Source organism: Sarcophilus harrisii, chromosome 4 (genome assembly GCF_902635505.1).
Source record: "Sarcophilus harrisii chromosome 4, mSarHar1.11, whole genome shotgun sequence".
NCBI classification, from domain to species: Eukaryota; Metazoa; Chordata; class Mammalia; order Dasyuromorphia; family Dasyuridae; genus Sarcophilus; species Sarcophilus harrisii.
The window spans coordinates 340,123,526-340,330,387 of NC_045429.1; the positions used below are offsets into that span (position 1 = coordinate 340,123,526).

Below are 206,862 nucleotides of genomic sequence, written 5' to 3' on the forward strand. Positions count from 1 at the left end.
TCTCTCCTCTCTCTTTCTCTCTGTTTCTGTCTCTCTGTCACTCTCTATCTGTCTCTCTCTCCCCCCCTCTTTCTCCATCATTCTGTCTCTGTCTCTTTCGCCCTTCCCCTCCCCCCTCTCATTTTCTCTCTCTGTCTGTCTGTCTCTCTCTCTCTGTCTCTGTCTCTGTCTCTCTCTCTCTCTCTCTCTGTCTCTGTCTCTGTCTCTCTCTCTCTCTCTCTCTCTCCTTCCTTCCCTCTTTCCCTCCCTCCCTCTCTCTTTCCCCCTCTCTCTTTCTCCAGGTTTCCCTCTGTGTGGACTTTGCAATATGTGGTTGCCACAGCAGTGGGGCAGCCTGTGAGCCAGTATTGCCTGAAGGGTGAGGCTGGCAAATCCCCTTGGCCCCAGCTTTAGCAACGGCGATGATACATCAACAGCAGAAAGCCTACCGGAGGAGCCTGTATGCCCAGGTGCCCGGGCAGAGAGTCAAGAACCACTGGAGGAGACAGAGCCAGGGTGCCGTGTCTTGCAGGACAAGAGTCACCTCAATGCCTGTTCCCTTGGTGCTCCCCTTCCTCCTCCTTCCCTATGACACCCCACCCAGCCCCCAGAGCCGGTCTCTGAAGCCTGAGGCTGCCCAAGAAAGAAAGCAGCTTTGCCAAGTCTGAATTTTAGATCACACATTTGGGCTAGACAGAAGCCTGGAGGTCACCCAACCCAAACCTTCCCTCTCATAGGACTTTTAAGAAAGCCGTGTAAGGGAGGGGTGGGAGGGAGAATTCGAGTCCAGCTCCCTCCCTCCAGGTCCAGCACTCTTTCCCCTCTAACACAGCATCTCTTTCTAATACTTGAAGATAAAGAACTGGCCAGGAAACCCCAGAATTTTAGTTTTGGGTCAGACTCTTCTTCTAATGCATTGACCGTATAACCTTGTATAAATCACCATTCCTCGATTTCTTAACTCTCTCAAAGGAAGGGATTGAACAAGGCAGTTTCTTGGACCTCAGAGACCACTAGCTCTCTCCCTACCCTATCCGCCCATCCCTCAACCCTCCAACCCCCACCCTTTGTCATTTTTACTGAAACTGAGACTGAGAGAAAAAGATTTACTCAGATTCACAAATAGTAAAGAGCTCAAGAGGGTTCAAATTCACATCCTCTGACGCCAAAGTTCAAATCTGCTCTTTGACACTTAATAGCTGTGTGACTGGGCAAATCAATAAACTGCCTGCCTCAGTTTCCTTGCCTGTAAAAAGGGGATGCTAATAGCACTACTTTCCAGGGTTCTTAGAAGGATCATATGAAATGATATTTGTAAAGTACCTGGTATATAATAGGTGCTTAATAAATGCTTATTCCCTTCCCTTCTATAGATATTCTCCTAATCTTTCTTTATCTGTAAAAAAACAAAGCAAAAAACAACTATAGGTAGGAAAATAAGCATCCATTTCATCGGTAATATTAAATTTAATATCAAATATTAAATTAAACATATAAAATGTGTTAAAAATAAATATATAAAAATTAATATAAGTATTAGATTAAATATTAAAGTTTAATATTAAATAAATTCCTTTTTAAATTGAGATCTTTTGTTTTCATATCACCTTCATTTTCTAACATACACTTCCCTGCCTTACTCAGAGGTTTTCCTTACCATGAAGAATTTTTTTAAAAAAGAAAAAAAAAAGCAATTCAGTAAAAATAACTAACGAATCAGTCAAGTCTGCCCAACAGTAATTCACCTCCCTAGCACCCATGTCCTTAAAGTTATGATGAGTGAGGAGCATTCATTCTCACATCTCTGACTTAGGAGCAAACTTAAGTCATCAAAGTTAACACACTTCGGATTTTATTTTGCCTCTGTCAATTATATAAAAGTTGATTCCAGGCTACTCTTTTTTGGTAACCCATCAACACCCCTCTTTCCTCTATTAATAAAAATCCACCATTATCTGTTGTATTTTTAAAAAGGCCTGAGACATATAAACAGGTTATGACTCTAACCTCTCTGGCTTCTAGCTCACTATCATCTCTAATTGGAGTCACAAAGGCCTTCTGAGATGGGTGAGTCCTTTCCTGTTGCCTTGGGGCACCCCTCCTACTCAGTCAGAAGAGACAGAGTTCTTTCTGTCCTATTCTTAGAGCTCTCCAAGAAGGGTCATTCCTCTTTACTACCTATCCAGGGCCTGCTGAATTGTATTGCTGCAAAGTTCTTCCTGCTAACTTTCTTCCCTTTTGCGTCATTTTTAAGCCCACTTTCCTTTGGCTCTGTTACTTTCTAATAATTTCTCACAGTAGCAACAGAGAAAAAGCACCTCAGTTTCTCTTCCTGGGTTTAATTTCTGATTTTAGGGCTGGGTGGATTGGGAAACACAGTACTAAGCCTAATAAAGAATGGGAAAGAGAAAGCTTTTTTCTCAGGTCATTGAGGAAGTCAATAAGGAATTAAGATTTGTTTAATCCATCCCATTTCTACAAATGGGAAGCCTTTTTATCATTAACCTCCTCAGAGGTTATATAAACTGACTAGTAGAATCTCTGGATCAAAGGCCATGTATGTTTTACTCAATTTCTTCACATAATTCCAATTTCTGCCGATTTTCACAGCTCTATAACTAGACATTTACTGTGCTCTTCTTTTCATAATTCCTACAACTCTGATGAAATCCCTATCTTTTTCTACTTTGTTAATTGGCTAGGTGTAAGGTAAAACCTCGGTCAATGTAAAATTTTCTTTTATTATTTGTGATTTTTGTGACAATGTCAATTGGTTATTAATAGTTTGTCTTTCTTTTGATAACTATTTATTCATATATTTTGCTTACCTACTAGGAAATAACTTTCATATATTTCTTATCTTATAAATATCTTAGATACTAGTAAATATCAGAGATATTTAATATAAATCTTTTTTTTTTCCCAGATGACTTAACTTCTTATCCTAGTTGTACTAATTTTGGGAATTACAAAGAAAGCCAATTATGTTGAAATATTTTTTTTCCATCCAAACTCACAGACCTTCACTCCCTACCCCCAAATCTACTGATAGACCTTTTGGATCTCAAGTTACAAACTCATAGTCTAGGGCAGTGGTTCTCAAACTTTTGTTTTCAGTATCTTTATCCTATTAAAAATTATCGAGGATCTCTCCAAAGTGTTTTTGTTTATCTGGGTTATATTTATAGACATTTACCATATTGGAAATAAAAACTATTTTTGAATTTGTAGACCCTCTAAAAGGGTTTCAGAGATCCCCGGGATTCTCTAGACTATACTTTGAGAACTACTGGCCGAGGCCTAATTCAATCAAATTATTTACAGGCTTCTTGGCAGCTCTCTCCAAATAGATAATTTATATTTTCAAGTTTATTGAATACTGAGTCACTGAGCTCAATTTGTTCTGATCCTTCCTTAAATAGCTTATTCTATGTTTCTATTTTCTAATCAGTATCAAAAAGCTTTGTTGATTACTGTTTAATAATAAAGTCTGAGGTCAGGAAGTGCTGTTGTCCCTTGAGTCCTACTTTTTTTATTATTATTTCTATTATTTTAGATGATTATATAATCTAGATCTTTTGTTCCTCCAAATGAAGTTTGTTATTATTTTGTCTAGTTCTGTAAAGTGTTTCCTTGGTATTTTGATTGGGAGAGTTTGAAATCTGTAAATTAATTTTGGAGCTATTGTTATTTTCATTATATTGATATAGCCTAGCCAATGAACATTCCAATTATTTGACTTGTTTTTTATTTCTCTAAGGAATATTTTGTAATTGTTTCTGTACAGATATCGGGTGTGCTTCCGCAGATCGACTCCCAAACATTTAATGCATTTTGTAAGTTATTTTTAATGGGACTTCCCTTTCTAATATCCCTGCTTTCTGCTTACATTTCCTTGGGCCTTCCCAAGCCCATGATGGAACTCGAAGTTGGGAGGAGGTTCAGCAATCATCTTGGTTCAACTTTTCATTTTATAGATGAAGTACCACAAGTCCAGAAAATCAAAGTGCTTTGCCCAAAATCAGGCACAAAAAGTGTCAGAGACATCCCGGGTCTGGAACTCAATACCTTTGCCTTTCTTTCATTTTGTCCACTCTTTCCTCTTTGATTAAATAAAGACAAATAGGTAGGGGCAATCTGGTGTAGTGGTGAGCATTCAGGACCTCAAGTCAGGCAAGAAGCTTGGGATCAAATCCCAGCCCAGAGACTTTCTAAATCATGTGACCACCTCAATTAATTTCCCTGAATTTTCATTTCTTTATCTAGAAAATGGGTACAAGGACAAAGTAGTCAGAAAAGCACTTTGCTAACCTTAAAACATTTTCCAAAAATGAATTTTATTATTATGGATGCACATAATATAAATGATCCACATAATATAAATGATTCTCAGGATGTCAAGTGAATAATTGGAGATTATCATTCATCTTAATATAAGTTCTCCAATCATTATCATTCATTCATTCATTCAAATTATGTATTAACTGTAATCAAATTATTAATTAAATTATTTTATTAATGTGTTCAATAATGTGGTAGATGTTGAAACAAACAAAAAAAGGAGGAGTCTCCTGCCCTCTTGGAAATAATCAGTAATCATTATTTAATTTGTTATCATTGTTGTTTTAACTGTCATACTTTAAAAACAATCTTTAAAATGCCAGTCAAAGTCTCCTAGATAGGGGACTTTCTTGAGGTCATCAAGTCTATCTCTGTCTCTAGAGAGAAGCACACCCTGACAAGTCCATGAGGTTCCAAGGTAACTGGTCAATATTGCTTCTGATTGCCTTGTGGAGGGTGTGTATGTGTGGCTGCCTATGATGGAAAAATTGAGCTATGATGGGATGACTCAAAGTGGAGGGTTCTGAAGGACTCTGACCCTTTCCAAAGAGCATTGGGTAACTAGATATCAGTTGGGCAAGAGCTTCTAAGGGTACCTACTACCGACAATACTGCTCACACACCCCACAAATGCTCAGAAGTGCCCTTCATTTGTACTTATGCTCTACTAAAAATGGTCTTCCTCAGCACAAATCAAACCCAACAGGATAATTGCAAAGTTTCAACTTGCTTTTTTAATGTAATGTTTAAGATGATGATTTGGGGGCATTTCACTCAACCTCTCACTGGCCAGGATAGAGTCACAGGGCATTCACTTACCTAGAATATGAGATTCTGAGCTGGAAAGAAACTTTTGAAGATTTTGGGCTTCAGTCCAAAGAGATTATGATTTGGCTAAATAGTAAATAATAAATGGCAGAATCAACATTTGAACCTAAATTCTCTGGATTCACTATATCTTTATAAATTATATATATATATATATATATATATATATATATATATATATATATACACACACACACACACACACACACACACACACATTATAAATCCACTAAATCTAAATTTCCACTATAATTTAGTGTATATGGGGGTGGGAGTGCTAAGAATGGAGGGGATAGGGCAAAGGGAGGGAGGTCTGATTCATCATCAGATAAAGACAACTTAGAGGGATGCTAAAAAGGGAACAGAGTAGAAAGGAGATAGCTTTGGCCTGCTATAAGAAACAGATGCCCTGATAATCACAGGTATCTAATCCACAGTTGATTGACGATAGAAAAATCTCCTGGAGAAAAGATGACAAGGGATGGAATCTCAGCATCCTACTTTAGAGTGATGGTAAGATTTGGAAGGCACAGGCCCTGGATTCAAATTCTGAATATCACTTTCTATCTGTGTGACCTAGGACAAGTATTTGAGACTGTTTCTTCAATAAAGAAAAATGAAAGGGTTGGACCAGAGGATGTCTCAGTTCTTTTTTTGCTGTAAACCTAAGTTCCACTGTAAGTAATATTAGCTTCTGGGTTCTTCAAGGCCAACAATTTTTTTCCCTACAATTCAAAGGCTTTATCATTGACAAGAAGACCAAAAACACTGTCTTTACACAAATATCATCTGGGAAAGAGCCCTGGATTTGAAATCAGAGCACCTGAATTTGAATCTTGTCTCTACTCTACACTACTTGTGTGACATTGGATAAAACCCTTGGCCTCAGTTTCCTCATCTGTAAAATGAAGGGGTTAAACTAAATTATCTTTAAGGACCCTCCCAGTTTTAAATGCATAAGTTCATAGAGGTGAACACTTCAGACTTATAAAAATAATCAATGGACTGGTAACTACTCTGACATAAGGGAAAGGAGAACCTGCAATGGGAGTAATCTGCCAGAAACTATACAATGAAAGGCATTTACTTTAGTTAATGTAGTTTCTTCATTGGGAGCCCCCTATAAAATAAAATAAAAGATCTATGCTAAAAATACATGTGTTCATGTGCATGAATTTGGATATATGTGTGTATATGTCTATGTAAAATGTTATGGTTCTGGCCTACTCTGTGGAAACTTTTGGGGGAACCTCTCTCCAACTCTGTGGTTTCTTGGTAAGAAGCTTATCTCCTTTATTTTTCTAAGGAGTTGTTTGTAATTGTATCCATACAAATATTGGGTGTGCTTTGATAGATTGACTTCTAAACATTTAATGCATTTTATAATTATATTTAATGTGACTTCCTTTTCTAATATCCCTGCCTCCTCAGAAACCATCTTAGTCCAACCTTTCATTTTGTAGATGAGATATAGAAACTCCAGAAAAGCAAAATGCCTTGTCCAAAATTAGACACAGAAAGTATTTGAGACTTCATTGGAACTCAGGACCTCTGACTCAAGATCCAATGCCTTTTTCATTGCAATCACTGCCTTTTTTTCATGTCATCCTCTCAGCATTTTGAAGAGCCCCAAATATAAGAAAGGTGATAAAAGGCAAGAAAGAGGCAGCCCTCGCCTTTCATCTCTCTCTTCCAACCCAGTTTTGAATTGTGCAGTATTGTTTCAAATTCAAATTCAAACTGAGAATCCAGTGAGATAGGAGCAAATAACCCATATTTAGGCACTGAGTCCATATCGACAGCTAGTGTAGAGAGACTCAACCAGGAGAGCATGGGACAAAGTCCATGATTGCCTTTTTCTCTTTTCTGTTTTCTTTCCTTAATAGATGGCAATTACAAATCTTTAAAAAAAATTTTTTTACAATGAACAGTCTTAAAATTGATATATACAGCCTTAGAGATCTGTGAATATGGTAGCAATAGAATCCACCAAGACCTTTTGGTATCCACTGCAAGGACAATGGCTGGCAACAGGAAAAGCTAATACATGGGAAAGGATGACCGTCAACAAAAAATCAGCCTGACTGGATGTTTTAATGAGCGACCTGTCCCAGGAATTGTTTGGACAGTGTCCTGCTGAGGTAAAATGCAAATTGCCTCATTAGCTATCCTGCAAATGGTTATCTGTTCTGATGAAGCTTTAAGAATAGCCTCCCAGCAGACTGCTAACAATAGTTATAAATTAAGCCCCTAGGTCTTGTTCTGTAAATGCTTGCCTATGTCTGTGTTTAGTATCCCTTTTGTATATACGGATAAACTTTTGCTGTTGTTCAGTAGTTTTTATTCATGTCCAACTCTTTGTGACTCCACTTGGGGTTTTCTTGGCAAAGATACTGGAGTAATTTGCCATTTTCTTCTCTAGATCATTGACAAATCAGGAAACTGAGGCAAATAGGTCAGATGACTTGCCCAGGGTCACACAGGTAATAAATGTCTCTGAACTCAGGTCTTCCTGACTCCAAGACCAGTGCTACTTAGCAAGCACTTGTAGGAATATATTGGAATAAATTACATGTCCCATTTCTGATTCACAGTCTACATTCAGTGCCTCTTTAAATTTTCTCTTTTGGGAAAGGCCCTAGGTAAGAGCTAGTAAATAATCACCAACAGAACCAGGATAACAGGCCTAATGAGCCAATGAACATGAAAAAAGAGAGCCCCTTCTTATTAAGTCCAAGCTCCCCAGAGCTGAATCCAGTCCAAATTAAATGCCTAGGTACAAAACCAGAAGTGGGTGTAGTATCTCCAGCCTGTGGTTTATTCTTCAATGATTCCTCAATGCCAGAAACAATAACAAATACGTCACATGAAGATTAAATGAAAGTTCATTGTATTTTTAAACTAAATTTTGTTGATGTACTTTGTTTTTATAACACAGACATTTGTGATAATACTTCTCCTTATTTCCCCCTCCAATCAAATCTTTCCTTATAACAATTTAAACCATTTCATCTTACACTATATATTTTGTCCCAGGAGTCTCCCCTTCTCTGCTGAGGGGGATGGACATTTCCTTATCTGTTCCAGGTCGTTCTATTACTCCAAGCTTTTAGTTTCTTTTTAGGGATCTTTTCATTGGTGTAAGATTTGTGCTATTAATGTAAGTCCCACCTGTAAAATGTGTGCATGTCTATATAAGTTGTCAAAACTTGGCTCCCAGGGAGCTCTGGCCTCCTGCCCACTCCTCTCCAAGGGAGACTTTTTCCTGTCTGGAGAGGAGTGGGAGAAGGAGCTGTGAAGAAAGCCACTCTCTTTTCCTCTGAAAGAAAGAGGTACTAGACTAAAATTATATTTGTCTGCCTCTCCCCCCCAATATTTCTGGTCTAGGAGGAATTTTTTTGGCTAATTTGTTTAAGCCAGCCCTTGGTTACCACTATCCCTTAAAGGGGGAAGGAATACCTCAAGTTCACATCCCGTCATAAATGGTGAATCATGAATACACTCGGGCAAATAGTGAATAAAAATCAAAAAAGTTTTTACAAGTTAGAATAAATGAGAAAATACACATAGAGAGAGGAGAGAAGGATGAAAGGAGGATGAGAAAGAAGAGGAGAGGATGGGGAGGGGAGGAGAAAAGGGAGAAAAAATAATGAGAAAATTCTTCAAGGAAGAGTTTCCATAGCATCCCCCATCTCACCCAAAAGTCTCCCAACATCTTTTCTCTCTCCATGTGTCTCTTCCTGAGAAAGTCTGTAACCAAGTCTCTCTGTCTCCATCTGTCTCTTTCTCTGTGTCTCTGCTTCTCTCTCTTCCATCTCCTGACTCCAGGTATTTATAATGGCTATTTGCTATTCCTGGAATTCTTCCTCCTCATCTCTATCTTTTGGCTTTCCTGACTTCCTTCACCATTCAGCTAATGTCCCACCTTCTGCAAGAAATCTTTCTTGATCCTCTTTAATATTAGTGCCTTCCCTCTGAGATTATCTTTAATTTGTTCTCTATCTCTCTGTTTCTCTGTCTGTGTGTTTCTGAATCTGTCTCTGTCTCTGTCTATCTCTCTCTCACTATATATATATATATATATATATATATATATATATATATATATTTTGTTGTTGTTTTTAGGTAATTGTTTACATGTTGTATTCTCCATTAAACTGTAAGTTCTTTTAAAGAATTTACTGTCTTTTTGCCTTTCTTTTTACCAGAGCATTCAAGCTATTCACTGGAAGATCAAATATTGAAGCTGAAGTTTAAATACTCCCGCCACATAATAAGAAGACTGATGTTTGGAAAGAAGGCAAAAGGGGATGGCAGAGGATAAGATAGATTGATAGCATATCATGGAAACAACAAATATAAATCTGGACAGACTTGGAGAGACAGTGGAGAATAAAAGGGCTTGGTGAGTCATGGGATCACTGAGAGTCAGATCTGACTGAACTACAGCACACAGTGCTTGGCACATAGTAGGAACTTAATAAATACTTGTGGACTTAAGGTTTCTCCTCTTCAAAGCTTTTATTCCAGCTCCACCCCTCCCACTGGCACACAGCCAGTAATCATTCTTTCATGAATGTGGAATCACACCTAAACATTAGCACAAGATTGGCTGTTATGCAGCTCTGAATCACTGTATTCTTTTTAGACTGTCCTCCTGGTTCTGTTTATTTCACTATATCCCTTCATACAAACTTCCCATATATCTCTGAATTCCTAATTTCTTATTTCACAATGTTTTCATCCTTCATTTTTTTAATGGCACAACAGGTTTTTATATGACGAAAGACCTAAGGATTAAAGAACTGTCTATTTAATAGAATATTCCTTTAAAATGAAGTCATCTTTGTCATGGTCAGCACAGAGAGAATTGTAGGTTATTGTAAAGGGCTCAAGACCTTTCTCAATGCAAATCTCTCCCCCAAATCATATATTGTCCCACTGGATTCACTTCCTTTAGTTAAAGCATAATGCCCTCAGTAAATCTCTGTGAAAATGCAAAAGCATTACCTGGGAGAGGGTCACACTGAGCAAGTATTATTCATCACCATAATCATAATAAAATGAAGTTATCATTTTAATTTGAATGGGACACTAAATAAGTATATTATGAAAGGGATATGAGTAAAAAATGAGGAACGGGAACTAAGGGCTGGGAAAGATCAGGATAATAAATCCCACTGTCGTGGGACCCTAATTACTTATTCTATAGTTGGATAGGACACATCCATAAGTGGAAAATAAAGTACCCATAGTGAAGAGGGGAGGCTGCTGACAGCAAACCACCCAGTCACTGCTAGTAGAATCACCGCCCTCCCATTGCCCTCCACTGACAACTTTGGAGTAATTTTTACCTCCTCTTCTGGTCCTGGCCCAGATTCCCACAGCTTCCTATATGACCTCTCTGCCACAACCCTTCCTACACCCAGATGTTAGATCAACTTTCCTTAAACCTGCTTTTATCAAGGCATTCCCTTGTTCTAGAACCTATGTTGGTTCCCTATTACCTATTTTAACAAATCTAACCTTTCCAGACCAGCAATCAAATCCCTCCTCCCACTAGCCCCACCCATTCCCTCATTCACATTTGTGCCCCAGTATTACTCAACATGACTGCATTACTCCAACTAGGCTAATCTGTTTGCCATCTCTTGTAAAGGGTTAAAGTTTCTTTGATAAAGGTCTCATTTCCAACACATGAGAAACTGATGCAAATTTATAAGAATAAGAGCTGTTCCTCAAATAATTAATGATTAAAGGGTATAAAAGGCAGTTCTCAAGATCAAGAATCCAAACTTTCTATAACCACATTGGGGAAGAAAAAAAAAAAAAAACCCTGCTGTAAATCACAATTTAGAGAAATGTTCTTATGGACTTCTGGTGCTACAGTTCTGAGGTTCTATAGCACAGTCACCAGAATAGGGCAGATGTGAGAAAACAGGTAGACTGCTGTTCTATTGGTAAAGCTTTGAATTGGTACAATATTTCTGGAAATTTGACACTAGCCACCAAAATTTCCAAGCTTTATCCTTTGGCTCAATGATACTATTACCATTTGGCTATGTACCAAAGAGATCAAAGAGGGGAAAGTTCTATATGTACAAAAAATATTTATGGCAGTTCCTTTTGTGGGTGCAAAGAACGAAAAACTAGGGGGATGTTCATCATCTGGGTAATGACTAAAGAAATTATGGTACATGAAGATAGTATTTATTCCATAAGAAATGATGAAGGGAATGGTTTCAGATGAACCAAAAAAGATCTGTATTAATCAACCATTGATTCTAGAGGAACCATGAAGAATGATTTCTGTATCCTATTGAAAAGGACTTTTCATTAGAATGTCACACCCAGTTTTGAACATGGCTAATATGGAAATTTGTTTTCTTTGATTATGTCTATTTGCTGCAGGTGTAGCTAGGTGATGCAATAGGACAGAGTACCAGGCCTGTAGAGAGAAAAACCTGAGTTCCAATCCAGCTTCAGACATTTTAATAGTTGTATGACCCTGAGTAAGTCACTTACCCCATTTATCTCCATTTCCTCATTTGTAAAGTGAAGGAAATAGCAAAGTTTCAATATTTTTGCCAAAAAAAATTCCAAATGGGGTCACAAAGAGTTGGACACAATTGAAAGACAACTGAACAAGCACAGAAATTTGTCTCAAGGATTTCGTTTTTGACTTTTTTCAGGGTCAGGGTGAGGAAGCAGGAAGAAGGAAGAAAAAAAATGTTTATTAATTGGAAAAAATAATTTAAATTTAAATTTATTTAATTAATTAATAAAAATTAATTAAATTTTTAAAATAGCAAGGAACTAGCTTATTTCTAACTTATTACTATGTGAGCATAGTAAACCAGATGTGGCCCATACAAACTCTGGGAGTGCTTATCCTGACTCCTTAGAGACCCATTGGGAAGCTAGCTAGAGGTTCCTATATGACCTCTCTGCCACAACTCTTCCTATACCCAGATGTTAGATCAACCTTCCTTAAACCCTCTTTCCTTACCCCAATTCCCATTCTTACTGACAAATTGTATTCCCAGAACAAGACAATATTTCCCTTCAGGGTTCTAGGACTACCTTTGAGGGTCTGGGATATGTTTCTTGTTTAATCTTTTTTTTATTACAGCTTTTTATTTTCAAAATATATTCATGGATAATTTTTAACATTCATTCTTACAAAACCTTGTGTTCTAATTTTTTCCCTCTCTTCTCCCCACCTCCTCCCCTAGATCACCAAGTGATCCAATACCTGTTAAACATGTGCAATTCTTCTATACATATTTTTGGGATATCTTTCTAATGCTATTAGCTCATGCCCCTTTTCAAGGTGTTTCCCCAATATCAGTTGGTTGTTGTCCTTTATTCTTGAAGAGAACCAAAATATCATCACTATGTTAGAATCAAGTATGGTTTGTCGGACTGTGGCTCAGTCCATTGTGATCAGACCATTTTGAGCTTGGAATGCTCGTCCACAGGTCAAGCATAGATATCCACGTGAACATTTGGGGTGGATAGCTTTGCACATCTTTCTTTTGAACTAATTCCATTCTGCTTTGCTCATAGAGCACAGCACCCTCTCTGATGAGGGCACGCCATGCTGGGCGGTCCTGCGCCAGTATCTCCCATGTCATAAATCAATTCTAAAGTTCTTAAGAGAGACCTTTAGAATATCCTTCTATCTCTTTTTCTAAAGCCCCAGTCCCAAAGGAAAAAGACTTCTGCAAGAATTAATGTTACCAGATTAGCTTCTCTGATTGGGACCAGTTTGTTGCTCACAGTTTATCTCCCAGTATCAATTGCCAGTGATTAGCACCCCAGGATCATTTAACCAATTTACATCAATTAGCTCTTACAAAGATATTTATAGAGAAAATCTAGTAAGAAGAAAAGTACAAAGAATTCCCCTCCTAACATCCCAGTACCTAAAGGGGTATTCCCTTCTTTGCCACCTTGGAAAATGGGCTCAAACTTAATATAGTTGTTAAAAATGCATTCACCTCCACCAAATTTACTTCTAAATGCAGCACAGCCAATCAACTAGGTCACTCCCTTGTTTGCAGAAACCAACATGTCCATGTCGGGGTTGATTCTCTGTTGGGTTGGGTCAAGCAGATGGCTTGGGGTTTTACTACTCATGGAGTCCAGTTCCTGGATTCCTGGTGCTTCTGTCAGATCCAGTAGAGAGAGCAGATTGTAGGTGCTAGCTCCCTCTCCCTCCTGGACACTGACTTGTAGCAGCCCTTGACTTAACATAGGCAAGAAAAAGAGCAAGGTCTGTGGGGGCTTTTGAATGCATGCTTAGTTCTGTCTCTGAAGGCAGAAAAGCTTTTCCTCACTCAGAAATAGTTATAGAAACTGTGAAAATTCTCAGGTGGAGAGCTGGGCCCTCCATTATGTCTGCCCTCAAGGAACTTACATTTTACTGGAGAATACAATTTATAAACAGATAAATACAAAATATTTTGAAGAAAGAAAAAAAAAAGGCTAACAATTAGGGGGACTAACTAACTCAAATCTCAGTATCCTCATCTGTAACATGGGGAAGTTGAATTAGATGGCCCTCAAGGTACCTTTTACTTCCAGATCCCATTAATCAGTTGATTTCCAAGCCTATGTCTAGTTCTAAAATCTATGACCCAATGGTTTGGTTTTTTGTACTTTTTTTTTTTTTTTGTCAAGGCAGATATCCACTTTCATCGTTAACCCATATCCTGATCTCATAACAAAGAAACACTTCTCTGCTGATTCCACTTGAAAACCTGAGCAGGAGTACTGAAAAAGCTGGACAAGATAGATTTGGGGGGAGGGGTAAACATTATTACTATTCCCATCTGACAAATGAGGAACTTGAGGGGAAATTTATTTACTCAATGTTCCATAAAACCAGATCCCAGATCAGACTCCAAATTTGGGGCTTTTGATGCAAAATAAAAGGGAAAAAATAAACTGTTTATATTTCTGTTGTAATGAAAAACAATTTCTTAGCTTAAATAATATCCAACCCATCATTAATAGAGAAAACTTCCTCCAAACCAGGTCCCTGTGAAAATAGAGTTGTAGATTTAAAAGCAAATATACTAACATATATCAGATTGCTTGCTGTCTTGAGAAGGGGATAGGTGAGGGAGTGAGGGAGAAAAAATTTGGAACTCAAAAAGTCTTACAAAAAGAATGTTGAAAACTTATCTTTACATGTAATTGGAAAAATGAAATAATGTTGAAAAAAATATATATTCTCACAAATTCCAAAATATTCTCCTTTATTTATGTGTGATTTTGTTGTTATTCAATTGTGATCAACTCTCCATGACTCCACTTGGAGTTTTCTTGGCAAAGATACCCGACTGATTCATCCTTTGCTCTTCCAGCTCATTTTATAAATCAGGAAACTGAGGCAAACAAGCTAGCAAGTGTCTGAGACCAGATTTGAACTCTTGATGTTTTCTCATGCTAAGCCCAATGGTCTATACACTGCGCCACCTAGCTGCACATAATAATGACTTTAATAAGACAGAACATTTTAACTAGAATGAGCAAATGATTAGTCCTACAGTGGAAATATATGAGGACTCTAATTAATATAATTGTTCTCTCCATAAAGAAAGAAGTTTTTTTTTTTTTTTCCCCTTTTGGTCCAAGCCTGTGATTTCATTGGTATGGGGAACTCCTGATGCAGAAGAGCTCTCTACTGATTCAGATCTGCAATTGATAATCTCTGAGTTTCCTGAATCACTAAGAGTTGCCAGGGGATCCCCCAGCTATTTTATATATAGTCTCTCTGATTCCAAAATCTGTTACACTCCTTTCCTGCATCCTGAAAAATAAAACATTCTTAATCAAGAGTATCCATTTGATATTAATGTAGAATGGCCATATACCATGCTGCCGTGGAAAGAAGGGGCAGCAGAAATTCTGCTTCTGAATTTGGGCTTCAAATAAGGAAGATTCATTTTCCTAATTCAGATCTGTCTTCAGACTAGCTGTGTGACCCTGAGCAAATCACCTAACCCTGTCTGCCCCAGCGTCCTCATCTGTAAAAAGAGCTGGGGAGGTTAATGTCAAACCATTCCAGTATTTCTCTGCAAAGAAAACCCCAAATGTGGTGATTGAACAACAAAAACAAAATAGAGGAAAGAATGCTGAACTTGGAATTCTGAAACCTACCTTCTGATTCTTCCCTGATACTTACTCTGACAGAAAGCAAGTTACTCTTAGCTGCCTCAGTTTCCTCATTTATAAAAAGGGGATAATAATCATTCGGAAAGGGAATATCTATTTAGTAAGCACCTACTATATGACAGGTATTGTGCTGAGTACTTTTACAAATATTATTGCCTCATTTGATCTTCACAACAACCTTGTGAAGGAAGTGCTATTATTAGATCCAGTTTACAGGTGAAGGAAACTAAGAAGTCATGTGACTCAGCCAGGATCACACAGCTGTTAGGTATCTGAGGTCATATTTGAACTCAATTCTTTCTTACTCCAGATCCAGAATTCTGCCCATGGCATCACCTAGCTGCCTAGTTATACTACTTATCTCATATGGCTATTTTAATTTTAAAAGTTTTTTCTAATACTTTTAAAATGCTGTAGATAATGTGAATGGCTAGGTGGTTGAGTGGATAAAGTACCAGGTTTGGAGTCAGGATGATGCCATCTTCTTGAATTCAAATCCAACTTCAGACATGCACTAACTGTGTAACCCTGAGCAGGTCCCTTAACCTTGATTACCTCAGTTTCCCCATCTGTCAAAATGAGCTGGAGAAGGAAATAACAAAGCACTTCAATATCTTTGCCAAAAAAAAAAAAAATCTCTAAATGGAGTCATGGACATGACTGAATAACAAAAACAAGAATTATGAATCATCAAGTGTCTCAATATATAGAGCTAGTTCCAATCAAGAAGGACCTAAATTCAAATCTTAATCTAGATCCTCACTATCCTCTTAGTCTTAGTTTTCTCATCTGTAAAATGGGAATAACAACAGCATTACCCTCACAGCGATATTATAAGGGATAGGTGAGAATATATAGAAAAAAACAGAAAGGAAGGAAGGAAGGAAGGAAGGAAGGAAGGAAGGAAGGAAGGAAGGAAGGAAGGAAGGAAGGAAGGAAGGAAGGAAGGAAGGAAGAAAAAGAAAGAAAGAAAGAAAGAAAGAAAGAAAGAAAGAAAGAAAGAAAGAAAGAAAGAAAGAAAGAAAGAAAGAAAGAAAGAAAGAAAGAAAAAGAAAGAAAAGAAAAAGAAAGAAAGAAAGAAAGAAAGAAAGAAAAAGAAAGGAAGGAAGGAAGGAAGAAAGAAAGAAAGAAAGAAAGAAAGAAAGAAAAAAAATCATAGAATCACAGAATATCGGTGCTAGAAGGAACTTCAAAGATCATCAGGTCTTCTCCTATAGATGAGGAAACAGAAAGGAAGGGAGAAAAAAAAAGAAAGGAAGGAAAGAAGGAAGGAAGGAAGGAAGGAAGGAAGGAAGGAAGAAAGAAAGAAAGAAAGAAAGAAAGAAAGAAAGAAAGAAAGAGAAAGAAAGAAAGAAAGAAAAGAAAGAAAGAAAAAAATCATAGAATCACAGAATATCGGTGCTAGAAGGAACTTCAAAGATCATCAGGTCTTCTCCTATAGATGAGGAAACAGAAAGGAAGGGAGAAAGAAAAAGAAAGGAAGGAAGGAAGGAAGGAAGGAAGGAAGGGAGGGAGGGAGGGAGGAAGAAAAAGAAAGAAAGAAAGAAGAAAGAAAGAAAGAAAGAAAGAAAGAAAGAAAGAAAGAAAGAAAGAAAGAAAGAAAGAAAGAAAGAAAGAAAAGAAAGAAAAGAAAGAAAGAAAATCATAGAATCACAGAATATCAAAGGAAGGAACTTCAAAGATCATCAGGTCTTCTCCTATAGATGAGGAAACAGAAAGGAAGGGAGAAAGAAAAAGAAAGGAAGGAAGGAAGGAAGGAAGGAAGGAAGGAAGGAAGGAAGAAGAAAGAAAGAAAGAAAGAAAGAAAGAAAGAAAGAAAGAAAGAAAGAAAGAAAGAAAGAAAGAAAGTAAAGAAAGAAAAGAAAATCAAAGAATCACAAAATATCGGTGCTAGAAGGAACTTCAAAGATCATCAGGTCTTCTCCTATAGATGAGGAAACAGAAAGGAAGGAAGGAAGAAAAAGAAAGGAAGGAAGGAAGGAAGGAAGGAAGGAAGGAAGGAAGGAGGAAAGAAAGAAAGAAAGGAAGGAAGGAAGGAAGGAAGGAAGGAAGGAAGGAAGGAAGGGGGGAGGGAGGGAGGAAGAAAAAGAAAGAAAGAAAGAAAGAAAGAAAGAAAGAAAGAAAGAAAGAAAGAAAGAAAGAAAGAAAGAAAGAAAGAAAGAAAGAAAGAAGGAAAGAGAAAGAAAATCATAGAATCACAGAGTATCAGTGCTAGAAGGAACTTCAAAGATCATCAGGTCTTCTACAGATGAGCAAACTGAGGTTCAGGGGAGGATGTGACTTGCTTAAAACATCATGTGGCTAATTAACAGTCAGCAGGAGTTTATCAGGCGTTTACTACTGACTAGACATCTTTTAGCTGACAGTTCCGTGTTTCATCAGCACGAGGTCCCTGAGGCTCTAAGGTGGTGGGCCCTCTGAATCATCAAAGGCAGGGAGATCAGACCTGCTCAGTCTCAGTCTCACCTTAGTGCTGAGCATACTGCGGTTTTCTACAATTCCTTGAAAATGACGCGTCCCCTATCTTTGGGAGATATGACAAATCTTCACTCACCTGAACACTGGATGAACCAAAACATTTCATGCTCAGAGAATAGAAGGTAACTGGACTCTCTGCCTATGGATATAAATAGCTCTCTCTATTTACCTATTGAGGATGTACTCAGGGGGAAGCCCCATCACAGAGGCAGCTATGCCCAAATGTCAGCTTTGCCATTCTCCCCCAGTTAAGTTTCTGAAGGACCTCACTCAGAACCCCTTCCCTGGCCACTGTCTCCTGAAGGGTCCTAGAGACAAGTGCAGTTTTAATGTTTTGATGGCATCTGAAGTGGCTGCTTGTCAGAGCTAGTCTCTGGCTCTGCTTATGTAACTGGGCTGCTAATGCTTTTTTATATGTTGATAAAGCCCAAATTAAAAGAGGAAATTATTTTCCTGATGCTCAACTCTCCTAATCCCCATCTGTCTGTGTTCTTGCTTTTCAGCGCTTACAGCGCTTTCTCATCAAAAGCTCTTGAACGCATTCCAGATTTCTAATTTGGTTTGCTTATGTAACCAAAAATATTATGGCAGCGTTTCCCAGGGTGATTAAGCATGTATTCTGAGCTCCAGAAGCACTAAAAATGGCACAGAGCTTTTTGCTCCTACCCGGGTGTTAACGTATCTCACCACGCTGGGTTTGTGTTTTTTCTTTTTTTTTTTTTTTTTTTTTTTTTTTGGTCTCCCTGAAAGGCAGGTGGGTCTGGAGCCAATAGGAGCTGGAACAGTGTGATCCCAGAAATGTTCACTGGCAGAAGCCAATTGGTGGAGGCCTCCAGGCCCCTAAATATTTCTCGTTGACTCGGCATGCCAAGGATACACATGGGCAGCTGTGGGAAATGCCATCCACCCGGGCACAGAGAGAATATCGAGTGAAGGGCAAGATTCAGTGTCAAAAGGGAAATTCCTAAAAGCCCGGTTCTGACTCCAGGGGCTCCCTAACACCTCCAGGATCAGATAAAGATGGACACTCAAGGCCCTTCCCAACCTGCCTCCCACCTTCCTTGCCTTGGTATACTTTACTCTCTACAATCCCATTGTCCTTTGCTTACAACAGAAGCTACTGGCTCAAGGCCTTTGCACTGCTTCTGTCCTCGCCCTTCAGAACTAAAGTCATCACAATTTTGGGGTGAGATAGGGGATGACGGCTGATGCCGTGGCTTGTGTGTGAGTTGGGACTCGGATGCACTCATTCTTCATCACTACCTATTAGAACCACTGCTTTCATTCAAAACTTGCTTCAAGTGACCCTTCTATGTGAAGTCTTTCTTGATTCCCCCACTGCCTCCCTGAGAATTACCTGGTATTTATTTTACGTGTGTTTATGTAATTCCCACCCACTTACTGGGTGGTACCCAGTAGGACAGCCCTGTACCCACGCTGAGCCGGCTGCATGAGGGCATCAAGGCAATTGGACAGCATTTGCCAAGCTCCTGCCTGTGTCAGACTCCATGGATAGAGCTCCAAGCCTGAAGTTCAAATTTGCCTCCAGACACTGATTGGGCAAGTCACTTAGCCTCTATTTGCCTTAATGTATTGGGGAAGGAAGTGACAAACTCTTCTTTACCAAGGAAACCCCATGGACAGTAGGGATGGGATGTGGTCCACAAGATCAGGAACTGAAGAATAGCAACACTTTGTATCAGGCATCATGTTAAGTGATGGAAATGCAAAGAAAGGTGAAAAATAATTCCTGATTTCAAAGAGCTCACAGTGTAATGGGATTGCAGACAACCGTGTGAAAATAAGATGTAAAAAGGGCATGTATAACCTGTATCAGATTGCTTACTATTTGGGAGTGGGGGAGGTAAGAAAGGGAAGGAAGGAAAAAAAAATTTGGAACTCAGAATAAAAAAACAAAATGAATGCTGAAAATTATCTTTATATGTGATTGGAAAAAATAAAGTACTATGAAGCCAAAAAAAACCAACAACAAAAAGAAAAATAGAAAAAATGTAAACAGAATAAACTGTAAATAGTCAGCAGAGAGAAGGCATTTAGATTAAGGAGATTTAGGAAAGGCTGGGGTTTAGCTGAAACATAAAGGAAGTCAGGGAGATGAGGGGGGAGAGAAGGCCAGGTGCAAGGCACAGGGAGTGAACAAGCACAGAGGCAGGAGCTGGGATATCTTGTTCAAGGAACAGCTAGAAGGCCAGTTGTCATTGGATCCCAGAGTACATGGAGGGGAATGAGAAGTAGAATGACTGGAAAAGTAAGAGGGGGTCGGGTTACAAAAGGCTTCTTAAAAGCCAAGCTGAAGGTTTGATATTTGATCCCGGAGTCGATGGGAGCCATGGGAGTTTATTGAACCAAGGAGGAACATGGTCAGATTTGTCCTTTTAATGCAGCTCTTAATGGAAGGTCAGTTGAACAGCCAAGTGAGAGATGCACTGGAGGAAGGAGAAACAGGAAGATGGAAGAGCCACCAGCAAGGGAGACCATTGGTCCAGGAGGGAGGCCTGGCACCAAGGCAGAGCTTGTATCAGAAGAGAGAAGTGGGCATAGATGAGGGACATTAATGAAGGTGGAATCGACTGGGCTTGCCAAAGATTGGGTGTGGAGAGGGAGAACCCAAAGTCAAGGATGACACCAAAGTTGTGAGCCTGGGTGACTGGGAGGATGCTGGTCCCCTGGAGAGTATCAGACAGGTAGGGGAGGGGTCGGGGTCTGTAGAGGACAATGAGTTCAGCTTTGAACATGTGGAATTTAAGATATCTGTAAGACGTCCAGTTCTAGATGTAATACAGGCAGTGAGAGAGGTCAACAGAGAGGCTGGGACTAGATAAATAAATATGAGAATCATCCACATGGAGATGATCATTGAATTCATTAAGCTGATGAGATCACAAGGGAAGGGAGGGAAGGGAAGGGAAAAGAGAAGGGGAAGGGAAGGGAAAAGGGAAGGGAAAAGGGAAGAGAAAAGGGAAGGGGAAGGGAAGAGAAAAGGGAAGGGAAAAGGAAGGGAAAAAGGAAGGGAAAAGGGAAAGGAAAGGAAGGAGAAGGGAAGAGAAAAGGGAAGGGGAAGAAAAGGGAAAAGGGAAGGGGAAGGGAAGGAAAAGGGAAAGGGGAAGGAAGGGAAAGGGGAAGGGAAAGGGGGAAGCTGATAAGATCACAAAGGGAAATAGAAAGGGAAGGGGAAGAAAAGGGAAAAGGGAAGGGGAAGGGAAGGAAAAGGGAAAGGGGAAGGAAGGGAAAGGGGAAGGGAAAGGGGGAAGCTGATGAGATCACAAAGAGAAATAGAAAAGGAAGGGAAGGAAGGGAAGGGAAGGGAAGGGAACTAGCAATAGTGAGCCAAATTTTAACCTCTTCTTGAGAGCAATCAAGAAAAAGGTCTTGTATTTCTACCCCATTATTTTACCCTGAAAGATAACAATAAACATTTGAGTTGTAATGCATAGGTAGGTATAATTTTAGCACAAAATTCTTCCTGGAGATTTATGTTGCATCACCTAGCCCAGTACCTGTTACATAGATACTTAGTAAATGCTTGTTAATTGATTAACTCTTTTGTGGCAGTCACAACTAGAACTTAGTTGGGAACAAATCACAAACCAGCAATATTTTGCTAAAACTATGAAGGGGAGGAGCCTAGGTTAAGAGATGAAGGCTTTAGGATGATGGAAGAGAACAGTCGTTACTGAGAATGTCAGGGAAACCTGAGAACCAGTCTGTATTTCCTGGAGGCTTGTAAAGACATTCCTCAGCTAGGAAGGGGGCAACTGCTCAAATGGGCTCCAAACCATTTTCCCACAAGAATTCCTTTTAGAAGGATAAATTTTTTAGAAGATAAATTTGTTTTGATGCCTTTTGTTTTTACATTACCTAGAATTTCCCTATGTTATCCCTTTGCTTCCCCTTCTCAGAAAGCTGGCTCTTATAATAAACTTTAAAAAAAGAAAAGAAAAGAAAAAGAAGAAAAATTCAACAAAACTAATTAATATAGAAGAAAACAATTGATATTACATATATAGTGTTCTATACCATGGACTCTCCCCATTTCTGTAAAAGAACAAGATGAGGTCTCTTCTTATATGTCTTTTGAGGGAACCAAGATTATTTTTATAATTTTAAATTATAATTTTATAATTTATATAATTTATAATTGTATAATTTTTTATAAATTTATAATTTTTATCATCAAAGATAACATTTATACAATGTTTATTGTTTTGTGGTTATTTCCATTTAACTGTTGTAGTCATTATATATTTTGTTTTCTTGGCTCTGCTTATTTTACTTTGCATAAGTTTAATGTAATAATCTAGCAGGGAAAACAACAAACAAATATAATATATGAGCTAGATACAGGATAAATATGAAATAATTTACTGAGTGTAGGTACTGGAATTGAGGGATTAAAAAAGGCTTCCTGTAGAAGATAAGATTTCAATTGAGAACTAAAGGAAGCCAGGGAAGGCAAAAGGTGGGGTTGAGGAGGGAGAAAATTCCAAGTATGGGGAACAACTAGACAAAGAGCCCAGGGCTAAAGATGGAGTATCTTGCTCATTGAACAATAAGGAAGCCAGTGTCACGGAATTAATGAGTGAATGAATGAATGAAGCACTTATTAAGCACTTCCTATGTACAAAGCCACTATGTTAAGCACTGCAAATATATAAGATAGATGACACACTGGCTCTGAGTCAGGAGGACCTGAGTTCAAATATGACCTCAGATACTAGCTGTGGGACTCTGACTAAGTCATTTCAGCCCGATTAACTAAATTAAAAAAAAAAAAAAAAAAAAAAAAGAAAAGAAAAAGAAAGAGAATAGCTCACATTTTAATGGGGAAGACAACAAATATGAAAAGTTTCAGCTCCAAATTAGATGAACAGGTCTCAACATCCTTTGAATACAATGACAAAAAAATGCTTTTTAAATGTCATTTCCATTTTTATAAATGGAAATCCACTTCTGACACTGAACCATTTGACAGTGCCGAGGACTTTGGGGGGGGGTCCTCAGCCTCTGGAGGAGCAGCTAGGTGTCTAAGGATGGAAGCTGAGCTGGAAGCATTGCTATTTCCAAGGCTTGTGGGTTGAGGATCCTGGGCTGTCTTGGAGGTCAAGGTGGTGGTGCTGGTTTGACTTGTCTGGAGCAGGATGCCTGCCATCCACCTCTCCTTTGGAGCACCTTGTTGCCCTCAGCTAGACTGTTATGATCAGAGGCCATCAAGTAAAAACAGACTTATCACTTGTTGGAGATGTAAGAGAAGGGCAAGATTAGGTCATCCCTGGGGCCTCCTCCACTCCAAGATTCAATGATCCTGAAGCATGCCAGAAATAAGCACAAAAACATTGTTGTTCAGTCTTTTTAGTTGTGTCTAACTCTTCATGGCCTTTTTGGGGTTTTCTTGGCAAAAATACTGGAGCAGGAGTATGGAAATACTATTTCCTTCTCAAGCTTATTTTATAAATGATGAAACTGAGGCAAATAGGGTCTTGCCCATAGTCACATAATTATAAGTATCTGGGACAGGACTTGAACCTAGGAAGATGAGTATTTCTGATTCTTTTGATGGTGCTTTACCCAATGCACCACTAGCTGCCTGCAAGCACAAAAATACAATGATATTAAGAAGTTTATATACAACTAAGAAAAGGGATTCTCTATATTGAATTCAAGAAAAGGATAAATGGGGCTTTATGGATGACATATTGACCTTGAAGGATTCAAGACTTGATTGGGGAAGAAATGTCATTCAGAGAAGTGTCCTGATACCATTGCCCACTTTGGTCTGATCTGCACCCAGCACCAGCACTGTTTTGCACATTTTACCCAGTTAAAAAAAAGAAACTCTTTTTCTGATGGTAAGGTCAGTTCATCTCCAAAAAACTGCAAGTCATAGTGGAAAGAGACAGACTTGGGCAGATCATTATGTCTTCTTCTGCCTCAGTTTCTTTATATGTAAAAAAATAAAGTACATAGAATTGAAATTGAGAGAACAAAACTGAACACTATAATCATAATGACTAAGCTTGGCCCAGAAGAAGTTATGAATAAAATGCATCTCCCTTCCTTCTGTGCTAAGTTGAATCACAAGGAACACTACATATTCTTTTGGAGTTTGTACCTGTTGGTTTTGCTGAACTAATTTTTTTCTTTCTTTTCTATTTTTTTAGAAAATGTTTGAAAGTAAAGGTGATGTAAAAAATTATATCTGCTAAGATGACATATATACAGAGAGACAGAGAGAAAGGTGTGGAGGCAGAAAATATGAGTGAGAGAGAGAGAGAAGGAGGGGGAAGGGAGAGAGAGGGGGGGGTAGAGAAGGGAGGGGGAGGAAAAGAAGGAAGTGGGAGGGAAAGAAGGAAGGAGAAGGAGAAAGAGATTGAGAGAAGATAAGGAAGAAAAGAACAAGAGGAAGAGGAGGAGGAGGAGGAAGAAGAAAAAGAGGAGGAGGAGAAGCAGGAGGAGGAGGAGGAGAAGGAGGAGGAGGAGGAGAAAAAAGAAAAGAAAAAGAAGAGAAAAAGAAAAGAAGAAGAGAATAAGAAGAAAAAGAAGAGAAGAAGGAAAAGGAGGAGGAGGAAGAAAAGAAAAAGAAGAGAAGAAGAAGAGGAGGAGGGGGAGGGTAGCAGCATCAACAAATGAATAAATCAAAGAGATATTTAAAGACTGCTCACAGTCCAATTTTATAAAACTGTTCACAAACAGAAATATAGACAAAGAGACAGAAAGAGAAAGATAGGAGAGACAGGCAGAGACAGAGAGAAGCACTGCACATCATTTGTAATAGATAGTATTTCCTTTCACATTGTTAAGTTTTGGGAAATGGGCACAGAAGGTAAAGAGTCATTTGTTTGTTTGTTTGTTTGTTTGTTTTGTGAATGGAAACATTAATGAAATTTTCACATGTCAAGAGAAATGAAAACCAGCTGGGTGAAAAGCACCTGGTCCACCTGGGAAAGATCCCGTGGTGAGCAGGCTCGTGCCAGAAATCACATATTTGAAAGATCTGGAACCCTCCTGGCACAGGAAGAAAATTCTAGCTGTGTCTGTTGGGGAGTCACTGAGTATTAAAGCAAGTAAACCAGGTTGCCCCTTTTTCATGCAAATGTGTCTGGGAAGGCAGAGCAAGGAATGAGCAGATTAAAGCAGTGCTTAAAGGCTGCTCATAAACCAGCTCTATAAAGCTGTTCACAAAAAGAACCAGCAGGTCGAGAAGGAGCTGCATATTCCTTCAAATATTTACATCTTCAGCACAAAGATGTCTAGCAGGGTGTGGGTGGGACCATCTTGGGGAAGTATTTTTCTCTTTTTCTTTTTTCTGGAGAGGGACTTGGGTGACTAGATTTTGAATAACAAGAATTATAACTCCCTTTCCTATAATATAGGAATAATATAATAACAATATACAGAGTTCTGGCCCTGGAGTCAGGAAGATCTGAATCCCAACACTACCTCAGACACTTATTAGACCTGGGGCAAAACATTTAACCTTGTTTGCCTCAGTTTCCTTCTTTGTAAAATGAGCTGGAGAAGGAAATTCTCTCTCCATTTTCTCTCCCAAGAAAATCCCAAATGAGGTTATGAAGAGTCAGAATACTTGAAATAATTGAACAACAAATAATACTATTTGCCCAGGCAACCAACCCTGCAAGGAGGTGGGGGTAACAATAAGAATATCAATAACAATATAATAATTATAACTGACCCTTAATGTTTGCAAAGCACTTCATGTATGAACCTTATCACCCATCTTATGAAGTAAGCAGTAGAGCTATTATTATTATTCCTGTTGTACAGCTGAGACAACTGAGACTCAGAGAGCTTAAGGGATTTATTTGCCTGTGGTTAGTCACAAAGCATAGAGTAACAGATGCAAGAGATCAACCCCAGATCTTCTTTACTCCAAGACCAGTCTACCCACTGTTAGGCTGTAATTCATGGAATGGGGGAGTCAGTGAGCACACAAGTAAATCCACTAGGGCAAACCCCAGTGGAAGGCTTGGGAAGCCCTCCAGAAAGACAGGATGATTTATAATGAGAGCATCTAGAATTCTCGTTCAGAGCATGTCTAGACATTCTACCACTTGTTCTGGTCTGCTAAGCACATGATGAAAAGATGGATTGTTGATTGGCTGAGTAGCCAGAGTAAGGGTGAATTTAAAGGACTCTGACTAGTCAGAGAAAGTGAGTTTGGGTCTCTTTCCTGCATGGGGCTGTTCTAGTGAAGAGGCAAAAACTGCTGAAAGCTTTTAGTAGGGAGAGAGGTCTTTATCAGTCCATCATAGCTGCTGCATATGGTGCATGAGTACATGGCCCTGTTGTTGCTTCTGCCATTGTTGCATCTACCTTTTCCTATTTATATAAAAGAGCATTGGAGATAATTCTGACTTTGAGCTTTGAAAAATCACCATTGTAAGTCAATAGAGATTCTAGAGCTGGATTTTCCAGAAGCCAGACAATGAGGATCGAAGCATTGAGTGGACCTGTTTGACCCAACGCAATGGAAACTGAGACATAGATTCATCTAGAGGCTATGTCATATTTGGAAGATAATTTGGTTGGGGGAAAACACAATGTAGAAATTTTCATCTCTCTCCAGGTGCTCAAGAATGTGCCCTCAGGCGCTGGGAGGGAAATATTTGTAATTTCTGTTCTTAGGATTTCTTCACAGCAAATGTACCTCTGCAAACGCTAATCTATGTTAATTGGTTATGTGGAATCAGGGTGCTAAGCACTAGCAACCCACTGTGGGGGAAAGGGAACGCCTGGAATGTGGACTCCCAGCTGATGATATTGGAGAAAAAAAGAACCCGGCCTTGCAGGGGTATGTGAGAACGTTGGGGTGGAAACATGGCCAGCCTTGATAAAGAAAAGTGAGACCGGTCTCAGTACACAAACATGAGAAGCTTCCAAGTTTAAGTGACTTGTCTATATTCATTCACCCAGCTAGGAAAAGTGGGGACCGGTTCTCAAACTCAGATCTTCTGATTTCCACTTCCAAGGCTCACAGGGGTCCTCAAACTATGGCCCACGGGCCAGATGCTCGGCAGCTGAGGACGATTATCCCCCTCACCCCCTCACCCAGGGCTATGAAGTTTCTTTATTTAAAGGCCCACAAAACAAAGTTTTTGTTTTTATTATAGTCTGGCCCTCCAACAGTCTGAGGGACAGTGAACTGGCCCCCTATTTTAAAAGTTTGAGGACCTCTGGTCCGACACCATCTCCCCGAGAAATGAGTTTCTGGGTAAGAGAGAGACTGGAACAATTCCTTCTCCTCCCTGCCAGAGCAGACTTGGTATCCATATTAAACTTCCTTACTCCAATTCACCACCATGTCAAGAGATCAGAAACCTGTCACTCCCTCTATCAGGGAACAGAGCAAATAGGGCAGGTTTCTATCAGTATGGGAGAGTGTTCCTCAATCCAGGTGAGTTTTGTTCTTTCTCATCCTAGTGGTTTTCTTCTCCGAGAAGTGCTATCATGGCAGAGTGGTTAAAGCACCGGCTTTGGAGTCAGGAGTTCAAATATGGCATCAGACACTAATTGTGCGACCCTGGGAGAATTTCTGAACCCCAATTGCCTCACACGCACAAAAAAGTACTGTTATAACGAGTATTTCTCATACTGCAGCTGCCACTAAATGAGGGACCACTCAATTAATCCAGAGCCAAAGTGAAGGTAAAATGTCTCTTCAACAGCCCCACCAAATGTTTTCTGTTTTAATGTTTTGAATATTAATCTCCCAGGAAGTTTTATAAATAACTAAAATATTTTCCAATGTCTGCCTATGAGTTGGTGTTTTAACTGTTTCTTTTGCAAAGAAATAAATAGCTATTCTATAATTGAGCTACATTGTATGTAGATTGAATATCCTTATGCTCCCCTTTCTGGGGAGATTCTTGGTAAGCTGTGATTGTCTCTAGGGATCTAGGAAGTAGATTTAAAGAGGCAGAGAAAGAAAGAAGCCTGACTCTATTCTTTAGTTATTAGACCCCTGCCAGGGCTAAACTCAATCTACAGGAGAGTCCAAAGTCAAGAGTCCATTTAGAGCAGTAAGAAGGCGGATTCTCCAGTTTCATAAATACAGCAGGGGTTGTGCGTTACTCACTAGGAAAGACTCATTTTGCAAGATTTTTGTTTACTTAGGTAGGTAGACCAGCCCTGATCATGCAAGATGAACCTAACCTTGTTCCTGGTAGAGACAGAGGGAATAGCCAAAGATGTGTCCTTTTTCAAATGAGAAATAAAGAGAATATACTGGGTTCCTAGTGATACCATGTTCAGCTCTGCTTTAGGAAAGGGGCTTCCAAAATGAGGTGTGTGTGTGTCTGTGTGTGTGTGTATATATATATATATATATATATATATATATATATATGCATGCATATACACATACACATACCTATAGGTTATAAGAAAGGGGGAAATAAAAAAGCATTAGACATCTGCTCTGTGCCATGAACTGTGCTAAACACTTTACATATATTGTCTCATTTGATCCCTTATTAGAAGCTTATCTTATTATGAAAAGTTTGCCAAGGAACTCTGAAAATAGTTTGATTTGGTTTCTTTAAAAATTAATTTACAATCAATAAAATTAGAATTTTTGGTTATTCTATTAGAAAAGCATAGCTATTTCTTTTCTTTATGAAAAAAATCTTTGTTATTTCTTATGTGCAAAACTCTAGAATTTATTTCCTTTCAGACTGAATAGTAAGCATGATAGAATTTACTAAAAGTCAAGGGGTTTAGAGACTAAAAAAAGGTTGGAAATCCCTGCTCTAGGACGTGGTGAGAGCTTTGTTTCCCAGGTCCCCATCTCTGCTGTTCATAGAATATGACTTACACAGGACAATGGGGACAGCTCGTACTGGGCCAGCTGGTAGCCTGGCAAGAGGCCCAGCACTAGGATTCATTGCAATAGCTATTGTCCCAAATTGGCCACATCCTTGGAGAAGGATCCAGTCACGGTCCCGGTAGCCAGCCCAGGACATCAGGGAAAAGGGTGGGAGAAATGTAGAAAGGGTAGATCAGTCTACTTCTAGATTTTATACAAATTAAATTTTGCCATTAATTTTCCTATAACTCAATTCAGTTCAATATTTTTTAACCCTTTTCCTACCATGTTCTAGGTGTTCAGAGAGCTACAGAGATGATAGGAAATTTACTGTCGTGAGGGAGCTTAGAGTCCAACAGATTGGCACATACAAGCATAATTATGGAACACTTCCCTGCTCCAGATAACACCATACAATGCTCGGGTAACATTTGAACCAAGAGCGAATCCTGGGGAATGCTAGGACAGGGGATTTAAAAGAGAGGTTATAATAAATTCTAAGGGAAAAGCATAAATACTGTTAGAGGGGAGTTCACATTATTGCATAGGATTTAGAAAGGATTATTGAGCTCAATCTCCTTATTTTTCATATGAAAAGACAAGCAGCAGGAGAAACTGATTTCCCCAAGTTCCATACCCAAATTATAAAATCATCTAGTTAGAACTGAACAGACTTTGGAGATTCCCTCATTTTATATGTAACCTTATATAGACCCTGGAGGTTCTTATTTTAACTACCAATCACACTGATGATTCAGAGCAAGACTCTCTCTCTAGCAGGGGTCTCAGGGTACTTATTAGTGGTGTTTTCTAATATTATTGGCTCAAGCTACCATTTCTGTGTGTCCTTCAATACAGTTCCAATTAGTATTTTCTTCATATCATTGATTGACCCAGTAACTGATATTCCAATATTATTTAACTAATTAATCTCAATTAATTTTTTTATGTTACTGTTATTCATTTGTGTCCAACCTTCATGGCCCCATTTGGTGTTTACTTGGCAAAGATATTGGACTGGTTTGTCAAGTCTTTATCCTGCCTTCTGATGAAAAAACTGAGGCAAACGGAGTTAAATGTTTGCCCAGGGTCACACAGCTAGTGTCTGAGGCCAGATTTGAACTCAGGTTGATGTGGTACAGCTCCTAGGGAGGATGTAGCAATAACCCTAAATTCCACCTGGCTTTGGGAGTGATCTAGTTAACAATTATATACTTCTGTCTAACCAGAATGGGTCTTCCTGCCTCCCAGCCCAGTGCTGTAGTCACCCATCTGTGAATTAACTTTTACAAAGAGATATTTACTAAGAAGATAAAGCAAAAACAGAAATTACAAACATTTCCCCTTCACACCTGGGAAAACACTCTTCCTTCTACTACTTCAGTTCATGGGGAAAGTAAACTCAAACTTAAATCAATTGTTTCAAAGCATTCATTCCAATGACTTAATTAACCAAATGCGGCAGTATATTCAGCGATAGGAGTTAATCACTTGCTAAAGCAGGCTACAGGATCATGGAGTCGCTCTACTGCTGGCCTGGGCCAATCGGGTCATTCCTCAAGGCCTTGCTAGCCCCCCAGGAGGGTCAGCTACCCGAAAACTCTGCTTTCATGGCTCTGTTTGGAGGCTCTAAGTTTCCCTGCTTCCAAAGTGCTGTGATGCTGAGAGGGGATCTATTTACTGCCCTCCTGGTCCAGAGTTCCTGACTCAAGATTGGGTCTGGGTTATAAGTAGTTAAATTTCATAGACTGAAAATAAAATAAAGTAAAATTTCATAGACTGATGCTGGTCTCTGTCACTCATTCTGGTAGGTTCTACAAATTCAGAGACTGAGCTGCTAGCTTCCTCTTGATTTTGGACTCCCACCCTGATTTATTCAACTTCATGCTTACATGCAGGGCTAAGATTAACACAGAGTCCTCCCTGCCCTTGGGCTCAGAACTATACCTGCCATCTTGACTCTTTCCCCCTGCCAGCAAAATTTGGCACTTTTGCTGATTTTCAAATTTTGGAACAGTTTCTGGATTCCTGATGGTTTTCTTGACCATTTGAAGCTCCAAAATTGAAATCTAATCTTTTCCATTAAAATAAATACAATAAAGTAAAGAAAGAGATGTTCATGGACACACATCAACCTGAGTAAGAAAATAGGCACCTGGCTATTTCTTGGACAAGGCATCCCATCTCTCTCACGCAGGCAGTTTCTCTAGCTGCCCCCCATTCCTGGAATGCTCTCCCTCCTTATCTCTACTACTGGCTTCCAAGACTTCTTTCAAGTCCCAATTAAAATTCCAATCCTTTCCCAATCTCTCTTAATTCCAGTGTCCTCCCTCTGGTAATTATTTTCTTTTTATCCTGTAGCAATAGATGGGGGATTTAGGAAGGTCTAGCACGTCTGGGATGAGACCTTGTTGAACTCTTTTCACGTTGTTCATCCACCTTCATTGTCCATCTATCACCCAGCTCTTACCTGTGTTTCCAAGAAGGTATAGCATAAAATCTCGTAGAAAAAATGGATTAAACCAGGTGAAGGGTAACCAAAAGACCTCAGACCTGTGGGTGAGATAGGGCAATATCTACCCCAAACATGTGAAGACTCCCCCTGGTGGAATGGGCAGATAGGACAATTTGTTCCTGTGGCCATGAAAGTGACTGAAACAGGCACTGAAGAAGAGTACTTAGAGCTTGGTCAGACATCCAGGATGCCGAGGTCATCCACTGCATCCCAGCCCATCACCAATTTCTTGACTTTTTTCCTGCCATTGGACTTTGATGACTCAAGAAGAGAGAGCAAGGCTGATGACTTTGCAGGGGACTGCCTCACTTAAATCCAATTCACACACAAATCTAGACATCTCCCAGTGTTGTTATTGGTCCTTTTTTAAAATGAAGGGCAAACAACAATTTATCCATCTATATTTTATGTGCCATATTTGTTTGTTAACCCTACAATTAGATGGTGAGCTCCTTAAGGAGAATGACTGTCTTTTGTCTTTTTTGTTCCCAGTGCTTGGCACAATGCCTGGCACAAAGTAGGAACTTAATAAATATTTATTGACTTACTGATGGACAGTATACTTGGAAAACAAGTATAGGCTGAAAAATACACCTTTCATAGAATAGAAGACATTTAAATATTTCTGTATGCAGGGCAAAGGGTAAACAGAACCAAACAATGAACAACTAATTGTTGTAAAATTGGGAAAGGAGTATAATTAGGCTGTATTGTTGCCTTATTTATTTAACTTATATGAAAATAAATCATGAAAAATGCCAGTCTGGATAAATGAAAAGCCAGAATTAAGATTGCTGAGAAAAATATCAACAATCTTAGATACTCAGATGAAACTCTGATGGCACAAAGTGAAGAGGAATTAAGGAGCTTCTTGAGAATGGTGTGAAAGCTGGCTTGAAGTTTAACATCAAAAAAACTAAGATCTTGGCAACTGATTGCATTGCTTCCTGGCAAATAGAAGGAGAAGAAATGGAAACAGTGTCAGATTTTATAATCTTGGGCTCAAAGATCACTGCAGATGGCAATTGCAGCCATGGAATTAAAAAGACACTTATTCCTTGGAAGGAAAGCTAAGACATATCTGGACAATGTAATGAAAAGTAGAGACATCACTTTGCCAAGAAAGGTCCACATAATCCATGCTATGGTTTTTCTGGTAGTATTGTATGGCTGTGAGATTTGGACGACAAGGAAAGTTCAGTGGCTCAGCATCAACACTTTAGAATTATGGTGCTGGAGAAGACATTTGAGAATCAAAGAGATTAAGTTAGTCAATACTTAAAGAAATTAATTCAGGCTATTCACTGGAAGGTCAAATATTGAAACTGGAACTTACAATACTTTGGCCATATGAGAAGATGGGACTCATCGGAAAAGACCCTGATGTTGGCAAAGTTTGGAGACAAAGGGAAAAAAAGACAGCAGAGGATGAGATGGATAGTGTCATGGAAACAGTGAACAAGAATTTGGCCAGACTCTGAGAGACAGTGAAGGATAGAAATTCTTAGTGCCAGGGGTCTCAGATTTGGACAAAACTGAACAGTAAAATGTTTCTAAGGTCACAGAGAGAGTAAGAAAAATAAGTACAGGGTTTAAGGGTGACTGGGTTCTATGATGATTTAGAGGGTAAAAGGGATATGAAAAACAAGATGGAGAAAAAAAAACTTAGGATCTCTCCTAATAGTGGTACTCAAGAAGGAGAATATATAAATATGTAAAAGAAGGTAGGAGGGAAGGATATTTCATGACCTGATTAATTTGAAGTGGTCAAAGTAGAGTTGAACTCATAAAGTAGTTTGATGTACAGATTCATTACATTCAGGGAATGTAGAATCAGGGAAAAGGGAATGAAGATTAAGAGGAAGGGTTGAATCTGGTAAGGGAAAGCAAAACAAACTAGTTTTATTAGTTGAATCATAAAGAAGGGATAAAAGGGAGATAAATAAAGTATAAGAACCAGGGAATCAAGATCCTCCTTGGGTGAAAAGAGGGAGGGGTAATGGAATAGGATTAGACCAATTCAATTATAGGTTACTGGAGTTGCTCACATTTCTTTTCACCACCTTCTTCTTCATTGTAAATAAGTGGGTAAGAATAAAGAGGAAGTATAAAAGGATAAAGTAAAAGGAAAAATAATTCTCACTCCTAACTGAAGGTGAAGGAGATCAATTCATCTACAAAATGGAGAAAAGTGCAGAACGGATTAGAAAGCAGACTCCAACCATATGTTGATTATAAAAACAATAACAACAAAAGCCTTGAAATATAAAGATTTGCACATTCAAAATGAAGATTGAGAACAGAATTTATTATGTCTTAAATGAATTTTTTAAACCAGGACTGGCAATCATAATAACAACGAAAGAAATAGTAAAAAATAGATATAGGCAAAAGAAGGAGGGGGAAAAAAGGGAAATTACATTCTGTTTAAATGTACTGTAAATGATGGGAAAACATCAATATATACATACATGTACACATACACCTTTGTGTGCATATGCAACAGATGGTATGACCTCTAAGTACCCTAAGGAAAATGAATCAAATACTGAGAGAAATAGATGATAAAATTATAATAATTGGGGATTTCAATGTATCCCCTTTTCAGACCTAGACAAATTAAACTAAAAGATTTTTTTTTAAAAAGTTAAGAACCAGAATAGGATTTTAGATAGCTGTCAAAAGCTGTCAGAAAGCTATTTCTGACAACTATTGGATGATTAAAAAGAAGCTCCATACATACTTATCCTGAGTATGAAGCCTTTACAAAAATAATCACATGCTAGAGCATTAAAAACTCAATAAACAAATGCAAAAAAGCAGAAATATTAAGTATATTCTTTTCTGACCACAATAAAAATTATCAATAAAGAACCTTTAAACAAAGTATTCAAACTTAAATGGAGACAAAATAATTTCATTTTATAAAGAATCAATGGATCAAAATAAAAAACATGGAAACAATATATAATTTCATTAAAGAAAATAACAACAATGATAGCAGATAAGAAAGCTTTGGAGATGCAGACAAATCAATGCTTACTGATACTTTCTATCTTAATCTCCTTCATAGGGAGGGAGGGAAGGAAGGAGGGAGGGAGGGGGGGGGAGAGAGAAAGAGAGAAGCAAGCAGCACAAATCAACAAATAGAGCATGCATTAAAAAAAGAGACCTAGAAAACCAACAAATCAAAACATTGAAACTAAACATAAAAAGATAAAAGTGAAAAATTTAAAAAAATAAGTGAACAAAATGGAAAACAAGATATGTTAGTAAATAGAAAAATTTATTTGAATATATTTGAAAATTGAATAATCATTTTAAAATACTTAATTTTTAAATGAAAGTCAGCTGGTTTGGGGAGGAAAAAACTAACAAAATAAATATACCATTACTTAATTGATATAAACTGAGAAGAAAAATAAATTGCCAAAAAGGAAAAAGGGAAATTCATAATAAAGAAATAAAACATACTAAAAGAAACTATTTTGCCTAATCATATGCTAATATTGGCAATCAATAACAAAATTGATAAATGAAATGGATCAGTATTTACAAAAATATAAAATGACTAGATTTACAAAATAAGAAAAGAAAATTGAATTACCTATAAATGAATACCTAAAGACAAAAGTCTCAAACCATATGGATTTATTAGTGAATTCTATCAACTATTTAAAGAATAACTAACTCCAAATTTAAATAAATTGTTTGCAAAATTAGAGAAAGAAAGTATCCTACCTAATTCCTGCTATGAGACTATGTGACCTAGAATGAATAATAACAAAATTTATCCAGACAAGTAAAAGATACAATATCTTAAGGGAAAAAAAGAGAAGGAAACCATAAAGGATATCTAGTAGTACCAGGTCTCAAACTATGCTACAAAGCAATAACAATAAAAAGAATTTCATATTGCTTGCAAAACAAAAAGGTTAATTTGTGGAAAAGATTAAGTACCCAAGATCCAGAAGCAATTGATCATAGTAGCATAGTGTTTAATAAACCTTAGGCTACTAATTCCTGGAATAGGAATTTACTGTTTGAAAAAAAAAAAAACTGCTGGGAAAATGGGGAAATAGTCTGGTAGAAATCTCATTTAGTTCAAATCTCAAAAAGTATAACACAGTAAGCTTCAAATGGCCTAGACATAAAAGCATTCATATGATAAACAAATTAGAGGAGTAGAAAAAGGGATTTCTTTCACAACTATGAAGAGGAAAAAGTTTCTTGACCAAACAGAGGATAGAGAGGACCACAAGAGATAAAGAAGATAATTTAGTCATCAGTAAGAATTTTACAAAAGAAAAATTAACATATGTAGGATTGAAAGGGAAACAGTTAAATGAGGAAACTTGGTAGCAATTTTCTTTAATAAAGGTCTAATTTACAAGACATATAGGAAGCTGTTAGAACTATATAAGACCAAGATGCATTCCCTAATAGATAAATAATTTTTTTAAAAAAGAGCAGGTAGTTTTAAAAAGAAGAAAACCAAATTATTAATGATTATATTAAAAAATTGCTCCAAGTCAATAACATTAAGAGAAATGCAAATTAACTAAAGGTTCTACCTCATACCTCTCAGATTGGCATTAACAAAGATAATGAAAAAGGAAAATGATAATTGTTGGAGATATGAAAAATTGTTTTTCAATTGTGTTCTACTCTTTATGATCTCTTTTGGGGTTTCTTGGCAAAACAGGGGAATGTTTTGCTACTTCCTTCTCCAGTAAGGACAGGCTCAATAATACTGCTGGTTGAGCAGGAAAAAAAAATTATCTGAATTGGAATCATAACTTCCAAGTCACTAAATTTGTATGCTCTTTGAATCATCAATAGCTCTACCGTTTTTGCCCCCCAAAAGATAAAGAAACAAAGAAAGGACCCGCCTCTGCAAAAATACTTATAGCAGCACTTTATTATAGCAAATAAAAAACAGGGTGACTCTCAATTGGGGAATAGTTAAACAATGGCACGCTAATATAAAGGAATGTTATTGTATCATAAGAGATGTCAAAAGTGACAGATTCAGAGAAACCTAGGGACTCTTATGCAAACAAATGCAGAATTAAGAAGTGGGTAGAACCAGGAGAACAACTTATTACACTGATTACAACATTGTGAAGGACAAAAATTTTGAAACACTTGAATATTCTGATTGAATTCAATAACTAGTCATGACTCCCAAAGACTGATAATGAAGTTCTTTATGTCTTGGAAGAGAGGTGATGGATTAGAAGTACAGAATGAGACATTCATTTTTGCTTTTCTTTTTTTATTGGAGGCAATCAGGGTTAAGTGCTTTGACCAAGGTCAGACAGCTAGTGTCCAAGGTCACATTGGACCTTGAAGGATTCTCTTGACTCCAGTTCAAGTGCTCTATCTCCTGTGCTGCCGGAGACAAACATTTTTAGACAAGATCAATAAAACCCAACGGTATTTCTTTTGACTTCTCATAACAGGAGGGCTTTGGGGTTGGGAAGGGGATTAAGGAAGTAATAATAGTGATACTGAGAGAAAGAAGAAAAAAATGAAAAGATCAATAGAATATTTTCAAAATACACAGAACAGAATGAAGTTCAGAAAGGGACACAGACAATAAGGACGATGTTGGTATTAGCATGTTAAATTTGATGTATATTTCTTTAAAAAAAAACACACACACAATAACAAAATCACCAGCTATGTACAAATGCAAGTTTATTTTATTTTAGATGCAAGTTTTGTAAGTTTCTTTTTCTGTACTGTGTGTATATGGAAATGCTTATATTTATTAATGACTGCTTACATTTAAAAGTATTTATTTTAAAAGATAATGAAATATTGAAGATGATTCAACAATCTTTGCTTTTTTGGTCTTTGAATCACTGCATATTATGAAGGGAAAGTGGTATGATGCAATAGAATGAATATCAGCAAATACCTAAGGTCCTGATCTGCAGCTCTACCTGCAGTTCTATCTACCATTAATTTACTGTGTGACTTTGAGTGTCAATATTTTCTCTCTGGTTCCTCTTTTATAAAATGAAAGATCTGGAATAGATAATCTTTAAAGTCACTCCCTCCTAGAGTTATCTTTTTAAAAAACAAAACAAAATAACATATTCCTTCCTAATGGTTGGCTCTGGTTCAATTCCACAAACATTTATTAAGTTCCTGTTATATACCTGGCATTATGCAAGACCCGGAGAATACAAAAATTAAAAATTAAAAGAAAAAAACAGCTAAAAAATAAATGAGTGTGGATTTCCTATCAATGAGGGGAGCTATGTGGGGCTATGTGTTGGATGGCCAGGAAGGAAAAATTGGTCATAGATAACTCCCACAGTGGAGAGCCATTCACAGAAAAACTGAGCATGTGCTGCATAATTTCTCCCATGCCATGTAACCTATCACATCATCTCTTACATAACCTTTCCATAACCTAGTTTCGCTAAATTAGTGTCACAGCATTAAAAACAGAATGTCTGGTTCTCTTTTTTAAGGAAGAAGAGGATCGATCGGCTTGCTGTTTCTCGAACTGGGCCCAGCCCAGGTACCCGACCTCTCCCTCCCTCCCATCCCCTAAGTAAAAATATTCTCTCCCTCCTGAGATTTTACTAGCATACTTTGTCTGGATCATTCCTTTGCTTCTATTACTTTCCATCCTTATCATAATTATTGATGTACATGTCATATTCTGCCATTGGATAATAAGATATGAGAGAGGGAAAACAACTCTGTTATCAGTATGTGCACTATGATTGAATTATCCCCCATTCTGCTTTAGACTGAACAATAAAACCTGACTCAATTATCTCCAACCTGCTTAGAGTGACCACATAAAATCCTTTTTAGCTGTTCTTTACCACACAACTATTACTCCCAACATACAACTAGAGACTTTCCAGCTCAACTTTTCAAACTGTTTTTGCCACTGGGCCATTCCAATGCCACAGAATACTTCTGGTCCATTGTATATTCTGTGTAAGCCTGAAAAAGAAAAAAAAAAAAAAAAACTATATAAAATCAATCTGTAGCGTAGCTATTACCAGCAAGCAATCTTCCTTAGCTTGCTTATAAACTTTTTTCCTTTGAGTTTGTGACTCATTTTATTGGATGCCCAGTCTCAGACCCGCTGGTGGGTGGGATTCTCCCTGAGTTCTCAAGAAATCTAGGCTGAGAAATTCCCCAATAGCTCCTTGAAGACAGACACTATGTCATCTTTTATCTTTTATATCCTCGGTACTTGATGCTTAATTAGCATCATGCTCTGTATATAGTAGGTATTTAATGTCTGTTGAATGAAAAGATAATGAATGAATGAACAATATGCTCTCTAGCATTGGAAAGTTTTTCAGTTCCCAAATAACCTTCTAGACTAAGAGTTTTTAATCTTTTTTTGTGTCCTAGGGGCAACTAGGGGACATAGTGAGTAGGACACAAACCCGGGACTCCTCTATCAATCAGGAAGATCTAAATTCAAATCCAGTGTGGCTTTTTAGCAGTGTGGCCCTTACTCTCTGTTTGCCTCAGTTTTCTCAACTGCAAAATGGGGATTATAAACAGTCCCTAATCTCAGTATTGTTGTGAGAATCAAATGAGTTGCTTTTACTACAGTACCTGGCTCATAGTAAGTGCTATATAGTTGTTTAGCCCTCCTTTTGGCAGTCCAGTAAAGCACAGGAACCCCTTATCAGAATAATGTTTTTAAGTAAGTTAGGAAAAATTCCAAATTTCAGTTGATGTTAGTGAAAACAAAGATGTCATTTTTCCCATCCAATTTCATGGGTACCCTGACTTCTACTCATGATCTGGGGGTCTGTGGGCCCCTAAGATAAGAACTCCTACATAAGGTTTTGCAAGGGTGAATGTTAAAAACTATGTATTGCATGTATTTTGAAAAATAAAAAGCTATTGTTAAAAAAAAAAAAAAAAAAAAAGGAAAGAAAGATAAGAGCTCCTGATCTAGAAGAACAAAGGCCAAGTTATTTTTGAGCTATTTATAACTAATTTTAGGCCCTGGGAAAGAAAAAGATGCAATGAATGGGAGCTGGGACCCTCCAGGAACCACAACTCATCAGATCATAGGATTTACTATTGGAAAGAACTTTAATAATTTTCTGATCCTAATGCCCAGATTTTAAAGATGAGAAACCTGTAGCCCAGCTTTGGATACGTCACTTCAGTAATACTCCAGAATCAATATTTTAACCCAAAGTTTAGAATTCTAAATGTTCTTTTCATTACTACCACAATCTAGAAAGACCTCCTTTGTCTTTTGTCCTTTTTCCGGTCCAATTTATTCACAAATATTTGGATGTTCACTTACTGTTCTAGAGTGACCGATTATCTCCCTGGGAGGAATCTCCATACATATTGTCTACTTAGAAAAGAAAGACCGAGAGGGAGATTTGCAGAAAATTGCTGTTGAAGACAAACTTAACCTTAATGATCCTTCTGGGCTAGATCAAGATCCCTTGATCTCATTAAGTCTATAGGAAGATTTAGTTGGAGTATCTCTGTACAATTGACTCCCCCAAACCTATTTGATGAAATTATAGCATATAAGGGTCTGGTAACAGAGATAATGAAGTATTTAGATTGTTTTTTTCATCCTTTGACTGATTGCATTCACAGCTTATAAAACAGAAAATTTTGAGTGACTCATACACTTTTGAGTGGCCCATTTGAACCTTGCTTGCAAAGAACTCACCCTTTTCAGATTTGAAAGGACCAATGTAAAGAAAGTGTTAAGCCTTTCCACTGTTTGTCCCTTTAGGTGCAGAGAAATTTTTCGATCTACTTGGTGGTTTATAAGAGACTGGCCACCTTCCTGCTGGAGGATCATCCATGCCCTCTGGTGACCTTTAAAAAAAAATCGAGTTCTGAGAAAAGTCATTCCTGGCAGTCGAGAAGAGAGCCAGATATGGAAGGAGAACACAGATCCTGAGTGATGATTACTCTTTTCATTTTCTCTTTATATCTATTCCAGAAAATCACAGGGGAAAAGGGAAGAGATTTCTGTTCCTTTTCTCTTTCCTATTACTGTAGAAACTTGGGGAGACATTGAACCAGCAGGAAATTTAGCTGAAGAGTAGAATTGAGCTTTGGAGAGGATCCAGTTCCAAGAGCCCAATCTGAGTCACCTACCCTGAAGACATGTTTCACCTAGTGGGAAGGGCATAAATATATCAGGAGAAAAGAGAAATACCCCATATGATTCTTCGATATAAGCTTCTCTACCAGTAGTCTCTTGATTTATGTCCATTTTTCACTGATATTGTGTGTTGCCCAAATTTAAGGGGAAAATGTTTTGTAGCTTCTGATCTTATTGTGCTATTTCAGTAAATTTCTTTATTTGAACTAATTGTATCCTGGGGCTATGAAGGGTGAAAACACTGGTTGAGGCCTCTTGAGTTACAGTTTAAGAATGTGGAGGACATCACAGTATGTACCTTGAACCTTGAGTAGTCATCCCAGGAGGTCTCAGTTTGTAAGTGTGAATGGGGAAGTGGGGAGGAGATGGGAGGGTGGAGAATTAGTCTCTGTTGCGTAATTCCAAACCATGCCTCAGAAAGCTCAGTTCCATCTCAGAGAAATTGTACAACCTCACCTATTTTGGAGGAACCCCAATCTGGATTGAGAAAATTGTGAAAAAGCAAAGTCTTTGGATCAAGTTTGCATTCCTTCCAGGCCCGGGAACATCCATTTAGAAATCCCAGGGAATTTGGATCTTATGAATCCTAGGAATGGAAATCCTAAGAAGGTGAACACAGACCTTAAGGTGTGTACCTGACTGGAATTAAGGTCTGACTCCAATCACTAGAGATCTTGGGGCTGGACAGGTCCAAAGAAATAGAAACTCTGCCTTTAGGGGAATCTATTGAATTCCAGTCTAGTTTTTACTTGAGTTTTCATGGTTATCTCTGTGACAGGTTCTGATGAAGGAATCAGTAGGAGAAGGACTATAGTTTGACAAGTGAGGTTGAAATAGGCTGATTTCTAATCAGGTACTTGTCCTCTCCTGCAACCCATCCCCACATACACACACTTCGCCCAGGAAAGAGAATAAGACTGATACCAAGGAGATACCTCCAGAGATTTCGGGCAAGGGTCTCCCCTGGATTTCCAGGCCCTCTGCCCATGGCACCATGATAGAGGTACAAAAGGTGTTTTTGTTGCCCCTTTGTTCCCCACTGCTCTTGATCCTGATTCAGTCTGTTACAGTGGGAAAAGGAGGAGGTAACTAGATTGCACAATAGCTAGAGCACGAGCACTGGAGTCAGAAGGAGCTGAATTCAAATTTGGTCCTGGACACTTATTAGCTGTGTGACCCTGAACAAGTAAGTCACTTTATCCCGACTGCCTCAAAAAAAAAAAAAAAAAAAATGGAAATATGAGTCAGCAGACTCGAGTTCAGTTTATTGCCTGCGTGATCTTCAGCAAGTCACTTCCAAGGCTTCCATGTCTAGAGGAATTAGATTAGAATGGCCTCTGGTAATATTTCATATTTTTTTTATTTTTCATAGTTAATCCTTCAGTAACCCTTTAAGGCTGGCAAAGCCCTTTCTGCACATTCGCACTTGATCTTCACAACAACTTTGTAAGAGGGACACTATAATTAGTGCAGGGGAGGAAACTGAAATGCCAAAGTTAAACGACCGGCCCACAGTCACACGGCTGGTAAATGTTCAGATCTTCCTGATTTCAAGGCCAGCTGGCCTTTTCTCCTGGAGCAGGGAAGGGGAGGAGATCTCCGTGTCCTGAGCCTGGGGAGCCTTCTGCCTCGTGGCCGGGCCCCAGGGCAGGCGTGTGACTGACCGCCGGCCTGGGGCGGCTGTCTGACCTGGCTCTCCCTCCCGGCCCCCTCAGCAGCCTCCCCTTCCTCTCCCCCACAAACGTCCCCAGCTCATAAACCCAGCGGGGTTTATTTTTCTGAAGTCAGAGGGGGAAGAATGGAAGGCAGGCTGCTGGTAATCAATACATCCCCATCTTCCTGGTCAGAGAGGGGTGCTTATCAAATGTTGCTGTTCTCAGCAGCCAGGCTCGGTTATTTATATCTCCAGTTTGAGTTACCTCCTGACCTTCAGCTCTAGCCCCGGCAATCGGGAGCGATTATCATGGTCTCACCCACTCCAGAACAAACACACCTCTGTCTCCCCAGCTGGCCCCGGGCACAGCTTGACAATGAGCAGCCTCTAAAGCGAAGCAGGATGTTGACATTCAGTCGGTACTCCAAGCAGCTCCCTTAGGAGCTGATCCTGCCACGTGGGAGGGAGGGAGGGAGGTGGGAAAGGGGGAGCGGGAGGAGCGAGGGGGGAAGGGAGGAGGAAAGGGGGAAAGGAGGACGGAAGGAGGGAGAGAAGAAGGTGAGAGTTGGAGTCACTTTACTTTCTCTATTTATCTCCTCAAACTGAAAGACAGCCCTCCCAGGGGCTTCCAATATCAGTGGGTCCTCCATAAGCAATAACCTCCCTGTTTGCTCTGGAGGGGGAGGATGGGTAGAAAAAAGCAAGGTGAAAGGGAACCTTTATGAGCATATCTACAGAGAGGATGAGAACTGGAAGGAAAATGGAAATCAGAGGACGAGAACATTTATTTAGCCCTGAAAGGGATCTCAAGGCCACCCTCTAGTTTGGTCCCATCCCCTTCATGAGGAAACTGAGACCCAGAGGTATTTATTGATTTGACCAATATCACACCAAATGGCAGATGGCTGATCCCGGATGGAGGCCTAGGAGATGGAACAGGGCTTCTCAGGCAGAGGAGAAAATGGAGAGAGGGACAGTTAACTCTTTAGGACTCTGCCCTAACTCTGCAAAACTATTTATTCTTCCCCTTCCTCAATCCCAAACCAGACAAGCCATCACTCTGACCACTCAGTGAACCCGGGCTCTGATGGAGTCAGCAGGTTTTCCTGCTTGTTTGCCAAAGGGGATGTCAGCAAAGAGATCCTATAACCCTCGGGAAAGGGGAGAGGGGGGAGGGAAGGAGCAGGTGGGAGCCGGCCATGGGGGTGGAGGGAAGGGACAAGCTGGGAAAGGGGGCAGTGACTTCATGGGAAGAGCCCCTGTCAGTGATAAGGGGACTAAGCAGCTGAGGGATGGAGGGGGAAATGTGGAGGGGGGAGGGGGAGGTTGGTAGAAACCAGAAACCTTCAGGGCTTCCTCCTCCTTACCTAGCCCCAGGGTATGAGAGCTGGTGGCCTTTGACTTGGCTCTGGGTGCTGTAGTTGAAGTTTCAGGGATTTTTTTTTTGGGGGGGGGGGGGGGGGAGAGGGAAGAGACATTGTTTATCTCCTGGGACAGGAACAACAACAACAATAATTCCTCCAAGAGCAAAGGAATGGGGAAAGGGAAAGGGAAAGGAACGGGATAGGAGAATTCACTTAGGGTTTTAGGATTTAGAACTAGTCATACTCATTTTACAAATAAGGAAACTGAGCCACGAGAAGTAATAAAGTGGTCTGCTCAATGACACAGAGATAGTAACTAACAGAACTGGGATTGAATGTAGGTTCCAAATCTAGTGCCATTTGCACTACAAAGTTTTTGTTTATTCATTCATTCATTCATTTATTCTTTCATGTATTCCTTTACCAAACCTTTATTGAACATCTGCTAAAATAGCAATTCACATAGCACTTTATGGTTACAAAGCATTCTACATGTGGCTATTCATAACAACAAAGGCAGGTTAGTACGCTAATTTTTCAGAGAAAAATAATGAGGCTCACAGTTTGACACCAGATAATCCATAAGCAATATTTCTTCCTTTTCCAGAACTTTTTCATATAAATCTCCTTTACTCACTTGGTTCTAGTTTGTCTTGCCAGCAATTCAACATTACCTCTAAAACATTACATCTCCTTCTTTCCTATCTATATGCAAGTTTTTCCAAATTTGAAATGGCTTCTGCTTTTGTAGTCCCAGCTTCCTGGTTCAGGGGTCCCCTCCTACACAAATCCTTTCCTGATTTCCCCCAATTATTAGTTCTCGGTTTCTGTCTGTGTGTGTGTGTCCCTCTCCCTCTCTCTAGCTTTCTCTCTCTCCTCTTTCCCTCTCTTTCCTTTTCCCTCTCCTTCCCCCCCTTTTCTCTATTTCTCTCCCCTTCCCCCCTTTTCTCAATCTCTGTCTCTTTCTCTCCCTCTCTCCTCCTCCTCCTCTCTGTCTCTCTGTCTCAGTCTCTGTCTCTTTCTCTCTCTCTGTCTCTCTGTCTGTCTCTCTGTCTCAGTCTCTGTCTCTTTCTCTTCCTCTCTCTGTCTCTGTCTCTCTCTTTCTCTCTCTCTCCCCTTGTTCAGTCATGTCCAACTCTTCATGACTCCATTTGGAGTTTTCTTGGCAGACTGCCATTCCCTTTTCCAGATCATTTGATAGATGAGGAAACCGAGGCAAGCGGTTGAGTGACTTGCCAGGCTCACACAGCTCCTATTTGTCTAAAGCTGGTTTGGACCAGAGGATCAGACTCCTGACTCCAGGATCTCTATCGCTTGTGTCACCTAACTGCCCTGGAAATTACTATTTACTGAGACACATGGAAGATAGAAGCTTATGGAGGACAGGGAGCATTTAGGTTTTTGGTCTTTGTATCATGGTCTAAGGAACTTGTCCAAGGTCATTAAGAAAATAAGTGACAGAGTTTGGACTCTATCTTGATTCTTAGGGTCCCTTCCAGCTCTCAGATACATGCTTGGAGTGGGGGCAGGGGGAGGCACTGTAGCCCCTGTTTCAGTGGCCAAAACGCCCCTTTGTATATCAGGGGTCAGGACCAGATTTAGCAGGCTATGAGTTCTACCATCAATGTTCATCCGGAGACTCTGTGGCCCCCTCACTCCTCACTCAGCAGCCCATGCTTGGGAGGGAGGGCCTGGGGGGCAGTGACACAGAATGGGTTTTTCCTTGTCTTTTTCCCCTTCAGATGAAGTCTGCTGGACCTTACAGAAGAACCTCAACCTATACTCAACATGCAGCCTCTCACTAGGTCCCTCCCTCATGGATCCCATGGGGACCTGAATTCCCTAAAGAAGGAAATGGAGCCTCTATTTACCGGCCCTCTCCCCAGCCCAGCCTTGGCTTTGTAGGGTGGGGGTGGGAGAAGCCAAAATAGTCAGACCAGAACAGACGTCATGCCTTTGGGGTTGGCAGGGACAGGAGCTGGCATGACAATAACGTATTAGCCAAATATAGAGCAGAAACACAGACACAGGGGCAGGCGGGGGAGCCCCATCCTCCACTCAGGGAACAGTCGCCCCTCCCCCAGACTCCTGAGAAAGGACTTGTGGCCAGCTTCATCCCTCTGTCTCTCGTCTTTTTCTCTCCCTCTGTCTCCTCCCTTGTCTCTTTCTTGCCTGTCTTCTTTCTTTTCTCTTTTTTACTCTCTTTATTCTTTTTTTTATTTTATTTCTTGTTTTCTTGTTCTCTCTGTTTCCTCTTCTCTTTCTCATTTATTTTCTACTTTCTCTCTCTCTTTTTCTCTCTTTTCTCTTTTTTTATTTCTCTTTTACCTCTCTCCTGCTCTGTCTCTCTTGTGTCTTAATCTTCTCTGTTCTTTTCTCTCTGTCTTTCTCTCTCTCTGTCTGTTCTCCTTTCCCTGTTTCTTGTCTCTGCTTTCTTCTTCTCTCTGTTTTCTTCTTTCTCTGTCTCTTCTCTTCTCTCTCTTCTGTCTCTTCTCCTCTTCTCTCTTGTTTCTTATCTCTCCCTCTTCTCTCTCTCCTGTTCTCTCTGTTCTCCTCTTCTCTGTCTTTTCTATTCCTGTTCTGTCTCTTCTCTTTCCTCTCGTTGTCTCTTTTCTCCTCTCTGTCTTTTCTTTGCTCTCTGTTCTTCTCTTCTCGTTTGTCCTTCTCTCGCTTCTCTTTCTCTTTCTCTCCCTCTTTAAACTCCTCTTCTGTTTCTCCTCGTCTCTTTATCTTTTGTCTCTGATTTCCCCCTCTCTCCTTCCTTCTTTCTTCTCTCTGTTTCTTATCTGATTCATGTTTACTTCTTTTCCTCTATTGCTGTCTAAATTGGTTTCTTCTTAATTCTCCTTGTCTGTTCCGTATCTCTATTCTTGTTTCCTTATGTCCTATTCGTTTTTCTTCTCTTCTGTTAAATGCCTTTCTTTCATGCTTCCATCTCGTCTCTTCGTCTTTTGCTTGTCTGCTCTCTGTCCTGTTTCTTCTCTTATCAATATGTATATCTCTCATTTTCTATTATATTTCTTCTCCTTCTCCTCTCTATAATATCTCTTTAATTATCGGTCTTAGGGTTGTTGTTCCTTTGCCAATCTTAATTTTCTTTATTCTTGTTCTGTTTTGCCTCTTTGTCTCTGTTTAATTTTCTTTCATCTGTTCCTCTTTCTCTCCAAACCCTAGAAAAGGACGGATGACTAGCTTCTTCATTCCCTCCTCAATTTGGGCTCTTAACTCCCCGCTGAAGCTTGGGGTATGGATTCAGCTGGGTTTGAATCCCACCCAGGTTTTCTCTCAAGATTCCTGCTGTCCCATCCCCCTCGCGAAAGTCCCCCAAACCTATAGTCAGTCAATCAATAAGCCCCATTAATCACAAACTGTGTAACTGAATAAACAAAGAACAAGGCACCTGCCCTCAAGGAATTCACCTTCTAATAGATTGGAGCTGAGCAGTAAAAATGGAGGGTGGAGGGAAGGGTCGGGGAAGGGCCTCTGCAGAAGGGATTGAATCTTGAAAGAAGCCAGGAAACTAAGGTGTGGAGGAAGGGAATTCTAGACGTGAAAGCCAGTGAAAGGCAGTCAGGAGAGGGGCTAGAGCAACTGCATTGTAGAGAAGAAAGGGGCATCTGGGTGACTCACTGGATAGATGCCTGGAATTAGAAAAATCTGAGTACAAACATGGCTTCAGACCCTTACTAGCTGTGTGATCCTGGGCAAATCTCTTATCCCTGTCTGTCTCAGTTTCCTCATCTGTCAAATGAGCTAGAGAAGCAAATGGCAAACCACTCCCGTATCTCTGCCAAGCAAACCCCAAATAGGGTCATGAAGAGTTGGATATGGCAAAAATGACCCAACAACAAAAGGAGTGGTGGGTGAATGGAAGTAAGGTGGGAGAAGATTTGGAAAGGGAGGAAAGGTTGAGAAGGGCTTTAAATGACAAACAGAGAATTTTATATTTTATACTGGATCCTGGAAATTATAAGGAATCACTGAAATTTATTGACTGGGGGGAGCAATGTGATCATCCCTGATGATTTTGACAGCTGAGGAAGGCCTGAAGTAGAGAAAGACTTGAAGCAGCCCTCAGAGTCTGTCTAACCCTAAAAAAAAGATGGCACTGGAGTTCTAGGGTTAGAGAGCAGGTATGGGAAAAACACCAGTTTTGTAATTGAATGATAACTAGATTACCTGAGATCACCTGGGTTTAAGTCCCAGCCCAGCTGGATGATCTTGAGTGAGTAATTTCACTTTTTCTGAGCCTCAGATAAATGCATATGTAAAATGAATAGGTTGGATTAGGTTTCTGAGGTCCCTTTCAATTCCAATAGTCAGGAGTTCTATAATACCAGGACCATCCAATTAATCTAAGGTGTGGAGAATGAGACTACCTCTATTCCAGGGACTTTCATCTCCAGATTCCCAAGCACATTTACAAGCGTTAGTTCCCAGGAGCTCCTCCCTGGGTTGAAGTATGGCCCTTCCACCTGGTAGGTAAGGTGGGGGGGTGAGGGGGGGGGGGGGGGGGGGTGGAAATTTGGAAGCGGGTTCACCACCTAGAAGGAGCTTAAATGTCCTATCTTCTACACAGAGCTAATCACTAGGATGACCTTCCTTTCTTTATTTTTTGCAACTTTCCCCAAATATAATCCTATCAATCCTATAATTCTATGAAAGCTTGGGAAAGAAGAGTGAGAAAGGGGAGGGAAGGGGTAGCAGAGGTAATCAGGAGTAAAGAGAAACATAACTGTTGGTGATTGGGGCTGCATTTGTCCTTGTGGGCTGCCTCCCCCCCCCCCCAAATTTCCCCTCAAAAAAAAGGCATATTGTTGGTTCCCAAGAGCTCCTAGCTCCTGGTATTGAAAGTCAAGGGTCAATTTGCTGACGCAAATGGTCAGGGAAAGGGGCACGACTTGGAACAGCTGGGTACACTGGCAAGGCCCAGAGAAAAGTCACCCCCTAATCCTCTTCTTTACCACCCCCAGAGACTTTCTGGCTCCGGCAGTCAGTGTAGCCACAGCTCAGCCAGAGAATTCTGATTCCGAGTTGGGAAACAGCCCGTCCCTTCCCCGGATCTGGGGAAAGGGGCAGCTCTTAACATCCTGTTAGCCATGACAGCCCCAGTCTCTTTCTCCCTCGCCATTCCCAGCCCCTCCTCCTTGGCTATTCCCCACCCCTAAGTTCAATAAACTATCTGGAGTTAATAAGTCACTGGGCAGAAAGTCCGACATCACACCCCTGATCCTGGGGACAAGGGAATGGGGGTGGGGTGGGAGGGGGAGGGTTGTTCTAGGTAGGACAGGTGTGTGTGTGTGTGTTGGGGGGAAGGGGACAGATATTTTAAGATTAAAAGATCGTGGCTTCAGAGCTTGAATTCACTCTAGAGGCCATCTAGTCCAGACCACTCACTTTCCAAATGAGGAAGCTGGAATCTCAGAGAGCTAAAATGAACTGCTCCACGTCACAAAGATGGTGACAGAACTGGGATTTGCCCCTTTTACAAGCAGAAATGAATGAATCCAACCCAAGACCCCCCAGGCCAGCTTCTTGGAGATTCTTCCTCCCAGACCCAGACCCATGGAAGGCGTTTCTAGATAAAGGAACCCCTGTGTTGGTTGTCTCATGGGGTGATTGGCAAATAGCCTTTGTGCAGAAGTAGTGACACCCAGTGGTAAGTGTGGAATGCAAGCTGGGACCAGACGTGGGCAGCTGACCCTTCACCCATACATGGAAACGTGGACTGTTCGGAGACAGAAGAGACTCTTCCCATCCCCTTCGCACCTCCCACCATTATTTTATAAAAGAGGTCCAGAGAGATCACGTAGAAGCTAGTAAATGAGCCACCATTAGAACCAAGGCCTTCAGACACTTCCCTCTCCCTCCCACCCCCAGAACTTTTATTTCAGTCACCACAGAAAATGAAAGGCAAAAGAGCTTAACTGCAGAATAATAAATAGCCCATTAGACTGATTAACCTTCCCCCACCCAAGGTCTTTAAAGCCCTGTGGGACTGCTGAACAAACATTTCCCATTCACCAGGCCTCCCCACCTACAACTCACAACACTATCTGGGAAGATTGGCAAAGTCCACGTATCCTGGCCCTCTTGCCTTGGCTTTTCCCCCGTGAGCTGCAGGCCAGACCTCCTCCTTCCAGTATCACCATTAAGGAAACCTCCCTTAAGTACTCCCGTGGCACAACTCTCAAACCCACAGGGAATCTCAAATGTAGGATTACTCATGAAGTCACTTTTCCAAATCTGGAAACATCCTCGCTCAGGACACTAGTCTGGGTGATAAGATAGGACACTGGGCTTGGAATCCCAGAACAGGAAAACCGGAAGTCAGAAGTCCTGAGACCTCCCTCTCAGATTTGCCTGGTTAAGCCATTCCTTTCTCCAGCTCATTTGACAGATGGGGAAACCGAGGCACACAGGGTTAAGTGATTCATCTCGACCAGGGTCACACAGCTAGGAAATATCTGATGCTAGATTTGGTGAACTTATGAAAATGAATCTTCTTGATTCCAAGCCTAGTCCTTTATCCAATATACCACTTAGATGCCCTTAGGATCATAGATTTTAGGGTCAGAAAGAAGCCTTAGAGGTTATCATCTATTCCAGTTCCTTTTCTGACCAGGAAAATGAAGGTGAATGGCACAGTCCAAATACAGATCTTTAAATTTCAAGTTCAAGATTGTGAAGCCAGCAAGTTTCTTGCATATCTTAACCCTCAGCATGTAGTAAGGTAGGAAAGATTGGGGAGATTTGGGGGCAGGGTAATTGGAATATTGGGAGATTTTGTTTTGGAATTGAGGGGCTAGGGGCAGGAAGCTGAGCTGGGTTTTGGTTTTTTATTTTATTGAGGGGAGGGCTCAGTTTAAGACACATGAAGAGGGAATCTGGGATCTTTCTTCTATCCCTTACAAAGCAATACTCAAAACTCAGCTCCCATGAAGCCCTTCCTGAGCTTCCCCTCAACTCCACCACCTACTAATGTCCTTCCTCCCTCCTCCAAATACTTTTTTTTTTTGTACCTACTTAATATCTCTATATATTGTCTCCCACTCCTTCCATAGAACATAAGCCCCTTGAAGGCAGGGATTGTTCCATCTTTAGCTCTGCACAAACATAAGCACTAAACAAATGTGTGTGGATTGGTTGGTCTTCAGGTTTATAGCTGGTAGGTATCTTAGAAATCTAGTACAGTCATTCCAATAGACTTGTGATGGAAAGAGCCATCCACATCCAGAGAGAGAACTATGGAGACTGAATGTGAATCAAAGCAGAGTATTTTCACCTTTTTTAAATTGTTTTCTGCTTTTTTTCTCTCATTTTTTCCTTTTGATCTTTTTTTTTTTCTTATGCAGCATGATGAATATGGAAATATATTTAGAAGAATGTTTAACCTATATCAGATGGCTTGCTGTCTAGGGGAGGGGTAAAAGAGGGAGAGGGAGAAAAATTTGGAACACAAGATTTTGCAAGGGTAAATGTTGAAAACTATCTTTGCATGTATTTGGAAAAATAAAAAGCTCCTTTTAAAAATCCAGTGTAACTCTCTTATTTTTACAAAAGAAATTGAAACTTAGTACAATGAAATTTCTTGGCCAAGGTGACATAACTAACAAGCTTTCAGGATTTGAAACCAGGTCCTCTGATTTTTAAATCCAATGCTCCCAGCATTACTTCTCCATACTTCTAAGAGTATATAGGCCGGCTTCTGCCTTAGGGTAGGTGTGCCATCATTCACTCTGAGGTCACTGAACCAGGGCATATATTTTGCAAATATTTTTCATGTTGGGGCTGACAGGCTGAGTTCAACCTTCCATGAGTCATCTGAGCCCATCTGTGAGGTGAGGAATGACTTAGAATGTGCTGGCTCCCCACAGCTATGTCTCACGTGCCCCATGGCACGTATGGACTTGTCCCACACTGGCCACATAGGGATCATTCCAGGAAGGATGGGATCCAGAGGGGTAGGAAGGGCTCGGACAGCTCACTTCTCCTGACCTAGGCCAAACACACCCAACCCTCCTCTCCCCACCCCTCAACACACTCACACTCTCATACACACACAGCCCTTCACCCACTTTTCTAGCCCAAGGTGAATTTAACATGGAGTCCCCGAACAGAGACAAGGCTCATGTAGCTTCCCTTCATTTTTCTCTCTGCCTGGGAGCTGGTTTAGGAAGAAACTAAGGATTCTGTTTTTCAGTCTGGCTTCCTCTCACCATCTAAAACGTGTCTAACTTTGTTTTGTTTTGTTTTTTTCTGAAACTCTCTAGTCCCACAAGCTTTCAGTCCAAACCTCCAATTCTACCATTCTCTCTAAACCTGAGCTGGTATGTAGGTGCTGGAAGCAGGAGAATGAGGATGGGAGGGGGTGTTTCACAAACAAAAGATAGCCCAGCTCCCTATTTTCCATCCCATCTTTCTTAAAAATAAAATAAATGAAAAATACCTAAAGGGATGATTTCAGAGAAACTTGAGAAGAACTGATATAAAACAATATCAAAACAAGTTATAATAAAGGCAGCTGACTTCGAAAGATTTAGGAATTCTGATTGAAGCAATGACCAACCAGGAGACCAGGAGACTGATAATGCTATATACTGTTAGCCACACCTCTTGACAGAAAAGTGATGGACTCAAGATGCTGAATGGGATTTTTTATTTATTTTTCAGACATGACCAATGGGAGAATTTGTTTTTCTTGACTATGCTTATTTATCAGAGGCTGCTAGGGGGTGTAGGGGATAGTACATTGGGCTTAAAGTCAAGACGAGTTCAATTCCAGTCTCAGTTGGGTTAGCAGTTGGGTGATTGATGATGTTTTAATCATGCCCAACTCTTCATGACCCGATTTGGAGTTTTCTTGGCAAAGATACTGGAGTGGTTGGCTATTTCTTTCTCCTGCTCAGATGAGGAAACTGAGGCAAAACTAGGTTAAACAACTTGCCCTGTCTGAGGTCAGATTTGAACTCAGGTCTTCCTGAGCATTCTATCTTTTGTGCCATCTGGTTGTCCTACAAGCTGGGCCAAGGGCAAGTTTCCTCATCTATAAAATAGGAATAATAATGGTACTTACCTCCCAGGATTGCTATGAGGATCAAAGGAAATAATAATTATAAAGCACTTAGTACAGTGCCTGGCATGTAGTGCCATAGAAATGAGAGTTAATATTATTTGTCACAAGGTGCTTTTTCATCCCAAGCAGGAAGGGGAGGGAGGAGAACAAATAAATGTTCATCAGTTGAAAACATAAAGTATCCTCTAAAAAAACCACCTAAGGATAAACTAAAACCCCTCTTATCAAAGCTTATGAGGGTCTGGTCTCCTATGAAAGGGTTGGGGGGGGGGCATGGAGGAAGTCCCTTTTTAGGTCTTGATCAAACCCTTGGTGGTTAAAGTCTCGTCTACCATTTGAAGAAAGAGCTTCTGTGAGTAAGGGTTCTCTTTGGACCAAGTCCTGAAATCCTCAACTTTGAAGCGATTGGAAATGAAAAAGAGGTATCTAAAATCTGTGTGCAGCCAGAATAAGGCATCAATTTACTCTCATTTTCATGAACCAAAGTCTATTTGTATTTGTCCTAGAGGGAGAAAGTCAAGTCAAAAAGATCTGGGAAATAAAGACTGACCTTCCCAAGAAATAAGGGATCATGAGCCAAGAGCTGGAAAAGTCACCAAACATTTATTAAATGTCTACTATATACAAGGCTAAGCACTAGATATAGATAGATAGATAGATAAATAGATGATAATAAATTTTTAAAAAGTGAAAGCAAAAAGTGAAATGAGCAGAACCAAGAGATCATTATACACTTCAACAACGATATTGTATGAAGATGTAATCTGATGGAAGTGGATTTCTTTGACAAAGAGACCTAATTCAGTTTCAGTTGATCAATGATGGACAGAAGCAGCTACACCCAAAGAAAAAACACTGGGAAATGAATGTAAACTGTTTGCATTTTTGTTTTTCTTCCCGGGTTATTTTTAACTTCTGAATCCAATTCTCCCTGTGCAACAAGAAAACTGCTTGGATCTGCACACATATATTGTATCTAGGATATACTGTAATTTATTTAACATGTATAGGACTGCTTGCCATCTAGGGGAGGGGGTGGAGGGTGGGAGGGAAAAATCGAAACAGAAGTGAGTGCAAGGAATAATGTTGTAAAAAAAATTACCCTGGCATGGGTTCTGTCAATAAAAAGTTACTATAATAATAAAATAAAATCTCTCTGGGATATTAAAAAAAAAAAAAAGTGAAAGCAAAGTTTCTACCTTCAAGGAGCTCACAGTCTAACAGGGGAGACAACATTTAAGCAATCATGTTCATGCAAACTATATGTAATGTAATGGGAGGGGAGTCACTAGCAGTGTATGTGGCTGGGGGTGATGAGGAAGTGTGGTGAGGTCTCCTATAGACAGCAGGGTTTGAGCTGAGTCTTGAAGGAAACTGGGAAACAAAGATAAGATGAGAAAACATCTTAGAAGTCATTTATTCCAAGTTATGGCACATAAATGTACAGGAATATTATTGTAAACAATAAGCACCCTGGAAAGACTTACATGAATTGATGCCAAGTGAAGTGAGTAGAACCAAGAAACACTGTACACAGCAACAACAAAATTTTGTGATGATCAACTGTGATGGTCTTGGCTCTTCTCAGCAATGTGGTGATCAAGGACAATTCCAATAAACTTGGAATGGAAAATGTCATCTGTACCCAGAGAGAGAGCTATGAAGACTGAATGTAAACTGAAACATACTATTTTCACTTTTTGTTTGTTTACTTTTTCTTTCTGGTATTTTTTCCCCTTTTGGTCTGATTTTTCTTATATAATATGACAAATATGGAAATATATTTTTTTAAATTGCATGTATTGGGGCAGCTAGGTGACCCTGAAATCAGGAGGACCTGAGTTCAAATCTGATCTCAGACATTGAACACTTCCTAAATGTGTGATCCTAGGCAACTCACTTAATCCCAATTGCCTCAGGAAAGAAGGAAGGAAGAAAGAAAGGAAGAAAGAAAGGAAGAAAGAGAAAGAAAGAAACAGAAAGGAAGGAAGGAAGGAAGGAAGGAAGGAAGGAAGGAAGGAAGGAAGAAAAGAAATTTAAAATTGCACATATTTCACCCATATTAGTATATATGCTATTTTGAGATGAGAAACATTTGGAACACAAGGACAACAAAGTAATCAATGTTAATATATTTAATTACTTGCCATCTAAGGGAGAAGGGAGGAAGAAAAAAAAACTGGAACACAAAGTTTTGCAAGGGTGAATGTTAAAAACTATGCATATGTTTTGAAAATAAAAACTTTATTAAAAATGAATGTTATATATGAGACTATCTGCCATCTAGGGGAGGGGGTAGAGAGAAGGAGGGGAAAAGCTGAAACAGAAGTTTTTGCAAGGGTCAATGTTGAAAAATTACCCATGCATATGATTTTGTATATAAAAAGCTATAATTAAAAAAAAAGAAAAAAATGAATGTTAAAGGGGCAGCCAGGTGGTGCAGTGGATAGAGCTCCAGCCCTGAAGTCAGGAGGACCTGAGTTCAAATGTGGTCTCTGCCTAGCTGTGTGCCCCTGGGCAAGTCACTTAACTTCAATTGCCTCAGGAGGAATGAATGTTAAAAACCCTGTTTACATGTATTTGGAAAAATAAAATATTGATTTAAAAAGTTATTCCAATTTTTTTTTTTTTAATGGGAGGAAATTGCAGAGAAATCTCATGACTCCAAATCTGGGGCTCTTTCCATGTGCTGCTTCTTCACGAGGGGTGGGGGAAGGTGGAACATGGACTTTGTGTCTCTCTCTCTTCAGAGACTGGACTTTGTATCTCTCTCTGTCTCTAGAGACCCAGCTGACGATACTGACAAGCCCAGACCTGCTTCTGTTCTGAAAAAGCATGTGGCAGAGATGAAAAGAGAGAAGGAGGCAGTTACAGCATGATCTATGTGGAGTTGGAATGGATTTCATTGGCCATCTCATCTAATCCCCTCATTGTACAGATAAGGAAACTGAGCCCAGGGAAGTTAACTGACTTGTTCTAGCAAGAAGCAAGCTTCAGGGGAGGTTTGTGAACCCTAGTTCTCTGATTTGAGTTAATGTGATTTCTCACGTACCATACTAGGTCCCGAACTCTGAGATCAAAGAACCCAGAGTTGGTTACAAAGATCATCTGGACATCCCCTTCCTCCAGGAACTTAACCAATTGCAGGAACTCATGAATTTAAGGTATTACAAACATCACTTTGAAAAATTACATTTCAATATAATTTCCTTTGTAATGCAATGTATTTTATTCTGTGCATTTAAAAATATTATTCATAGAAGAGGTCCAAGGTTTCTTTCTATTATTTTTTTTTTTTGTAATTCTATGTCTTTTATTTTATATGTTTAAAAACATTCTTCTGAGAAAAGTGCATAGGTATCATTAGCTGGCCAGACACACAGAAAGTGAAGAGCCCTTTTCCAGGACCTGGACCGAGGTACCAGAATGGAAGCTGATGGCCAGGCGCTTTCCATTCTGCTGAGAAAGGATAGGTTTGTGCATCTGTGGACGGTAATGAACGTCAGCCCAGACTGGGCAGGAAGGTTCTGCACCCTGCGAGATCATCTCGAGTAGGGACAATTCCCTAAGTACCTTTTAGGCTCAGGGACTTGACTTGTGGTTTCACTGGTATAAGGAACTGCCTCATGAGGAACTTCCCTCTCCCAATGCAGGTGCCTGCCTCTTACCATAAAGAATTTTCTTCTCCTTCCTGATACTTTTCATTCCATTCTAGAGACAGGGAGACTAACCTGCCTACCTGACTCAGCATATCATTCAGAAACCACCCCAGCCTTTGTCTAGAACCCCAGAGATTTCTGAGCCATCAGTCATAGAACCCCAGATTATTTGAGAGGGAACGGAACTTACTGAGGACCTCTGCTTCCTTCCCCTTGGACCTTCATTTAACAGAGGAGTGAACTGATTCATTCCCAAATAGAGGAAGTAGCTTGCCCAAGGTCACAGCTAGTCAGTGGTAGGGGCAGATTAGAATCCAGCTCTCCTGACTCTGAGCTGTAATATCCCCCATGACCCCAAACTCTCTAGAGGTCTCAAAGATGCGCTCAGAGCTGTCTGGGATAACTTGAAGAAATGTTAGGGAGGAAGCAGAGAGGGAAAGGGAAGGGAAGGAAAAGCTATCTGCAGTTGCTGAAAGATCCCAACTTGTTTCCCCCAGGCCAAAGCACTGCCAGATTACCCTAATTGGGAAAATAACAGGCATATTCCTCAGTGCTCAAACCTCTTCCTCCTCTGAGTATCTACTCCTTCAGGATGCTGCTGTTTTACCAACAAACAGCCTTAGCCCTCTTCTCTGCTGCCAAGTTCGGTCCAGATTGTGCTCCTTGAGACCCCCTGGCATTCCCCCTGTAAACTTCCATCCCTCTGCCCCTTCCAGCTCACCCGTAGGGTTGCCCAACAGGTCGTTTGGATCAAGAGGAGACTCCAGAAGCTTTACAATGCGGAGGACTCGTCAAGTGATGGAGATAAGGATGGAGGGGAATCTGTAATTTCAGGATAAGATTTAGTGGTACTTCCTGGTGGGTGAGAGCTGGGGGTAACACACAACACTATGTCCCTGCCTTCACCCAAGGGGCTCCCTGAAAAGCTAGGATGTCTTCTCTCTAGCCTACCTCCCCATCCACTACATCCGGTGTATGTCTCCTGCACCAGAATGGGAGCTGCTGAGGTTGTCTTTCTTCACCCCCACCCCTTTAATTACGCTGAGTGTAACTTCCTGAGAGCAGGAACTGAGGTCTACAGCACAAAAATAATAGGGTCTCCAATTCTGACAGATAGGACTCTTTTCAACAGAGAGGTGATTCAGGCCAGCTCAAATGGTCTTGTTTTGAAGAGAGCCAGTACACCCAGAGAGGGGACTGTGGAAACTGAGTGTGGACCACAGCATAGCCTTTTCACCTTTTTTATTGTTTGCATGCACTTTTTCTTTCTCATTTTTTTCCCTTTTTGATCTGATTTTTCTTGTGCAGTATGATAATTGGGGAAATATGTATAGAAGAATTGTGCATGTTTAATATATACTGGATTACTTACCATCTAGGGGGAGGGAGGAAGAAAAAAAAATTGGAACACAAGGTTTTGCAAGAGTGAGTGTTGAAAACTATCTATGCATGTTTTTTGAAAATAAAAAACTTTATAAAAAAATTAAAAATAGGATCTCTTTAGCATAGGGATAGTGTTTCACCCTCCCCCCATTATGCCGAGATCTCCCACATCTGAAGAAGGGCTCTTCTATCCCAGTTCCCCTGGAGTCCATAGCCAGATCAACTTGAATGAGAGAAAAATTACATCCTGGATTTCATTAACCTTTAGTTTCTTTTGTAATCCTGCATCTTTTGTTTTTTCCATTAAAAAGATTATTCTGAGAAAGGCACACGGGCTTCAGCAGATGGCCAAAGAAGGGTCTGTGGCACCCCAAAAGACCCTGCCCTGGGGCCTACAACAAGATTCCACACATGAAAATGGAAGCTGATGGCCAGGCACCTTCCACTCGGCTAAGGCCGGCTTTCTGCCCCTTGGACGGTAATTAATGCCGATGCAGAGTGATTCATTACCTCACCAGGACCTTTAACTACTGGATCAAGAATAGCAAATGTTGGTTTAGGGGCCCCAAAGCTCAGGAGGCCACCGGCTTGACCTTGTAAGGCAAGGACGCTCCCAGCCTCCTCACAGCTTGCTGCAACCCAAACAGCCCTGGGTTTTCTGGTTGTGCCCCATTTTTCTCCCAAAGAGGCCCAGACCCTTTTTGTTCAGTTCCAACCACTTCCTCCTTGACTATTTGCGTGCCTCAGAATTTGTAGGAAATGTCAGTCGCTTCTGGGCAAGCCCACGGAACAGATTTAGATGTTCACAGCATGTGGGAGAGGAGAGTGAAAAGATGGGAGCTCTGGGGAAATCTGCCTCATGGGCCCTGCAGGTTTATGCCAGTCACATATGCTGGCTCACCATCCCCGTACTCCTCTGTTCCCTCCGAACTCCCCCAACCTCCCCCTTTTTCACTGGGAGCTCTGAAATCCAGGAAATGAGCATGGATTCCAGGCTTCTAAAGGGCTTAGCTGGTGCTCTGACCTGCTGGTTACATAACTCCTTTTTTTTTTTTTTTTTTTTTTTTTTTTTCTTTTTAAAGCTGGCCTTCTATGAAGTCTCTGTGGAAAGAACTTGCTGATTTGGTAGCATTCCCTTTGGAGGGGGCCGCTTTCAAAATGCGGCCCCCGAAATTCCTCTGGGGGTTCAAAGCTGAGAGATAGGTTGTACAGAGTCTGCCAGGTTTCCTCCTTCTCCCCTGGGCCAGCTCTTTCACATGGGAGATGAAATCAGGGCTGGGGAAGAATCACCGAGGGCCAGTGGGGGCCTCTGCTAGGGGGATGTTATGTGTATGTGTGGGTGGGTGGGGAATCTGCAAAATCAGCCTTTTGACAGCCTGAGGGAGGGAGGGTAGCCTCTGGTACCAGAGGAAAATAAAGTGAAGTGATGGAACAGGCCTGGAGGACAATTAAAGCTCCTGGAAAAAAAAAAATAGTGAAATGGAAATTAGAGATATAATGTAGTATAGTTGATAAAAGAAAAAAAATTTATTTATTAAGAACCTACTGTGTGCCAGGGAATTACAAATATTTTATGTAATCTTCATGACAGTCCTATGGGGTAGGTGCTATGAGTAGCCTCATTTTACAATTAAGGAAACCGAGGCAGGCAGAGATTAAGGGACTTGCCCAGAGTCACACTGCTAATAAATGACTAGAACTCTTTTTGCTTCCTGACATCAGGCTCAGCACTGTATCTGACATTCACTTGCTGTTTGACTTGGGGAGAATCACTTCAATTCTCAGTGTTCTAGGCAATTCTCTAAAATTTTATGTTGCAGAAGTGTGACCTGCATTGACCGTAGGAGTTCCCCACTACCAGTGAAATCACTGGTATAGGCCTTATTTTAAAATAAAAATTTTAAAAGAAAGATTGTGGGGTTATGAGCCCTGGTTTTTAATCCTAACTTTGTCATTGGTTTGCACAGGTTATTTCCCCTTACTGGATCTGTTTCTTGTTCCAAAAGACCCAAAAACCCCCAAAGATATTGGGCTGCTAGTCGGTCTCTAGGAAGCTAGGTAGCACAGTGGACTTAGAAGAGCAGGAAGACCAGAGTTTGAATCCAGTCTCAGACAGTTATTAGTTGTGTGTCCCTGGGCAAGTCATTTCACCCGTCTGCCACAGTTTCCTCAAATGTAAAATGATGATAACAATGGCACCCAACCAAATGAAATCATTTATAAAGTGCTATATAAATGCTAGCTTTATAGAAACCAGGAGAATATTGCACGTAGTAACAGCAAGATTTATGTGACGATCAGCCATGATAGATTTGGCTCTTCTCAGCAATGTAAGACAATTCCAATAAACTTGGGATGGAAAATGCCTTTTGCAAATAGAAGGAGAACTATGGAGACTGAATGTGGATGGAAGCATTCATTTTCACCTTTTTTGTTTGTTTGTTTTTTCCCTTTTGGTCTGATTTTTCTTGCACAATGTGAGAAATGTAGAAATATGTTTAGAAAGACTGCACATATACTACCTATATCAGATTTCTTGCTGTCTTGAGGAGGGAGAAAAAATTTGGAACATAAAATCTTACAGAAATGAATGTTGAAAACTATCTTTTCATGCATGTGAAAAATTAAATACTATTGAGAAAGAAAAAAAAATTTAAATAGAAAAACAATAATGCTTGCTCTAGTGATAATATGAATACATTCCAGATCTGTCATTTAATAGTCTTATGTACCTATTCCCAATGTCCATCTCTCTTTGGGGAGGGGGGCAGAGAGCTCTTTGGGGAAGGAAGGGAGAAATGACGGACAGTCTTGAGGAGGCAGGCACCTATTGCTTTGTTGCTCTCTCTGTAGGTAAGAGTCCCAGGATACACATCCAATACCCAAATTGTGCCATCTTGTGTTCACAAGCAGAATTGTATCAGTCATTGCTCGTCACAGATAATCCCACTTTTATCGCTCCCTTATAGGGCAGTTCCATCCCTTTACAATTCTTCTGTATGTTTCTCAACCCCCAACAATCTCTCTCTCTATTGAATTCCCTTTCTCTTCCCCTCCCCTAATGATCTAGCTGCAGAATATCTCGAACTCTCAGAACGTGTTTTATAGTTTTGTGTTTTCTAGGTGCAAACTCTCAGCTTGCAATAGAAGACTCAGCAGAGAATTTCTGAAAGTACTATCAGTACATTACATTGTAAATCTTCTTCTTCTGCCAGTCCAAGCAAAATTCTGCCCTAATCCATGGAGCACAATCTTCAGTTCCAAAGGGAAGGAGAAAAAAAGAGTAAGAAGCCCCACAGCTTTCTGATTAAACACACAATTTTCTCCCTACTTCAAAGTGCATTCTATGTTTAAGGGACATCTCTAGAAAGCTTAGGGACAAATAGAATAGTGTTTAATAGTCTTTATACCGTAAACTATGTAAAGTTGCAAACTGAGAAAATGTGTAGGTTAGTTTAAGATATGTGAACCAAAGATATAAAAAAGTTGAATGGTTTAGAGCAAAGCTTCTTAAACTAACCTATATCAGATTCTTTGCTGTCTTGAGGAGAAGGGAAATAAGGGGGGAAAAATTAGAATACAAAGTCTTAGAAAAATGAATATTAAAAACTTTTACATTAAAAACAAAAACAGTATTTTGAAAAATAAAATACTTTTGAGGGGGAAAGAAGCTTCTTTAACTGCAGGTAGCGACCCATATGGGGTCTTGTAATTGAATGTGGAGGTTGTGAAACTATGATTTATTATCAGTTTATGTTTGATTTATATACCTATTTTATATACTTGTATATCCAGCTTCATGTAAAAATTTCTCAGGCAAAAAGGAGTTGTGAGTAGAAAAAGTTTAATAAGCCCTGGTTTAGATCAGGGGGTTTTATCCTGGGAGTCCATAGACTCCTAAGGGGCTTATGGGTTCATTATGTTGAATGGGGGAAAATATAATTCTATTTTTTACTAACCTCTAGCTGAAATTCAGTATGTCCTTCAATTATGAATAAAGGCAAAAAAAAAATCATTCTGAGAAGGGATCTATAGCTTTCTGAGAACTTCTACAAGAGCCCAGGATAAATTAAAAAAAAAAAAAAAAGTTAAGCATTCTTAGTTTAGATAAGCTAATGAGAAATTGAGAATGGCCAGATTATAGTTCCAACCTCTAATAATTCCTTATAAGCAGTTACCATACTTTCTTAGATTTGCTATTCAGTTAATCAACAAGCATTAATAAAGCACCTGTTATATATACCAGGCATTATGCTAGGTGATGGGGATTGTTGTTGACTGCACAAATCAAACAGTAAATATGCAAAGTTGTACCACAATTGCCCAATAAGCCAGTTTCCATGTAATTAATACATGTTTACATATTTAGCCTATATCAGATTGCTTGCTGTCTTTGGGAAGGAAGTGGGAAGAGAGCCACCTACCCCCAGAAAAAGGACTGTGAAAACTGAGTATGGATCACAATATAGGATTCTCACTCTTTTTGTTACTTGCTTGCATTTTGTTTTCTTAGTTTTTTTCCCTTATTGATCCAATTTTTCTTGTGCAGCAAAATAAATTATATAATTATTGTATACATATATTGGATTTAACATATTTTTTAAACATATTTAACATGTATTGGATTATCTGCCATCTAAGGGGAAGGAGAAAATTTGGAACACAAGATTTTGCAAGGGTCAATGTTGAAAAATTACCCATGCATATGTTTTTTTTTTTTTTTTTTAATAGCCTTTTATTTACAGGATATATACATGGGTAACTTTACAGCATTAACAATTGCCAAACCTCTTGTTCCAATTTTTCACCTCTTACCCCCCCACCCCCTCCCCTAAATGGCAGGATGACCAGTAGATGTTAAATATATTAAAATATAACTTAGATACACAAATAAGTATACATGACCAAAACATTATTTTGCTGTACAAAAAGAATCAGACTCTGAATTATTGTACAATTAGCTTGTGAAGGAAATCAAAAATGCAGGTGTGCATAAATATAGGGATTGGGAATTCAATGTAATGGTTTTTAGTCATCTCCCAGAGTTCTTTTTCTGGGTATAGCTGGTTCAGTTCATTACTGCTCCATTAGAAATGATTTGGTTGATCTTGTTGCTGAGGATGGCCTGATCCATCAGAACTGGTCATCATCTAGTATTGTTGTTGAAGTATATAATGATCTCCTGGTCCTGCTCATTTCACTCAGCATCAGTTCGTGTAAGTCTCTCCAGGCCTTTCTGAAATCATCCTGTTGGTCATTTCTTACAGAACAGTAATATTCCATAATTTTCATATACCACAATTTATTCAGCCATTCTCCAACTGATGGACATCCATTCAGTTTCCAGTTTCTAGCCACTACAAAAAGGGCTCATGCATATGTTTTATAAATAAAAAGCTTTAATTATATATATAAAGAAAATGAATGTTGAAAACTATCTTTACATGTATTTGGGAAAATAAAATACTACTAAAAAAATAAATGATGCATAAATAATAGGCATGAGACAGGCCTGGAGACAAGATGATTTCTCTAGCCTGAGACACTAGCTGTGTGTCACTTCACTCTGCCTCAGTTTCTTGATCTCTCAAATGACCTGGAGAAGGAAATGGCAAACCACTCCAGTATCTCTGCTAAGAAAGCCCCAAATGAAGTCATGAAGAATTTGACACAACTGAACAACAATGTAGGGATAGTCCATCTTTACATTAATCTTTGCCTCACTTTCCCCAACTATAAATATAAAATGGAGACAGACTTGATAGTTTGCCTGTTTATAGAATAGCCCCAAAGACTGGAGGGAGCTCCTGTAGGAAGGACAGATCCCCACAATCACTTGTCGCCCTGAGTTGCTGATGAGCATCTAGAGAGAAGTGATGAATGTTAACATCTGTAGACTCGGAGCCAAAGAAACTGTTCCTTAATTTGTATGAACCAGATGTGACATTTCCTGGGAAGGAGACATTGTGTATTATTCTTATTACCCAACAACTTTGCCTCAACCTGAAGGAAACCGCAGCTCACTCATGGAAGATTGAACACAGACACAGCTACTTTCTTGCCTAGAATTGGAGGCAGCCTCCTAGGTAGAAAGCTGGATTTGGAGTCAAGAACTGAGTTCAAATCCTAACTCAGATACTTATTAGCTGTTTGACACTGAGCAAATCACTTGACTGTTTCTCCACTTGTAAACTGGGAGTGATAATAGTCCTTCCCCTTCTCTCTAATCCTCCTGTTTTAGTTATCAAATGAGATAATCTCCGCAAAACACTTTTGAAACCTCTTTATCATCCTTTGTTTTCAATGATGTTATGAAGTGATGTCTTGACTTGTAGGTTGCTAGCAATTATTCAGCCATTCAGATCCTTTGGATACAGAGACAACCCAGACCATCAGAACACTGTCAACTAGACTGACTCTATCACTAGTTAAGGTCCAGCTTCTTAAACTTTGATTTTCGATCCCATGTGGGATTTCATAACAGAATGTGGGAGTCATGAAATTATGATGTAGCAATAAATGTTTGATTTGTTCAACCTAGCAGCTATATGTGCTTAAAATATTGCAAGTATAGCAGAAAAAACTCTGCATATAGCCAGGCAGTAATATTAGAGATTGCAATTGCAAAATTCCTCTTGCAAGTAATTATATCATTTATTGATATACACATTGCTGCATGTTTGGGTTATGTTTATGCTTTATTATTCTTCTTGTGTTTATTTGCTTATATACTTGTGTTCATAGTATAGCAACATCTGCTGTTAGCTATGAAATTCTGTTCCTTATTTATTTGCCTATTTGCCAATAATGATTTTTTTTTCTTTCTGTAGAGGCAAAGTGGTGTAGTAGAAAGCAGGCCACAGAAGCAGGAAGACTTAGGCACACAGCTCACTTCTGACACATTGTGGATGAGTGACCATATCTCAGTGCCCCTGGGTAACTTTCTGTTTGTGGAGAAAAAGTTGATTTACATTGAGTCTCACCAAAAAGGAGTTTCTTCTATCAATGAAATCACAAATTCAGTCCTTACTTGACTCAGAAGCAGCTGGTTTAGGGAGCTTTTTGGAGGGAGGGGGCTGTTAATTTTGCGTGCTCTACTTTTAGAAATTTGCTCTCAAGTACCTTGTAAAATAATGCTTTGATTTGTACTTGGTTTATTACATAGTTTGTTAATGCTTCTTCACTTTGAGTGGTGCTATGTTATTCCATGAATAACATGGAATATTTGGGATAATCATGCTTGTTATTTTAAAGTAAAGATGTTTATTTTGATGGTTAGACTGAATAATTAAATATTTAAAGGATTCCCTGGCTAATTTTACAGGAGACAGCAACATTTCTGGTTCTGCTAACGAATGTAGCATGTTGTGTTATGAGGCCAATAGGAGGAAGATAGGAAACTACCAAGCAGACGCTCTCCCTGAGTTCTCCAGTTGGTGACATCTTTGGACTTGGCTTTCTAGGACCATTTGTAGAAGCTTCTGGGAGAAATGAAGTGAGAAATGCTATTCATAATACACAGGAAATAAGTAGGCAGAGAGGGCTAAATGGAGTTTGCAGGATCATTTGCAGAAATCAAGATAGGACAGTATCAGACTTTTAAAAGCCACTGGACTCTGCCCAAGATACCCAGCCTAACCATTAGGGTCATGATGATGAGGATGCTATTTCAAGAGCCCATTCTGGCATACGACACCTGAGAATGATATGGGAATTCTCAGACATTTGAGAATAAATAATATGGGAACCGGAAAACCTGGTGGATCTGATAGTGCCAGTCCCAATTTCTGATTTCCTTCCCGAGGAGAAGGGGAGTTCTAAGAGAGAAGGGTGTGTTGCATAAGAACCTTGATAGTGGCTGCAGGAGTAGCCAACTTGACAGTTACCACAATGATATAACCTGAATTAGTTATCAGCTGCAATAAGGACAAATCTCTTTCCCTGAGATGGAGAAAAGAGATCAATATAATCGATTTGCCTATTGGAGGCAAAATGAAAACTCTGTGGGATTAACCATCTTGGTCTTTTTGAGGTGAGAATTCCAATTAGCACCATGGGATAGAAGTAGCTGCCTATTCCTTAGTTAAGGGGATCAATGTGTTCCAGACCCCATATTCACATTGACAAAGGACAAACTCTGATCTTCGGTGCCATCCTAAGCATCAATCCGGGTTGCTCAGTTCCAGAGGGTAAGGTAAGTCTGATGGGCGCTGACATACACCAAACAGCTCTATAAAGGGCAGGTATAAATAACATTAATCTAGCAGACTGATTACAGAAAAAACCTAGGATTTACATGAACTGATGCTGAATGAAGTGAGCAGAACCAATACAAAGTAACAATAAGATTGTGTAATGATCAACTATGATAGACATAGCTCTTCTCAGCAATACAGTGATGCAAGACAATTCCAACATTTCAAAATCCAACAATTCCAACAAAAAACCAAATGGTGAGCTCAGTTTTTAAAAGCACCATTTCCATAACAATAAATCTTCTGTGCTCTGCTCATCTTGCTAAAGGTACCATCTTGCATCATTCAACTCATAATGGGCAACTTTGGATGGAAAGTGCTCCTTCTGCTTTAATTTTTACTTTTTAAAAATATTGATCTTTTTCTTTGGGATCAGGTCTTGTTCTACAAATTATAATTATAAAAACTATAATTTTGCAACAATCTTTAAGTGTTTTGTAGTAGTTATTTCTATTGTTGTAATCATTAGGTTTATTTCCCCCCCTACACTGTGACTTCATTTTGCATCAGTTCATTTAAGTCTTTTCATATTTCTCAGTTAACAGATTTATCATTTTTTACAGAACAGCAAAAAATTTCCATTATAACTTATATGTCCTTACTTTGTCTATCCATTTTCTGACAGATAGACATCCATTTTGTTGTCATTTTTTGGTCATGTCTGATTCTTTGTGATCCCTTTTGGGTTTTTTGTTTGGGGCAAAGACACCGGGTCCATTTGTCAAGTCTCTCCAGCTCGTTTTACAAATTTTACAAATCAGGAAACAGGGTTAAGTGAAATGGAGTGATTTGCCAGTCATACAGCTGGTAAGTGCCTGAGGCCTGATTTGTGAGTCTTCCCCAGGCTCTGTGCTCTATCCAATGGACCTCCTAGATGCCATTTTCCAATTCTTTATCTCCACAAAAATGAGGAACTACTTTTCAAGTTCCAGAATAGATGATGAATAGAATAGGGAAATAGAATAGGGCTCCAGAAGCCTTAATTGTTTAATCCAATCACTCTTTGGTTGCTAGTTAAAGGTTCCAATCAGCATTATCTTTATAAAGAGCTCAAAAAAAAAGGTCCCACAAGGTCTCAAGAACCCAGGGATTTCTGGCTGTGTGACCCTGGGCAAGTCACTTAACCGCAATAGCCTCAGGAAAAAAACAAACAAACAAAAAAACATCCAGGGACAGAAACTGGTAGATGACCAGCTTTAGGTGTTCCAGGGCTATAGGCTGTTTTTGGCTTCATTTAAAGAAAGCATGCAAGTGAGTCAGCAAATGTAGATCACCAAGATATCAGGTAGGAAATTTGGGAGTTCTAAGAAGAATCCAATTAACTCACAGGGTTCTGCTTTTGAAGTTTTAACAAGTGTTTGCAGCTTATAATCATACTATCACTATATCCAGGTAAAATTCAATCAACATTAACATAACAAACATCATTAACATAGTAGTGGACAGCAATGCTCATGGGAAATATGGTGTCTCTCCTTTTTTCTGTCCATTAGATCATGGTAATGAGAGACAGTTCAGATAACCCCATAAGATGGCAAAAGTACACTGGATTCTTTATTCTAGGAATATAAACTTCTCCCAACTAGACCACAGGTAAAAGATAAAGGCACTGGTGAGGTCATATATTCACCTGAGACTGGTGCTACTTAATCACACCCAGTGACAAACTTCCTATAATCCACTATAAAGCATCAATGCCAAAAGATGCCACAGTGTTGTTGACAAAGTGCTCTGGCTTTTTTCATTTCTATTATTAGAAATATTCCCCAGCACCTTCCTTTACCTGATATGTTTTGTAGCTAACTACTTGGGATAGCTCAGGCATCTCAAGAGGTTTCCATTCAGTCTTCTTCATTATAACTAGCATAGAAATGGCTCTAATTGACTGTTACAATAGTTATCTTACATGTCACGAGGGATAAGTGTGCAGTGCCTTCATGATCTGGAAAATCCATGTAAAAAATTTTGACCCTTCTTTTGTACCAAAGAAATCTTATATTCTTTTTCTATCAAATGCTTACTGTACTTATTGTAAAATTTGGGTTAATGATATTATATATATATGATCTCATATATATTTATTATGGATTTTTGAATTTCTAAACTTTTTCTGTGTCATCTACCGACCTGTGTTGTCTGTAGACTACAAAATTTCCATTTAATTTCTTCTGCTGACCTGCATTATATCTAAACTGCAATGGGGAAGGTGCAATATGAAAGAATAACTATTCATTCCCCCAGGGATTAGCCATCATAACTGTGACATAGATTGGCATAGATATCCATCTATGCAAGATTGCCCTCTCCTTTGATACTGTCCCTATGAAGCTATTGAAGGTCCCTTAGTGTGGTTATAATATGGCTATCAAGCAGCTTCTCTTCTTGAGGAAGAACCTCTCCCAAGCCATGACAACTCTGGTCCCCTTACTCCTACAATTAAAATAACTTAAGCTTGCTTTTGTCCTAGGGGGACCTATTTAGATACAGACTGACAACTCTGGATTGACAAGCAGACGGGTTTATGGGTTCATTTAAGCTTGGATGGGACATAAGGATGCTTTATTATCGTATTTCCAGATGTCACCAATACAGTTTTACTAGCACTCCCGAAGGCAAATGGTTCTCTCCTTTATCAATCCATGTTTGATATCCTCCATAAGGAGTTTGGTTTATGAAACCAAACTCCTTATGGAGGATATCAGTTTCCACCCACTTGACTGGGCAGCAGGCCAGACCCTCTGCTTCATTCCATAATCCACAGAGCACCTTCTTAAACAGCTACTGTGGCACAACTTCCCGCTCAGACAGAGGTGTAAGATGAGGTGATGTAGCGATGGTGTTGGGGGCATGATATCTGAGGCCATGAAAACAATCTTGACCAAAAAGGTCGAAAAGAATTGCTCTCCACATTAGCTGTTCATACTGTATGGGAACTGCCTTATTAGGTCAACCATGGACAACTCCCCACCTTGGTCAAATAAAAAGGCATCAAGTATTATTCTGTAATCAAATGTGTACTCGAATGCATGCAACAGCAGAAATCCCATCAAGTCTAAGGAAGCATTGGCTGGGAATTTAAAGACTGAGAGGACTGGAAAACTGGACCACGTAAATCTGGAGATATTTCTTTCTTAGGGATTAACTAATCTGGTTTATGTGAAATACATGTTGCTTCTGCCATATCTTTGGGACATAAAACAAGACCCTGAGAAGGTATTGCTGAAGCAAGCTTCTCCAGAGATCATTAACAACAATAATAATGTTAAATGTTTAAATAGTACTTTTAAGGTTTGCAAAAAATACTTTATAAAAATTATGATTTATTCCTCACAACCACCATGGGAGGTAGATGTTATTCTTCTCCCTATCTTATAATTTGGGAAATCTAGGCTAGGAGAGGTTAAATGATTTGTCCAGGATCATATAGCTAGTAAGCATCTGAGGCTGGATTTTAATTCAGTTTCTAAGTCTTTTTGACTTAATATGCAACATTATTCACTATGCCATCTGGATCCCTAGTACAGTTTTTAGAGCTTGCATGGTGGATTGAATATAGGGCTTTGAGTATGCAAGATGTTAATCCAACTTCATACTCCCTAACTACATTCCTGGGCAAATCACTAAACTGCTATTTGCCTCAGTTTCCCCATCTGTAAATTGAGGATAATACCCTCTATCAGGGCTGTTCTAAGGACAAAACGATTAGCAATTGTTAAAATGCTGAGCATAGTGGCTGACATATAGTGTTATATAAATAGCTATTAGCTATTTGCAATTAAGTAAAGCCAAGCACTCCTCAGCTGAAGTCTTGGATCTTAAAAGGAGGCACTGCTGTGATGTATCTTGGGATTTTACTACTCAGGGATCCTCCTTTCCTATCTCCTTGCAAGAACTTCCTGCACCAGCCAAGCTACTGCTCCATCTCAAACTGCAACTTCTCCAGAAAGGCAAGAACTTAAGATGCCAACAGGTCTCAACCCAGGAATATGTTTCTTTCCTGTAATGCACACATAAATCACACAACTCAATGTCAGTTTAAAAAAAAAAAAAAAAAAAAAGCAATCTTTTATTAACAGTGAGTGGATTCACCAAGTAGGCAGATTTGTCCAAAGCCTTCCTCCACAAAAGTTACAAAAAAATAGCTAAAAGGTAATAAAAACAAATCACAACTTCTATTTGGATGTTGTCTTATAGTTGACAAAGAAATTTCACATACATTATTCCACTAACTCAGAAAGATGACCCTTTTAACAGGAAGCATTTTTATTCCCATTTTATAAACCACAGGACTGAAGTTGAGAAGTAATTTTATCCAAGTCAAGTGGCCAAATAGGATCAGGAAGAATTCTGGTTCTTCCAACTCCTCACCTATGGCCCTTTCCACTGTTTCACTGAGGCACCCCACCAAATGTTCTTAATGCTTTGGTCTGTACTCACTAATATGAAGGGTCAGAGGATTTTAGGGCTGGAAAAGACTAGAAAGGGCTACAAAGTCCAAATTGATCATTTTTGCCAATTAGGTGGCACAGTGGAATACATACTAGCCTTAAAGTTAGGAAGAGGTGAATTCAAATCCTGCCTCAGACATCTCCTAGCTGGGCCACCCTCAGGGTGCTATGGAGCAGGTTGGTGGAGCAGGTTGGTGGGGCAGTCCGGAGGAAACCAATGAAGGGACCACACAGAGGACAGACAGTGTGTTGGTGAGAAGGGTCTTCTCCTCTTTGTGAAGAGACTCATGATGGAAGCTCTCCATTTTCTAAGTAAAGCAAGGGGAGCAGTGCAGGGGGCCTGAAGGAAAAAGGTCCAGACCTCACCTGTAAGGAGTGCCTAGCAGTGAGGGTCCAGGTAAGAGGCTGCTTACAGGAGCTTGTGTAGGATCCAGCTTGTTCCTTTGGAATTTGCATCATTCTGCAGCTGAGGAGGAGAGGCAGCAAAGGCATACAGTGGTGGGGATACAGGGCTGAGCACTGGCAGCCATGCACAGTACAAAGGCAAGGGGACAAGAGAAAAAGGCAATGCCTAGGACTGGTTCAGTAATAAGGTCAAAACCAGCAAGGAGAGGAGCTAGACTAGAACAGCACAGATAGGGAAAAGAGCCAGAGTGATAAAGAGAGTCTCACAGGAAGGAGTAAGTCAACATAAGAGCAGGGAAGCAGAGCGGGAAGGGGAAGGGCAGGAGATTGTCATCTGAGAGAGGAATTTCCAAGTTCAAGTCCATGGATGGGGAGTTAATTTTCCTTGAAGATGAGGTTTAAGAGAGCCATTCTGCATGAAGGGCTAAGGAAAAATGAAGATGGAGGTCATATTTGATGCCCAATATGCTGCCCTTTCTCCAGATATATCAGAGGGCAAATATCAGATTTATGCTCTCTTAAAGGCTACATATACACAATCAGCATATCCTGATCGTATCTAGTTATGAATACATTTGCAATCTATCTGGGTAGCCAACAAACTCCTTTTCTCTAAATTTGCTGGCCCTGGGTAAAGAGGAGGCCCGACTGAGACCAGGCCTGACTGTCTATGTCTTTCTAAGACAGAAATAAAATCCTACCTTTTTATGTGCCTTCAATTTCATGCCTTGGTTTCTGGCCCCGTAAATTTGAAGTTGCTTTGGAAATGCTTAAATCCTGCATTCCTTCTACCCAATGGTAATTCTGGTTATGGGGGAAAACAAAAAACCAAATAAATTGCTTCATGAGAATCAGGCCTGAACATCTTAGCCCTGCCATACTGCCCAATAAACAGGACCTAAGATTATGCTCTGAGAAACTCCTAACAATGAAATCATGATTTAAAAAAAAAAATTGCTTAACAGAAACCAATAATTGCTTTAAAAAATTAAGCTATTTTATATTAAGGTCCTTTGATTAAACTGCAAAGAAACATCCTGAAGATAATTATTGGAGAACTAAACCATATTGCTATTGAAAGTCACCTCTGCTGTTGGATGAGATGTTGGGGAATTCAACAGGCAAGAAAAAAAAAATCAGGAAGGGTAATTCAGTAATCAACATTGGTCTAGGAGAAAACTGAGTGGCTTTTGTTTTGCGTTTCAACAGCAGGTCTGATCAGGAAGGAGCTGACTATTCAGTGAGTAATGATATGCATTAATCTCCAAAACTGACCGAGTTGCAGGCACTTGGAAGGTGACTGGAAATTAGGATGAAATCCAGCCCAGGACTGACTAAGGCCATTAATTGCTTTACATTCTGGGGCATCCCAAACTCACTGGGTGGGTCACCCATACAAGAATTTAAGAGGGTGAAGGCAATAGCATGTTGTAGGACAGGTCATGTAACAAAGTTGTAGTCAGTAACACAAATTGTACCAAATTAAACTTGCCATACTGAACATGGGTTACAATGTGAGCTACATTATGGCGGGCTTTAATTGTCCTTAGGCATTTTCTACTATATTATTAAAACTGACATTACAGCCTGCCTGTTCTTACTGGCAAATGGCTTGTCTTATTTTCATATGTGGATTGTGACTCAGAGCTCCCACATTGCTAGAAAGCCTAATTGTCTGTTGTTAATTCATATCAACTGAACATGTGACCCAGACTGACATTCTTCAAACCAGTCTTTTCCACCCCTCTTTTGGTCACTGCCAAACGGTGTCAACTTCGTCCCTCAGAAATAATGTTTACTGTGGAAAAGTAAATTTTGACTTTCCAAAAGGAACCCTAACACCTTTATTTATCCTTGGCTTCTGGTGTAATGAAAAAGAAGACACTTAATCTCATGCATGTTTCATATACATATTTATAGATATATTTCATGTACAAAGTTACATTCTGAACCCCAAGGATTCAATAATAGAAATAAATACTGAAATATCTAACATTTCTAGATGAGCTCTTTGCTCAAAGAAACAAAGCCTCCACCTCAAAACAGCCAAAGAACCACTGTATGGTAGTGGTACATGTCAGGTTACAGAGGCAAGTAAAACTTGGCATATGATGTCTACAACAAAACTTTAAAAAAACATAAATGGTTAAAATATGTTTTACGAGATTGAGAAATATGCAACTGAATTAGCAAAGGAAACAGTTTTGTTGAAAAAGAAAAGACATTTAGCATATAGAAAAAGCTCTGAAGGGCAGCACCAGTGGTGACAGAGCCAGGAGGCATATCTCTGTGGAAACACATTATGGTTTCCTCTGAACTATACTTAAGTTTTCTCTTATTCTTCCCAAGTTGTAGACCAGGGGACTCAACTCAAGAAGAATCGTAAAGAAGATTAAATCCTTTGGTCATTTTCATAATACTCACAGGGAAATAAATATTCAGTTACACAGCATTGGAAAGATGAGGCTCTTTAGAACAGTTAGTAAAATAAATCAGAATATTTTTTTTTGTTGGTAAGGCAGCCTATGTTAAAAATGTCGACTCTCTTCTACCTCTTATCTGTTCAAATGCAGGAAGACCTTTACAAAAAAAAAAAAAAAAAACCAACATACAGCACCTTGGAGAATTCATTTTCACCTGTGCCATTTCACCTGTACTCATTCTGATAAGTTATGTGCTGCATATTTTGTGCTCCAAATGTTTTCACACTATCAATAAGCTGCATCTATTAAGAACCCTCTTTCTACGAAATGTAATCTACATGAGACTGATACTCATCAATATACTTTGAGGATTGTGGAGTTCCTAGAGCAGATGCTGCCCAGTATGCTCACCATGCCAGCAAAGAGGCAGCAAGAGCACGGTACTCGGTGTAACAAAAAGAGAATTCCCCATCAACCCTTATTTCTTTCAACAGGGTCTGTAGTTGTTGTTGCTGTCATTAAAATAAATAGAAAAACTACACAAGGTAATAAATTCTCTGTCTTACCAGACTCCCTATGGCAGTTTTACAAGTATTGTTTTGACCTTTTTTGCTATGTACCAGAATGCTCTGACTTGGCAGCTCCTTCCAGAAAGCTGTCAACACACAGGGAACAGTACAGAGAACAAGCCATCATTGAAGTCAAAGTAGTAATATATCTGACTGAAATTTAAAATTTCTATAGAAAATCATGTAACCCTCACACCCAATCTTGCCACCACCAATACCTAAGATAATTTAGCAGTGCACTATATTAGTTAAATGCTTTGGATAATACTCAAGAAACTTGCATTTCTTATGTTAAAGCCAACAACACAAAAGAGGAGCAATCACAACATCTTTTTCATCATTAGTGGTTTTTTCAACAGTTCTCTTTGAACCCTGATTTCCTAAATTCGAATTTGTCACATGAACCTATAACTGTTTGATCATTATTGAAAGGGGTAAAAATCTGGGATACTAGCTTCCTGGGATTTAACAATTCACAAGTAGTTTTAATTTTTAAAAACAAAGACATATCAAACAATTTGTGAAAAAATGGCCTTAGTTTTGGTGATTTAGAAAGAAAATGACCAGAAAACTCAGAAACTGAATGCTTTTGAAAATGCAAAATAGTCCTTCTTCCTAACCAAATGAGCAACAGTTTTACTGTACAGACTCTATGATGATTACATACCTATAACAAAATGGTTCCTAAAGCCCCTGCAGGCTATTAAAAAACAACATACCTAAGCATTTTGGTGCAACAAGTCATTGGCAGATATAGCGTGCTCTTATAGTTTTCAGATTTTTCTTTGCATGATAGGCTGGGAGGGTGGGAGGGGGCGAGAACCTGTCCAGAATGCTTAGGTAGTTTTATACATTCTTCAGCTTTTCCCTTTTTTGAAGCAGTTAGTAAAATTTGGGACATCTACACTATTGGTTTACATTTTAAAAAATTATCACTTAATTTATCTCTGCTTAAAATAACAGAGAAGGAAAAGAAACTATAGATTATACACTTTAAAAAAGTTAAGGTGAGAATCATTATTGCAGCATTATGGTTTTAAAAACCAATCAAGTGAGAAAAATTGGTGTTAGAACCAGAATCTTTAATCTGGTTAAAACAGAAGAAAGAGGGATGCCCACAGTGAATGAAAAGATGTAGTATCAATCTTAAATTAGGAATACAAATTGGCTTGGTTTCCCTCATGCAATCTTTCTTCATTAACCATGGCCTTTTTTCATCTCCATATGGTGCAAAAACTTGTGTTATTTACATCTAGAGTGCCAAGTGCTAGCTGTTCTATAGTTTTATACATACAATAGAAAATACTTTCTCTAATCAGATCTTCCAGCTGGTAACTCTACTCCACTAATATTACAGCTTTAATCTTATTCACAGATAACACCTCTTCAGAAACAAATGGGAAAGAGGTGAATTTACATGGGATGAAAAAAGAACTAAAAAAGCCAACAAGAACAACAAAAATACCCCACCATCCCCTGTACAAGGAATACAAAACAAAATTTTCCTTTTTAAAATCATCTCAGTGCTGAAGAACCTTTTTGAGCCTTGTGGTAACACATATTCGAGACATACCAATATGAAATTGGGAGAGACTGTTCTCCAAATAACTCGGGAGATTCAGAGAAACAGTCCTCATAAATTTTAGAGCTCTAAAGAAGTCAGAAACATGAAACTTTTATTTAAATAACATAGTCTTAATTTCTTTAATACAAACCCAACCCCCCTAAAATCTGATGGAAACGACAAAGTTTTATATACTATATAAACAAGATTTGTCAGATTTGAAAATGAAAGTTAAAGTAATTTACACTTTGTTTTTTGCCCTCCAAGGACATTTAGATAAATCCAGAGGATTCCACCTGTTATTAGTTTTTGTCAGCTTTATATTACACTGGGAAAAACTTTGCTATTTTACTCAATAGGATAGACAATTTAATTTATCAAGTGTTTTCCATCAACTCCATTATTAGTGACAGCTAAAAAGTGATTTCATCAAAAGAAGTGAATTATGTTAGATTGTGGTGCAGTAAACCACATGTGGATTGCTTACTATAGTTCACCAGTTTTGAGAAAGTAAACATTCTTTGATTTGTTCATAATACACTGAAGTTGTCTATAACACTGGTGTAGTAAAACAGCTAGCTCCTGTATTGTTATGGTAGGACAGATTTCATAATATAAAGTTACCAGGAAAAATGCTCAAACATTAGGTAGTGAAACTGATTCCACAAAAAGAGCATTAAATAAAAAGGGGTGGGGATGGGGGAACCATGCAGAAGAGACTTCTCTCCTCCCCAGATGTTTCTGCTGCATTCATTCACTGCCATGCATCACTTGCCACACTATCAAGTGACTTCTTTCAGCTTTGGCTACCGAGGGTTCAAGTGAGAGGGCATCTCCCAGGAGTTCTGAATCTCCACCTTCATCACCTGATGGAAAGAGACAAGGCAGATTCAAATAGGCTAAATGCACCAAATACTGATAGAAGGAAGTGTTGCCAGCCTAACAGATTTGTCATTTCTGATCTACCCAATAAGCTTAAGCACAGGCCTGTTTCCCATCTTAATGTACACAACAGCAACATCTTATTCAACAGAGGAAAAATATTAATACAAGCCACTGGGAAACCATAAAGGAGTTAACTCATTTTCTAGATTAGTTTTGTAAAAGATGGTTTGACTATAACATGTTGAAAACTAATCTTAAAACAATGGCATATTGACATCAAAAGCAACTGTAACCAAATTGGTTCTGTACATGCCATCTCGAAAGGACAGTTTGAAAATGAGTGGATGCCCATCAATTGGGAAATGGTTTAAGAAATTGTGATGTATGAAGGTAATGGATTGTTCTATAAAAAATGATGAACAAGCTGATTATAGAAAAGATCTGGAAAGATTTACATGAATTGATGCTGAATGAAACAAGCAGAACCAGGCATTATACATGATAGAGCAAGAATGTACAATGATCAATCAACTATGAAAGACTTGGTTTTTCTCAGTGGGTTCAGTGACCCAAGGCAATCCCAATAGACTTTGGATTAAAAAATGCCATTTGCATCCAGGAAAAAAAAAAAAAAAAAACCCTATGAAGATTGAATGTAAATCAACACATGCTCTGTTTACTTATTTTTTCTGTTTTTACCCCCTCTTCCATGGTTTCCTCCTTTTATTCTGATTCTTCTCTTGCAACATAACTCATAAAATGCATACTAAAAACAAATTTTAAAAAATTGTGGTGTGTGTGTGTGTTGGGACAGGGGGGCAAGGAGGAAGGAGGGAAGAGGAGAAAAAGAAATTTAAGTATCCAATTGTTACCGTATGAAACTTTAAATCTGGTATCAGCTAGATGCTTGTGGGTCACTTTAGATTTTTTTTCTATGATTCCTAGTCCCTTAATTAATAGTCCTTGATTTATCTGTGTATGGTAGTAATCAAGAAATTTGAAAGTCAGTTAAGTTTTTTTTTTTTTTTTTTTTTTTTTGCTTGCTGAAAGCAAAGTCAATAAATCAATTAACATTTGTTCAAGTACCTACCAGTGCCAGGCACTGATTTTAAAAAATGAGGTACCATCCATGTTGTTATTAAAAGGTCACTTGCAGAGTTTTTTTGTTCTTCCTTATCCACTTTTACTCCATGGGTATGCTTAGCAGATTGAATACTGATTGATACAACTAAACTTCATATTACAGAGCACTATCTCTCTGAAATAACTTAATGGCAACTAGCATATTAACTTTTCCACGACTTCAAGCAGGGTCTCTAAAAAATCCCAGTATCAGTGGATACTGGAGATAAAAAGACACTGCTCATTTTCTTGGTTTGGTAAATTTCAAATCTTAAAAGGTAATATAGTACATGGAAAATACAGCTGGGCAGAAGAAAGTATTGTGATTCTTGGAGCAGTTGTTGAATAGAAATGAGTAGAGCATCTAAATAGCATTTGACTTGTTCCCTTTTAAATCACAAACTCCTCTTTGTAGACCCGCATTTCTTAGGATACTAGAGTATAAATGTTAAAGACCAAGGAGAATAAAATAAAACTTCTTCAAATATTTGTAGAACCATGAGAAGGCATTTATATTAAGAATTAACTAATGTTAACAAAAAGTTTGGCTTTCAACACTTTGCTTTTGATATATAATAGATCCAAATAGGCCAAGATGAAAAGCTGAGAATAATTCATGCTGAAGGGGTTGTGGAAAGAGAGGTACATTCACAAATTGTTGATGGAGTACTGGAGTGATAAAACCCATGTTAGAAAGCAATATGGAAACGGGCAAATATAGACTGCTAGGCATAATCTTGTCCCAAAAGGTCAGTTGTTTAATTTTTTTAAAAGGCCACATATACTTCAAAATATAACAATACTTTTTGTAATACCCAAGAACTGAAAACAAAATATAGATCCACTAAACAGGCTGTGGTTCAAGAATGAAACAAATATTACTGTGCTTGTTAATAAACAATGATTATGAATAAACAAAATCATGGAAAAATTAAATTCAACAGCTACAAAGTAAACCAACCAGAAAACCAGCAACTAGGAAAATGACACATAAAATGACTATAGCAAAATGAATTTTAAGAAAAAGTCTTCTTTCCAATCATCTTAAGTTACTGAAACAAAGAGTCCATTTAGGATCAATTTCACATTATTAAAGAAGTGGGGGGAGAGTGCATTAGGCTCAAAAACAAAGCTTTAACTATAACCATCAAAAAATCAAGTAGTAGTTATTATTAAAAACAATCCCGTTTTTCTGTTTTAATAAATGCTTCCACATTTGTCATGCTGCACAAGAAAAATCAACTCAAAAAAGGGAAAAATGAGAAAGAAAAAACAAGCAAACAACAAAACAGGTGAATATACTATGTTGTGACCCACACTCAGTTCCCACATTCCTCTTCCGCATGCAGATGGCTCTCTCCATCACAAATCTATTGGAATTGGCCTGAATCACCTCATTATTGAGAAAATCCATCTCCATCAGAATCAATCATTGTATGATGATGTTGTTGCCATGTACAATGAACTCCTGGTTCTGCTCATTTCACTCGGCATCAGTTCATGTAGGTCTCTCTAGGCCTCTCTGAAATCATTCTCCTGATTGTTTCTTACAGAACAATAATATTCCATAGAATTCACATACCATGACTTATTCAACCATTCTCCAACTGATGGGCATCCATTCAGTTTCCAGTTCCTTTCCACTACAAAAAAGGCTGCCACAAAAAGGCATGGGGGTCCCTTTTCCTCCTTTAAGATCTCTTTGGGATACAGGCCCAGTGGAGATACTGCTAGATCAAAGAGTATGTATACAGTGTTTTATAGCCCTTGGGGCACAGTTCCAAACTGCTCTCCAGAATGGTCAGATCAGTTCACAACTCCACCAACAATGTATTAGTTTCCCAGTTTTCCCATATCCCCTCCAACATTTACCATTTATCATTATCATTATCTTTTCCGGTCATCTTAGTCAATCTCAGATGTGAAGTGGTACAGTGATTTAGAGAATTTTTTCATACAACTACAAATGACTTTAATTTCCTCATCTGAAAACTCTTCATATCTTTTGACCATTTATCAACTGGAGAATGGGTTGTATTCTTATACATTTTCAGGCCTTTATCAGAAACCTTGAATGTAAAACTTTCCTCCCAGTTTTCTACTTCCCTTCTAATCTAAACTGCATTGGTTTTGTTTTGTAGAAAACCTTTTTAATTTAATATCAAAATTAGTCTTTTTGCATTTCATGATGTTCTCTAGTTTCTCCACAGAGCTGAGAGATTTATAGTATTACTCTTTATGCCTGCATGATGAACCCATTTGACTTTATCTTGGTAAAAGAGTATTAGCTGTTGATCATTGCCTAGCTTCTGCCATACTATTTTCCAATTTCCCCAGCAATTTTTGTCAAATAGCGCGTTATTATCCCAGAAGCTGGAGTCCTTGGATTTAATCAAACATTAGACCACTATAGTCAGACTATTGTGTCTTGTAAACCTAACCTATTCCACTAATCTACTACTTTATTTTTTAGCCAGTACCAGATTGTTTTGATGACCACTGCTTTATAATATAGTTTTAAGACTGGTACAGCTAGGCCAACTTCCTAAACTTTTTTTTTTCATCAATTTCCTTGAAATTCTCGAACTTTTGTTCTTCCAGATAAATTTTATTATTTTTCCTAATGATTTCTTGGCAGTTTATTAGGTAGATTAATTTAGATATAATTTCCTAATGATTTCTTGGCAGTTTATTAGGTAGATTAATTTAGATAGATTAGATATAAATTAGATATAATTAGATTTAGATATAATTTAGATATAATAATTTAGGTATAATTAGATATTATTTTGGCAGACAGACTCCCAAATAGTTCATATTATCTGCAGTTACTTTAAAATGGAATTTTTCTTTCTAACTCCTGCTACTGGACTTCCTTGGTAACATCAAGAAACACCTATGATTTTTGTGGATTTATTTTATATTTTGCAACTTTGCTTTGTTTTTTAGGATTTGCTAAATATACCAACATATCTCCAAAGAGTGATAATTTGGTTTCATTACCTACTCTAATTCCTTCAATTTCTTTTTTTCTTCTCTTATTGCTAAAGCTAACATTTTAAACACAATATTAAATAGTAATAGTGATAGTGGGCAACCTCGTTTCACCTCTGATCTTATTGGCAATTCTTCTAGTTTATCCCATCTACGTTATGATGCTTGCTAATAGGTTTAGACAGAACCCTACTTATCATTTTAATTCCTATGCTCTCTAGTGTTTTTTAAAAGAAGTAGATGTTGTATTTTGTCAAATGTTTTTTCTACATCTATTGATACAATCACATGATTTCTGTTAAGATTGGTTATTAATTAATATGTTTAATCATGCTAATTATTTTCCTGATATTGAAACAGTCTTGCATTCTTTTATAAATTCTCCTTGGTCACAGTTTATTATCCTGGTGATAAGTTGCTGTAATCTCTTTGCTAATTCTGCATCAATATTCATAAGGGAAACAGCTTATAACTTTCTTTCTCTGTTTTGACCTTTCCTGATTTAGATATCTGTGCCATATCTGTATCATAAAAGGAATTTGTTAGGACTTCTTATTCCCCTATTTTCCCAAATAGTTTGTATAGTATTGGAATTGTTCTTTAAATGTTTGGTAGAATTCACATGTAAATCCATCAAGCCCTGGAGACTTTTTCTTAGGGAGTTGATTAATAGCTTGTTCAATGTCTTTCCCCCTCACCCACAATGGGATTATTTATTTCATTTTCTAAACTGCTAATTTGGTTTTCTTCTTTCCTTTTTCTAATCAAATCAACTAAAGGTTTAACTATTGTATTTTTCATAAAAAAAACTTTCAATTTTGTTAATCTCTTATTTTCAGAATTTCAAATTGGATATTTAATTAGGGTTTTTAATTTGTTCTTTTCCTATTTTTTTTAGTTGCATGCCCAACTTTTTTCTCTAATTTACTCATGTAACTAGATATATAAAATTTCCCCTAAGACCTGCTTTTAATAGTCCCACTTTTCAAATATTGACCCATTTTCCAGCTTATTGTTTCTGCCAACAGCTAGTTAATCTACCTTCTAATTTCAGTTTTTTTGAGCTCAGCATGGATGGAAAGGAATATTTAACTTGAAGAATGGAACTTGAATTGTATTTCCTATTGTGACAAGGTTCTGAAATTTTTACAAAATGATAATCCAAACAAAGTCAAATTTTTTCCAACTAACTTAATCAACAATTAGAAATGGCTTTTACTTTTTTTTAACGTAAGCTAAAGATTTAAAGTTCTACTCTTTATACCCTATGACACCTAGGGTAAGTCAATGTCTCTGGACCTCATTTGTAAAATGACATTAGACTAGCTAACCTCTGAAGTTTCTTTAAGCTTTTTAAAAAATCAATCTTATGCCACAAGGATCTCCTAAGTGGAATGATTTCTTGATTAAAAAGATGGCTTCTGCACATAAAATTCCAACTGAGAGATCCACATACTCACCCATTCTGAAATCTATATATCCTTCTCCTCCACTAATCACAAGCATGGATTTCAAGGGATTCTGGCTGGATTCCTGTGCAGGTGGTCCTGGCTTGTCGCCTGCTTGTTCTGTGCTATTGCTGTTGCCACCAATACCACCACCACAAGCACCAGCACTAGCACTTGGTGGACTGACTACCTGACCTATTTCAGATAAGAACAAAATTAAATGTTACATACACTAACTAGTTGGTTTTACTAACAAACAGAAAACTAATACTGATACTGATTAAATCAGCATGATTTAATATGAGAATACTTAGACTGTTCTCATCTAAGATGCTTCTCTTTTGGGAGCCTGGTTATTCAACTGAACTCAGTAAGTAGTTATTCAGTACCTAACAATATATAAAACATTGGATTTTGTTTTAGGTTTTCTTCTAGTTATTTCTTCAGTCCAATTAAATTTCTTTAATTACTGAAGAAAAAAAGTGGGGTTTTCCATGACTTAACAAACCCCATAGCTTTTCACAAGTAAGTGTGTCTATATCCAAATAAATCTAGAAGTCTGTTTTATAAGTAGGAATTTATAAGTAGGAAATTTTTAAGTTTTAAGTTGACCAACTATGAAAAATAACTTTGGGAATGGCATAGATGGTCCAAAAATCACACAAAGAGAATCATATGAACTATCTCACAAGAAGAATACATCTCACCTGGTACTGCAACAAAGAATTTGACAGCATCCCGGTGGCCATGGAAGCAGAGTTGGGCATGTGCCATTGAGCAATATGGTATAAATGTTCCTGGAGTTACTTTATCACTATTTTCATCACCATACACACGGATTACAGTTCCAGGACGGTTTCCAGGTCCTATTGAGGTTTTATTTGCTAAAAATAGAAAACCAAATACCAAATATTTTCCCTTGAAAAATCTTGTTGATTTGAGAGGTTATTGGTTAATCCTTATGGTATCATCTAAGAAGCTACAGCCATTAAGATAAAATGAGACAGAAGGGCAGCAATGCCAATTCAAGATAGAGCTGGGAAAAGAAAGCATGCTAGTTATTTTAAAGTACCTCAGTAAATGGATTAGGGGATTTGCCAGTCTAGCAGGTATCAAAAATTTTACAAATCTTGTAAAAAAACAAAACAAAAAACAAAAAACAAAAAACAAAAAACAAAAACAAACAAACAAACAAAAAAAAACCTCTTTGTAACCAAAGAGATCAAGTGTTACAGCTGGTCTTAAAGTGTGTTCTTTCAAAGTACACCAATTTAAAAGCAGATTTGCAATGGGCAACTGCTTTTTATAGTAAATTCTATTTCAGTAAAAAGCAGCAGAATACTTCCCTCCTCTAGCCAGAAAGCAATGTAAAAAATAACCAACTTGCTGGCTGGAATTTGGCAAGGTAACTTTAAATCAGCTAGACATACAAACTACCCCCACTCCAGGGACTAGTCAATGAGTGAAAGAAACATGACTGACAACAGGAGTAAACAATGTAGATTAATGAGTTTTAAGAGATGGTTTCATGTTTTTACTGGAAGAAAAACAAAGATTGGATGGAAGTTCAGCTGCAACAAAAGATGATACAGACTAAACTGCTGAGCAGAATTGGTGGCCGTGTAGCAAACAAGCAAACAAAGACAACACTGCTGCAGCAGTGCCTGAGAGGGAATGGCATTAGGGACAGAGGAGGGGGGTTGATTCTAAGTGAGACACAGCCTTGGAGTGGCCATGAGCAGCCCAGAAAAAGAATTAGCTTCAGGATCTGCACTTACCCCTCAGCCCCAGTAAACGTCCCTGGTGGAGGATTACAGCTATAGTGAGAAAGGAGGAAAGGGGAAATGGATAGGTATATGACAGTAGAGGAGAAGGAGAATGTGAGTTACTTTCACATTTTGGTATCTGATGAATTAAGAGCTCAAAAGCTCCTTACTAAATTAACAAAATCCCAAAATCAGAGAAAGCAAAACAAATGGAAGATTTTCACAAGTTCAAGATATAGAAAAAAAACCAGTGTGATCATTAATTTTACTCTGTTTTCAATGAATCTGAATTGAAGGTTAGGAATTCAATATACTGTTATACCAGTTTTTCCCCTTTCACTCTTTTTGTAAAAGAATACTGCTCAATTAGATGAAATTGCCCTCTATGAAGTATTTTAAATGGGCAAAATCTGGGATCCCTTATCAAAAAATATTAAAGAAGGTGCTTCATTTAAAAAAAGTGACACTTGGGACAGCTAGGTGGTGACACTGTATAGAACTTGGGTCTAGAGGCAGGAAGGCATTCATTCAAATCTAGTCTTGGACATTTTATACTATTTGTGTGACTCTAAGCAAACTACTCAATCCTGAACACCTTGCCAAAAAGAAAAAAAAAAGTGCCACAAAGTACAAGGCTTGGTTTTAATCAACTCTCTGATCACATGATCCCTATTAGCACAGTTACCATAGAGTAACATACTGACTTTTAGCAGATATTACACTCAATTTACCAAAGATAGCACTATATACAAAGATAGTATACTATATCTACTATATTTAAACATTATCTGTCCAGAAATGGACAATTCAATACCATAAATCTATGACTTCCAACAGGGCAGGGAATTCAGAGTTCAAACATCAGAATCGTGAAGGGTTTTCTATTTAGTTGTTTTTTTAAAGGTAGAATAGGAAGGAGAAAAGATACAACAATTTATATTCTAACACATCATCTTGTGAATTTTTATGGAATATGGCACTTGACTACCTTCATTCTGTCCCTCTCCAGGAATCATAATTGAATGTGCAACATAAAAACACTTATTTAATGGATGAGTGATGTAATGGAACACAATATGAGAAACACACAATGCATGTGCTATTCACAAAAATCATTCCAATCTTGCCCAATCACAGAACAAAACATGCTTTTTCAAACTCAAAGAAGAACCTGTTGATTTATAGTATTTCATTATACACTTTTCGTGTGAGTATGTATGTGTGAGAGAGAGAGAGAGAGAGAGAGAGAGAGAATGAATGTGTGTGTGAGTGAGAGAGAGAGATAATTTAAAAACCTAGGCTCGGCTATATGGGAAACATCAAAATTGTTATTAGGGAATATTTTAAAATGCACATTCAAATTATAAAGCTGAAAAGGAAAAGGGACTAACCTAAGAAAAAAGTGCTCTAAAAACAATGTCCTAAATTTGAAAGGTGGCTTGGGGAAAGGGGGGGTGAGAAGAGAAAAGGGCAGAAGGGAAGAAGGGGACACCCACAGGAATTTCTAATAGTAAAATATAATCATTTCAAAATATTAATTCTGGCACATGAAAACTATTTACCCAGAATGAGTATGTTCACAAATGTCATAGCTACATACATATGAAATGGCTAGATTTTTGCCAGCACTTATTTTTGGAGTGATTTACTAGGACCACAAAAGGCCTTACTTGAAATCTGGAAAGTAAACACTTTGAAATGATGATTAGTTCCTAAAACATTTTACAGAACATATACAATCTGACTGTTATCCAAAATATACTTACTTTCTGTTAGTGGGATGGAGATAATGACACCATTTCCTGTCCCTACCCATAAACGATTACAAGATACCATAAGAGCTGTGATTCTCACAAAAGAGAAGCCCAATTTTCCAGTACCTATATAAATAAAAAACGTTTTACAAAATTATCAATACAGATATCAATTCGGCAAGGAAGAATACACACTAACAACTGTATGTCAAGACCTGCAAGAGATGCTAGAATACAAATATAAAAGTGAGATAGTTCCTATTTTCAGGAATCTAATATCCTATTAGTAGATACATGTTCAAAAACATGTAGTTATAGGATATATGAGAAACTAGCACAGCGATGAGGTGGAAGAGCACTCCTGAGGGAAAAGCAAGAGTGTCTTTAAAAAAGGCAGAGATAGACTATTCCAGGAGTGGGAAACAACTTTTGAAAGACATGGAGGAAAGCATGAAGATCCTTAAGGCTGGAGACAAAATATTTGGCAGAATGAGAGAGTGAAGATGGAAAAACTGGCAGAAGCTAGATTGTGAAGGGCTTTAAATGTAATACAGATTTGCATACAAATGCAATGGGGTTTCACTGAAACTGAGCATATATGCTCATATCATAAGTATATATGAATGATATAAACAAACACACTTTAGGAATAACAATTTGCCTATTTGTGTGGGGGCCCAGTGGTAAAGAGGAAAAGAGGTAAAGAGGAAAAGAGGAAAAGAGAGGAAAGAGAGGTAAAGAGGAAAGCCTACAAGTACTAGACCAGTTAAAAGGCTATTGCAATAGCCCAAAAGAGAGGTGATAAGGATATGAACTGGGATGTGGAGAAAGTAAAGAGAAAGGGAGATGCAAGAGATGTTGAAGAGGTCAAATGAATAAGAATTACTAAATAGGTGAATATGAAGGGTTAGAGGAAGAAAGTAGAAGCAATTAGTTAACAACCAAATGTCTTACTATATGCTGAGGATACAAAGGGAAAAAAAAAAATGATGATGAGAGAGAAAACAGATAGGTAACCTATCTGTTACCTAGGATAAACCTAGGTAACACCTGTAAACCTGTAAACCTAGGATACCTACAGAACACACAACTGCATACACACAACGCAAACAGCTTTTGTAGAAGGTGGACTCAGAGCTGAATGGGGGCATCTTCCAAGGGAAAGATGCTGCAGACACATGAAGCAGGCCAGAGGCTAGGGATGAAGGGCTATGTCCAGCAGACTGGATCAGAGTGTAGAGAAATACAAGTAAGAAGGAAGAAGGAAGAGTGGTGTCTGAAGTTGTGAGTGTGGTGACGGATCAACAGCTGGATCACTGACAAGTAAACTGAAAGAAATTCAAGAGGACCTCAAAATCCAGCATTCGTCACTGTGAAGACAGAGCTGAAGTGCTTTATTCATGGTCACATGGGGCTAGAGCCTAGAGCACCCAATTACCCCCCAACATCCCGGCTTTGTCATCTATCATCTATCTCCCTGGTGCTGCCCTCAACAAAAACAGGGTCATGACAGGGTGGGAATGAGGCAGTTTTAGGAACAACAATGAGGATTTTTTTCAATATGGTGAGTCTGAGATGACTATAACCCCTCCACGTGAAGATTTACAGGAGACTGGTGCTCAGGAGAAAGATAAAGACTGAACATCTGAGAATTGGGAGTTATGCTCATAGAGATAATAACTGAAGTCATGGGAAACGCTGTCATCACCAAAAAGAGAGTACAGGGAAAGCATAAGGCCAGGACAAAACAGCACAGGACATGTACAGAATTCTATAGAAGGCACTCAAGAAGGATGACTGGATTGGGCAAGAGAAGCATGACAGCTGGCATGAAAGTGCTGTAGGAGAGAGGATTATGGAGGAGGAGGAGGCTGTAGAGAGGTTAAAGAAGATAAGGGGGAAAAAAAGGATGGGAGAGAAAGGATGGGGTTTTAGAAATAAGTGACCTTAAAAATAGTAGTTTCAGATGAATGGGAAGGTATGGATTAATGCTACACAAAAATCAGGGCATCTGATTACATATTTGGCTTCTGGTTGTAACTAACTGTAATTGAATTCACCTTAAAACAGCTCATATGCCTCAGATAATAGAGTTAACGGAAAAACAAATTCACAAAGTAGCTGGCGGATCCCATTTATGAGTTGGGAGGGCAGATAAATAGAGAACTCAAACCAGGATACAGGAACAGTGTACAGAGTGCTGTATTTGGAGTCTGAAAAATCTGAGTCCAAATCCTGTCCCAAATACTGAATAGTTATTTGACCAAGAACAAGTTACTTATTGAGTCTCATTATTCTTATCTGTAAAATGGGGAGAATAGCAGCACTTACCTGACAGCACTTCATAAAATCTTTGTAAAAATTTAAAATAATATAAAATGTAAAACTCATTATAATAACATTAAAATAACACTAAAATTAAAAAAAATAACATTAATATCAGCTATCTTTGCTGGCTATGCTTTCCCCCTTCTTTGTCTGAAGCTATCTGAGGTTTGAATTTTTTGAACCTATTAGAAATCAAGTTATTTTATTTTAAACAAAAGCTCAGGAAGTTCCTATTTTTACATTACAGATCAATTGTACAAAAACACTTAAAGACAAAACTAAAGCCAATGTATATATTCTCATAAAACCATTTCTACCTATAAGAATAAGCTCTACTGATAAGAATAGTTTATATACATTTATATATCTTCAATCTTAAATTAAATTAAAAACTCTCCCTGCATGACATGCATAACATGCATGGTTGTTAAAAGATAAAGGATGTGGAGACTTACCTAACATTTTGCTCACATAAGGTTCAATGTCCACATCCTGCAGATGCTGATATGTATGTGCATGATAGAGACGGAGAGTAGAATCCAAACGAATTGAAACCCACACTCCATCACCAACCCATGCCAGTTGTCTCACTTGGCTCTCTTTCCTTGGGTGAGCATCAAATGATTTCTAGAAAAGATGATTCAAATGTCACATAATTATTTTGACTATAAAGAAGAAGTTGGATTGGTATTATGCTCTAAAAGATGGGCAAATCATTTATTAAAAAAAGTGGCCACAGTTTTGGGACATTAACTGCTCCAAGAAAGAGCACAAGTACATATAGGTGACAATTAAGACACAGCATAATACACTTCAACAATGTGCATTATCAAAGACAGGAAAACCTATTAAGTATTTAAAAGAAATTCCCCCAACTATGAGACATGTGAGAGCACAATGGAGTGACACACGCCAGTAAAGCAGCCCTACTACAAGCAAACAAACACAAGAAAAGAACCTGCACATTCAACATATGACAAACAGAGAAAAACAGATTGTCAGCAGATGAGAGACTTTTGCAATCACACAATCAATCATACTCTGGCTACTGTACAGGAATAAACTGAGTCCTAAAAAGGGAACAAGACTGATGACTTTGAGATTACTGCTAATAAAAAGATGTGACCAGAATCTGGATCTTTTGAGAAGCAATTCAGTGCTTTTTTTTTTTTTTTAAACCACTGCCTCTTACATGTCCTCCCTAATTCAAGAATATCTAGTTTAGTCTGGAGGAAGAGGGAGTGGCATTGAGGAGACTTCATTTACTTCACTGACACGCAGTACATTACAGCTTTATATACTGCAGGGCAGTCTGAATTGGAAGAACAATCATATTTGGTCACTAGTCTCCAAATAAGAGTCCCAACCTAAGACAACTTTTTATACATTGCCTTTCAGGTAAGGGAAAGTTTATCTCTAGTTGCTTGGCCACTAGGTCAGGAATTCTTTCATGGGTTAATCAATCAACTCAATGAATTGTGTGTGTATGTATTTATGTATATAAGGACAGACAGAAACAGAGTATGTTTTGGGGAAGAGTTAACATAAAATCAGAGTATCAGTTTTAAGAGTATATAAGTATATGCTTAATATACTTATACTATAACTTAATTATTGATATACTCTAAATAGGAGCTACATGTCCAATGACCTGAGGAGCAAACATTACAGAAGAACGCAATTATAGAAATCTTGAGAGATTTCACTAAAAATTAAAGCAGAAGAAAAAAGGGAAGAGATATTTAAAGAGGAAGATAGCTCACAGATTATCCTTACACAGTTAAGTGAAAATAACAAATAAACAAAAAAGAAAGGAAATGAAAAAGAAAAAAAAATCCCCTTGAATACAACTGAAGTTTCTGCAACACTAGGTGCAGAGGATAAGGGGCTATAGAAATTCTAAAAATGAACTTCATAAAATTCTCCAAATTAGATCTATGTGTATTTCAATCACTTTTACACAAAAATGAGTAGAGAAAATGGGAGAAAAATATGCTGGAAAACATGGTTCAAGAGGGAACTACACAGAGATCTCATAGTAACACATTATAAATACTTTCTTCAAGAAAGGTGCTGGGTGGTTCTCTATATAGTAAACATCAAGGAATATCAAAATATCAAATATGATAAATATCAAAAATGAAAATGGTATTAATTTAATAGAGAAGAAATGACTGGCTACTAATATAAGGTCATTTCTAAATTACCTGTCCATGAATATCTAACTACACAAGTTATAAAGCAAAGATTAAAATCAGTAAGAGGAATCAAAATGAGAAAAAAAAATAAAGTGGAATCAAGGTAGCCTCAACCTGACATTTAAATGAGACTGATATTAGAAAAAGAAACAAATAAACATGGACTAAGACAATCACCATTCCTTAAGGAAGCTACAGTATGTAAAACAAATCACCTCAGAAAAAGTATGGTATCTTTGTGAATCAGAATATGGTAACGGAAGCTTAGATTATAAACTTGTTTATAAAACCTTACAGGGAGGAGGATGGGAGATTAAAGTAAGTATGACCCCCCAAGCAGAAGTAATGGAGGGAGAAATAATTTAAGAAGGCTTTGAGAGACAAAACCAAGCCAAATTATCCTTAAGAACGATTGTATAAGGACAAGAACAGGTAAAAATATGTTAAATGTTCTAAATCTTATCATTGGCAGTGTAGCCTCCATATGTGAACCATCACAGTTCCTTATATTCAACATCATGAACTAGTGGCAAAGCAATAGAAAACTGACCGCATAGTGAGTAGGCCTATGCTGAAGTCAACTCCATTGTGAGCATACCTATAGGAATTAGTCCTCAAGATATTTTTAAAAAGAGAAGATACCAAAAGCAAAGGGGGAAAAACCCAAGGTCTCTTGGATTAGTAAAATTTATATTTCTATAAAACTGATGATACATGCAATGTGTCAAAATCATATTAAAAAGATGCAGCATTAAGAGATAATATTAATGATCACAGGCCACCCAAGAAAGGTAAGTCAAGCATAAATCAAGGAAAAGCATACTAGTCAAAGAAATCACCATGGTAATGTCCCACTGCAAAGTTCAAATGAAAAAAGTAGTCCCTACAGAAAGCCAGGTCATGCACATGATCCTTGTTGTGGATAATATTGTTCTAATTGCATCAAGACCCAGAACTTTGCAAGACTTCCTAAATAAAATCAAGAAACACTGAACAGAAAGAGAGAAAGAATTTCTACTGTCCAGATTATGATATGCAACTGATGGAATAATTTTATAATATTAAATAGATATTATGTGTAGACAATGGGTGAGGCTGAGAATCACTCTTTTGGGCAACTATCCTAAGCTTTTAAATGTTAAGTTTCACTGTGAAATAGCTTTTTAGCACTAGCACCATTCTGGCAATGTATATGAATTGGAGACTACTAGTCTCTGAAGAATTAAAGTCATGAATCACTCAAAGAATTAAAATTATGACATGGATTTGAATGAACTACCACATATTAAAAATGAAACTCTGCAGAAGCAAATATGAGCAGCATAAAAGATATCATCATTCAGGCAAGAAAGGAAATGAGACATGTCAGACAGACAGTGACAGGGAAGGCAGGCTACTCTGCTGAGGAATTGCCCACATGACGCACTTGAATCTGAGTAATCCCAAGAACTTGAGAGTAAGATTTGCCACAATAAGAAAAGATATCTCTGGTAGACTGATGAGAAAATATGAGGTCTTATGCAATGACAAGGAATGGATGAACTGTGATCTTCATGATCAGGGAATATCAGAAACACCCACAGCTAGTGCTTCCCAACTCATTTAAGTCTGAGTTGGCTCTATGAATCTGTTATCACACACAAGATAGAGAACTTAAGAAACAATCTTCCTTGATAAAATTAAACAGCAGGACTGTTCAGTTACACTTTTCATGCATATATAAGTTGTACATTGTGACCTGATATTTGGAAAAGTTCTTTATATGTCACCTCATCCTCAAATAAATCCAAATTACTACAATATTATCCACCCTAGCAAGGAGAAAACTACCAAAGATATAGGAAGAAAACTTCATAGGACAACCAGAAGATACCTTTAAAGCATACAAAGAAAGAGAAAAATTATTTGTCTTCACATTCTTTAGAGAACAAAAATAAAGGACACTGTATTAGCAAATGATGGGTTTTATAACTTGCCTCTATTTTCATGGCCTTTGGTTGAACCACATAGATTTTATTCCTATAGCCACACCAGACTTTATCATGTACCACAGTCATGCAACGGATTGAATGGTGAGGACGTCCCAAGTCCAAAAGGTGATAGTTTGACAAATCCCACTGACCATCTTTAAAATAAGAAAGAGAACAAAACAATATTTAATTGAATAATTAAGTTATCATGGGGGAAAACCATGAAAAAACCCATATTTTTGGTAAATGTACTATTATCTCATGCACATCTCTTCTATTTATAAATAGAAAAATTTCACTTGAGTTTACAATTCTGATAGTTGAAGAAAAATTACAAAGTACATATAAATTATTTCAACATACTCCTCTTTTTGCTAGCACTAAATGAAATTTCTTTTAGTTGATTCTCACTTATTCAGATCATTATAAAGTGATCCATGAAAGTAATGAATGCTATGTGCCGTGTCTATGGTGAATTCAGAGTTGGCTTTCCATCTCCCAACACCACAACCCTTTAACTTTTGGACTTGAAAACAGAATTAACTTCAATCATTCAAAAAGAATATAATTTGTTATTTGAAACATGGAAATGATAAAACTCCATCCCACGAACCAAAATCTTTTTCCATGATGTTCACAGGTGCCTCATATTTATCACCTGTTCTCTCTCTTGTCCTACCCCTAGTAATAAGGTACTGTATATTTGGCTACAAAACTAAAGATATAATACTATGTAAAGTATCATTAAAACAAACAAAAAAATCAAGCATCTTTATATATGATCCCATGGGACATAATTACTATTTCACAAAGGTTTCCCCCCAGATTTATATTTCTCAAAATATGAAAAGGGTATTTTTCATGGAAACACAATGCAATGAGTTATATCTGAAAACATTTTGACTATTTAGATAGTAGAACAGAATTGCTTTTAAGCATCTTATAAGAATCCGTGCAAATAATATGGGTAAAAAATTCCTACCAACTCCTCTATGAAAAATTGCTAGAGTTCCATCAGCCAATGCAACCAATACAATTCCTTTCACATGTCTGCAAAAATAAAGACACAATAATTAAGTATACTTAATTTCTGGGGGAAAAGGGCACCAAATATTACTGAAATTCCTATTCAAGGTGGAGTAATCAAGGTGGAATTTTTGTTATTTGAAAGTAAACTCCATAGAAGTTGTCTGCAACCTGAAAGAGCCATTTGTTCTCTCACCATAACAAAGCACTTATAATATATGGAAAGAATTTCAGTTGTATTTGAAATACTCTGTGTTCTCTCTCTTAAACTAAGAATTCCCTTTTATTTCTGTGACTTCGAATATATAATGAATGTGCCTTGCTCCTGATAGAGCACCACTGAACTGAAAGTTTATTTAGGCTAGACAGATTTTTAAAGATATTATAGTGATTATTATATTTTAATGTGTTCAAGGACTGACTTTTTAGAACTTTATTTTTAGCAGTATTTTCTTTCTCTAAATACACACAAAGATAATTTTCAGCATTCACCTCTGCAAAACCTTGGGTTCCAAACTTTTCTCCCCCCCTCCCCTTTCCTAAAACAGCAAGCAATCCAATATAGGTTAAACATGCGGTGTTTCTAAACATATTTACATATTCATCATGCTGTGTAAGAATAATCATATCAAAGTGGGGGAAGGGGAAGGGAGAAGAGGGGAGAGAGTGAAACACAAGCAGCAAAAACAACAACAGTAAAGATACATTGTTTTGATCCACATTCAGTCTCCATAGTTCTCTCTGGATGTGGATGTGCACTTTCTATAACACTGGAAAAGCCTTGAATGACTTCATTGTTGAAAAGAGTCAAGTCTATCACAGCTGATCAAAACAATTTTTAAATTGATTTTAAAAACAAGTTTTCATAAAATAAAACTTACACAATACTGAGAATTGAATCTTTAAGTTTTATGGAATGGAGACATTTCCTCCACTGAGCCACTGATGAATGAACATATAAACTGCAAGAACAAAGGCAAGAGGGATTAGATTTATACCAAGTTCTAAGCAATCATTCATATTTAGCCACTGAAAACTAACTTGACTCTGGGAAAAAAAGCAAACAACAGAAAACTTAAGAATAACGGATAGCTGCTTTTGTGTAATTCTAAATAAGGAAACAGTGACATGGGCAATACCTGTGTTATACAGGGCTCTGTGAGCTGCCAACAGAAGCCCCATAACAATATGGAGAAGAGAAGCCAAGCTAGTACCATGTGCTGGTTGCCATCAGCCTCTCTTTATCCCCCATTACAGAATCTCTGTCTATGATGGATGCTGACCTTAGAATGAAGAGGGGACCTCTTCCACGGTTATCTCTGCTTGGGAAAGAGCATCATACCAAAAATAAAGAGACCTCACTCTACTACCAACTAAAAAATCTTCCAAACGGTAAACTTTCTACACTACAGAGCTTGGACAATTCAGTTTTAGCTTTCCTTCATAAACATACTAAAAGCTTTTTCTTTGGAATCAGGCCTTCCCTGTTGCCAAATATATTCATTTTTATTTTTGGTATTTCTTGCTAAAATTCTAGCCTATATGAGTCCCTTCTGCATTGGGAATCTTCTTTTGTGTTTAAGATCACCCTAATTTAATGTTTAACTTGCCATCTTTTCCAAGAACATTGTTATGTAATAATAGAACATTTTGTGACAAAGGACCATATGGGTTATCATTTAGAATCAGAGCAAACACAGTTACACAGTCAGCTTGTTTCACAATTTGTATATATGTGAAATTTTCTTTCAATTAATATAAAGCAAACTAGGTAGAGCTCATCATATTAGTACCCACATTATTACTCCCGTTTCAAGACAAGATTAAGAAGACCAATTAAGAGCCACAAATAATCCAATATTAAATTTTTGCTTCTTTGCTCTTACCACCCATTCTGTGCTCCAAGCCACATGGTTGGTAAAAGGCTACTCATTTTCTGAGCTTCCTCTCGCACCAGATCTTGTTCACTTGGCAATACTGTTATTTGATCTTTATATACATCTGATTCATTGCTAGGAAGAAGAAAAAAAAGTATGAAAATTATAAGGATTGCAGATGATAAAGGAAATTTTCTAGAGAATGAAAATTTCGATTCTTCGTCTGTTAATGAAAAACCACTATTAAAAAAAAAAGCCAACCTAAAATCAAATCCCTTATATCAATTAAGACAGAAATAGCATTAAAAAGTCAAGATTTAGTTGAATATGTAGATGAATATGTAGTTGAATATGTAGAAGAAACAATGAAAACATACAGCACCCATATCCTAAACTGCAATTATAGTTTTAATGCAGGGAATTATTCGAAGTTTTATGATAGATTTCATAATACGCTAATCCAACATTCTTTAAAATAAAGACATTTCTCAAAACATACAAAGGTAACTACATAAGTACTTTTAAAGTTATGAATCAAATGAAATATCTAAATTCTGACAAAAGAGCCCATACCTTTAAAATGAGCATTAAGTTGAAAGATTTAATCAGGGCAAACATGATATGAGAGAGAGAAAAGTTATTTTCCATTATCATCATCTACTCTATTCAAAAAGTTAACAAATATAACAAATATAATTTATTACAGAAGAGATCCAGTTTCAATAGTGCTCTATTTTCTCCTTAAAGAATGGGAGAAATGGGTGGTAAACTTATCTAACCAAGAAAGAATTAGATCCTTTAAGTAATGCACAAAATGACTCAAGATACTCTCTTGTGTTTCATTCATACGAATCCCAATCTTCAAAAAGGTAAAATTTTGAAATGGCCAAGTATATAACTGGCAAAAGGTGATAAGAATGGCTTAAACAATATGTACATACTGACTAAAATAGGAAAAGAAAAAAAAAATTAATCACAAGAAGCTACAGCAGCAGGGAAAATGACCAACATGATCAAGACAAATACACAACTTTGAAACCAGATTAAATATCTCAGAAAGAGAAAGGAGAAAACGGTTAAGTCCATAAAAGGACAAAGGGGAAGAAGTAAACTGAAACAGTATGAGCAAATCAAGGATGACAGATTTTAGTCTCTTACAACAATGACAATTAGTAGGATTTTGACTGCTTGAGAGTTTTTGGCTATTTATATCTGAGTTTTTTTTCCAAGTTTCATAACATGCTAGTGTATTTTTAAATACCTTGAATGATATACAGGAGATCCTTCTTCAGTATTTTGCACCCCCAAGGGATCTGTAAAGACATGCTCTGTGTAGACTCCTGGCTGAGTGAGATCCACAATATCTTCCCCTGATCCTGCATTTCCTTCTGTTGCTTCAGTTGCTTCTTCTGCTGTTGGAATGGTTTCATCTGCCTCAATGTTTTCTGCTTCTGTTTCTATAATATAAAATTGAAGTAAGCAACTTTTTTTGGGAGCTAAAAAAAACTTCCATTTTGTTTTTATAATAAATACTTCCTTGACTATTGCTATGCCTAGCTAGTGACATTTTTCTACTTACTCTTCATTTTTATGATCTGGACTTGTTATTTCCCCATCAAAAGCAAGTATATTATCTCTGAAAAAGCAGACTGGCAACTTATCAGCGATTTAGTTTTAGAGTTGTCTGAGTCACTGAGAGGTAAAGTATCTTGCTCACATTTAGACAATAAAATGTGACAGAGAAGAGACCTAACCTCAAGCCACCCTGATTCCACAGCTAGCTAATGCACTACATTATTACATACCTTTCATACTTTCTTAGTATGAGTTTTTCAAAGTGTATTAAAGGGACATTCTTTTGAAGAATTAAATCAGGTACAATCTTTTCACCAAACTAACCTAATTTATTCCTAATTCTTTCTAATCATTTTCAAGTTCCCTTTTATTGTACTTTTTAATTTGATGATTCTTATAAGTGACACCAAGAGTAGCTAAGACATCAACACAGCTAAAATAAGGGTACTGGCATACCTGGTGGTTTTTCTATCACTGGGGAAGAACCATTGATATTAGGTGAGGCAGCTGGTCCTATAATACCTTCTGCAGTACAACCAACCACAGTGATGCCTCCCAACAAACTGTCTGTTTCTGTTGAACTGTTACTGGTCATACTTCCACACAAAGAGGCTTTGTCCACTTGACTAGATTCTGTAGTCTCTTCTCCTACAGGGTAGTCTGTTTCTCGTGCCCCTTTTAGAGAGAGACAGAGACAGAGACAAGAGAGAGACAGAGAGAGAAATGATTTTGTGATACAAAACAACAGTAAGAGTTTACATCTACATGACAACAAAATAACAAAGTATTCTAATATGCAATATTCTAAGACAGTGGGGTTTTTCCCCCCCAGAAATAATCTCAAAAATTCAAATTACAAAAGGTAATCCAAGTTGATTTTTAGTTGCTGAAAACCATGTTAATAAAGGCCAAATTGAGGGACTAAATCTTCAGATTAGTTTTTCTGCTCCATGGCTAAGGGTTACTTACTTAAACCTGGTCAGATACCTTTGGCTTTTTTTTAATAGCCCCCCTTTTTTGGAGGAGGGGAGGGAAAGAAGAGGGAGGGCAGATTTGATCCTTTGTTGGTTGGTGGTTGTTTTTTTATTAGACAAGTAATGCCAATGTTGTAAGAAGCTCCTGGTGAGAAACTGTTTCTACCAAAGCTGCATTTGCTCTGACCCAAGATGCCTGGGAGGATCTTGAAGAGTACGCAGTAGTTTCAAGACCCCAGAAACCCATTCTTAGATGTGGATTGTGGTCATGATAGAACCATGCAATAGTGTGTAGAACAATCAATACAAATCCCATTCTTCTCCACTGCAGATAAAGAACAACTCAAAATGAATCAGCACTTTCTGGATTAAAAGTCACAGAGAAATTGAAAGACTATTTGTGTGGCTAAATTTGTTTTATGGTCACTACTCAAGGATTTATTTTGTTTTAAAATACAAAATAATGTATAATAATTTATATAAATGTATTATATAATGTATATAATATATTATATAATGTATATATATGTATATAATGTATATATATGTATATATATGTATATAATGTATTATATAATTTATATAAATGTATTATATAATTATATAATAATTATATATAATTTATATAAATGTATTATATAATGTATAATAATTTATATAAATAATGTATAATAATTTAAAATTCAAAATAATGGTTTCTGGATTCACTACACCTTCATCTTACCTGGGACACTTGCAATACAAAGAACATGGGAGTTGCAAACAGTGAAACTGTCAAGAATGTTGCCAGGCTGATTAGCATCAACAACAAGAACTTTGGAGGCTGAGTGAGTGCTGGTGCAGATCCAGACAAGACTGGATAATTCTTCCTGATGTTTTAATTCCTTCTGCTGCTCCTATATAGGCAAAGAAAATGAGAAGGCAGAGGCTTTAAGAAGCATATCTACTCCACTGAGAGGCTATTGGGTTCCTATTCTGATGCAAGGCAATGCTATCTCATTATTTGTGGTATTTAGAAAACAGATTAAGAAAGAAATGAATGGGTTCCTTTAGAGCAGTCTGCTCACCTTAAGTTCCTGATCTAAGCGGTCCAAGCTGCTCTGAGAGGCACTACGTTGCTTGTTGTCTTCTGTGTCCAGAGTTGTCACATCATTATAAAACACACTAGCTCCAACAACAGAGCCACCATCTCTTGTCTTCCCACCAGACAAGTTGACACCAACAGCACACCACAACTAGGGGGAAAAATAAAGGTGTAGCTAGTTTCTCAAATATTTATATCTTTCCAAATTTTTCTGGAGTAATTATTATTTTGGATAAGATTTCTTTAAACTAAAATCTAAGGTCATAGCAAGAAATGAAAGCTTATTATGCACAAGGTGTTATTGTATTCACTAGAGATTTTTTCTTCTTCTGTAAAGGAATTCAATAATTTTCATGCCTAGAATATTAGGAAACCATGCTTAACATTCATAAAATGGACCTACCTTCATCGATGTATCTTTTTCATCTAAAGGTCTAAGATAGACAGGCACAGGCAAATTTTTCATCTTATTTTCACCTTGACCATTTGCTACCTATTAAGAAAAAAAATTAATTAAAAAAAAGAAAGTTATGAGATAGAATCCAGTGATAGAAGGGTGTATCAGTAATTACTGAGTCACTCATATACAACAGCTCAGTGGTAAAAGCACTGCTTCAAAGTAATAATTAATTCATGGTATTTGTTGTCTGTGTTTAGAATTCCCTAATTATTTCCTGAACCCGATTTGGCTCTCTGGTTCTGATTTCAAACATAAAGGAATCATCTTCATTAGCGAACAAATAATTTTTCCATTTCTTGTTTAATGAGGAAAAAAAAAAGTTTGTGATTTGTGTTGCTTCTGGACCAAATACAACAAACTAAAGAATCAATGTATTCAATTCAGTATCAGCTGAACAGTTACTGTTGACTGGTAAGAGACTAATTAAAACCTAACAATCCTACAGGAAAGCCAAGGAAGGACTTTGTCATTTTTTCTCTTTCCTCAAATACTGAAATAGCTATATTAGAAGGAATGAAGTACTATCCTTGCAATAATACACACATATAAAGTTAAAATCATTAGAGAGAAAAGCTGTCTTTGGAAAATCAAAGAAGCAAGAGCCTAAGCAGAAGCTACCTGGATGATGCTAGCTTGCTTACCAAGTTCAAAGAGACAAAGGATCCTAAGTTTTCTATTTCCCCAAGGAATAGCACACTCAATAAATTATTTTTGAATGAGACACGGCTACTTGGCAGGACGACATCATTCACGTTATAAAATAAAGAAAAATAAATTAAAAGTCTTATTTACACTTATCTTCTCTAAAGCTATAATCATAATAACAAACTTGTAAAAAAATTTTTTTGAAAAGATTCAGGGAGCTTATATTTATAAGGGGAAGATAAAAATGCACACACAAGTCAATAAAAGGCTCAATAAAATTGATGACCCAAGACCCATTCAAGTCAGAGGATCAAAGAAGAGTGCAAACACCCCAAATTTGGATAAGAAGGCAGAGAAGCAGATGAAGGAAGGTTTCTTGGAGTGGGCAGGATTAAGATGGATAGAGCTTTGGGGGCAGAGAAAGAGAAATGGAATGTTACAACATCAAAGAATGTAAGGTAGCATGTAAGCATGAAGATGGAAAGTCATGTATAGAGGGCTGCAGATAATGGGGGAAACTCTGGATAAGGTACAAGACCTTCCAGGACAGAGGAAGTCTACTAACAATATCTGGTTTGGCTCCCCATTTCCCTTTGGTGCCCACCTCCCCTTCATGAAGAAACCAAAGAGGACTTGACCACCTGTGTTCTACTTGAAGCAAGGGATACTTACACCAGTAAGCACCAGCTAGCACTTACTCAGTATGATTGATGATATAATGTTTTTCTAGTTGATACATACTTAGTGTGCTGTAATGATGTAATCACACTGAGGTATTTAAGGGCTGAGAAGATTGGAAACAGAAGATGGAGACTTCATCCTAGACCATCCATCATGGTGGCTCTCCTGCCTCCTTCACTAATGCACTAAGATCAAGGCTGGTCCCGAGACTCTCCAGAGTTAGTCCGGACACTACATTTTGGTGCCCCAACAGGGATCTCCAGAAGAACACTACAGTCATGGGCCTTTGGAAGAAGAGAAAGTATCCATTCTGGCTCTAAACATGAAAGGAAGATATAGGGGAATAGCTGGAAATAGATTAAAGGGAGAAGAAGCTGGAGATTAGGTGAAACCTAATGAAAGAAGAAATCAAAGCCTGAACTACAGTGATAATAGTAGGAATGGAAAGTAGGTAATATATCTAAGGATTATTATAAAAGTACAATCACGCCTTCCACATTGCAACTCATAGTTTTGAAATATTGCATGTCAGCATGAAATATGAAATGGGAATTTTGGGGGAACTTTAGGGAAGTCAAAGATAACACACAAAATGTAGAAATTCTAAAATATATAAAATAAATGCATAGCATTATATAATATCCTTTTAATACCATAAAAATTCAGACTTCTTCATTGGTACTGAGGAAAAGCCAACAATTTTATACACATTTTCCTGATCATGGGGCTGCCACAACCCTAGTCCTAGTGATATTGAAGGAATAACTGTAGATTTTTTTCTCCATCGTAAACATCTGTGTACATATTACCTGCCAGCAAACAATTGTCCCCATGATTACTATGGGGTAAAATAATGTGTGTAGTTATGAATTGTATGAAATGTAGTAGTATGAATTCCAAGAAGAGGTTCTAAATGATGTTAGAAAAAAGGAGAGTCTGAAAATTTTAATGGAAAGAGAAGTTTCTGATTCCCTCTCTAGGACCAGGATGCGAGTACTTTGAGGTGTGAAAAAACCTACAACCAGCCTGGAGAGCATAGCCAGAGACATAATGTCATCTGAGAAAATGGAAGTCTCATTAAAAATAAGTAAAGGAGAAGGAAGTTTGTCATCATGAAATGGGAATTCCCAACAGTACAATAGAAGGGGTGGGCGGAGTTGGAATGGATAGGCAAAGAAGATGGGGATGAAAATTAGTTTGGGGAGAATTTACATCTAGTGAGGATTTCATAAGAAATAAAGAGAACAAAATAAGGTCAACAGTGAGTGGCAGATGAATTATATTGCTCATACACTTCGTGGAATGGTATATAGGGCAAAGACTAGGAGTGCTGGGCCTTGGTCATCTTATCTATTTCTCTGGAATGAGAAGCAGAAATATCCAAGAGTACAAAGATGTTCAGATTCTCTGTGGTCAGCCCACTGCCTGCTCTTGTGAACTGGGGAGGAAAAGAGGACAGAGGAAGAAGTGCTTGACTTCAACAATTTGATTATTACTAAATATAAATATAAATTTAGTTTTTCCACCCAAATAATAAAGTAGTCCTTTAGAAAAATTCTGTTTTGATAAGCAGCAAACATTGAATGGTCAATATAACACAGGCATTCTCAAAACAAATGTATATATGTGGGTATTTGTGCTCAAACACAAATAAAAGCCCAAATAGAAACCAGCATATAATAAGTTACCTACCAGAACAAAGCAGGGAACTGAATGAATAAAGTAATTATTTAGGTTTTGAATATCTGTTGTGACTTTAGAGAAGGCAGAAAAAGGGCTAGCCCCTTAGAAAGGCTTTTTTCTCCTTGAAAGGGTAAAAATGGGAAGCATCTATCTATTCACGTAGCTTTTCACAAGCAGTCTTTATATGTATATAAACGAACACACAAATACCTTTCCAGTGTATTCAGCATTTCAACAGGTACCTGTTTGTATTTCTGGGGCAAACTCCAGCCAAAAGCTTGCACTCTGCCATCTTCCTTCTGAACATGTGCCTTTACCTGGCGGTACTGTTCTCTCTTCTGTTCTCTTCGAGAGGCTAAACTGGCTTCAGTTCTAGACAAAAGGAAATTAAAAAAAAAAAAAAAAAATATATATATATATATATATATAATATATATATATATATATATATATTTATATATATAGGTTCTCTAATCATTTTTTTTTTTGTTTCAAAAGTATAAAATCTGAAGGTGAATTTATTTTTAGAAATACAGGTAATTTCTTCACATTTATTAGTTAGGTCATAAGCCTAAGAAATTCAGCATAAAGAAATGCTTGGTCTGACTAAAAAAATATAAAAGTGTTAGAAGAATTTCAAGTATCCCTCTTTGATTCCTTTTTTTATATGAAAACTGGCTAACCAGTATTTCTATTAAAAAGCTGCTTCCTTACAGATTTTTATCTTAATTGTTTGTAACTTCTGGCAGGTAATAATGACATTCTCTAAGTTTTCCAGCCTGCAGAGCATGACCTTTTCTACAACCAAAGCCTGAAGGTACTTACTCTTCACTTAGGAAATCAAAAGCTTTTGATTTATCCCCAGGCAGCTGAGATAAAGTACTGCTTCTTTTCTTGACAGAAGGGGTAACATGGGAGGTTGGTGCATTATATTTTAGATTAACTGGAGGTTCAGGCTTCTTGGAGGTATTACTTGAAGAACTAAAAAGTCGGCTAAAACTGAAATGAGAAAACAAAAATGGCAAGTTTAATTTGAAAAACCAATTCCAGTTTTATATCAACTCTTAGATTACAGCAAAGCCAAAGTGCTTTGAGGCATGATATGGGTTAAAACTGGAAAGACAGTCTCTGTCTCTATGAATTTGCAGTGTCTCTTAGCAGCTTTACCAATAACTCTAAACTAGTCTCAGACATTCAGAGAAACAGGAAGGAAAACAAGTAATGCTTGGCAAAGCAGGACCTGCTCTTCAAAAGGCCTTAGAGTATTTCTAATGAAATAATGAAAGAAAGCTCCCTCATTATCCTGAATGTTTGTTGAGGGAAGGCCATCTTAATAAGATATTACCAGTATAATGTAAAAGTGGTAGTAATTAATGAAGAGCAAAATAAAGTAACAGCACTCAAACTGAGTCTAGGCTCAATGTTTCAATTCTTACATTATTCACTGGTCTTAATTTTTCTGACTAAACAGAAATGGAAAAAACTAATTTGACATCAAGTAAAGTAATTACAATTAAATGAAGATGACAAGTTAATTGGTAAAGGATAAGTCATAAACACAATAATAATAATCATAGCATAACCATTTGCAAAAGTTCAACACACAAACACTACTCAAATCCCAAAAATGCTACTTCCTATCATAGATTAAAAATTGAACTGAACTAATGGATCAAATAGTTAAACGGAGACCCAATTTTGTCATCCACTACATGAATTCATCATCACTCAATGCAATTAGACATAGGTTTTCACTACTTCACTATGTGCATAACCAACACTACAGGATGCAGCTTACGAGATCCTATTTTTGTCTTCAAGAACAGCCTTACCCAGTTGGCATGCTAAGTGTCAAAAAGAAAAGGTTCAATTTAGCAATTTTTACATGACAATAGAGGGAAAACATTGCACAGTAAATAAAACTATCACTGACAAGCCCTTTTTAACACATAACTTCCTACTTTGAAAAGGGTTTTGTATCAAGTATCCTGACTTGTTTTTAGATACTTACAATTGCCAAATGCTTGATCTTTTTTTTTCCTGCATGGCTGGATTTTCTCTCGAGGCCCTAAAGAAAAAGTAAAATATGGGTATGTTTTGAACAATGTATGAACAATTAGAGTCGTGCTAATACAGAGTGAACATGCCTGCTAATTGTTTTATGTGAACTGTTTTGATTTTGGTGAGATAGAAAATGTTTAACATCTATATAGATTACATATTTTTATGTTTAGGGCTCACACAACAATCTAGCTAAGTACCACAGCAATTATCACTAGGAAATTGAGGCTGAAAGAGTAGAATTTGAAACCAAGACTGCTCTACTACATCACATACCGCTTTCTGTCAGAACAAGTGATCTTCAATATTTTTAAAATGTTTTCTTTTGTTTTTTTAAAGACAGGGTCTCTTAATTTTGCTTTGGCTGTAAGGCAAAGGCTACTCTTGGGCCCAGTTTGAAAAAGCATAGAAGCTTTAAACTGTTCCCTCTTAGGCCACAAGGTGGCCCTTTTTCCTGGGAGCCCACTATACTGACCCTAGGCTAGTTGACAAGCTCACAACTCCTGTGCTCTTCTTGAGCAAACTTAGGTGACCCAAAAAGCACTTACTTTTGTCCCTGGCTGGCATTTGATACTCATTCCACATTTTCCCATCATGAGAGTGGAACTTCAAACAATTAGGGCAATTTTTAAAAGGTTCAGAAACATTTAGAATGTTAGTCTGGAAGCCAAAAACAGACCAAGACCAATGAAGTGCTGGGATCAACAATCACAGTAAAATATGAATTAAAACTTTAAAGAATAGCTAGAAATTTTAATATGACCCTTTTCTTGTAGTTGGGAAACAAAATGGGCACAAAAGATGGACTGCCAAAAAGATGATAACCTGATGTAATCAATTATATTAGAAGCTAGAGTCAGGGTGGTAGTTAATTACACTGGCCAAAGAATCATAAAAACCTGAATTCAAGTCTATCCTCCAGGATCTAGCAACCTACATGTTAGCAAGTCACTTAACCTCTCAGTAATCTGCATTGCCAAAAGAAGATACTGGTCTCCATTTCACAGAGAGTAAAGTTTTAAGTTTCCTAGACCAGAGGTGTCAAATGTGTAACCCTCAGACTGTATGTGGACCACCAGACTCCTATGTAGGGCCTGAACTAGATTAATATATAACTGGGAAATGTTTAACATAAATTAAAACACAATGAAACATTTACTATTGATATGTGATTTTATAAGTCATTATGTGGCCAATAAGGATTCTTATATAGATGTCAAATAACAACCATCTGAATTTGAAATCACTGCCTTAGAAAAATAAAAAGTCCAGTTGTGACACCAATAACTGATATATACTATTTTATCTATTAGCTGTATGTTGAAAACATAACTCTTGATATGTTAATTTCTTCATCTGCTAAAGAGAATTAGAAAATTCTTTCAGAAGCATTTAAATAATTCTAAAATATATAAATTAGGTTGCATATCCTTTCTATAAAGGAAATAGTTTCTTCCTAAAAAACATTAATACCAAGTAAGTCACATAATACCAAGTGAAAAAAGAAAACATGCTCATAATTTTAAATCGAAGTGAATAGATATGGCTCACTAAGAAAATCTAGTAAATTATTCACACAAAAGAATAAATAATAAGTTCCCTTTGATAATGAAGATAAAATTCTAAAAATTCATTTGCATTCAACTTTTCAGGAACACACCCATTATGTTGACTAGTCTAATTGACTTGTACTAGAAACATATGACCAACAGGTGGCAGCATTAAGTGAAGGATGTACTTTGTGGGAATTGAGAGGAAAGAATTCAAACAGAAAAAATATAACACTTTTGAAAAAGTGAAAATTTACTTTCTTTCCTAATATCACTTCTAAAGTTCTGCTCAACATGTTGGTTTGTTTTGATGAACTTTTTTTCCCTTAAAAGAAATTTTTTTGGGTAGAGAAAGGAATGTGACAAAAACAAGGCATCAAAAAAGATTAAATAAATAAAGTATTTTGGATTGTGAGTGACTTAATACTTTCTAATGATCTGACAAGTATTGTTAAGCTACTAAGATGACATTATCATGGTCACAAAAATCTTCATTAGCCCAATTTTGCTACTAGTTTGGTAACACTAATTTGGGCATAAGCTGTTCTCTCACTGGACTACACAAACAACAAAGCAATGGTTTAATGACTGAAGGAATAAATGAGACACCAAAACAGAAAAAATAAATATGGTATCCTTCTAACCTTATCATTTCTGTCCATCGCACAGCTTCTTGAAGTTCCATCAACCTCTCTTTATACTGGTTTCTTTCCATGAGGACACGTGCCATCTCTACTCGAGTAAATCGCTTTCTCTGAGCTGTGGGTATGTCACTCTACAAAGAAAAGAAAAGAACAGGATATCACTCTGAAGGTTCATACTGGATTTGAAGAGATCCATAGACTTTATACTGTGCATATGGAATTTAAAAAGTAGTTTTGTATCTTTTTCAAATATTGGTCATCCATCACACAAACTGTGTGTGTGTGCCCATTAATCTTCTAGATTTCCTAAAGACCTGTTAAAAAAAGAAAGAAAGAAAGAAAAAGTTCCACGTATGATTTCAGCAATGTAAGGAGGAAGTCTCTCCATCAGGAGGATGAACACCTGCTGGGCGACTTCTAGTCTTAAGAGGGCTACCTGTATTCTAAGTGATTGTGTGACTTGCCTAAAATAATTAGATACAAACTAAAATATTACACAAGAAATTGGAATATGCAAAAGAATGACTAAAATGTTCATACTTTCAACCCAGAGATTCTATAGTGTAGGGAAGACAATAAATAATAAGCAGTTACTTAGTTGATTGCTTGTTATCTCCAAGCAGATCAACAACAACAACAACAACAAAAAAAAGCTTCATATATACCAAAATAGCACTTTCTGTAATAGCAAAACACTGGCGATGGTAGATCGCCTTGAGATATCCATCTATCCATAGAAATGGTAGATATCCATTAATTGAGGAATGGTTAAACAAGGAAAAATATACAATGCAATAAAATATTTACGTGCTTCAAGACATGAGGAAACAGAATATGGATTTATATGAAGTGATGAAAAGTGAAGAACAACCAAGAAAACGATATATACAAAGTTAACTATTCATTGTAACAATAACAAAATACTAGAAAACTACAAAATTTTAATGACCATTCACTGCTATAGTATGAGTACAGGTTTACAAGTTTAGAAATAAAGAAACAGGGCTCTTTCCCAAGTTTCCCAACTTCCAAGAGTTATCCAAGGTTAATAGCAGATTTGAGTTTTGAATCAAATTAAATATTGAAGCATTAAAAATTTTTTGTGCAGAAATATTTTTTTTTTTTTTTTTTTTTTGGGTCAGACTTAAAAAAATAACTCTTCTATTGGATCCTGGGTCATTCTGAATAGAGGTGGAAGAATTTCCCCAACTAACAAGCTATTTTTTTGAGTAAGAAAATATTTTATTTGAGAGGATGGGTAAGTTGCTTTAAAGAATTTACAAAGGATTGTGGACAAAAGTCCTGTAGAATAGGGTCTGCAATCTGTATTCATAGGAATGAGAAGACAGATCCAGTGAAGTTAAAATTTTATTGCAAATAAACAATAATAAATATGAAGAGAAAATGAACATTACTTTGAATGGTTGGCCCACTTAGGGAGAGCACTGTGCTAGCTTGCCAAGGGTTTGGAGGGTGGGTGGGGTAAGAGTAGGGTGGTGTTTGATTGCCACAAGGGACTATTTAGATTTGCTGTTCCATAGTTAAATGACCTATTCTTAAATCGAGTTTACTGCTTCAGATAATCATTCTAAGATGAAAAGAGGGATCTCTCAGCAAGGGTGTATTGGTATTGGTAAATTTTAAAAACTGGCTTGGGAGGAGGTGAGAATAGAAGGAAGGAGAGGAAGGTGTGCAGACAAGGTGCATTTTAAACCTTGATCTTTGTCTTATCAGCTTCTTAATTCTTTATGATCAACAAAATGCCAACAAGAAATGGCAAATACTACAAATCAGGACTTGATTTATCAACAAAATGATAAATCAAGTCCTGATTTGTAGTATTTGCCATTTCTAAGATGTAAATGCTCAAAATGAATTAAAGTTAAAAGTTGACTCTCATGAGGCTGCATGAACAAGCTCCATCATATCAACGCCTCTACATGAATACTTATGAAAACAAACTAACACCATAGCCCCGCAAATTAACTCAAAACACATATCATATATTAGCAGTGAATAAGCAATGTTAGCTTCTTTAAAGACAGTATAGGAAAATGATGATTAAGTAGCAAGTATGTGCTAAAGGATATTAATATCAGTTATTTCAATAATGCTGTCACATGACTAAATAACAACATTCCCTACTTAAAATGTTGCAAGTCCAGAAGAAAAATACCAACTTTCTCTACAACACATATTGCAGTACGATTGGGAAAAAAAGCTTGTCAGATAGACCGATTAAAAGGTTATACCTACATCATCATCATCTTTTGCTTTTTGCCTTGCTTCTTCAGCTTCTGCTCGAGCTCTAACCGAAGAGGGGGAAGGAGATGATGGAGGGAAAAGAGAAAAAGAAAAAGATGTGATTCAAACTGAGTTAAGGGGAATCTTTTCATAAAGATACATAAAGATACTTTACATAAAGACACATAAAGATACTTTTCATAAAGTACAAAACTATAATTAAAGACTAAAAGATTGTCACTATTTAACTGGTGATATCTCTCTTCAACAAGACTATTTTAGACTTTTTTTAGCTGCCCTTTTTCAGGGCAAGTTATTCTAATGCTATGCCCACACATAAATTAAGGTTAAAGTAAAACCAGGAAGAATGAATGTTTCAAATTCGACAATTCAATTTAATTTAAGGTGAAGCTATGTAAAGTAATGGAATCACTCACTTTCTAAGCTCTTCTTCCAATTCTTTGTTCTTCTCCTCCAGTTTCAGTTTTGCTTGCTTCACAGCTTCTAATTCTCCTTGTAGCACATCTTTCTCACAGGTCAACTCATCCACTTTTGCTATGAGATCATTCTTCACTACATTCAAAGCATTTCTACATAGCAGATATTTGAAAATAATGGTTAACAATACAAATGCTAATTTTTGCATGGGCAAAACCAATGCTGATAAAATGAGAAGCAATGCAGGAGAGGAAATGCAGGAAATGGAGGAAAAATGTACAAGTTTCTCAAATAAAGGTCTTATTTTAAAAATAACCAAAAATAGCCCAAAAGCTATGTCTACATAAACATATATATGTATGTTTGTATAAAGCTGTACATGTCCCCTGCTCTTGAGACCCAGCAATACATCCAATCAAAGAGGAAAAGTACATCTCTTTTTGTTGAGACAAAGAATTGGAAACTAAGAAGACACTCATCAACAAGGGGATGTTCTAAATAAAATTATGATATATGAATATGACAGGATATTACTGGGTTGTAAGAAATGAAGGGAAGAGAAATCTGGGAAGATCTGTTTGAAACAATGAGAGGAATTTACACATCAGAAGCCATATTGTAAAGATAATTAATTGTGAAAGACATAGTAAGTATGACCAATACAACACCACAATTTCAAAGGATTCATGAAACATTCTATGTGCTACCTTGAATGGGGATGAGGCTATATGTGAAAGGAACGTAGTTAATTTGGAAATTTGTTTTCCATGACTACAGATATTTGATGTTGGTTTTGTTTTTCTTTTCTTTTCAGTGAGTGCATGTAGGGTATGAAAGAAAATTTGGAAAGGGAAAAAAAAATGAATTTTTTTTCAAGAAAGCTACTTTATAAGACATAGTACAAAAATCACAGTAACATAGTACTTTAAAAAGTTAGCAAAACACTTCTCTCAAACAATCATGCGAGATCTGTATATTATGCAGAAACTAGGGTTGCATAATAGCCCCAAATCCCCCAATTTAACTGTCAGAGCTGGGGATTCCACAAAGGTCATTCCAGTGGGTTTCTTTGCATTACAGTCAAAGAAAGCCAATATTATGCTGCTCTTTTAGCATTTTAACTTCAATAGAACTAAATGGTAACAACAAAGGAAGATTTAAGTGTTGCCTATTTCTATTTTTGCAAATATAAAAAACAAGAAACACAATGACAGCAAAGCAATTGCAAAACTAAATCTGAAAAAAAATTTTTGAGATGGTTTTAATAAAAGCATTCTTGCTGAATTGCTCTGAAGAACAATTAATGAAATAATTGTCTTTAATAAAGACAAGGCAAAAAGGAAAATTGTAAAGCAATGCATGAACTCTAACATCTAATGCCTTTTCGGTCAATTCTGCCCTTGCAGAACTCATATATTTCAGATAAATACAAATTTAATGAATGCTAAAGAGAAACGACTTATGCCCAGGCCTGAAAATATGACAGTGAAGAGTGCAATAAGTAGATGGAGCATTACAATTGGAATGAGAAGACATAAGCTGGAATAATGTCTTCAGTATTTATACTAGGCCTGGGCCCTTGGGCAAGCCCTTGAACTGGTCTCAGCTTCAGTTTCCCCAAATTCAAATCTGGTCTCGGACACGTACCACTCCCTAGCTATGTGACCCTGGGCAAGTCACTTAATCACAATTGCCTCAGGAAAAAAACAAAAAACACAACAACAACAACCTAGACATGACATTTAAAGAAGTCCAGTAGATAAAGCATTTGGCTTGGAGTCAGGAAAATCTGAGTTCAAAATCAGACATGAAATAGTTGTGTGATTATGTTTATGACTTCAACACTGCAAGCTTCAGTTTCCTGATTTATGAAATGAAAATAGTACCTACACTTCACAGGTTATAAGGACCAAATGGAATCATATATAATAAATGTTTAGCAACCTTAATACTACTCATAAGAATAGCAATAGCTTGCATTTATAATGTATCAAAATTGAGAAACCACAGGTAAGAACACCATTTGGTCTCCCACAAGAAAAACTCCAAAAAAAAAAAAAACAAAACACTAATGATATTTAAGAACAAAGTAAAAAATGCATTCAAAGACTAGAAAGTTAATCAATACCTAGGGCAAACCAAAAGAAGCCTAGATGAGGATTATACAGTATGTGCTCCAATTAGATATAGCTAAAAATAGGAAAGAAAAATTCAGTTAGATGAACTAGTTGAAGAGGGAGTAATGATGGAACCTTAGTTGTATTATCAAAATTCTATGAATACTTACTTGGTTTCTAAGAGTTGTGTGTTTTCCAGAATAAGATTTTCAACTTCACGACCCATTCCTTAAAAATAGTGAAAGAAAAAAATAGTGAATTCAGAAAAAAAAAAGATCAATTTAAAACTATGCTAATTAATATTATTTTATAAGTTTTTTAATCCCCATAGAGTAAGAACCTATAAAACTTCCAGAATAAAAGACCATAAATTTTATTGATTTGTTCTTCATAACTGATGTTTTCTTCCTTTCCGAAGATAATTTACCAAAATAAATAAATAAATAAATAAATAAATCAAGTATTCTGCTAAATACCAAAACAGGAATGGTAGTTTATATAGAGCTGATATTCAACTAAAGATGTAAAAACAAAGTCAATATGAATGACCAAAAAAATCAAAGAGGAAATGAAAGGAGTAGAAATCTGAAAAGCTTTATACTTTATATACATTTCAAATATTTTCATAATATTTATATGAAATATAGACGATGTAGATTAATGATTAATGGGCTTCCATCCAAATTTTTTTTTTAAATGGAGATTGTGTTTCTAATAATAAACCAAAAAACATATACAGGGGTTGTACAATGGTCAGAGAAAGTGAAAAAGCTTTGCAGTACCCCAAAGCAGATGGCACCTTACCCAAGAAATTATGGTCTTAAAGCCCATGCATCCCATGTAGAGCAAAAACAAAGAACAAGAAACGTTTCATGTAAGAAACAGTATGAGTGTAGATTGATTACCTATAAAATTATGAACTTTGTGAAAAACACAGCTAATAAAGAAAGGGAATCACAAGGGTACGACTGGAGGATTCTGTCATGACGGCAGGGACTAATGATGCATTCTGTAGCTTAAGAAGATGACCTACTATTGTTAATCCCCTTCCAGGAATGCTGCAAACTCTTAAGTCCAAACAAATATTTTTCTATTTTGCCTCATACTGAAAATAAATATATGCTTAAAATCCACAGATCAGCTGATTTGTAGTATTTTTTTTATTAAAGTGTCAAATCAATAATGATCAGGTTCAATAATTTCAGAAAAAATAATCTACATGCATGACATTAAAATAAAGCACAAACTTCCAACTTTATAGTTGTGATAAATACAATTTCCAATTGAAGCACACTAAGAAAAGTGGAGGTAAAATTATGTATTAAGGGGGTTCACAAAAATCCCAAGGGGGAAAAAAAAAATCAGCAAATTAAAAATATGTTTTTTTCTGTCTCTTTCTTGTGTTTGCATAGACAAAGATACAGACAGAGATACATCCACACTCCATGCACTGCGCTGAACCCAAAGTATTCAAAAGCATTTTCTGGAAACAAAGGCTATGACAATTGCATTATTTCTAATTTTTCATTTAGTGAACTAAGTTGGATAAAAGCATCATAAAGAGATAATTAAGGAAACACTCATTAAGTTAGCAAATTCCTCATGAGGAAAACATTTAAAAAAAAATGAATGTACATAGTAGGCACTATATATAACGCCCATTTCCTTCTTTTGCTTTCCTTTCCCTACTCAATAGTACATTAGACCAAACCTCTGAGATCCACAAGCCTTTCAGCTAATAATTTAAATGTTTAAACATGTGTTAATATATGAAGTATTAAACAATTTCATTATAAATAATTTGGTAACAAGTATATACATGGAAGAAATAGATCCTAACTTAAGTCTGGAAAAAAAAAATCCTTCCTAACCACATTTGTGGAAACTCAAGAATTAGGAGAAAAGGCTTAAAAGCTGAAAAAATATGCAGGGCAAAAAATGTCAGTGAGCAGAAAAATGAAGAGAATGCACTGAATGACAATAGCAGCCAAGAATGCCTAGCTGTAGAAGCAGCAATTTGAATACATTTAAAAACATACACACCAGAATATTCCCCTGGGTAAGCAGCCCAAGAGAAAAGAGATTAGAGAATCTCAATTAGCTTGTTTTAGGAAACTAATAGCTAAGCTCACATTAATGTCAAAGAAGAGAAAAGAGAAATGGTTAACCAAACCAGATATTAAGCAATATATGGCACTATGGTACTAAAAAGTTTAAGATATTATATGGAAAATACACATTCTTATATTGTAGTCTGTGAAATGTATAGTTAATAAAAAATTTTCCAACAAAGATTTCTCCTGAAATAAAGTTCCAAATAAAGATATAAAATACGATTAACATGAATAAACATGTACAAAGAAAAGTCTTATTTCAAATGAAATATAATGCTTTTTCCATTCTAACAGTAATACAAACCTATTTGGGAATTTGGACAGCCCAACTTTCATTAATATACTTAATTAAACTAAGCACAACCTTAGGATTGTTTTTTTTTTTTCTTTTTTTGGTGGGCAGAAAACACATTATTTTTGATGGGAAGGAGGGCTTTAAAACACACATCCTGGGAGAGAAAACAATTAATGAAGATGTGAGCATTGTTATGTAACTTGTCATTTCTGGTTTTCAAATTTAAATCAGTTTTGATTTGTCTATCAATTAAGAGCTGTTATCAACCATCAAACATCTAGAAAATTAGGATTAACCAAAAAGATAAAGGTATAATACCACACTAAGTTTAAGAGGAAACATCAAAGTATTTGCTAAATGATAATTTTTTTTATGGGATGATTCTTTGTTTAAAAAAAAAAAAAAAACTAACAGCAGTAGCATATGTGCACAAAACAGATTCCAATATTTGATCATATCATTTAAACTGTTTGGATAATTATTTATATATATATAGAAAATATTTATATATAAATATAGAAAATTTATATTTTCAGAAGATAAATTTTTACAGTTAGAATGTTACATATTTAAAATGTAACATTAAATATTTTAAATATTTAAAATTAGCTTTAATGATCACAGCTCTTATAAGATAATGAAGACAAATACAACTTCAAATAAAGTTAGTATTTGGATTTATTCGGAGTATTATCATCTGCACAGTAAGCCGTGAGCCCTCTTAGGGGAGTAATAGAGCTCGGCAGGCTTTTATACAACAAACTTGAAAACTCTTTTTTTGACCAGTAAAAAAATAATCTTTTGCTAAAGCTGCCATACCCAGTAAATCTGCTCCTTCATCTACATCTCCAATCAAGCCAGAGCCAGCTGAAGACAATTCTTCAAACAGAGATTCTGTATTTCTGTCAAAAGCTTTGTTCTCTATACCTTTGGTAGGAGTGCTGTTCAAGAGAATAACAAACAAATAAGTTCTTCTACAACATTTTAAATTGGATATCTGAGCTATATTATTTAGGGAAAAAAAACAAAACAATTATTTAATTTCAGTATAACAAGAATGATTAGTGGGAGGGTCCTTTCTAAGTCTGAGCCTATAGTTCATAGAACTTATTAAATATTCATTAACATTTGTGGAGAGTTAGGGATAAAATAAAATTATTTTCAGAAAAGCCTATCAGGATAACTGTTTAAAAATGTGCAGAAATGTAGGCAAAGCAATGAAATAATGATTACAAAGCCCGTTATTTTATTGTAATTTTAAATATCCTCATCATCAGTAAGCGCGCATTTAACTCTGTTTGCCTCAGTTCCTCATCTGTAAAATAAGCTGGAGAAGGAAATAGCAAAACTTTCCTGTATCTTCAGGGGATCCCTAATGAAGTCATGAAGAATTGGATATGAATGAAAAACAACAACAAACTTTATCCTGGTCCTTAGAAAGACTAGTAGTTGCCAAATGATAAATGCATAAAGCAATCATAAGGCAAAGTTTCCTAAATTACAAAAGAGTTTCAGAGTAAAAAGAACAAATTTGTTAGCTTGATTTAACTAAGCATTGGTGGACTTGTTAGTGCTGGATCTCAAGTCAAGAAGCAATTCCATATGATTTCTGCCTCACATATTTCCAAAACTCTGCATGCAAATAACCTTCTCTCCATCTCATTTTCCTTATCTATAGAACAGGGGCAAATAATATTACCTGCCTCTCTGGCTGGGTGTGAGGATCAAACAAAATAACAAGTGTAAAGCACTTTTCAAAATTAAAGATGATGTAAAAAGGTGAGCTATTACTATTGTTTTTCATTCATATCCAACTCTGTGATCCCAGTTGGGGTTTTCTAGGCAAAGACACTGGACAGGTTTGCCTTTTCCTTCTCCAGCTCATTTTATGGATGAGGAAGCTGAGGCACACAGAGCAAAGTGACCTATCCAGTCACCCAGTTAGTAAATCATCTGAAGTCAGATTTAAACTCAGGAAGATGAATCCTCCTGACTTCATGTCCACTACTACTATCGAGTGTGCTACCAGATTCCCCATCACTATTTCTATTATCATTAGTACATAGAAAAGTATCTGAATTTCCCGATATAGGATTAAAAAGGACAAAACTGACCTATTTACAAGGCTGGATACTTATAGAAGGAAAAAACCATAGAAGCAATTCATGTTTTTGTTCCACCTAAATGAAAGGACTTAGTTACAGAAGCAATATCCTGAAATACCTTGAACCTTTATATCCACTAAGATCTTGATCCATATCCAGTTCAGGAGTAGATTCAATGATTGCTTGCACTTCTGATTTATCTTCATTTTCATTAGAGCCTGAGAAAAGAACAATTTTTGTGAGATCATTAGCCATGAAATATGCCATGTTCCTATGCTAGTACATTATCATCAAGTTACAAATATTTTTAAATTCTCTTGAATTTTTACCTTTCAAAGAACATAAGAGTTCGAATACACTCAGCATGTTTTATTAGATGAGATCAAAACACAGAAAATAAAATACAAGGTACAGATTCCGTAATACAAAATGTTGGGTATCCCAAACCAAAGCTTCCTTCCTTTCAATCCTTCTCCTCCTTTTCCCTACCTCAGTCATTTTTATGGGTGTTTTAAGGTTATATATCATCATGAGATGCTTGCTCCTAGCTAAGTCTTTGATATATAGGAAAATAGATAATTACTAAAGCAGGCAAGCAACCAACCAACCCCAGATGCTATGGAAACAAAAGAGACACTTACCAATTGATATACTCCTAGTATCTTGAGCTACCTGTACTTCAATATGTTTGCCTGTCTCTGATTTATCTGCAGCCTTCAAATATCCCTCATTGTCCTCCTTTGAGGGAGTATCCGTAGGAATTGCTGCAACCTCAGAAGCAGGTATGGAAGCTGGAGTAGTAGCCTTTGAGCCTCCTTGGCTAATATCAGAAAGTTCATCCTAAAAATTGTAAACATTCTTTGTAAGTACAACTGAATAACTCAGCCTTATTTTGAATGGGTGTATAATAACATTGGAAAGTCATGTTACCCAGAGAATTCTCAAATTTCAAAATATCAATTAAGAGTCACAGAAAAATGAAAAGATAACCTTTAATAATAATAAATTTATTATTAAATTATTAATTAATAATAAATTTATTATTAAATTATTAATTAATATAATTAAATTATTATAAATTATTATTATTAAACTATCAAGAAATAAGCAATATATTACTAATGAATGACTACACAGAAGTGAGGTAAAAAGATATTAGAAAAGGAGATAGGCCAGCTATATGGTATAGCATCATCACCATCATGTAGTGCATGACTATTTAAAAAAAAAACCTATTCCTCAATTGATAAATGGTCATGACAATTTTCAGGATTTATTAAAGTTGCCAATAGTTATGTGAAAAAAAAAAAAAAACGCCACAAAGGAAAATAATATGAAAGGTTTTATTACCCATGATTGATCCCATTATAATCTCTTGTTCATTCTACATAAAACTGGAGACACTGAACAATAATCACATATTTATACAGCACTTCAAGGTTTACAAAGAACTTTATAAATCTAATCTAATAGTCTGGGTCAGGGGATAATCAGTTAAGTACTACAATCATATGCAAATTATTTGAAAAAAGTAAACAATTTAATAACTGACATAATCTAACAAATTTTTAGGTCTTTTTTTTTTTTTTTTTTTTTTTTTTACATACACACTATATCAAAACCATTGCTCAAAGAACTTGAAGGCAGCTTCTAAGATGTTCTGATAAATGTTATACTGACAAGAATCTTTACAGCATTATTAGACATTCCCAGCGACAGAATAGTATAACAGAACTATATACTATATCATGTCATGAAAATTAAGAAATATATCTAAGAGATTGTAATAACTGTGTTTCAAAAGCTGAGGAATTCACATGTTTTAAACTTTTTAAAATTTTAAATCTGGCTATTGGAAAAATGGAGTGCTTGTCAAGGATATGCCAAATTAGTAGATTAGCAACTTTGGAAAGTGGAATGATAATGGTGGAAACCAGACTGTAACAAGTTTAAGGAGAATGAAATGAGAAAGTGAAAGCATCTAGCCGTTTTGGGGATAATAGGATAATAATTAGCATGGATGGAAGGACCAACTGAGGATTTTTTCAGGATAGGGAAGATGTTTATAGGCATTTTGTATGTTTGTAGGTAGTAGGGAATGAGCTAATAGAGAAGAGATTAAAAACCAATGAAAAGAGAGGGCAGAGGATGTGGAAAGGGGACAGTCTATTGCCAGAGAGAAGACAAAATGAGAACACTTGAACAAGTAGAAGTTAGCCTTGGTAAGGATTAAGACAACTTCATCATGTGAAAGTGATGGAAAAGACTGTAGCAGAAGGTGACAGGAGATAGTGGTAAGGAAGAATGGAAAAAATACTTTAATCTGAATAAAAAAGAATACAATGGGAGAAGGGAACTTTGACCAGGGACAAGAAAGTTTGGAAGAGTCACTGTAGAGAGTAAGACAATAATCTGAGAAAAACAATTGCCAAGCAGCAATAAGGACCCAGTTGAAGTTAACATTAATATGCAGTGGATACAGAACATTTCATCCACTTTCTCCACTTTCAGCAACATGTGTGGAGGAACAAAGGCAACAAGGTGGGAAGAATAGAATAAAAGTTAACTGGATATAATCAACAGTTTCCTAAGGATTAATTAAGCTATTTTGTAACAATAGTGTCGGCTTTTGTAACTTTTTTTTTTTTGGGGGGGGGGGGCGGGTCATACTAGAGCTTCAGTGTTTCTCTTCAGTGTTTCAGTGTACATTCAGTGTATAAGCATTGTTGTTACAAAATGGAATCACATTTAAATTATTATTTTCCTCAGGCAATGTGCACATCACTCTATCTCCCTTTTTACATAGGAAACAGGCAGAAACTATATAGGAAATATTTCATACTAACTTCACTGGTAATATACAAATTTTTCTAATGGCAAAAATTCCCAAAACTATTCTCTTTTACTTTCATGTTTATTATTATACTGTGTTTTCTAAATTATTTTTGTGATATTAAAATGGCATTTACGGTTATTGTAAATGATTCCACAAAATTCTTAAGGTTAAAGTAAGACTCACTTGATATGAGGAGGGTTTTTCTTGGGGGGAGGAGTAAAGCAGACAGGGTGATAACTATAAATAACAATTACAGATTTTATAATACCCCCCTCCCCAAAAGCTACTTTAAATTATGCTGATGAAAATCTACTTTATAACAATAATCATTTATTTTAGAGTAGTAAGAAGTCCAAGAAGTTCAAATGAGAAAATTCATTTCTAATCTTATCCAAATAAAGTGAATAAAAAAACTTCAAGGTTAATGTGAGCTCTGTTCAAACAGTATCTTTTCTGTATGCTATGCACATCTACACAAGAATTCAGCATGTACTGCCTATTAACTTGACACACAAAACTTAACAAATCAGACTCTCCTATCAGCAATTCTGCTGAGGCAATTCAAGGTCAGCAATTTCACAAACAGTGTAGACAATGTCATTTTAAATTAAACTTGTTCCTTTTGCCAGTTACATATGACTCCTAAACAAATAACCTGAAAACATTGCCTATACTTCACTAAAGGGTAACAATAAATGGAAAGTAATGGTTTAAAAAATATATATACTTCAACAACAATACTAAATGATGATCAATTCTGATGGATGTGGCCATCTCCAGCAATGAGATGAATCAAATCAGTTCCAATAGAGCAGAAATGAATTGAACCAGCTACACCCAGCGAAAAAACTCTGGGAGTTGACTATGAACCACTACATAGAATTCCCACCTGCATTTTTGATTTCCTTCACAGGCTAATAGTACATTATTTCAAAGTCCGATTCTTTTTGTACAGCAAAATAACTGTTTGGACATGCATACTTATATTGTATTTAATTTATACTTTAACATATTTAACATGTATTGGTCAACTTGCCATCTGGGGGAGGGGATGGGGAGGGGGGAGGAAGGAGGGGAAAAACTGGAACAAAAGGTTTCGCAAACGTCAATGCTGTAATATTACCCATGAATATAACTTGTAAATAAAAAGCTATAATAATATAAATAAATAAATATATATATTAAAAAAATCAGGAGTCTTGGGAATAACTCCTCTTTTCTTTAGCCCTTTCTCCTACTTTGGTAAATAACTAAAAAATACTGGGAATTTCAAGGTCATAGGCATCAAAACATTTCATAGATACTGCTAAACAGAAAAACAGAATTTTACTTTACAATTTTCTAGACCTTAAAATTTTAAAATGTATGTAATAATCACAAAAAGGTAAAGTGCAGAAGAAAAGAGCTCTGATCTCTACCTTGGATGGATGGTACACAAATAATACTACTCAATTATAGAAATTACAGAAATTACAGATTTTCATTATCTTCTTTATTACTTCTAATCCCATTTAGGCAATCTTAGGCAGTATTTTTACAGGTTAACACAATGACCTAAAGGTACTTTAAATATTTGTGGGACAGGTGAGGGGTATTATGCATGCATGCATATGTATCATTAGCAATTCTGATAAATACAAACACAGACACAGAATTGATTATTGTATAATTCTGTGTCTTGTGTCCTGGTTCTACTCATTTCATCAGTTCATGTTAAGTCTTTCCAGGCCTCTCTGAATTCATCCTACTGATTGTTTCTTATAGAACAATAATATTCCATAACATTCATAACATAATTTATTCAGCCATTCCCCTAGGGATTATTTCTTAGAGAACTTATTGATGCAATACTATTGTGCTATAAGAATGAGGAACAGGATAGTTTTAGGAAAACCTGGGAAGGTTTATATGAATTCATGTAAAATGAAGAACCAGAACATTGCGCACAGTAACAGCAATATTGTAAGAATGATTACTTATAAAGACTTAATTGCTCTAAGAGAATAATGCAAGACAATTCCATAAAACCCAGGACAAAAGATGCTATCCTTATCTAGAAAAAGAACTGATAAACTCTAAATACAGTTGAGTATATGTTTGTTTTTAAACTTTAAACTTTTTTTTAATTGTTTTCTTTAACAATATGGCTACAATCTGACTTCACATTTATAATCAATATCAAATTGCTTGCCTTCTCAAAAAGGGGGCACAAGTATAACCTCTATCAAAATGTTTGCCTTCTCAATGATGGGAGTGGGGAAAGAATCTGAAACTCAAAAAGTTTAAAAACTAAATGGTAAACCTTTTTAATATTTAATTGAGAAATATTTAATGAAATAAAAATAATTTTTAAAAATAAATAAATTTTAAAAAGAATATTACAAATTGTTGACCAGGCAAAATAACAAAAAGGAGTAAAAAAAAAAAAAAAAAAAAAAAAAGTCAGCATATGTACTAAAACACCCACTAAACAGGTGGGGGGAAATTACAGTGAGAAATTGGAGAACAGCGTAAGATCAAATGTTAAAGAATGATGTTTGTTCCAAATCAAAAGGCAATAGAAGTCAATGACATAAAATTTTATAAGAGCTTAGAGGAAATGAAGCAGAATGTTGTAGGAAAGGTTTAATCTGTTATTTGGCACATGGGGCACTCAGGATAGTGCCTTTATTTTCAGCAGATAATAGCAACAGTTACATTGAGGATACTTTTGAGAGCCCTGCCGCCTACAAGCTGACATATCTTTAGCAAGTCTCTCTAAGAAAGTCTAAGAAATAGGACCTGCATCATAATATATATGATGGATGAGGGAAAGGGAAGTACACCTCTGAGGTTATGAAACTGAGTGATGTACAGTGGTACAATAAACAGAAGTAGAGATCTTTGGAGGAGGAGTATATCAGTGAGGAAAATGAGTTCCATTTTGTTTTAGATCTCTTAAATTTTGGTTGTAGACCAAACCCATTAACAGAAAAAAGAAGTGAACATCTTGTGTGAGGAATAGCAAATAAGTCAATATGGTTAAACTGAAGAATGTGTGACAGAAAATAGTGTATAAGAAATCTAAAAAAGTGAGCCTAGATTATTAAATACTAACAGAGAATTTTGCATTTGATCCTGGAGAAAATAACAGAGAGCCACTGAATAGAAGTGTGATGTAAAATCATTCTGGCAGACAAGTAAAAGGATTCACTGAAGAGAGGAAAGACTCAAGGAAGAAACAACAATTTTAGGTGGCTATTTTAATCTCAAGTTTATATATTTAATATTTTCAAGTTATCCATACATTCATTTTTTATATGAGAAAAGTCAAAAAAGGAAAACAACTAGAAAGGGGGGAAAAAATGAAAACAGTGTGCTTCAAACTCCATAATTCTTATGCTGGATACAGATGACATTTTCCATGACAGTTTTATTGGAACTGCTTTGGTTCACTTAATTGCTGAGAAGAGCTAAGTCTATTATAGTTGATCATCAATCTTGCTTTTTCTGTGAACATTTTCCTGATTCTGCTTGCTTAACTCAGTCTGTTCATCATTTCCTACAGAGCAATAATATTCCATTACTTTCATATACCATTCTCCAAATGATTGCATCCACTCAGTTTTCATTTCTTTCCACCACAAAAAAGGGCTACTACAAATATTTTTAATATGTGGATTTAGGTGGCTATTTTAAACATCTCAGGCAAAGAAAGAATACAGTCTGAATTAGGGTGGTGATTGTTTGATTACAAAGAAGAGGAGATATCTGAGAGGTGCTGCAAGATTTGGCCACTTAGGAAATCAGTAAGAGTAATGAACTGATCTGAGGATGATATGAAGATTGCAAAAATGCATGACTGCACATTAATGAAGAAAAAGTTGAGTTGTATTTTGGATAATTTCTGATATGCTTATGTAGAAATAGAGTTCTGAAAAATTGAGGGGGAGAAAGGGAAGAGAAAGCAAGGGGAGGGAGAGGAATCGTCAGGCTAGAAATATTAACTGAAGCCAGGGAGCCTGATGAGATAGTTAAGAGAAATATAGAAGACTAACCCTAATTAGTGGCTGGGCTGCAGAGGAAGATCTGACCATCAAGAATGAGGGGTGTTCTGATAGGAAGAAGGAGAAAACAAGGACAGTATCATGAAAACTCCAAGAGGAGAGAGAATACAGAATAACCAAGCCCTGAATAACCAAGGCATTTCTCATCAAAGACTGGCTTATTTTTCATCATTTATGTAAAGATATAAAATATATTCTTACAGAGAACTTACACATTTTTGGCATTTACTAATTACCTAATGATATGGTAAAATGTATTATTATAACATCATCTGAATAGAATTCTACTGCTAAATTGCAAATTTCTTAATAAAGTCAGAAAATTAAACTGTATTAATAAGTCACCTGAATTGTCAGATTTCAATTTTATTTAGCTCTCAGTTCCCCTGCATCCCATTGTTTTGCTTTGTTTTGTTCTTTCAGAGAATTTTAAATCTCAATCACTTCATTACAGTTGAAATGAACCTTAAGAATCTAGACCAATCCCTCATTTTACACCTAAAGAAAGAGAGTCCTAGAAGAATTAAGTGACGTCTCCCAAAGGTGAAACGGCTCGGTAATGTTTATTTTGAATGACCAATAAGTAAAACCTTTAAAGACATATTTGTCTCACTAGAGAAGCAGAACTATTCAGAAGTCTGCCAACAAAAACAACTTAAAAAAGCAAAATGATACATATCTGCAAGGATTAGAAACTTTTTACAAAGTCAGAAATCTCCTACACTCCCTCCCTTTTTGTGCTCTACTCATTTTATAATATGAGAAGACTGCCTTCCATCTCATTTTTCAGTTTTTCCCTGGGCAATGCAGAGTGGGCAATCAACCCACTCTGAGGCAGCTGGGGCCTGCAAACAAACTAGTGGGCAAGCAGGACACTGTCTTGACCATGAGAGAGATTCTGATTAGGGTAGTTAGAAGGCATCTACCTAGAAGAGAGTATGGCATTAAGTTGACTTTGATGTCATAATATAAAAAATAGAGATCCCTTATAAATACAATAAATATAATAAAAAAATTAAAAAAAATAAATTAAGGGATAGAGAGAAAGGAATGATCCCTTAAAAGTGTGCTACTGACCTGCTTTTATTTTTCTGGTGAAATTTAATATTCTCTGAATATGACAATAAAGTATAAAGTACCAGAGAGAAATTTCTTTAATACATGCTATGACATTGGGGGGGGGGGGGGGGGGGGTGCTACAGCTGAATATTTTGAATATCATATTACAAAATAATTACTCTACAAAAGATATGTTGGCTGTATTTTTAAAATCTATTCATTTTACAGAGTGGGGTTGCTACTCAAAAATGGAAAAGTGGGTCAGGACTTCTGTTTCTGCCTTTTTCGAAGGATTACAGGGCGGAGACAAAAGAAGGCATGGTCAATAAACCTGAACCTATTTCAGCAAAACTCTCAAACAACACCACAATGGATTGAGAGCAAGCAGGGCAGGATAAGAAAAAGTGACTTAATAGTGTGCTTTGTTTCCTGTTGGTCTTTCTTTGACATAATAATGAGCAACTGTACATCTAGCTCTGAACAAACTGAGGAGAAAAGGGAGGCAGAAAAGAGAGAAAGACTGTCAGCCTTTACTTTCAAAAAACATTTCCGGGAGAATCACACCACATCATCATGATCAAGAAAAAAGTACATAGTAACACGAACTAAGTCAATGATTCTGAAAAATTCTACAAGAAAATCTGATAAGAGGCATTATTTCTTGACTTTTTCATTAAAAACACGAAAATCCAAATCATCCTCCAAAAGTGCTCCTTAACTCTAAGAAGGTGAGCAAAATTATTATTAATACGTGTTAATGTTTATTATACTCTAGTCTTTTCAATACCTTTGATATAATAGAATATTATAAGGCAATAAAATACATATTCATTTTAAATAATAAACATGTGAAATCTCAAATCTCAAATCAAACTTCAACTATATAAACTCATATGAAAACATGTGGAATATTCTAGAGTTTAAAAGCTCTGGGTTCAAGCCCTGCCTTTGCCACCCCTTAGTTATGGAACTCAACACATCACCACTATAGGGAACTATCTAAGGCTATAAACTATAAAGGCAGAATAATGCCATATCTATGTTGTTTGAGTGAATTTTTTTTTTTAGCTCAACCCTTTTGGCAATCAAACATAAACTATGAACCTCTTTTCAGAATAACAATTTTAAATACATAAACTACACAGGATTATAAAGGAAACAAGTTCTACTGAAATAGTTATAAAGTCCACAGAATCCAAATTAAGAACCTTTGTCATACACTGATGAAGTAATGGATCTTAATACCAAGGTGTTTCCACTCCTACATAGGACACCATATAAGGAAAGAGTATGTATAGATGTGTATGTATATAAATATTAAATGTATATGTATATGTATGCATGTATATATGTATACATAAATAAAAATCAGAAGGACATCTTAAGTTAGAGGGCATTTAATGTTACATTTGTTTTTTGTGAAGTTATTTCATTTCATAATTTTTTTTGTGTGTGCTGAGGCAACTGGGGTTAAACAACTTGCCCAGGGTCACACAGCTAGGAAGTGTTAAGTGTCTGAGGCAAGATTTGAACTAGAGCTAGTGCTCTATCCACTGGGCCACCTAGCTGCCCCCAAAATTTTTTTTAAACTTATAATCTAATGCTTATATGAACCAGGTGAAATCAATCAATGAGCATTTATTAAGTGCTCACTTTGTGAAAAATATACAAGTAAAAAGGTAGAGGTAAGTGCTAGGCAGCGAGAGTTGCCTAGCACAAAATAATTCTTACCTTAAGGCTGGTATGGGAACGAGGTTGGCTTAATTCTTGGAATTTCCAATGTTCTGATCCTGGTGTATCAACTCCTTTCTGAGTATCAGGAGTAAGAAGTCCATCTCCTGAAGGCAGTGGAAAAATTCCTAATGATATAGGCCGTTGTTCTTTTCTGTTTGGGGAAAAAGAGCTTTTTATAAATAGATCTAATGGATCTTCAATTAAACATCATTATCTATGAGGAACTATTCAAATACAACCGAGAGAAAAGAACCTCTAAAACCACTGAAGAATAAATCCAAGTTTTCCATCTTGTGAATGAGCCTCAAGAAAGATGACTAGGGACAGTAATATATTTTTAAAATTCTTCTCTCAACTGCTTTTGGTTTTATTGAAGAAACAGTTCTATAGTTTGATCTTTTTATAATGAAGATATTTAAATTTTTTAATCTGTTACGGGTTCTTTGTAAAGTTTAGCTAACACTACTACTAAACCCTAACTACTCACCTTGACACTCCATGCTATTATCCTTTTAACAATGGAAAACTTCAAATGTGAAACATTACTATATAGCCCACTCTTCTTAAACATTGACTTCATGTACCAAATTCTCTTCTTCTCTATCAAAAGGACTTAATTCTATGTTTCATTTCCTCCACCTAGTCTAGTAAACAGTTTCTCACCATCATATTAATAGGTGCAATAGCCAGATAATACTTGTGCATTTAATAAGGGCTTTATGGAAGCCAATGCTAGAAAATGAAAAAGAATTATGAGAAATTTGGCAGAGTAGGCTCTAGTAATATTATTACCAATTTCCAACAGAATATTAAAAATCATAACCAATATTGTAACAATTTCTCCCTTTCATTCAAAATAAAAATGAAAATAGAACTAAATCCTACTTAAGTATAGCACTTCCTTTTTTTGTAATTTTTCTTTTTCCTAGGAAGATTGTGATAAAGAACCTCCCAACTGAGGTCTATGGTTATGTCATATTAACTAAGAATATCAATCAACTGCTTCTTTAAGTTAGATAAATTTACAAAATTTCTATGTGGAATTTAAATGAAACAAAGACTAAAATGTACTTGGAATCAGATCAGAACGAAATTACAAAAGATCTTAATGTTATAAAACAATGGAAATCCAATGATGAAACACATTCTTCTTGTAATACTTTTATTTGTGGAGCCCTATATATAACCAAAAGAAAGTCGAAGCTACTAATATCATGAAATGTAATCAATTCACAAAAGAGGGAAGAGGAGGTTATACCAGGTCAATTCCCAGACTGCCATACTGTCCCAAAGAATTCAAGCCACTTCAGAAAAAATAGAATTTTAAATAAAAATTGGCAAGAAACAACTTTGGTCCAACTGAAATCAAAGCTTGCTTGATTTAAGCTTTATTTTGTAGATTTGTTTTTACATGAAAATTTAATCCATGCTATTAATATACATTCAGCACAAAGTGTACATATACAACACACATTCTCTCTTTCTCTTTCTCTCTCTCTCTCATAAGAATAATCAGAATCAGAAAGGATTGATATCATAAACTGATAACTAGTAGTCCAAAGTATTCAGGTATATGTAGATGAGGAAATAGTTTTTAAGAGGTTTATGTCAGAAAATTAATAAATCTCCTTCAAGCCATCTAGTCATTTTTCCACTTTACTATTTCCCCCTTTCCTTCTTACAAAAAACAAAACAAAAACAAAATTAGAAAGGCAACACACAACTAGGATAATTATGCTTGTTTAAGTTTCTATTTATGAGACTCCAATATGATTAGCAAAAAAGTTCCAAACCGTAGGTAAACAATTATTTTACCTAGACTTCAGCAAATAACAGTCAGAAGATATGAGACCTGAGCACTAGTTGTATGACCTTGAGCCAAGTCACTTAAAGTCTCTGTGCCTCAGTGTCCTTATGTATAATACAGGATTAAAAACAATCTACACACATACATAAATTATTGTTATGGGCCATCACCTGGCAATTACATTGGAGCTGCTCACACAAGACACTGCCCTTCTGTCCGGGTTTAAAAAATCTGTATTCACCCCAATTGTAATCCTTTTCTCCAGTCTGATTGCTTCTCTGCTGACTGATCATACCAAAGTCCAGAACTTCTGAACTACTCTTTGGATGTAAACTTGGCTGCCATCATGCCCCACCTATTTTTTGTTTGAGGTCTTCGAGCTGGGCCCCGCCTCTCACATTACTACTTTGCTACAAAGACCAAATCAATGAGAGAAAAAGACCACACTATATGCTAAAATACTGCAACCTTTTATCTGAGTACAAAATTTGTTTTCCAACTATATTGGAGGAGTTCAAAGGGACTGAAGGAGAATCAGACTATCTAGTTCTTAGAGTGCAAGAGATATTTATACTCCTTTGTGTAAGTCAAGAGATTGCTGACCTTCCTTGTCATTCACACCTTAACTTCTTTGTTTTGTTTTTTGAAGGGGGAGAGAAATGCAATGATAAAATGTATATGAAAGCGTCTCTTAAAGGAGTACTATATAAATGATATTATGATTGTTATATTCTTGCTGGTTAGATTTATTAGGTATCATGGACACCAACTATATTTGTAACCCCAAGCAGCTAGGTCACAAGGTAAATGCAGCAAGACAATATAAATTAAGTGAACCACTATAATCCTAGAATAACAAAACATCAGTGAGTCAATGGTTTTCTATCCTACAGTCCAAATTATTTAAAGATAAGAATAAAGATGTATTATAGAAATAGATGACTTAGTAAACGATACATTAAATAGATGAATTATTAAACTAAATGGTAACTAGGTTGATAAATCAGGGCCTAAATGGTAACTCAGCTGATCAGGGCCTCCTAATATAGAATTTAAATTTCAGGAAAGCATTTGTCTCTCATGTTATTCTTGTAGACAAGATAGAGAACTGTGATTTACATGGGAAGAAAAAAAAGTATGATTCAGAAACACTTGAATACCAGGACATTAATAGTTTAGATCAACTTAGTTTCAAATATAGATAGGACCCAAAGGATAGGCGGTTTAACATTTATCAATGACTTCAATACAGGAATAGATGCCATGCTTATCAAATATTCAGGGGACAAGAAGTTGGAATAACGCAACACATTTAATGACATTGGAGTTTTAAGAGGACTAGAGAGACTAAATGGGGAATATTTATCTGAGAGAAGAGAAAGAAAAGCATACCAGCTATCTTTAAATATTAAGACGGCTCTCATATGGATGGGAGTTAGGCTTGTTTTGTTTTTATCCCAGAAGACAGACATGATGTTGAGGAAATTTTCTGAATAAAAGCTTTTCAAGAAGTTACATGAATTGGCTACCTTGAGAAAGGACTAGGTGAACTAAAAAACTAAGTGAAAACAATCAATACAATCAGGAAAGTTGCAAGATATAAAATAAACCTTTATAAAGCATCAATATTTCCATCAAAATCCATCAGAAAGATAAAGAGAAATTCCATCTAAAATAACTACAAATATAAAATACTTGGGAATCTAACTGCTGACACAAACACAAAGGAACTATATGAACTCAATTATAAAACATTTTATAAAAATAAAGGACTAAATAATTGGAGAAATATTAATTTCTCATGGCTAAGCTGAACTTTATAATGAAAATAACAATACTCTCCAATTCATTTATTCATTGTCACACCAATTAAACTCCCAAAGAGTTACTTTATTGTGCTTAAAAAATTATCTGGAGGAACAAAAAGTCCATCATAGCAAGGGAATTAATTGGGGGGAAAGGGGAGGAAGCAAGCCTAGCTGTATCAAATCTTAAAATGTAATAATGAAACAATTTATTTCTCAATAGTGAGATTGATCAGTGTATATTGTACATATATAATATACAGAACAAAACATGCACAATAGTCTAGTGTTGATAAAATCAAAGATCTCAGGACAGGACAAGTACTCACTTAGGAAAACTGAAAGGCAATCTTGCAGAAACACGCACGCAGGCACATACACATGTGTGAGTGCAACAAACTCCAAATGTATATGTGATTTAGACATAATATCATATCCAAATTAATTAGAGTACAGGGAGAAATTATCAGTCAGATCTATGGAAGTTTATATGTAAAATATGAACCTTTGATCACATAAAACTTAAAAGTGATGCTGCAATAAAAAAGTGATGCAAGAAAAAAAATGGGAACAATTTATTTTCAGCTCCAAATTTTCACCTTGCCTGTCCTCTCCAACCTCTTCAAATTTGAAAAAGGCAACAAAACCAAGATTATTACAAATATTACAAAGGCATGTTGGCCATGTCAACAATGTAACATGGGTTAGATTTTTTAACTTTGTTGCAAATTTCTGATAAAGATCTCAGTGATTAGATACATAGGGGGGGAAAAGGAACCATTCTCCATTTAATAAATAACACAACAAAAAAGAAGTCGGTTTTCAGATGAAGAAATTCAAGAGAATAAGAACCACATTTAAAAGGTATTCTAAATTATTAATAATTAGAAAAAGGCAAAGCAAAACAACTATTAGGGACCATTCCAAACCTTTTAGATTGACAAAGCTGATTTTTAAAAGAGATGAGAAAGAAGAATGACAGATGCTGAAGGAGCTGTGGGGAAAAGAGATACATTAATAAATTACAGGTGGAGCTGTGAACTGGCCCAGCTATTCTACAAAAGTTATTTAAATTGTGCACACCCTTTGACCCAGTGATATTAATACTAGGGCTACACGCCAAAGAGATTAAATAAAAAGGAAGATATATAAGCATAAAAAATATATTTCATCTTTTTTCGTGGTATTACCCATGAAAACAGAAACTGAGGTGCTACCCATCAAGTAGAATATTAACTATGCTACTAAAAAAAAGGAAGACAGTTTCAGAAAAAAACTTGTATGAAATAATGAAAAATGAACTTAGCAGAATCAAGTAAACAACTTATAGAATGCTATTAAAAAGACAAAATTTTAAATAATTTAAGTATGTTGATCAACAACTAGTCACAATTTCAGAGGACTTGGTGAATCATGCTACCCACCTCTAGATAAGAGGTGATAGACTCTATCAGTTTGGAGAAGGGAGAAGGAGAGGTAAGAGAATTTGAAGCTCAAAATAAAATTAAATTTAGGAGGGGATTTCAGCTAGATATTCAACTAAAGTCCCTACCAGCACTTGAAAAAAGTAATGAAACAGTAGAAATTGTAATTAATTTTAATTAATTTCCCTTTCATTGTAGATACTAAAGATGGTTGATTGTAATCAACTAAGGCTAGTTGATCAATTCTCTGGGAACAAGTGAAAGAGACTCAACCTTATGTCTGGATAAGAATCTTTTTATTTGAAGATTCTGCGACATCCGAGTTATCAGAATCCATGTGTAGAGTATTTCTTACTTGGGACTCTCATTTAAATTCTTACTTGAATTTCACCAACTAGTCTAATCTGACTAGTTGGGAGGGTCCGCTGAAATTTGAAAGTTACTGCCAAGGTAGACAGACCAGGTCCGCAAGAGAGGCTTGCAGCAATCACACCTGATCATTAGTTAAAGAAATTGGGAACGCTTAGCTTGGAAAAGTTAAGGTGTGTCTTCAAGGATAGTGAAGGGTTTGTAAATGGATTAGATCAGTTCTGCTTCTCACCAGAGAACAGAATTAAGAGCAATGTATAGAAGTTAAGCAAAGACAGATTAAGGAAAATCTTCCTAAGTTATTAAAGCTGTATAAAAGTGGAATAACCTTGGAAGCCAGTAAATTGCCCTTCACTAAAAGGTCTTCAAGGAAAAAGTGGATGACCAATAAATATGCTTTTGAAAAGATTATGCTACCTGATATTGTCTCATTATCTTGTCCTCTCAAAGCCATCCTCCAAGTGAACTTTCTGCATTTCTGTCAAGGGTACACTCATTCTTCCAGATTTGTAACACTGGGATTTTTTTTTTTTAAAAAGAATCCTTACTCTCCTTTACTCCCTATTTCCAATCAATTGCCTGATCTTGCTGTTTCTATTTCTGTAACATACCTTTTCCATCTGACCTGTCATCACCTCTTGCTGGGATTACTGCAATGGCTTCTCCCACGATTTTTATTCCAGTCCAGTCCAGTGGCATACACATTTGCCAAAGTGTATACCCTAACTGCAGAACCAACCATATTAATTCTCTCTACTTTAGTAAACTCCAATAATTGCCTTTCATCAAATATGCATTCCTTTTGGAACCCTTCACTACTTCTCCAGAACTTATCTTTCTAGATATTATTCTCCTTTCACTCTATAGTTTATTAAATCTAACCTTTTCTGCATACTTCACACAATGGACTTCATCTTCCTTACCTCAAGTCTATACTGGCCATACATCCTCTAAGCCTAGAATTCACTGCCTCCTTATCATAGAATTACTCTAAGTACAGCTAAATACAACTTTCTTGGTGACATTTTTCTCATTCACCCAATGTCTATCCTCCATTTATTCTTAACTTTGTTAAACTTAATTCTCTTATATTTGTTTTGAATTCACACCTAAAAATTCCCTAGAAAAACGAAATTAGGATAGAGCACAGGTTAGAAAAACAATGACAATATAAGATTATATAGATATATTCATATGCTGTCACCCAGGATAGAATGTAATTTCCTTGAGAGTGGAGATTTTCTGTCTTTATATTTCTAGTACTGAGTATTAAGTGCATGTCAATAAATTATTGTTATTTGACTGACTGATGGGTACAAGTTGTCACCTGTGTCCTTCCTTCCACCTCTCAGATGTTGTGGTCCATGGTTTCCCTAAACTCAAACATATAAAACTAAAGCAAAATGTTTAAAATAAAAACTTGAAAGATTAAAAATATACACATTTCACCTAAAAAATTAAGCTAGAAAGATTCTTTTTCTCCCTGAAACTACACATAAATATGGAGAAAGTTAAACACTGGGGACTCAAGATGGAGTAAAGACAGGAATTTGTTTCAGCTGTCCCAAAATCTCATCCAAATATAAAATAGCACCATATGAATTCTAAAATGGCATAACAAATGATGGAATAAAAAGAAAATTTTTTTCTAGCCAAGACAGTGAGACAGATCTCACTGGGGCAAGAGTACAACAATCCAATGCAAGCCTCTTCAGCATAGGCCACATCACAGCAAGCCAACAGGCCTTCAAGGGTAACTGAATTGACAGCAATATCTTTCAAAGCTCTCAGCACACAGCTAGTAAGAGAATCAGACAAATGGTCAAAAGGAAATTACAGGGAATACTTTGCTGGCACTGGGTGTTGGACTGTGATGCTATGCCAGTGCTAAGTTCTGCACTGCAGCCCCCGAGTGAAAAGGAACACGAACACCAGAGCGGAGGCAGCTGCAGGAGTACACCGACTATGCTCACACTTCCAACATGGAAAAGAATGCTTGTGGTCACTCACAGACTAGAGCACAGATCAGGAAAACAGTGACAACATTAGATAATATCACCTGAGACGAACTGAAAACCCTCATTACTACTTCTGAACACAGCAGTGTTCAAAAGTCAAAACAGGCCTTAAAAAAAGAGAATAGGCCAAATGGCAAAAGGCAAAAGTCTACTGAAGAAAAAGAATTCCTTAAAAATTAGCAGCAGCATCCAAATGGAAAAGAAAGTACAAAAGCTCAATGAAAAAAAATTCCTTAAAAAATTCCTTAAAAATTAGAACCAGGCAAGTGGAAGTTGGACTCAAACCTCAAACCTGGAAAAAACTGACCTGGAAAATAGACCCAGAATTATTAGACTATCTGGAAATCATGATTCCCCAATCCACCAAAAAAAAAAAAAAAAGGGGGGGGGGGGGAGAAGAAGGGCCCTTGGCATTATCCTCTTTCAAAAGGAAAGAGGATTTTTTTTGTATCAGGGAAAACTGCTTTAGTAACTAGGAAAACTGCTTTAGTAACTTAGTAAAAGAAGCCAAAATAGAAATTGAAGGAATGCACCCCCCTAAAAGAGCTCCCAAAATGAAAACTCACCCCCAAAATGAAAACTCCAGGAATAATTCAACCAAATCCCAGAGCTCCCAAGTCAAGAGCAAAATGTTATAAACAGCGACAAACAATTTAAACATAGAGTCATTCCCCAATTGATAATTGGTCAAAGGATATGTAGTTTTCAGAAAGGAAAAAAAAAACCTGAAAGCAATCTCGAGATATATGAAAAAGTCCTCTAAATAACTACTTATTAGAGAAATACAAATTAAAACAATTCTGAAATACTATTCTACCTCTACTATTAGTTTGGCTAATAGGACAAAGGAAAAATGATCAGCATTAGAGGAGATGTAGTTAAATTGGGATACTAAAGCAGTTTTTTTTTTTATTGGCGGGGAATTTTTCAGTTTTACGCTGTACAACTTTTTCACTTTTAAGACACTGCAAAGATTATGCTCTTACAGAAACTTGGTGATAATATCACAGACCCCTCTCCTCCCCAAGAGGGAATTATGATTCATATTCTATTAATACAACCCAATTGGAACAATATCACTGAATAATAACCTGCTCTTTATGTAATCCTATACTTGGAATAAAAACAATTAACATTCTATATATCCTAGTGTAAAAACTGGTTTAAATTAAATACTTTCCTGAAATACCAATTTTTAAAGTCATAATAGTTTCATTTAGACACACTATATAAACCCATTTTAAAAAATTTATCTTAAATTGAAGCCTAATGTGTTTCTTTAAAGCAAAATCATTTCTCCCATCAACATTGTCTAGATAATGCAGGCAGTTTAATAACAGCATTTAATAGATCAGAACTCATAAAAATTCAGTACTTTTTTAATTCATTTTACATGTCTTGTGATTATTTAAATACAAAGGGGGTTTAGAGAAATCACTAACCAATTTCTTATAGTTGTTTAAGTATATATAAAACAATTGATAATTAAAGTTAGATAATTATCTGCTTCTTTATAAAAAGTCATTCAATCTCAAAGTTGAATTTCAAGTAACATTTTTTAAAAAACAAATTTCAATTTAGTCCTCTTCATGATATGTGTGTGTATATATATATATATATATAATATAACTCCTTGGAGTTAAAGTTTATATGCAATTAGATTAAAAATTTTTTAATTTAAAATCAAATATATAAAGAAACAATTAGAATGATCTAACTCTGTACAATAATTATTGTACAATAATACAAATCAATACAATACAATCAAATACAATACAAATCAATACAATAACAATACAAAAATATATGTACAATAATTATTACTAAACTAACATTTTAGTATTTTCACACCCATTATCTCATTTGTCCACCACAACAATAATTTGGGAAACAGGGACATTTTATAAATGAAGAAAGTGGAGTTTAAAAGAGTTTTAAAAAGGTAGATTCTCTAATTAATGTTTTCTAAGAGTATATATAGAGTAGGGAAGGCTGGAGATAGTGGTGGTGTTAAAATATGGAGAACACAAAACAAGTATTTCTATTCATGGGTTAAGAGTATTTAGTTTCATAAACAATGTATTCTAAAAAAATCTTAATAATATCAATTTGAAACAAAGAACTAAACATCACTACCGGCACCTTATAAATGTAATTTTTCTGGACTTTAGAGTAGCTACTGAAGAATTTGGACTATGAATATGTAATCACAAGTGCCCTTAACTGAACTAGTACTTCTGATTGTTTTTTTTTTTTCTTGGTTTGTTTTTAAAGGTTCAATGTTCAGAAACATTTCATAAACTTTAATCTTTTGTAATTAAAGCTGTCCAGGGCAAAACAAGGAAAGGAGAGTTAATTTTTTTAAAACTTTAGCTAAAAGATAGACAGTGTTCCTACCTTACTGGAGCTTTTCTTTTTAAATAGAAAATTTAAATAGATGAACAGTGTTTCTGGGCTCTGTAGTAGAAATGGGGAATTTTTTTTTAACTTTAAGGGAGCTTTTCTTTTCAAATAGCTAAAAGGTAGACATTGGTTCTTGCTCTATACTAAAAGAACAGCAGTCAAAGTAAGGAGATTAACAAATGCAGTTCCCGCGCCACCCCCAACCCCCAACAAGCATGGACATTTGCCATCCAAGTCTCTACAAAGAAAAGAAGAAACGATAGCGTCCCATAAAACAATAGTGAATAGGCTTTATAAGCTTTCACAGCTTTAATGCCTAAATAAAGAAAAAATGAGCTCACTATCAAAAACATATATTTCAAAACCCTTTCGGTTTAAAAGCTCTTTTTTTAAATGAGGAAAAGAATTGATTTGCAGGTTCCCATGAATACTAACGTGAAATAATGAACACAATGATAGAAGAATTCCCATCAAGCTATACAAAATATACTCCCTTTCTTAGGCAGTTAAAGTCAAAATCTAGAATCCAAAAGCTTAGAAATGTGTAAGTGCTTCATGAGGCAGGATAAAAAACTTGGGTTGCAAGGCTCCACAATGTTCTTATTCATTCACTTTACCATAAGCCAGTTTCCAAGACCCACGCTGATCTTGTACTCACGTTTAAACCCAAAGTGAGCATTATTTCTTCTGCCCTCAGGTAGCCCACACAAAGCTTTCTCTCCCAGGTCCCAGCTCCAAAAATCACTTTAACCAGAATGCGAGTGCCTAGCTTTGCTTTGGGTTATCCCCCCATTGTTTCATTCTGCAAGCTAAGGAATACAGCAGAGAGCAGGCGGCAAGAGGGGGTGGGGAGGTGGGGAAAACGAGCCCTGCTGCTACAGCTACAGCCACAGCCGCTACTGCTGCTGCTGCCCTCCAGGGTTAGGGACCAGAGGTAGAGAGGTGGGTGGGAAGGAAAGATGCCCCGAGCTGGCGGGTGGCAGAGGAGCAGCAGGAGGAGGGGAGTACCTGAGTATCCTGGGCAGGTTCTGCGTCAGAGCTGGCACACCGGTAGAAATAGAAAAGTGCACAAGAAGCAGAACAGAGAGCGACACCAAGATAGCTGAATTAATGACCACCGCCCCGCCAACGAAGCCAAACACAAACAGCAGCATGCATCCAGGACTCATGGCGCTGTGCGGGCATGGTGACCCGCCGCTGAGAGGAGCGAGGAGGCTACAGAACAGGGCCCACGGGGGTATCTTTGTAGTGCAAGTTTGTCATTCAGCAGCCACGGCCACAAAAACAATGCCATCAGCAGCTCTCCACTGGGCTCTGCAGCAGCGGCGGCAGTAGCAGTGGAGGAAGCAGCAGCGACTCCCAATCAATGACATCACCCTACTCTCCCCACCTCACAACCATAGAGCTGCCGCTCTTCGCATCTGTGCAGCAGCCCCGGGAGACAGCCTGCTTATTAACTGTTTTTTTTCCCTTTCACGAATTGTCCTGGCAAACCTCATTGGTCACAAAGCCTGCTGATCTACATAATTTATTCACAATTTCACATCAAACAAGCATCCAGCTAATAACCCTTTCAAACCCGTACCTTGGCAACAACAAAAAATGGACTAAAGGGGATGATAGGAATGAAAGTTATTTCTAAACTCCCACAAATTCTGAGGATAATTAAAAACCACTACCCCCCAAAAAACCAAAATCTTTCATGAAGTTGTTTTATGTGTTGTTGGTTGGTTTCAGGGTTTTGTTTTTTTTTTTTTTTTTTTTTTTGGTAAAAACATACAAGTTTATCTCGTGATTGAGCCTTTTAATAGTCAAGACTGCTTCCATTCTTTTCTACTCTATTCTCTCCCACAACATTCCAAGCACAGAACAGAACTTTCTGAATCAGTCTAACTGTTGTTCTAGTATTGAAGAACACAGCAACACAGAAATAGATTTTTTTTGCCCATTTTCAAGGCAAAATATATAACAAAGCTTACCTAATTCTACAATGAGTTGTGGATTCTAGTTGATCACTCCCTGATAGCTGATGAAGTTTTGTTTTTTCTAAGTGTTCCATATAATTATGGATCATCTATTTAAAAAAAAAGAGAAAAAAAACATGAATTAAAATGAACATTACTCAGAATTAAGGTATTTACTATTATATAGGAATAGCTCTTTACAAGTTTCATATTTATATTTTTATATATGAGGACTTCTCAGTAACATACAAAAGGATATTAGGAATGGTACTCAGTGAAACCAACATCTTTAACATATCAAAAGACTTTTCATATATGCTTACATCTTAATATTACTACAACTACTCCTAGGTAAGTACTTCAAGAAAATAAGAATGAAGGAGAAAACAGAAGCTAACATTTTTTGGAAACCCATTAAGCAAATCAAGGAAAAAAGTGAAAGAAAGATATATGAAATTTGAAAAGAACAAAAGTTTCAGGGTGATTTTTTTACCACAGCCAAAAGTACTGAAATGTAGTATGTACAAAAATTATAATATGCAGTTTTAACTTGATGATATGAAAAAACTAGGGTTTTATTTCCAATTCTAAAATGGAACAATTAAATAAGGAATGGAATATATTTCTCATCTATATTATTTTATGCTGATTTCAGGTTATTTTATTGAATATACTTGTCTCTTCAACTTCTCTCCGATCAAGTAATAAATTTTAGAAAGTTGTATCTAGAATCTCGATGTTTGGAACCTTAAAACACTAATAATATGTATTTCAATGACATGTTTAAAAAGACTAGACCTGAATCTAAATCCATGTTAGGATGTTTGTATAGGAAGCAAGTAGTTAAGTAGTTATAAGGGACAGAAAAAAAGAAAACTATACAGCTGAAGAAAAAGAAAAGAATGACCAATTTTTTCAAATGATCAAAAAGAGCAATTCTTTATTGAAGAAATGCTGTAGAAAATTTGCTTATAATTAGGAGACATACAAATTACTTTATCAAGCCAGTTTAATGATCAAATAACATTTTTCTTCTAAACTAAAACAGTTATGCCCTTATTTTACTAACATGTAAAAAAACAGCACAGGAATCCAGAATGCTATTTCTAAATACCGAACCTTTTTACAAAAAAAAAACCACAATATTAAGGGGGGAAATACAATGAAATACAATGAAATAAAATACACTAAAAATATTAGAAAGTAGTTATAGCATGAGCATTAAAGTGAAACAATGTCACCAGGTTTTTTTGGCAAACTATCCAGCAAGTCTTTGAAGTAATCTAGGCTCTTTCTTCTAAATAGAACTACTAAGAAAAACCCTTCTAAGACCATAAAGAAATGCATTAAAATTTATGTTTGAGTTTAGATTTGGGTATAAGTTTTAACTAAAAAATTCTAATTATTCCCATCTAAATCTACTGTGGTGTTATGTCCCATCATCATAAAAATATACTGTTATATGCAACAATCAACACATCAACCAATATGATAAATGATTCCTCAGCGCTTGAATGGATATGAAAAACATCAAATTTCTTTAAAAAATAAAGTTAGCAAATTCAAATCAATTAATAGTCACCCCATTTCTAAGCTTCATAGATAAGATTAAAATAGTAAAACGGGATGTTCTTTAACTTTAAAAAACCTGCCTCTACAAATATAGTAGTCAATCTATAAGCATTAGTTTCAGGGCTGGGCATTGATATGAAAACAGAAAAATGAAACAGACAGCCTTTCCTTTAAAAGGTTGTATTATATATTCCCAGCTAAGGAAAATATTAACCCTATAATTCCTGAGAAAATCTAGACGGAGATAGCTCTTAAGCTGAGCCTTAAAGGGACCTAAAAAGTCAAACAAGATGATGAAAATGCATTCCAGACACACACACACACACATATATATATATATATATATATATATATATATATATATATATATATATATATATATATATATATTCTTCTTTACTATAACAGCAAAGGTCTCAGTGGCTCATCTCTAAAATAATAAAAGTTCCTTTATATGAGCACAATTACAAAATACTTCCACACCAAAGTCAGATCTAATCAACTGGAAAAGGATCAAGGGTTCATGAATAGGCCAAGAGAATATAATAAAAATGACAATATTATCTAACTTAATCTGCTTACTTAGGACCATACCAATTAAACTCCCAAGAAATTATTTTACAGATAGAGAAAAAAAAATTTCTGGAAGAAAAGACCAAGAATTTCAAAGGAATTAATAAATTTAAAAAATGCAAATAAAGCAGCTTACCTGTGCAAGACCTAAAACCATATATTACAAGCAGTGGTCATCAAAACCATTGCTACTGGCCAAGAAATAAAGCATTCAACCAGTGGAATAGGTTCACAGGACAAAATAGTCAATGACTATAGTAATCTAGTGTGTTTCACAAACCCAATGACTCAAATTCATAAGAATTCAAAATTATTAGCAATTCTCCAATTAATAAATGGTCAAAAGTTGAACAATTTTCAGATGAAGAAATTAAAATCATTTCTAGTAATTTTTTCATATTACTATACTACTAGTTCTAAATCACTATTGATGAGAGAAATGCAAATTAATACAATACTTCTCAGATGGCAGCAGAAGATGATGATAAATGTTGGAACAGGTGTGGGAAAAGTAGGACACTAATACATTGTTAGTAGAATTGTGAATGGATCCAACCATTTTGGAGAGCAGAACTATGCTCAAAAAAGTTATCAAACTGTGCATACCCTTTGACCCAAAAGTGTTTCTACTGGGATTATATCCCAAAGAGATTATAAAAGAGGGAGAGAGACCCACATGTGCAAAAATGTTTGTGCAGCCCTTTTTGTGGCAAGAAACTGGAAACTGAGAGGATGCCCATCAATTAATTGGAGAATGGCTAAATATTATGGAATATGAATGTTATGGAATATTATTGCTCTGTAAGAAACGATCAGCAGGACGATTTCAGAGGCCTGGAAAGACTTACATGAACTGATGCTAAGTGAAATGAGCAGAACCAGGAAATCACTATGCACGGAAACAAGAAGACTGCATGATCAATTCTGATGGACATGGCTCTTTTCAACAATGAAATGATTCAGACCACTTGCAATGAACTTTTAAGTATAGATGGCTTTCATCATTACAAGAAGCCTGTGGGAACTAAGTGTGCATCACAACATAGAATTTTCACTCTTTTTTTGTTGTTTGCATTTTATTTTTTCTCCTTTTTTCTTTTTTTGATTTGATTTCTTGGGTACAAGATAATTATATCAATATGTATGCATATATTGAATTTAACATATATTTTTACCATCTATGGAAGGAGGGTGGGGGAAATAAGGGAAGAATCAAAGAAATTGTCCACACATATGTTTTGAAAGCGGAAAACTTTCAAAAATAATCAGAAAAGTTCCTTTTTGAAACTTTAATTGAAAGCAAATTAAAAATGGGGAATTACAAAATATCCTTTTCTAATAGTTGATATCAAGTATCATTTTAAATAAACAGTCCACACAATAGTATAGCCAGCTTGACTTCAAAATTATCAGAGAATAAAAGAATTTGAGAGGGAGGTGGGGAAAAAGTCAACAATTGTGGCACTTGAATGGAATTCATACTAAATACACTCACAATGAGGCATTTGGGTTTTCTTAGAGACTTGAAGGAGGGACCAGTCATTATTCAAATTAAACTTTCTCCTCCAAATTTACCAAGTTTGCCAGGCTCTAAGCAAAGCAATGGGAAAATAAAGGAAAAACAGAACAAAAACAAAACTTAAAATCTAACAGGAAAAGATAATATGCAGAAGGAAGCTGGACTTCAGGGTGCAGGTAGGAGGAAGAGAGGAGAATAAGAATCCAATCCAAAGAATATAGGAAATGAGATGGTTTCTGGAAGATCTCTAAATGGAAACTTTTTTGTTCCATCTTCCAATCAAAGGGGCAGAAGATACTAACATGGTGAGTACTAAGGCTAATCCAATCTCACCAAACCTCCTGAATAGGTTCTTTTCTCTTAAGTTCCTGGTTCTCCTATCTGTCCCAATCTCCTTTGGGTTCTTTAGTCATGTCACATCCACTAAATGTTAAATGCCCCAAAGTCTCTCTCTTGGATTCCTTTTTTGTTCCATACTATTCTGAATCGGCAATCTCAAACTCTAGTGAATTCAATGATCATTTCTATGCAGATGATTCCGCTATCCTTATACTCTCTTCCGAGCTTTAGTCATGCATTACCAATGGCCTCTTTTAACATCTCAAATTCCAAGTGCACCAGAGGCACCTGGAGCTCAACATGCCCCAAAATGAACTTTAAACATTATCATCCCTTAAAACTTCCTGAACACAAACTTTTAATATCATCCTAAACTTCTCCTCCTTATTCATCCCACAGGTTCGGGCTATGGTCAAATCTTGGTTCTATCATGATAACAAGTCCCATATACATTTCCTTTTCTCCACTTCCATAGTCCTAATTCAAGCCTTTTACACTTGGGCTGCTGAAACATCTTTCTAATCTATCTCCCAACCTCAAATCTCTACCTACTTCCCATCCTCCATTCAGTTTAGGTTATTTTCTACAATTTCACTCTCACCTTTGTGCTTAAGGGGCCCTAAATGCTCCCCCAAACCTCTAGAATCAAATATGAAATCTTCTCTTTGCTATTTAGAGCTCCTCCATTACCTGATTACTTCCTCTCATCCTCAGTTTCTTACCAATGCATTATGATCCAGATACTATGGTCTACCTGCAGGTCCACACATATGACACTCTATCCCCCAATTCTGTGTCTTTGTACTATCCCTCAAGCTTAAGACACTCTGCTCCCTTACCTTTCCTTGGCTTCCTTGCAAATAGTTCAAATCTTAGCAATTACAGAGAGGCCTTTCCAATTCCCCCATTTGCTAATGCTGTCAGTTAAGTGGTATTAAGATATTAACTACCTCGATAACAAGTTATTTAAGTGGTTTGTCTGTTTCCTCTGTTGTAAGTTGTTCCAACAATTAAATAGAATAAAATACAGCACATGGGGTGATGTCCAATAAGCTTAATAAATACTTGCTGGCTTTTCTATGTCCTTTGTGTGCCATTCTATTTTTCCAGGGTTCTAGCTCCAAATACAAAACTTCCATTAACTTGCTATTGCCATGCTATTTCTTCACTGTATATTTTGAGCTCCTTTATGCCTCCCCATTTCTTTACTTTTTCTACTTGTCATTTCTTTTACTTTATTTGAAGCATTTCTTGTAGTTATGAAATGAATATATTTGGATGTACATTCTCATTCAACCATGTTGCCTGAAATAAATGAAATCCTGATTTCAAGTTGAGTAAATCCTGAATTCAAAAAGTACTTAACCTTCTGAGCGTCAAGGGATGAAAAATTAAGAAGAAGATTTGGGAATTAGACTCCTCCTAATTCAATCTCTTATATTATAATAAGGAAAATTAAGACTCAAAGAGGTGAAGTGACTCACCTGGTTACATGTAAATGAGGATAAAAATATTTGTAAGCACAAACTGCTGTGATGATTCAAATAATTCAAATAATATGTATAAAGTTTTCTGTAGACCTTATGGTATATAATTGTGAGCTATTATTTACAACTACAGTAAATTAAGGGATGATTATTTCTTTATAAAACGCTTCTTTACTTTGAAAAAAAAAAGATTCATAGTATTGTATTCCCACTATGTTAGAGCTGAAAGGAACAGTGAAAAATCATTAAGTACAAATTTTTCAGATGAACATGCTCCTAGACAAAAAGAAAAAAAAAAACTGTATGAAAATCATAATTTGTTTTATTCTATGTCTTGCTGAAATATGGGTAAAATGAACATGCTAAAAGCATGGGTTTTGGATTTCATTGGAAGTTTGAGCTTTAAAAGGTTTATGAACTTCTTCAAAATAATCCAGTACATTCTTATATTCTGGTTCAATTACAGGCCCAACACATCATTCCTCCGTACTACCTATGCCAAATAGATTTAACTGATGGATTAGTTTTATAGGTTTTCAATACAAATCAATGTCTTACAGGAAAAGATAATTAATTTGTGTTGGAAGGAATGTGGGAAAACTGGGATATAAATACATTGTTGGTGGGGTTCTGAACTGATCCAACCATTCTGGGGAGCAAGTTGGAACTATGTCCACAGAGCTATCAAACTGTGCATACCCTTTAACCCAGCAGTGTTTCTACTGGGCCAATATCCCAAAGAGATCTTGAAGAAGAGAAAGAGACCCACATGTCCAAAAATGTTTGTGGCAGCCTGTAGAGGGCTGAAACTATTGAGTCAATGCACTGAGGTCAGGACTGCGGAGCACATGAGGCTAACTACTGATTGGACAATACTCTGCAGGGAAAATGGTCCTTTCTATTATCCGTACTGGCTCAGTGATTGGTGTATACAAAGGATTGTAGGAGGGACTAGGGGGTGGAATAAGACTAGCCAGGGACACAAGCTTGGCAGTTGGATGAGGGAGAAGGTGGTCGAGGAGATTCTGCTTCCATTCTATTCAATCCTGTGTCTAAGACCAAGAATAAAGATTGAGGACTTTTGATTTGAGGCCTAGAGAGACTTACATGAACTGATGCTAAGTCAAATGAGCAGAACCAGAAGATCATTATACACGGCAACAAGAATATATGATGATCAATTCTGATGGATGTGGCTCTCTTCAACAATGAGATGACTCAGACTAGTTCCAATGGTCTTTTGAAAGAGAGAGACATCTGCACCCAGAGAGAGGTCTTTGAAAACTGAATGTGGCTCATAACATAGCATTTTCACTCTTTTTGTTGTTGTTTGCTTGCATTTTAACTTCATTTTTCCCCTTACTGATATGATTTTTCCTGTACAGCAAGATATTTGTAGAAACATGTATAAAGTAATTATGCACATTTAACATATATCGGATCACTAACCAACTGAAAGAGCGGTGGGGGAAGGGAGGTAAAAATTAGATAAAAGATTTTGTAAGGGTGAATGTCAAAAATTATCCATATCTATTTTTTAAAAATAGAAGGCTATAATAAATTTAAAAAAATAAAAAGCTATAATAAAAATATGCATGTCTTAGTCTAGTCAACAGACATTCTTAATATATTTGATTTTCTCTCTATGGATGGTCAGGCCATCCTGAACTTCTTGAACGGTTTTCTAAGGAGCTCTGTAATGATCACAGACTTGTTGGTGTTCAATTAGTTACTAATATGGTGTTCAATTAGTTACTAATATATTTATAATAGAGGCTTTCAATTCATATACTTGGATATCACACATCAATCCTTAATAATTCTCATGGTTGTATCCTCCAAGAAAGCAACTTCCTTTTGGAATAATCTAGCTGTTTTCCACTTTTATTCCTTTTGGAACTATTTCTACTTCCCAACTATAATATTGCAATGGTTTTATTGATCTTCATGTTGAAAACAAGTTTGTCATCCTAATTTTTATGAATCCTTTTAATTTTGCTCGTTTTCCATCTTCCATTTTGCTTAGAATGACTACTTATGTATGTATATGTCATGTTTTCTTTAAAATGTTTTTACCCTATACCAGCAGCCATCTCTCTCTCCACTTAGTAAGTCAAATGCTGGCTAAGCATTTGCATTCGCGTTTATTGAGTTCGTTTCATCTTATTGTTACACATTTTTAAGTCAAATTTATGTATTAAATTACTACAATCATTGTTCATGTCATTTCTAATGTCCATTTTCCATTTCCCTTTGTTGATTACTTGCTTAAACAATTCAAGATTGAGTCCTTTCAAAGATACACCATCTTTAATCTCATTATTATTCTTTCTTCTTGCTTTTTTACTAAGTCCAGTCTTTGTCCTGACCAGACAGTGGTATGATTGTAAATTGTTAACAGATTCAGGAATAACTTCCATGATTACAATAACAAGTCTTTTCTTGACAGTAAACAAACAATATAATCTAATTTCATTGTTGGTAAAATACTTGGTACTTGATTTATAGTGCCTGCTAATTTTTTTCATGAATTGTATTTATGATATAAAGGTGAGACTTTTTTCATATCTACAGTTCTTTAGACTCTTGTCTTTTTCTCATATTTTTTCATCATTCTCTTCCTTTAATCAACTTCTGATTGATGCAACAAACATAGATCAGAGTATCTACTGACTTAATTAGGATGTTTTATAAGTTCATCACATTTTTCTATTTATCATAAGTATCTAATATAGGTGCATGAACTGCAATTATTTTCATGGCAGTCTTTTTGCAAATACCAATAAAGGAAAACAAGATGACCACATCTCACATTAAATAATGTTATTTGCTTCTTTTAGAAATATGATTCAACAACAAATTTCTTTCCTCTGGCTTCATCTGTGAAGACTAATATAGTTCATGCTCTCTAGCATTATGTCCACTTGTTCACTGGACTAAAATTCCACATTTAGAGTGCTGAAAATTAAAGTATACAGTCTAAAAATGATGCGACTCTTAGCACCCTTTGAACCCTTTTCCACTTCTTAGGCTCTGATGAATAAAGCAGAAGGGGCCAAATATGTTGAAGACCATTTTATCATTTTGTTTTGCCGATTGCTATAGCCAAGAAATTTGTCACCAAAAACAGCCAGCCTACATGACGAGGAGACTCTAGCTAGGCTGGTTCCTAAAATACTCAGTCTGCTGCCAAGGCCATACTGAAAGCTTTTCAGTAGAAAACTGCTAGAGCAACCACTTCACTTACTTTCACAAGAACCGAGGATCATTTGCATGTCACAACAAATGAACAGAACTGGACTTTTTGGTGTAATATCCCTTATACATAAGTCTAAAAATAATTCCAATCTTTGTCCTCTCATCAGAACATTTCCAGGAATAATTCTCAAAAAATGAGTAGAACAAGCACTAGTAAGAACAATGAATCAATCAAAACAAAACAACAAAAAAAAGCGCAACATTTATAAAATGCCCAGTAGATCCAGAGACCCTGCAGATACAAAAACAAAACTGAAACAATACCTGCCCTCAAAGAGCTTACATTCTTAAGGGGAGACAACATGTATACATATCAAATACATTCTTAAGGGGAGACAATATATATATACATACCAAATAATACTTCTAAGTTTAAGGGAGAAGGACACTAGTTGTAGCAGGAACAGGAAAGGGCTGATGCAGTAGGTAGTTTGAAGGAAAAAGGTAGGGATTCAAGGAGATAAAGGTGAAGAAAGAATTCATTCCAAATACAGAAGACAGATAATAGAGAGATGAAACATCTTGTGTAGAGGGCCCGAACTCTGGAGAAATATACTTGAAACAAGGTATTAACTCAGTAGAATTGATGAGGTAATGGTTCTCTAGTTTACATATATACTTAATACTTAGTATGGTGATGTAATGGTTCTCTAGTTCACAAATACATAGTATGCCATAATGAAGTAATTGTAATAGGGTATATAAGAGCTAAGGAGGACTGGAAGAGAGACATTCTATTTTTGACTATTAGTGGGTCTCCTACCTCCTACACTAAGATCAAAACTGGACCAGACAGAATAAAGAATCTAGATTCTATTCTTGACCATTCTTGTGGTGTCTATCCCTGCTGAGATCAAGGCTTGTCCTAAGGACCTCCAGAAAGCTAGCCCAGACATCACAATCATATGTGAGGAACAAGCAAGTAAATTCTTATCACCTTTCACTCTTTAAAGGTATAAGTTGGAATCATACATGCCTAAAAATAGAAGAATTTATTTAGCCTAATTTAGCCTAATATAGATTTCTAGGTAGTTACTATCCCTTTTGTTTTAATATCTTTCCTGTTAACTTATCTGTTATTTTCTTTAAAATAATTTTTTACTGAGATTGTTTCTTATATCACTATCATCCCAAGTATCTTTCTCCTTCCCCATCCTAAGGAGGCCAATTCTTATGACAAATAGCTTTTTTTTTTTTTTTAAGAACACAGCACAACCTATATTGAAACCATGTAAAATAACACCTGTGAATCTTCTGTCACCACAAAAGGGTCAGACCCTTGGGGGATGTCTTCCACATAGATCTTACCATATTTCTCTATCTCCATCACACTTAGAATTTTGAACAGCACAACAATATTCTAGTAGGTAGTTTATGCACATTTTGCAGCTATTTGGAATGGAACTCCCTATCTATTAATGCTTTTGTTATTATCACATAGAAATACTGCTGATTTTTAAGGATTTATTCTGTAAGATATCTTTGCTGGAACTATTGTCAAAATTGGTATCTCTGCTAACACCCTAGGAGTTTTCCAAGTAAACCATCATATAATCAGTAAACAGGGATAGTTTTATCTCCTTTCTATCAATCTTCATTCCTTTAATTTCTCTTATCCATATAACTGACAGATAATTTTGTGGACCCCTATTTGGTTTATGGTATCACTATGTTCCATTTTGATATAGTTGATATGAGATATGAGATTAAGGTTTCCAGTTGCTATATTAACAACATTCATCTGGAAGAACAATAGGTCAAGAATTTCAAGGGAACTAATGGAAAAAAAAAAAAGCAAATGAAGGTGACCTAGCTGTACCAGATCTAAAACTATATTATTAAGTAGCAGTCATCAAAATCATTTGGTACTGGCTAAGAAATAGAATAATTGGTCAATGGAATAGTGAGGTTCAAAGAACAAAATAGCCAATGATTATAGCAATATAGTGTTTAACAAACCCAAAGACCCCAGCTTTGGGGATAAGAAATCACTATTTGCCAAAAACTGCTGGAAAAATTGGAAAATTAGTATGGCAGAAACTAGGCATTGACCCACACCTGCCATTGATTGACACTCTTTCCTGGTGACCTTGCCCCCCTGCAATTTTCTTGAAATCTCTCCAAGTTCGTGCTCTTCTTCTTCATGTGCCATTCTGCCCATTGTTTTTACTATGTTATGCAAGCCATAAATTCCACTCTCTTAATTATTTTTTTTCTTTTGCACTACTCAGTAACAGTATGCTATGTTTCTATGTAGTTCTCACATTTCACAAAGTCCACCAACTTAATAAAATCTTTTGTTTTGCAATAATTAGTAAATTACTCAATAGATTTTGATATTATGTTTCCTAATATTTTTAGTGTTTTCCTTTTTGATTTATCTGCTTATGTTCAAGAACTTCGATTTTTCTTCATGAAAATTTCAGCCCTCTTCCCCAATTTTTCCTATTGCTCATTTTCTGACTCTGTCCTTTCTAATTGTGATTTCCTCAAGAGTCAGATCTCCAAAAGTCCTAACCTCCTTCCACTTTGGGCAATTCCCACTGGTTCAACTAATCTGGATTTTTGCCTCAAGTGACTTCTGGGTGGTCCAAAGCTGGATGCTACTATTTTTCCATCAGGTTTATTGATGTATGCTCCTCATGTACACCATGTTGTATCTTGTCCTGCTTCCTCCATTTCTCAGTTCTTTGGTACAAGCAGTTTTGAGCAGTACAGCATTGGTGCTACAAAATTATTTACCCTGGCATTGGCTCTGCTGGTATTATGGACTTATCTGTTCAAGTACCGCTATTAAAACTTTCCAGCACTGATTCTATGGGGCTCTGGCCCCATACAGGTGTCTTACTCCTGAGTAGGTACAACTATACTGTCTGCCATGGCCATGGCATATTTCCATAGCCTGAAGCCAAGGTCTCCATGACTCTAGAAAGAGGGGAAGAGAGAGAGTTCTTGGTGGCAGATTGAGTTGTAAGTCTGTGTCATGTCCTTGGGCCTGCTAGAGTAGTTCATTGCAAGTTGTATAAGAGGTGGGGAAGGGATGCAAAGTACTGGTTGTTAATAGATTTGCCAGTAAGCTACCAACATTATCCAGCTCATTTGTTTTTAAAATAATAGCCTCTTAATGTTAACCTATTGTTGTAGCCATTGCATATACTGTTTTTTCTTTGTTCTTTTTACTCTGCAAAACTTCATATAAGTGTTTCTCTGAGTTCGTCATGTTTGTCTTTCCCTATAGCCAATATGCTGCTTTATATTAATTTGCCATATCTTATTGATCTATTTCCCCAAAGATTTTAATTTTTAAAAAATGATTTTCATTAATATCGATGCTTTTACATGGCTAAATATCCTATTGTATCACTTCCTCATATCCTTGCCCAAAGAGCCAAGGAAAAATTTTGGCAAAAATAAGCAACATAATCAAAAATTTACATCATTCATAAATTCAGTGTTTCACATACTCAAGGTTCCACACCTATAGATCCTAATATTAACAAAGGTGTGACAGGAGATAAGCTTTCTCATTTCTTTTTGGAGGTTCACCTTGGTCATTACCATCCAGTCTACACTAAGAGCAGGCACTTTATAAATACTCATTTGATTAAAAGAATACCACACATATAAATGATTAGCCATTTAAAAAGCTCACAACAAAGGCACAGACAATGAGAATTTAGATTTTGACATAAAACAAAATTAAAAGACATTTTGACCCTATGAAGGAAATCTCAGAAGGGATCAGGTACCCTTTACTTAAAAGAATAGGTTTGACTTTCCAATTTTAGTTTCCTCCTTTTGTATCCCCTAGAATGTCTTTATGACTAATTCTTCCTCCCTCACCACTTCTGGGAGAAGCAGGGGGTATGATATTTTTTTTCTTTTTTTTTTTTGGGGGGGGGGGCGGGAACAGGGGAAGGGGAGATCACACTCATTTTCCTTTTACCCATTTATTAATCCTTCTTCATCATTCCCAAGTTCCCCCTCCCCTTTTGCCCACCATCTTTGCCTTCTTTGGCAAGATCTACTTGCCAATCTGAATGTTTTTGATGGTGGTGGTAGTTGTTTTTAATATGCCAATTTGTTTCCTAAGCTGCCTTTTCTGCAGGAGGTGATGCTGGAAAATGAAGATACCAATAAATTAATTGATAAAAATTAAAGGAATCCTTAGTTCAAAAAGTAGATTGGCTGTTATATCCCTGGCCCCCATTTTTATAGGTTTATTTTTTTGCTCGTACAGTCAGCAATTGTTTACCAAATTCCTACTATGTGGCACACTGATTAAGATCACTTTGTTTCATATTCACTTTGTTCACCTGCACAGTGGAACCTTCTTCTATGTCTTCATCAAATCAAAAAATTGAATAATTTAAAAAACATGTATTAAGCACTTATACAGCATACTATGAGGACATGTCCTTCCTCTCCTATTATTTATAGTATAGGAGAATTTAGGAAAACTAAATACAAATAACAGAGAAGTTAAACATAAACAGACGTATAATAAAAAATAAGATCAGGTTTAGGGGGAAAGATGACTATAAAATAGGGTTTAGAGGTACAGGAAAGAAACCAAGGAATGCTTTGTGGAAGGGGTTTCATTTGAACTGTTTTTTAATGGATGGTATGAAGTTGGCAGACAAGATATGAAATACCAAGGACAAAGGCACAAAGATAGGAGAGGATATGCTTGTAATAAGATCTATAAGGTACATCATAGAGGGGAGTAATGTATGGTTTCTGCAAAAGCATGATGAGGCCAAATATTAGACAGTTTTACATACCAGATAAGAGTTGACAAATTTCTTTAATAGGCAAAAAGGGAGCTATTATTATATGTATCCGAGTTGGGGTTTTGAGTAACATAATTAGATTTATGTCCAGGATTCCCAAAAATAACAAGCTAGTGTGTGTGCATGTAAAAATGATTTGATTTATTAAAAAGTCAATTTGTGTATTATTTTTAGCATCTAGCTGTTGTTAAGCAAAATTCACTGACAGGAAAATGGAACCTATCAGGGAGCACTGAAGAATTAATAAATATTTCAAAGACTTCCTAGAGTTAGGAAGTAAATGCCATTATTCTTTAAAATCATGAAGCTTTTATTGTAAGAATTAGGACCAGAGCAGAATTAAATTGCTTTGAAAAACTACTATGCCTTTTCTTGTTGTAATATTTTATTGTACACCAATGCTAAAGTAGGTCAGGATAAGTGAAATGGTGGAAGGTTAAATGGGAGAAGAGAGGAAGCAGAGAAAGAGGTCAGGTTATAGCTTAAACTTTGTTGTGCAAATCAATGAACAAATGGAATTAAATATACAGATTTCACTTTTCAGAAAAACTTCAACAATACATCCATTTTACATATATTAAAAGGAATTAAAAGGAAATACTCTATAACATTTTTAAGCATATTACAAAACTGCAACAACACTCAAGAATAAATTATATTAGGACATATAATATCATTGATTTAAAAGCTGGAAAGAATCCAATAGTTCATTTAATTTGTGCTTCTTGACAGCACAGATGAGCAAAGGGAGGCTCTGAGAAAATAAGTATCTGCCCAAACCATACAAGTAGTAAGTAGCCAATTTGCCCCAGTGTGTGAACATATTTCTCCAAAATATATTTCATGAAAGCAGAGCAGGGTGCCGAGTAGAGGGCTGGCCGAAAGCCAAGAAGGAGGACCTCACATGTCACTTCTACCCAAGCTGATAGTATGACTCCAGCCAAGTCACTTCGCTTTCCAAAGTCACAAATTTCAGAAAAGGTCCCAACCCCATTTAAGCATTCCCTCAACCAATGAAATCAAAGGCCTAGTCTTCAGTCTCCCCAGCCTAACATCAATGCAAGTTACAAAATACTTACCATGTATTTAGAGGACTGAGGTAGGCATCCAAATCAACACTGTCACCTATGCAAGGCTTGTTCAAATAAATTCATTATCCCAGATATTCACCAAAAAGCTTATTATAAAAATGTTGGCATTTTTGCAATATGCTCTGGGATTGAAGTAAGAAATTATCTTTTTACTGTTTAAACATTTCACACATGTCTGACTCTTCATGACCCCTTTTGTGTTATGGGGTTTTTCCCCCACAAAGATACTGGAGCAAGTTGCCATTTCTTTCTCCAATTCATTTTTACAGATCAGGAAATGAGTCAAACAGCATTAAATGCCTTGCTCAGAGTCACACAGCTACTAAGTATCTGAGGCAGGATATTTACTCAAGACTCTTCCTGACTTCCTGCTCTCCTGCCATGAACTCAAAAAGACCTGAGTTCAAATCTCCTTAATCACTCATTGTCTCAGTTTTATCAAGTGTAAAAGGAGGATCAAATAAGATAATACATTGAGATATTCATAAAAACATTAAACCCAATGTCTAGCACCTAGAAGGTATTATAATAAATGCTTATTCCCTTCCTTGAAAAAGAATTTAAGTGTACTTGCTTCTCTTTTCCCCTTGGCTCTATGATTCTAGCCTTCTCATAGACAATTTTCCAGATACATCAATGAAAACTAAATTCTCTGATGTTTCATAATCCTAACAAAGTATGTGACTATATAACACATCAAAGTACACATTAAATCTACACTCAACTTATTTTGGAGCCATTTTCGCTTAGAACAAATTGTCACAAAAATTAGCATCATAAATTTATGATCTCACACCACTATCTTAACCAGCCCATCTTATTCCTTTCATGAATAGTACCAACAAAATAAATTATGTTACTCTTTTTAAGGATACTCTTCCCATATAAATTTTTACTTATCCTAACCAAGGAAGCAAGTAGTTCTTTTTTAGTGACATTAATCAAAATGGTATACAAATTGAAGACATACCAAATTAATTTAAGACATTTAACAGAGAAATACAGTAAAATTCAATTATTTTCCAGGAAATAAGCTATTTAGATTTCAAAGGAGAATTACTATAAATTAGGATGAGTTTCTTTGTTTAAATAATGGCATAAAAGGGCATTAGGAACTTACCTCTGTATGTCTTTGATGTAGTGCATTGTATTCTTTCTTCAACTCTGATTCTCTCTCTTCAAGTCTGCTGACTGAAATGGAGAAAGACAGAAAGATCAATATTACCAAACCATACAAAATTTATCTAGAAAAAATCCAATCTTGAAGTCAGAAATTGGATTTACCAACTCCTAATCATTTGTACAACCGAATATTGTATTTTCCATTAAGAATTAATTGATCTAATTTCTTTATCCTAAATTCACAATTTGAGAGAAAGTATTTAAAATTATTCTTTAGAATTAATTTTCTTAATGTATTTTGCAATAAAATAAGTCATGCCTCTGAAAAATTGTTTGTTTAATCAAACCATTCTTAAAAATTCCCCTGAGCACCTCCCTGTCCTAATTTTAAAACTCAAATGTAGATTTTATGAATACCAGAAAGCCCAGAATACCAGAAATACCAGAAATTACTATATAATTATGTGAAAATACTATATAATTATATGTGAAAATACCAATATATACTATATTATATATATATATATATAATAACATTATATTATCTATATTTTATCTATAATCTATAACATAATATATTAATATTATCTATATTATATATCTATATCTATATAATCTATAATATAATATATTATCTATATTTATATAAATATTTATATATTATAGAATATATTAATTTTTATATATTATATATTAATTTAAATATTAATTATAATTATAATATATTATATATACATTTATATATATACTATAAAATATTATATAATTATATGTGAAAATACCAACATTTATTTTTATAAGCTCTTTTTTTCTTCTCATACTTGACACAGGGAGCAATTTTGGCTCCCTCTGCTGATACTTTTGGATAAATGCATTATACTTCAGTTTGGCCATTTGAATGTTCTCCAAGAAGAAAAAATAAATAAAAAAGTAATTCAAAGGAATTTTCTATTAAGCACTTATACTATGCAGAGAAAGATCTATAAAGAAAATTATATATCATGGCAGAATATCTAACTTTATTTCACTTATATTCAATAAGAATAAACATTCTTGACACCTTCCTAAAATGGAATTTAACAAAAACTAATCAGACACCTGTGTACACACAACATCATACCAAGCATTTGAGCCATAAGAGATATACCATGGTTTTCAATCCAACTAGGAAGATAAAGAGGTATTCACATAAAACAATTAGTAACATACATAAACAGTAAGCATTGTACAAGATACATGTTATAACCCAAGCACTATAGGTAAGCTCATTAGAGGAGAAATTAATATGGGGTGGGGCAATTGGAAAAGCTTGTGATTAAGGATCAAGCAGTACCTTTAAAAACCTGGCAGGTAAGAAGGGTATTAAAGGTGACAAACTACACAAGCAGAAAGGTAGAGGAGAAAAGAGGCCAAACAAATAGGGGGCAGCATAAAGAGGTTTGGCAGGAAAAGATGTTTAATGATCAAGTAGAGGAAAAGGAGTTTATTAAAGTTTAGGAGGATAAGATAAGACTCATCTGACAACAATATGTCAGATGGATTGGAGAAGAGATTTGAGCCAAGAAAACAATTAGTACTGGTATTTTAGTGATGATATCAGAATATCAGAATAGGCATATGATAAATGTTTGTTGAATTAAGGGAAGTGGGGGAAAATGGTATATGAAAGTCTAGAATATTGAAACAATAGGTAGTATTTATAAAACATGAAGATGAGAAAAGGAACTGGTATGATAGACAAAGAGGTTTTTGTTTTTGTTATTTGTTATTCTCAACTTATATGTGAAATTACAAACTTATGTACAACTTGTGCATCCTTCTGAATATAAAAAAATTCCTCCCCTCCCCAAATGGCTACAATCACACACACACACACACACACACACACACACAATACAAACTATACATATTTCTATTTATTAGTTCTTTCTCTGAATGCAGATAGAATTTTCCTTCTGTCCTTTAATTAATTTGCATATACATAGTAGTCAAAATGACTTGGCTGCTCAAAGATGTTAAAGCAGTATTACTGTTATTATAAACAATGTTCTCCTTTCTGCAAATTCACTCTTCTTTATTTCATGCAAGTCTTTCCATATTTTTCTAAAATTATCAAGATAACTTTCTTATAGCACAATCTTCCATCACAATCATATACCACAATTTCTTTAGCTATTACCCAACTGATAATCAACTGCATTTTCCAGGTCTTTGCTACCACAAGGAGAACCACTATAAATATTTTATAACATATGTATACTTTTCCTTCCCCCTAATTATCTTGGAAAAAGAGACCTAACAGCAATATTGCTGGGTTGAAGACTTAAGACAGTTTTATAACTTTTTGGGCATAATTCCAAAATGCACTCTAGATAAAAAGATTTTAAGTTCAGTTTTTAAAAACGGAAAAGAAAAATAAAAAAGATTTTGTTTAAGGTAATGACAGGAAACCACACATGATGACCAGCTTATTCTATCCTCTTTGTGAAGAAATGCTAAAACACTCATTCTAGGAAGTTTCACAGTCTTATTAGGCAAACAATGTTTGTCCAGACTGCCTTTATTAGTCTATCAGGTCTGTACTTGGTCAGCCAGGTTAACTCCACTCTGAGCTCCTCCCCAATTCCTTCCCTTTTTTAAAAAAATTTTTAAGAATTTAAAAGAAAAGTTCTGTACCCTGAAATGCAAACCACTCACTTAGCGTCCCTTTTCCTAGCCAAATCCTTTCTAGGACTAAGCCCACTATGAGGTATTCTCCATCTCATAGCATTTTCCCTTTAATAGCTTCTTCCTACAAGTTAACTGTGAGCTCCAACTCATCTTTCCCAATGGCTTTTCCAATTATGAAAATTAAATTGGAGAAACTAAATCTAAATTGGAAAATGGAAACCCACAAGGACAAAGAATAATCAAGGGCAAAGGTTATTTGCCTCCCCAAAAAAATGTAAGCTCTTTGTAGTCAAGGGACTGACTTTTGTAATCTGGGGAGGTGGCCTAAGATTCTTTGCCCTTAGTCCTCTTCTGTTACCTTCCTCCTTCTAGAATGGAAGCAAGGACTGGCTATGTAATGAGGGTTGGAGATTCATGTCATGTAACTTGTATAGCATCCAATTAATGGGAAATCAGGGGAGGAATTGTTTTTTAAGAATAGGAAATAAAATGCTGCCTATGGAATTTCAAAGATGTGTCTATTCATCATCCAGTCATTCATTCTTGAAAGAATGTAAAATCTTTCCTGCATTTATCAATAAATTAGTGGAGTTTTTGGTAAGATTTTGTTTCTTACAATAACTTACATCTTACATCTTACAATAACTAACATCTGTGATAGATATCACCTGATTGTGATGTAACAGGATTCTTTAGTCCCCTGATCTTTGTGGACCCCCTTTTCCCCCAGTCAGAAAACCCTGAATCTTCTGGTTCTGGTTCAACATTCCCTCCTACCCTTCATTCACCTGGCCATGGGGAAACCCCTAAGAAAATCACCACTCTCAATTCATTTGAGATTACTCCTCAAATCACTACGCTCCACCCTTAATTCATCTGAAAATTACCCCATAAAACATCACCCTTGGTTCATCTGGAGATTGCTCCACTGTGAATTCTTCACAAGACCAAACTCAACTTTTTTTTTTTTTTGCCTGCCTGCATTTGAGGAATCCATTACCCACATCATACTCAACTCAGTGCTTCTACTTCTTTTCCTTTCATCCTTCATCCTGAATGACTTCATCATTCAACTTAAACTATACTCCAAAGCCACCATCAAATTCTTTTGATCTTTTCTCAGTTCTCATCCTCTTAACCTCCTGGCAGTATCTGACATTGCTGACGAGCTTTCCTTCCTGGGTCCTCTTCTCTCGCTGAGAGGCAGGGAACTGGCAAGGTAGATAGAGTGCTGGGCCTGGAACCAGATCTAGCCTCACACACTTATCAGCTGGGTAATCTAGGGCAAATTACTCTCTCTGTTCCAGTTTCTTCAACTGTAAAACTGGGTACAATAATATCCACTTCCTAGGGTTGCAGTGAAGATCAAATGAGCTAGTCGTAATGATTAAAACAGCACATAGTAGGAGCTTTAAAAATGTTCATTTCCTTCCTTTCTCTATGAGAAATGGATAGGCATTTGTGGTTTCCACAATTATGAAAATTATTGTAAAAATGAAACTAATTAGAAAATTGAAACCAGCAAGGACATAAAAGTATTATCGGGGTGAAGATTTTAGATTTGAATAGGAGCCTTCTGAACTCAAGCTATCCCTCATCTTCTCAATTTCACCATTACTGTTCATCATTCTTCTGGTCACCCAAGTTTGTTGTCTTTTAACACTATTTTAACTCACTCCAAATATCCAATTGGTAGCCAATTCTTGCCATCTATTCCTTCACAAGATTTTAGATATTCCTTATACTTTCTCTCTACCCACATAGACTTGACACTAATTCAGATGTCCATCACCTCTTAAACTAGTGATCTCTCTGCCTCAAGATTATTTCTCTATTCTACTTCTTCCTCCACATAATGGTTAAACTAATTTTCCTATGGTGCAGTTCTGACCTTTCGCATGCTTCAGGCATTTCTTTACATATCATATAGGGATTATATAGGAATTCCATTGTTTAATATCTTTCTCAACCTGCTGCTTCCTACCTTCCAGTCTCATCACACTTTAATCCTCTCACTAATTACAGCCCAAGCCAAATTGCTCTAAAGTTGCTGTTTCTGACACAGATCATTCTACCTTTCTTTTCTATGCCTTTCGTGCCACTGAGAAGGGAAAGTTGTTCTCCCTCTTATTTCAATTTCTTAACAATTTTCTTCAAGGCTAAGCTCAAATGCCACATTCGATTAAGTTCCACCAATTGTTAGTGCCTTCTTCTATAAGGTAATATACTCTCTAGACAAGTATGTAGTTATTTACATGTCTGCTTCCAATTCCATTAAAAGAATGTAAGCTCCTTAAGAACAAGTACCATTTTTGCTTTTTCTTTGCATCCCAATATTTATTGATTGAAGGGAAATGAATGGATAAATCTAAGGTTTTTTTTTTTTTTTTTTTTTAAATAAGACATGTCGGATCCACACTTAACACCGTATACCAAGATAAGATCAAAATGGGTCCATGATTTAGGCATAAAGAATGAGATTAAGACTCCATTCACTCTGTACAACCAAATTATAAATCTGAGCTTTCCAAGTTTTCTTATTCAGTGCCAACTGTTTTAAAAGATGGTAACAAAGTCATTTTTCTGCAAAATAATAGATAGTAGCAATTTTGAATGTATAGAAAATAACTTATACCTAGTAGTAACAACTTGATTTATTTTTTGCTATCTAGAGGACAAAGGATATTTTTCTTTCAATTGTTGAATTCTAGTTGTAGAAAGAGCCTGAAAAATCCTTGAATTCAACCCTCCCAGTTTTACAGATGAAAAAATTGAGGAACAGTGTCATCAGGAAATTTACCTAATGTCATAGAATAAATTTGGGTACTATACTTTATTTGGAAAGATGTCTACTGTGTGTAGAATAGTTAATATGGCAAATTCAATGACTACCATATGTTTATTTTATATTCTTCACACAGTCCCATAATTTATGGTACCAAAGAAAACATATCTTGTTTACCTGGTAAACCTGTAAACACCTAACAAAAATGTTTTAGATAACCAACCACTCTTTCCAAGAGAAGAAACCTGAAAAGAAGTTTTAAATTATGGTCCCCAGAATTCTGCCCGCTTATTACTTATTTCAGGGGCTTTCTTTTATAGTATAAATATGTGGTTAGAAATACCTATGTCCTTAAAAATCCAGAAATTCACTTCCAATAAAAAGGAATTTTGATATCTCAATATATTAACTTTCAGGTAACATCTCCCCCCCTGCCCACTTACAAGTGTTCTCAAGAGTGTATTAAGCTCCATAAGTCAGATGATCAGCATTCCACTACTTGTGTCAACAGAAGCAGGTGAGATTTCCCACTACCTATATATTTGGTCATAAACTGGGAAAACAGTTTTACAGTTAAAGGTTCTGATAAAGGCCTCATTTCCAAAATATATAGAGAACTGACTAATTTATAAGAAATCAAGCCATTCTCCAATTGATAAATGGTGAAAGGATATGAAAAGACAAATCTCAGATGAAGAAATTGAAACTATTTCTAGCCATATGAAAAGATGTTCCAAGTCATTATTAATCAGAGAAATGCAAATTAAGACCACTCTGAAATACCACTACACACCTGTCAGATTGGCTAGAATGACAGGGAAAGATACTACACAATGTTGGAGGGGATGTGGGAAAACAGGGACACTAATACACTGTTGGTGGAACTGAGTGAATACATACAGCCATTCTGGAGAGCAATTATGAACTATGCTCAAAAGCTATATATTTGTTCTAAATTTAACTGTAGAGAGACAATTTTGCTTTAGCTTAAAAAAATCCTGGTAAGACTGAACATGGTAGTATATTCCAGCATCTAGTATAAACAATATATTTTCTGCTCTCCTGTCTAGGGAAAAAAAAATAAGGAAACTCATGCCTTATCCACTTTTAAAAAGCAAACCCTTTAGCAGCTGACTTATTAAAATTAGCCATGAAATCTCTTGTTATACAGACCCTAGTAGTTATTTCACTAACCCATAAAGATTATAATTTTTTATAAATGTATATAATCTTTATAAATATTAATTGGTAAAGAATAGCAACTAAGTATCAAATATAGCACATAAACAATAATTTTTCTTAAGACTCAGCGGGCCTAACAACTAAATGATCTTAAGATGAGAAAGACATTAAGTTCTCTCCTCTATCCATCCTACCCCCTTCCCTATAATCAGGAGCAGAGGTGGAGATCAAAAGATATGTACAAAGATACAGAAAAATCCCAAAGAAGATATTCCTACTGAATATCCATACAATATAGAAGCACTACTATATTAATATATTAAATCTAAAATACAGTAAAATGAATTTCTGAGAATTATTTTCACACAAATTCAAACCACTGAAGAATCTCACTGAAAAACTCCAGAATGTCACCATTTTGTTCTTCAAAATAAACTACAACCTGAGATTAAGCAGAAACAAAATTACAGCTTCATTCAACCTATTAAAAGTTGAAAGATCTGACTTAGTTTAAAACTATCCACAATTTTCTGAAGAACTGAACAAACTGAACAAACTAATTCATCTACAAACATTTTTAGGGAGTAGGGAAGGTAGTGGGGAAATAGAAACTAACACATTACCGAATCAGAAAATAACCACCACAGAAAATTTTGTCTCCTTTCCAAATTATCCTGCCACAACAGTATGTGACAATGATGGGGAGAGGCTAATAGGTGGAAAGTTCTCATCATTTGACAGGTGGGTCAAATTAAGACAAGAAGAGCTACCTGCTCAAAATCAGAGCTTACCTCCTTAGATTGATGGCCTTTGCCAAGTTTGGAACACCTTCCATCTCTGTTGTCTTCTGCCCAATCAGACTGCTGATAGGCCTATGGAGGAAGAAAGAGAAACAGACCTGCTAGAAAGCCAAATCCAACTCATGTGCCTTCTCACAAAGAATCATTAGTTCTTACTGTTTAAGGAAGGCAGACAATCCATCTGTTACTAGGCCTCATAGAATTGACACAAAGCCTTTCAAAAGTTTCTCCTTAAAACAATTTAGCATCAAATGCCTTTTGTAAGAAAAACTCAGACCAAAACATAACAGGACTTAAAAACTAAAAAACTAAACTCAGACACAAGTACTCTATGCAGTCTGTAAGTCTAATGAAAAGTGTTAGATAGACTTTATATAAACTAATGATGCAACCTTAGAAACAATAAGTATTCAAAAAATGTTTGCACAGACTAACAAGTCAGATTGTCAAAAAATCATTCAAGAGGGACGTCTAGAGAGTATGTGATCCAGTACTACTGCTTTTAGAAAAAGATAAGTATCCAAACTATCTAGGATAAAAGGTGGACTGACTTTTCTTCTTGAAGTTCTCCCAGTCTGTAGATACCACAATCTCCTTCAGTAGCACATTTTAAATCACATTATTGATCATGAAGAAACTTTATGGCCAACCAAACTCCTCTGCTTTCTACCATAAATCCTCTTTCTCTCCAGTCTTTCAACAAATATACAGAACTGCTTGGCATTCTTCTCATGCAAAATGTTCATCTGTTTTCAGTAACTACAATCATTCCTTTCCCTTATCTGTTCACAACTACACAACCACAGTGCCATCAAACTATACTCAGGACAACTTTCCATTGAAAAATCTTTGACTTCTTCACTTTCTCTTCCCATTTAAGGCACAAAGATTTAAATGTACAAAATACTAGATTCTTTTTTCAGCAAGCTAATTAGTAACCAACCAGAGCAAGCTAATAGTAACCAACCCACAGTTAGGTAAGTTTATTCAGATTTTTGAAACTATCACCACCAATCTTCAATGATCATCATATACAGGACAAAGAAAGTTCCGAATATATAAAACTTGAAAATGAATCAAAATTATAAGTTGTAGAATGCAACGCAAATACTAAGATGAAATGTTTTCCAATGGGGGAAAAAGGAATAAAATTTAGTCTCACAAAACTTTCTGTCTCTGTCTGTCTCACTCACACACACACACACACACACACACACACACACTCGGCAAGCAACTGTCTATTCTATTCCTCCAATATATTTTAAATTAAAGTAAACATTTCCAACAGACCTAAAGGCTGTTTTACATAAAATGTAAGCTTCAGACATATTCAGAATTTTGTAGAACTATTTATTAGTTATGAACAAGAATTTTAATTAAAATAGAAAATGAAAACCATAATATTAGTCTGTGATTAGAGGACACAACTAAGCAATAATAACAATGTATTTGTAAAATTCAGTTTTTGGAAAAGATTTAAAAAGGGACTATTTGAAACTGGTATTAAGATATAAAAAAAATTGATAAGATTAGTTTCATCCACAAAAAATGCATCCTAAAATAAATTTGCAAATATGACTAAGGCAGCCCACTGAAAAACTTATCTAAAAGCAAAAGTATAAAATAAGGTATGATCTAATTAATTATAAGATAGCAAATGCTACTTTCTCCACAAAGCTTTCCTTGAGTCTTTCAGGGAAAAAACACTCTGCTCAACTGAAATAAATATTCAAAACCCACTTGTTATATGTTTATGTGAACTGATAAACTGGAATTTGAATGCAAAGGATTTTCCTTTGCAAATTATTGAATAAGTATGATGCTATCTGCCAAAGTCTAAGCAAATCTGATGCATCAACTTCTTGATTATACATATTTGACCCTCAGATCCTGGACTGACCACTGATAACCCTACCAAAATGCTAACAGCACAGTACCTGAGCAGCTACCCAGAGAATCTCTTTTCAATTACATTCATCTCTCAATTAAATACTGTAAAAGAGGTCAAAATTTATGTATGTTACACAACCCATTCAATAAATCTCAGTGATCTCTTAAGGTGTAAAGAGAAAGTTTATTCATTTCTTTAAGAAGCTGGCAGTCACTCTTACTCTCTCTCACTATATTTGGAGAGGGGGTGTGTGTGAAAGTGAGCCACTGAGTACAGGCAGTAGAGGCCTGACACAACATTATGAGCTGGTAGATTAGACCTAAGTCAGTCTGCTCCATCCACCTGTATCCTAAGAACTATTTGCCAATGAAGAAAGGCAGGGGAAAATAGGAACCTTATCCCATAGCTTGGTTAATTTATAATTTTCCTTTTGAAGAAATATCAAATTTTCCATTCATTTACATAAGGAATACAGTTAACACATTTTTATGTATTAAAATGACATTTTGGGAAGAAACATCTAAGTATATATTTTCAAGCCCTTAAGAGTTAATTCATAAAATAAATTAAGGTTAGTCGGTTTTTCTAAAGTACAAGCTAGCCCTCCAAATCAGTTTATTAGATTCATCTATGATAACTATAATTGTCCTGTTCCCATTTTATAAATTTTTATTGCATCTACTTTCTGCTTTGTGTGTGTGTGTGTGTGTGTGTGTGTGTGTGCTGGACACAAAAAATGATGGGAGTAAATGAATTTAATTCTCATTTGTGATGGAGGCTGCAAGTGAATTGGTTTTGAAAATTTGAAAGAATTTCTTTCTACAGTGTTAAAGGAAAAATTACATATATAGAACCAATCAATCATCTGTTTCAGCTCCAAAAATGCTAATCCTGAATAGCACTGTCCTTGCTGCATATTATAAAATGCCATGTTAGCCTTTGGCCCAATAGCAGCTACTGTTTTACTCATAATTAAAACAGGAACATTATACTAAAATAATAGCATCTAGATAAAATACACTGAATCCAAAACAAATTAATTCAGTATGAAAGATGGATAAGAAAGGAAGAATAGAATACAAAGATTTCTTTTAAAATTCAATTATAAATCATTTTAAACTCAAAAAAAAAATTTCTAACAAATAGTTGATACTAATAACGGCTTCTCCCTGAAATATTTCTGGGAGGAAAAATCTAAATACAACATATCCCCCACCACAAAAATAAATAAAAGGATTTTTTTTTAAATCCAAGGCGAAATCTAAGCAAAATAAAGCAGAGATGTAATCACTGAAGCTAGAAACTGAGGTCATTCTTCCAAGAGAAAAACCCCCCCTTTTACCTTCCCTATCCTAGAGACTATCATGATTGCTTTAAATTCAGATCTCCAAAGAAATTGAGTGCCACAGTAAATAAGAGGACAGAAAAAAATTTTCTATGCCTTTCATTCAAGATAATAACTATCTAAGGATATGAAGAGGTAAATTTCAAAGTTATCACAGTCATGTGAAAAAAAATGCTCCAAATCACTAATTAGTAGAGAAACACAAATTAAAGACACACCTAAGATTGGTAAAGATAAGGTTAAAAGGCAAATTGACATTTTGAAGAGACTATTAAAAAATAAGAACATTTAATGCACTATTAGCAGAACTGAATAGTACAGCAATTCTGTAAAGCAATTCAGAACTATGACCAAAATGTCCTTAAATTACCTTTGATCAAGAAATATCCCCCTCCACTAGGTTTATGCCCCAAAGAGAACAAAAAGAAGAAAAGGATCCATAAGTACAAAAAAATTTATAGCCCTTTTTTGGGGGGTGGTAAAGAACTGGAAAATCAAAGTGTATCCATCAATCCATCAAAAGAATAAATTCAATTATGATTTGAACAAATTGTGATCTATGAATTTTTAAAAATGCTATTGTGCTATAAAAAAAGCGCAAGAAAGTTGGTAAGACTTGTATGAACCGATACAGAACAAAATAAGCAAAACCAGGGCAGAGAAGTATATGGTATTAGAATTGGGAGTAAACAGGAAAACCAAATTGATTATTACAGAAGACTGGAAAGAGAAGCAATGTAAAATAACTATTATATGTCAAACATATCTAGATTCTCAAGCTCTCTTTCATGTATGGGGCAAGAAAAATCTTCCTCTTCTCCCCATCTCTAGAATGATTAGAAAATGTATACCCACATCCCAGCCTAAAACTGGATCTCAAATTTTTTGACTGCCTCTTTTACTTTGTATTTTCCCTTGGTTAGAGATGACTCGGAGATTCCAGCTTTCGCAGAAACATTATAAAAGTTTGAAAATTCAGGAGAGCATTAAGTCCAGGGGCAAGATATTATGCAGGAAGTTCTCTCTGATACATCTTTTTGGAAGAAAATGACAACCTTGTAAAGGATGAACCCAGGCTGTAGTTTAGTCTTACAAAATGTATAAATAATTATTTGCTTAGTAATGTGGAGCTGAGGTGAAGGTGAAATGCCCACTAAGCAGCCCAAAGACTTTGATGTTTTGATATTTTAAGTATAAATCTCCCAGAACAATAAAATTGGAATAATGGGTTATTACATGTTTTAAGTATATGTCAGTATATATATATAATAATCTTATCGTCTATCTCTTACAGAAAAAGAAATTAATAATTATCCCATGTTGGAGGGTAGGGTGGCTGGAATAAGACTACATAGAGCTTTAAAAATCAAGCTGAAGACTTTCATTTATCAAAGGAGTAATAGGATCATTGTTAAGCAAGGGAAAGACGTAGCTCTATGTTGTAGAAAAATTTTGGGAGATGTGTGAAGGAAGGGTGGCTGAATAGATAAAATCTACAATCCTAAAAGGACATTGAAAGTCTTACAGAAATTGCAGAAGGGGAGAAGTGAGAGATTGTGGGGGATTTTTTTCTTCATCAAAAGAAAATGATTAAACCAAAACAAATTTAAAATAAAGACAAGGAAACAATATTATGAAATAGCTATAACAAGTACTTTCAAATATGTGTATTTCTCACAATAACTATAACATATTCATGATATAAGACTATATAAGGCTCAAAAAGAGGGGAAAGGGAAACAAATAGGCAATCAAGAAGAAAGAAAGTCATAGAAAGAAAAGTTAAGAAATGTTATGATTCAGGATTCTGGGGTTCTGTCCAACTCTTGACCACCCACTTCAGGCATGAAACATGCTTTCAAATTTTTCTTTAAGTTCCTTCTTTTTGTCAAAGAAAAACCTTTTCACATCATATAGAAGGAACATATGAAGATTCATTATTTCACTCCTACTGCTCCAAAGAGGGAGAAATTACTTACCTGCTACATTTACCACTGTGTTATCTGAAATAAAATTCATGTCACCTCTTACTTCCATCTCCTCCTGCTATCTACCCTTCAAAATTTTGGCAATAAAAGGAAATGAAAACAATTCAGGAACAGTCTCAAAATCAAAGACTTTTTTGGTTTTGAAGATTTTGATTGAAGCACAATCTATGAACTTAACCTATCTTGGAAGACATGATCTACATAATTTTTCTCTTCATGAAATCTTGAAAATTTCAAAAGAATACCATCTGCCAAGAATAGCATAATATGACTTTACAACAACAACAACAATTAATGACAAACTGCTGAAAAGCAACAGTCTTTTCAATCTTGCCACATCTGTAGCCATGAGCTCAAAATTAAAATTGAAGCAGAGGCTACATTTGATATACTAGTCTCATAGACCTTAGTCAGCACTCAAAGCATATACTTAAAAACAGTTAAACACCAGGATGATCACAGTTATTTGAATCCACCTTTTGACAGTTTACTTATGAGGAGTGATATTTTTACTTACTCTGGTCAGCATAGTTTTTTGCTTTGAGTTCAAGTTGTCTTGTTTGGGATTCTAAGGATTCCACTCGAGTTTGTAAGTCCTTTTTTTCCTGTTCTTGGGAATCTTCAAATTCAATAAATTTCTAATAAAGAAGAACATATATTATTTTCACTAAAGGAACTGAATGTTATTTAGATTTTTCAACTCCCGAGTCCCTTGATATTAGGGACCAAGGATGAGATTGAATTCCAAGGAGATGAATTTTATTGCTATCAATTTAAGATGATTTTTAAGTGTAAAACAAAGTAGAATATTTTGCTAATATCACCTTCTACTACTTTCTTTTTTTTTTTTAAAGAGGCAATTGGAGTAAGTGACTTGCCAAGAGTCACATAGCTAGTGTTGAATATCTGAGGCAGGATTTGAACTCAGGTCCCCCTGATTCCAGGGCTGGTCCACTTTATATTCTAGCTGTCACCACAGCTGTTTTTTTTAAATACAAAAATGAAATCAAAGGAAACAAAATATATAATGCTCCAAATACAGCCATTACCATAAAAACAGAAGGATACTTATTTTGAACTGATCTCACCTGTAAGACAACACATTACTGAGCAAAGAGTAGATTGCTCATTGAATTTTGTTAATAAACAAATGATGGTTAACAAGTTGATACCTAAAATATAACAGGAAATTCTGAACTGTGGAATTAAAGTTCATGTTAATTATGGGATAATGCTGTGGAATTCAACTCTACTTAAATCTCTAAAAGCAGACAACTTGCATTATCAAGATATAGAATTATACCTGCTGGCCCACACTGATTAAAAAAAAAAAACACATTAGTAATGTAATCAATTTATTTTCGATCATTGGTGTAAAACAGCTTGTTCTCAAAAGAATTGTCATTTACTTTTTAAAGGGCAAAGATACTTAATATCCAAATATGAAGAAAGTACTTTAAAGGTACTAGAGAAGAAAAACAAAATTGCTTGAAGGCTAAAACATATGCCTATAATATTCTATTAACTTATTCTCAACTTCTAAATTTCACAAGACAATCTCTAATATTTATTTAGTTTTCTGACTGAAAATGACACAATATAAACTGCATAAGTTAAACCATGCATACTGTTTAAGTATAAAATAGGCCATTTGACAAACCATTCTGCCAGTCCTTAAGGTAACAGTTTTGATTAAGCATGGGTTTTTAGAAAAAATAACTAACACCACCACCACCAACATATGGCTTACAGAAATCTTTCTGACTGGATTTCCCTTTTACATAACACCACACACACAGACACAAAAAAATTTTTTTTAATGTTCTTTGTGGTTTTCCCTTAGAAAACCAAATTATGTAAAATAATTTACATTTTAGATTTATTTTGTTTTATCTAAAAATGGTATTTTACAAAGGGCTGGGTATATGCAGATAGTATTTATAATGGCTCTGCTATTTTGAAATACCCTATCACAATAGGATGCATTACCTCTTCAATTTCTGTTACCTCTCACCTGATAAAAGAGAAAATTTTATGGAAAACACAAGCTTGTGTCTAATTTTAACTCTTGTGGTTGGATTTAAAAAAAAAAAAAAAGAAAGAGGAATATAAATTATCTATAGTCCTTTAGCAAGATATGAGGTTTGAAAGAAAGGTTCATAATACTGGAATCTAATGATAATATATAGCATCCCCCAAATATTTCATATCAACATGACTTTTGGAAATCGTTATTTGAAGCAGTTTAAATGAAAACAGGCAAAAGAAAGATTATGGTTATATTTATGGTTTTTAACTAAATAAAACCACAAAGGACTTTTATAGTCTAAGTAATTTACTTTTTCCTCAAACTCCCATTTTTATATTTCTCTTCAAAGAAAATGTGTTATAATGAAAACATTCTAGAATAAAGCCATTTTCACAGGCCTTTCCATGAAGCAAGAGTAAGCAACATCAACTTCAAAAACATCAGAATTATATGCTCAAAGAGATGAAATAATTTAATATCCCTTTAAAAATTTAACTTTTTAAAAATTTAACCATGTCAATTTAAATAAAGAAAAAGTACTAAATGCAAATGTTATTCTTTCATTTTGCAATGGTGTTTTCTCATTAGAAAGCACTATATTCTATTAATTATGTAAGCATCTTGATATAAAAATAATGTCTAATACATTAGACAATATTATCAGTAATAAAGAAAAAGTTGTACGATTATACAATAGCTAATAAAATATAACTTAAAAATACCAGGGATTTACTATCAGCCTTTAAAGGTCTCTATTTGACTAAAATAACCAGATTGTGAAAATGTTTATGCCACTATGAAGTGAATGAAAAATCCTACATTGGTCATATGCCAATACTGTTTGTTGTTCAGCAGAATAACCTAGACTGTTATTTACAGATTTTATGGCATATGATGCAGAATTCCAAAGGAATTAACATGATAGGTCACCCCGTGGACACAGGAACTGTAGCCTAACAGGATCTATGACAAACTTCAGAAAGATAAGGAGACATCTACAGAGGGCATTGTAAAAGCAAATAAACACTGATAATGAAATCTCTAAGAAAAGGAAAAAGGAATGACAGAGAAAGCTGTTAAAATTCTATTAAATTCAGTTAAATTCAGTCAGATGCCAAACATAAGCATCTTGGAAGAAAAATATTTGAAAACTAGCAAACTATATCAAATTATAAATCACTGAGTAGGGAGAATTTAGAAGAGAAAGAAATTACTTTCTTTTCACCTTAATGCTTCTCTCTCCCCATCCTTTTATGAAGTAAAGAAGATATTATGATATTTATTAATAAGCACTAAATATTTAGTGATAAGATACTGATTCTTTCCCTTCTAATTTCTCCTTTTGCAACCACATTCACAAAAGCTTAGACCCCCTAGTAGACTAAATGAATTGCCAGATCCAGATTACCAGCAGCAGCAACCATGAAAAGATTTGTTTCATTTTAGAACTTTATTGGCTTCTTTGTTTATACATTCTATTGTTTATATACTGTTGTATATAAACTACCTAGCTAAAGGAGGGAGTGTTTGGTATTATGCTTAGTTCCCACAGTTGCTCCTTCCCTCTTAATCTCTTCTTGCTTTCCCTGTTCCTTAATATATGTTTTCATTCACCCTATGCCATCAATGTTCTCATTTCCCAGTTTTACCTTTTAAAAAATAGTAATATTTTATTTTGCCACAGAGTCTTTCCAAACAAGATTTCAAGCTGCTCCATCCCTTTTCAATTCTCCAAATGGTTAAGCAAAACCTTAGTTTATTTAAATATTAATTTAATAATATGAAATACAAACTGAATTACATAAAAATAAACTTATTATTTAATAATCAAAAGTTGTATTTTAAGGTTCCTTTATATTTACTGTATTCCAAATCTTAGGGAAAGTAACAGAAATTGGAGACCAGTGTTTAATACCCAGGTCTGCTACTTATTGGCTATGTGACTGTAGTTAAAGTACTCAATCTTTCTGAGCCTCAATTTGTAAAAATAGGGAAACAGTTATTTGTACAACCTACCAGAGTAATATTTTGAAGAAAGTGCTTTGTAAAGTGTTATGTGAATTATTATTAATATTGTTGTGAAGATATCTGCTATTCAATAGAATGATTCAAGGCAATTCCAATAGATTTGTGATGGAAAAGAGCCATTTGTACCAAGACAAAACTATGGAGACTGAATGTGGATCAAAAGTTAATATTTTCACCTTTATTGTTGTTTATTTTTTACTCATATTTCCTTTTTTTCTCTTGATCTTATTTTTCTGGTACAACATGACAAAAGTAGAAATATGTTTAGAAGAATTATACATATTTAACCTATATCAGATTGATTGCTCTCTAGAAGAGGGGAATAGGGAAGGCAAAGGGAGGGGAGGAAAAAATTTTAACACAAGGTTTTTCAAAGGTGAATGTTGAAAACTACCTTTGCATGTATTTAGAAAAATAAAAAAGCTATCATAAAAATGATTATAAAAATAAAAAGAAAATATGTCTTAACAATAATATAAAACAATGGCCACACATTCACCAATTAGCAAAGTAAACTTGTTACTGAAGGCTATCAGTTATCAAAGAGGAAAACAGATTGAAAGGAAGAATTAAAGTACTGATTCCCTTACTTAAAAGTGTTCTCCCTCTTTTAAAATTCTTTTCAGACCTGTATGTGCAAGAATGTTTGTGGCAGCCCTCTTTGTAGTGGCTGAGTGGATGCATATCAATTGGAGAATGGCTAAATACATTGTGGTATATGAATATTATTGTTCGGTAAGAAATGACCAACAGGATGATTTCAGAAAGGCCTGGAGAGACTTACATGAACTGATGCTGAGTGAAATGAGCAGGACCAGGAGATCATTATATACTTCAACAACAATATATGATGATCAATTCTGATGCACCTGGCCATCTTCAGCAATGATATGATCCAAATCAGTTCTAATGGAGCAGTAATGAACTGAACCAGCTATACCCAGTGAAAGAACTCTGGGAGATAACTAAGAATCATTACATTGAATTCCCAATCCCTATATTTTTGCCCCCCTGCATTTTTTATTTCCTTCACAGGCTAATTGTACAATATTTCAGAGTCTGATCCTTTTTGTACAGCAAAATAACAGTTTGGACATGTATACTTATTTTGTATTTAATTTATACTTTTAATATATTTAATATGTATTGGTCATCTAGCCATTTAGGGGAAGGCGTAAGGGAAAGGTGGGGAAAAATTGGCACAAAAGGTTTGGCAACTGTCAATGCTGTAAAATTACCCAGGCATATAACTTGTAAATAAAAAGCTATTCAAATAAAAATAAATAAATAAAATTCTTTCCTTCTTTTGGGAGGATTGGGAAGGGAATATACCTATCTCACTCAGAATGGAAGGGCAAAGGCCACTAAAGGACTGTTCCCACAACTGATTGGTAAAAGAATTTAAAACTGTTCCATTATTACACTCTGGGTCAATTCGCCTCTCTTTAGACCCTCCATTTCTTGGGGTTCACTGTATTTGTAATGGATAGTTTTAGGACTAACTGCTACTCAGATATGAACTCAAGTGATTCACCAATATCTATCACCCAGACCAGACACAAATTTCTAGCTATAGCATTTCCTCTGCAAACTGTACTTAAAGGAAAGTATCACAGTGTCATAGTTATAGTGTCAAAAGGTAGTCACTGTGATCACAGCTGCATTATGTAAGAACTTTCACCCACCCTGGCCCACATGGTGCAAGGATTCCACATGGCTCAGAGAGCTCTGAGTGAGCTCTGCCTTCCTGCCTCCCTCTCTGAAAATGTCTGTCTCTTGTCTGTCTTATCTCTGTGTGTGTCTGTCTCTCCTTCCCTATGCTCCCCCTTCCCCTTTATTTTCAATACACAAGTACAACAATTAAGGAAAAAATCCAAGATATTTTCTTGCAAAAACATTCAGAACATGATGAAAAACCAGAGAACCAGAAAGTTCTCTGTGGTGACAGCAATTCTTATGGGCATGCAATAGTATTAATATATATATAAATTTGAAGATTGGTCGAAAGTTACATTGGCAAGAAAAAGAGAAGAGACTACTTCAATGAATTCCTTAAAATCCCTTAATGTCTTAGGAGTCAAAATGTTTTTCAGAGCGATGTGATATGTCTGTGATAGTCAACAAAAAGCAGAATTCAATTTGTAAAAATTCTCTCTTCATGACAAAAGGAGGTTCCTGAAAAATTTTTTTTGAAAGGTTCCCAAACTTTCGTAAAAGAAAAATATTAACTCTTTAAAGGGATAACTGGCATTTACAATAAACATCTTTATTTTTTTTTTTATTTAATAGCCTTTTATTTACAGGATATATGCATGGGTAACTTTACAGCATTAACAATTGCCAAACCTCTTGTTCCAATTTTTCACCTCTTACCCCCCCCCCACCCCCTCCCCTAAATGGCAGGATGACCAGTAGATGTTAAATATATTAAAATATAACTTAGATACACAATAAGTATACATGACCAAAACATTATTTTGCTGTACAAAAAGAATCAGACTCTCCCAGAGTTCTTTCTCTGGGCATAGCTGGTTCAGTTCATTACTGCTCCATTGGAAATGATTTGGTTGATCTCATTTGCTGAGGATGGCCAGGTCCATCAGAACTGGTCATCATATAGTACAATAAACATCTTTAATAACTGCTTCTTTCTCTCATCACTACCTAAAAGAACACAACAAAATAGTGTGAGAAATGTGAAAAGTTGGGTTGCAAGCTTTGAGGTGGTGTGGGATAGTGCATACCACTAACCAAGAGGTTCTCAGAATGTGAGAGGTTAAGGAAGATTAGGATTCATAGAACAATTAAGTGATCAATAGAAGCCTTGAACAAACAAGGAATTGGGGGGTCTAGGAAGGCACAAAGGAATTCAGCCAATCAGAAAGACTTGTGATTTTTGAGAAAACCACAAACTTAAGATAATAGCCCATCCAGCCCAAATCACTACAGCACCTGCTTAATAACCTAATATTAATAAAATAACACACCTCAAAGGAGGAGTTTTCTGCCATTTTTGAATTGGGACATATGATTGAGGGGGAGAACATATTATAAACATATTAAGGAAAAACACGCAGTGGGTGTATCAGAAAGACATGGACCAATCTGCTCTCTGAAGGGAGGATCTTCCTCACATGAGCAAGTATAAAGGTTCTTCCACTTCTGTACTCAGTGCTCCCTTTACACACAGAAGTGTTGCCCACTTCTAGCCAGAAACGTTATAATTCCTTAAGATTCATCTTTAATAAATTTTCTTGATATCTGATTTTCAATGTCAAAAGTATTATTTCTAACAATAGCAACACTAATATTGGTTCAAAGGCATTATTCCAATGAAAGTAATTAAATATGGTAAAAAGAGCATGGAACAAATACACGCTAATGTCACGGTTTTAATGTCACGGGCTCTTGGGTCCTACTGCATTAGAGGGGTATAAACATACACACTCACACACTCTCTCTGCCTTCCTGTCTCCTTCTCTGAATCTCTGTGTCTCTTGTCCATCTCTCTGTGTGTCTCTCTCTCCTTCCCTATGCCCCCCCCCTTTATTTTCAATACAATTGTTCCAACAATTAATGAAAAACATCCAAGATAGTTTCTTGCAAAAACATTCAGAACATGATAAAAAATTGTTTTTTTAAAAGATATCAAAGAATAAAGTCATAGTTTCAAAAGAAATACAAACTACTATTCTAAATTCAAAATTAAGCATGTGACAGCACTAAATATTGCCTAATATAATGATTTTTCATCCCCCACATAAAGATACATTTGAAAAAAATGGATTTCATTTATAATGAATAACTCATTGAGATATTCTAACAAATTTGTAATGTACTTGGCTTTTGTTCATACCATAAACTAAACAACAGTGCTTTCAAAAGGCTGGGGGGAGAGCTATCATGAGTTCTCCTAAAGAGTGTTCATGTGATCATCTTGAGGCAAAAGCTTAACTAACATCAAGATCCAACATTGAAAAAGTAGGTGAACAAACCTTTGTGGTTGTCTGGACTCAATACTGTTGTGTATAGCTAGAATAGAATCATTCAGCTAATGCTAGAGAGGATGGCAGAATATTTGTTTTGGATATTTTAGCATACTTTAGTGTATGATATATTCAACAAAATATTTTATCCTATTCTAGAACCTCCTAACCAGTAAAATCCATCATATTTAAGAGTTTTGCCTTTGTTCCCTATATTTTTTATATATGGCAACAATATTATTTCCTTCTGAAACAGAACAGATCATTTTCTAAAAGAAAGGGACCAAACAAAATTAATGTTTTCCACTTAAATGTTTTACAAATTAAAAAAAAATTATCCTATCTGCTTTATACTAGAATATTACTCATCACAAAGTTTAACACACTAGAATCCTGTAATTGAAATATGAAATAGTGTGGAACAGGTGCTAGACTCCCTTCCCAAATTAATTAGTCTTCAGATACAAAGAGAAAGCATTTTTAAGTCTCTGCACAGAGAGAGGTCCAGATACACACCTGGGAACCATCCCAACTCTCAACATGTGCTCATGACCGGCTTGTCAGGGATTTAAAAAGTAAAAGAATCCAAGCCTTTTCATTGAATACACTAAAAGAACGAAAGCATGCTTGACCAATGGTCACCAATGTTGTCTGCTTCCCACAGGTCCTACTGCACAGGTCACTTCCTGATACTCTGACCTTTAGAGACCATGTGACTCCCTGCAACCCAGGGTTCAAGACTTGATCTTCCCCACTCTGGGAATACAGATCATGTGACTTAAGTCTCTGAGAAAACTTCATTCTTCTAGTCCCATACAATATGAAAACCGGAAAGATTTTTTTCTTAAAAAGACAAAAAATGAACCTAACCAAGGTAACCATGGAAAACGCAGGGCCTGAGAGTTCATAAAAACTAGTCGTCTCAAACCAATCCCCTCTAGTTTTCTTAAAGTCAAAGCAAAGTGAAATTCTAGTCAAGAGTGTGCTGGCCATAAATATTTACGTGGAAAGAGTAAGTTTTTCTCACTCGAAAACATAATCATGGAAGGACTAGTGCAAAAGAATGAGGAAAGGAGAGAAAAGAGAGCAAACGTAACTTATGGTAATCTGGGCCATTATAAGTTTTTATGCTGATATATACAAATTATAGCTAACACAATTCACCAAAAGAAAATCTAAATTCATATTTATGTTATTTCTTTATTTTTAATAATTAAAAGAATTAATGAATTAAATAAAACCATCAACCAGGTTTGACAGTATATGAAATGTTCCTCTATAAAGAAAAGAGGAGCATGTTTTCATCATTAGAGGAAAATGTCTTGATTAAAAAGTATCTCATTTCTTTTTTGTATTCTTTTCATTTACATTAATTAATGTTACATTCATTATTTCTTAAAGAATAGTAATATTCTTTATACTCGTAAAGCAAAACTTGTTTAGCCAATTCCAGATTAATTGGCAGAACTAGTATCCCCCGTCTTTATTATCCCCAGAACCATGCCTGGCATATACAGTCTGGACTTCATGCTTTTTGATTAACTGATGTGCAAATTAAAGAACTGCTTAAAAATTTAAAAACTAAAGAACACAATTCTGAAATGGGGGAAAAAAAAAAACCTTTATTATTGCTTTATTTCAAATCATCTTTTTCTGACGAACTATTTTGTCAGTCCACTGGGAGAAATGGGCAGTCTAGATATATGATTTCAATAGCCAACATTCATATTGCAGTTTATGAAGTACACTACATATAGTATTTCATTGATCCTCACAAGAGCAACAACACTGAGATAAATGCCATTCTATTCCTACTTTACACAAATATGGAAACTTCAGCTGAGAGAGATTAAGCGACTTGCCCAGAATCACAGGCTAAGCAATCTCAGGATATAAAATCAGCCAACTATTCAATATTAAAGGCCTACTATGTGCTAGGCACTGTGCCACAAGAAGAAGCAAAAGATAATCCCCCTCTCTCCCAGAAATTACAATCTAAGGGGAGAAGCAATATGTACATGTGTTACAACTAAGCTCTCTATACAATAAATAGGAGGATGCCTTCACTCTGTTAAAGAAAAGAGGCAAGCCTTTCTATAGAAGGTGGTTTTTAGTTAGGACTTAAATGAAATCAGGGTAGTCAGTAGTGAGAGTTGATGAGAGCAAGAGTTCCAAACATGGGAGACAGTAAGGGAAATGGCCAGAACTGAAAGATGGAGAATCTTGTTTTATGGCCAAGAAAGCTGTATTGCTGTATTGCTAGAATAAAGAGAACATTACAAGAAGTGATGTGTAAGAAGATTGTAAGAGAAGTCTAGGTTAGGAAAGGCTTAGGATGCCTCCCACCTAGCTATCCAAGTAGATTAAAACCAAGTAATACAGTGGAAAGAGCACTGGGCCTGGAATGAGGAAGAACTGAATTCAAATGACTTCAGATACTTTCAGATCCTCAATTTAAAATGGAAGAATATAGCACCTGCTCTTTAGGATTGTTTTGAGGATCAAATGTGCTTTAGCACAGTGACCAGCACATGGCAGGTGCTATAAAAATGCTAGTTCTATCCTTACAACAGATGTCTCCACAACTGTCTGCTACCTTCCAACCTCATCATTCAATTAAAATTGTTCTCTCCAAAGTTAATAATCATCTCTAAATTACTAAATCTATTTTTTCTCAATTTTCATCTTTGAAGCTTTTCCTAAGCAATTTTAGTACCTTCCCTGTTATTTCGTATTTATCTTACATATAGCTTGCTTTGTATATATCCGTTTATTATCTCTCCTCATAAAACTATAAGATTCAATTTGGAACTATTGCTCAAAAAAAGTTATCAAACCGTGCATACCCTTTGATCCAGCAGTGTCACTACTGGGCTTATATCCCAAAGAAATCTTAAAGAAGGGAAAGGGACCTGTATGTGCCAAAATGTTTGTGGCAGCCCTCTTTGTAGTGGCCAGAAACTGAGTGGATGCCCATCAATTGGAGAATGGCTGAATAAATTGTAGTATATAAATATTATGGAATATTATTATTCGGTAAGAAATGACCAGCAGGAGGATTTCAGAAAGGCCTGGAGAGACCCTGGAGAGACTTACACCAACTGCTGAGTGAAAGGAGCAGGACCAGGAGATCATTATATACTTCAACAATACTATATGATGATCAATTCTGATGGATGTGGCCATCTTCAGTAATGAGATGAACCAAATCAGTTCCAATACAGCAGTAATGAACTGAACCAGCTACCCCCACCTAAAGAACTGGGAGGACTATGAACCATCACCTAGAATTCCCAATCCCTCTATAGTTTCAAAGGTTTGAAAGGGTTATTTCAGAAAGTTTAATAATATTTAAATTTAATAATTAAAAACAAGAGCTTTTCAGATACTTTTATGTGAATGTCAATTATTTAAAGGGACTTCAAGAATAATAGTTTTTGCCTTCATCCTTTTAAAAATGTTTTTGTTATGGACAATAGGTAGTTTGGGATTTTTCTGTATACTGGGTATGTTAAAAGCAAAATGATTGGTATAATATTCAATTTATGAAATTATCTGCTCGGGCAAGAATTGTGTGAACATTCTGGGATAAATTCCTTACTGTTAAAAGTCTTACAATATGTAGATGATCTTCTTGTGGCAGGGCGGAAAAAGAGTGACCTTGTCCAAGTCACTATGAGCTTGTTAAATTATTTAGGAACACAGGGACTGAGAATTTCTCAAGACAAATAAATTGCAAGTTGTAAAATGTGAGGTAAATATTTAGGTCACTGTATAAATGAAGGGAAAAAGAAATTAGATCCTGTAAACTACTTGAGGGAAAGAATGGAAACAGTAAGGGTAAGGGATTGGCACACAAGGCATTGGTCACAGAAATTTTAACTAATCTTATGTTACCTAAGAACACTGCAGTAATTCATGTGCAGGGGCACCAAAGAGGAGATTCATTTGAGGCAAGGGGAAACTGCTTTGTGGATGAGGAGGCGAAATGGGCTGGAGAAGAGGAATCTGTAAATAGGGAGGAAATGATGCTGCTAATTCTGGTATGTTACCCTCAAATGCCTCCACCTTCCTTTACCCCAGAAGAGAAGTAGGAAATCCAAAGCCTTGGTGTTCAGGAGGATACAGAGGGGCACTGGCTCCTCTATTTGAGAGGTACTGACCACAGTGGGTATGGGACATGTACTCTAACATTTACATCAGGGCAGTCATTGGGGTATCCAAGACCTGTGTGATGAGGTGCTGACTAAGTTTGTGGCACTGGGCTTGTACACAATAGGAGGCAACTTGCCAGCGGTTGTCTTGTTTGTCAAAGGCCAAATAGGATGGCCCAATGACAAGTCCAAAAAGGAGGAAGGCCCCTGGTATCAGACCTTTCCAAAGCATACATACTGAACTGCCATTAGTGGGTATCTCAAATACCTGTTGGTCATAGTGAGCCATCTGACCTCGGGTGGATGCCTTTCCCCTTGCCTGGACAACTGCCTCAGCAGTCATAAAAATACTCTTTGAGCATATCATTCCGAGGTATGAGTTGGTGGAGCAGATAAGATTTGGAACAAGGCACCCGTTTCACGGCTAAGATCCTCCGATATATGGCCCAAGCTCTAGAAATATCATAGGATTTACATATCCCATGGCATCCGCTATCAGGTAAAGTGGAAAGAATGAATAAGGAAATTATTTAGTAAATTATTTCAATGTATTAAATTATTTAGTCAGCAACTGACTAAATTGGCATTAGAGACATAATTGCCCTGGCCCAAGTGCCTTCCCCTTGCCTTATTAAGAATTTTAACAAAATCCCAAAGGGATGGATTATCACCTTTTGAATTATTGTATAGTCACCCTTATCCAAAAGGGATTCAAAGTTCTTCCTTGGATCCAATATTTGAAACCAAGAATTTGTTAAGTAAATATGTCATGTCTTTACTGCAACATCTGAAAACCTTACAACTAAATGGGCTTATTGCTCAGACTCCTCCCTTAGGATTCATGGTGCATAAGTTCTAGCTTGGAGACAGGGGTCCTGGTTCAGACATGAAAGGAGGACAAGCTGACCCGACCTGGGAAGGACCGTTCCAGATCCTCTTGACCTCAGACATAGCAGTACATACACAAGAAAGAGGGTGGACTCAGCATACCAGAATTAATGGACACTCCAAGGCTGTGGACTTCCAAAATGAATTCAGAGAATAAGCTGAGACAAATATTGAACAAGAACTGATGAACTCTGCATGTAAAATCTTGATAGTGGTATTGATCTGGGGCACCTTATTGGGGCATTGCCTAAATCAAACAGGTACAGGGTCATGGATGGGAGACAGTAAGTGTGAATGGACTTTTACTCTTCAACCAGAGAGCGTAGATATTATAGATTGTGGTGAGTATAGAAATAGATGGGGCAAATCAAATATTGTTTGTGATGATGGGTCAGTGCTTAATTGTGTCCACCAGCATTCATGTAATGAGCAATGGTAATTCAGGGTAATGAGCAATGTTTGAAGGAATTAAGAAAGAAGCCTATTTGTCAAATACCCCATAATTTACTCAAACTGGTTATGCCATTAGGCTGGCTCCCAGCACAGATTATCAAGGAATATGGAACAGTGACATGGGCCCAAGATGATAGTTGGGGATATATCGGATACGGACGGACACACACACACACACACACATACATACATATATATTAAACAGATTAATTTGACTTCAAGAAGTCTTAGAGGTAACAACTAACCAAACTGCTCAGGCCCTCAGATCTATTAGCAGATCAAGTCACCCAGACAAGGGAAGCTGTTTTATACTATAGATTAGTTTTATTATTTTTATATATTATATATATATTTATATATTTATTATATATTTATATATTATATATATATATTTATATTTTTATATATTAGTTTTATCTGTTGGCAGAGGAAGAAGGGGTCTGTGGGAAACTGAATGTGTCCATCTGCTGCATGTAGATGATTACAGGCAAATCATTATCATTAAGGAAATCATGAAAAACATCCGTAAGATTGTACATGTACCGTGCAGGTTTGGAAATCTCCCTTTAGTACTGGCTAGTGGTCATGGTTCAGTGGAAACTGGTGGAAACAACTGTTGGGATATGGACTAATAGCTATAAGTGGCATTATTCTGTTGCTACCATGTTTACCCTATATAATTACATAGGTAACAAGAATAGTTCAAAGATCACTGTCGTACAGACAATGCCATTAAAATGATGATTTTACACAAAGAGGAATGGGAGGTGGTGGCAGGGAATGATCCAGATGAGGAGATTCACTGAATTTGACCACAATGTTGGAAATGACCACAATGAGGAAATATATATATATAAATAACGGGGGGATTGTGTGGAAAAGGAAGAACTTACAGACCAAGCACATATTGATCAGTAACTGTTAAAAATTAGTTAAAGCCTTATGGCCTCAGTTTCATCTTCTCCAGAATCACATGATTTTAGATAAGGCCTGCACTACATTCCATAGTCCAAAGAAGGGATTAAAAAGTGGCAGAAGAAACTACACATCACCTTATCTACTGCATTCCACTGTCTAAATAGGGGAATAGACACTTAATTAACCAATCACAACATACAGAGGGTGGGATTTGGGGTTCTTTGAAATGTATAAAAACGATGACCATTCTCAAGGGAGTGTCCCTCCAGAACAGGATGGTTAACTTATGGAGATTCTAATAATTTTGCTTTCCATGAGTGATCTGAGTAGTTATTTTTGGGTAGGGGTCTTTTTATGTCCCGCACGGGGAAAATCTTTGTAAAAAGTTTTTCTGATAAAGGTCTCAGTGCTATAATATATAAAGAATTGATTCAAATGTAAACAAATGTATTTATAATACAATCTATTTTGTGATATGGTGCTCTGGGAAGTCAAAGAAGTGTATCAAGAAAAATCCTGACTATAAAAAAAAAAGACTGAAGTTTGAACTATAATCTGTAAATTCCCATTCAGATCTAAAATCCTACAAATTACATGAAATGCATGTTAGACACAAGCCATGATTTACCAATGATAACCATGAGAAAACTACATTCATAAATGTGGAATGGACTCCAGCACAGCCCATAAACAGAGGCTCTGTTTATATTTATGGACAAGGGAAAGAAAAATAAATTGCTGCCCACCAGGACAGGTACAGGAGGCATGGACTGTGATAAACAGGACATGTTTAACCATAAACCCAGGTGGCAAGGAGTAAGTACACAGGATGCCAGGAAGCCTGGGTCCTGCCGACATAAACTTGAGATTTTGGGGGGGCCCAGATACCCTTCGGGGGAACGACCAGACCCTGGGAAAAGCCTGCAAACTCCCAGTTAAGTACTTTCATTCAATTGAAGATCTTGGTCAATCACCTTCTTCCATTGAACTGCCTCAAACTCAAGTGGCTCAAACGCCCCAGTCAAGTAATCTAATTCAATTTTAAATTGAATTCAAAATCAGTCTCTCAAGAATTGTCTCCACACACCCCCACACCTCCCATTCCCGGCCAAATATCAAAGCAATCCCCAATATATCTAGGACTACATGCCCAGATATCTTTAACAGACCATGCTGACTGGTGAATATATTCTCAGTGTCAATAAATCCCTTTTGCCACACAGATTCTTTCACATAGGACCTGTGCCTCAAACCAGAGGGGATTTCCCAAATCACTTCTTGCACCTCATCACTACTACCACTAACGTCATCATTTGCATCTCATTACTGCTACATGTTTGTATTCCTTGTTTTTCTCAAAATTTGCCCATGGTTTCTCCTATGAAAGAGTCTAATAGACAAAGAGTAAACATCTCACTGCTTAGTCCTACTTTTTCCCTATTAAAATACCCATTCTGAAGTAGCCCTTTAGACCAACCTGGTTGGCCCTGTTCTTTATATGACAATAAACTCTTTTGCTTTTAGGAAGCAGTCTAGTGTTCAGGTAATTCTTACCTATCAAATCTGTTCTCCCACTGTAGATGTAGTCTGTCTAGTATATAAGCCAGTATAGTATATATAGTATATAAGGTTATATATGAAATACTCCCAATCAAATATAACCAATTAAAATAAAAATTCTGGTATATAATTTTCTGGAAAATACAAGTATAAAGAATGACCCACCAAGTATAAGACACAATGGCTTATTTAAAGTAAAATGACAAATAGCAAACAAAATATACATGTGGTCAAATTTATAAAAGTGTTAAGAAAGCACAAACAGGAAAAAAGAAACCCACAGTGAAGATAAACAACTCAGACATTCATTAGTCAGACATGTAAAGTATGGGAAGGCCCAATGTTTAAAAATAGATTTAGAAAAGAAAACACTTGAAAATGTATTTGCATTGACTTCAACTATCCAAAGGGAGCTAAAAATCAACACAACTTTGTTCCGGTTTATTGTAATTTAACACATATAACAGAGTACATTAAGAACCAGGAAATAGACACATAATGACAAGATAAATGAACAATAAAAATCAGTACAGAAAGCTGTTTAATTAAAATGACCAAGTTTGACCCCATGTCTTTTATGCAGAGAATATATATACTGGCCAGTGTGAGCCACTGCATGTATAACTTCACTGATGTTATTTCTTTTCCCACCTGTTTTTTATTCTTTGTGAACAAAATCGCTCACTGGTAAAGGAGAAATAGTTGAGAAAGAAAGTGATTTACATACAAATCAATAGTTAATGCGATTACCCTTTCTTTTGCCAATGGATAAATAAAAGAATGGTACCTCTGCATGGCAAATCACTTGATATCATTTTTAATGCTGCTGTAATTGAGATTTTACAGAGGCTTTTTTCATTAATCTATGTTTTTCAGTGATAGTTTGATTCTGTAATTGTTCTCATGATTTTTTTGAAACTTTTTTTTTGGTTCTGATTCACATGTCTGAATACATATAATTAACGAAATCCATCAATTAAAAAAGGAAAACGAATTTTCAGCATATAAGTACAAATATGTAATAAGATTTAAATCAAATGCTGATGATCAACTATGATGTTCTCAGCAATACAGTGATTAAAGACAATTCCAATACACTTGAGATAGAAGACATTCAAATCCAGAGAGAACTATGGAGACTGGATGCTGATCAAAGCATACCTTTTTGTTTGTTTTTTTCTCATAGTTTTTCCCTTTGGTTCTGATTTTCTTTCACAAGATGACTAACAGAAATGTTTAAAAGTACTATACGTATATATCTTATATCAGATTACCTGCTATCTTGGGGAGAGGGTAGGGAAGGGAAATAAGGAGAAAACAATGTGTAACACAAAATCTTATAAAACTGAATGTTGAGTTGATTCAGGCCAATTCCAATAGACTTTGAACGAGATGAGGTGAGATCTTTCCAAGACATTTGTGAAAATCAAGTAAGGCTTCATCTATTTCAAAGTTTGAGTAGGCCTGAACATTAAGTCAAGGGCATACTTAAAGTCCCCTTCTTGTTATCTTCCTTATTTCAGTCAAATATGGGCAACTATGTACTTATTGGTCAAGTTCAATTTCTTGCATAGTTCCCACATCTAGAATGTAAGATCCTCAGCCAATGAGGATGAGGGTCAGTGGTGGGAGGGAGTATTTGCAATAGGGATAAAAAGTGTTGACCCTGCCCCCTAGGGTGCCTCCTCCCTTTGATAGTCTGCTCTGATGGGTGGGACACCCATCTCGTATAATAAAAACTTTGCTTCTAGATATAAATGCTGTCTGAACCACAGAGACTTCTGATGGAGCCATTTGCACCCAAAGAGGACAACGGGGACAGACTGAATGTGGATCACAACAGAGTATATATTACCTTTTTTTGTTGTCAGCTTGCTTTTCCCCCCTCATTTTTTTTTCCTTTTTGATCTAATTTTTCTCGTGTACCAGGAGTGTGGAGATATTTGGAAGAGTCATACATGCTTAACCTATATTGAATTACTTGCTGTCTAGGGGAGAGAGATTTGGAGCACTAGCCTTTGCAGGGGTAAGTGTTAATTGCTATCTTTGCATATATTTTGAAAATAAAAAGCTATTCTAAAAATTAAAAAAAAACATTGAAAATGATCTTTATAGTAACTGAAAAAATAAAAGTCCCTGCCCTCAATTTAGATGGTAGTCCTTTATAAGTTGGAGAGTATACTATGTTAAAGTAAGCAAAGAAAACCCGAGAACCGTGAAGAGTAGTACAGCTATTCAGCATACTTGCAGTTACTACCAGCTTTTGTTGCTCTTTCCTCTGTCTGCTACCAAAGAAGCTACTCTTCTGGTAGGCTAAACAGTTGGGAGGATATGTAAGCAATTTTTCTCTACATCCAATCCTCTGACTCTTTTCTCTACCTTCACCAGAAATGGCAGTATGTACTTCCTAAATTCCTTGGAAGAATAAAAAATGTTTTCATACTCTTAGTAAAAAGTTATTTATCTCCTTTGTTTCATTTCTGTTTTTATAATGCACATCAAAGCTTATCAAACTTGTAGCCTGCAAAACTTTTTAAGTGTAAATTAAATTCAACTGAGATTAAAATGTAATCAAGAAATATTTAACAAAATAAAAATACAATACAAATGTTTTTCTAAGTCACTAAAGTTTTTGGTTTTCTAAGTCAATATATGGCCGTGGGGTCTATTTCTGAGTTTGATATCATGATGTACAGTCCAATAATAAATTATAAATATGTATACAATGAATACAAATAGAAACTTTTTATCAATGGGTACAATCAAAAAAAGTTATTGTCAAATGAGGAGAAACATTCACATAAAATAAGGGAAAGGAGTATAATGCAAGGTAGAGCCAAGACAGTGATGAGGTTTAGGTTTTGGGGTTCCCTTTAGTAGGGAACCAAATAATGGTCTAGATTTAGGGAACCAAAATGAGATTAAGGTTTCTGGTGGTCAAGGAGTTAAATGATAAGGTCTAGTGGCAGGTTTGGGGTTCAGGGAACCAAATGGAGAGGTTTGGCTCCCCTACCCCCTTTCGGGATTTGGCACAAGGATAGGGATTTTGGGGGAACTCCCTTCTGGCGGCACAAAGATTCTCTGTAAAGGAATTTACAGACCCGAAAACCTAAATTTATTTATTATAGGGAAAGTTGGAAATCCTGTCAGAGAGGTATAAAGTCTGGTTAGGGAAACAGGTGAGGATAAAGAGAAGGTGGTACTTGAAAAGAACATTATTCAGTGGGTAGCTCTTTCGCGTGGCATGGCATGTTTAGAACCTCTGCAGAGAGATGATTTTAGTTTGGCTCTTTATAACAGGAGCTTTTGCTACAAGCTGAAAGGGGCTTGTGGGTGGAGTCCCGAGTTGGCTCATCTACTCACTGGGTTTCAGCTTGAGCTGGAATTTGAATAGAATTCATTGAGTTTCTTCAATTTGATAGGATTGGAATTCCTTTTGCTAGGTAACAGAATGAAACTGTTTGCTTTCCCTGAGGCGGGGTCCCTCACTGAGGCAGAGTTGAGATTTTGGGGTCCCTTCTTCAACAGGAAAGTAGGAGGAAGTTCAGTAAATTCTCCCCTAATCCCTGCTTTACAAAAAGCCCTTTTCTAAATAGATCTAGTAAATGTCAATAGACTAAATGCAGGGCATCTTTTCTAGCTCAAGGTAGCATAAAGAAGCAGACAAAGCTCTGTGGACATTGGAGAAGGATTCCAACCAGAAGCACCATGCAAGCTATTTATTGTCCAAGGAGAGGCTATGCATTTTAGACTGAGATCCTTCTATGCTTCTGGTGTTTGAACTACATTATTGCTGCTTGCACCTGAACTTGTTCATTTCTTGATGCATTGCAAAGGGCCTGAGACCATTTCTTACTTTGGAAAGCCACAGAGGGGACCCCCCAACTTGGAAAATCCTGGAAGGAGAAAATCTTCAATTCTGTCTCAATAAGAGACTTTGCCCCAAGTCCTTTTTTTCTTAAATAAATTTTAAGTTCCAACTGCTTGGGGGGGGGGGGAGGAGAATGATGTGGGAAAGATTCTTATTTTTGATTCCCAAACCTCTAGTTAATGTAATTACCCTTTGACTACAAATCCTGGTCCCTTTGAATTCCAAAAAGATGCGGACCTGTCCCAGCTCCACCCATATCTGAGCCAACTTTGGGGCTACACCCAAAAGCCACCTCGAGCTAAATCTCCCATTATAAAAAGGGAGTCTCTGGGACCCCCTTTTTTCAGAAATTCCAAACTTGATAGCCATGTGAGGACCCTCTGCCCACTGCCCTCCTTATCTCTCTACCTTCACCTATCTCCTTACTTCCAAACCCAATAATAAACCTCTTATCAATTTAGCTCTCAGGCCAATGCTTTTATTGGGACTCGCCCGCTACTAGACCTCATCCAAGGGGGTGCAAAGGAGCTCCATTTGAATCCCTGTACCCCGAACCTGCCACTAGACCTCAACTAAACCCTAATTTCATTTAGGTACCCTCTATCTAGACCTCAACACTCATGGACGTTCCCATTGCAGTGACCTGGATTGAGTTTGGGACCTCTTGCTCTGGTGCATAGCCTCTCCTTGGACATCAAATAGCTTGCATGGCTACGTGAGGTGGCAAAGGGAAACTGATATGAAGGACCCCTGAACCTGGAATGAACAACAATGGTATATAGATATGACAGAATACTATTATGCTTTAGAAAATGAAGGAAATCATTTAGGAATAATCTGGGAAAACTTGTCTGAACTGACAGAAAAAAACAGAGAACTGAGAGAACAACAAAACTAATGAATCACCACAATTCCAGAAGAACAAAACATGCTATCCATCTCCTGAAGAAATCAAGAATTCAAGCACCAGCCCTGAAGTCAGGAGGACCTCCGTTCAAATCTAGTCTCAAACACTTAACATGTCCTAGCTGTCTGACCCTGGACAAATCACTTAACCCCAATTGCCTCAGCAAAACAAAAACAAAACAAAACCAAGAATGAAAAATGGGTCATACTTTTTTTGGACAAGACTAATGCAGAATTTGTTTTGTTTAACTATGTATGTTTGTAACAGGGCTTTTATTTTCCCTTGTTCTCAATGGGGATTTGGGGGAAGGAGATTTGGGCTTATTTAAACAAATGTTATATTCTGCAGGGGAAAAAAAGCATAGTGAAAGCACACATATAAAAAAAATACAAGAATACAATTCTAGGACCCACACTTAATATCATATACCAAGATAAGATCAAAATGGGCCCATGATTTAGGCATAAAGAATGAGATAAATTAGAGGAACATAGGATAGTTTACCTCTCAGACTTGTGGAGGAGGAAGGAATTTATGACCAAAAAAGAACTAGAGATCATTATTGATCACAAAAGAGAAAATTTTGATTACATCAAATTAAAAAGCCTTTATACAAACAAAACTGATGCCAACAAAATTAGAAGGGAAGCCACAAACTGGGAAAACATTTTTACAGTTAAAGGTTCTGATAGAGGCCTCATTTCCAAAATATATAAGAAAATTTATAAGAAATCAAGCCATTCTCCAATTGATAAATGGTCAAAGGACAATTTTCAGATAATGAAATTGAAACTATTTCCACTCATATGAAAGTGTTCCAAATCACTATTGATCAGAGAAATGCAAATTAAGATAACTCGAGATACCACTACACACCTGTCAGATTGGCTAAGATGACAGGAAAAAATGATGAATTGGAGTGGATGTGGGAAAACTGGGACATTGATGCATTGTTGGTGGAGTTGTGAACAAATCCAATCATTCTGGAGAACAATCTGGAATTATGTCCAAAAAGTTATCAACTATGCATACCCTTTGATCCAGCAGTGCTACTACTGGGCTTATATCCCAAAGAAATACAGAAGGGAAAGGAACCTGTATGTGCCAAAATGTTTTGTGGCAGCCCTTTTTGTAGTGGCTAGAAACTGGAAAATGAATGAATGCCCATCAATTGGAGAATGGTTGGGTAAATTGTGGTATATGAATGTTAATGAATATTATTATTCTGTAAGAAATGACCAGCAGGATGAATACAGAGGGTTGGAGAGACTTACATAAACTGATGCTAAGTAAAATGAGCAGAAGCAGGAGATCATTATATAACTCAACAATACTGTATGAGGATGTATTCTGATGTAAGTAGTTATCTTCGACAAAGAGATCTAACTCAGTTCCAATTGATCAATGATGGACAGAAGCACCTACACCCAGGGAAGGAACACTGGCAAATGAGTGTAAACTGTTTGCAATTTTGTTTTTCTTCCCAGGTTATTTTTATTTTCTGAATCCAATTCTCCCTGTGCAACAAGAGAACTGTTCGGTTCTGCACACATATATTATATCTAGGATATACTATAACATATTTAACATGTATAAGACTGCTTGCCATCTAGGGAAGGGGGTGGAGGGATGGAAGGAAAAAGTAGCAACAGAAGTGAATGCAAGGGATAATGTTGTAAAAAATTACCCAGGCATATGTTCTGTCAATAAAAAGCTATATTAAAAATATATATATATACAATTCTTGGTCTCAATTTTGGCTGGTCTCAATTAGAAAAATCTGGACTTGTAGTCCAATCTCTTCCACCACACCCTCTCCAAGCCTCCAGCAACTCTAAAGGGACAAATTACAGAGAAGATGCAGAGCTGCATTGCCAAGCAAGAGATATCATTTATTAAAATGAGTTATTCATTTGAACAATAAAAATAATAAGCAAAATAATAATAGGTTATGCAGTTAAGGGATAGATTTCTGTCTGCACATACAAGGTATACATGTATCAGTGATTACTATTTACTAAGCACTTACCATGTGCTAGTACTGTTTAAATGCTGGGTAGGAATTTACAAGAAAGGGAGAGAAAAAAAAAAAAACATTTACAAACAAGATCTACACAGAATAACAGAAAATAATTAGAATTCAGAGGTTGAGGATGACTTCCCAAAGAAGGTGGGATTTTAGTTGGGATATAAAGCCAGCAGATGGAGGAAAGCAGAGAGCATTCCAAGCATAAAGGACAACAATGACAACGCCCAGAACCTACAGCAAAGAAGCCAGTGTTACTTGACCAAGAAAGTCGTGTTGGGAAACAATGTGAGATGAGAAAGGTAAAAGGACTATATGAAGACCAAAGAAAGAATTTTTATTTACTAGCCTGAAGGATATGATTAAAGCAGGGAGAGACTTAAAGCAGGCTATTACAATAGTCCAGGAATGAGACAAAGCGCTCCTGGACAAAAGTGATGGCAGAGTCTGAGGAAGGGAGGCAACAAGGGATGCTGAAAAGGTGAAATCAACCTAAATTGTGAGAGGTTGTTCTTGCCCTCAAGAGAAAAATAGTAGGAGGCAGGGAGAGAGTTTTAGGAAGAAAGACGAGTGGTGATTGATACAGACAGGTTGGATTGAAGATGTCTACCGGCCATCCAACGGCACATGTCCACAAAGCAGCCCAAGGTAGGAGGTGGGAGGTCAGTCAAGACCAATACAGGAAAGGGAGACCTGAGAATGATGAGCCCAGAGATGGAAGCAAACAAGATCACCAAGTAAAGCCTGGGTAAGGCCCCAGCAAAGAAAACTGAGAATGGGTCAGATAGGCAGAAAACCAGGAAAGAATGGTGTCCTGAACAGCCAAAAAGAGAAGGTAATCAGAGATCAAAGTCTGTAGAGAGATTGAACAAAGAGGACTGAGAAAAGGCCTCTGGATTTCATCACTACAAGATTGCTGTTAACTTTAGAGAACAGTTTTTGAAGAATACTAAGGTCAGAATGTCATTTACCCTTGAGCAGGGAGAGGGGTTAGCATTGGTAAGAAGTAAGGTCACCTTATCACGTGGGACAGATCACAGAGGAACATGGCAGAAGGCAAAGGGATGATGTTAGATGAGGAAGGAGCTAAAGGCAAATGGCTTCCATTTTTTCTGTAAAATGTCTGTACCGATATGCACATACCCATGCATGCAAGTAAACAGTTATAAAGCACTATGTTTTTTCCTCACAATTATCTTTGAGATGGTTGTATATAAGATTATTCCCATTTTACAAATAAGAAAATAAGCTCAGAGAAGTCAAGGGATTTGCCCAAGAAACACAGTTAACAAAATGTCAGAGGCAAGATTTAAATCTGTCTTTAACTAGAACTCATTTAAGTCTTTAAGTAAACTCATTTTGATTTTAAAGTAATCTGCATATTTTATCTAAGTAATGTCTTCATTTTATAAATATGGCCTAGAGATCCTAAATGATTAGCCCAATTGTCACACTGATAATATATATGTCAGAATTTGAATTCACTGACTCATGTGGCACTCTTCCTTCCATACCACAAAAACTCTACCTTTATTATCTAGTTATGTTATAACTTGGCCATCCTACCAGTTCCAAATTCAAGTACATAAGACTGTCTAACCCAGTTTTTCAGCTTCTCCAGAACAGAATGGGAGACTGCAGGAATCTGGAAAGACCATCTATAATATCCCTGATATACCACTCTACTTTGTCAAAAAAAGGAAAAGGAGTTAATCTGACCATAATCTGTTCAAGTTTAAATCCAGCATTTTCCAAAACAGCATGAAAATAACCTTAGATTTTATACATATGACAGTTTGATTTGAACAATTCTTGAGGATAAATTATAAATGCTGTGCAACAAAAAACAATTAGCATTTCAAGAAAAACTACATATAATGCTTATATTCCCATCTACACAACCTTAAACAGATAAAAATTTTTAACTCTTTTCAGGATCTACAGTAGTAACAGGATAGCTAGCATATTACCACTCAAAAATAAGATATGCTGAAGGAAAGCTACTGAAAAGAGAACTAAATATGATCTGATAAGGGAAAGGGAGATATATAAAAGTTAATAGCAATTTCAAACCTTTTTCAGATTATTTCAAGACAACTTTATTCTTCTGTAATTTAAACCTTAGTAGGAAAAATAACTCGGGAGCAATTATTTTTTCCAAATGGAAGGTAGATTTTAAATCTACTTTTAATCATCTATTTATTTTCACACAAACTCATCTATAGATAGGGTTTCTACTAGATATGAAACCCCACTAAAACATCAGATTTTTCTATGTATTAATTATTTTTGCTGAATGTTTTTTAATAAAGAATAGATGGGAAGGAAATTACATAAGTAAATATGAATAAGAGAAGGTAACATTAAGAATTAATTAAAAATAATAATAAAAGGGCTGACTAACAGAAATGGGGCAAGTCTTGGAATCAGTATTTCTATTAGATAAGACTAGAGCCTAGGTCCAGGCTGCTAGCTCAAGGTAAAGAGTATAGAAACTCTAGATGCAGGTTACAAAGATAAAGTAAATGCCAAAATTATGTGCTTGGGTACTTAAAAGTTAATAAATTCCTGGCACCCAAGAGTGATGGTTAGGGAAGACAAGATGTCTTCAAATCATAGCAAGGGTGATGGCTAAAGTATTAAGAGTTGCAGAAGCAAGACCTCCACTCTGGCTGCAAAAATGTAGCTGGAAAACCAGGAGAACTTCTATTCTGCCAGTATCAAAGGCGAAGGTACCACAGCAGCAATGGTAAGCCGGGGGCAGCAGAAAGTGCCAGTCCCCCAGATTTCAATGTCAATCACTCCCTTCCTGCTCCAGTTGTTGATAAGCTGCTTGGATCACTTACAACAATGATTTAGGCACCTCCAGCAGCTACTCAGGTACCACTGGGAAACCTGTCCTCCCAATCCCCAGATATGACCAACCTAGATGACTTGCCAAAAGTGGCAGGTACTTAATGAAGAGGTTGCCATAGATGAAACACATTTGGAACTCACTATTTCAAAGAGAATATGTAACCCATTTCTGGCTAGTTGATGCCACAAGACCCTAACCTTTTGACTTCATGTATACAATTACATAAACTTCAGAAAACTCAGCAAAGCAAAGTGAGCATCAAAAGTCCTACTAAATAAATATCAGCATGCATATTTTAAAGCCATATATAAGAAATTCAATACAATGTCAGTTTCAAAGCTGTCCTGCTTGTCTATGATGTCCTTCTGGACTTCTATCTGTTCTTCGCTGCAAATTTCATCGGATGCTTCACTTTCTGTCAGGGATGGCTACTGGAAGGGGGAATGAGGTAGAATCTCTAGCTCCTTCTCCCCAAGAATTTAAATTTAATCAGAAATACAGCTTCATATATAAACACCATTTACTTTATATTATCCCTTCCCTCACAGAATTCACATTCTAAGGGAAGAGAGCACACAACTTACAAGTCATATATAGGGTAAAGGGACGGTAAACTCAGTGAAGGGAGTCAGGGACGACAAGGAAAATTCTCCTGAAGAAAGAGGCCAGGAAGCAAAGGTTGAGGAGAAACAGTATTCTAACTTTTTCTTTTTTTCCTGAGGCTATTGGGGTTAAGTGGCTTGCCCAGAGTCACACAATTAGGAAGTATTAAGTGTCTGAAGCTAAATTTGAACTCAGGTCTTCCTGACTTCAGGACTGGCCGCTCTATCCACTATGCCACCTAGCTGCCCCATTATCCCAACTTTTAAATAAAAGTCAATGAAAATGCAAAAATAAAATAAAATAAAAATAAAAGAATGCCCTTTAGTAAGAGGGGCTGCTTTTCTTGCTGAAGTACATTAAGACAAATAAACAGTGAGAAGATTGGAATAGAAGGGGCCAAGTTGTAAAATGCCAAACAGAGCAGGTTATATTTGAACTTGCAGGTCATAATGAGTCACTCTGGAGACATGCTTTTATCTGTGCTTCAGGAAAATTACTCTGGCAGCTGAATCGGGGATGAACTGAAGTAGATGAGACCAATTGGAAGTCTACAGCAACAAGAGAAAGGTGATGAGGAGTTACACCAGATTGACAGATGATTAAAGTGAATTTGTATGAGTGAGGGTGTGAAGGTAAAAACAGTAAAACCTGATATGTAAAATGAGTGTGAGAAAAATTCAAGGATGACACTGAAGTTTCAAGCCTAATATAGAAAGAGTTTGGGGGGGGGGTCTCCTAAATAAAAATCTAATGGCATTTTTATTGGAAGATTTGGGTTTAAAGTCCAAAACCTTTAAGTTACAGATAAGATAAACTGAAGCCTATAGACAGAAAGATATGAGTTGACTTGCCCACTCTCATACAAGTAATGAATAAGTAGCAGAAGCAAGATTTAGGTCTAGGTCATCCATCTCTATGCTCTATGCAGCGGTTCTCCAACTATGGCCTGCAGGCCAGTTGCAGCAGTTGAGGACGATTATCCCCTTTACCCAGGGCTATGAAGTTTCTTTATTTAAAGGCCCACAAAACAAAGTTTTTGTTTTTACTATAGTCAGGCCCTCCAACAGTCTGAGGGACAGTGAACTGGCCCCCTATTTAAAAAGTTTGAGGAGTCCTGCTATAGTATCCACATTAAATGATTTGTTACTGGTCTAGAACACCAAAATCCCCATTAGATAATATGTTCACTTCCTTCAGCTGTTATCTTGTTTTAATTGACTTAAATGTACATGAAACAAATTTTTTTATTATAGCTTTTTATTTACAAGATATATGCATGGTAATTTTTCAGCATTGACAATTGCAATACCTTTTGTTCCTTTTCCCCTCCTTCCCTCCATCCCCTCCCCCAGATGGCAGGTTGACCAATACATGTTAAATATGTACATGAAACTATTAAGAGAAAGCTGTTTAAAAAAAAAAAAGAAAGAAAAGAAATGAAATATTAATTCTTGTAATTGTATTTGTCTTCACAAAATTTTATTTTATACTGAAAAGTATCCAAAATATCTATGACAATTACATGCTATATTTTATAAACCTACTTTCATTAGAATCAAATCAGAAAAAAGAAAAGTTGCTCCCTTTCGAGGGACCTTTGTCAAGATATCATTTCATCCATGTCTTCTGAACAAAGATCCAAAGAAGGCCAAACATGTCATAATAATGAGCTATGACAATTTAAAAATACAAAGAAATCCTCTATTAATGTCTCATCATAAGCTAAAGCTCAGTAAGGTTCTGCTATCAGAGAAACTCTACCAATACCTACATCAAGCTGAATATGTTCAGGTCCAAACCTAACCATAAGCCATATGTCAATTATCCAAGGAGCTAGATAAATTCTGAGAGGCTCAACATCAGCAAGTTGGTTATCAGGTGATGAATTCTTTCAGTTACTCAAATAGATACATACTGAGAGCCAGTAAACCCTTACTCTGGTTTGTTTCAGTAGGATATATAAATGCTAATTATGTGTTATTTTATATACACATGTGTGTATCTATGTGTATATGCATATATACAGAGTGTGAGAGAGAGATCTCTCTCTACTCTGTCCAGATTTGTAATTTTATCATTCTAGTCTTCAACCCAAAATGGAACATCATATGTTAACTGTGTGGGTGTGACATAAAATAAAGAGGATAGAAAACATCAGTCACTTTTTAAATTACCAAATAGAAATTAATTTTAAAATGCAGTGATTATTTCAGAATGTTACTCAGAACATCAATTCTGAAGCATCACACAAGTGAAAACACAATGTTTACCAAATATACCATCTGTTTACCATCACCAATATTTACTATCTGAACCATTCATTTGGATATCTTTGGTAGTGGTGGAAATTCAGATAAAAGCTTTCTAGTACTGCATTTCTATATAACTTAGTATTAAAAGGGAACTTACAGAACAACACATGCCCAAAATAAATTCCCATGACAACATATGGGACAAGTGGTTTTATCCAGATTGAAGATACTTCTGTAAGGGAAAATTCAACACTATGATGCCAGGATCGATTCTGTTATCTTCCCAGGGAAGCCCAAAGTTATTCCTGACAGTAAGTCGACATTTGTCTCTTTGCAATTACTACTGGGGTCAAATGAAGCAAGTCTAATTTGGCTTTGACATGATAGCCTTACTGGAAGATAGTTGTCATTCTAGCCCATATAAACACTCCAAGTCTTCTCTAGGCTAAACCTAAGTCCTTCAACCAATGCTTTGATGACATGGATTCAGGAGCTTTCACTATCTAGAGTATTCTTTTCTACATTTTTTCTAGTTTATTAATGTCTTTAACATGTGACATCCAGAACTGAACACAATATTTTAAATATAGTCAAAGCAGAGCAGCATATTAAGGAACTATTGTCACATTTTTATTTTTTAATGACTCAGAAAACAATAGCAAAATAAATAAAAATCAGCTCCCCTAATACTTTCTATTTAAAAAACCTTCAATTCATTTGAAATACTAGAAAAAAGCAAAATATGATTTCAAATCTTATTTCTCACACACCCATACTTGTCCATATCAGAGAAATTTGAGTCAAGTCAGTATACAGAAGAACAATTTTGTTACTGATTTAGATTAAGTGCTGATTCTTTGGAGAAAATCTTTTTTTTTTTTTTTTAAATTTGTAGATAACCTCTAACTACTACAATCAATCATACAGAAAGTAAATCTTTAGAATAAAAATATAAAATGGGAAGTAGTCACAATATAAATTTGGATTTTACCTTTCTTCCAGAGCCCTATATTCTCCAAAAAAGCTCCAGCAGTTACTTCCTCATGCTTATTCTTTATCTACACCTAAGAATATTTACTCAGTACAGACTGGTGATATGAAACAAAACTACATTTTTGTAGTAAAGAATTACTACAGCTACAAGGAAGCAAGTTTTAAGCTAGCTGAAAGTATTCTAACCATTTAAAAAAAAAGGACTCAAAAAATTCCTCAAATTTTCTGAAAGAATTAAAAGATTAAATTGAACCCTGAAATTAGGATTCTTGAAGATATTTACAATTTTTTTTAGGACCAATCATTATTACAAAAGGGAACTAGCTCCACTTGAATTTAAAAATAAAAGCAAAAGACAGAAAATATGTTCATATACTAAGTCAAATTATTATTTTAATAAAAATGATATTTCTAATACCTTGCTAATAAGTAAGCAGTATGAAAGAAGTTCTAACAACCTGAATTCACTCACTGAAACATTATTAGGTCCTAAAGATCAGAGAGGCAGGCACTTCAGAGCCAAAATATTTGAATTTACTTATTGAGGCTTTGACCCTGGGCAAGTCCCTAGGCCTGAGTTTCCATTTCTTGTGATATGGGAATAATCAAGAACACTAATCTTAAGTGTTGAAGTGCTATTTACATAAAATGATAACTGTTATTACTGATGTTTATATGCACAGAAAAAGTTGATAAGTGACATTTATATATAGCATTTTATTTTTTCCATAACAGTCAGCAAGAGGCGATTTCATTTAAGGCTCTCTAAAGAAGATAGTAAGTACCCAGATATTTTGTTATCTACTTTCCTGCCTTAGAGAAGTGACTAGCCCAAAGCAAGTAAGCTAGTAAATCAGAAGAAGGATTTGAAACTAGCTTTCTCTGAATTGGGTGTATCCATCTTTCCACTCAACCACACAGAAATAACAAAAATACTTTCCTTAGGAGCACAAACATGATATCTACTGTACAAGTAAGAAAACAAAGACTCATATAGTCAAAGTGACAAGTGTGTGTGGTGAGGCCCAGGATTTGTGACTTTCAGTAAAGGTACTGAATACACTGTGTACTCTCAGGTAGAATAAAGGTGTCATCCAGAAGTCTGTCTACCTGAAGCATTCTTAGCAGCACAGCAGCCCCGTATTACCCTGAATCCTGTGAGTACCGATTCAGCATTTCCTTGAAAACATACAGAATTCATCACTCCACATTGGCTGAGAAAACAACCTGGATGTCATCCAATAAGTGCCCACTATGTTACATCCCTCATGAAAGACAATACAGAGAAATGAAGTTTCCTTCAAAATACTCATATTCTGGAACAGAGAGAGAGAAAGCATGGTTAAGGTGTTATAATACATAAACAAATAGGCATATGCATAAAGATTTAAAAGTGAGAGTTTTAACAAGTGGCAAGAGATTTCCTACAGTTTATGGCCCATACTGGAAAACTGAAGGAGGCCAGGAATTTTAGGAAGTGACACTAAGAAATTAATTCATTCCTGGCTTGTCCAAAGGCACAGAGGTAAGAGATGACATACTAAATTCTGGGGAAAAAAGCAAATAAAACATTGTGTAAATAGAGTATGTGAAGAGGCAGAACACCCATTGATGTGGAAAGGTAAACTGAGGCCAGATTGTGAAGGACTTTAAACAGAGATCTGCATTTTATACTAGAGGCAATAAAATGTCTCAGAATTTTCTTGGGAAGGGAACACTACTTTAGTGCAGAAATTGGATTGAAGACAAAAAAGAATGGGATCCTACAGACCTACATACAGAGAAGTACTAAGAGCCCAGGATTACATTCATCATAGAGGCGGGAGCAACAAAATCTTGTATAGGAATAGAAATTAATTCAGTTGATAATTCAATGTGCAAAGTTCTGATGCAATTCAAAACCAAGTATTCAAAGATTTTCTTAACAGGGTATTTGTTTTTCAAATGATAAAGTAAAGCTGATTACTAATTGTTGACACTCTTAATGAACAACCAGTAGTGCAAAATTGATTACTGAACCACTTGTAGTGTAAAAAAAAAAAAAGTTCCAGTAAGCCTACATATACTTTTGGTTTGGATCCTTATACCTATTTTTTAGATTTGGATTGGACAGCCCTGTGCAAACAAAATTATTTTTTCATAACAGAGTAGATAGGTTACTAGAGAAAAGTGGGACATATCTGACTTCACCTACGGAAGCACTCCTCTTCAGCTTCTCCCTTAAGTTGTTAGGTAGCCCAGTGGATGGAGCACTAGGTCTGAAGTCAGAGACCTGAATCCAAATTCAGACTCAGACATTTACCAGCCTTGTGATCCTGGTCAAGTCACTTAACTCTATTTGCCTTAAGTCACTTAACTCTATTTGCCTTAATCCACTGGAGAAGAAAAGGGCATATTGCTCCAGTATCTTTGCCAAGAAAACCCTACTGACAGTGAGATCCATACACAAGGTCATAAAAATTTAAATATGAATGAAAAAATATTGTGAGAAGCCCAAGGCTAAAAGGAGCATTTGCACAGGGATGTTCTCAAGAGTACTTTTATAAACAGCTTCCCTCCAAAATGTGGCCACTTTCCTTTCAAGGCTTGACCAGGGACCTAAATACACAGTACAGACTGAATCTTGTCCTTACTGACTCCACTTCATCCTCCAGCCTCATCAATTAGCAATCTTCTCCAAGATTCCCTCTTCTCTCCCTCCCACTCCCACTCCTGGCATGTCAGTTTGAAAAGGATGCTTATCCCTTTTCTAGACAATGACAACTAAGCCTTTTGACATTTGCAGCATTCTTTCCTTGTGTAATTTCATTATACCTGCCTTACCTCCCCACTCCCTTTTGATAAATTATATTCATTTTAAAATTAAAGTGAACTAAAATTAATCTGTTTTTGATATATTCATGACACTCCTTGAAATGGCTGTTAGAAAACAAAAATTGGTTCTTATGCAGCAAAATGACTATATGGCTATGTATACATATATTGTATTTAACATATACTTTAACATATTTAACATGTATTGGTCTACCTGCTATCTGGGGGAGGGGGTGGAGGGAAAGGGGAGGAGGAAATTGGAATAAAAGGTTTTGCCTTTTGTGAAAAAGAAAAAAAATCGGAAATAAATATTCTAGGTGAGTACCGGAAGAAGTTTAACTTAATTTGACCTGGAGCAAATTATAGTGAAAAAAGGATGCATTCATTATACATCTAAAAATAGGAAATGGGTCATAAAACATCTCCAAAAAAATCTTATAAATTTTTTCAAAGATTCAAAACATCGAAATTTCAGTGATTTATTGCAGAAAATTCACAGAAATGAGTGAAGCACAAAAGAGCAGCTGAGATCTATAGAGCTTTAAGGTTTACAAAGTGTACATTTTCACAATACTCTTAAAGTGGGGAATAAGTATTATCAACCCCATTTTACAGTTGAACGTGAGGCTCAGAAAGGTTCAGACTTGCTCACTGTCACAAATGAACACAATCAAGTGTTCATTTGAAAATTCAAAACCTTGTAGTCCTTACAACCCTACCTCCTGACAAGCCAATCAGTTCCTCTGGAGCTCAGTTCCTTCCTCTGCTCCATGACAGGACGGGCTCACAAATGTCTTCCAAGACCTTTCCACTCTGACCCTAGATGCAGAGCCTATGACTCCCACTCTCTGCTGCTTTCCTTCTTCAAGTCAGCTAAATTCCCCAAGGCAAGAAGCAAGCCTTTCATGCCTTTCCTCGGAGACTTCCCCGAAATTATTCCATCTCTATCTTGTTCGTACATAGTTGTTTGCATGTTGTTTACTCCATTAGATTGGAGTTGCGAGGAGGGCGTTTTTGTTTTTGCCTTTGTGTCTCCAGCGCCCGGCACACAGCAGGCATTTAATAAATGCTAGTGGTTGACATCACTTCAGCTTCCCTAACTTACTCCAAGATTCTGGCAGCCAGATGCACAAGAAAAAACTAAAGTCCACAAAAGGAAACGGGGCAGAAAAGAGGGTCCCTCTCTTCCTTCCTGCCTACCATTCCTGGCGCCCCTCTTCCCTCCACTCCCTTTCCACCCTGTTTAGGCTAAGCCACAACAGGTGAAGGAGGGAACTGTCCAAGGTTATCTACCTGACTCAGGGGCGTGGGAGAGGCCTAATATAACAGCACAGGAGCACCGCAGGATGGGACCCACAACTCCTCCTAGGAGTTTAAAAAAAAGACTTCACTCGAAGGCATTTATTATGCTGACCGAGTGCCAGACGCTGCACGGAAAAACAAAACCAGCTCCCTCCTCACTCCTCGGGATGGAAACTTGAACCACGAGCAAGGCCCGAGATGAGCAGGGGGGAGCCCCACGAGAAGTCGGGCGCCGGCCCTGAGAAGGCAGAGAGGGGCGGGCCGGGCCGGAGCTCGCTAGGGGCGAGAAGGGCAGACGCCTCGGCCTGGCTGCAGCTGGCGGGCGGCCCTTGCCTCGCCCCGTGGGTCGATCCCCCCCCCCTCCCGCGCTCGCTCGCTCACCTCCTCGGCGTGCTTGCGCAGCGCCTTCTCGCGCTCGTACTGGGTGATGAGCTGCTCGTTGTCGTCCCGCAGCAGCTCGAGCTCCACCTGGTGCTCTTGGTCCTGCGCGAACACCGAGTCCAGGTTCTCGAGCACCGCCACCACCAGCGGCATCAGCTCCTTCACCACCTCCTCGTCGTAGCGCCCTATCAGGCGCTCGAACTCGCGGTAGATGGAGCCCGCCAGGCCGGACACCCGCTCCGACATCACCGCCCCGGAGCCGCCGGGCTCCTCTTGGTATACCACGCCGTCTTCCAGCTCCATGGTGCCAGCACGGCCCAGGCCGGCTCCGGGGAGACCGCACGACCCAGCAGGGAAGGGGAGAGGGGAACGAAGGAAGGGAGGGAAGCCCACTCTCCCCAACTGCCGCCCGCCGCCACCGCCGCAGCGCCGCCAACTGCCCAAGCTTTCCAGCAAGCGGCGCGGCGCTCGCGTCACCGGCGGAGGGCGGGGCTCCGGGCCTAAGCGTCAACGGTGGGGGCGGGGCTCCAACCGGGCCGCAGCGGCTACGCGAGGTGGGGCTTTCCCGGGAGGCGAAAGGGGGCGGAGTAGAGATGGCCTTATGTCATCGGTAAAGCCAAGGAAGGAGGAGGGATTGAAGGAGGGAGGAACGTTCTAACTTTTCCTCCCTCCCCCAGCTCCCACCCGGAGTCGGGGGCACGTGGGATGGAAGGCATCCAGCATATGGGACTGTGCAAAGGTCTGCAGAAGAGGAATCAGACGATAGTGCTTGTGGGCGGGACATGACGAGAGGGGCGTGGCTTAGGCAGAGGGCGGGCTTATCGGGAAGGTCGAATAGAAGGAGGGGGAAATTCCATTTGGAAAAGGGGCGGGTACTCTTGGAGTGGGCGGGGGCAGTCTAGTGGTGTGGGCGTGTCCAGGACTGTGAAGGCTGGTCTTGGGGGAGTAGTTTGGGAAACCTCCAATAGAGGAAAGCGGGATTTGAGAGGGAAGGCAATGTGTCTTGGGGATGGGCGGAGAGGGTAACACCCTGTCTGGCCTCCTTCGGAAATTGTGACCCGATGAGTGTGTATCTCCTTTGCTTAGGGAGCGGTGTGCTATTTCCTCTCTTCTGCCGCCCTCCTCTTCCACCCTTTCCTGTAAAGCTCGGGAGGAAAGGGCGGCAGGGGTTCCTTAGGGGGAAGAGGCCTTCTGGTGTCGGAAAAGAGGAGTGAGGGATGCGATGAGTAAGAAAACGTAGAGAATCCAGGGAAGCCCCTGGCGTGAGTTCCGTGCGTGGAGTGAGAGAAGCGGCAGGTCACGGAGACTGCATCCCAGGCCGGGGATGATGCAACCCAAATCGCTGAATGGAAAGAGACCTTAAAGGTCACCTAGTCCACAAAAGTCTGGGAGTGGCTTAGTCAGAGAAGGCTTCCGGGCTTTCTTCGTGTTCCTAGATACACAAACTGCAAGGTTTTCTAAAATTACCCCCTTTCCAGCTTAGTTCCCTCCCCGTTTTCACTGACTCGTCTCCGACGCTCTCCCTCCTCGTCACTTCTTTCCTGGCTTTGCTAGTTTCCCTTAAGACTCAGCTGATATCCCACTTTCTTCTAGAAGTCTTTCTCCATCCTTAATTCCGGTGGCTTCCCTCTCAGGGATGACTTCCTTTGTACCCTGTATATTTCTAAAGCCCCTTAGCACAGAATTGACTCTGAACAAGTGTTCAGATACTTTGTTCCCATCATTTCCCTTTCAACTATACATAGTTGTTTACTTGTTTTTCCCATTAAGTGATGAGCTTCTTGAGACTTTGTTTCTTTTTATGTCCCCAAGACCTGAGAACAGTCCTGGCTCTTAGGAGGAGCTTAAAAATGCTTTTTTGCTCTTTGATTTGACTCATCATTCCTGTTCAGTACGCCTTACTTTTTTTTTTTTTTTTCTGTATGTATCTGTAGGTGAAAGGACTCTCCTCCTGTTACCTAATATATTGCAGGATGGTGTGGTTGCCATTCCCATATTCTCTAATCCATCAATTTGGCAACTATCAATTCTTACTGTGTACAGTATGGAAAGATAATATGGAATAACGGATCAGACTGAACTATCTGCGTAAAAGTCTTTACCTTACTAGCTATGGCAACCAGAGTAAAATCACTGAGCCTGTCCGTGTTACCCACAACTCTCTTAAAGAGACTATAAATTAAGGGCAGCTAGGTGGTTCGGTGATAAGAGCAACAGCCCTGAAGTCAGGAGGGCCTGCTTGAGTTCAAATCTGGTTTCAGACCCCAATTAACCCCAATTGCCTCAAGGAAAAAAAAAAGGAGGCAGACGGACTATAAGTGGCTGAGGAGTTGTTGACATGCAATGATAACATGTTTTTTCATTAAGAGTTCCTCAACCTATAAAATTACAGTTTAGGTTTAAATAAAATGTTCAGGGCAATGGAGATCCAAAAATAAAAGTAAAAAACTTCTCAATTCAAGAAGCTCACTTTCTATTGGGGATGCTAGGTAGGAGATGTGTGTAAATAGATTAGTATAATAAAAACAGGGTAAACTGGGGTAGGGAAGGGGCAGCAAATTGTGTAGATTAAAATATAAGGCCTTTGTTTTGGAACTTTGGATTACTATGGAGGGAATCTACTTGGCACTAAGGGAATTTGGACTGTACTAGAGATTCTGAATTCTACTTCCTAGGGAGAAAGGTAAGAGATTGAGGTCCCAGGGTCCTGTGCCCAGATTCTTAGAGTGGAGAGGGAGAAGTTTTGAAAATTAGGGAGGTTTAGGGAGAAGAGGCAGAATCTTATGGCTTCCATGTTAACATGAATTGTGCGACTTTATAAGTGTCAAGGATGGAGGTATAGTGCTACTTGAATCCATCATTCTCTGTGTCTCTGTACCTGTCTCTGTCTCCTCCCCCTCCTCCACATTTTTTCCTTCTTACCCCTTTCTAACACAGCAATCATAGACCTACTTTTTGGGAGCCTGGCAAATCAGGGGGAAGAAAATAGAGAAGCTGTGCCCATGTAAGGGGGAGTTTCTGGCCCTTGAGTTCCTGACCACATTCTGCTTTCTGTTTCCTTTTCTGAGTCCAGGTAAAAGCTCAAAAACCTCATAGTGGACTTCAAGCTATGGTGCTGAGCAATTTCCTGCTGAAGAACATAATATGGCAGAGGCAAATATGTGCATGACCATTCAGCTCCAAGCCTGGGCATTTCCAAGTTAGGGAATTTTGGAAGTTCTCTCAAGAGAATGAAGATGCTATCTTGATATATCATACCCCTTAAGGTACTCCCCCTTAAGGGGGGAAAAAAAAAGAGGATAATTCACATACTACTTGCACAGCATCTTACTTGAAGAACCAAACCATTGATTTTTTCAGGCAGTGCAGGCAGGTCTTTTCAGGCAGGGTTTTGCTTCTTAAGCAACCTCCATCAAATGTGTTTACCTGGGGATGAGGTGAGGAGAGTCTAAATCACAGGATTGTACCATGAGTGTGGGATATGACTCAGGGATAGAGGGATTTTTTTCCCTCTTCTTCAGACTTTTCCTAGGAATACCAAAGGTACAGTGAAGGGAGATGACTGACTGAAAATTAGCAGACAGGCCAAAATGAAGGATAATGTCTTGGATCTTCTTGTTAAAGACTTGGAAAGCAAGGGACAGTTCCAGTGCTTGATTTTCAGCCAACTGATGAACATTCCTAACAATCATCCACATATGAAAAATTCAACAAACATTTTTTTTTTTACTTTTAGACATAGAATTTTATTATCTTTTATTTTTACATTATCTAGATTTCCCCCTCAATTCCTTCCTTCCATCCTTTCCAGAGAATTATCCTTTATAACAAAGGTAGTTTTTGTTTTTGTTTTTGCTGTTTGTCCTTAATTTTTTTTTTAATTGAAGTTTTTTTATTTTCAAAACATGCAAGGATAATTTTTTCAACATAGACCCTTGAAAAGCCTTGTGTTCCAATTTCTCCCCCCTCTTTTCCCCTCCCCTAGATGGCATGTAATCCAATATATATTAAATATGGTAAAATTATATTCAACAAACATTTACTAAGTTTGTGATGTTATGTATAAGATATTGTGCTAAGTGCTGGAGCAACAAAAATCAAATGAGTCACAGTTGGCTATTCTCAAAACACTCACAACGTAACAGGAGTCATAAGACTTATGCCCGCAAGTGTGATACAAGTATGAAAGAGAGGGTCAGAAAATTTGCTATGACACAATTGCAGTGGGAAGGATTGGCTTTTCTTTTGATGGGCCCTTGAGGGCAACACAAGGAGCTGTGAGTAAAAGTTTCAAAAGCAAGTTTAGACTTGGTATCTGAAAAACACTGAGAGCTATTCAAAAATGGAATGCTATCTCAAGAAGTAGCAGATTTACAGATTCTCACTGAACCTTCCCTTTGAAAGTCTTTAAGTTATGGCTATGTGACCATTTGTCCTGTATTTTGTAGAAGGGATTCCTTTCGTATTGGTTGAACTAGAAAATCATGGAGATCATCTCAAATTCTGTAATTCTGACAGATCCCATTACAACTAAGGACAAGTAGATAAGAGTACTTTTTATTTACATAGTATAAAATAACTCTAGGTAAAGATAATTAGCCTTACTTAGAAAATGGCCTTTGGGACTCAGCCTGAGGATGAGACCCATTCCATATGATTCCAGAAATTTTGGAGGATGCTGGCTGCTATTTCTTGAGATGAAATCTATGGAGACATTCTCCTTTTGTTGCCGCCAGACAAAGGTCTCTTATCTTAGGTGACTAGGGAATTCATTTAATTGATTGGAATCTCCCTTGATCACTACCTCAATCACTTGCTACAATCTGGTTCTAAGATACCTCTCAATTCAATAAATATTTGTGGTATCCTATATGCATAATACTGTACCTTCCTCATTTCATCTCATGCTTCTTCCTTTAGTCATATTCAAACAAATTAGACAGTTCATAATTCCATTTTTGTCTTGTCTCCATGCCTTTGTTCATAATACCCTATGACACCTTCATTCTTATCTATTGCACTCCTTTCTTTCCTTTAAAATCCAAATCCAGGGCCACCTTCCCCAAGAAGCCCTCTGCCCAAATGAAGGTGATTTCTATTTATATTTTGCATAGTGTTTTTACCTACTCTTTTGCACTGAGAGGTATCATCCTTACAGATATCTAAGTCTTGTGCTTCCTGTTGTTCCTATATTCTCTTTGAGAACCAGGGCAAGGGTTCATCTCACCTTTGCTGCCCTAACTTTACACAGAATCTTGTACATAGTATTTAGTAAATGTTTTTAGGATGGAGTTATGTTTGTGATTGTATGTGTATATGAATGTTAGGAATGCTGAACAACTGACCTGATGTCAATGAATCCCAGGTGCCCTCTCTCTGTTTTCCCTGGCAATAAAAAGATTCAAAGACATCGCCCTCTCCACACAGCCACTTGCCCTTTCTGTATCTCAACTTCCCTAGGAATAGGCAAAAAGGGAGAAAAGCTCCTTGTACTGTACACTCCAGGGACAAGTTGTAGTTGGGAAGAAGGGGGAAGAATTAAAGGTTTGTGATTGAGTCATTTGGTAACCTCATAATTAGGAGGTGACTCTACTGCTCAAATATTGAGTTAAGCACCATTGAAGAGATACAAGTCACTTCTAGTCATAAGAACAAGCTTCTTGTAACCCATTTGGACAGCAGAAGCTACTGAAAAGTTTAGGTTTTCCCCTCTGAAAGGGGATACTGAAGAATACCGAGATGGGCAAGCTAAACTCTCAAATTCAAGGAGTCGGATCTCTCCATCTCTTTTAATCACCCTCCCAGTTTCTTCCCCTTCCCATTTCCCCTCCCATTCTCCCAGGATAGAGATATCCACAGTCATAATTCTGTGGGTGTGGCTGCTAGACAAGGTCCGGTGGGGAAGAATACAGGACCCTCCCTACTCCAGACCTATCCTCTGCCTCCTTCCTAATTATCCATCCCACTTCCCACAGTGGCTGCTCAGAATCTTGCCACCTTCCCCTACTCCAGTAGAGGAAAAAAACCCCATTGAACTCCCTGAACTCAAAAGTACCCTTTCAGCTCTACATCATCCCCTTCTCAATCTCTGCTCCTGCCTTGAGGATCAAGGGACCTCTCTCCTTGCTGACACACCAACCCTTCTGCTTGTATCTTTAATCCTTCTTTCCTGCAGGAAAGGACAATGGAGTGAGGTGACTTGCCCAAGGTCACAGAGCAAGTATCTGAGGTTGCATTTGGACTCAGGCTCTGACTCCCAAGGCTAATGCTCTATTCATTGTGCCATGTAGCTGCTTATTGCCCGCTAATTTTCAGTTCCTTATCCACCAGTTCCTTTCCTGCTTCCTCTTGCTATTAAGATAAAATAGAAATTTCCATATTTGGCTTTTAAAAGTCTTTTACAGTATTTCCTACCTATCTAGACTTACTACATGATACTTGTCTTAGGCACTCTTATGTTCTGACCAAACCAGTCTATTTGAGAATTATAGCTGATATTTTTAACCACAGAACCTTTTGCTTATAACATCTCATTGGATTCTAGCAACAACCTTGGGAAGTAGATGCTATTTTATCCATTTTACAGATAAGGAATCTGAGACAGGGGGGTTAAATGACTAGCCTACAATCACAACTAGTAAGTGCCTTAAATCAGGATGTGCACTTCCAGGGCCTGAATTCTTTGCCTTAGATGCTGCCTGTTTGTTACTTTTCACATCTTCATTTGTTATTTCTGCCTCTTATCTTGGTGCCTGGTACTCACTACATTCTCATATCCCCTTAGAATTTCTAGTTTTCCTTCAAAATTCATGAAGTGAATCAATGGATCTGTAGAGGATCTCTGACTTACAGTCAGAAAGATCTGTATTCAAATCCTGTCTTCACTACTTAGCAGCCATAGGATATAGGGCAAGCTTTATCTCCAAAGATTGGACTCAGTGGCCTCCCGAGGTCCCTTCCAGGTCTAAATCTAAAGTGCCCTCAAGTTCACCTGATCTTGATAATGTTCTCTCCAAACCCAAACTAAAAATTTAGTATTTGATTTGAACATAGTTTATATTTTCTTATTTGTATACATGTTGTATACATAGAATGTATATACTTTGAGGTCAGAGACAGTTTTATTTTTGCCTCTATCTCTAGCACCTAACAGGATTGATTAATAAACATTTATAATTATGACTATCCTGGTGTCTGTTCCTGAAAATTGGGACTGTTATATTTCTTTCCCCCCCCCCCCCCCCCCCCCCCCCCCAGGATTCTCTAATCTCTGTAAGGGAGTCTCTAGTTTCTCTGCTATTGGTTCAAACCTCCATTCTTGTCTGTCCAATTTCAGAGGTCCTCTGTTTCTCAGATCCATTGAACCACTTCACAGATTAACTTTTACAAAGAAATATTTACTTCAAAGTGAAGAGACACAAAGCAGGCAGACCAACCAAGCTATTGTGCAATATTTGTTCAAGCATAAGATGAAGAGGGTCTGAACTAGAGTAATGACAAAGTCAGAGGATAGGAGAGGGTGTATTAAAGAGACATTGTGGTATTGCCTCAAGAGTAATAGGGAAATAAGTTGCTGGGCTCTAAGGGGAAAGATAGTAAATTCTGTTTGGATATGCAGTTTGAGATGTCAGAAAGGGAGTTGACAATGCAGAATGAGAGGTCCACAGAGAGGTTGGCGCAGGATAGATAGATCTGAAAATCATCAGCATAAGAGATGACAAATTTACAGGAGCTGATGAGATCACTGATGAAGCTCACAGAGGGAAAAGGGCCCTTCTCAGTTCCTATGTAGTGTAATCCCACCAAATTAA

At 36.6% G+C, this 206,862-nt stretch overlaps 1 protein-coding gene and 1 long non-coding RNA gene across 13 annotated transcripts; one reads left to right on the forward strand and one right to left on the reverse strand.

The window, feature by feature from the left end:
• Window positions 1-72,451: 72,451 nt before the first annotated feature.
• Window positions 72,452-199,445, reverse strand: SPAG9 (sperm associated antigen 9). Of its 11 annotated transcripts, XM_031966402.1 has the most exons (31): window positions 199,052-199,445; window positions 165,547-165,667; window positions 152,367-152,437; window positions 136,630-136,724; window positions 124,822-124,975; window positions 115,791-115,989; window positions 115,268-115,367; window positions 113,864-113,985; window positions 112,679-112,690; window positions 110,806-110,863; window positions 108,518-108,670; window positions 108,093-108,144; window positions 105,837-105,967; window positions 103,593-103,649; window positions 102,407-102,580; window positions 101,824-101,953; window positions 98,516-98,605; window positions 98,096-98,263; window positions 97,753-97,924; window positions 96,511-96,729; window positions 95,741-95,936; window positions 94,489-94,614; window positions 93,484-93,564; window positions 92,559-92,626; window positions 91,583-91,731; window positions 87,864-88,035; window positions 85,093-85,206; window positions 83,339-83,377; window positions 82,268-82,444; window positions 81,573-81,755; window positions 72,452-75,977 (listed from the first exon to the last, which is right to left on the reverse strand). In XM_031966402.1, exons 1-31 carry the CDS (start codon window positions 199,352-199,354, stop codon window positions 75,862-75,864), a joined length of 4,002 nt encoding a protein of 1,333 aa, XP_031822262.1. In that variant the 5' UTR covers window positions 199,355-199,445; the 3' UTR covers window positions 72,452-75,861. The 11 variants fall into 11 exon arrangements, with proteins under 11 accessions (XP_031822262.1, XP_031822264.1, XP_031822263.1 ...); XM_031966404.1 differs by lacking the exon at window positions 83,339-83,377; XM_031966403.1 differs by lacking the exon at window positions 112,679-112,690 and having other exon boundaries at window positions 199,052-199,444.
• LOC116423319 lies at window positions 123,489-182,860 on the forward strand. 2 transcript variants are annotated; one of them, XR_004233874.1, is made up of 3 exons: window positions 123,489-123,818; window positions 158,240-158,340; window positions 182,797-182,860. It is a non-coding gene; the product is annotated as an uncharacterized LOC116423319 (long non-coding RNA). The 2 variants fall into 2 exon arrangements; XR_004233873.1 differs by lacking the exon at window positions 182,797-182,860 and adding an exon at window positions 163,965-164,075.
• Window positions 199,446-206,862: the final 7,417 nt, after the last annotated feature.

Excerpts from the sequence above, each read along its gene's own strand:
- SPAG9 (XM_031966402.1), bottom strand. The coding sequence starts at position 199,354 with ATGGAGCTGGAAGACGGCGTGGTATACCAAGAGGAGCCCGGCGGCTCC. Across the intron at positions 108,145-108,517 it reads TTGGAAGAAGAGCTTAGAAA|AGCTCGAGCAGAAGCTGAAG; the intron begins GTGAGTGATTCC and ends CTCTTCGGTTAG. Across the intron at positions 83,378-85,092 it reads CTCCATCCCACTAACAGAAA|CTGTAATCCTCCACCAGGGA; the intron begins GTAAGTATATTT and ends TTCTCACTATAG.